Source organism: Vidua chalybeata, chromosome 1, assembly GCF_026979565.1.
Source record: "Vidua chalybeata isolate OUT-0048 chromosome 1, bVidCha1 merged haplotype, whole genome shotgun sequence".
In the NCBI taxonomy this organism is placed as follows: Eukaryota; Metazoa; Chordata; class Aves; order Passeriformes; family Viduidae; genus Vidua; species Vidua chalybeata.
In genome coordinates, this window is record NC_071530.1 from 38369331 (window position 1) to 38598518 (window position 229188).

The 229188-nt window shown below is 40.6% G+C and overlaps 2 protein-coding genes across 8 annotated transcripts; one reads left to right on the plus strand and one right to left on the minus strand.

Annotated features, from left to right (window-relative positions):
- Nucleotides 1–8891: 8891 nt before the first annotated feature.
- On the plus strand, nucleotides 8892–32847 carry NR1D2 (nuclear receptor subfamily 1 group D member 2). 2 transcript variants are annotated; one of them, XM_053941743.1, is made up of 8 exons: nucleotides 8892–9178; nucleotides 12544–12804; nucleotides 14742–14830; nucleotides 15754–15898; nucleotides 17494–18110; nucleotides 21272–21457; nucleotides 25282–25492; nucleotides 29825–32847. In XM_053941743.1, exons 1-8 carry the CDS (start codon nucleotides 9163–9165, stop codon nucleotides 30019–30021), a joined length of 1722 nt encoding a protein of 573 aa, XP_053797718.1. In that variant the 5' UTR covers nucleotides 8892–9162; the 3' UTR covers nucleotides 30022–32847. The 2 variants fall into 2 exon arrangements, with proteins under 2 accessions (XP_053797718.1, XP_053797713.1); XM_053941738.1 differs by lacking the exon at nucleotides 8892–9178 and adding an exon at nucleotides 10271–10371.
- A 33408-nt stretch (nucleotides 32848–66255) lies between these two features.
- On the minus strand, nucleotides 66256–221807 carry THRB (thyroid hormone receptor beta). 6 transcript variants are annotated; one of them, XM_053948770.1, is made up of 10 exons: nucleotides 221728–221807; nucleotides 191723–191752; nucleotides 150422–150492; nucleotides 115611–115675; nucleotides 86020–86120; nucleotides 82047–82194; nucleotides 80454–80659; nucleotides 77499–77645; nucleotides 73143–73401; nucleotides 66256–71694 (listed from the first exon to the last, which is right to left on the minus strand). In XM_053948770.1, exons 4-10 carry the CDS (start codon nucleotides 115615–115617, stop codon nucleotides 71453–71455), a joined length of 1110 nt encoding a protein of 369 aa, XP_053804745.1. In that variant the 5' UTR covers nucleotides 115618–115675; nucleotides 150422–150492; nucleotides 191723–191752; nucleotides 221728–221807; the 3' UTR covers nucleotides 66256–71452. The 6 variants fall into 6 exon arrangements, with proteins under 6 accessions (XP_053804745.1, XP_053804728.1, XP_053804736.1 ...); XM_053948753.1 differs by lacking the exon at nucleotides 150422–150492; XM_053948761.1 differs by lacking the exons at nucleotides 150422–150492; nucleotides 221728–221807 and adding an exon at nucleotides 221495–221567.
- Nucleotides 221808–229188: the final 7381 nt, after the last annotated feature.

A 229188-nucleotide genomic window follows, 5' to 3' on the forward strand; every position in this document is an offset into this window, starting at 1 on the left:
ATTGCCTCAAAGGGAAATAAAACAAGAAAAAAAAGTGAATGGCCATGCAGGGCCAGCCCAGAGGTCCAAGGGGCACAGTGCCTGCTTTTGACAGGGATCAGCGATGGGCATTTGGAAAAAGGCTGGTGAATGTGGAGCAAGTCCAGTCCCACATGTAGCATCTCCAGTTCTCTGAAGAGCAGGGTAAGGATTTCCTCACATTGTGGTTGCCCTCGTGCCAGCAGCCACCCAGGACAGCTGCAAGCTGTGACATCCAGCAATGGCTGGGAACTCCCACAGAGCTTCTGGCTCAGCATGTGCACGGGCTGGATCCGTATGCGGGATGGCATCTGAAGGTAGATAAAGAGAAAATTATTGCCTTGACTCACAAGTGCCTCCTGTAATTTGAAATGGGAAGTGGAAATACAACCTGTTTTGATGGTCTGCTCCTGGAAGCTCACTGAACCAGAGACTTTCCAGATGACTCAGAGCAAGATGGTTGTTTGCTGAGAAACTGCTGTATCAAGGATCTGGCAGGATTATATAACAAGCAGTTGTCCTTCACCCTGATAATGTGTCTTCTCTGTGAGACTGATGCTTACAATTCACCAGTGTTGAAGAACAGCAATAAAACAAAATGGCAAGTGCCTGAAGGCATCTTCAGGATCCAGCTGAGCTCCTGCTTGAAACAGATCTATTATTTGCTTCTAGACATTGTGTTCCAGTTCAGGAAAACATGATAAAATTTCATTGCTAGCCTCATGATGCCACCCATTCCTTTGCAGTGGTCCTGTTTCAGTTGTGTTTGCCATAGTGTACCTCTCTGTATTTAGCAGGAGCACTAAAACTAGTTGTGGAGAATGTACCTCTTTATTTGCTAAGGCTCAGAGAGTGAACTCTTTGGGAACTGGAGCAAGGCGGCTTGTGTGCTTGAATTTTGCTATGTCTCTTTAAGTGCCCATCCTGGAAAAGATTGCACTGGATTGAGCTTTGGTGAAAAATTTCAGTGTTTGTAGATGAAGGTTAAGATGATCCTTTCAAGGATGCATTCTCCCAATTCAGGAGAAAAAAACAACAAACACCCCCACACAAGAATACTCTGTCAAACAAACAAACAAACAAACAAACCAAACAAAAAAATGAAAACCCAGAAGAAACAGGAATGGTCCTTTTTGTCAGTGTCTGATATCAACTTTTTAAGAAGATAATTGATTGTGTCAGGGAATTCCAAGAGTATTTCCAGTCCTTGGAACTGTGTTTGAAACTAATTAACTCTGTTTCAGCCAAAACCAGCACAAGCCCCAAGCTGGGAATGTCGTTTATTTGCTGATGTTCATGTAACAAGAGATGAAGTGACCATGATGATTTTATTAAAACTGCAAGCGCCTCGCCAGGAGGTTTTGTTGGTTTTCCTGTGATCACTAGAAGGAATGAGAGAATTGGCTTCCTTCCCTCTTATTTGTAATGGTTTAGAGCAGAAAGTTCTTACTCTGACTTAATGCAGAGAGCCAGTTTTGCTGCATGTGAAGCTGGTAGCTGAATCTGGCTAAATGCACGTCCGCCTTTATTCACAAGGCTGATAATATCCAGCTCTGTTTCCATCCCATCAAATACGAATGGTCCCTTAGCAGGAACATTGTTGTGTCAGGAGTAATCTGGGCAAGTTGCTGAGGCATAACACAGCCAGACCTAAGATTCAGGACAGACAGAGAGGTCAGCATTTCCACCGCTTGTACAAGTGCCAAAACTGCAAGTGCAGATTAGTTTGGACACACAGCAATATTTCTACCCAGAGATATCCCACCAACATATTTCTAAGGCCCTACAAATATAATTTGCATCTCACGCTGGTGTTTTGGGGTTACACCCTTCTGCTTTCAATAGAGTTATTCCAGATTTTTCTGGAATCTGAGTTAAGAAGTTATTTTATTTATATTTTGTGTACTTGCAGATGCCTCAGATTTGTTTCTAGTAAGCTTTTGCTCTTGCTACCAATGTCTTGCAACGGGTTTTATGAGAGAAACTCCATTTGTCTTAACAGTTAAGTTTTTATAGCTCGAAGCAATTTTCTTTAGTGTAACATTTCAGGAGCCCTTTATGGCTAGCGATATTTCATTGAATGCCTGAAGATTGAGACCTACTGCATGACTTTATCATGTATAAAGCTTATTATCTGACATAATTTGGTGCATAGCAGGCTTATTTATTTAAAAGGTCACACAATCATATTTCACCTCTGGTAATGGCATTTTTATCCATTTAATAGGTTTATCCTAAAGCATATTTATTCCTAATGCATTTTATTCAGAAGCCAGTTAATAACTTTAACTCTTTAGGCTCTTAGCAGAATACAGAAGCCAGCTCTTCAGAACAAGAGTTTGACCAGCTGGGCCTAATCCAGCAGCACACGAGGTCCTATAGAGAGTCCCATGCATCATTTCTTGATTTAACTCAGCACCTTGAAGCTGTAAGTCATCTTTTGGCCTCCGAGTTCGCCAGGGTGAGACAACGATCAGGGGAAAAAACATTGTGCTGTGTAGAGCCTGGAGCTGTCTTGGCCCTTGAGCTGCCAGCTATCTTTTGGGTAGTTACAGGTAATAAGTCTTAGGGCCAAAATAAACCATTTTGGTTTATTTCTTCTATAGTTGCTTTTGTTTTGCCTGGATGTAAAAGGAAGTTCTCACTCTCTGGGCCAATGCACTGTGACCAATGGCACCTGTAATGAAAGCTACTCATTTTCTACAAACTTGTGCTATTTAAGGCCCAGATGCAAGTCGTATTTGCCTCTGTTGGTGACTGGGCTGAGTTTTCGCTGGAATTTTCCTTGTAAAATACACCAGTAATCACAGTAAGTTTGTGCTGCTGCAAAGGAGAGAAGAAAGGCTGATACATAAAACTTTGCAGGAGCTGGGGCTATCATTTCTGTCTGTGTGTCCCCTTCATACAACCTGCAGAATTTCCCCAAAACAGGGAGAAGGCATCATTTGCATCTCTGCTCTGCCCAGGATGAGCTTTATGTTTGTGTTACACTATATCTCTCCAAGAATGAACATAGCTTACAAAGAAAAAAATCAAACTGGGCTTATGTTCTGGTGGCCTGGAGGGTTCAGAAGGGAAATGGTGGAGCTGAGCTACGAGAAGACTTCTGAAGCAATGGTTTTGATCTGGTGACAGCAGTGACACCACACCAGGGATGTCCTAGCCAGCACCATGTCACACAATGCCAACGTAATTGCTGCCAGCCTCCAGCTTAGCTAGCTTCCTAGAGAGCATCGGTGCTTTGAAATAAGGTGCTCTTCAGGACACTGTGATATAAAAAAGTTGGGAAAAGCCAGAGGAAAATACAAAAATCCAGACTCAGAAGTTTATTTAGTACAAAAGACACCAGAGTGGAAAATGCAGTTGCCCCTGGAGAGGTTTGGGTGGTAGGGAGAAGGGACTAGCAGCTGACAGAGCATAAGGCAGCAGTTGTATTCTGACTGTACCTTCAATACAACACTGCTGATGCCTTCTCCAAGACAGCACAATGTGTCAGAAACCACCTGTAGCTAAGTTGTGTGAGTCTTTTTCAGTGAAGGCAAAGGGTAGCTCCTTGTACATCCTTTGCACTATCCATTCTGCTTCTCTCCCAAAAATCACATTTGGCCCAATCAAGCAGTATATATCCTCATCTTTTTCTCATTAGGCAATGATTTGATTTCTGGATAAATAGATGATATACTGACAGATTAAGGAACTTATAGCACAAAAAGAAAAAGGTGGGCAGTGATATTACTCCCATATAAGACAGGCTTAATTAACGTAGAATTAATGCTTTATCCTTCTAGACTAAAAGTCCAAGTCATCACCTTCCATTAAAATCTACAGGCGCAGATGAGGCTAGTGGTAATACATCACTATTGCATGAGGTTATTTCCCATCAATCTGACCAGCCCAGGCAACCAGTTGTACTACCAAAGTCTGTGAAGAAAAAGCACGTTTGCAATAATGCTGGGTAAGAGAAAAAAGTGGCAGGGTTATATGCTTGAGGCTATAAACTAACTGCTGAGGAGCTTAATCAGGAAGAGAGTTACCCTATGGACAAGTCAGTATATGACTGTCTATTATGAGCTTTTATATCTTCCTCTAAGGCTCTGATACCGAGAGACAGGATGTGAGTGCAAGGGGATGGTTTGTGAGCCACATCCTCTGCTTGGTTATACTTAGCTCTGTGACTGCACCACTCCCAGTACCTAAGCTAGCTGCATTTGTGTCATGTAGGCATGCCCTTAATGGGCAGCTTTAAATTATTCTATATTTAGCTTTTGCTTCTTCCTAAAGCATTCTGCAGACATTCAGCCTATGAAGGGATGCGATGACAAGCTAAAGACCTCTGGGACCTCCTTATCAGGATTTCTGTTTGACAGAGAGAAAAAAGTGCACCAACTGAAAGAGTTAGAGATATATATGTTAAATTGGAATGGAGAAAAAGTAGGGCAGAGGGTCAGAAAACACTGTGTAGGGCTTGACCCAAGCTGACTCTAATCGATAGAAAAGTTTCCACTGGCTTCCAGAGGCTAAGATTAGTTAGATGAGTTATGGCTATTTATATAATTTAATGTACGAAAGAAAGTCACAGTTACAGCTATCTTTATAAAGACTCTTAGAGGGCAGTATTTAAGGTATTAGCTGTAGATAGCAAGTGAATCTTTGCTTTAAAGAAACTGGAAATGCAAGCATGGGTTTGGTATCAGTTGCCTCACCTAAGTGTACTTGTATGAACTAGTTCCATCTGCAGTTGTGGAGCACAAATTATTCAGGACAGACATATTACTGAGGGTTTCAGGAGGATCTTATCACACAGACTGACCAGAGTGAAAAAGAATGACAAAAAATTTTATATGGGGGAAAATATCTTTTATTCTATTTAAACCATTGGATGCTGTAAACAACCATGGAAGAGAACTTGGACTTACTGTAGATCTGTGCAAATATCAGCACTGTTCTGAGTGCTCAGTCAAAAAGAAAAATAAGAGGTTAGGAATTTTTCCTGATGTAATAAGGAAAAAAAGAAACCTAAAACTTCAGGAGCTGTTGTGGAATGAAAAAATGCTGCTCCTTGGCACTCTTCAAGTAAACAATTTTTTTATCTTAGCAAAGTTTATGTTTTGGGATCAAAACATAATATTATTGTAAATGTACCAGGTACTGAAGAAAACCAACTCATCCAAAAGTACAAATGCCTGCTGATGGAAACTCATGCGTCCCTGGCTGATGTGTGGATTTTTACTAGGATTAGAAGGGCCTCTCCACGGGGACAGAAAGGTGCAGGCATTCAGTTCCAACCTGAGGAACCACCAGCATTTCAGGCCTGAGGAAAAAGAGTCATTGGCCCCTACATACCTCTGCTGAGGTGGCCAAAGTGCATCCTGTGCCACCGTCCAGCTATCAGCTGCACTTAACATTTAAGTCAGCATTAGTTGGTGCAACAACATTGTGCCATCTCCCATCCAGAGGCAGTACAGATGGGACTCACTCTGCAGCCTCTGGAATTTAAACATGCTGCTTGGGCTGCTCCATGTGTGTGGGCTGGGAGGAAAGAGGGATAAATGTTTGTGTTCCTTCCCAGGGGTGAGAAGGGGTTTGAAGAAGCTTTCTGTCCCACCTTCTGTGCTTTTTCCCTTCTTCTGCCCCTTCATGTTTCAATGCCTCACTTCAGTCTGTTCCCAGAACCACAAGTCTTCTGCAGACAGCAGCAGTAAACAGAGGCTGAAGGATTCTAAGGACTGACCAAACACACAAATTCCCAATCACTCCCCCACTGATCATTCAAGTGCCTGGCCAGCCTTCAGGTCGGAGATGTGCCATGCCACTGCGAATGCCAGCAGTACACTGCCTCTCCACAATGCTAGGATTTGTTTTGCCCTTCATGGAAAGCTGAATCACAGACCCCTGTGGGGACCAGGGAATATCCACTGAGCATCGCATCTTTAAAGGAATGTTATTTGCAGCTCAGCAAGTAACACGAGAGCTTTAGCAGCCAACCTGGAGTCAAAGAGAAGCCCCTCAAGAAGCAGCCCAGGCACCCTGACTTGGCCAGCACCCAGAGCCACAGGTTATTTGCCAGGTGTTTGCTTGTGTGGGTTTGGAAGAGGTAGGCAGAAAGAGGCTCTATGAAAAATTTGACCCTCTTATTTCACTGGCAGAGTGGAGTCTTCTTCCAGGTTAGAGGGCAGAATAAAAATCTTGGTGCTCTCTAAGACAGTTTTCTTCTCCAGACATTGAAGTGCCTCTCATGGTCTGCTGTGGCAGTCCACAGCTTTGTGCTGAACAGCAGAACTGAGCATAGGAGTATATGGGCCATTTTTGAGACCTCCTTTGGAAACTCCAGGACAGAAGTCACACTGTTTGCATCCCGTGGCCACCCACAGCCAGCTCTACCTGCTGGATCTTCTCAGGAAACACACCTTTTGGTGCCCTTGATGTGGACAAGGATCCCGTGTGAGGTTGGGTGATGGGCCCATTATTTGCTTTTTGCCATACTACATCCCTAAGAGAAGTGCTTGGCTCTTGCAAACCATATGTGTGTGTGTAGCCACCTCAGGGAAGGAACCAGAAAGGATGGAGTATGGGAGCATAGAGAGCGCTCCTACGTCTGGATGGGTTGTTCTGAGATAGGAGAAGGGAGCAAAATAAATACATTATTGAAGATAGATGGGGATTGGCTTCAGGACTGCCAAGTGCAGCACCAGAGGCAAGAGCAGGCTGAAACTGCTATAATGATCCCCGAGAGTCTCAAAAGTAGATGGTAAAAGATATTAGAGGCTGGAATCTCTCTGGGAGTGACAAAATCATGTTTTGGCAGTAAATAGGATAGACTGAGATTGGGAGCAATAATGTGATGGCCTCTCCCTATGGCATCCTACGAACCTGCGTGCATTGCCTTTCCCATTTGTCCCGCCAGGCAGGAGCAGCAGCATTTATCCTTGCCCACAAAGGAAGTGAACAAGCAGTCCTTCCCTTTACTGACCACTCTCAGGAATGGAGTCCATGCACCTGAAAAACCTGGAGCCTCCCTTGAGCACCACAAAAGGCCTGCAGGCCAGGTGGACCTTTGGTCTGAATGACAGCGCCTCCATACTCATCTTTGGGTACTTCCACCACCGCCTGCAAATTGAAGCCTTATCCAAAAGCAAGAGTTCTCTAGGGTTTTTTTAGCTGACCTAGTGAATACCTGGGGTTGATGACCCACCAGTTAATAAACATTACTCAAACATCTGTTTTGTTAAAATTCAAATACAGCATTAGAAACCCCAGAGACAGAATGTACAGACAGAGAGGACTTGCTCTACTGTTGTTCCTGATGTCCAAGCTAGTTTTCTAATAGCATTTGGTGTATTCACTACCTTCTCCTTTGAGTCTGTAGGCCAATTTAATCTGTTGAGAGATTTGAGATGCCATGATAGGCTGCTATCAAATACATTTTATTTGTCTGTCCACAAAGACCAGCAGCCAGGCAGGCAGAGGAGCGAGACAGAGCCCTGAGTCCGAGAAGGGAGGGTGGGCCATTGTGCCCTGTACCTGACCGTGCCCAGGGCAGGCAGCACTGCTTGGCTGCCAGTCATGCAGGCAGGGACTAAACAAGAGCCCAGAGGGCAGCATGGCAGGGCTTAGGAAATGTAGTTTAAAATTGGTATGAGGAGGAGAACTGGGAATATGAGGAGCTTTTTCTGTAGGAAATTGGGGCTGGGGGATGAAGGGCCTGGAGATAGCGATGGATATTGAGCGTGGACCGAGAGGAAAGCTGTATGCCTCCCAACTGCTGACCATGCACAGAAAAATGGGAAAACTCACCCTCTGACCTTATTTGAGAAGCGATGAAGCTCACACAAACTGACCTCTTTACCTCATTTGAGAGGAAACTCACCCAAATTAGGAGGCACTAAACTACATTTAGCTGCGTTTAACCACTTGTTAACCTCATTTAACTCCACTGCCTCGTTCTCAGTCTAGAGGTCAATATAGTCCATGAAGCCACGCATCTGCCTCTGAACCCCGGGGTCAGGGTGGGAGAGAGCTTCATTTTGGGCTCTGCATTCGCTTAATGGAGAGTCTCACCCAAGTGTCTCCTCCCTTTTTTGTTGTGGTGCATTTTCTTCGTGGGTTTCCTTCTGGGAGCGGGAGTATGGGGACCCCGGCTGGGACACCCCTGCTTTAGGTCCTCTGGGGGCACATCCCTCCCCCCGTTGCGGGAGGTCAATTCCCAGAGACATCACTGCATGGCATAAGGTATTAGAGGCTGGAATCGCTCTGGGAGTGACAAAATCACGTCCTGGCAGAAAACAGGAGACGGAGATTGGGATCAACTGTGTGATGGCCTCTCCCTATGGCTGCAGAGGGAGAGACTATGGCTGCAACGGTGTGTGTGCGCTGCCGAGAGGGGTCTCTCCCGGATATTCCCTCTTCCCGGCAGTGAGAAAACACGCGGCTAAGAGGGCACGGAGCGCTGACAGTTGGAATTGGGAGCTGTCAGATACTTGTGTCGGGATAGGAGAGAGCTCGTCAGCTGCGGCAGTCACAGCGGTGGCATTTCCTGCCGGTGCTCGGCGCCGGAGCAGCTGACACACACCGCCGCCCCTCACCTTGCCCCGCGGCCGCGGTGGGCGAGCGCCACTCCGGTTGCGGCAGCGGCGGTGACCTCGGCGGGGCTCCCCCGCCGCACCGCCCGGCGAGGGGCGGGGGGACCCCGCTCCGTGCGCTGCCCCCGCCGCCGCCGCAGTGCCCCCGCGCTCCCGCACGCTCCCGCCGCACGTGAGCGGCGCCGCCGGCGCGGAAAGTGTGTCACTGGGTGAGGGGGGCGGCCGGGGGCGGGGCGGGGCGGCCGCCGGGGCGGGGCGGGGTAGGGGCGGGGCGGGCGGCGGTGCCGCACTCGCTCTGCGCGGCTCCCCGAGAGCGCTTTTGTTGTAAAGGGGAGGGCGCCGCGGCGGGGACGCGCACCCGCTGCTCTGACAGAAGACAGCGCGGTCACCTCCCTGCCTGCCTGCCAGCCAGCCTGCCTCCCGCCGGCTGCATGTAGGGCTGCGGCGGGGACACGGAGCTGGGAAGACAACGACCGAGCGGAGCCGCGCCACGCCGACCGGAGCCGAGCCGGGCCCGGCGGAACCCAGCGCGGCGCCGCCCGTGCCCCTGCGGGAGGAGGTCGCCATGGAAGTCAGTGCGGGTAAGCGAGGTCGGCCGCTGCGGGGGGCAGCTGCGCGGAACGGTCCCGCGGGGCCGGGCGGGCGCGGGGGTGCGGGCGGGGGTCGGCCGGGGCGCGGCGGGGCGGGGGGAGCGCGGCGGGCGGCGGCGCTGCCCGGCCCCGGCCCCGCTGGTGGCCGGGACGGCCCCGCGCCGCCTCACATGGACCCGCCGGGCGAGCCATGTGCGCGCTGTGTTTACGTTCCGCGCGGCGCGCCCGCTCATTGGCCGCGCGGGGCGGTGACGCGCGCATTGCATAATAGCGGCGGGGCGGCGGCGCGGGGCGGCGAGCGGCGCGGACACGTGAGGCGCGCGGGCGGCCGCTGTTTTGGTGACCTACATTCGGGGCGGTGGCGGCGGCGGGGGCGCGCCGGGGACACGTGGGGCCGCGCCGCAGCTGCGGCGCCGGGCGGCCCCGCCCCCGCGGCTCCCGCGGCTCCGCCCCCGCCGCGGCGGAGCGCGGGGTGGGGGGCCAGGCGGGCCGCCGGCGGCGCGGCGTGGTGCGGGGGAGTGCGCGGGGTCGCGGGGGGACACGCGGTGCGGCCGTGTGCGGCGGCGGCGGCACGCGGCCCGTCCCGATGCGCGGGGGCGGCGTTGTGTAACGGGGAGGGGGCGGCCCGGGGGCAGCGCAGGGCGGGCCCTGCTCTTCCAGCCCCGGCGCCGCGTGACCGCGGCAGGGAAAAGCCGCAGCCCCGGTGCGGTGGAATGGGGTGAAGCGGGAGGGCGGCTGCGGGCACGGCGACCGCGCTCCCCGCTCCCTTCCCGTTTTGTCAGCCAGGGAGATCGGCGGTGTCGGGGGTGCCGGCCGGGGAGCCCCTGCTGCCGCAGCGTCCCGGGGGCCGGTTGGATCGCCCGGCCAGTTCGCCGCCTGCTTTGTGCCCCTGCGGCGTTATCGCTTCCCAGATCTGTGTTAATGGAATACCAGCACGTTGCGGTGCCCCCCGCCCCATCCCTAAAGTGAATCCCGCCAGGTAAAGCCCAAAGGGTCCTTGTCGCTCAGCCGGCGGTGCCACCGCAGTAGCGCGGCTCTGCGTAGCCCAGAGGACTCATTTCACCACCGTCTGGCAGGTGGGTTCCCTATGAAAATCCCTGGCAGTTCGCAGAACCGGGGCTGCCTCCTCCACCGAGCACCCCGGTACCCCCCTTTCTGCGGAGTGCCAGCACCCGTGTGCACGCGTACGTGCTCCGTGTCTGTGCTCTTTGTTCTGAGATGTCACCCTGTGCTCTGTGTGAGAGTCAAAAGTTGACTGCTGACCAAACAAAAACAGGGTTCACAGGGAAGTGTAATTTCTAAAATAACAAAAAGTACAAGGAATTGCGACTGACGCTGGCAAGACTGCCAAGCTCTCTAGGGTGCCAGAGCAGCCCGGCTATCTGGAGCTCCTCCAGCTCTAAGGAGAAGAAGGGTGAAACTCCCCCACAGGCACACACTTTCTGTGCTCCTCTGTGACATTGGACTTACCCTTGAGGGAAAAGAGCATCTCTTTTACGAGCAGGGTTTAAAGATAATGGGGCGCGGTCGCTGTGTGGAGAAACGTGGAGTTCTCTGCAGGGGCTGTGCTTGCGTGTCCCGATCTGCCCCTTGCCGATAAGGATGGCGCCTGCTGAGAAGCCCGGTGCCTCCCTTGGACCAGGTGAACAGTGAGCTTTGACCTGGCACCTGGCAGAGGCGCGTGCAGCGCTGGGGGATGGCACAGACTTTTGTCAAACAGGTGGTGGCTTAGCCCAGCACGGGTGGCTGATGATGCCTTGTTTCTCATGCCGTGGCTGAACTCATGACCCCCCTTGCCAATCCTCCTTTCTCCGAAAACCTGATCCGGAATGCGTGCTATGCTGTGTGGAGGATTTCTAAAAAAAAAAAAAATCTGTGTGGGACCAACCCCTGTGGCAGGGTGCAGGGACACTGGGAATGTGAGCAGCAGTCTGTGTGTCCTGCACGTGTCACATGGCCCCTTAGTCTGACTTCTGCTCCCAGGCAGCTCTGTCAGGAGCTCCTGGGCTGTGTGCTGTTTAGGGAACCCTCCTGCCAAGGGTTCCCTTGGTAGAAAAAATGACATGTTGAAGAGGAAGTGGGCCAGTTTTGTTACTGCAGAGAAGCTAAGAGGACTGTTACGTCTAATAAAAGTATTGAAAATTTTTAAGTCAGAATTCTTCCCTGCAAGCAGTGGTGTTTCCAGGGTTGTATAATACCACTGCTTTTATCTGCGAGGAGAGTATGGCTGATGTAAGATGCTACAGCTTCTGCCTGCCATGCCAGTTCAGTTGATCAAGGACTCTGTACAGACACCAGTGTCTTTTTCTTCCAGAGGAAGGCAGTTGCATGGCCCTTTTAAAGTTTTGAATTCTTACTGGTGTGTGGAGTTCCTTGCTGCAATGCCCTGAGTCATCAGTGAAGAGAGTCTACTGAGCAATACAGGCATAAAATGTAGAACATACTGAGTGTAATTTATTTAAACAGTTTCACAGCTATGGCTTTTGAAATTCTTGAGTGAAATATCAAATGTTTTTATATTGACTTTTGAAATGCTGAGTCTTGGAGACAAACTCATATGAAGTGCAAACAATTTCTCTTGCTTACGAGCAAGAAGAAGGAGCCTGTGAAAAGCCAAAACTGCTCCCAGGTCTGCCTGAGGACAAAAAGCTGTTTCATATGAGGGATTCTCAAGTGTGTCAGATTGCAAGACGCGGCAGGACAGAGGCTGTTTGCAAATAGCAGACTGGCAGTTGGAGTTTAGCTGCTGCTAGAAAGGCTACAAAGGCTTGCAGTCGGACAAATGGCGTTCAGTAGGCTAACCAGACTGCAGTGCTATTGCCTTCCCTTGCCCCCTTCCCTTCTGCATTGTGAGCACCTCCCAGCCCTTCCTTTCTGTGCCTCTGGCATGTAGCCTGCATGAAGTCTTTCTCTCTGCCCTATTTCTGTCCCTAACCTAGCTTGTTTGCATTCTGGCTCCACAGTGCTGTAAGATCCTGTCTTTGCTCTGACTCCAGATGAGCTCTGCTCAGAGGGTGGCCAGGGAAACCCTCTCTAGGTCATTCCATGCCCTGTCTCTGCTGCCCCATCCTTCTAGAACCGTGGCTTGTTGCTCCGTCTTTTGGTTATGCCATTTCATCTTGGCCTGGACCAGAGGAGTCTGATAAGATGGGAGAAGGGGATGAGGCAGACTGGGAGGTCAGCCGAAAAAAACAAATGGAGACAAACAAGCTTGAGGGAGAGAGGGAGGGAAAGGAGTGCTCCCAGGAGCATGTAATGGCTGATCTGGTGGTGCTGGGTCACGGCGTGGCTCACATGGCAGCGGTGCATGTCTGCTGGTTATGTCACTACATGCTGCCTTTTTTTTCTTGCCTTAGGGGGTGTGATAGCTTACATCAGCTCTTCGAGCTCGGCATCTAGCCCAGCCTCATGTCACAGCGAGAGCTCAGACAGCGGTTTCCAGTCGTCCTCTTCGCCTGTACCATCTCCTCCAAACAGCTCCTCCTCGGAAAGCGGATGCAATGGCCGGAGCAGTGAAAGCTCTGACGGGGCGCCGAAGAGCGATCGGCTGGAGGAGACTATTAAAACAAACCAGTCGAGTGTTGCTGGCTTGACAAAAGGCCATAATGGAGTCACAAGTATGTTTGGTGCCAGTCCCTGACAACACCATTTTCCTCTTATGTATTACAACCTCGTGTCTTACAATTGGGTCTCCCTTTGGGTTGTGGTGTAGGCACATAGCAAAGCCTCCATTTTTATCTTTTGGCATTATGTGTCTGGTAATACATGCAGTATTGCCATGCAAATGCTAATACAATGGGGGTCCCGTTCAAACAGTCCATAAATACAGTCCAGCTTTACTTCAAATTTTCATTAGTGAAAACTGATCTTAGCAAAAGCAAACAGTTGGTTAAAAAGAAGTGATGAAGTAAAGGTGATATAATCAGAAATTGCCTTCAAGAGTATTTATGGAGCTGTCTTGGAAATCTAGTTTCTCTGTTCGCTCATATTCTGTCCCCTGCCCCTTCACCTTCCCTCCCCCCACCAGGTGTGAGGAACAAAATAAATTACCCAAGTGTAATACTTTTACAGCTGTGGGTGGAACAATTATCTTTTTTATTCTAAGTCATGATTCTGTGGATGTGAGAAATAAAGTACTTGTAAACTGGAACTAAAGAATGACCTTTTAAAGTACATATAACAATATATCTCCATGTATTTACTTGACACTTCTTTTGGTAATCAGGAAAGATCAGTGATAGAGAAGTATATTTGAACAGTTTTGGAAGGGCAGGATTCAAAATAAGTACTGGAATGAATGATTCAGCAAACAGCTGAAATTTAGTCTTTTGAAGGCTGAATTCTTTTATTGGTAGAATTGTTTGATCATTTTGGATTGTTCTGAAGCTAGAATAAGTGTCTAATAATTCTACCTCAAATAGGGTTTTTTGTTGGTTTGTTATTTGTTTTTCTTTTTTTTTAATGTTCCTACCTTAAGTTCTTAGTAAGAACCTTTTCTTAAAAATCATTTAGTAAGTAGGTTTTTGGTATCAGGGCAGAGGTTCCTGAAATGAAACCTGTTGTAAATTGTTCAGATAGATAGGTAACTTTTTTAGTTCAGTGCTAACTGTGTTTAAAAAAAAAAGAAAAAGTTGTGGTTTGGTTCTTTTTCTTTTTGAAAACCTTAAAAAATGTTTTAGTTCCTCTTTACAAATGAAACCCAAATGTCAAATAAGTTACTTTTCTGGTAGAATATGTTTCTGTGGGAGAATTTCCAGCTGTCTTGGTTGGATTAAGGTAACTTTGTGGTTACTGAACTCACTGGTAAAATTCCCATTGGTTTCAGTGAAACCAATGTTAGACCAGCACTTAGGGCTTGCAAAAAAAATGTTATTGATAAGCTGAAATAAAATAGGTGGGGCAAAACTCAAAAAACCTAAACCATGAGCATTTTTACGGGATTGAGATGGTATTTTCAAGTTCAAGTGTGCAAGCCATTCTGGATATGCACTCAAATGAGTGGTCTCTACATATGTAGATATGGCTGAGTTACCAGTCCTAAATTGCTATCAGATAGGTACAGTGTCTGGCCAGTGTTGACTATATTATAAAGTGTCCTTTAGTATTTCTGGTTTTTAAGGAAAAGTGTTTATTCTCTGTTGGAGAAACTGTAGCCTTTCATAGGCGGTCTTGTCTTGATGGAAAAAACAGATTGAGCCTAAACTTTGGTGGCCTAGTTAACTGAATGGTCCTTTTAAAAGTGCTTAAATGTAAGCAGACTTTCTTTTTCTGCTGCTGAGTGCAGTGCTACTCTGACAGCCCAGTGAATGTGTGCTTTCTCCCTATTCGTGTGAGTGCTTCGTGTTTGTCCTTTTTTCCCCCCCACCCTTGCACTGGTACCTTCTGAACTGTTCAGGGGGTTTGTACATTCATGTTGTTTGTTTTTCTGCTGTATTTTTTCATGTGTTGAACTGACCTAACATATTTCGATTTAAGTCCAGGTTTTAAAAGCTGTAAACATGTTCTTGCAGTTGTCACTGGTTTCTATATCCTTGACTTTTTTGTTTGATTCTAGAATTTAATGGCATGGTTCTTCTTTGCAAAGTCTGTGGAGATGTCGCTTCAGGATTTCATTACGGTGTTCATGCCTGTGAGGGCTGCAAGGTGAGCTATATTTCTGCTCACCTTTCTGCTGGTGAAATGCTCAAGTTCTCCCCACAGGGGAAAAAGGGGTGATACTGCCAAAACAAATTTTGGTATAGTTCTCTGTTAAATACGAGAAATTTCAGAAGTTGTAGGGAACAGGCAAACCACTTAGGAATACACGGCGTTTTCCAAACTCCGCAGTACTTCCTGTTCCCACCCCTTGTCCAATCCTGCCTGACTTGGAGCGCACCGCAGAGAACAGGAGCTGGAAGCAGAGGTGGTAAGGACCATGTCACGCAAGACATGTGCATTTTAATTGCATTAAGAGATAGTGGGTGTGAGTTGTCACCTGGGCTGGGACACAGAACAAAACAGCTTTGGAAAAGCAATTCTTTATACCACAGGGAAAGCCAGAACTAGATATGTATTTTCTTAATTTGTAACATTGCAAATGTTATGTTCTGTGAAGGAGCTTATTAGCACAAAGGGTTGTTTGAAAAAACTACCTTTGAAGGTCATGTGGTGCAGCAGGATGGTTTCATTGCCAAACTGCAGAGATGGAAGTCAAAATACATTCTATTGACTCCCATCTTTGCAGTTGATGCCATAGATGCTTGAGAGCATGTCTTAGGAACTGTTGGTACAGTGACAGAGGTAATATTGGAGATAGTCAGCACCTAAGAGCAGAGTATGCAGGGAACAACTTAGCATCTTCTGTAATTAGAAATCATAACTAGTTCACATTACATACAGATCACACATAAATGGGAAGTAAGTCATGAGGAGTACCAAATTCTTTAAAATCTCTTGGGGCTGATGGCTCTGAAGCTGCTGATGTGATACAGTGAGGTTTACCGTGCTTGCAGAGAGATGAATCTTGGAGGAAGGATTTGACATGTGCTGTAATGATAGTTGTGGGGTTTTTTTTTGCTTGTTTACAGGGTTTTTTCAGAAGAAGCATTCAGCAAAACATCCAGTATAAGAAATGCTTGAAGAATAACAACTGTTCTATAATGCGAATGAATAGGAACAGATGCCAGCAGTGTCGTTTCAAAAAATGCCTGTCTGTTGGGATGTCAAGAGATGGTACGTTCCTGTACTGAGAAGGGATCCTCTGAGAGGGAATCTGCTGTCCACCTCAAAACCAATTGCTGAGGGTCTTAATGGCAGACAATGCAGCCAAGCCCTATTGTCAAAGAGAGGTTCCCTGTCTGAGAGCATTTAGTTCAGCTTGCCTTCTTGCTCCATGAGTGTCCTGGGCTGGTGAAGTGATACTGCGGGCAGCTGCAGAGCTGTCCTCCTGCCTGTGGAGCTGATACAGTGGGATGTGCTGCAGTGGCCTGCTAGGGGGATGGTTGTAAAAAGTGTCTTGATTTTGGTTTAATGTTAAGACTTACAGTTGTATCCTACCTGAATCTGAACAAGACTCATATTTTTCTTTTTTTTTTTTTTTTTGTCTTTGTTTTTTCTATTTTCTTTTGTTACTATTACTTTTTCAATGAAAGGGAATTCTGCCAAACCTGATAGCTTTAGACTAGTCACCATAGAGCCTAAAGAGTTAGCTTTGGGTGCTTAGGATGAGCATGTATCTGCTCCTTTTTTTTTCTTTCTTTTCTTAGAGGGATATGAAAGGCAAGGAGGAAATGTTGATATTGGTCTGTGTCTCTGACTACCTTGCTTGCTGTCCACTCCTTGAGCCATTTTAATAAATAATGCTGAAAGTGTAGTTCATTTTTCTGCTACAACTTACTGCCACAACCAGAACTCTTCCTTCTGTTTCACTTTTAAATTTTCTCTGGGTGTTTATTTCACAAGAACTAGGAATCTCGGGCTGTTAATAATTTAGTGGGTGGAGTGTTAGAGCTTATTTTAAATAATTGTTCCGAGTTCTTGTCGTGCATAGGAGTTATTTCATCCCCTAGGCGCTTGTTTGCGCACAAGGTTGCACCTGCTTTAATGAAAGAGACTTAGTTACATTAATGATGGACTACTGCATAATTACATCAGTCGAAACTGGTTATAAGCCCTTGTGCGGCTGTGGTTGGACAGGGTGGTAGAGGCAGTTGTAGATTCCCTAGGACAGGGTCAAAAGTGCTGCAGCCACAATGATGCCCATCCCCTTGCCAGCAGAAAATGTCCTTGTCAAGGCAAAGTTACCAAGAAAATTTGCCAAGGTAAGCTTTGTTCAGCATTGATTCTCTTGTTTTGGTAAGTTACGTAATTGGTCCGTGAGGACCTGTCTTGTAGGACCTTTATGCAAAGATAATATGAACTCTGTTTACATTCAGCTAATTGTCAGCTCATGAAGTTGTGCTGATTTAATAGATCCAATCTTAAAGCCTGACAATTCTTCAGTTAACACAGCTGTGTGTATAATGCATAGCCAGGTTTGAGACAAAAGGGGAAAAGGCATTACAGACTGTGTGCCTTAGAGCTGCCTTCTCCCTAAACAATGGCATACGTTTGTATTCATGCCAGTCCTATGCCCCAGAAGCTCTGACTTCACTGGTAATACCCCCGCTGTAGTGCTGGTGAGGGCAGTTAAAATCTTGTCTTAAAAGGCAGGATTTTTTGTTGGGGTGTTTATTTTGTGTGTGCCTGCTAACACTTTCAGGACTAACTTTTTTTTTTTTTTTTTTTTTCCCCTCTTTCCACCACTATCCATTTCTCCACCTTGGTAGCTGTTCGATTTGGCCGTATTCCCAAACGTGAAAAACAGAGGATGTTGATTGAAATGCAGAGTGCCATGAAAACCATGATGAACAGTCAGTTCAGCGGTCACTTGCCCAACGAAGCATTGACAGAACATCAAGACCAAGCACCTCAAGAAGATCTTTCTTCCAAGCCCAAACAAGAGCGAGAAACCATCAAAAGCCCTTCTCCCCCTCCTAGTGCTGACATGGCTAAGGAGGAGGTGATCGGTATGGTCACTAGGGCCCACAAAGACACTTTCATGTACAACCAAGAGCAGTCCCAAAACCCAGCAGAGATGATGCAGCCCCAGAGTGGGGAGAGAGTGTCAAAGAACACTGAGCAGTACATCTTGAGCAGTGAGCACTGTGTTGGTGGCCTTGGTGGCCCTCAGTACCCTGAAAGGGAGCAGCACCTTGGTGGACAGTACAAAGGGAGAGGCACAATGCATTATCCAAGTGGGCACCCTGTGTGCTTCACAAACAGCCACTGCATGAACTTCACCAGTGGTTACACTCAGCGAATGTGTGAGAGGATCCCAGAAGATGGCTTTTCTCCAAACAAGAACACCACTTACTCTTGCAGCACTGGAGGAAGGATGCATCTGGTATATTGATATCAATTGTTTGATTTGACTTAGTTATTGGTCGGTGTGATCCAACTGTGCCTCAGTAGTCAGTGAAGCTGCACACAGTTGGCACAACTGCTGAAACTTTAAAGGGTGACACAAGTTTGATAGTGCAAATTGTGATGAAGAACAAAAGTGGCTCTAGATGTGAAGGATTTGGAATCATACAAGTAATGGGGTTTCTTGGCTTGGTTTTTAGCTAACTGAAAGTAAAATAACATTGAAGAATATTGGCTGAAAAAAAGTCATGGGTTTATGTGACTTGACTTTAAAATCAATATAGGAGTTTATAAATTCCCGTTTTCACTCAGTCCTTTTGCAGACTTTACTTTTAAATAATTTATACAGTCAGATGTACTGTATTTTCTTTAAGGGTTTTAAGAGCAAATTTCTGGGGTCAAACTCCAGGGCTAGGATTTTAAGCCAGTCTACAGGCCTTACTATGGGCTCTAAAATCTCTGTTGCAGGGTAGGCTGCTCTTTTTGTGATGGGGATTTTTAAATTTGTTTTGTTTTAATGTGGCCCACAGACTGCGCATCCTTTTCACCGTAGAACATGTTCAAATCTGAACAGAGGCAGGAGGAAGATGCACAGTTAAACCGTTAGAAAGAAGTTCAAGGTCTTCTCTGTAGTAGTTATGCAAGTGAGGCTCCAGACACACTTCTGGGTACCTTAGATGACTTTGCTAGAGCATTTTCTCACTGAATTCCTAACAAGGATGCTTCCTGTTTTTTTGCATATGGTTGTTGGTTTGGTCTAGTTGGGGGGTTTTTTGCCTTTGCTTAACAGGTCCCTCTCATTTGCCTTGCACCTGCTGTTTCTCTGCCATTCAGTCCTGTAAGCCCCTTAAAATAGATTGTCCTTCTCTTTATCACTGGAGCCTGGGATGAGAGAACATAACATCCTCGTTCTCATCCTGTGCTCCTGGTGTGAAGTGCGAGCCCCTGACCTTTCTGAAGTACTTGAGCTGCTGGTGTTTTTCTGCCTCCTACTTTGTGAAGATCCTTCACATGTTCTTGAAGACCCCCAAAGGTCTCCACATGGGGGCTTTTTTGGTTTTTTTTTGCTTTTTCTTTAAAAAAAAAAATAGTTCTTTTTGTCTACTGCATATATAGACCATGCCATCCCTAGCAGGGTCTGACCTTAATTGCAGACTCCAGGCACTACAACATGGCAAATAATAATTCCTAGCCTTTTCTTCCTTGCAGGGAAAGTATGTGGTGTCACTGCAGCGGCATTCTTGGCACCCCTGAGAAGCAGAGGTTAAAACCTGTCAGTATGGGCAGGCAGGGAGTGGTGCTGCTTTGCAGAGACTCAACCAGTCAGTTTGATCTGTGCATGGCAGCTGCAGGCAGGAGTTAATCAGTGATGAGGAGAAAAAACCAAATCCAGCAGAGCACTGCAGCTCCCCCTCCCCGCCCCACATCCGTGATATGAATGAGGGTTTTGCCCAAGAACTGACAGAGTTCAGAATCTGACCAAAATGAGTCAGCAGCAATAAGGGCAAGTAATTAGGCTTTGAAGTAGAATGGAGGCAGATGTTCAGGGCTTTGGTCATTTTTACTCAATACCCCTGTAACCAGAAAAGCAGAACAGGTCATTCCTGAAGAGGTTCCTCTGAAGAGAACTGGTGACTGTACAAGCTGACAACTGCTTCCATAGGAGGTCTGTCAGAGTTCAGGGAGTGCCTGCATGGCACTCTCAGGCATATGATTTCGTTTTAGGTGGTTCTGCAAGGAAGGAGCACGAAGTTGGATTCAGTCCTTTCGGATCTCTTCTAATTTGGGATACTCTGGTTCTTGGGCAGAGGTCTATCAAGAGACCACAGACACAATGCACTGGGTGTGGAAGTGGTAGTTTCCCCTTGGGACTGAGTGCCTGTGGGTAAGGGTATGCAGTCGTAGAATGAGAAGTTAAGGTGATTTTTGTGTCCATTGCAGAGCAGGGTACTGAACCGGAGATTCCTTATTTTCGGAAAGTGCTGTATTTATAACAATACCTATGTGAGCCATTGCAATATCGCACGCAGAGCAGTGGTTGGCATCTGCTGTCCTTCTGGTTGTGTGCCTAGACCTTTTGCCAAAATATTATAGTCTTGTAGTCTTAGGACCTCCCACACAAAGAATTGCTAGGCAATTACCATATTCAAGATGCTCTGCAAAAACAGCACAGCTCTGAGGAATGGCTAATCTATTTAGCTGTTTCTCTTTGTTTTGCTGACATTATGTAGGATTACATACACCATTTAGTATACGTGTGAGGAATACTTAAAAGGAATCTTTGTCCTTGATGATGACAGGTGAAATTAATATTAAAAGATTTAAGCTTCATTAAAAGATGGAAATTTTAGAAGCTAGAACTGAAAATATGGCAGAGCTTTTGGTTGGCTCTTGCAGAGGGAATTTATTGGCAGTCAGCCCTGACTGATACGTCTGATCTCAGTGTAATGGATTCAGACTTTTCCTACAAAAAAGTGCTGTATGTTTGTATGAAAGAAAGAGCATTTTGTCATCTTGTGACTGAGAAATACTGGAATACCAGTTCCTTGGTGTTCTCCTTCAGTGATACAAGTAAAAGCAGACTTGCGGAAGAGGGTTATCCTTGTAATGAGGGTGTAAACCTGTGACTCAGGAAACCAAGGGTTGCTTTCTTACCTGGTGTTGACATATTTGTCGCCTTGACTGAAGCACTTCAGTTGCCTGCAAAACAAGAAAGATAGGAGAATGAATGTCATAGTGACTGTGAGATTGCAACTGATTGATTGTGAAATTGCAATTTACTGTGAAATTACAGGGATAATACAAGTAAAGACAAATTCAGATGTCAGACCCAGATCAGTTGAGATCAGGGAAGAGTAGCATTACCTTGGTTCTGTCAGGTCTTTTTCACTACACAGTATTATAGGTTCCAAATTTATAAACAGATTGCTAACAATCCCATGGATTTTCTTCTTGTTTGTTTTAAAGCAAGGGGAAGAAATCCAGTTTCTTTGGGAATTGATTGAGGAATACTGGTCTCTTTTTTTTCTCTGTGTCATTATTGCAAAGATTTCTTGAATAATAAACATGTTTCTCTTAGGTATTTGTCAGTATTTTGAAAGATACGTTTAAAAATCGCTTTCTGTGTTTTGCAAACATCAGGTGTGCCCAATGAGTAAGACTCCCCATGTGGACCCCAGCAAGTCTGGCCATGAAATCTGGGAAGAGTTTTCCCTGAGTTTTACTCCTGCAGTGAAGGAAGTGGTGGAGTTTGCCAAGCGCATCCCAGGTTTCCGAGATCTCTCCCAGCATGACCAGGTCAATCTTCTGAAGGCTGGGACCTTTGAGGTGAGACCAGTGTGTGTATATTGCAAACCTGACAAGCTGTGCATCGGTCTGACCCTGTACAAACAGAACCAAATGGAACTGGGGTACATCAGGCAAAACCAGCTTGTTCATGGATGCTCTGAGTGTTCTCTGAGGTGATGGTATCCAAGGGATCTGTTTGGTCAGACCTTGGTGACCTGTCCCTCTTCCAATGAGTTCAAAATTTCTCAGCCCTTCTACCCTTCCCTCTTCCCTGGGCATTAATAAACACATAATTAGGGGTTTCTAGCTACCTTTGCTTACTCTGGGGAACTGTACTGCATCTTGAAGGGTGGATAGGTTAGAAAGCTGTCTACTGACTTACAGGTTTTGTCGAGGAATGTGTTCACTGCTCTGCATGTCCTTCCTTGTGCCACTCTGCTTCCTGCAAAAGCCAGAGTATCCAATCCTGACCAGTCACCACTTAGGTGGCAACTTGGAAGTGTCTGACGCTTTCATGTCCAGTGCAGTAACAATGGTAAATACTTACATTGCTGCAGCTCTGTAGATACTGTGTGCCAGCTGCAGCCTGACTTACTCTAGACTAATCCCACTAGGTCCTCGTGGTTAATTGCATCCACTTGTGGTCATGACGTATATGTGAATTAATGGTATTAATTTGGAAATGATACCACAGAGCTTGGTGCTGTTTTATAATTAGTGACCTTCACTAGATGACCTTTACATCGTGTTTTAGTTGCCCTTCCAGACCCTTGTGTCTCTTGGAGACCGTACACATTTCATAAATATTCAAATGTGAAATTTGAGTAGAGAGGACACATTTCATAAATATTCAAATGTGAAATTTGAATAGAGAGGGTCAGAGGAGCTGAAGTCCCAAGTATTTGATGTTACTATGCTTTTCTGGGGAGTGTAGCATTGGTGATGCCTTTGCTCTTGTTTACATGATTTATTCTTTCAAAGAAAGATGCTGGATTTTATATTTACCTGAAATGAAGACATTTCTTGTGTGGTGTGTTGGGTCTTCTGTCTGCATTTATACAGCCCAACATTCCTATTTATGCTTCTGTCTGCATTTATACAGCCCAATGGATAATTGTTGGGTTGGAAGGTACAACTTATACAGGAAGACTTGTTCCCTGTAGTCTATTAGTTTTCTTGTTTCCTTCATTTTGCTGTCATATATTTTTTTCTGTTATACTTATTCTTGAGCTTTTAATATTCGTCTCCAACTCCTGTAGTAAAAGGGCTGTATTTTTACTTCTTCACTACTTTCACCTTTCACAAAAATGTTGGTTCCTTCCTCTGCAAAGGAGGAGGAGGGTGAAATATGTGGCTTGAACTGTCCCTATAATGTAAAGGTAAACCTTCGTGTTTTGCAAGTAAAACATTTTGTCTTGGCCTTGCTTCACCTGAAGCTTTTCTCAGGCCTCAATCATTTGCTTTTTTGCCGGTTACAAGCACTGCTGATAAGGAGGTTTCTATATCCAGGGGAATTAGTAATAATGTATGGCTGCATGCTTGTCACTATTCACTTATTTATAAGAAACATTAATGATTCCTGTTAGTGAGCTACAACTTGTTGTTAAAGGCCTATGTGGCATCTTAGGAACAAGAAAAAAAAAAAGGTAGGGTTGCAGAACAGTGGAAAAAAATCCACAACAGGATTAATGAAACCATTGTGATAGAGGCAAAAGCATCTTGAAAGCCTGGTGCATCCAAGGTCATTTCTGTCTTCTGGGTAACTGAAGCAAGATATTCCAATGTCTGCATGTTAATAGAAGAACCTGAGTGAAAGTGCTGCCTCCAAGTCTGGTGTGGCTGGCTTGGCACTGTGCTTCTTAGCAATTCATATTTGAGGAGTGCCTGTTCCTGTGAGGGTAAGAGGACACATGGAGACACTGTTGGTGCAGAAGCTGCACAGCTATATATATATTCACACACACGCAAGCTAAAAAGGTCTCTTAGAACTGGGAGTCCTGGGGAGCTCAGTGTATCGTGGTGGCATTTGCATGGCTTCTTATGAGAGCCAGCTCAGAAACAGCAGTGAGCCTAAAATAAGGAACTCGACTGGTTTTGAGTGGGCCCTCCTCCACCTCCCCTCCAAATGTAGTTGATGGCAGAGCTAATAAGGCCCTTGGATCCCTTTGAGTAGTGACTCAATTTGACTACAGCTGGTAGGGACATGATCAAGCAGCCTCCCAGAGTAGAGGTTTTTATGTGCCTGTGTTGCTATGGTCAGGTGATAGGATTGATCAGGTGTGTCCTCAGCATGCGCAAGTATGAGCCTGGTTTGAAGTGAAATGGGATGAATCAATCCTGTGCTATGCCGTAGTCCAAACTGTTCTTCCTTGTTTAGGATGGTGGCATTGAAATAGGTGAGGTCTTTGCCTTAGAATAAGTCAGCATAACTTTTATGGGCTTCAGTTTTGAATACCAGCACTAATCCTGGTTGCTCATTATTTAAAGATGTTTCTAAAGTCCAGTTCTATAGGGAGAATACCGTTTTGAACTGAAAGGTTGCTGGATACCTGGTGGGTCTGTGCTAATGCACAAGTTCAGCTTTGTCTGCCTGCCCTTTGCCTGTTTTTGTTGTATTCTGATGGCTTCTGCATCTGGGTTTCTGCACTCTGTAGTTAATGTCATCAAAGGACAGATAGCTTAGCTGACAAAAGTGAATAGTATATAGTGCTCCTGTGTCCATCAAGGTTGCTGCATGTTGTTTGGCTCGTTAAATTTAGGAGCGGGTCATGTAATGTGCATGAACAATGTTTGAATTCTCAAACATTTTCATTTGTTTTGAACACTCCTTTCTTTAAGCCTGTCAAAGGCACTAGTCTTTGAAAACCTGGTTCTCCTCTTACCTGTAGTAAACATTTGAATTAATGCAGTTAATAGGGTACATGAGAAGAGACAGCTGTCACACCAAGAGATTATAGTGAGTCTGAAGTTTTAACCAATGCCAGTTAGTTTATTTTCTTCAAATAAAAAACCTGTTCTGTGCAACTTAAACCTTGAAAATGTAAATAAGGTTGTTGAACATGAGCAAATGAAACTTTACAAGCCATTCCAGAGGGAAACATTTCACAGTACAACTGAGAAACCACAAGAGAAATTTCAGCCCAAAGGGGTAAGTTTAGCACACCTCAACTGCTCCAGCCCAGGTGCTAGTACCAAAGGGGTATTCCCAGCTGCTGCAGACCAGGTGCCATCTCAAGCTGTGCTTCCCCAGCCTCTTAAAAGCTCTACATGTGGCTCCTTTCTAGCAGAGCTCATTAACATTCCTGTGGGTACAGTGATGTGGCATGGTACTTTTCCAAAGAATGCCTAGGGGGCCCGATCATCAGGTGGTGTAAATCAGCATTGTTTCCATAGAGCTGCTCCACTTTATACCAAATGAGAATCTGGTTCAGTACCTTCATTTTGCTCCTCATGAGTGTGGCCAAGAAAACATTTCTTTTAATGCTTTGTATGCCTTTGGCTGTTGTGTGGCTTAAGCAAGTTGTCCTACTGGCATATTTATGAATGACATGGTCTGTGTGGCTCAGGCTGTCTGAGGCTTAAATTTTAATTTTCCTGCCTTTCATATGCTGTAGCCCCTCCCCCTGCATCCACTCCCTAATTTTGTCACTTGTTTGTTTCTCTCAGATTATGGGGACAGAGCTTGCACTGTGTTTTGCAGCTCAGGAGCATGCTGACAGTTTCTGTATAGAATGCTTCTAGAATTTTTAATGAGACACTTTGAATGATGTTAAAAAGTTTAATTTTTTCTTTGGCTTTTCTAGAAATGCATCTACATTTATCTGGTTTTGTTGTTCTTTTTTTCTCCATTTTCCTTTCTCCAGGTTTTAATGGTACGATTTGCATCTTTGTTTGATGCAAAGGAACGTACTGTCACCTTCCTGAGTGGCAAGAAGTACAGTGTGGATGACTTGCATTCAATGGGAGCTGGTGATCTGCTCAACTCAATGTTTGAATTTAGTGAGAAACTAAATGCCCTGCAACTTAGCGATGAGGAAATGAGTTTGTTTACAGCGGTTGTCCTGGTATCTGCTGGTAAGGAGAGCAAGTTAACTTGCACCTTTGTCAAAAATTGAATGTGACTCTCTATTAAAAGTTCTCTGTGAAATGTATACCCTCTTATTTTATGCCTAAGTGCAGTTGAGTAGGTTTTAAGGTACTAGCAGCCCGTAATGTACTTTTTAACATGCCTAGTCTTTCTAATATTGCCTTTAAAAAAAAAAAAAGGTGACAATGAGCCATAGCTGCTCTATGGCCATTTAGATGCTATTTGTTTGGCTCCTCTAAGTTTCACAGGGCAGCATGACTGAAATTACTCCTGACTTGCACAGCATAAGTCTTTGGATAAGGTGGTATTTTTGCTTCCAAGCATTGTAATTTAAGTCTATTGCGTATTTTACTTAAGTCTAAATCCAACAGTTTGATCTCTACCTATGTCAGCAAGAAAGCCCTATCATCTGCATCGTGACTTCTTACCACTAAAGGCTGCCAATCCACTGGCATCTTCACCAGCCTCCTATCTTGTTTCAGTCCCTGGATAGACAGAACACCCTGGCCCAGATTCAAAGAAGGATTAAGCACCTACTTCTGTAGTATTATCTCAAGCCTCAAATTAGGCACATTAGCTCTGCATATAATGCCTGGAATGCAAGACGCAGAATCCCTGCTTGCTGGGTGAGAAGCTCTCCTAGGGGTAGGTAGCAGGAATGCTTGCAGCACCCACTTAGACAACGAGCCAGCAGCTGGGGAGCACTGAACTCCTTGAATAAGGGCACCCCTTTCACATGAGCAATTTAGACCCATCTGTTATCAAGGAGGGGCATCCAGGCATGGTGCTGTAGGCACGTGAGGCCTCTGTAACAAGGTAGGACAGTTCAGTCTAATAGCTTTGTGCGTGGCTGAACTGAAACGTCACAGCACAGGACAGGGCAGCTGTTGCCTCTTCAGGTTGTAAGCCATGATAATGAGCAGAGGGTGGCACAGAGTTAGCAAGCTTCAAGAACAAGAACAAATGGCAGTGTGAAGGAAGCATGCCGCTATGATCTGAAGGAAGTATGGAATCTGTTAATGAAAATGTTCAGGTAGCAGAGAGAAACCTGAGATCTTAGTTGTCTTTCCAGACTCTGGAAATTCTTGACAAGAACTGCAGGCAGCCTTTAACATAAGGACTGACAGCCAGGTCTCTTTTCTTCTTGTGCACTCTCACTAGGCTTACAGCCATTCCTTTTGCTTGCTCAGCTCCTGGTTCCTAGACTATCTCAATCTCTGTGCCACCTGTTTTTAGTCTTAAGTGGCTGTATCTGTTCTGTTAAATGTGCTTCTAGCACAGTGCCGTCTCCCCAGCCTTTAATGCACTGTGCTGATGGCCAGCTCCCAGCAGGGATTAGCTTAGGGATGGCATGTAACACATACAGCATGTAGTTTCAGCCATGCAGCAGGACAAAAAGAGAAAGTGTTTGGTATTCAGGCTTCTTGCAGTTCCTGAGGATCTTTCAGATCATATTTTGGATATTATTTCTGCCTATCTTAGCTACCTCATGATCTGATCTGCAGTCTGATCACAGCCTTCCTGGACAACTTCACAAAATTGTATAGGGTTTTAAAAAGTACAGCTTTATTAGGCAATGTTGGGGCTGTATTCCAGACACAAGACTAACTCTGATGATCATTGTGAGTTCAGAAATTTTCAGAGCAACTTCACTCTGTTACGTGAGACTGGATTGAAATGCTGCAGTTGTTACTTTGCACAAGTGAGTAAATGAGCAGGCTTCATAAGCTCGGGCAGATACTGAAGAACAGAAGTGGCCTCAGCAGAGTTCCTGGGGAAGATGCTTACCATGAGAGGGGTTGCCAGGAGGAGAAGGTGCCTGTAGAACCAAAGGATTGTGGGCATGTGTTGATTAAACAGATCTTGAAAGACAGATCCCTGCATGCCACTCTTCGAGGAGTAGTGTAATCAAAAAAGTAATTTGCTATTGGGGGGGTGGCATTTCATTAGAGATGAAGGGTTGAAGAACAGGATCAGAGAGAATGACATGGGGATGGAGGCAAAGGAAAAAAATGCCATAAATGTAAGAAGAACTGAAGGTGGAAGGAAAAAGGCCATTATGACTTCTTCATCTCAGACTGAAGGTTATTCAAGAGAAGACTGAAAGGGAGATAGTAGGATTTACATCAGTTCCAATAGCAGAAAGGAGTGTGACTGTTGAATGTTGATTAGATGATCCACAATATAAAGTACCATGCTGCAGTAATTAAAGATCCTTCTAAAGACTCTCAGTTGATTAAAACTAAGGAAAAGACAAAACTCACCAATGGAAAAACAAGTTAGGTCTCTAAATACTGCTAGATGGGAGAACACTGGTCACGAACATCTCCACTTAACACTGGATGAATAATTAGGAGTAGTATTTACAATGTACAGAAGAAGCAGGGGTAATAGCAAGGACTGTGTGTAACTCTGTACATCATCTTCTTCCCATGTCATATGGCAAAGAAAGAAAAAGTGGGATGACACTTGGGGGGTGCTGAGGAATTACCTTGCTACCATTCCAGAATTAGAAGAATGCTTCACCTCTGGCTTCAGTTAGCTGGATGTGTTGAAGATGGAGGAGGGGTAGCAAGGTGGATCATGGCCACTGGAGGAGGAAAAAGCAAGGTGGAAGCAAAGCTGAAAGAATGTGGTTTGTGCAGGTCTAGCGACCAGATAATCCCTTAACTAAGGGTCTTGCTTTGTGGTAGAAGAATATGAAGTACACACCCTCTATTATTCTCCCTTACTGGCTTAATACTAACAAAATCTTTTGCTGGCCACTGGGAGCAACTGGAATAGACTGAGAGGGGGTAGAAAGACTTGGACTAATTAAAGCAAGGAGGATACAGTAACTCACCTAAGGCAGCTGGGAAAGGCTGGACTGCATTCTTCCACCTTCAGAGGCAAGGCAGTACTATTCTCACTGTACAGAGCTCTTGTGAAACTCTGTTGGGCATGCTCTGTGCAAATGTCATTGTACCTGCTCGGAATAAAGCAAAGCTTTTGCAGAGCAGGGGGCAAGCAGGAGAAATCATTTAATAAATAAAGGCAGAGAGATACCTCCTCACTCACGTTCTCTTGGACAGCAGCTGCCAAACCTGTTGGACAGTCTTTACAGAAAAGTGGAATGTATGCTAATAAAAATTGTTTAGTAGTAATCAGAGCTCCTAATTGTAGAAGATTTTGGAACAATCTTCCTAAAGGAACAAAACACATGTAACGGCTTCAAGATGCATCCTTAATTGGATTACATACTAATTTTTCCTATAGCAGTAGGGAACTGCACGGAGTAGTCCAGGAGTACTTCCTAGACTGTTCACCTGAGCAATCTGATGGGAGTGACACTGACAGCATAAGGAAGGGATTCCCACTCTATGATCTGACTCAGTGTTACTCCAGAAAGCTGTTGTCATTCTATGTCCCAGTTCTGCAAAGTGCCTAAGTACATGTACACATCAAAGCACATTTCTGTTTGTGCCAGTCACTCAGCTATATATGTGCCCTGCTGAATTTACATACTGTTTAAGAAAAGAAGCTACAGCTTGGAAAAAACCAGCTACTGTGCATGGTTATGAGGTGAGATGTTTTACTTAAAAATTCATCCTTTCAAGCTGCTTACTTAGGTTCCACCTAATGATACCAGGTGTGCTCAACTTAAATACACCTCTCTTGAAAGCAGTGCTTCAGGTGTGGTGGGAGTGCAGTATGTGAGAACATAATATTTGTCTTGATGTTGACATCTTCTTTTCCTCAGCTGGGAATTTCTGGGTGCATCATGTTTCATTTTTTAAGTGCTTCAGAACACTCTCAGAAATAGTGCCCAGTCATATGAATGGTTGTACTCTCTTTGCCCCTGAGAATCCCATTGTGCAGATAACAACTGTGGGTTGTCCGGAGTGGGATTTCCTCTTCAAACCTTTAGTTGAAGTTTAGGGTTCTATATCTAGCCTTAAGAAATGTTGGAAATTTTTACTTTTATGCTCCTTGTCTTCCTCCTTGGGTTGAGAGTTGTGATTCAGCAACATATTTAAACATTTGCTTCAATCTGTCCTTCTCTGGAAACATGGGTTAGAGATCACAGAAATAGTGATTCAATGCTGCCAGTTTGGCATGAACTTAGTACTTTGAAAAGTTAATGCTAAATAACCTTTGAAAGACTTTTGGTGTGTGATTTAAAACTTCTGGCATAAGTATCTGATTTTTCTTGTGCTTGTTAATTTAGTATGCCTGGTTTTATGTTGCAGGCTACATCTGTTCAGTCAATATTTTTTTTCCCCCCTACCATCCTGTTTTTTAATTTCTCTCTCTCCCTCTCACCCTGCCCTTTTGTTTAGATCGCTCTGGAATAGAAAATGTCAATTCTGTGGAGGCACTTCAGGAAACGCTAATCCGTGCATTAAGGACCTTAATTATGAAAAATCACCCAAACGAAGCCTCTATTTTCACAAAACTTCTTTTGAAATTACCCGACTTGCGTTCCTTAAACAACATGCACTCTGAAGAACTGCTGGCCTTTAAAGTTCACCCATAGGCCTTTAGGTCTCATTTGTACTTGGACTTGCCTCGTGTTAAACTGTTTTGTGCTAAAATATGTATTTATACAGTTGTACCACTTGTTGGAGAGAGTTCACAGACTGTGAACAGTTGATAGTTGTCCCATAACCATGCAATAAAGCTTTGCCAGGTGCTTTCAGCTGACAACGGCGCAGCCTTCGGAATCCTCCACGGCATCCAGGCCCAGCTGTGCCCACTCCTGCAGAAGAGGCTGTGATGAGCCCAAGTAAATATGGACTCTTCTTTCATTTAGGAAAAAGAACCACCACTGCCCTCTCATGTAAACTGAATGCAAAGTAGCTGTGTATGTGCTTATGGAGCATGGAATGGGGTGGGAACAATCCTGTGCTAATAGGAAAATGGAAGAGCTGATTTAATTGGTCTTTCACTTATCTAATAGATGTATGTCTGTGTCTCTTGATAACTCACTCATGGTTTCACTGTTGTTATTCCATTAAACCCAATGGAATGGTTTCAGCCTGCACCAACTCTTCACTGAGCGTGTGTTCATGCCATGTGTATATAATATAAATAGTTACGTAGTGAGTGTTTATGGCTATATAAAGTACAGAGTTGTGTGTATATATGTGTATGTATATAAATAGTTCTATACATAAAGTATACATATAATTTCTTCACAATATTTTAAACTGTGAAGGAATTTAAAATTAAAACAGAAGGTGATCTATGGAAAGAACCAAATAGATGCACTTTGCATATTGCTGAACTAATTATCTGAGCATTTTTTAGAAAACATCAAATTTGCATTAATATGCTGTGTTTGTTAATTTAAAAAAAAAAAACAAAAAACCCAACAACCAAGAGTGGCACTAAAGAGGCAGAGTAAAATTCAACTTCCAAAAGGGTTTTGTAGAGAATCTCAAGCAGAGATGGTTGGTTATGGCACTAATGAGATGGATTGTCCATTGCCACTGAGGTTCTTGTGTTCTGATAAAGGTTAAATAAGCACCAGATGCTCTTCAAAAACTTCAGCACAGCCAGAAAGAAACTGTCAGATTAATAGCAACGTCTGTCAGAAAAAGAATGGGAAAAATGTATCCATGGTTGCATTTGGGTGTATGTGTGTTCTGTGACTGTTTATTTCTTGCAATACATCATTTTGCTGCTTCATTGCTAAATGAGAATTGAAAACAGAAATGTAAGATTCCCCACATCTTTTCTCTATTTGGGCTTTGTGGTTCCCATGCCTGTTCTTCTGGAGCTCTCCATCAATGTGTGTGCATGTGAGTGTGTGTGATGTGCAGAGAAGGTGCATTAGATGGTCTGGATTTTTTTTTTTCTTAAAAAAACACCACAAAAACCAACCAAACAAATGGGACTTTTTTTTGTTGTTTATGCCAGTAGCAAATTACAGAGCAGATCTGCAAGGCGTAAGATTCTGCTGCTTTTCCATCTAGGAAAGCAGCTCTCTGGGGTTTTTTCCATTTGTAGCAGGACCTGGCACCAGAAAAGAGAGATTAAAAGAAGTCAAAGCAGTTGTGTTAATTAGTTACGTTTATGTTTTGCTAATGTGGGAAGAAGATGCTCCATCACCCCTGTTCAGTTAACTTGCCTTACAGGTAACCCTCAGGGTCTCTAGTGTTTGGTGAAGCTACTCTTCCAAGGGAGTCTGCTCCTGGTAGTCAGGGCCAGGACCCAGGAAGCCTCCAGCCTGCAGAGCTCCTGCCCACACCACGGTGGGTTGAGAGGAGCCCTCCTGCCTGTGCCTGCTGCTCAGCATCAGGATCTGGGATGGGAAGAGGGAGGGCTTGCACCCTGCCATGCTCCCCTCGCCTTTGGGCTGGGGATTCCACCTCAGACAGGAGGAAGGGGCTGAGAGCAGGCGGGGCAAGTGCTTGATAAGAGGTGGGGAAAATTCAGCTGTAGCCTTGGCTAAGGAGCAGAAGGGCCCACCCTTTCCCCCGGCAGGGCTGTCCTGCTTCAAGCTGCTTTAACCACTGGGTAATGGCCCTTTCGTACATACAGTTTTGCTACCCAAATGTTCTATCAGGGCATATTGTCCTAATTTCTCTTCAACAGTCTGCATCCTACCAGTATTATTAGTTTGAGAGCTTCACTGAATTATGCATCGAACCATTCAGACTTTAGAAAGGACACAGTCATGCGGTTTTTATTGTTTAGTTGCTGAAATGACTTCTTTGTAGACCCCATTTCAAACATGGAAAGTACAGTTAGCCCTTGGTTGTTTCAGGAGGGAAGAAGGCTTCTTACAGAGATTGCCACCCTACAGCTTTGTTTTGTTGTGTTTTGTTTTATTTTTTTTTTCTTCTTAAAACTGTATTATTAAGCCTTTAGGAATGTATAACCAGGACTGAGTAATTACTGCTTATTAAATTTTTTTAGTTAGATTGACCATGTATGCCTATAGATAGATATTCTAACTTGTGCAATTTCTTTTGAAATAATCTTCCTGTACATAATGGAAAAACTCACATAACAGAAAAAAAAAGCCCCAAACAGATTGACTGAACAAAAAGCTGATTAAAGTGTGGTTCAAAAATGACCCATGTATGACAAACCCTAGCTGGACTCTTAGAAGAAAATCTAAACTCATTGTGTTACCTGTGTATTGTGAGCTCTTCTTTTACTGTGTCACTGGTTATACACTTGTTAAATGCTGAGATAATAGACTTCATGCCAGGCATTTGAGTACTGTAGATTGGGTCATTGCTGAAAGATTAATGTACTGTACGAGTTAAATGAAATTTTTATTCTTGATTTTATTCTTGATTTTGTTCTTGTTTTAAAAGATTAAATATGGGCATTATGTCAGCAAGCTAAACTTGTGTGTCTGTGTTCTTTGTATTTCTCTGTACGAAATCTGGCGGGGAGGACAGCACGCTGGGATGAACAAAGCAGAAGAGATTCTCTTCTGGATGAGAACATCAGCTGCTGTAAGGTCATGGGGCTGTGCTGGGGCACAGCAGCGGGGAGAGCCAGCATCTCCCTCTGTCTGTGCTACTGCTCTGTCTACCCAGGTATCTGGATGGGGTTTTCTGGTGCACTCCATTTGCTAGTTCCGGGGCTTTTTTGGGTGTGTCATTAAAACAGTTATTTTAAACAATGGGTTAATGTGGAGAATATAACTTTGTAACTGAGAAAAGGATAAAACACTAAAGAATAAAGCTGAAAATAAAAATACTGTTCAGTTAAGACAAGTCTTTGGGTTATAAGAAAGGTACAGAAAAAACAGAATAGGAGGGCAAAGATCTGTTATTTTTCCAGCTTCATTCCCCATTTTAGAGTGTGCACTCTTCTAAGAGATAAGAGAAGCTTCTCCAGAAAATGTTGTATCTACTGGTATTTAAAAAAAAAAGGCACACACCAAAAAAAAAGTTGAACAAAATTATTACTGCCAGCATTGGAAAAAATAACAGCACAAAAATGTTTTGTTTTGTTTTGTTTTGTTTTGTGACATGTTTTCTCTGGTGCCATGTTTGTACATGGCTTTTCTTGTTGCCACAAAGTCTGAGTCCCTGTGAATAGTGCAACCAGGCACAGAGGTTCCAGAGCCTGGGAGGTCCTTGGGAAGAGCTCTTCTCAACTCTTGCTACATTGCTCTGAATGGGCCACAAGTAATGCTTCTCTGTTTGGCTGCAAGAGCCTTACCACAGCAAATGGTGGGGGCAGGAAAGACATTTCCCAGCACAAACATGATTCAGTTCCCCTCGCTCTCCCAACCTCCCAGTCTGGCAAGATGCTCTGGGGATGAGAGCAGGAACTATCTGTGCTTGTTCATGGGAAATTTGGTGGGCTCTGAGTCTGCAGTGCTGGCCCGAATGTGAATGTGCCCACAGCAGCAGCCTGGCCTGTCCTCACTCCACCAGGAAATGGTGAATGTCACAAGGAAAACAGAGGTATGAGTGTTCCTGTGTGAAAGTGTAAACTGATGAGGGTGTGGGCAGCCAGCTGCCTCCTGTTCTGGCTCATGACCCAGGGGCTGCGCTGGGCGAGAGGGAATTGGCATTTGCAGCTCAACCGCAGAGCTCTTTGATTACAGAAACAATTCCTACAAGGAAGTAATTGGCACTTCCTCTTCTTTGATGAGTACAGCGAGCAGCTGCAAGAGCCTTCATCAGTGAATGCCGCCTTTTTTTTCCCCTTTTAATTTACAATTTTTTATTTAAAGTTTGGAGTGGGGAGGGAGGAACATCCAGGTATGAGGAGAGCCTGGAGGCAGCTGCCCCCAGCAGCTGACTGAGCTGCAATGGGCAGCTTGTTGAAAGCACTGTAGAGCCTGTGCTGTCTGGGCAGGAAAGTTGGTCAAGGACACAGATGCATCACCAGCAAGAGAGGAGCTGAAGGAGCTGAGCAGGTGTATGTGGAGGCTGACAGGCTGCACACTTTTGGTTATTTGGAAAAAAACTTGCCCATTCACACAAAAAAAAACTTTCCTCTGTGCAGACACTGCTCTGCCACACTAAGTTCCTTCACATGCATTCCTGAATTGTTTGTGAATGCACAGCTTGCACTGATACGGGGCTGAGCCGTTCTGTCTCCTGCCTGGCCTGAATTCCCACAGCAGGGTTTGCTCCCCTGTGTTGCACCCCAGGACTGCCTTTGCCTCTGGCTGGAGAGGGATCCTCAGGGGATTACTTGTAAAATTACATGCTTAAAACTTGATGGGGGAGTTATCTTCTCAAAGGGCCCTTCTATCTGCTTCCCCACCCACTCAGTTTAAGACAACTGTAACTCAAATTATTCCATACAGCAGCATCGAGCGCTACTTGTAAGATGGTACAAGGCAGAGGAAAGCAGCCACGTGTCAAAAGCCCATCTGGCTCAGAAACTGCAGCTCAAAATGAAGCATGGCTAGAGAGGCCTGTTGCTGGATTGTACAACAGCTCTTCTCCATCATGGATGATGCTCCATAGGCCTCATGCAGGCAACCCTGGATTAGCTGCAGTGGTAGTGCTGTATAAAATGAGGCTGCCACTAATGCCCTCTTGTGTGCCACTTTGGCAGGTTCAGTTGCCAGCACACAGCTGAAGATTGTCTCTGACCTAGGCCGGAGACTGACTTGGTTCTTGCATAGTCCCAGAATATGGGAGGATCTCAAGGAGAACCTCAAGTATCCTTTGGTCCCTTTCCGTCTGCTCCTGCAGAAGCCCGAGGAACCAATCCAGACCTGTGCACATCCTGATAGCTGACTACACAACACTTTGGGATAGAGAAAACACATGGGTAAATGGTCAACCTAACATGCACCTAGTTTCCCAGAGGTAGATAGCAAAAATGATTTAACAATTTAACAATGTTGCATTTTCACAGCGTCTAAACTAGCACCCCTCAGGCCGGCTTGTGGTGCAGAGCTCAGCCAATGCTGCATGAAGGATTTTTTCCTTTCACCTTCTTATCCTTGCCCAATAGGAACCTCTCCCGCCTTGTCTCATGCTGCTTAACATGTGTGTGGCTTGGCAGCCCTATTTCCTACTGTGCAGTGTGCCTTTGCCCTCTGTGTGCCCATGCACAGGCTCCCCCTTGTTGGGAGTTTGACACGGGGCCGAACTGACCCCCTGCACACACACCTGCAGGGGAACATCTGTCCTGTTAGTGCCTTTATGAGAGTGTGAGCAAAACTGCCAGGTTAATGCATCACAAAATGAATGCTGGTTCTTACAATTCACAAGGAGAATTCAGTCATGTTTTCCATAATTCGTGGAATTCATGGAAAGCTGCCAGCTGGAAAATGTCTGGTGGGGGGGGTGGGGAGGTGGGGTGGGGGTTGGTTGACAGCTATCTGAACATGAACCAGCAGTGTGCCCAAGTGGCCAAGAAGACCTCTGCAATAGTGTAGCCAGCAGGACCAGGGCAGTGATTGTGCCCCTGTGCTCAGCACTGGTGAGGCAACACCTCAAATCCTGTGTTCAGTTTTGGGCTCCTCACTGCAAGAAAGACATTGAGGGGCTGGAGTGGATCCAGAGAATGGCAATAAAGCTGGTGAAGGGTGTGGAGCACAAATCTGATGAGGAGCAGCTGAGGGAGATGGGTTTGTTCAGCCCAGAGAAAAGGAGGCTCCAAAGAGGGACCTTACTGCTCTCTGCAGATACCTGACAGGAGGGTGTAGCCAGATGGGGGTCAGTCTTTTCTTCCAAGTAACAAACAACAGGACAAGAGGAAATGGCCTCAAGTTGTGCCAGGGCAGGTTTAGATTGGATATTAGGAAAAATGTCTTCACTGAAAGGGTGTTCAGGCTGCTCAGGGAAGTGGTGGAATCACCATTCCTGGAAGTATTCGAAAAACATGTAGATGTGGCACCTGGGGACATGGTTTAGTGGTGGACTTGGCAGTGTTTGACTTGATGATCTTAGAAATCTTTTCCACCACAAATGATTCTTTGATTCCATGATTCTATAATTATTTACAATCATCTGCCATGTGCCTCACGGAAGCTCTGTGCTACAATGCCAACATACCGGGAAGCCCAGTACTATCACTCAATGGCTGCTTGCTTTTAATAAATACATCTGTATGCAGCAAATGCTGTGATAATCATGGATACAAAGGTACCATTTTTCATGCAGGTGCTTCACCAATGGAGACATCTTTCCATTGTTTTCTGGGGTAAAATGGGTATCACTTTTTAACTTCACACATCACTTTTTAGCTTTACCATAAAAAAAGCCTTTCTTGGTATCTAAATTCATGTAAGCTCTGCACAGGGTTGTTCTTGCACAGGATCCTCTCTTGAGCATAGGTGGGCTGAATTAAAGCACTGCTGTGAATAGCTCGGGGGATCTCCTGCCAGCAATACCAGGAATTAACTTACACCTGCAGCCAAAATTCCTTGGCATGAATGAGCAGGCTGTGGGCTCAGCCTTAGCTGCTTTGTAGGTGTCAGCCTCCCCTCGCTGCTCCAGGCTCCACAGCTTCTGATCCATGCTCGGACTGAAAATCTGGCTCTGAAAAACCTCCTAATGCACTGCAGACAAGACAGGAGTGTGTCACGTTTGGGGGGTTGGAGGAGATGAAGAGATGCCAAACATGGGATGGGCCAGGATAATAAGTCTTGGTGACTACATTCACAATTAATAATTATTTTCAAATCATGGAGAAGGTCGCTGTGTTTGCTCCTTCCCACCCACCAGGTGTCTGCAGGTCTGTAACCAGCTCAGGATCTTTAAAAATAGTTCTGGGCCTGAAGGGCGAAGTGATTGCAGGCTCTGATGTTCACACTGTGCTTGTCTGTGGTGAGGATTTCCAGTTGTGGCTTGGCCTTTAAACACACTCAGCACAAACCCTGGATGGCTGCTTTGCCTCTTCACCCATCTTAGCCCCTAAAATGGCCAGAAATAGTTAGGACAGAGCTAAGTTAGCCTTAGTGACACAAGTTTCCTTGTTTAGTCCTACCGTTTCATTAGAACTAAGAGAAATAAAACTGTAAGACCCTCAGAACCAGGACACAGCTTCGTGTGCCTATTCACATATGTCTGCAGACGTGCATGTGTACCCTCGCTGTGGTGTAGTTACTGATCACAGAGTCATAGAATGGTTTGGGTTGGAAGGGACCTTAAAGGTCAGATCAATGCATGGGTAGAGCACTAGAACAGGCTACTCAAAGCCCCATCTGACTTGGCCTTGAGCACTTCTAGAGATGGAGCATTCACCACTTCCAGGGCGGAGCATCCTGTTCCAGTGCCTCACCACCCTCACAGTGAAGAATTTCTTCCTAACATCCAAGCCAAACCAGCCTTCTTTCAGTTCAAGGCCATTAACCCTTGTCCTATCACAACATACCCTTGTAAAAAATCCCTCTCCAGCTCTCTTGTAGGCCCACTTTAGGCAGTGGAAGGCTCCTATAAAGTCTCCCCAGAGTCTTCTCCATCCCCAACCAGCTCAGCCTTCACAGGAGAGGGGCTTCAGCTGTTTTAGCATGTTTGTGGCTCTCCTCTGGACTCATTTCAAGAGGTCCATGTCCTTCTTACGTTGGGGGACCCAGACCTGGATGCAGTACTCCAGATGGGGTCTCATGAGTGCAGAGTAGAGGGAAAGAACCTCCCCCCTTGACCTGTTGGCCACGCTGCTTTTGATGCAGCCCTGATGCAGTGGCTGCCTCTTGGCTTACAAACTGGCACAGTTTAGGCTCAGTAGCTGGTTTAGCCCAGTGACCCAACCACAGTACTTTGCACTGTACAAATCCCCTCATGCCTAGGGGGTTTCCACAGAGGAGAGATCAGCTTCAGCCTCATTCTGCTGGGGTGCAGCTGCATTTCTGTGCTGCTGCTCTCCCAGCACAGCACGTGTGCATTCCTGTGTGCTCAGCTGGGCGCTCCTGAGGCTGGCTCAGGGATGGGAAGGTGCCCTCAGCCAGGAGTGTGCATCCCTCAGGACTGTGCGTCCCCACCTGAGAGAGCAGTGTCAGTGCCTCAGAGCCTGTGGTGCTGCTCTGTCTGGCAAGCCTGGCAGTGGAAGAACCTGAATGAGCGCGACTGCAGGGCAGCGGGTCACATTCCTGGTGCTGCTGCAGCTATGGCTTAGAATGATAAAGTGGTGAAGGCAAGGCCTAGAGAGAAGCAGCTGAGCTTTAGTCCCTGGTCTGTCCTTACTCACCATGTGCCTCTTGGACACGTCGTGTCCCCTCACTCTGCCCGAGCTTCCCTGGCTGCATAGCACAGTGCTTACCATGTGAGAATAGCACGGCCTCCCATTCCATGATGTTAGCTGACTGCTGGGACAGCCCTGACAGGAGCCTGTGTCTTTCCCAAAGTGCTGAGGAGCTGCCATGTATTAGCAAGGGACCTTCCTGCCCTGGAACTTAAACACACAGCTACCAGGGTAGGTTTTGTCTTTGGAGTGTCTTAAAAGATACAAGAAAAAGCAAGACTCCAGTGACTTGTTAATACAAGAGGACTTTATTGAAGTCTAAAAGGAGTGCCTTGAAGCACTTATATTCTTATATTAATAAAGTTTAATAGCAATAAGGAGAGCATTTGAAGAGGATTGCATAATGTCATTACATTTACCTTAAACCTTGTGTTACAGTTTCAAACAAACCATACGTGTTCATACCTCTCTGGAATGAGGTGTGGACACTGTGTTTCCTTCACATTTCCTCTTGATGCAGGTATGACCACAGCCTCCTCTCTGCTGAGAACAGTTTTAATGTGAAGGTCTGTCTCAGTCTCTGTGTTACCGCTTCAAATGGACAAATGTTTTCAACACAAGCACTTCAGAGAGCCCTGTATACACAGAGCTGCTGGGGTGAACTCACAGTCCAAACCACAGTTCAAGGTCTTAGTAATTTTGTTGCTACAGAAAACAAATCATTTGGGAGGACTTTTCTTCAGAGAGTTGTGACAAGGTAAGCACTATTCAGCCCTCAAAAAGGCGGGTTAATAAAGTATCATATTCCTCTGTTCCACTCACCTCTCCACCCAGCAGTATCCACCCCAGCAGTATTCTGTGTCTCCCACAGAAACACTGGGATGCAATGACTAGCTGTGCCACCCCACTCCTGCACAGAGGCCAACAGCTCCCTCAAAACCCATCTTCATCAATCTCTTTAAACTGAGCTGCCAGATTTTGCTCCATGGCAACCAAAGACCAGAGACAAGGCCCTTGAACCCTTCCATTCATGCTACCCTGCTGGTCAAAAAAGTGTAAGAATCACTGAATCATAGAATCATTAAGGTTGGAAACAACTTTTAAAGTTATCAAGTTCAACCATTGACCTAACTCTGCCAGGTCCACCATTAAACCATGTCCCCAAGGGCCATATCTACAGTTTTGTGAACACATCTAGGATGCTGATTCCATCACTTCCCCCGGCTTCCTGATACAATGCCAGATCACACTTTCAGTAAAGGAATTTTTTCTTTATAGCCAATCTAAAGTTTCTCCTCTGGTGAAACTTGAGCTACTCCCTATTGTTCTTGGGAGAAGAGACTAATTTCCACCTGTCTACAACTTCCTTTCAGGTGATAAGTTCCCCCCTGAGCCTCTTTTTCTCCAATGATGTTGCAAGAGGGGCTGTTCCCTCCGTAAGTGACAGGACTGGCCAGCTGAGAGCAGTCTTTAACCACAGAGTGAAATTTGTCAGTGTCTGCCAAAGCCCAAGGCCTTGACCAAACAGAAACTGCCTGCTTGGGCTGGAATCAGCCACTGCAAATGGAAGAAGTGCTGTCCTGCAGGAGGGCCACCTCCTCATGCACAACCTGAGCATGCAGGAGAAGAACTCTGTCCCCAGCCCCATCACCCTTGTAGACCCTTCCTCTCAGCTCTTAGCTGGAAGGATCAAAATGCAGGTTTAAAAGAGACAAAAAGAAGTACCTGAAGGAGAGAGAGGGAAGTGAAAAATCCAGTATAAAGGGCATTCCCTCAATCTAGGAATGTACTCAAAAAAAGCTTCACTTCCTTACACATCATTTGCAGCGTCATCCTTTTAGTTAGTCTCATCGAAGTACCTGGATATTAACCTGTGGCTAGACCCTGAGCTGCAGAGTCCTGCCTGGCTGTGCTTCTTCCCCTAAAGGGAACTGTGTTATTCCTTAGAATTTCTGGAAGGGGGCACTCTGGCTCCAGGATTGCAGCCCAACACGCTGCTCTCTGCTGCTGGTTGCTGCTCAGCCCAAAAGGGAAACTTAGGAAAAAATAAACAGTTCATATCCAGCTTTGAGACAGAGACATTAGAAAGAGAGGGATAAACTGCTGCTCTAGGGACAAAGATAATGTAGAAGTGAATTTATTGAAATGTCAGGGCAAATGGGAATGACATAACCAAATAATCAAAAGGGGGAAAGAAAAGAAAGTATCTGAGATGATAAAAAATTAAAATGGCAAACACAGCACGACAAGGAGCAATTACCCTGGGCTGAAAGCAAAGAAAATGTACAGCACAGAGCTATACAGAGAGTAGTGGTAGAGCACAGCGCAAAATGAAAACAATAAAGCAAAATATAATTAAGAACAATTCAAGCCACCCAGATGCATTTGTAGTTCAGCTAGGATGCCAAATTCAGTTAATAACTGCTTCCAGCTGCTCAGCAATGCAGAGTCATTTCTCACTGCAGCCTCTGCATTGGAGCTGCGCAGATCATCAGCCCCACAAACAGGCACAGGCCCTGGAACACAGCAAGGCAGCAGGAGGGAATTACGGGATGGGAAGAGCCCCAAATCACTGCTGAGCATAATTGGGATGCAATGTGGTCTACTGAGCTCCTCTTGGTAGTGGGCATTTGGTGAGGGGAGGGGGGAGGTGCTGTAGCATTAGAGCTGGAGCATCAAAATGATCTCTCTGTAGGGTCTCTGCCTTTGCCCATGGTTCCTGCCACTCATCTCCCCTCTCAGCTGCTGTTTCTTCTGGTGAAAGAAAGATGAAAGAATGAACCTTAAGATCAAGCAGCCCTTTACAGAATAGGACTTAACACCAGCCTCTGTGATTCCCCTGGGGCCTGGAAATAATAATACCAGATACCTTTAACTTTCCTCCTTTTTAGGTTTTTTGTTTGTTTTGGGGTTTTTGTTTGTTTTTGGTTTTGTTTTGTTTTGAATCTGTACTAGGATTCACCTTTTCCTGATTTTCTTTTTTTTTTTTCTTCCCAAACCCAGGAAGGCTCAGAAGTTAGCTTTCTTCTGTTTAAACACAGAGATTCCACCTGGCCAGCCACTGAGTGCTCGTGCACACACACACACGTGTGTGCACACACACAGAGACACACACACAAATACAAACACTCACATGTGCACATGCACACACAAACACAGTTCCAGCACCTGGGGCTTGATGGGGACCATCAACTGCAGGCATGCAGGCATGGACTTGCAGCATGAGCATCTCCTAAGTTTCTCAGGGGATGATGTTTTATCCTGTAAACAAAACAGTCCTCATATAATCAAATAACCTTTGAATCACTTCTGGGAGGCAGGACATGGAGACTGCCAGCAAAACTGAGAACAAAACAAAGACAGAGAAGAGGCACAAGGGGGAGCTGAGAAACATTTTTTCCCCTCTCCATCCCCTTTTTTAATTACCATCAAGCCTAGTCTGTGATGCTGGAAATGGCCTGTGTTTGTTAATCACAGCTCATTTGGTTGTGTAGGAAGGTATAAATAGAGTTTCATGTGTGACTGATGGGAGCTGTGAGCCAGCCCCCTAGGTTGTTTGCACTGCTCCTATGAATAGCAGCTCTTAATGTGTTTATATGCCAGGCCCTAACTCCAGAGGATTCTGCTGGAGTCTGCTGTGGTTGCACTTCAGTTGAGAGAAAGGAATCCAGCTCTGCTGTGCCTCTTCTCAAGTCCCATCTCCAGCAATACCTCCTGTCCTTGCCAGATGAGGTAACATCAAGGTTTACATCGTGTCTTCTACAGCTGCCTTTGTTCTGGCTCTGCCCACTTGCCGGTCAAAGAGCAGAGACCCCTGCTCTGACTTTCCAGTACCTCCAGCCATACATATCCTCTCCTTTCCTGAGACCCCTTCTCACCTCTGGCAGGTGTGCAGTCAGCTTCAGACTCTCTCCTGCATCCTGCTGTGTCCTGCCTGTCTTTTCTGGCTGTCTTCTTCAGCTCAGGTTGCCTGACCCAGGGCTGTTGGAGCTTCATTGTTCCCACTGACACTTGCCTGCTTGTCGTTGATTCTCTCCCCCTTCCCCTCCCTAATGAAGATGTTCCCTTGCAGCCTCTCCCATCCTACCACATCATGACACCATCAAGAATTGGCTACAAAGACAACTTGATTTTGCCCTGAGAGCCTGATTTGTGCTTGGGAAGCCCAGTGGCAATCAATAGCATTTTATCAAGGACAGAGTGATCAAGGAGAGGAAAAGAATCTAGGGGTGATGTGCCATAAGACCAGAAGAATGGTTACCGAGCACTGAGCAGCATGCAACTGACAGCTCAGTAATGCCATAGACACAGCTGTGTCAGCCACAGCTTTCAAGCTGTTTAAGCTATCAACCATTTGAGGTATTTTGGTTTCTCTGCCTATTGACTCAACACCAGGATACTGTAACAGAGATCTCAAAGATTATCTGTTCAAGTGGGAGGGCAAGAACCCAGTTCTGCTCCATTTAACTTCTGCCAAGACAGCAGCTCTGAATGATGGCAGGCTTTTAGAGAAAGGTTGTAAGTGCACTGTCAGGACCAGTCTTGCATTTAAAATCTTCAGACTACATTGATCTTTAGCTGTGGGGAAACCCAGTTAATTTTCTTCCTTGTTTATATATAACCCTGATTCAGCTTTGAGATGAACAGTAAGTTCATAGGAAAGTCTGTCCTTCAGACACTCTGTGTGTCCCTGCTAAAACACCTGCATCACTTTGCTGCTGGTGATGAGTGGGCCATGGCGATGACATTTTCATTTCTTATCTAAAGATAGGGAAGGAGCTGAATAAACCCTGGTTGTAAATTTCTGTTTCTCGTTCACTGTCATGTCTGAGCCCACAAGAAAAAAGTTTGGCTGCTGTGGGAAAGTTGGGGAGCAACCACTGAACAACGGATAGATTATGAATTTAATGGCACACAAGGCAGCCTTTGCTGAGAACTTTACTAGTTGCACCCTTCCCTTCTGGCACGGGATCTACAGGCTACACAGTCCTTGTGACTGAAGAAGCCTCTGTGGTCTCTTGGAACCTGGCTGCTGCTGTGTGGCCAGGGGGACAGCATCCCCCAGCATGAGCAGTGCGAGCTGTTATCCAAGGTAAAAAAGGGTGTTACTTAAATTCAGCCTCACTGCATGATTGTAGATGAGTACAAGAAAGCCACCAAGGGTTTGGAGCTTATAAGTTCTCAATCTGCACTGTGCTGATTCACAATATCATACCCCAACCCTGTGCCTGACAGAGATTTTACATCAACAGGAAGGATTTTTTCTCCATCATGCCAAAACTATTGTGGGCTACCTCAGACATTTCAACACTCTCAGTGATAAATGTCCAAGTCAAGGAGATGCTCAGCTATTTAGCAATATGTGTATGTGGCAATAAAATTGTACAAGACTAAGAATTCCTGCCATGTGCTTTTCATCAGTGTAATAGAAAGAATTATGTAGTCAATCAAGCCTAATAGTGATTATGCATCTAATTTTTTTTCAGCCAAAACAACATCAAGGACAAGTTTTTCAAGAGCTCTTGACTATGGCAAAGAAGTGCTAGCTCTTCTTATTTTTTTTTTTTTGGCTGCTACTCTCATTAATTAACACAATTTGTGCTTCCATTGTGATGAGAAGCACTTCAGAAAGATGCCAAATATAAATATAAAAATTAACAGCAAAGTGAGATCAAACTAGAAGACACTGGTTGAGGGAGACACAGCTAAGTTTTCCCACACCATCACTTTCTTGTATTTATCTTGTATTCCTTTATTTAGTTGATCCTTCTCTAGGAAATCATAAATCCCTCAGAGAAGAATAAGCCTTACTGCTGAGGCTGCTATTGTGCTATTGTGCATGAAGACTGCTGAATTATCCCTTAGCCTCCTTCCTTATCTGCAGAATATGTAGAACATTTTGAGGGCTGGGGTAAATTATGAAAAAAAGAGAATACACCTGACAGTTTGGTTTTAAGCCTCTTCAAAGGTAATCTGTTTCTCTGAAGTTTCTAAAACAACAGAATTGTGGAGGAATAATACAAAGACATGGTTCAAAAGCATCCAAATCCCTCTTCAGACTCCAAAGACCTCTTTGGACTACCACTTGCATGCCACACATCCCTGAAAACCACTACACAGCTGCACAAGATCACATGCCCATTGGCAAACCCTGCAGCTCATAGTTTGAACTTTTGGAGCTGTAGTTCATCCACAAAATTTTTTCTAAGCCTTCCTGGCAGCCCTTCTGTGTGGCACCCCTGAGTAAAGTAAACAACCCTCATTATCCTTATAAAGAAAGAACAAATATTAAAAAAATGAATATGTGGCCTAAAGTATTAAAATAACTTGTTAATCTCCCTCTCCTATTCTCATTCTCTTCCCCCTCAGAAGCTCATATCTCCATCTTTCCAGTCCAGAAGCCTTAGAATAGCTGTGCACATTTTTTCAGGCCTTATTCATTGCTGCTAAAGAGCAAATTTCATATTTGATAATAAGAATATAACACAGGGTGCAAAAAGCGTTGAGCATGTTGATAATAATTAGCTGTGACTCCATGTAATCTTGAAATGATGCACTTCCACAATGTGGGCCTTCATCCACTTTCTTCCTTTTTTCTCTCCATCCCACATGGAACCCTTTGTGTTGAATACGCACTGAGCTTGTCTTTTGCCATAGTACGAGGAACAGAACCTCTCCTTTAACCTGAGACCTCTTAACCAGCACTCTTGAGATTTTGGTTCCTCTAGAAAACACCAAGAGTACTGATGAGAGGGAAATCAGTGGGAGTATATAAAAACGGAGAGAGAGAGAGAATGAAAGCATAATTACAGGCATCTTAAGAAACTGGCATTTTAAAAAAGAGTTGCTATGCCTTTTCTTGTTCTTCTTCATTTCTTCATGATGCTCTTTCATATATCTAGTGTTTTCAGAGAATTAATTTTGCTGTCCTTTTCTGGACACTAGTAGAAATCAAAGAATGGTTCTGGGCTGACACACACTCAACTCCCATCAACTCTCAACCTGTCATATTTTTGCCTTCCCCCAACTCCATGTGTTATGTCTCACATCAGGCATGAAGATGCCAGTCCCTTAAGGAGGCTAATATTTTCCTGTGGTAAAACCTGTGGCCACAATTTATCCAGGCTCCTGAATGGTTGAATAATAAACTCATTCTTGGACTGAACTGCAGAGTTTATCCAGCCAGCACTCTCAGACATCAATTACAGCAATGAGAAGTACATCCTGAACCTACAACTCATAAGCATTTCTTCCTTGGTGTTAATTCATATCCATTAATGCAACAGCCAAAGAAATCACAGAGAAAATATCAGTGGAATTTATGTTACTTGACCTGTGGAAGAAAACGCCAAGTGTAGCAGAGCAGGAGCAAGATTTCTGTTCCACATGGCTCAATTCCATGTCCTACATGCCAGGAGGATACTGAGAAGGCAGAATTGGGGGGGTTCAAGACACTTCTGTCTGCTGCAGACTTAAAAAAGTGAATGGAGAAGGAGGACCAGACTGTTCTTTGTCTGGAAACCAGCAGGTTTTTTACTCCATTGCTTCTGTTCCTCTGTCAGAACAGCACGCCCACTTGCAAAATACCTGTGCTTGCCAGAAGGAAAGGTCTTGCCCTCCCTGGGATTCTTTTCACTCTCTTCAATTAATTTTATTAACACCCTGTAGACTCAGTCCTCAAGACTTCAGGTGAAAATATTTCATCATTACAAGTGTTTCACAATAAGAGCCACGCAAAACCTACCAATGCTCTGTGTGTGTTACTATTAATTACCCTGTCAGAAAGCCTAGGAAGGCTTCATAAAATAAATTGCATTAAATCCACCATCCAGAGGAATTCATTCAAACAAGCAGAGTTGACTCAGGCAATTGCCAACAGTGTGGCATACAAAGGGTGGCATTCAATGTGACATGTATGGAAGAGATCAGGCTGTCCTACACTGCTCCAAAAGGTGTAAATATGACTCTTATTATTGTGCTATTTCTATATCATCAGTGCTCTAGGAAGGCAGAGTTATGTTACTTCCTTTGTGCAGACAGTTTAGCTTAAGATCCAAGGCTGAGATCACACAGAGGATCCTGGGCTAAGGTGGGAATGTACTTTGGACCTCCTGAGTTTCAGTTCCATTTTCATCAACCCCTTTCTTGTCTCATTATCAATGGTGAACAGGGTCTATACCCAAATGGCAACCACAGAGCACCGCATAACCCAAGCCAGAAGTCAAAACAAGATGAGGGACGAGTGGGTAAGAGGTGACACAGGCTTTAGCCCTGAGTGTGCCTCCAGAACTGCAGGCAGAGAAGCTGGAGCTCTGGGAACAGAATTCACTTGGGCTCTTGAGTCCCAGGAACTGAATGAGAAGCACATGAAGAAACCCCTATTCAAGGAACCTCCTATTGAACTACACTCCTGGATTCCCATTTACAAACCATATATTTGAGACAGAACAAATATCACCACCCTCCCCCTTCAGTGCTTATTTTGTGATGAGCAGGTAAGCAGGGCAATGAGCAAGATCAGTTCTGGAAATGCAGTGCTGTGAGGAGAATACCTGATACAGGATGCAGGAATGAACATGTACTAAGCACACAATGTGTTGTAAGACCCAAGTGCTCAGCTGATGTTCAAAATCTTTGTGGTGTAGGACCCTCCCTGAATTTTCACAACTCTCTACTACTAAAAAGTATTAAAGAGACACAAAAAAATGGCATGGGAAAAAATTTCTCAACTTAATGTAGCAAATCTTGTGAAATCAGAGGAATGAATATGAAGAAATTTGTTCACCATATAGTCTGGCAAGTTCCTTAGCCTGGAATTTGGAGTAATTTAGATAGCCCTGAAGATCCAAAGAAAAAAACATAAAAACTATATGAGCTTCTCAGAGCACTTCTGGAGTCCTCAAAGGGACAACTGCAGGCTTCATCCTACAGCCCCAGCCTGGAGACTGTAATTTTTCTCCCTATTACATCTTGGCTGAGTAACAAGAAATTTTCCAAGATGAGTCAGTAAAATACACACAGCATTTTGAAGCAGGGCAATCAATCTGTTAAGAAGAACGTAAGCAACATTTGTGTCACAAATACTGATGTTAGGCTGACGGGGAGGTGTTGATACCATCAGTCCTGGAACAGATACCAACATGGTGATGATGGGGTGCTCAGTTTGTCCATCCTGGGTGTTCTCTTGCTGGCAACTGAATGCATACTGGGCCTCCTGGCTCTGGGAACAAGTTAGACATGCGTGGTATGACCCCAACAACAAGCTTGGCTAATTGTCCTGCTTCAGGCTGTAGTGATAAAGGGCAGGTACCCACGGACAGCTGTGCTTACGTCATTATCATCTATTAGGCCTTTTCCCATGTTTCAATCCTCCTATCTCCACCCTAGTCTCCTCCCAAATAAATAAGAAAACCCTAATTACGTTTTTCCTTTTCAATCATAATCTGACTGGACTCATATCCAAATTATGTACTTCTGATAATGATACGTTAACCTTGTATGTTTCACCTTGAGTTGTGCGTGCATTTTGGGCACTACAACATAAAAAAGATATTAAGCTATTAGAGAATGTACAAAGTAGGGACACAAAGATGGTGAAGGGCCTGGGGAGGAGGTTTTAGGAATTGCTGAGGCCACTTGGTTTGTTCAGTCTGGGAAAGAGGAGACTGAGGGAAGACCTCATTGTGATTTTCAGCATTGTCAGGAGGGGAAGCGGGGTGGGGAGGTACAGATCTCTTCACTCCCTCGTAGCCTGTCGTGTCTGACCATTGCTCATGACATGCCCTGTGGTTTCTGATGACCTGCTCAGTCACTTCAAAGGCAGGTAAGGCCACAGTCATCTGCCTGCAGATTAAAAAAATACTACATGATTTTCAGGCAGGCCACGATGTCCACACCAGCTGTGTGCTGCAAGAAATATGGACCAGAGTACGAAAAAATCTGGACAGAATTGGACTGATATCACCCTGGACCTACAGAAGTTCTGACAGGAGACCAGATATGTTAGGGCTCATAGCCAGGCTGTATTTCAAAGCAGAGAGACTTTAGATGATAAATGGCCCCCCACATCAAGGTACTGGTATGTCTGTCACAAAAGCTATTGTTTGTGCTGCATAGGTGCACAAAAACACTCACAGAACAAAGAACCAACCATTTAATGGAGAAGAATATTCTGAATAATGGAGGTGCAAACGTTCTGCCCCACAGCTGCCATGGTCTGATCAAGCAACAGCCTTCCAGTCACAAATCACAGCTTTATGTCAAGGGCAAAGTCGGTCTTCCTGAACATCCTCACTTCCACTTCTTTTCCCTTTTTTAAAAAAGCAACAAACTTTACCTGAAAAGGAACACATATTTTTGCAAGTGCAGTACTTTTATAATGAGGATGGATCCATGAAAGACATCAACCTGTTGGAGCAAGTGCAGAAGATGTCCACCAAGATGATTATAGGGGTGGAGTACCTCTACTGTGAGCATCATTGGTCTCTTTTGAAGTTCACAAAAAGAAAAAAAAGAAGTCTTTTTACTTTATCAGTAAAATCAGGGGAATTGCAAAACTAGTCCAGTAATAGCCCTTTAGAAGTGCAGCACCGCAGTTGCTGGCTCATGAAAGCAATTCTGAAACCAGCCTCTACTCCTGGCCTAGACACATATCTTGTCTTGACATTTCCTGTTTAAGATCCTTATTACCGACTTCTTTCCCACAAAAAATGAAAACATGGGGAATATTGTTAGTATGTTCTAAAGCTGAAAACACTGTCATCATGACCAGTTCAAGAACAGGCACACTTATGGGAATAATGGAGTGTAGGTGCATTCCACCTGAAGCCAAGGCTAGAGGCAAATCTGATCAGATCAGCACAGCTAGAAATGTGACAAGCTATCATTAACATTAGGCGATTGCCCAGTTTCACTGCTGATTTCTTTAACAGAACTTGAAATAAAAATGAAATTAAGAAGAATCTCACACCTGACACCCCAAGTAGACTCTGTGTGTCCTTTCTGCCCTGAGTTCAGACCAGCAGCCAAGCCCTGGTGATAGAGCTGGCTCCTGGAGTGCAGCTCCAACAGCTCCAGGCTCACAGGGCTGTGTGCCTGTCAGCTGCTCAAGGCAGGTGGTGATTTCACCATGGATACTGCCAGCCCAGTGTGTTCCCTTGCTTTCAGCTCAGGGCAGCCTGGGACTTGAAGCCATCCTTGGCTCCCAAGATGATCTGCCCCAAAGGACCTTTGATTTAAAGGGAAAGCCTGGGGCATGCTAACTACTGCTGGTGAAACCACCAATGGGTCATTAGCTGACCACTGTGTTCCTCTTCTGTCTACCCTTCAAAATGTCCCAAGGCCCACAACACTTGCTGATGTTCCAGTTTGCCCTCAAGGTCAGCAGAGTTAAGTCTGGGATAGGACTAACTCTGCTGTAAAACCTGATATACATAATCCTAGTGCAGGCTGCAGCTCTTTCCCCACACTGTTACCACCCATTTCAAGTGCCTTTTTGCTGCACAGTGGCCTGGCAGACTTCCTCTGACACATTCTGGAAGCCCCTGCAGACATCTTATGATATTTTTAAAAAAACACAGACATCACTGCTACAAATGAAAGAAGCTGAAAATGTCCCAGCCAGAGCTCTGGCATTTGTGGGAGCAGAACTATTTCTTCACATCGAGTAAACAAGTTTTTACACACCAAACTAATTCCTTGTCCCAGAGCTCCTTGCTCGGAGCAAACCCAGGAGAGGCTTTGGCAAGGCTTCCCCACGCGGCTGCCTGAACTGCAGTGCTTGAAGGGATTCCATTTAAGGCACAGCAGGGATTTCATGCTTTCCCTCTGGCTCCTCACATACAGCTCCTGCCTTTGAAGGCAGCCCCTCTTCCCACAGGCCACGGTGGGAACAAACCCTCGAGCTGCTGCCACGGCACTGCCCAGGGACACTAAGGCAGGTGTCAGGAATGTGCTCCCAGGGGTGCCACACAGAGGGAGCTCAGGGAGCTCAGCATCCCTTGGAAGGCTCCTGGCACCTCCTGTGGATGGGGACCAGGAGCAGGAGCTGGCAGGCAGCCAGTGAATGCCTGTGGAAATCACCGTGAAACAAGAGCCCAAAATAGGTTTGCCGTCTGGGACAGGCCAAGACATTACTCTGGATCCAGGCAATAGGCCTGGCTTTTCTTCCTGATGGGAATGAAAGGACTGGAGAATAATTCAAAATTGCAAAGGAACATGGGAACAGAGATAACATCTGAATGAGGAAACCTTTTCCAATAGGTAGTACACCATGAAACACATTTGGCAGGGCAGGAAGTTTTTTCTACTTGAATTCTTTTGTATTGCCCTTACCCAATCCTTCTATAAAGGTTTTAATTAAGAATATATTTTCCATATATAAATACCTCTTATTCCAAGACTGTATTTAAAGACAGCTTGATGCACTTAATTTTCAGCTTAATTTCACAAAGTATCTTTCTTTCAATACTTGCCTCTGGAGAGATGGCAAGTGCACAATTCACCTGCCTTTTGGAGCTGCTGGGACAATTTCTGGGACAATTATCTGCATTCACCATGCTGTGGTGACGAAGTACTTTTGACAGCACCAGAAAGTGGCTCAGAAGTTTTTCCTATTTAAAACTGTAAGGTATAGATTATTATGCACTTGGGATGATTCAGGCCAACAAGGATCTTAAGAGACTGTGTCTGTGAAGGTGCCAGACAGGAACTCCCAGCTGTATGTCACAGAGGCAACTTTCAATTAAGATTAAATAAACATTTACACTGACACTCTTTAAGTCAATCAATCTGTCCTTCCACTTGCTTCATCCTCGATATATCTTGGGAAAATACTGGAATTATATTTTCTACAGTGCACTCCTCTAGCCTTTCAAGTACAATTGCCCCCCATTTATACAGCTCTCCCGTTGAATCTGCTGGCTCTTAAAGGTCCAAGCCACACACACCAAGTGCATCTTGAGTTCAGTGATCCTTTGAACAGTGATGCCCACTGGACATGATTTTTGGTAACATACTGTAAAATGGCCTCTCTTCACTCAAAAAAAGTATCTCCCACCTCTGACACTATTTTGTCCAGACGAGAACCTGCTGCACACCTTTAAAAATGAAAACAAGTCAGAAAAAAAAAATGGAGTTTTGATCATATTTGGAAGCTGTAAACAACTAGAGTGTTAGAAGCTTTCTAGAAAGACTTGCAAGACCCAGCATATAGTTACCCAATAATCTCTGTTTAAGCCATCCTCCAGAAAGGAACTCATAAATGTACTACTGATTGAGAATTCCTCTAAACTACTGCAGTTTGGGAATTTTAGCTGCAGGCCACATCTGTTTTTCTAAATAGGTTTTCTAAATCTTTTACTTTGTAACAGCTGTTGATTACACAAAGACTAATTGCACCACTGAACAATAGTTGTCTCTATTGAACTGCTCAGTAGATAATGAAAATAGACTGCAGATACAAGAAAGCCCATCTTCAAATTCTTCTGTTCTGCTATGCATCTCCATTCAAAAGGTCTATCATTTACTGACATTAATGTGCCCTTTTTATGATAATAAGTTAAAATTGCTTCATAATTACTTCAAAAGCAGTAATTATGTTGTAGAAACAATGCCTAATTTCTACTTAGATTTGTTTACTTTTGTCTGGAGCCATTTTTGTTATGGAAACAGCATTGTCAGACTGCTGGCAGACCTCTGAAATAAAATGAGAAGGCTCATTACTGTGACTATCAACCTTGGATTTCACATCCAAGTGTTTCACCATCTTCAGCAGCACACTGTAGAAATTCTCCAAGGAAAAAAAGGTAGAATTTAATGAATAGCAACATTTTTAAGGCAGCAAACAAGTTCTATTGTGATCAGAAGGATAGAAGGATAAGCGTATTGTGTAGAATTTTCAAATATAAATACAGGTTAATAAAAGGTACTTACACAGAACGTAGGAACATAGAATCATAGAATGGCTTGGGTTTCAAGGGACCTTTAAAGATCACCTAGTCCCAGTCTCTGCTGTGAGCAGGGACATATTTCAAACAAGAGAAGCCTCTCATGCATTGAGAATGGAAACAGCAGTCATTTATATGTACTCAGTCCTTGGAAGGTTCTGTATTTTTTTTTCCTTCAGCTCAAAATAACTAGCTTTGTCTGCATGGCTTTTACAATGGTGTAAGTTAACTTATTTTTAATTTATTTTAATTTTATTTTAAGTTATTCTTCATTTACATTAAAAAGTTGGAATTCACTTTCTTTCTGTCAAGTAAGTTTCTGTGGGAACACATTTCATTAATCCAGTGTAAAGATCCCCCTTTGAAATACATGATGATACCATAAACAGTGACAGTCTCTTAGTCTTCAGTTTGAAAAATGATGAGCAAATCAGTTAATTAAAGACTCCACTTTAGTTCCTAATGTCACAGAAAGCCAAACCAGCATTTCAATTTCTCTTCTTCTTTCCCCCACTCTCCTTTCTGCCCCGCTGCTCATTCTTCCGAACTCCTCCAAACAGCTACCAGCCTCCTCCTCAACACAAAAAGCCCCACAAACTTGGGGAAAAGGGGGGGTTCCACTGGATGGTATGGAACAAGTGCCCAGCACAGTAATGGTTTTATGATACTGTACAATTACCTTCATCCTAACACCTCCCAAACCCTCCACTGTTTTTTACCCCAAGAGTTGGGCATATCCCCCCAAACAGTCAATACTTCTAGCTCAAGTGACTCTCTAATGCAAGCTGGTGTTTTTTCTCTATGAAGACCATGCTATATTGTATCTGTTAATAATATTAGTTTAATATTGCAGGTAAGCATATTCATATGGCAAAACAGCTGTTACAGGGACTAGAGTCGGTGGAGGATTCAAAGAGAAAACCTCAAGTCAGGTTTGGTCTCACTTTACTAAGTCATGAGGATAGAGTTATATCATATAGTTACATTAAACTAAAGGAATCAGAGCTGTGCTTCTGGCAGCATTCCAGACACTTTTCATCTGAGTTTGGAACTCAAGCTACACGCTGCTGTGCGACACGTGGTGTAGAGGTCAACACAGAGCGCCTCCATGGACTGTATGTAGTGCTTTTAAGTCAGAAAGTTTCTTTTCCCAGCTGAGCAACAAGCTGGATCTGAAATGTCCTGTCCAATATTAATTAGTTGGCTTTGTTGCTCCCATGATCAAATTCTTCAGATTATAAGTAGAATTATAACATTTCTGTTGGGTCTTTGTAACAGAAATTGGTAATACAGTCCTTTGTAGAAAAAGATTTTTACTGCTTTTGGTCATTCACCAGTTCACCAGTGCAAATAGGTAAGTAAAAGATGAATAAACCTTGTAATCTATTTATGGAGGAAATTCAAAATTAGAAATATATGCAAGGGTTATTATATAGATCAGAAACTGTTGTTTCTTCTACTACAGGCAAAATTTATTATTAATACTTTAGCATACACTGGTCTAAGTTCAGAAAAAAGCTAGAATGCCACAGATATATCCTCATCACATGGCACTGTTAATATATATATATATACATTTGTGTGTATATATATATACATTTGTGTGTATATACATATATATATGCACAAACACCAATTAACAACATTGATACTGCTGGTAATAGAGTAGTAACATGTATAATGTTATATATATATGTGTGTGTGTGTGTGTGTGTCTGTGTGTGTGTGTTTGTTTGTGTAGTGAAGAGAGAAACACAGACAACAAAATGTATATTTGCACTTCACTTTTCCTGAACTCCTCCATGGAATGTATATCTTTAAATTATCCATTATGGATGCACACAGAAACCTGGGTGCTGGTGGCAAAGTGCAGTGCGACAAAGCCCAGAAATATCAGTGACCATGCTCTGTGGTTCACATTGGCATGATATGAATTAAAGGAAATCCTACAGTCCAAAACTGCTGGAGTTGAAAGTTCTCCAATGACAATCTGATGCACTGGCTGGTTGTGGGACCTAGTGCCAGATTTGTATTATTTTAGCCGCAGGTACAGACTGGCAATCACAACAATTGTCACTTGGTGAAGCCAGATTTCTCTGCAAATGGAAAACGCCTTATGAGTGGAAAAGCTCTCCAAGCCACAATTTTTAAAGAACAGATTGGAGAAAGAAAGATGGGAATCAGAGGACTTAAATGTTTTGAGAAATCAAAATTTTTACAATTTTGCTCTTAGTTACTCTGTCATAGCCTTGCCAGCGGAGGAAACTGTCACTACCATGCATTGAAATAGTACAGAAATGAAGCTGAGATACATTTGGGAATTTATGTGCAAACATGTAAGATGCAACCAAAAGCTGTCACTTTTTGGTTTTGCACGGTTTAAACAAGATCAGAATGTTGATGCTAAACTGTTGCTAAACTGATGCTAAACTGATGAGATCCTGCTACTGGTGATAGGTTTTTAAAATACATCTGCCATTTTTTCCCATTTCTCTCTTAACTTCTCTTAATGCAAGTAAGAAAGGACAGAAGGCATTTATAGTATAACAGACAGAACACCCCAAGAGGAAAAAATGAGAGGATGCTAAACTATAAACACTTTCTCTACACTGTGCTCACATTAGTATGTCTCTTTTCCTGACTACCTGCATTGGACATTTTAATTAAAGAAATGTGATTAAGGAAAAGCCTATTTGGCTTCTGATTTTGTGTTACATTTATTATAATTTCTGTAACAGCTCAGGGAACTTGCATTACTCTCTGCCATCTTGCTTTTCAATGATCTGAAGTTATTACCAAGATCATAAAATCACCGAATGGCCTGGGTTGAATGGTTGTCAAAGATCTAACCCCCTTGCTGTGGGCAGGAACTTTTTTCACTAGACCAGGTTGCTCAGAGCCCCATCTAACCTGGCCTTGAACACTTCCAAAGGTGGGGCAGCCACAATTTCTCTGGGCAAACTGTTCCAGACTATATGTCCTCTCTAGCATGTTTGTATCTTCTCATTACATAATTTTTCTCTGCACTGAATTGCTCTGAACCAGTGAGATAAGGACAGATGACAGGTCTACTTTTGTGGACTTGTCCTGACTGGCATATAAACAGTCTTACCTGTTTTTCCGTACCTTTTTCAGACCTGTCAAATCCCACACATTGGGAACAGACTATCAATTGGCTCCAGCCTGCCGTTTTTCTTCAGTACATATTGAAAGAATAAGAGAGCTCTTGGTAAGTGACCTTACCTGCCAGAAAAGGCTGACTCAGTCTGCATTCTGTCCGTGGGTGTATCTTACAAGCAGGACAGAGAAGAGAAATGGGAGTCCCTCATCAGAGCACTGGGGACTGTGGTTTGGTGCTGGCTTGGAAGGCCATCTGCTTCCATGACACACTGGAGAAGATGATGGTCATGATTTTCAGATTCTTGAGACATTGGCAAACCTGGCACACGGTCTGGTTGTAACGGGTGGTATTCTATCCTACAAAAAGGTGAGAAAGGACAAGAACTGCTTGTATTACAGATTTTAGAAATAAAGTTCAAGTACACAAGCATACTGGACATTATTAAGTCCTACCTTTGCTTTCCTAGGTAGTTAATTTACTCAATTATTTCTGCATAAGTCCCACTCTTTCAATATAAATGAGTACATGATCATAAAAGGGAATTATATGTGATGAACAATTTAATTTATTACTATGTACAGCAACAGGAATTTTATGAAGAATTACAAATTACTGTGTTATCTTTGTCCAGGAAAGCAAATAGAACAAGTGAAAGTTAAACAACATACCACATTTTATAGAAAAGCAGAATTAAGTTAGAGATGAAAATCAGCAAAGATCAAATAGAAAAAATGGGATTATGTGAAATAAAGGAGTGACTTTTCCATGTACAGAAGGACAGCATTGTCTGGAAGTCAGAGTAGAGGCAAGATGAAAACAGATCATTGGTTCTGCATACCTTGCATAGCTGGAAAGGTGCCCTGTGATGGCACAAGCTAGTTAGGAATTAGAATTTTCAACCAGCAAGTTGATGGTTTTACTTTCCCATCATGTGTGCCTGGAGCTGACAACAGGGTTAGGATCTGTGCCCCAGACAGGAGGAACAGTCCCACAGCTGGCCATGAGGCCAGGGAGGCCCACAGAGCTGCTGCTCAGGCTGGAGAGGTCTCCTGTTTGTGCTAGGCCTGTTTGGACTCCCCACAATTTGGGGAATGGATTTGTATCTTGGTGGCAGTTTCAGAATTAAGCTTGTTGAAGGGGGAATTGAAGAACAATATTCCTGTGTGGTACCATGGAGCAGAACACACCAGGGTCTGGTGCAGGAACTCCCAACTGTCTGCGTCTCTTAGGTGCAGTGGTGAAATGGGGTTGCTGGTGTCATGTCATGCAGCATATTGAGTTCAGGCTTCAGGCGGGCTCGTCTGTTGGGCTTGATGATCTTGGAGGCCTTTTCCAACCTCAGGATTCTGTGATTCTATGTCACTCTCTTCTCCCAGCTAACAAGCAACAAGACAATAGGAGGTGGCTTTGAGTTGCACCAAGGTAGGTTTGGATTGGACATTAGGTACAATTTCTTCACTGAAGGGGTGGTCAGGCATTAGAACAAGCTGCCCAGGAAAGCAGTAGAATCATTATTCGTGTGACCAAAAACCACATAGAAATGGCATTTTGGGATGTGGTTTAATGGTGGTCTTGGCAGTGCAGGGTTAACAGCTGGACTTGATGGTCTCAGAAGTCTTTTGCAACCTTAATAATTCTAAGATCAAAGAGCTGGAGACCTAGAAAGGGTTGTGTGTCCCAGCCTTCAACCTGACTTTGCAATGTTTCTAAAACCCAGGAAACAGTGAAGTGTGGAAGCCACTCCTTTCCTTATGTACTGCTCCTGCTACTCCTGCCCATTTCAGTTGTCTTGACCAAGATGGCCAAGTCCAAATGTTCTTGGCCACAGGAAGGGGACAAAGGTGCTGCTCCTAGTCAGTGCAATGCCAGATCCTTGCCTCCAGGCTGTGCAAGAACTTAGTAGGAGCCTTTCCTCCTGGAAACCAGAACCCACACCAGAGCTGTAGCCAGCCTCCTGCTGAGCAGCCAGCTGTGCACTGTATGGAGCTGGGTGAAGAGCTCAGGGCTGCCCACCACAAACTCCAGCCCTCAGCTTGGCCTGAGGGATGGCCAGGGAGTGGGCGCACCAAAGACCGAGGCTGTGACAGGTACTTGAAGTCTGTTCCCGTGTCTGGAGGGTCTGTTTAATATTCAGAAGAAAGTAAATGGACATTTTCTGGCCTTTTGGGAACTACTTTACCATTCCTTTTCAAGCTTTAGAGGCCATATTAAACTCAGTATTCAGTGGAGTTCCTTAGCTTGTGAAGCCTTAAACACTTCTCCTAGGGTTTTTGCATAGTTTTATATTTTATTTTATATTCCCCTCCCGAAGTGCAAAATAAGATTTTTAGCTGGACTATTTCTCCTCTTTTCTTTTTTTTTTTCTTTCTTTAAATGGATCTCACATCCTCCTTTCTTAACATTCATCATTCTTATTGCCCTCAAGTCAATATTTAGCATTTTCCAATCAGTGAATGCTCTTCAAACTGAACATTCAGGATTCCTGTGGTATAGAAGCTTCCTGTTTTTCACTTTAGGCTCTCCGGTACTTTTTGCTACCGGTTTGGGCAAAGCTCATCTATTTGATCTACAGTCTCGCTAGAAAAAACTTGTGAAATAAATGACTGAGTGGAGGAGGCAGAAGGGTAAATATAAGTCAGTAATTTGTGTAACCTGTCCATCAGTTTGGCAAGCTCATTGACTGGAGGTTTGCTGTAGTTTAGATTAGCTGGATTTTTCTTCTTTCTCTGACTTTTGCAGTTTAGGCAAAGTACTTTGGGAAAGAAAATAATTGAAAGAGAAGCTTTCATTTGCTCTCCTGAACTTAATCAGGGATGGCAGAGAGGCTTTCTAACAGCACATGGTGTAGATTCTATGTGTCCCCATTCTGCTGCAGGGGAGGGGGTCTTCAGAGTTTGGAGCTCATTACACAGTTTCTGGCACTGTGCACAGAGGCCAGGTGATAAGAAATGAGAGAGGCAGCCTGGCTAGGGAGATAAGCTTCAGAAGATCCTATGGTTTTATTTCCAAAGCCAGTTTTACTTTGTTCCAGCTGAAGGTGTTAGTTCCTGGGGTTTCACACCCATGCTGCAGTCCCAGGATAAACTGCAATGCTATATCTGAAAAAGAATACCTGAACTGCAGAATCAAGGAAGTTGGTGGAAAGAAGAAGGCTTTTACTAAACATCTAATTTATTTGGAAAACCAGCTTTCTCTCTAAACCAGTTTGAAATGCAGTCCTCCAAACAGCCCAGTGTGCATTCCCAAGTGATGATCCAAAGGAAACAACTACCTGTGCTTTCAATGCACTTCTCTGCCCAGACTCCTCAAAGGGACAAGCTTAGCCTGTCTTCATGGCCCAGTTACAGAGAGTGTAACTGATGCTTGTGTTGTGAATAGGATATGATTTGCAGGCAGCAGAAATTCCTCCCTCCCTGACACATGTCCTCACCAGCTGTGTGCTGTAAGAACCATGGAGCAGTTCAAACAAGACTGTGCAGAATCAGACCAAAACCACCCTGGTGCTTACAAAGGCTCTGACAGCAATCCTGGTCCCTCCAGACTAACAGCCAGGGGATATTTCTCAGCAGAGACATTTTAGATGATAAACAGCTCCCTGAATCTATTCATCAGTGTGTCTGTCACATAAGCTACCAGTTATTGTCTAGCTGCAAAATCAACATTGACAGCATAATGCACCACCTTTTCCATGTGGGAAGAGTCCTGACATTTTAAACAACAGAGGTGCCAACACTCGGCCCAGCTGCCAGGGTATGACCAGGCACTCAGTGTGCTAGGCTGCTGTCACAAAATCAGGTCTCAGTAAAAACCACTTTATTTTGTAGCTTCATTTGTGTATGTGCATTGAACCTATGGCTGGAACATAGGTGTTTCAAACTGGATTCGCTAGAAAGTTGGCTTTCCAACCAAATGAGATGTTTTGCAAAGCCCAGTTCCTCTGGAGCTTTCCCCCCTTACACAGGCTCTGTGCAGAGTAAAACTGATTAAAAAGACCAAAGTTCTATCACTTTTTGTTAGACAAGTATACGACTTCTCTATGCTGTTATTTCCACTTTAGGAAAAAATAATAGATGTTTTATTCTGAAAGATTCCTACTAAAATATATTTTGGGGATCACTGACTTACAAGCAAGGAAGATTTTTTTTCTATATCCACTTTATTTCTGAACAGCTTTAACAGCTTCTAGGCCTGAACCCAAACACATGACCATCAGTTAGATCAGCTCTTTAAATAAAACAAACCTTAAGCTATCCCTTCTCTCTCTGCTTATTTGTAGTAGGTTATAGTTGTCATCTGTTTGTTACCCCATTTGCACTTAAAAATCATTAAAATACTGATGCTCCAATGCAGAAGCAGTAGGAAACATTTCTGTATTAGATAAGGCATTTTACACAGAGATTTATACAGAGAAGTGAAATGGAGGTTTTTTTTTCAATGTCTGTTTTCAAAAAGTGGAATTTCAAAAGCAGCTTCAAGTCTTGGGACTTATTAATAATCATCAGTTAGTTTGCACTGTGCAGAAATTATTCCATCCAGTAGGCCTGAAATGACACAGTTAAAAAATAAAGGGAAAACTTGGTACAGACTAATCAGCACCCATTTCAAGAGCATGATGGATGCTTAGGGGGAAGTCAACAGATTTCTTAATACAATGATATTATGTCAACTTCTAAAATAAGTGCCAAGTGAATTAAAGCTCAGAATACATTCTTATGGTCAGTGCTAGACTACTCCAAATCTGGTCCAAGAATAATGCAGTCCTGAGCCATTTCACTTTGCAAAAAGAAAGAACAGAAAAGTTTTCATAATTGACCCTTAACTCATGCAATAGGAAAAATCTGCACCCTCTCACAAAGAATACAAGCTTTTGCAGTACTTTTAGAGTAACGGTGTTTCCAGTCCATGGAGAACACTGGCAGCCACCCAGAACAACTCTCCTTCTTACAGGCCCTTGGAACTTGACCTCTGATCCAAGGGCAGCAGCTACTATGGCATGCTGGAAAGGAAAATGCCCAGGAGTCAGCATGTGCATATGGGCGAAATGTAGGAACAAAGGTCAAATGGCCAGAGCAGACACGTATTCCCTCTTCTTGATCAACCTCCCTGCTTAAAATACACTTTGAATAGGAAGAGAACTTCATCTGCAGCAGAGACAAATGTCAACAGCTGAGAGGGGCTCACTTGACTTTGAAGTCAAGCATCTTAGCTCTGAGGAAGGCAAACGAAGTCTCTTCTAAGTCTCTTATGAAGCCCAGAAGATGGGAAAAAAGTGTTACTTCCTTGATGAAAATATGACTGGGGTCAATCTCTTGGAGCTGTGGATGGATAAAAGTGGAGCACCACAGTTTATAAAAATTATTATGAAACCTGGTTTATTAGTCTAGCCTCTTCTCCTGGCCTAGGCACATATCTTGTCTTGACATCTCCTGGTTAAAATCCTTATAAACACCTTATTTTCCACCATAGAAAAGGAATGGATATTGTGAGGTTTATTTGGAAGTTGAAATACTGTCATCATGACCAGTTCAGGAAAAAACATGTGTGGTAATAACGGAGTGTAGGTGCATTCAGCTTTCTGAAGCCAAGGCTAGAGGCAAATCTGATCAGATCAGCACAGCTAGAAATGTGACAAGCTATCATTAACATTAGGCGATTGCCCAGTTTCACTGCTGATTTCTTTAACAGAACTTGAAATAAAAATGAAATTAAGAAGAATCTCACACCTGACACCCCAAGTAGACTCTGTGTGTCCTTTCTGCCCTGAGTTCAGACCAGCAGCCAAGCCCTGGTGATAGAGCTGGCTCCTGGAGTGCAGCTCCAACAGCTCCAGGCTCACAGGGCTGTGTGCCTGTCAGCTGCTCAAGGCAGGTGGTGATTTCACCATGGATACTGCCAGCCCAGTGTGTTCCCTTGCTTTCAGCTCAGGGCAGCCTGGGACTTGAAGCCATCCTTGGCTCCCAAGATGATCTGCCCCAGAGGACCTTTGATTTAAAGGGCAATTAGCACCTCCTTTTCAACACAGGGCTTTAGGGATATACCCTGGAAATGGCTTGGCCGGGTTTGGCTTTTAGCCCTGTGTTGAGTGCAAAGTTGTGCATATGCACAGTCTGCAGGGAACTCCAGCCCCTCTCTTTCTGGATGGAACCGCTTCCTTCCCTCTTAATCTCTCAGTTCTCCCTTGGGCCTTGGCAGCAATACAATCTTACAAACTCCAGTGACAGGACACTTTTGAGGAGAACATACAAGTGAATGTTGGGATTTTAGAACCAAAGATGCCCATTTTATCACTACAGAATTCTGACAAAGAATACTCTGCTCCTGAGCTTTGCAACAGGCTTTGGAGGCCACAAACCTGTCCCTGTTGTCACCACCCATTTCCTCCAGGCAGACCTTTGTGACCATCACTCCACCACTGCCGCCGTGCCTGCCCTGAAGCTCCCTGGCTTCGCCTGCCCGGCCGAGGCACGGCCAGCAGTGGGGACACTCCCCTGTTTCTCAATGAGATTCGGGGAGCAGCTAAGACAGAGCGCTTCGCTGTTTGCCTTGTAAGGAGGAGAGGCGGCGTCCGAGGAGGTAACGAGGGAGTCGACTCAAGGCCGGGGACAAAGTCTTAGGAGCTCCGAATGCCATTGTCCCGACGGCCAAAAGGTGCCCTCGAGCCCTTCGCAATCATCTTAAGTACCGGGGCGGTGACAAGGGGGAAGGGACGCCCACCACTCAGTGGGGGGATTTGGGGGAGTGGAAGGTGGAAGGACAGACAGACACACAAACCAATGGGGGAAGTTCAAGGGAGGGACCCCTGGCCCTCGTCCACTCACTCAATGCCCAAGGTGGAAGATTCTGGGAGAGTGGGATTGGGAGCTGAATGATGGACAGGGTACCAGGGAGGGGACAGGGGAATTACTGAGCATTTTCAGGGAGATTGGCATTGAGGGAAAGGCAGGAAAGCTCAGGGTGGGACCACCGGGAGAAAATGGGGGTGAAGGGGCAAACCATTACAGAACTGTTACATGGGTATAAAAACACAATACAACACATCACTCCATCTCTGTAGCTCCTGACTTGGTGAGAAGTCTGTTCTGGTGCCCTTCATCCCATCTCTGGTGCCAGCAGGACTTCCAGGGGAGGCTCATGCTTCTGGGGTACATTCTTCCTCCACCCATGCTGCTCTGGAATGCTAGATGGATGTCAGGACCTGCCTTCACAGGCCATTAGTGGGAGCTCGGGAAGAGTTCTACTCTGGAAGAGAACAGTGTCTAGGACTGAGGTGACCAACAGATGATAGACAAAGCAGGCACTGACTGAATGGAGAAGTGCCTTGTTCACTGCCAGGCAGTCACAAAGATGGGCTGCACCTCCAAGGGACCCAGCTGAGCCAGCACAGAGCATGCTCAGCTGTTCCATTCCAGGGGGGAGTCTCAGGGCTAAAGCCAGGACTGTGGGCACAGAGCAAGGAGCTCACTTTGGCAAGAGGGAGAGGTCAGCAGCTTTGGTATGTGCTCTGGCATTCAGGAGAAAAACCTACCCTGCTTGCTCCACCATTTTTTGGAAGTCTCTGAAAAATTTCCCACCATGGTCACAGAGCAGCCAGACAAAGTCACCACACTTGTACCCTAGGTGGGGAGGTGGAGCATAGCAGTAGGAGGGCAAGAGGACATCCAGGTTGTCCCACCTGGCCATGGAGGCTTAAAGGCACTGGCAGCTAATGTCTGTCAGATCCCTCTGAGCCTTTGAAGAGCCCTTCTTCTAGATTTCCTGCCCAGAAGAAGTAAAGGACCTACTGGTAACACAATCACATTGAGTTAGAAGTTTCCTACCCTCTCTGACTCAGTAGTCTAGGGTGTTCATGGTTTTGCATCTTGCAGGGTCTCTGCTCCTCACAGTCATGGATTCTCACCCACTTCACCAAGATGTGCTGGTTTTAAAGTGTGGGTTATATTTCTTTGTCTCAGTTGCCAAACACTTTCTTGTGCCTTTTGTGAAAGCAACTGACAATACTTGTGACCTCTCCTATGCTTCATTGGAGCAAAGAACAACTTCACCAAACCACAGCCTGGATCTGCCATTATCTACATCTTTTGTCATTATCTACAGCTCTGACTTCAGGGGGACAGTCCTTCCTTCCTTCCTTCCTTGAGAGAGTAAATCTTTGAGATTTCACTTGGGACATCTTTTCAGCCCTAGCCAACTCCTCCTGCAACTTTATATACACACAAATACATACCTCATCTTTCATTTCCATTTTAAACATTATGTCAGGCAGTGAAGCTTTCTGCCTCTATGGTTATCCCAGAAATGACAACTTCTTATCCTTTTTGTTCCTATCTCTGAGCAAGGAGATACCAAAGACCTTGCAGCCACATATAACTTTTTTTTTTCCTCTTTAAATAGAGCTTTTCTTTGAATTTTGAAAAACTGATTTTATTTCTTGCAACTAGAACATTTCTGGTCAGAGAAACACTGCTTGAAGCTTACCCCCATACCCACTCAGACAGTCTCTTGCAAATTCAGATTCCAATGAAATTCAGAAAATTACTCATTCTGGGTTTTGCTTTTGATTTGCTGATGTCCTTCTCTCCTTTTTTACACTGTGTTTTCCCAATACAGTCCACTAAGGATTGTCTTGTTTTCCCTGTAGGTTCCACCCCAATTCTGCACAGCAGGGTACAGAGCCTGGACCACTTTTCCAAGTTTGTAATTTTTCAAGTCACCACAAGGTCAGGATGACCTAGGAGACATTTTATTTCTCCCTTTGGGGCCTCTGACTTAAAGATCCCACAAACATTTCAACATTCCTTGACCTTAGAAGTCTCAAAGCTCTCCCAAATGATACAAAGGAGATTCCTCAGTTTTTTTTCTAATTTTTCTAATTTTTCATTGTGTGCACAAAGGCAGCTTGTGGCAGTACCTGCAGGGTCAGTGCTTCCACCAGGCACAGGCATGAGAGGAGAGAAAGATGCTCTGTGATTCAGTCTGGAAAGGAGGCTTCCCTTCCTGGTAAACAGTAAGGAGGGTTGCAATATGATAAACAGAACAGAGGGACTTTTGTACTTTACTGATTTCAAAGGTGAAGTGCTTGCAGTCAGTTTTAATATGCAGGTTTTAATTTTGGGACTACTGATGCTATGGGAATACCACACAGCACATGTGACCATGAGTATAACACACGTCTGTTGTTAGATTCCCAAGTTCACTGAGAGATTCCTTCATATGTGGCTCAGTTTTCAAGGACAGAAAACCCTCACCCACCTCACCAAGTGGGCAAACAAATGGCACCTGTGTTCACCAACAGGCTCAAGGTGCAAGAGGCAGCCCGCAGCAGGTCAAGAACATATTCCTGCTTTTAGTGCCAGAGCTCCAGGGGAAGAGCTACCATCACTTATGTCCTTCTCTGTATAGTGATAAATAGACACTGAAGCAAATTCATGTGGCTCTCAGAATCCACAGATATCACACCACTTTTTGAAAAACAGATTTCACCACTACAAATGAAATCATTAAACCCAGAGCACTGGCATCTGTGGAAGCAGAACTATTTCTTTACATTGAGTAAACAAGTTTTTACACACCAAATTAATTCCTCACTCCCGAGTTAGTCCTGGGGGGCCAAAGCAACCCACGTTGTTGCTTGCTCGGTGCAAACCCAGGAGAGGCTTTGGCAAGGCTTCCCCACGCGGCTGCCTGAACTGCAGTGCTTGAAGGGATTCCATTTAAGGCACAGCAGGGATTTCATGCTTTCCCTCTGGCTCCTCACATACAGCTCCTGCCTTTGAAGGCAGCCCCTCTTCCCACAGGCCACGGTGGGAACAAACCCTCGAGCTGCTGCCACGGCACTGCCCAGGGACACTAAGGCAGGTGTCAGGAATGTGCTCCCAGGGGTGCCACACAGAGGGAGCTCAGGGAGCTCAGCATCCCTTGGAAGGCTCCTGGCACCTCCTGTGGATGGGGACCAGGAGCAGGAGCTGGCAGGCAGCCAGTGAATGCCTGTGGAAATCACCGTGAAACAAGAGCCCAAAATAGGTTTGCCATCTGGGACAGGCCAAGACATTACTCTGGATCCAGGCAATAGGCCTGGCTTTTCTTCCTGATGGGAATGAAAGAACTGGAGGAGAAGTAAGAACTGCAAAGGAAAATAAGACTAGAGAAGTATCTGAATGAGAAGATCTTCTCCAATAGGTAGGGGACCAAGGTATGGAAAGTATGAAAAAATGGGAAGCTTATTGCTCCTGTCACACCTTCCCTGTTTAGACTGGGAGTGGAGAAGGAAAGAAGGGGCGTTTCCTTAAAAAATGTAATTGAGTGAGACATAAATCAAGAGTCTGTTCACTGGAGTAAATTAAGCTTGGCTGCTGTGAAGAGTGAGGAAGTGAAAACCTTTGGTTGGCTGCCCAAGGGAAGGGAGGAGAAGAGATAAGATATGAGGTAGGTGATGAAAGGGATGCAGAAGCACAGAAATGTGAACGGGTTAGAGCTAATAAAACATTGTGCTCTAGGTCCTACTTTTCCCATTCCAGTGGCTTGGAAGTGTGAGACAGAGCTGACAAAAGAGCTTGCAACAAAGAGACAGAGACACCAGGACCACTTTTCAGTTATAAGCTTTTTCTTTTTTAGAATTCAAGCTTACACAGTTATCTATGCCCACTATATTCATAATTACATTTTAATATCTGCATACAAAAGCTATGTAAAAATTATTTTCTTCCCCAAATATACAAATTTTCTCTTTAGATAGTTTAAAACATTTGTGATCACAGATTTTTTTTTTTTAATATATTTTAGGCTGAAAAAATATTACCAATCTAGCATAACTCTTAACACTGTTTGCAAAAAAATACATCATCCAAGGTACTTTGTTTCTTTACTGTATCGTGTAATGTTTGCCTTACCCTCAGGGCATGAAACTGATATAAAAAAATAAACCAAATAAGTAAAACCCACAAACCTCGTAGACAAAGTAGTAAGTCCTCCCAACCAACTTCATAAAAACAAATAAACAACCCAAACCACCCTCCTCTTTAAAAAAATTATGAATGACTAATTTGATGTATTTATGAGCAAACTGAAACTGTAGAGTGCTAAGGAAGTAGGAAAAGAGAAAAAGAAATTACAGTATGTCAGCTAGTTCATGCCCTGATACTATCTTTACCAACATTAAATGTGTAATTAAATAAAGTGTCTTTTAATGTTTTACATTGTGCTCAGTAATCTACATAAATTTAATCCACACCTGGGTGCTGATGTAGATTTACAGTTGATTGTCTTGTGCATAAACAAGGTTAGCTTTTAAAGAAGGTAAACTGTGCAATGGACAGTCACAAACAACTTATTACCTGCACAATATTGCTTTTTGAAGGCGACATCAGTCAATGTGGATACACACAAATAATGCATACTCTTTGCATTTGCTAACATCTACACTAAAACTTTGTGATAAGGCCAAACCTTTTTTTTTGTTTTGTTTTTAATTTTAAAGCAAAAATATACCATAGTAAAAAATAAACAAACCAAAAACGTGCTCACACCGTTTTGAGTCTTTAAGTGGAAAATAAATCTCTATCACAACTAGAATAAAATTCTCTCTATAAAATTTAAATACAGATCACTTCATTACTTTATCAAAAGGAAATGTCTGGCAATCATTTCCAGATGATCACAATAACAAGACACATTAAGAGGTTCTGTTGCCTCTTCCTTTGTGAAAAGATAAATGTTGAACACTTTCAATTGCTCTCACAGTGAGAGAAAACGTGCCTTGGTTGTGGATTTTGATTCTGTCAATGAAAAAGGTTTAGCCTTAGGAATGCTGGCTACATCTCAAAACCATAAGACTGATTTTTAAAGTTTATGATTCATGCAGCAAGAAGTCAATATGACACATACAGATTAGAGTTCCATAGCATAAAAATACATCACTAGCAATGACATGCTCTGCTTGTGATTAACAGCCCTCTCTTGGCAGATTTCTGATATAAATGGTCTTTCTGGACAGTTTTTTCCTCTTTCTGATACCTGCCTCTGAAGAAGCAAGCAGTCTGCTCAAAGATGATTTTGTACCTGGGAGGTCTAACACTAAGGTCTACATTTTGGCAGAATGTAAACAAAAATCATTAGCACGCACTATATATGTTATAATAAATATCACAACTTAACTGAGATTACACATGAAATGAATATCTAAATGCACATGTTACTCAGGGCAATTCCATGAATGGTGACAATCAGGTTTGACAGGAAAAACCTTCTGTGTAAGACCCACATGTAGACCACAAAGCAAACATGAGAGCCATGTGGCACCAGCAGAAACAAGACTCTGGACTGCACTGGAAAGCACATGTTTATTATTCCACTCGGAAGGCCAGTTACTACAAAGGGTGCTGACTGTGGCACTGGTGTCTGCCACTGAAGTGGTCAGTCCAGGGGCTCAATCCCACAATGGCTTGAGATCACTGATACTTAGAAGTATGTCTTTGCAGAGCTAATGTCAATTACTTTTGCTGTCACAATCACATAAATCAGCAGTCATACTGAGGAAGTAAAGGAAGTAACACAAAGTAAGACTGGTAGGTGATCAGAGGCCATTAGATGTCAGTTCCTTAAATCTGTCCAACTATGAGCTTGGCCTTAGTTTTCAGTTAGGGAATACTACTAACTCAGTCTGTTAATTAGTGCCAGACTCCAACTTAATCTGAAAAGCTAGAGAAACATGTTGATGTATGTCCTTTCTGTTTAGAGCACTGCCAGACCTGTCTTAAGTCGGTTGCCTGATTTTAGGCACTTCAGTCCATCTGCAATCACCTAAGGAAGGAGGCCTGATTTTCTGAACCCTGACTAAGCACAGCTCCAAACTGCATTGGTATTTTGGAACAAGAAGAGATGTGATGCTTCCTCTCCTGGGTCTCACCTGCAGCACAGTCAGAAGCTTGAATTCCTGCTCAAGCTCACACTAAGCAAACAGGTGAGGTACTTGCACTGGCTCACAATTCCATGCTCAGATAGATCCATGGCAGAACAGGGCTTCAAAAGACACGCACATTTCTCTTTTTGCAAGCCACTGTGGGCATAGGCACTGATGCCTAAGCTTTTCATGTATTTGTCATATATTTGTAACTTTGTAGATTTCTGATACATAGCTGTAGCTCCCAGTACTTTTCCTACCCCTTTTCCCCTACATTTTAGACCAATAAGATAGCCTTCTAAGACATATTATGCTACATTCCTGAAATAATATTTAGTCTTGGTTCTTTAGCCAAGGACGTCTTATTTCCTTTTACCATGCATCCTAGACATAATAAATATGGGGCTAGAAACTCAGGAGGGGCTCGAAATGGGCAGAATCAAAAGGGATTACTTAACTAAATGCTCTTCTAATTGGACACTATTGTTAAATATGCTAATTTATTAAACTTATAAAATTGTAGAAGTCCTGTATCACATGTGCATTTTGCCATATTTGCACCTGGAGGCCTCCAATTCTGCTTTTATATTCCTTGTTATATTAATTTTGTCTTGAAAGTGTGTTGCTTTGTTTCTAGATTGTGAAGGCATCCGCGCAAGTAAGGGATTGGCTGCTTTTCTGAGTTCCCTATTACATGCTGTAAATCCTCGATCAAGTCACCCCAAATCACCTATCCAAAGAGCCAGTTTCTGACTCTGCCCCCAAGACAGTGCTCTACAAGGAATTTGGATAGAGATGTTTTTTAGACACATGCTTCAAGATGGAGCCAACACAGCCAACAAAAGAGTTTCTACACCAAATATTTAAGAATCACTCTCCAATGGTGTATCTTCACTGCTACCTGCAAAAAAACTCCTACACACCCCAATGTGTTTTATGTTCTGACAAAAAAAAAACCATAAGTGATAACATTAGTGCTCACAGCTCATCACAGGTGCATATGGTATCAAACAACAGAGAGAACAAGATTCCATATCCCTAAAAATGTGCCCAATAGCACTCCAAATTCTTTATCAATGATGTAGGGAAAGAAGGGTAGAAAGAGTTTAACTCCTGACACACATATATTGTGTTTCATCTATTAATTTTCCTGAGTATCCTGTTTTTATGAGGGGATAAGCACATAACATATGGATTCAGATATGGGCCATGAGCTTTGAAAGTCAACACATCCACTCTAACAATGCCCGCAACTTACCGGGCAAGTGGGTCAATAAATAGCAGAGAAAGAAACTGGTACAAATCAATGCACAACATGAAAGAATGTAGGGTATGAGGCAGTGCAAAACACATGAACTAAATCTCTGGTTCCAGGAAGAAGAGAAAGATGTTTTAGATGTGTCATACAAATTCAGAGGTTTAATATCAAGTTTATAAAACCCAGGGACAACATTCCTGAATGGAGATAGTGACAGAAAGGAACCTCTACCTACAATGTCCTCATCACTGGCCTCCAAACATTCCAGACCTGTGTATACTGGTTTGCAGACTTTGGCAGCAGGACATTTTGTCATTGCTCAGTTTGGTTCCTGCTAGTACAGTTAGTGGAAATAAATTAAAAGAATCAAGAGAGCATCTAGCCTAATGAAACACATACAGACATACCTGTAGGGAGGGAGAACTCAGCTGATCCACATGCACACACACAGGGCAGAGTCAGAGAAAGAGAGAGAGAAGATAAAAATACGGAAATATGTTTAAGACATCTGCTGAAGATTTGTAATTATATATATAAATATATATATATACATGCATATAAACTTTATATATATATATATGTATATATATATATATATATATATATAAAAGGATTACTGCCGAGCAACACTATTTGTAATCCCAGGATAGAGCTCTACAGTCTTGAGTGTTGTTAATAACACAGTTGGTTTCTGTCCTATCTGAAGGTCACCCTATATGTTACATTCTCCTTGTCATCATTCCGTGAGCCTTCATATCCCTGAATAACTCTGAGCCACTGCCTGCTGTCCTGACAGAGAGCCTTCTCGCTCAGAGTAATGGATTTTCCTCAGAAAAAGCAGACTCTTCCATTATCAGGAGCACCTCAGAGAATCAAATTTCTGTTCTCACTCCAACAAACCTTCCAGTGAAGTTATCTGGAGTCCAAATTTAGTAACTGAGGATCTTAATATCATATACACATGGGAAAAAAATACTCAGTCCCTTCTAACACTCTGCATTATTTTAAGTACTTGATTTATGGGGCACAGTTAAACTGCATCTGCTGGAAAAAAAAACTCACAGAATGATGGGATCATAATGATGATGAAGCTCCTAGATCATAGTGGTAATTGTTACAATAGAAACCATCACAAAGACCAGAAATTTCGTACTATGAATTGGTCAGTTGTACCCTGCAAAAGGAGATAATACAAGACAGAATTGTCAGGGTCAAATTAACAATAGCTGTTTCAACTTGAAGGCAAATTTATTTTTCTGCCTCTTCAGTCTCTCTCCCCTGTCTTCCAGGCAATTATGGGTGTGAGCTGGTGACCACGCAAATGCTGGTGAATGAGATTGGTCTGTTCGTATTTTCACTGTTAAGCTATCAAAGCACTCACATCAAAGGACTGAAGAACAAATTGCAATAGTCACAAGTACCCGCATTAAAGGGATGTTTTCATCCATGTGTATACAACTGCCCCCCAGCAACCCCAAAAGAAAACCCAAACAAAACCCCAGCCCCATCTCAAGAAACAGAAGACCACGAAAGAAGAAGAACAAACAGGTGAGAAGAGCTGGGCAACGGGATGAAATGACAGCCAGTAGTGCGATGGGGGTGTGGAGAACCACTTCAGTCTCTCTAATCCTCAAACACTTCCAGGAACAATGGAGGGAACAGTTCTGTGGGGCACTCCACCTTCATGTGCAGGAAGCGGCTGGCATGGCAGGCTCCAATCATTCGCAGGTCTGTCACTTTCATCAGCAGTTTTGGCCAAAAGTGTGCAACATGGTGTTTTCTGTAATTAATGTAGTGTTCGAATGCCAGGAGGAAACCCTCTTGACACTTTTCTATTCTCTCGACGCAAACAAGGCCTGGGCGATCTGTAAATACAAAGCAGCAGAATTCTTACTTATTTGCTCTAACAAATGCCTGATCGTAAATCAGGAAAAACAGGATGATTCTGATGCTAGGAAAGAAAGAAGAGAGACTGAGGACATTTGTGGCTCAGCCACAAATTTCTTTCACTCCATCCAGCCAACTCACTTGCTAGCACTATGCCTATTAAAAGAAGATAATCCTTCCTTTCTTCATCCGTTGCCTGCTTTGCTCACTTAGAGTGTAGTTGTTTGGGAATTCTTTCCTTACAGTGACTAGAACATTAGATCCCTGATTTCAGCTAAGGCTTCTATCTACATTTTTCTGTAAAAAAACTAATAAAGAAACAAAAAAAATTCCTTGTCAGATACCTAAATTACAGTTCTTTTCTATCTGTTTTTCTACAATCTGACCAATGGTTTGATCATGTTTCCATGATGCTTTGATCCCAGATGAGTTGTTATGAAGCATCAAGGAACAGCAAAGGCTAAAAATCTGACTGTCTCAACTGGCACCCAGACTGGGAAAGCCCCTTTCACATGTCACTTCTCAGAAGACACCTCTGAGAAAGCAGGTAATTTTTTAATTGCCTTCTGAAAGCCCTGCTCCTGTATCAGTGTGTAGGGACCTAAAAAGAAATCAAAATGTTTTGATGGGGAAAATGAAGTGCTGTGTTGTGATTAATGTGGAAACCTTTTTATCTCAGATGCAGTTAATGCTTGTAAATCACTGATTGTGTATTGTTATTCGGTGCCCAATCTTCAAAGCCATCTTAAAATAAAATCTTGCCAAATCTGCCACTGCCCAATAATGGAATTTCCTCTTTGGGCTGGCACAACGACTGGAAGCATATATGAAAACATACTCAAATTGAGAAGGTTAGAAACTCTTTGCAAATCATAGGAAATTGTCTATGCTGCTTTTGTATCATGACCAGTTGCAAATGGTCCCAGCGAAGGGAAACAGCACAGCTCATAAATGCCCATTAGGAAGCAGTGGTGCTGTTAATTAGGAAAACAAGAGGGCACGTCAAACTAAACATATGAGACTGGTGGAAATGTGTATGAATGCCCAATGCATGACATTACTCAGGGGAAGAGAGAACTTATCATAAGGACCAGTGTTGCTAATTTATCCATTTTTCATTTAAGGCAAACTGGCTCAGAATCATCACTGATTTCTTCTTGATGATAATCCCTGGCTCATTCCTAAGTACCAAGCTGAGTAAGGTGCGTTACCAAAACCAGTTTTATGAGTATCTCTCTGAACACCCTGAATTTTTTTCCTAGTGCTCACCAAAACAAGTCACTGGGGTTTTGAGAGAAAATTTCTCTCACATTATTCTAGTCAGCACTACAAGATCTAACCTAACTTACTTCTTTTACAAAGAGGCTTGTGACAAAGACCAAAGAGTTTCAAAATTGTTTGGATCCCAATATATTTCTGTTCTCACCTGATGACATGAGCAGAACAGCCTGAAGAAGGGCAACCTCGGTGTCATCCAGGTTAAATGAAGAAAGAGACATGCCCAGGTCAAAAATGGCATCAGACACTACACCAAGACCCCCATTTTTCAGCTGGCCCCTTGTCACTGCCATCTCCCCATTTAGTGTTAAAGTCTCACTCTCGGGGTCATAGCGAACTGCTGCTCGGAGGGACATGATCTCCATACAGCAGCCTTTCAGAAGGATGATCTGGTCTTCACATGGCAGCTGCAGAAATTATAAACGGCAAAGAAAAATTCATGTTTGTCAAACTGAGTGGCTTTTACAGCTACAATAAATCCACAAGCACGAAGTTGCAGTTCATAGCCCAGGACACTGCCCCGCATAGTGCAGCTCCCCTCCAAACACACTGCTCTGCACAAACCCCCAGGATCTGCTTTCCTGCCTTCAGGAACTGCCTGCAGGTTAACATTCCCTGGTTAGCATCTCCACACGCCCTTAAGAAATCTAGCAATAACACGGCTGTTGGCTCCCTCAGCTTACAACTTATCACAGCAGAATAAAATCTAACTGGGGCTGGTGCAGACCTCAGCCATCCCAGTTAAATTCACTACCAGCCATACTTATTTCTTACCTGACCAGAGGAAAAGAAAGACATTTGTGAGGGTCTGTAAGAGTGGACTGTGTTTTAAATAAAAGAAATTAAATAAATATTTATATCTAGAGGATATACCTCAATCAGTGGAGCAGGAATTCTCACTGCCCATTTTAACAACAGTGAATTTATTAATCTAGACTTAATCTAGTAAAACTGTTCTCCTTGAGCTCCCTACACTATTCCTGGATGGACAGAAAATCTATGGCATAACTACAGCTTTTATGCTGGTGCATAAACTGTGATCTTCAGCACATGTGATATTTCCATGCCATTACCAAAGGCAAGCTGTCCAAAGGTTCTGTATTTACAAAGTATAACCAGGATGCTGACACATGAGCAGAACGTGTTCTATAAAGCATATCTTATATGTTTTCATAGGTTATTCAATGATAACAAAACCCACCAAGTTTTGAGACTGCAAGCGAACAGCAAGGGTCCCACATATGAAAGAGCAACACACTTCTACTTGGCTTGAAAGGAGACAAAAAAACATTTATTTTTGATTTATATAAAATTATTATACTTACCTGTTTTGCAATTCAAAAATGAAACCCCCATGAACTATAGGTTTACATGGCAACGGTGTACTTGCAAAGCAAGTGCACTGATTTGGTGGAAAATGATGCAGAGCTACCTAATGCAAGTGGAAAGCAGTTCCCTGTTAGAGAAGAGTTTTAAGCACAGAGCTATCCATGGTCAGGAAAATGAGTTGAGTCATGCAGCTACTTTTCCAGCAATGCCAGCTTCAGGTATGAAGTGTTTAATACACAAGAAAATTGACTCATCCTGTTCAGAGCAAATCAGTTTCCATACAGATGACCCTCAGCTCAGCAGTGGTGTGGGGAAGACTGCACAGGCACAGCAGCAGTCTTACTACCCAATGACAATTCCACTGTTTGGCAGCAGAGACTGAAGTAGGGGAAGAAATAGAGTTTAAAAAAAAATTAAAACGAGACTAGATATGTGATAGGAACCATGAAGAGATACTGGAATAAGAAATGGAAGTGAAAAAAAGAACATGAAAGAATGGCAGAAAGAAGGGACAAGCAAAGAGAAATGAAAAAAACACTAAGCCTCTAAACAGAAGGAAGAATAGTAGAAAAGAAACAGTAACAGTAGAGAAGATATTTTGTAGTGCTTCAGCTGTTTTATTAGTGAGCCATGAAACTAATGAGGATTTCTCTTTCTACATGATCCTTCTTAAAACTTCTTTATGGTAGTGGTGGTCTGACTATGCCTGTCTTTCACCTGCTTTTCTAATTGTGAAGGATACATGGGACACTAGTTTCACAGATGCCAGGCCTCAGGCCTTATCTGCCAGCAGCATGAGTTAGCAGAGACAGGAGGCTTGAACATCAGTTCTACTCCCAGATGTGCAGATTTTAATGCCACCTATCATCATCACTTGAGTGTTGCTACCAGAGCATCTTCCAGTAGCAGGATCAAAAAATGTGACTGAAACTCTGCCATGTGTTGTCCTTTCCTCTCTCTCTGCAGGGAGAAAAGGCACGAGGCAGGAATCTGAAGTGCTCACCTCTGCAGGACACGTGTAATGCAGCACCATGGAACTGAGCTGAGCTGAGTGACCTCAAAGAGTATTTACACAGCTTCACCCATTGTGGAATAACTGATGCCTTGACATTTAAAACTCACATCAAACTTACTAAATTCTCCTCAATCTTCATCTTCTAAGCAGAAAGAAAAGCAGGAAGGAAACAATAGAGAAACGCTGAGAAGCAAATAAGTTTTTCCTTATACTTTGATTACTCTGGGATTGGATACTTGGTTTGAGGCAGGGGCCAATGAGTGCACACAAACTAAGCTGGGCACTCACAGTGCTTTGTTGGCTTCTACATGTGTCCAAAGATGTGAAAAAGATGAAAAAGTAGCCATGAAAATATAAGTGGCCATGGATGTTCCTTGTCATGATCCTCTTTCATAGAAATTTGTTACATTTTCAGACAGCTTCTGGAATTACAAACTGAGTTAATGTTTAAATGCTCTGCAGGTCCTATGGAAAAAAGAAGTGTTTTTTTCCTGTAAAAAATCTACAGCCCACACAGCATTGCTTCTAAGAAAAAGATATGGTTAAAAATCCATTGTTAATAATGGAAAATCCTTTGTTAATAATGGAAACAAAGTTAACAGGAGGGTGCCCCTTCAAAAAGGAGCAAACATTTGTCATTTTCTTCATGCTACATGAAGTGCTATAAGACAACTTAGAGGATAGCTGTCCTACTCCTTTGTGTTCATGAGGAGTTGGCAAGATCACCTTGTCATCAGATCTTGCTGTATATGGGCAGGTGTCAGGTTTACACAGTGGCTCAGCTGTAAACAAAGCCTGTCCAGCTGAGCCACATGACATACAGAGGTCATGCTCAACAATGCCTTGCCTTCTTCATCCATGCTTCCTGCCTAGCTCTGACACAAGTGGGTCCATGGTAGCCAGGAGGGGTAGGAGATGTCAGATGGGCACTGAAGTCTGTGTGTGACTGGCAGAGCTTTCTAAATTAAAAAGACTACCTTGGTATGTCACTGCAATTTCCCACCAACAAATGCCAGATCAGAGGAGAAAGATTCCCTCAGACACTGTATGTTCATGATTTATGGACATATTCCTCGTATTTTAAAATCTACATGCTTGGCTACTATTTCATGCTTCCTTGACTGATGGTGCCAATGCAGAGGCTGGCCAGGGTGAGATATTTACACTATGACAATTGTTGATATTTGCCTCTTCTTGTTCTGTACTTGCCAGAGGACATATATAGCTCTCCCTGACTGCCTTTAAAAAAAAACTGCCAGCCACAGTAGAGTAAAATTTTATGGCTGCCTTACCCTTCCCTCCTAGTAGGGTGTTGACCTCAAAGTGTGCAATGGAAGATATTCCTGCCGATGGCAGGCGGGTTGGGACCGGATGATCTTTAAGGTCCCTTCCAACCCAAAACTTTCTATGATTCTACAAAAATTATTTAGATTATTAAGACTGAAATATTATTTCAGGCTGCAGTTCTGATACCATTTATTAAATTGAAGAAAAACAAAATATAATCGCCATTGCACCTGCTCCTTCAATAAAAATTATACCTTGGTACAAATGAGATCAGCGTAAGGCCTCTGTACTCCTAATACGCAACCAAGCCTTTGAGTCTATTTACTGTATATTTACATGTGAGTATCTACTTGGAATGACAATCCGTTACTTTCACAGACTCTTTTATGCACAACCTCCCCATTCAGGAAAGCGAAGCCTAGGGAACCCAATGAGGCAATTGCCACTCCTGGACAGGGGTGCTCTCCTGAATTTCAAGAATTTTTTACTGTGTAAACCCAACTCTACAATACTGTAGCTGCCAAGGAACCAGAAGATACACAGGGAATCATGTACTGGAATATTTTATTAAACATATCAGCGATGCTTCTAGACAGTATCTTTTTGTTCATTTACTTTGTTCAAGGCCACCTCTAAAGACACATCTGAGTCCCTGATGAACCACAATGACTTTCAGATTAACAAACTCAGGATTTCAGTAATCACAGGAAAAAGAAAATTCATGAAAATACAGATTATTCTAGTCTCATTGATTTTGAGTGTCTTTAATTTTTTAACTTTAGACACATTTATTTTTTAAGTTCCATGCCAGAGTATTTTGAGTAGTTTTTAACAATAGGCATATAAATGAGGAGTGCAAGAAAGTCTTCTTACCTCACAAAACATAGGCAACTTTTTGGCAAAATCCACCACTCTTGTAATCGCTGGTGTGATAATTTTTGTAAACTGGCTGAAGGCTTCTAAATCCACTTTCCCACCTTCTGGGGCATTAACTATTGGTGCCTGCCCAATATCTTCTGGCTAAGGATATAAACAAAGATATTTAAAGGAGCAGTCTGTCTTAGAGCAACTATTTTATACTCCAAAGTCCTACTTGGTAGGGAAGAGATGCTAAAATAAAAAGCAACACTATTTGCTGTATAAGTCCATTTACGTCACAAAATGTGAATTCATTTCTAAGGCATTTGTGAAAGAGGTGACTACACAGAGAAATGGGTGACTGGTATGCTTCTACCCATTCTTTGTGGACAGCTGGACTGTTGTGCACACAGTTTCTTCCTTGTGTCTGTATCTATGTATTTTACGGGTGCAGCACATGCATCTTTTCCTTAAAAACATAGGCACGTTTTTCCTTACAGGAGCTGAAAACTCTCAAGTTTCTCTAAAAGCAAAGAGAGTTGAGGAGACATGTTACCCCTGAGAAGATGCTGCAAGCTTTGCAGAATCAGGCTCTTTACCCACTCAAAGCTCGGAAAGTCTCCCTAGAAGAGATTGCCAGGTATCGCAGGGCCCCCACAGGCAATTGCCAAGGCCAGTTTCCAAAAGGCTAAATCAACTTATGAGCAAAGCTAAAACAACTTATGAGCAAGAACAGGCTAATCTAAAGGTGCCCTGGATAATGTAAATAGAATTTGAACTCATCTGGGTAAAATTTTAGTTGAAAATTGCCTGTTGCATGACTTCAGCTCAAGGCTTCTCCGAATGAAAAACAAATCATATTCTGAGGATTTCAATAGGGATATACAATGAAATAGTTTTAAGCAGAATCTGTAATGAGTGTTTTTTTATTCCAACTGCACTTGAACTTGTTCACCTGGTTTTTATGCAGCTGGTCAATGTTACTATGTATTTGAAATACAGGCACATCAAAGCTGTTTTGTTTGTTAAGTGTGGCTTTGCAATTACAAAACACCTACCAAACACCATGCAGAGGTTTCTTTCTGTTCACATTAAGGTCAAAAACTAGATAAAATCCAGAGAAGTAGACCTTTAAGACTGATGGGCCCCATGACATTTATATAAGACACTTAAAAGGGGAGGTGCTGGCAGTGCTATCTATAATAAAAACTTGTGTTCAACCACTTTTTTAAAGAAACACATGATAAAAGATCATTCCACAGCTCTGTAACCAATCTGAATCCAAATCTAACATCTTACAAGAAAAAATTCAGAAATGTGTTAATAAAGCAAGCACCAATTGTAAAGGAACAATGAAGAAGACTGGGCTCAATTATCTGATGGTTTCTACTGAGAAACTCAAATAAACTCATTTCTAGTCTCTCTCCCTCCCTGAATCTTGGGTAACTAAACCACATTGTCTGTGTGCTCATGGTAAACAACCTTTATTGCTTCCAAGCAAAAAAGACCAAGTGCCTAAACCCATGCGAACCATTGTGTGGAGAAAAAGAAAGAGTGTGGCATTTTCTTGAGAAAGGCAAAGCAAGTCACAAGAGCCAGCTAAAGCTAACTGGAGGGGAGCCCTTTCCACCTAACTCAACAGGAGAAGAGGTGTGGACTCTAATGAAGTCCCTGTTGTCAAAGAACCAGCCTCAGCCACATAAGGATAGATCCATAGCTCCTGGGGCAGACTGTCAACTTCTCCTGCTCTTCAACAGCTCATGCCCAGCCCCAACCTCCAGTTCCCTAGATTTTATCCCAAACCAGCTGATACCTGAAGAACAGCACTCCTGTCTAAACAACTAAAAGTACTATTGCTGCTGCTTCTTGGTCTGCTCATGCCTTGCTCTGCAACACCCCTGGAAAGTGCTCTCTTGGTTCTTGCCAGTGATGACTGGCTGTGGTTTCCTGACTGTAGAGTACTATGAACACAAGCCAGTCATATAGAAATTTAGATGGTGTCACTGGCATTAAAAAAAACCCCAATATTATAAAAGAGATCAGCTGCTTTGAATACATAATTTATCTTAGCAATTCAACAGTGAGTTGAAATTCCCATAGTGAATTACACAGTAGGAGCCTAGGCTTGCAAAAAGATGAGTGTGCTCTATCTGATTTAGTATATCCTGACTCTTAAATAAGACTCCTATGTATTTCTGAAATGCAGTCTCTAATCCCTCTTTTGTGTTGTACAAGCATTTTGCATTCTGCACTTATTTCCCTTAAAAATCGATTTAGAAAAATCAAATAAATCCTTTTTTAAGGTTGAGCATCACAAATCACCATTTATTTTCTGACCCTTAGTTATATGAAAATCTAAGTTGTTTTGTAGGCTGCAATCCCAATGGTATAGTGTATGTATCATCCTGTTCTCAGTGAAATTAAATTTCCTTGCCTAATTTATTTTCATGAATGTATCTACCATTAACCAAAAGAGACCAAACCCCTGAGTTATTAACCAAAAGTACCAGCTTTCATCTAGAACTTTATATTGTTTTAACATTTTCAAGATGTTTTATGATAGTCCCTAATAAAGACAACTCTCCCTAGATAGAATATATTTTAAAAATACAGCATGCTTTATAGGGGTTCTCAATCAGGAGTGAACAAATCAGGAGTGAACAATCAGGAGTGTTCTCAATCAGGAGTGAACAAATTTTTCTACTTCTTCTTATCATAGCACAATAAAAGTATCCAGCTGAGTAAGCCTTAACATAGCAACACACTGTTTATCTTTTGAAATACATGGTCTGATCAAACACTGAGGTTCAGGCAAAAAAATGAAGTAATAACTATGCAAAATCATCCTTTTTTCACAAACATCAGTACATGGGTAATAAAATCTCTTTGGGGTTGCAATGCTGGGAAGGCACTGCAGAAGAAAGAACAGAACCTGGCTCTAAGAGCAGCATACAAGGCTACAGCCCTTACCAGAAATTTCCTTTTCTGCTTCCAGTGGCTTCCTTGTGCATTGGTAGCCACATGTGCTTCAGTAACAATTCTGATGAGCTCCCATTCCTCATCTGTTGGCTCTGGTTTGTGCCCAATGGTTTTCTGCAGCTCTTCCCGACGTCTCTTCTCTCGATTTTCTTCTATCAGCTTCCTCTTTGCCAACCTCTTGCTGTCATCCAACACCACTAGCAGGGAAAAAAAACATACAAAAATGGCAGGAAGCTCTTAAGACTGTCAGAACTTTGGTCTTTTATGTGCCTGAGGTACCAGTTGCTTACAAATACCTTAACTAATCAGTAAGGAAGTACCTTGGCAAGACCCACAGTTGAGACAGTTCTCTTACTTCTCCCTTCAAACTTCATTTTCTCATAAGCCTGGATAGCAAAGAGTGACTTATCATCCTGGTAATGCTTTGTATACTGCCATTGCCCTCAATGGGTTGTTCCAATAAAACTAATATGCAAAAGCCTTGTGAGGTGTCCAAGTGCTCCTATAATGGACTTGGAGTAATCCATATTGGGAAAGATGCACTTCTGTTTTCTTTGAAGACATATCAGCATGCTCACACTCACTGCTCTGAAGTGCAGAACATGTACTTGGATGCCAGCAGAGGGTAACATGGATCAAAGAAAGTGGGAGCACTTATTCACAGAAGGCTCATCTGCCTGAAGCATGACACAATCGGGTCAACATGCCTTTGGCTCTTTTCCTAATCACAAGTGATGTTCCTGTAGAGCCCCATTACTTCCAGTGACTCCAGATACACAGGTCCCAGGGCTGCTCACCACTCCACTGGTATCCAGCTCCTCTTCTGAAGGTCTACCTGGCCACAATGAAACCGTCTCCTTTATTCTATTTCCCTCTAGACAGAGGGCACTGTTATAAATTACATTAACAATGAAAATACTAAGTTAGACTATTCTTCTGTTGTTTACTGGGCCTGTTTTCCTATCAGTTCTTCTGCAAAGGATTATACTGGCAACAACCATGAAGGAACAAGGGGATTTATATGACTTCTGGGGGCTTTACGTGACTTCCTCCCATTTGTAGTAATTGAAGTTATTGGTGTAAATCCCTGTGCAATAGCAGGAAAAGAAGACCCCTAAGAATTAATCTTACAGCCATATCTTCTAGTTCTTTAGAAGAGGCTCAAAATCTTTGCAGCAGATAACTTCTTCAGGGCTAAAAATAAAACAAACAACTGCAGGATGACTCATACAATGACATTCAATTTCACATCCTCCAGAATTTTCTAAACAAGATGTTTTTATCTCAAGCAAAGTGTCCATCCAGATGCACTTCTCCCTTCTTTCCTCCAAAGAGTGAACATTCCTATTGTTACTCAGCTTGGTAAGGCCAGGAGAAGGTGCAGCCTGATGAAGGATAAACAAAAAATTACAGCCCTGTGAAAGTGGCTTAATGCAACGAGTGTGATTCCCTGGTATTATTAAAACCAAAGAAGGGCTGGCAGTTCTACTTTACTTTAACAAGCTTCATCAATCAACATACTTTAAGCAAACACAGAGACTGAAAAAAAAATAAAATAAAGAAAAGCCAGGAAAATATACTTACAATCTGTTGCCATGCCAACAAAGATACATTTTTTGAAGCGACATTCCTGGCACTGATTTCTTGTTACTTTGTCTATCACACATTTTCCTTCATATTTACAGGAATAGGTTGGATGGAGGTTCTTCTGAATGGTTCTTCTAAAAAAACCCTAGGTGCAAGAAATAAATACATTGGAAAGCATTAGCACTGAGCAATTTTTAAAAATTGGGAGCTGCTTGATTTGTTAGGCATGTACCTAAGTATGCAAGATAACAAACTTCATTCCCAAAAATTCTCAAAGATCTCAAACCAGTTTTATAGTGTATGGCATTTCTCTTGATTTTCCTTAACAATTAAAAACATATAGACATCTTAGATAAGTAAAGGTGCAAGCAGTGCTGTCTTGAGACACAAATACTGTGTACATGTCTTCTTGTAGTCTTATGTTTTACTGTTATTTTTTTTTTTTTTTTTTGTATAAGAAGTATTTTTGGAGCCCCTTTTCAAACTCTGTAATCATTTTGAAGGATATTGAAAGGCATACACATAGTTTTAATTAAAAAGCAGCTTCTGCAAATAGTAAGAATGGTGGTGTGTTTGTGCTATTAAAGGACTGAGGACAAACAGTTCCAGTCCTTTATTTCCATAAAAGCCAAATAACAACCAAATCTGGGCAAGAAAAATTTTTTGCAAATACAGTCTACACAATCTTTGAGTTTGGCTCTAAACTCAAAGGAACCCTAATTTATAAATTATTTGTATTTCTGAGAAGCAGATTTAATTTGTATTTACCACAGAATTTCAAAAGTCCCAAAAGCCTCATCACCACCAAATATTTGTCTGTCTATCTATCTATCTATCTATCTATCTATCTATCTATCTATCTATCCATCATCTATCTATATCTATCTATCATAATAGAGATCTATCTTGCAAATTGAAACAGATCCGAAGACCATATGAACTAATGCAATCCCACTGAATTCACTCATTCAAATGCCCCATAAAACCTCACTGTAGGTAATGAAATCAGATAAAAATTATCTCTGAACATTATGGACAAAATCCTGGTATTAATTCCAACATGACTTTTCTCACTGACTTCTGCAAGGGCTGGATAAACTCCCCAAGACTGCAGGATATGAACAAGATAGGCTGTAAAGCAGAAAATTTAGACTTCACTTTAATTTCAAGTTTCACCATTATTTGAGACTGTCTAGACTCAGCAATGTAGCTCAGGATTACCTTGACACAGAGAACACCCTGACACTCTGGTCCTGTTTGACTGAGGCTGCTCAGAATGGCTTTGGTTTTAGTCAAAACAATGGCAAAATTCAAGTGAGATTTTACCTTATGAATAGTCTCTTCAGCTGGGATTTTGTCTAATGAATAGTCTCTTCACTTCAGTAGGCGAAAGGTCTGTTTTTAAATCATGTTAAATAATACCCAGTAAAATCTTACAGCAGTGCCATTTCTTTTAAAACAAAATGTTGAGTTAACATGTACAGATAAGTCTGTATTACAGCTTGTACTCCTAACTCCTGTGAAAACAATGAAGAGCCTTGTCCTCATTAGAGTTTTATCTTACAAGGTTCAGCTTGAACTAAGAGTACAACTCTTTCTTCCTTAATTATGTTAAGACCTGAAATGTTAATTAAACTGAGTGGCATAAAGCTTGTGTGGGAGCCTTTGCAAGACTGGGACCAGTTGTGTTAAGATAAAATCCAGGAAATCACAGGCAAGATATCCTTATGTGGTGTTTGGAGTAAGTCTCAAACTCTCATCTACTGAACACACAGTTTTGGTTCTGTTCTCAACCCTGTGATGAATTCCTAGAGACAAGATCTACTCCACCCCTTCCTGAAGACCTAGGATGGCCGTGGACAACCAGGGTCACAGGGTTATCAATAGTTATGAAGCAAGAGATGGAAAAACCTCTAATGAATCTCAGTGAGTGAGCTTCTGCTTTCTAAACCTTGCATGGGACTTAATGTAGCTCTAGCTTTATGATGGCAAGGGTCTCCATCACCTCTGCTGGGACAGCTCAGTTCAGATTCTAATTTCTTTTCATTTCTCAGAAAAAATCCTTCTTTGTTCATCTCTAGATACATGTTAAGGAAGCTGCTCTTTATATCTGTCCAAACATTTCACCACAGAAGTGTTATTCTCATCAATAAAAGCAAGCATATTGTATTGTAGGCAGTAACTCTTCCTAAACTCCTTTACTACACACCTATATAGCAGTAGATGCAATGGATAAAGTCAGAAAAAACATTTCAGTGATGTCAGAACTCACTACTCATTTATTTTGCTTAAATTCCTCACAATTTGCTCTTCAGAAATCATGTGTGAGGATGCTTTGTTCATGAAAGCACTTGCCAAAGCAAATCTTTGGTTGTCAGCCTTGATTATGCTTGTTACAAAACTAACATGACTTTGAGAGGAAGCAACTAGTAAACATCAAATTAATTGAAAATTGATTTTATATAATAAAACATATAACTTTGATAAAACATATAACTTTGTTGATATAACATACAGCTTGAAATGTGTATGCAGCTCCTCCAAGAAATTAATTACTTTTTGCAAATTGTTATCTCAGTTCCTTGTGTGCATAAGCATTATTTTAAATTGTACATCAGACAGAAGAACTGTATGTGAAGATAAAAGCAAATTTGTGTGCTATGTCTCTAAAATAGCTGGTAGGCATAAAAAGAGCTACTTGACTTGAAGTAATGAAAACCTTAGCAGGAAAGCTTGCAATAGATACAGTGTTCAGCTGGGAACTAAGTCTATTTCATAATACCCCAGTGCTGTTTACTTCCCATTATATCTGAATTAAGTTGCATCCATACATGTTATGTATTGTTATCATCTGGTATTCAGGATGCAAATGTGTAAGAACCACTTGTGCAGCTCCACAGTTCTTTTTAGAGATATAAGTACTTTTTTATACTTTGTATGTAAGTATATGTATAAAACCATTATGAATATTACCATCAATCTGCTATACAAAGGATATTTAGGTCTCTGTGCATTGCACAGAGGGCAATGATGTACAACCAGAAGAACTACTTCACCACAAGAGTTACTGTGATGAGGAGCTCTAAAGCCAATCAAAACCCAAAATATCAGATCCAAATGTTCCAGACTTTGTGGGTGAACAGAATGAGACTTTCATGGCTTAGTCTTATGACACTAGCCCAAGACATGTGTGGTCCCATTTGTTTAGAAAAACTTTTTTTTTTTTACTTTCTGCAGGAAAGAATAGCTTTGTTATAGAATCTCAAGCTATTCAGGCAATCTCATGGCAGTGAAATCATGTAAGATGTGTCTGATTGTGTTACTCCATTTTTTTGTTTACTTGCCCAAAGCAATCTCTTTTTAAATATAATTTTGCATGTAGTCTTGGACATGCATTTTAGGGCTGAAAGCACATTTCAATACGCTTAAGTTAAGGAAGTCAAAATCTTTTTGAAACTATTTTAACTGGGTGTCAATGCTTCCCAAATTGATGGATGTTACTGTAGGATGAGCACGTGGAAAGGATTTTGATTTTTGGTTCTTCACAGGGATGGTGAGAGGCACTGGAACACTGCTAATCGCTACAGACTCTTCATGGCCATAAGCAGAACCTTAGCTATTGCATAAACAGCTTCGGTAGATTAGCTGGGAACATGCTGATGTACCCTGGCTGAGAACATGGCTAAAGAAACATTAAAAATGGAAATTCAAAAGCTAACTGTTAAACAGCAGCAACAGCTATCTAAATTTCTTGTTTTATTTTCAGAAGCAAACACGGCAAAAACCAACTATATTCCTTATGCATATGAAGAGCAGCAGCATGACCAGATATGGCTTATCATCAGTACTGGATGTTCTTATTAGCTTCTAATCTGTCTTTATTTGATTTGACAGCACAGTTCAGGAAGTCTGTATAATGGAGGTGCTGGAGAGCTATTTCTGATTCCCACTTTCCCACCGTGCCATTTACCTTGCAACCTTCGCAAGTGATGCAGCGATAATGATATCCAGTGGCTTTGTCCCCGCATACTACACATAGCTCATCCTTGTCTAAGTAACTGGGTATGTACCCTGCAAAGGAAAAGAGGATGTGGCATGTAAACTCCATACAAAATTATATTATATATTTGATATAAAAAGATTGTATTAAAATCCACCTTGTACATTCATCTTGTCATAAATGTGCCATATGCATCTTGTCAAACAGCACCATACTTCTGAACTCACTGAATTTCCTGAGTAAGTTTGTACTATGTTACAGACTTAATTAAACACAGTCTATAAGATTTTATATTCTTCAGACTGATTCAGTGTCTACTGCTCAAGAGGAAAAAGTTGGAACATGATTTCTCTCTCCTGAGTGAAATACTACATCAGAAAATATTCATTACTTTCAAAGATTGTATGTGAAATAATAAAATAGTAGTGAAGGCATACAATATGTTTCTGTTCTACATATCAGAAAAAACCTCAATATACTTATACACTGCAGATGAGACCCTAAGTTTCAGTGTGACTGGGGGACTTGGTAGTAAGAAATATTTACTGACAGATGGTTTATTTCAAAGCAGAAAGGTATGAGTAACATATAGCCCAAGTTGTATTGATCCTGCCTGACCTGGATGTGTTCCACAGGAATACTTAATGTAGCCTGAATTTAAAGCAAAATATGCAGACATTCAAATATATGTGTGTGTGTGTGTGTGTGTGTGTGTGTGTACACATGTATGTGTTAGAATGAAATTTTCTCTTCAGAAGTGGTTTACCAGATCCAGCCAGTGCAAATATTCCTGCTGTGAAAAAAATTGGCAATGCTTGGTTCTTTTCCCACAACGACATTTGTTTTGAAAACACAAACATATTTTCAATTTGAGCAAAAAACCAAAACAATATTGATGGCAAGCAAAAAGTAATCATAACCACAGACAACTTTAAAACAGGGTAAAATACAAACCTTTCAAAATCAATGTTTCCATGACTCATAACTAATGGAGTTACAGTTTGTAACTTTACCTTCTGAAAATCTCACTGTGAAGATGTAACATAGAGATCTCAGATTCCCTTTGAGGCGAGAGAGGAAAGTGCACCTATATGTATAACTGCGTAAGATTAGTGGAGTGTAGTAAACATTTCACAGGATCTCACAACGGCTGAGGTTGGAAGTCACTTCTGGAGGTCAACTGCTCCAACACCCCTGCTCAACACAGGGCCACCTAGAGTCAGCTGTCCAGGCCCATGCCCAGACAGCTTTTGAGTATCTCCAGGGACGGAGACTCCACAACCTTTCTGGGCAATCTGTGCAAGTGTTCTGCTCTGTCACCTTCAGAATGAAAATAAAATACTATTTTATTATTCTCAGAAGGATTTCCTGTACTTCTATTTGTGCTCATTGCCTCTTGTTCTGTCACTAGGAACTGAGAGGAATCTGGGCCTGTCTTCTACAGTATGGGGGATTAGTTATTCACATACACTGATATGCCCCCTCAAGCCTTCTCTGCTCCAAGCTGAAGAGTCAGCTTTCTCAGCTACTCTTCACAGAAAAGATGCTCCAGTTCATCATGTCTGTGGCCCTTTCCCAGGCTTCCTCCAGGATGTCTGTGTCTTTCTTCTATTGGGGAGCCCAGAACTGGACCCAACACTGCAGTTGTGTTTCACTAGAGCTGAACAGAAGGGAATGACCACATCCCTCAAGCTGCAGGTGATGATACTGCTACCCTTGTGCAGAATTTGGCCTTTCCCTTTGATGAACTTCAAGAGATTCCTCTCATCCCATTTTTCTAGCCTGCCTAGGTTGCTCTGAATGGGCAGCACACCCATCTGGTGTTCCAGCCGCTCCTCCCAGTTTTGCATCAACTGCCAGCTGCCTGAGTGGAATTTTTGAGTGCAATGAAGAAGAGCCCTTTGGATGCAGCTACCTGTGACACTATCCCTTACCACTGGCTTGCTGAATCCATCTGTGGCACCACACTTAAGGCTAGACATGAAGGCTGATGTCTTTATGCAGCCCTCACAGTCATATGGGTTGGTACAGCTTGGGGACTTGGGACACAGTCACTTGGAGGGGAACTAGCACGACTCAGGGCAGCAGAAGACTCTTGTGGGATGCTGCAAGAGGGGTGGCCATCATCTTCCTGCAACTAACATGCCAGAGGGTCAGCTCAGTAACAATTTAAATTCAAATGCCTTCCTAAGGCTATGCTTCCAGAGGTTCTCCAGAAAGGAAAGTCCAAATTAGACAAAACACTTAAGTGAGCTTAAAATGCTTAAACTTTACAGAGGCTGGTGAGTAAATCAGGAGAAAGTAAAGAAGGCAAAAAGTATTTGTATGGCCTAATTTGAGTATAATTATGAGAACCTCAAATTATAAAGGAACACATATCCCTGTTCTCTAAAACAATGAAGCAGAAGTACATGGAAGCCATTCCTGGATACAGGCATCCTCAGGTTTGTCAATATTCCAAAAGGCAAGTGGGGAAATGAGCTAAGATCTTAATGTTGAATCAAACCAATCTACAAGACAGCGAAAGAGCAGATTTATATTCAGGCTACATTCCTCCATGATGAACAAGTTATGCTTGGATAGACTGGTGGCCATGTGACATTGAGAGATGAGAGACAGCAGGGTTTCAACTCTAATTACATCACTGACTCCTAATAGACACTATGCCAGTGGGGGATTAGCAGAGGCTATTATCTCCGTCCTGCCCCCACTCTGCTCACACCTGCCTCTGCACATGCAACACATACACAACATAGAGTGGGCAGAGTGGGCAGAAGATGCAGCAAAGGGATGCAGAATTTTCCCCTAAATGTATCATAAAGATCAATGGCTTCTTGTTATTGCTGGTTACTGATATTCATGAAATAGAGTCTTTGCACAGCATAAACTACATCCTCAAAAGTTCAGTATCCCTCATTAGCTTCCTCAAGAATTGCTTCTGAATTAAATGCCTTGATATTTCATTAATTATTTAACCTGGTTAGTGCTGCTCATGTAATGGCAACTTGTTCTACTGGAGGAGCAGGAGACCATTTGTCTAAACCACTTCCTTATATATATACAGTAGGTAATGCATGTGACCACTGCTGTCCATCTCCTTCCTGGAGTTTCGTGACTTTATCCAATATAAAAAAAGAGTTTCCAATCTCGCAGAACACACAATCTCCTAGGGGCATTCCTAGTCAGAAATTAAAAATGGCATCCTTACATGCAATCACATTGCCAATTTCTTGCATCAGAAGCATTAAGTGCCACCTACTTAAGCTACCTAAATATTATGTTCAGTACTTCCACAGATTGAGTCCATGTCACAAGGGAAGTATACACCTGGAACTCTTCTAGTGATTGAACAGGAAACATGAATAGAAAAATCTTATTCCAAGAAATCACTGGCAACAGTGCAATACACGTCTTTTTTTTCTAGTACAGTTTTCTATATTTTTAACACTTCTTCCAACAGCTAATGGGGTTACAAACAATTAGACTGAGAAGATTGGACTTTCAGTAGTATTTTTAAAAGATACAATTCAGACAGACATCACTGCAAAAGGAGTAAGTGGATTTACATTCAGTTCTTACAAACACTAATGTCCATTCTAAACAATTTCTAGTAGTGGCAAATATCCTGTATGACCTCTGTAAAAATTCAATATAATTTCATTTGAAAGACGTGCAGATAAACAGACTCAGTACATTTTTTCTGCTTCTCAGAGTTAGAAACAGCATTAGCAGGAAGAAATTCAACACTGTTTTTCTAAACATGGTACCAGCATGGAAGACATGAATAGCGCAGTGGAGATTCTTGGGGAAGCCATGGAGGGCAGCAGAGCTGTCTGTCAGATGTTTTGAGGAAAGAGAAGAGCAACAGACTTGTCTTACTCCTTGCACCACTATTAGTAACTTGTCTCTCATATCAACAAGTACTTGTGTGTATAATAACACTGAAGCAAAGATAAAAATGTCTATGTGGAAAAGCAGATGCTGTCTGGACAGAGTAACTCTGATGCTCTCTTACTAAAGAAGAATGTCTGATAAATCTCATGGAAACATCAGGTGTGTTCCTATTTCAGGTGGTCATAATTTATCTTTTATTTCTTGGTCAAAACCTTTAAAGTAAATAGCTAAGAGGAACTGTTCAAGAGCAACACCAACCTCGCCGAATTGTACAAAAACAACCAATATTGTTCCTTGTTGTTTCAAGTCTCTGTCTGCTCTATTGTCCTCATGGACTGTCATTTGTTGCATCCCGTATGATCCTCCAAGTTAATTATCTGTCAAGTATGACCTGACATTGTTTATCCCAATGCCCACCTTGGATCTTTGTTTTGAGTGGAGAATAATAGTGAATGACCTTGATCTGCCATATCTGGTGTTTCCCCTGTAGCCTAAAGTAACACCTTTGGTCCTCAGACTCCCACCTGCCAGTCTGCCTAATCTTACTGTCTTGGCAAGGCTAAGCACACAGCAGGAACACTTCCCGCTCTAGAAGAATATATCATATAATCCATTATAGCCAATCTTGAGAGCTATCTAAATAACAACTGTAGTTTTGTAAAGGCATGACAGGAAACAATTCCCTTCAACAGAAAAATGCACAATGAGTCTGCCCCAAACAGCCATTAGGACAGAAGGAGATCTGCTAACCTATGCAGTCATCTGAGGTACTCCTCCATTAATACTGTATGCATGCACTCTTGAATTACCATTTGCAGGAATGATGCCTTACAGTGCCATATATGACCTTGCACAGTGTAACGGGCTGGAGAGACACAAGCAAGACACTCAGTGCCTATTCCTCCCTTCAACAAAGCAAAGAAAAACGATTTCAATTATAAAAAACTCTGAAAAATTATAGTGTTTCTTCTTCCTCTGTACCTGGTACACATTAACAACATCAACAACCAAAAGCATCTTTTAAGAAAAGTAAGAACCAATTTCAGTTTTGTTTAAGTATCATTGCATATACTTTATATCTCCAGATCTGTACAGATAATGTGATATTTGCCTAGGGAATTAATCCCCACCTTAAAAACATTGTAGAACCAAATGGTATTTGACTACCAAACAGGGATATGAGTAACACCGATGCAAACAAATTATGCCTGTCTGCCAGATGTTCATTATTAGCTTGTTCCTAATCCACCAAAGATTTATAGCTTGCAGGCAGAAAATGCCATTTTTTGCTATTGCAGAAGGACAGTTACACTTCCAAGACCATTATTCAGTACTTTAATTTTCACTGTACACTAGCAGAGTCATGTATTAAATGTATTCCCTGAAATCTTTCTTTCTCCCATCTGGTATGGTTTGCATGACTAGAGACCACTCACTAAAATGAGGAGTTAGGACTTACCAGTAAGCTGGTATTCACTTACTAGACATTACAGTATAAAAATTAAAAAGATGAAATTAATTACTACCTTGAGAATCCTCAACTGTATTAAAACTGAAATGTAAATTTGTACTGCTGTTCTACTGCTTTCATAGTCACCTTGAACTCTTTACAAATTATAAAAAATTACAAGGACCAGCCATGCATCATCCTGGCCATACCTGTGCAGAAAAAGCTTAAATGGAGTGTTGGTGAAAGCATAAAGCCAACAGAGAAAAAGCATACTCCATTTTTATTTGTACTATTATCAACATTGATCTGAAAGGCTGGGCAGATACACTGATCTTTGTTTCCCATTTTCTTTAAATTACTCCCACTGAGAAAAATGGCTTATTTCTCCTTCAAGCTTGGAAGCACTGAGAATGTTGCTGAGCAGATTCACACTTTTCTTGTTAGCTAACTGGCTTGCATGTCCTCAATTTTGATCTCTGTTGACATTCTTTGATTTATGAAATTACTAAAATTTGGCAAAAGATTTTGCAAAGATTGAATCTGAAACACTTTATAGTCCCTTTTCTCTCCATGACTTTTCAGTGCGTTAGTTCTGCTCCTTAGGCTGAGTCAGAAACCTTATCAACAACAGTGCTTTTCCAGAGAATGTGCTGAGAACATTTTAGCCCAAACTGCGTTGTCACTCAAACTTCTGCAATCAGTACTGTACCTGCAGCCATTACCAACTACAGGTACAAAATACATCACTTTAAGGGTCAGAACATGCAGTTTCCCCACCCCTCAAATTATTTAAATGTTTTTAGAGACAGTATCTTAGTACGGCAAGAAAGTTATTTGTTTAGAAATCTAAGCCTCACTGAACAAGGCAAAGTATAACTTACTTCACTTTTTCATCCTTCATCTGGTTGTGGAAAGGTTACAGTAAAGGAGATGAAAACACATTATTTCCATTGACTTTTGTTACAAAAGAAACATAACTCCAAATGCATAATGGTTTATGCAATGGATTATGCAATTTTTCTTAGTGCTATTTCCTTAGATGGGTGGTCAAGGGCAAAATTAATATTTTTAAGCTTGAATAATCATTAACATAGTGGGAGCTGCTCTGCTGCAAAGGGCGGGATGACAAATTCTCAGTGTTTCTGTAAATTGATTATATCCACACACACTCCCTGCATTGATGAGATGACGTTTTGGCATAAGCTTCATGTTACTGTTTCTTAGCTATTTAGAAAGTACTCTAATGTTCTCACACTGCTGAGAACTCAGTTTGGGCTAATTCAGTTGCATACTCTAGCACTCACACACCATGTATTCTCAGCTGCACATTAATTGTCTGAGAAAAAATAGAGAGAAATAATTATGGCAAATACAATTATAAAAATAAGCAATAGCAACAACTTTCAAAGCCCTGTTCTCCCACCATACCAAGAGCCCTTCCAAACATGGCATTAACCTCACTGGTATCTCACTGGTATCTGGGAAGCAAGGTGAGCTGCAGGGATAAGAAGTCAGCTCTGCTACAGCCTAAACTCAAGAATTTTCCACTGCAAACCCTTGGTTTGGGGGGCAGCCTCTGCTTTCTGCTCTCTGCCCCACTGAATCTGAAGTTAAAGCCTAACCTCACAGACACTTGTGGACATCTTTCATTAACACTGTCTGAGAAATTACCATGCAAAGGAATGTGAAAAGCCAACTCTCATCCCAGTTTTAACTTTGCAGACATTTCTCCCATGTTGTCCAAATGTCCAAAACACTGTGCAGACACCTAGTGTGGGGAGACCGAGGTACATATTTCTTTTGTACCTTCCTAACTGCATTATCTCCTCCCTGTCACTGGGTACTCCTCCTCACAGCATAGGTGGTGTGAGGAGATCCAGGGACATTTTTGTCTGCTCAGCCTCTGCACAGGGGCAGGGGGGGCACAGGCTCCCCCTGAGCATCACCCATCCAGCAGGCAATGCTGCAAGCTCACTATGGCTGGCAGCACTGTGTGAGGAGAAAAACATTCCAGTTTAAGCTCTCTGGGACAAAACTGAGAATAGCACCTCGTTCTCAGGACGATGAGCCCTGTTCTGCTTATCAGATTTCACAGTATTACGCAGAAAAAAAAGTGTATCTGGCTGTCTGTTCTTAGAGCAGGATCAGGTCCAAAAGGGCTTCCTTAATAAAACAGTAAGCTCCTGCACAAACGTTGTGCTGTCACCTTTTAGCAGTGTACACCAGAGCACAAATGGTAATGGAGCAACAAGTAGATGCAAAGCTAAACCCACATCTCCACCTCTTGATTTTCTGGACTACAATTCTTTTCTTTAAAAGTTAATTCTTTCATCAGAATTTCTGACAGATAGTCAGGAAATAATAGTTTTTAATGTACTGTAATAACTGAAGCAGCTTTCTGATATTTAGAATAACTGGCTATGCTTTATAAATGCTTTTTCTTTTTTCCCCTTAGTGACACATTGCTGGGGTCTTTGGTTGTTGTTTTTCAAGTTATTTTCTGAATTCGTTCAAAGTGACATAAAAATAGAGAAGTAATTAAATACCCTTTCACAAATTACAAGCTTTTCAACATATAAAATGTTGATTTTTTTTTTCTTCTCAGAGGGAAAACAAGACTTTAACCATTTAGTAACTAGCAAAAGCTCTGATAGGAAACAAGTAACACGTGCATGTGCTACTGTAAAGTACAATCTGATTTGAACTGCATATTATTGAGATTAGGACAAATTTCAAGGGACTAACAAAAATACCAACTGCAACAATCAAGACTCCTCATGAACACCTGTTTAGGGAATTAATTTTGCTTTAATGGGCTATTACCAAGGCTTCTCTAACAAACTCACTCACTCCCCCAATCAATTCTGGATCAATACAGACACACATGCCCTGTGAAAAGCCTTCTGTTCTTAGGACAGGATTAAAAGATTTGTTAGTTTTACGATAGCTTGCTTAAAAGATGGAAATTAAAAAAAAAAGAAGAAAAGAGAAGATGCACATGTTCCCCACAGTTTAGATCTCTTCTGCTTAAAAAAACTCAACATTTGCAAAGCTTTGACAGAAGGGAGGCCACTTTTTATTGATTATCACAGTAATAAAGCTCTAAAGAATCCCAAAACACATTGCTCAGTCTTTATGAATGATCAATTAAAAGCCTGCTAGAGAGCTGGCTTCCACGGAAATTCACCATCATTTCTTAGTGAAACTGAGGTGGTAGAAAATAAGGGCATACAAGCTGTTTTTAAAAACAACTCTGTATTCTTTCAAACAAACAAGTCCAAAAACTTTACGCAGGGCAGATGTCGGGTGTCTGAGCACTGAAAATAACTTAAAGCTCTGATCTAGGTGTACTAAATATTAATTATAGCCTTTAGCATTACAAAAAATGTATTCCTTCAGTGACTTTGCAACAGCAAGTCTTATTTTTTCTAAGTTAATCCTGAGATAAACTTTTCCCTCAACAAAAAACAAGACATGGGAGAAGTCTACAAAGGCTAGGAATTTATTAATTAAAACCCAACAACAGATAAATAGCATTAAAAAGCATTTAAAATTTTGCACAACACAAAAACATGCACTACCCACAACTATATTTAGCCTACAACTTGATCATGTTGTTACAGCTTCCAAGAAGGATTTAAAAAATCATTTTCTTTATTATGAAATATGATGCTGTTCAATGTATAAAATTAAGACATTTTTCTATCAATCACAGAGATTTATTGCATCAAGAGTTAGTGAGTATTTTCTGCCTCAAGGAAAATATTTCAGTTTTCCATGTAGTTAATAAAAATAAACAGTCTACTTTTTACTACAAAGATACTTCAAAAGTAGTAAATGGTGTTTTCTTTATCTCTTTTGTTACATCAGATTCATCTGGATTTTGGAAAACTGCATACAGAAAATCTGGTCTGATCAGAAAAGGATATTATTTTGGTATATCATACAGGGTTTTTTTCTTCTTTAATAATGTGATTTTAAAGAAACACAGAGAATGTATACTTCGTATGCGTAAGTTGGGTTACCGAGTTTAAAACAAACAGCACTGAAAACATTTCCAAGTGTTTGTTAGTATTTTGGGCTCTTTTAAAATCTCGTTTGCTTGCTTGAAATCAGAAGAATAAATTCTAAAAACTGGCAAAGATGTAACCCCTAGGGAGCAGACATTTCACTTGTCTCACAAATGTATTGATTAGCTCAACCTTTTGGATGCAAAGTCATCTTTCTTGCATAGATATATTCTTGAATTTTCAGTCTTTTTTGCTCTGCATAATCAGAAACTCATAGTTTTCACTTAGAAGACAGTATCTCAAACACATTTTCCCATACATATTTACAGTCCTATTTTCAAAATCTTTTTCCTGAGTTGCTCAGCAAACAGAGTTCACATTTACTGAAAACACGGACTTAGACAGTTTGTATGTAAACAGAAACATAGCTTTAAGAGGCAGAATATATAATGATGACATTTCAGGAGAGAAACTTTCTTATCAAGCTCACTGGTGAATAGCAAAGGAACTTAATAGTCCAGGAAAGCAGAAAAAAAAAGCAATATACTTGAAAATGTCTCTTATATATTAAGAAAAAGTACTTAGAAATCCTCATCGCTCTCCAAAAACCTTACAATCACCTAGCAACCTATGTTACTGCTGCTTTCAATTTTAAACAGGCAGCCTTCACATTCAAAGATGCATCTGAGCCAACTGATGCAACTGTAAGTTTAAAGCAAAACAAAAACAAAAACAGAGAATATTTTTTGCTGTTGTTATTTAAATAAAATGCCCCTACCTTTCTTCTGAGAGTACGATGGCGACTGCACTTGAGAAAAAGTAGGTTTTTCTTCTGTGAAAAATTCAGGTTGGTTGTACTGATTCAGGGCCATGTCCATGTCAGAGTACTCGCTTTTAAACACGTTTCCAGGGTAACTACAGGTATAAGGCTGATTCACCGCCCAGGCCTGTTCCATATATATGTTGTTACTGTGCAGGACCTGAGCATCACAACTGCTGTAACCCTGATTATCTTCGATATATGTGCAATAATCAGTGGACTGCATGTAGCAATTGCTGCCAGCAGCTGGGTGCACTTCATATATTTCTTGCATACAGTAGTTCATTTTGTTAGCCTATCTCAGCTTCTACTTTACGTACACACACACATGCATACACACGCAGGCATGCATACACATGGATCAGGAAAGGAGCAATGAATATACACCAACAAAGTCGACTGCAAAACAGCCCGTTTTACTTCGGAGCAGCACCTGATGTGCTAAAATCCTATTTATATTGGGACGGCTTGTGAACTCCCCTGCCAGTCAAACATATTGGGAAGCAGATTTATGACAGTCAAAGGTCTTAATCTGTGACTGTAAGTTAATTCCAAGGGAAGATGGCAGTCAGGTAGCAATGACCACCAGACAAAGAAGCGACATCCTGACAACCCTCCTGTTCCCCCGTTTGTCTGGAATAATCATTTTATAACCCATTTCCAGCCTTTTCCAATATGATTAGAAAACGATTACTAAGGCAAGGACACAGTTATGTCACTGTAGTTGTCAACTTAAGTGTGAAGAATTATAAAGACTGCTTAAGAACTCCCAGAGGGGATACGCTGAAAATCCTAAAATCAATAATCCTGTTTTTCAGCATTAAACCATAGAAAATCCAATAGTGCTGTGCTGATGACCGAAACAGTAGTCTAGTGTTACAAAATTTAGCAACTTAATCCGTCATCAGCTTTATTGATTTTGTTTTACAGAATTACATGCATGAATCTCCCCAGCCTTCCCCACTGCTAATGAATTTACAGGAAAGCGGCTTTTCTAAACTTCAGTGATTTCAAGAAGTAATTTCTATTGAGTTCAACAGGTGGGAAACTTCAAAATAATATAATCAGCAAAAAGAACACTGCTTAAATATTGTCAATAAGCTAATTGCTGTGCTATTCTGCTTTGTTATCTTTTCTGTTTCAGTAATTAAGTACTTTTAGAAGAGCTTTTCTTCTGATAATAGAGCGAGGAAAGGAAGGAACATTTTTTGCTCATTTTGGCTCACCTATGAACTATGAACATGACAACACCACTGTACAAACAACAAAAACTGTATGATATTTTAATTGCTTAATGCATCCCAAACTTCAGTATGGTTATTACACCTTCTTTAATCAGCCACTCTTTTTCGATCTAAAAAAAAAAATTATTTTTACCTTCTATTAACTGCTAGTTGGTTTTTTTATGAGGAAAAATGTGTTTTTTCTTTACAGAACAGCTAATATACAGTAAAACTTGTGAAGTCGGTAATAAACCGGGCTCCCTTTCTAATACCCATTCTTATGATTAGGAAGGTTAGTTATTACTGATTTGATAATGAGAGCTTTCTTATTTCACTCATTTTAAACTACAGGATTGCCAAAATTACTGTGTAACTTGGCCCTTTTTCTTCTAGGATCTTAAGCATACATCTAACAATCTTGATGAACATACTCTTAAATAGTCTCCAAAAGCTCAGTGCAATAGGTAAGAACTGGGTGTAACATATCCATATTTTTCCCTATCCAATATTGCTAAATATTTCAGACTAATAAAAACAACCAACAGAGAGACATTTTCCCTTCTGACATTTAACTGTAATTAACCTATCTAAATAATCAGCATTTCCAGTTAATGTCTAATTAACTACCAAATCCAGGACAAGTCCTTCCAATGATGAGAGAATTCATACTTGGAGTTTTTCTTCCCTCTCTAACTATAAAAGAAGCATCTTTATCATACATTTCTTACTAACTTGCTCATAAAATAATAATACATTTGGTAAGTCAAACTGAACTCTATTGAGATCAGTGCTACTGAAGTCAATGAAGTTGCCGTCAAAATGAACTTGTTCTCTAATAATTTAAACATTTTATTTCATGAAGACCACAATCAGTTACTGAAATCCAACAAGTAAAACCCTAATGAACCCTCATTCATTTACCATTGTCTAACTCAACAAATACCACTGTAAAATACAGTGTGAAAAAGCACACAATAAAAGTTAATTTTCATTTTAGTTCAGGCCCATCATCTAGATTTTACAAACAGTGAGTTTGTCTGTGATAAAAAGCATCTCTCATGAAAGATCTGATTTTTCAATAATGGAAGTTCAGCACTTTATAAAAATGCCTTTGTTTCATTCAAGAAATTCTGCAATAGTTGTTTATACTGAAACCCCCAAACCATTCCCACTGAGGGGATGGGTTGGTAATGCTGTAGTCTACATAACATATACAGCTTGCTAAGTTTACTTCTCCATGCTCCCAATAAAACATTCCTAAGTACCGTATCTGGGTTGTTCATTTACCATAAAAAGATCCCCTGTACCACCAACAGGAATTTATGTAGAGCTCCCACAGAGGTAAGGCTGTGTTTTACAGGTTAGCAGAGCACAATACCTAGATACATTTACACCACCCAGAAAAGCTTTGAAGAGCTGGGCTTTAAATTCTTAGTGAGGATTTTTCTCATGTGGATTTGCTTTGCCAGCAAAGTCAAAATTCCCACAAATCTTTTCTTTTCTTGTTTTTTCCCCCCTCTGACTGGATTTAGGTTTGTTACTGAAAAACTAAACAGAATTGAAGCCTTGTGTAGACAGAGCTGCTCCAGCCAGGATGGCACCTGAGGAAATGCTATTTCATCATGCCACAGCCTGTGACTTACTTTCTGTTCCAAAATAAATCCCTCAAACATTTCTTATTTTCTATTCCTATATCAATAATGTGTCACATGTACTATTTTTGTCAAGAGTTCCTCTAACACCACAAGGAAATTAAATTACATGAAACTGTGAAGGATGAGGAAAAAATGAAAAATTACTTTTCCAAAAAAAAAAAAAAAAATTATGAACACTGCTAGGGAATGTGGGTTTCTTACCTGTGATATGCTACTATTAAAGAGATTTGTAGCTCTGCAGATTGTTGTTCCCTTGGAAACAAATCAGTTCAATGAACACTGCAAAGATTTTAAAAACTGAAATATTCCTAAAATATTTTCATTTTAATCTTTTAAGGTCCAATTCTGTAGGTTTATTTCATGTACACCTTTGAATTAAATTGTCTGATACAAGACAGACAGTGTCTTTATCAAAAGTCTGAAAGTTGAGTAGAATAATATTAACAATTTTTCTTTGTTTTGTATTCCTATTTGAATATTTGTGTCTTTACATCATGTCATGCTGAGCTTTTGTTGCCTCCAGCAATGTAATATCACACTTGGAATTTTATGAGTTCACATGTGTCTGATTATGTGAATACATGGAAGTTAATCACCATCAGAATAAACTCTTCAATTCAAGCAAACAGGCCAGGAATAAAACATAAATTTTGATACTGTAACGGCAGAGGATCCAAAGCTCAAACCTCTCACAGTCTAAGGTGTTAGTCCATTGTTCTAAAAAAGGCAGGAATTACTTGTTGAACTTGTGTCTGGAATGCCCCAAAGGTTTTTATATACTCACCCTGGTGTAAATCAGAAGTAAGTCTAACTCAGTCAGTGATATTAACTGGACAAGCAGAAATCAGGCTGTGAATGCCTGAAAGGGGGAATCTGCAGAAGAGATCGCCTTACACTACACCATTCAGCTCCTCATTAACTCCTGTTCTACAAATTATGATTAAGATTTTTAATTACAAACAACCAAATACCCCCATTAAGATGCACTTACTTCTCTTGTGACTTGGCTTGGTTACAAAACCCACCAAAATGAACCCACAGAAATGTTAAGAAAAGACAAAAACCCTGTAGCGTCCCTCTGTATGCTACAGCCCAACCAACAGAAGTCCCTGATACAGAAAAAAGAAGTATCATGCAGTGCAATTTAATCTGCTGTGGAATATTACCTGCAAGAGTCCTATTCTCCTGACTGTTTCCAAACTGTGCACCCCTGGTCTAGAGTCCTGGGTATCGCAACGCTGCAGATAGGGCCCCTCCATGCCATTCTAAAAGATTGTGTCAGTATGTGGGAGGTATTGCAGAGCATTCAAATCAGAAATCAGTCAGGGCAGAGTGCCACTTCTGAAGGACCAAATGGAAGGATCTTATATTGGTTGCTGCTCAGACTTCATGAATAAAGATGAATAAAAACCCAGGATTTAGTAAAAAATTTTGCACATTTAAACATGTAGTTGCAAAGATTAAACGTACCATTCTGAACTCTTCACAGTTTTGTATGCCTGTATTATCAGTTTTGTAAAATGAATTTTTACACATTACAAAATAACTTTATATTTCCTATTTATGGATTTTATTGTTGCCTGAATTGTCTCAGCCACCTCTGATGGTTTTGGGGAAAAAAAAAGAAATTAGATCATGGCTTTTCTGAGCAAACAAAAATCAGCACTTTCATAACATGGGCTACATTCCAGACAGATCTCCTCATATCATAAGGAACATATACTGAAAACTGCAACAGCTTTTGAGCAAAACTAATAATGTGGCTTTTGCAACACCCATAAGCTGTCAAATACAACTATCTCAGTGCCAACATAATGACTTACCATCTCTCTTTAATGTATGTATTTGCACCACCTTATTCATTCACTTTATGCACAATGATCGAAGACTCAAAATGATCCCTCAGAAGTATGACTATGCAAACTTAGAGATTCAACTAAGAAAGCCTCAAACATCAGAATCCAAAATAACAACAAGCATTTACAAGAACAGAAAATTAACTCTTCATGGTGTTTATTTTATTTTGAAAACTCTACTTGTCACTAAATCATAAGGTAGGTAGGATTATGGAATTCTAGTGCTGAAAAGTCACAACAGCATTTGACAGTTCCTGGAGTATGTCTCAGTGGAAGATAAGACATGAAAAAAATCATCATTTTGTCTATGATACATTTATAATAGTTGAAGGAAAAAAGCTAAGTTTTTCTGACATAAAATTATTTCCTTCAGTTTGCAACAGATGCAGGAAGATTCAAACTAACTGCCCTGTGGTACAAACTAGATGAAAATCTTACTTAGACAACAGCACACCTCTTTTCTCCACGTGTACCAACTTAGTTATTTCTCTAAAACTGTTCCTCTCACAAAACCCACTGTACCTCAGTTATGACATGACACTAAAATTTATCTGTGACTCATAAAATGCCAGTGTGATGTGCCTTTTATTGAAATACTTCAGACTCATTAGTCTGCTTGAATAACAAAGAATGTCATAGTTTATATTTAAACATTCAGATTCACTACAATTCCAGTTATCCCTCAAAATATTTTCACCTTGAATAAATTTGGTAAAACAAAAACGGAGCTTGCTTTTTTCTGATCAGGACTCCTCCAGGGCTTTTGCTTGCTTTTTCCTGCACTATTCATAACATGGATAGGTAGCACATGGTCTTGTCAGAAAGCGTTTGCTCCTTGAGACGTCAGCCAACAAACAGGCAAACAAAATTCTTGAATAGTTTGGACAACTTTTAAGAGGGACCCTGAACAAATATTACTAAGAGTAATTATAGACCTGTGACCCAGACAATCCAGTTTGTTAAGCCTCCCCATATATCATAATTGGAAGACCCTGTTACCAGACATCAGTTAATTACAGAGCTTATCTCTTGAGAAAGTAATGGCCAATACTTAAAACATGTACCTTTTTTGGGTCATTCCCTGCCTCAACTTCACATGAAAACATCAAGGTAAGAAGTTTCATTTGTTCAAAAATAAAACCAAGCAGAAAACAGGCTAATTTATCTTGACATAACATAATTAACAGGCTCCTGGATGGGACTGTCTGGGTTTGGTAGCCTCCTGACAGCCCTTAGTAAGACGTTAAAGCGATCAACACCTGACATCTGTTAGCAAAGAGGCATTCTGAGGTAAAGCACAACTAAATCTAAAGAAATCAGGTACTTAGACCAGTTTAACTTTTTCATGAGGTGATATCCTGCCTGACACTGTAATCTTTCTTCCTGGAGTGATGCAAGACTTAAGTAAAAGAAAACAACTTGTAATCCTCCCCTCTCAATATACAGTAATTATTTTTTAGGTGAAGAGCAATGAAGAACTATTTATCCAAGTTTAAAGAGGAATAAGAATAACTTAAGCACTACATTTGTGCTAATACCTTAGCAACTGTGATTCTTAAAAGGAATTAATTCCTTCAATGCTGTGCTGATGTGAGCAAAACAACCTACCTCAGAGAAAATGGTTTATTCTCCTGACTAGTGAGGCAGAGAATATTCCTAACAAGAAGTCTCACTTGAGCTCTGTACAAACACTTACTCAGGCATTGGGTATGGTTAATATTAAGAAAGAAGGTGAACAACACAGTCAGAGGCGTAAGCTGAACACCCTGAAAGTAGAAAAGAATGCTTTCTTTTGTCTTTGCATTTTTAATGTATCAAAGATATGCTTTAAAAAAAAGGCCAAGTTCAGAAAATATTTTTGATCAGCTTATAAAGATGATAAAGAGAGAGAGAAATACTTTTTAAAAGCTTTAAAAAAAGAGATATTATTTTGTATTAGGTATCACACAGAAAACCCCTGTAAGTACTCACCACATTGTCATAAGGGCTCTTCACAAAGCTATTAAATTAAATAGAAGAGAAAACTAAAAACCACAATTACCACTGATAGAAAAAAAAATTAAAAAAAAAAAGGTTGGTAGCTAGAAAACATCCCCGCATAATAATGCTTTTACCAATGGACAAACTCCTGACAGTAAACAAAGACATAACCTGGTTTTGCTTTCTGTTTTTCCTAAATACAGCATTTGCTGTGCTCTGCATGATAATGTCAGTTACCTTTACCCTTTTTTTCTTCTTTTTGGTATTCCTGGGCACTTGACATAATTTGAAAGTTTGCTTTTGTATAGCCTGGCTGTAAAATTGTACTAGTCCAAGTTGAAGCATGTCGGCACTGTGAAAGCTGCTGTCCATTCCTCTGGATATCATAATTTTTGAAGTGTCTTTTCCTACAGAAATGATTTTCTGTTATGCCCACAACATTCCATTTCTGATTTCTGTCAGGAAGGTGAATCAGTCTGTCCCACAACAGGAGGCCACGTCCTGGATGTTTGGCAAATACTGCAGGGCTACAAACCGCTGGCTTTGCCAAAATCTTGCTCAGGTGTGGAGTCTTGGAAAGCAAGTGGTTCCCCAGCTCTCCTGATGCTGTGGTATTCCCGTGCATCTCCACTGGACTGCACTGATATGATGCAGAACCCTTCAGCCATGCCCATTCAGCCACCATAGTTCCCCTTCAGTAGAAGTGAATACAAAATTTTCCTGTCTGAGAATCCTAAAAAAGCAGGCAGATCTATGTGAACAGGCTAACACTAGATGCATCTTTCACAACATCACAACTACAACATGGGCCCCAGGGCAAGTTACCACCGATTTATTGCCTTGCTCATATGATCATTTGAGGTCTTGTAGGTCGAGGCTGGTCGTGAACAATTTTCAGATACTTAAAACACAAAACATCAAGGATTCAGCCTTGTTTGACTTTGCTCTTATCGTAGGCTGACCTGAGGGACACTCAGTTACCTAAGTGTGACATTCTTATGTGGGCATGCTTAGCAGTTCCGCTTTTGCTACCTACTGCCTTTCTCCGCCTGTGGTCACAGTGGAGTATCAGAGATGCTAATTTTATCACAGGAGCACGGACACTTGGTTCCAGTGTGGATAATGAAAAATACTAAAGCTGCAGGATTTTATCTAACTGGCCATTGCTTATTCTTTGGTATAGAAGAAACTGAGATACCACTAGCTGACAAATTTGTTAAACTACATATAGCCCAATTTCTATTTCTGGGCAGCAAAACTAAAATCAGTAGAAATGACCCATCAAAGATCATATTTTGCATTTAAGAAATTATTTTATTTTATATTATATGTAACAAAATTCAAATTCAGAATAGCTGTTTAACTTGCATAAAGAAAATAGCAAATTCCAGACATCTGATCACTGATAATCACAGTGGTTTTAATCATAGTAACATTCTGCTGTTCTAATCAGCCTAAGAGTCAATTTAACATACATTTCACTCAGTAAAGTAATATATTAGTAAGGGCATGCCAAGTCATCAATTTCCAGAAAAAAATGATTCAAAGTAAATTGGGATTTCAATTACCAGATCTATTGCTGTTTCTGAATCCTTTGTCTTAGTGGAATATAGTGGAATTTCTTAAGTGGAATATTGTTAGTACAGGACAAATTCAGAAAACTTAATCATGGTTAGTTTTAAATACTGATATCCTATTTTAATTCCTGTATGTGCATACAGCTTTCCTCAGTATGTTATTTAATTTTAGATGTAAACACCTTTTTGCTGCTAGGAATACAAGCTCACCTGACATTTGCAGCTACAAGTCTGTTTCTTCTACTGACTGTATCTCAGCTGGACATCAAAAACAAAATTTGAAAAAGTACCTGGCATCATGGACTTCAATGCAAAAGGCAGGTAAGTTACCTACATAATCTTCCCTTACCTACTTACTTCTAGCTTTACAGATCTGCTCTTAGTTCAGACATCATTTTCTAAGTAAAATTAAAAACTAATTCTAAATGCAGGTAATATGGCAAGAGAATATCACTTGTAGGAGGATAATCAGTTTAAAATAGAACAGTGAAAATAACCCAGAAATACTAGGCAATTTAAAAAATATATAAAAGAACAGAATATAGAACTTTTTTTTCATCATTTTAACACTTTGATATTCTCTTGACTTCATAAATTTAAGCACAGAGGAAGAGATAGGATTTCTCAGATAAGGCCCTCTGGGAACGGAGAACTTGCCTCTAAGATCTGAACTTACACACTTCATTTTCTGTGGCACAAAGAGGAACTGTGCACTACAACCCACCCTTCCTCTAGACTTTGCATAACCTCAAACAGTGTACTTGGTTCAGTGGAAGGCTACTCTCCCTTGAGTTCCTTCACACCCTGACTATCTCCCTGCGTGGATGATACTGCATCTTCACAAAATGCAGGAGTCAGGCATGTGCAATATATATAAAAAATATAGGCATGTCTATATTACACTCATAAATAGATCCATGCTCCTTGAGCAGGCCAGCGATTCAACACAATTCTTGACCTTGTTTAGAAAAGTCAGCTATATCCTCAGTGACTCAGGTCTTGCTGTTAGTCCTCAAGATCAGTGATTCATAAACCAGGCTGTCCAATCTCATTAGGCAAAAAATTCTATATATTTTCCCCAAATTTATCTTTGCTATTAAAGGCCATCTTTGCTGTCATTTAGCCTATGAGGATTTGTGTTACCTTTGATTTTAATCAAAACCCATACATTCATGACTATGAAATTCTGTTCCCCAAGGATTCAGAAAGGGTGTCACACAAGGCTTATAGATTTCTACCTTTAAACTCCAAAACCCTTCATAAACCCTTAAAAAATAAAATCAAAACATATTTTCCAATTTCTTTGTTTGCAAAGCATCTGCAAGGACTTTGAAATATGATCAAAGATACATTTAAACAATGAGGAGAAATTGATTCTATTATAGTTTCCATCATTTGGAATTTACCCAGGCAGAGTTTACCAAAGCTAGCCAAACATCAAGAAGCTATATGCTCTCTTAGTTCCCTCTGAAATTTGTCTCACTATTTTGCCAGCCATGTTAGTTACAGTTCATTTAATTTTATGAGTTTCCACTTAATTTCACAAATTCTCCTCAGTCATCAGGGACATTACACATTCAAGTTTTGCTAGTCAAAGATTAAGTTGCAAGGAACTAGCACACTGAGGGCTTTGATATTTTGTCTTCTATTCTACTACTTCATATACTGAGGTACAGTGGATGTTCATGTCTTAAATTTGTATTCTTCTTATTATAATGTTAAATTATTTTCATGAGAGGACTACATTATTTATTCTACTTCACTGGCTCTAACATATATTGCCTGAATTTCTCAAAGGCATTTTTTTCCTTTTTTTTTTTTTAACAAAAAAACACAGTTGAGCATCTGCTCTTGGTCTTGTCAACCCAAAATCTTTGATAAAGGATGATAATGTAATTTTGTCTCCACTTCTTACCTATAAGAGAAGCATCTCTCTCTCCCTCTAGCTACTGTTAAAATGGGTATAATCAAGGCAGGAAGCAGTACAGCCTCCTGGGATGAACCATGACTAAAACCACAGGCCCTGTTTCAGATTTAAGAGGGACTAACAAGCAGGGCCAGAGCTCTTCTCATCAAGGAATCATCAAGCAATTTCAAAATGCACATTGTAGCAATAACTGGCATCTCAGAAGTCAACAGGTCAAAAGACTTCCTCAAATTCCCATCAGAAGGCTTTTTTAAAGGCAAGTTAGTTTTTACAGAAGGAGAAGTTTTATCAGATGAATTGCCCATTAAGCTTAACTAAAAGGATAGGCAAGTGGGATCCCTCAGAATTCTTTTATTACAGGCCAAAGCAAATACTCCTTAATGGGTAATTGTAAAGGTTGGCCTATTCTCAGACATGCAGTGTTAACTGAATGTCAATATATAAAGGACTACAGAAAAAATATGGAACAATTTATTTGTTTTGATCTCAGTTATGGGGCCTTCTTCCCCAATCTTCTACTAGTATCCGCTAAGAGTGGTCAAAAAAGCAATACACAAAAAGCTCTCCCATTTTTAGTACAACTCAAGTGAAGAGAGGCATTAAGTTGTATCTCCAGAAAGATGGAAGGTGGTAGCCAGCCAGCCAGGAAGACAGTGTTTCCTGCTGGAATGAGCTGTATACCAGCCCTGAACTTTGATCCTGGCAAAAACTCAGAGTGCACAAAATAGGACCAAAAACCACACTGAAAGAGTGCCTGTTCCCCATGCTCACAACAGCCCTAGAGGTACTGCATTAAATTCCCTCTGCTGTGCCCTGAGAGCTACACTAATTTTCCTTGCTTGGGATCTGCCCTGTTGCAATCAAGGCTGGATTTGCATTACCATTATTACTATTATTGCTTTATACCACAGTAGCTCCAGTTAACAGCTAGATCCATTGGTGATGAAAGCTGCTGTGACCACACAGCAATCAGTCCCTGCTCCTAAGAGACTGACTACATTGCTCACACTTTTTAGGGGAGTGCAAACATTTATTTTTCACCCTCAGCAACAGGCTGTCACTTAGACAAAAGGTAAATTAACAGTTCTGGGATGTCAGAGGATTGCTGTTTTCCCAGTTACAGAGACATTTCCTCTAACAACAAAAAAGTTATTTTATATTCCAAAACTGCTCACAGCAGCATTTACACTGAAAATTCTCTCTATACAATATTTCAATTTGCAGCTGACCAAAACAGTGGCAAGTAGGAAAGCAACTCAGAGATCTCTGAATTGTCATTAACTTACTTGATTGCAAAACGTACATAATAAAGTTTTGCCTCTTTGGATATTTGAGGTTTACTGAAAAAAGAGCAGCAAAGACAACAGCACTTCACTGGTTTGGTTTTTTTTGTTTTGCCATTGAAGTATGCAAGCATATAAGGACACTGAAGTGGGTTGGCTTCAGAGAGATCAACTAAGGCAAATGTAATCAGGATTAGGACTGAGGGGTGCACAGTAGGTTGATGAAGCAGTCTAGCTTTGTATGGACCCAGTCCAATAAAACTAGAGGATTTTACTTGATGACTTGAGAGAAAAAAAGAAAAAAGCAAGCAAGCTACTATTAAAGGACATGTCCCTAGTAAAGTTAACACCAGATTCATACTTTGTTCCAGCATTTTAAACCCCACAAAGTAATCATAAATAAAAGCATGTAAAGTTTTCATGTTTGTGTTAGGAAAGACAAAAACATCTGTGCCAGACAAGGCTAAGGTTTCATTTCTTCTCATTAATCTTGCTGTCAGTTCACAGCATTTTATTTACTCTCTTTTATTTTGCTTCTTCTCTCCTCTTCCTCTTTTCTCTCCTATCCTTCCATTTTCTCCTCCCCCAAAAAGCATAGCATTTTCTCCTTATGCTTCCTTAGAAAAGAGGGAAACACTTCAGAACTGAGTTTCACAACTTTTAAACTAGGCTCATATGATCATTGAATAAGCAGAAGGATGGAGCCCAACTCACAAAGACTAGCCAGACTCTTCTTCTTAAATATACAAATTTTACCTCTGTAAATGTGCTAAATAAAACCTTTGAGTACATGTGATTTCTTTTCTGAATTTTTAAAATATAAAAATTACAATGCCTATAAGAAAAAAAATGTAGAGTGAAAGGAACTGTAGCAGGTAGAACGAGCAATGTCTACTGAAACCATTAGGTAGTTTTCAGTATTTCAGAAACATGTAAATATGTGTATGCTTGTAGAAATAAACAGCCAGGGTTATGTAATCCAGGGTTGTTGTTCTGCTACTTGCTTTAGCAGTGGCAATATTATAAAATATTTAAATATTACATTTTAGAATATGGATTTCAAGATTAAATTTCAATATTTCCAGTCTTTTGGACAAGTATTAAATCACCAGTAAAGAAGAGTGCACAGATAATTACAATAACCTTTGTAAACAGTTTCTAATGTGTAAGAAAAGGCAATATTAGGAAACTTGTAATAAAGAATGTAATAGCTTTATCCTCGTTCCTGATATATCTTAATGAGCTCCTCTGTGAATCAGTGCAATCACTTTTTAAAAACATGCTAAATTTCCATTAACTTTTAAAGCAATATTACACATACACTTATCTCATCAAGAGCTGGGGTTGACGTTATGCTTAAATTTCTAAACATGAGAAAATATTAATCAGAGAAAAAGAATACTCAGAACACCGAAGTTCATATGTAAGTTAACCAGAGGCAGGTTCTGAGCACAGAGAAGCAAATGGTTCAGGGTTCAGGATTTTGGTATGTAAAGAGCTCTCTGAAAACCTGTCCTTTGAGAGATGAACAGGAATTGTATAGACCAATACAGAATCTTGTAGCAGCTACAGATAAAACAAACTTACCAAAAGAAATGAATGACCAAAGCTATATGGGGAAAAGCAGTAAAATACCAGGACACACCATGGAACTACAACGGTGGTGGTAACCAGTACAGTCACATAGATGCTAAATGCATTCTTCCCTCTCATAGTACTGCACGACACATGGGAGGGAGTTTCTCTGAGAAGAAGCTACACCTGAACCAGAGGGGTCACCTGACTGCTGTTCTCCAACAGGAGTCATAAGTGGATACCCAGAACAAAGCAAGCACATAGGAAAGCTCCCACCAAGAGTCTCTCAATCCCCAGCTACTCCTCAGCCCAAGGGACTGCCTGAGCCCTTATGGCCTTTCTAAAATGCAGCAATATCCAATGGATCTCTCTTTGAACTAAAGCCCAGTCTACTCTTGTGTACATTTTTTGTATTCACAGCTCCCTCTAGCATGGAATCCCAATGTCTGTCTCTTCATGTGCAGAACCACCTCCCTCTGTTTGTTTTAAAACAACATTGATTTAATTCCCCACAGACAGGAATCCACCTCTCCAAGGCTCATTCCACTCTTTGTGTGAATAAGGGAATGTTAATGGATATTTACTCTCTTCATGTTGTGTAAGATAATTCTTGTAATGCCTGGGAACCTACTAAAATAAAAGTGAGAAGACATAACACCACTTTTAGAATATGGCTCAAAACATGTAAAACACATCTTTAAAAACAATAAGTTACAGTGAAACCACTTAGGAAATCACTCAAATCACTTCTACAAATCAATTTAGATCACTGCCACCTTTTTCTAAAATCCTGATTCTGAATATTACTTTCCTCATGAGCTTTCAAATCAATTCACATGGTCTTTCCAGAATCTCTCATTAGATCTTCCATTTCTTCCCAGTGCGGAATGGACGGTATATTTGGGTGCTGCTTGCTAACAAAATCCTGGGGATACATGCACATAATTAGAGCTTTTTCTTTTTTTCAAGCTGATGAAAGAGATCAAGTATTTTGGTTCTAAAACTGCTTAAACAGATAGCCATTATCTTAAATAACACCTCCCATTGAAGGACTGAGGTTTGAGTAATGGCCAGGTAAAAGAAACAAAGGTACTAAAACTAGCAGTCTTGACAAATATGTAATTTGTTATAGACAAAAAAGGTAAATAAACAAATAAGGTCTGCCCAAACAATGCAATCAAAACTTCTTCAGTAAGAAAGACAAACTTGGATGTGAAGGGAGAATTCTTTTAATTTCAAATAAACTCAAGTTTGGTACAGGTCTAAACCATTTTCAGAAACACAACAAAGCAGTAGTGAAAGGCCTTTGTGTTTGGCCAAATTTACACATTTCCTTAAACATTTGTCTTCTTTTACAATAGCACTGCAGCAAATCTGATGTTTTTAAAGAACATAATGAGAAGTGCATTTAGTGAATGCAAAAGGTATTTTTATACAGAAATAGCTGGGAAATGCCCAATTGGATTGATCCTACAGTTTACCAACAGCTTTACAATTGGCACCAAAAAAATTAAAGTCCTCTCTACATATAGGGATCAATACCAAGGACAAGTGTTTTAAGTTCATTACTCTGACATACAGTTATCAGAAGAACTAAACAGCAGCTGTGGTCAGGCTTTTCAATATCATAAAATGGCAGGCTGCAACTCCTGTGGCAAGCACAGCAAAGTGTTTTATTTTATAGGCTATTGGAGAAAACTTAGAAAAAAACAGAAGGACATTTTACTCCTTTAAAATAACTACTCTAAAAGCTTCTTGCCTGCAAAATGAACAAGTACATTTTATACTGACAACACTCTGCAGTCCTCCTTACATGATGTCATTAGTGAAACACAGCTACACAGTCTAAGAATTACACTCAAAATTTAAAACACAACAGTCTACTCCCACCAGAAATAAATTTCAGAAAAATGAGTTCTCAAAAGAAACAGCTCTGGCTTAAATAAAACTACTATAGAAAGGGACTAAATATACTAATAGATCATTAAAAACAAAACAGAAAAAACATATCAGCATTAACATAATGAAATGTACCTAAAATGTCTGGCAAATGCTACAAAACTAAAAAAAATACTGCTACTACTACAAAAAAAAGTTTGTTCTCTCTGTTCTTTGTGAAAGCTAATCAAATCCCCCTCCCCTCCTTTCTTTTTTTTTTTTTTTTAATATGTGATATTTTGAGGGAAAAAACCAGCAGGTATTCGTAAGTTGGAAAGAAAACACAACATATTAAATAATTGAATAAAATTTGAAACTTTACAAAATGTTTCCCAGACTACTTGGCTTTTGTATTTATATAGCACTTTCACAAAGCACTTTTAAAAATATTAAATTTTGAACCAAAAAAAGGGTAAAATTAACCCAGAGTGTCTGTAACCTAGAACTTAGCAAGTGTGGTATTTTTAACTGCATATTCAGAAATACGCTTCTAAGTAATAAGAGCCATCATGGAGTGATTCATAGCTTCATGCAAAAACATCCCACAATATAAATCTTGTTAACCTTTTGAAAATCCCCAAAAGCTCATTACAAAGCTGCTGAATCCTGCCATAACAAAACCTTATATTAAAGTATTTACTGTCCTCCTAAAAAGTCCATTACTTAAAAGAAATAATACACTTGAGTTAGTTGGATTTTATCATGGTCTGGCAGGCAAAGAAGTGTCAGACAGTGATGCATGTCAAATTAAATTATCCTAGGAAAATCATTATAGAAATTCTGGAGAAGTAATTTCTCAGCTGATGTTAAACAATAAACTGCCTGAATTAATGTCAAGTTTACAGGGTAGTGAGCATTAACAGTGAAAAGACTCATGAAGAAAATGTGGTACCTTTCCTATTCTATTACTTTTCCCAGTTCTTGGAAACTATGTGCAACACCCTTGGAGACACTGGTTTTCAAATGGATTTGTTGCACGAAAGCTGATTAATTTTCTTCTCCAAATGAGGGACCTGTTTCAAGAAACGTTGCATATTAAATTCTACTTAATGAAAATATGCATTTATGACATTTAAATTATATTCTCCAATGTAAGCACTTAATTTTATTATTATTCCTATCTTGATCAAACTTTACAGTCATTACCAAATAGAACAGTGTGGATATTTGAGTAGCAGCACAGTGACTGAGTTGATTTTGAAGCTCCCAAGTAAAAGCAGAGTAAAACCCTGGCTGTACTGAAATCAGTGAAAGAACTGCTGCAGCTTTTACTGGAACCACTATTACGCTCTTTACATTCTCTCTTCATCTGCCATGAAAGTAAAAATTATGAGATTTACTGTATTCTACAAATACTACTTTCTGGGTTTTAGAACACCTTCTTGAATTTCTTCTTCAGTTTTCACTGTAGTAAATAAAGTAAGATGAAAATATGTCTCAAGGTTTGTCCTGCATTTTGGGAGAAAATGTACAGAAGGGAGTGTTCAGTGATAGCTATGGCCAGTGAATAGCAATGCTAAACCAGAAGCTTCATTATGGTGTTAAAACAGAAAGAACTTTAAACATTATTTTACATACTTATTTATTTGAAAATGCTATTTTCTCAATGACAAAATAATACTTTCCAACTTTTTTACTATTCTATTGTGCAAATGTATGCACACGAAAGAACTTGCTCTTATTGCTAAGATAGTACTAATTTTATAATGCTGATAAAGTTTTTTTTCTCAGACATTACTCTGTGGGCAGCAATTGTTGGTGTCAACTGTAAAACTCCTGATGAACACTGTTGTTGCAGCCCAGAAAACTAATCACACCATGGGCTGCATCCAAAGCAAAGTGGCCACCAGAGCAAGGAAGGAGATTCTGCCCCTCTATTCCCCTCTCATGAGACCCCACCTGGAGCCCTGCATCCAGCTCTGGGGTCCTCAGAACAGGAAGGACATAGACCTGTGAGTCCAGAGGAGGGCCACCAAGATGATCACAGGAATCAAAAGCCTCTCCTATAATGAAAGCTTGAAAAAGTTGAAACTGTTCAGCCTTGAAGAGGGAAAGCTCTGGGGAGACTTTACTGTGGCCTTTTAGTACATGAAGGGGGCCTGTAAGAAAGATGGGGACAAATATTTTAGTCTGCAAATGTACTAAAGACTAGTTTTACTGTAAAGATCAAATTCTGCAATCTCCTGTCAGAAAAACTTCTCTAGATTGCACTAGAACCTGAAGGCTTTCAGGCAGTGCCTACAAGTGGAAAACATATACTGCAGTAGAAACATAACATATGGGGAAGAAAAATTATCTATCAAAACCACAGAATAATACAGCCTGTTATTTTAGCCAGCTGGTTTGGTTTCATATTAGATCCTGCTCCCATATTCCAGTGACTCAGAAACAGAATCTAAACTTCCATTATCATTCATTAGAAAAGGACTCCTGTCTGGCTCAGGATCATGGTATTTATGAAGGTTTTATACAGTTTGAAAGACTTCCATTTCATCCATGTTTTTCTTCACATTTGCACTCATGTAGGGAATGTCATTCCTATAATCAGAAACAGAAAATATGAACTATTCATAATGAAAAGTGATGGACATCTACAGCTGTACAAACAGTCATCTCCATCTCAATCTCTTTTTTTCTATTTTTTTTTTTTGACAGTAATGTTCTTTGCACATATTTACTCTGTGACTTCTGTCAAAAGAAATGCAGACAATATAGGTCCTTCCAATTAGGCTTTGTGTTTCTCTGAACTTAGCAGAGCTGCCCTGCCAGGGGCAAGTCCAGGGACACCAGACTGATTAGAGTGCTAGTGGAAAATCTCCACAAACCCACCCTCCACAGGAAGCCACAGACCCAACAGACAAGGTGAGGATAAAGTGGGTACACTGCATTTCCTTCCTCATCTCTTGCCATCACACAGCAGAAACTATTAACTGCTCCCTCCAAAACCACAGCAACATCAAACCCTGCAGTAAAATGCCATAAAACACAGTTTAGCGTGAGACAGGGGAGAGCACAACAGTGAGCTGGAAGAGGCTAAGTTACATGCCAGTGCTTTAAATTCTTTCAAAACAGGTATTTGCCAAATGAAATCACCATGCCCAAAATGACTGCAGGACAATACAAAACCACTCTAGCAGGGCCTGCCGATGCAGCCTAAGGACACTAACTCGTTCTTGATCCTCTTGTGGCAGTGATGCCAAGTCAGAGCCTAACACACCAACCAAGGGTCAGTATTCCACTTCATTCCACAAAATGCCTCAATGCTCTCTGCTTCCTTCTTATATTTGTCTCTGCTTCAATGGGCAGCAAAGTAACCATAAAAAGACACACCTTTTCATACTGTCAAATAATAGGGTTTACTATGAAAGCATGTATTTACATAATACTCTGTTTCTTCCCATGAATTTTACCCTCTACCTCTTATCTAGAAATCTAAATTCAGAAGACCATCTTTGTTGGTGAATGTAGCTGTTACCCCTTGCTGGCCAGTACAAATGGATGGAAGCCTTCTAGGGAAAAGGAAAAAGAAAATTGATCTGCATAGTCAAGCAAAAATAAACTGTTCTTTGGGCGGAACACCAGGATTAAGACTTGTTAGTAATGACTTTTCCTATGCAGCACATGGTGTATTTTGCAGGTTTTTAAAAGGTTCCATTTATGCATTTGGCTCTTGAAATACACATTGACAAACTCTATCAGTAGAACATTTTCTTAGACAAATTGATGAATACTAAAACAAATTCTGGAAGTCTGAAATTCTCTGGTCTTCTATATGATCTCCACATAATAAACAAGTCTTTCTAGACACCCTGTTCTGGGATTAGATACATGGGAGTTCTGACACAGCTAATTTATATGTAACCTTCAAATGCTTCGCAACTGGCTGGGATAAGATGGTTAAGCAGGCTTAAAATGGTTAATGGTCATGTCAACTCTGGATCTTCAGCCCACCTGCAGACCTAGTCAATAATTCTCTGAAGTGTACTTGGCAATCTATGTAAAGTAAGTTTGACTGTCTCACTTTGAAGCTCAGGGGAAATGTCCATGTTACAAAATAACTTGGGCCAGGATACTCAGCAGAAACTGATCCTGTGCTGGCAGCTTCAGCAGGATAGTTGAAGTTGGAATGTGCATTCAGAACAAAACACAACTAGGTTCTGGAAGGCAAACCAAGGGCAATGAAAGTTTCAAAAATGTTGGGAAAGATTGCAATGTGTCCCACATCGCTATGCTCTGGATGGAGGAAAGAGTTCCATTCCCAGCACCAATGAATTCAGAAATTGTTAAAGAAGCATTTCTCAATAAATATTTAACAATAATCACTCCAGAAAGGCTAGAAATATTACACAGATATTCTTATTAAATGTGATTACCTGACATACTGCTGGGACTTATGGATATGTAATCATTCTTGTCCTTCTTCTGTCACCAATGTCACCTGCCAAAAGAAAAGGGAAAAAAACCCATGTAATATGTTCATAAATGCTCATCTGCAGAATACCATTAACATTTAACTAAGATGGAACCTTCTGGATCTCGAATAGCATGGTCAATGTCTGATGGCTGAACACATTAAATTCAAAGCACTTTGCTTAGCTGCATGAGGCAACAAATGTAAATCAGGTCCAAAACGTGATGGACTGGAGGAGCTGTGGTTAACAGGGATTTAGAAGCAATGCCAAAAGCTTATGCCTACTAATGCTAAAAAAAAAAAAAAAAAAAAGCTTTTGTGCACTTCATGGAATACTTTCCGTTATTTTTTTGCAGAAGTCCCTCCAAGTCTCGTATGTGACCTTAGGAGCTAACTGGTTTCCACTTTACCATTTCTAATGATATGCATATACCATTACTCTCAGGTTCAGTAAAAACAGAGGATTCAAAGGAATTAGAAATTCTCTGTCACAGTTACACCGATTCTTACCCAGTCACTCAAAACCCAAAAGTCAACTGACTTTTACAAAGTTCTGAGATGTAAATAATAATTTTACTCATATGGTAGAAAACAAATTTACATGTACTTAACACTTGACTTTTGAACAATGACATCTTTTATTAACAAGACATCTGCATCTGTGAAGAACTGAATCTGGCATTTTAAAGTCTTGTTTTTGATATTTAGATTGTGTTCCCCTTTCATATGTCCATACACACACAGACATACTAACTATACTCTTTTTCTGCTTGGTAGCAAAGATCGAAGCCCTGCAAGCTAATTTAGTGCCAGGAGAGAAAGTCATGGATACCAGTTATGACAACATCCTTTGGCCGTGTTGGTATTTATACCAGCCCTCACGTTTTTTACACAGAGGCTTCAAAGGCAACATGCCCTTGTTCAGCCCTCCCTGCCCAAAACACAGTGCCCAGCTAGATCCCAGCTTGCTCCCTAGTCTAAGCGCCAACAATCCAACCCAAGCAGAGACAATCCTAAAGGCATTACTCCAGAATAGCGACAAGATCTCATTAGAATTTTTAAGTAAGAAATCCTGGGCCTACAAGTGACCCCAATACTGCCTGTGGAAAACTAGCTTGAGAACAGTCATCCTCTCTGGAACATCCCCCTGTACTCAGCACTGGTGAGGCCACACCTCAAAATACTGTGTTCAGTTTTGGGTGAGTTTTACTTCACTTTAAAAAGACCATTGAGGTGCTGCAGCATGTCCAGAGAAGGGCAACAAGGCTTGTGAAGAAAACATGTCCTATGGGGAAGGACTGAGGGAGCTGGGATTGTTTAACCTGGAGGAGGCTCAGGAGGAACCTCATCCCTCTCTATGACTGCCCAAAAGGAGAATGTAGTGAGGTGTGACTGCAATGAGAGGACCAGAGAAAACAGCCTTCAACTGAGACAGGGAGACTCCGATTAGTTATTACATAAAGTTTGTCACTATTAGGGTGGTCAAGCATTGGAATAGGTTGTCTAGAGAGGTTGTGGAGTCACCATCCCCGGAGGGGTTTAAGAGGCATCTGGATCTGGTGCTGGATGATGTGGTTTAGTGGTTTAGTGGTTATGGAAGTAGTTCTGGGTTGATGTTTGGACTGGATGACCTAAAAGGCCTCTTCCAACCTTGCTGATTCTGTCATTCTATGGACAGAAAACACCTCTCTTATAATGTTAGTGTGGAAGTGACATTTTAGAGAGGAAGTAGAACCTCTCTTAAAATGTCCTGATCACCATTTTATGGTAAGAAACGGGTCTTTGTTAACAAACCTGTGGATTTTATTTCTTTCCATCCATTAGGCATGTACCACAGTGCCACAGCACTGTCCCTGTTTCCTTACACAGGGAACATTTCCCTTGAAATAAATATCCTCGCTAGCAGCGGGTTGAACATCGAGCGCATCTGCCGTGTTTAGGCAGCGGTCAGAACGAGCGAGCAGGTGAGCGGCAGGTAATTACCGGGTAATTAATGCACCTGGGACGCGGCCCCGCCGCTTCACCTCAGCCCAGCGGCCTGCGGGGCGCTCCCACACCCGAGGCTCCGCTCAGCTACACGCGGTGTGGGCGGGACGCCCCGAGCGCGGGGCGCCGCTTCCCTCCCCGCTACTCGAGACGGGGTGTGAGGCAGGGCCATGCCCCGCGCCCACCGAGGGCCGGGAGGCACAGGGCAGGCAGCGCGGCAGGGAAGGAGCGCCGGCAAGGCGGCAGGGAAGGGGCTCTGGCAGCAGCCGCGGCCCCCCCGCCCTCCCGCAGGCAGAACCCGCCCGCGGCGCGGCTCGGCAGCGTCCCCTGGCGGCCGCGCGGGAGCGGCCCGCGGCGCAGCCCGGAGCGCCATTCCCGGCCTTTTCCATCTCCCCGCGTCTCCTTGCCTCAACCCGGCGTGTCTGCGGAGAGCTTTCAATTAAATTAATTGCTACGCCAAAGGTTGGAATTGTTCATTATTTTAAAAAACAAAAACAAACAAACAAACAAAGAAAACCCAAAAACATGATTAAGAAAACCCCAAAACAATAAAGAACCAAGAAAAACCCAGCAAACAACTACACACAAAATACCCCCACAAGACACAAACACACATACACCCCCTCTCCCAAATAAAAAAGTAGGAAAAAACCCAAACAAACCCATAATCACAGAGCTGGAAGGGACCCACAAGGATCGTTGAAGTCCAGCTCCTGGGTGTGCACAGGACAACTCCAGGAACGTGATCCTTATGGGTCCCTTCCAACTCAGCAGATTCTGCGATTCTGCGATTCTGCAGAATCTCAGGCACCATGTGGCTGAGAGCATTGCCTTGGGCTCCTGGAGCTCTGACAGGTTTGGGACTGTGACCACTTTCCTGGGGAGACAATTTATTTTGTCTTTTCTAATTCCCTAGTAATCTGAAATAATTTCTCCCTGTAATATATTATATTGAATGGAAATTACTGATTTCAGGATATAATGTTCATTCTATTGCAAAGCAAACACAAAGCAAAACCTACTAAAGTTTTACAGAGAAACTTCTTTACATGAGGGATGCAGAGCACTGGAACATGCTACCCTGGGAAGTCATGGAGTCTCCCTCTCTGGAGACATTTAAAACACATCTGGACATGTTCCTGTGTCACCTGTAACCTGCTCTAGATGACCCTGCCTCGGCAGGGGGTTGGACTGGATGATCTCCAGAAGTCCCTTCCAACCCTAACAAGTCTGTGATCTGGTAAAATATCCTCTAGTATATGTGTGACAATGTGTTTTTACCTCATCTTTTCTCCCAAGCAAGCCACCTGAGACTTCATCTGGGCTCCCAGAAAAAACGGAATCTCTTTAATCTTATAAGGGAAGAGCAAATACCCTGCTTGATATTTGCATGTACAAACCACACAACCAGAGGTCTTTCTTTTTGCTGCTGACATCTTGTGGAACTTCAAAATCCTTCAGTTTGTCAATCCAGATTTGAGAGGATACAAATTTAGATCAGGCCTCCAATTAAAATCAGACTCTGACCCATCCCACCACTTCATGGGACGTCATGAACCTCAACAATAAGCCGTTTCCCAGAATTTAATTGTGGTTTAGTGACTCAGTGACACACAAGCATACTTGAAGCAAACAATTGAGTGTTTTAAACAAAAATTCTGCCCCTCCTGTAAATAATTACTTACTAAACCTAAAATTATTAGTTTTGCACCAATCTATTAAAAAGGATGATACAAAAGGACAAATACAATGTTCTTCAATGAATTCTGTACAAAGAGAAAAATTCTAGTTATCCTGGGAGTTTTGCCATTTTCCCTGATGAGACTAGGACTTGGCATAAAAGCAGCTGTCACTTGTGTAAAAAAACTAATTACTAAATAACTGTAAGAAAAGCTGGCCTTTTGTTTTGAAGCATTACACTAACATATCTGGCTTTGGTAGTCTTTTTGAGTGCCACAGTTTAAAATGGAGAGTGTGCATCCTCTTTTTCTCCTCACACCTGCCTAGAGATAAAGTTTCTTGGAGCAGGTCTTGATGTTGCTGTAAATGTACAGCATCTCACCCATCTGGCACCTCCACTAGGTCAATTTAGCAACCACCAAAAGACACACAGTAACTGAGCCCATTTGTAATACTGAGCCCTGCTTTGTGATGAGGATTTTTTAAACAATTAATTTAAATTATAATAAATATTAATTAAAATCATAGAGATACTTAAAATCTTTTATGATTTTAATAATCTTCCCAAATGTCTTGGGATCCTTTCTGAAGGATGCTTTTATACCGCATTTTATATGCCAGAAGTAATTTCCTATTTTTCTTTCCAAGGAATGAGGCCCATAGATGGAAACATTGTGGAAATACAGAACTATTTATCCATTCCGGCACATACATAGCACAGCCTTCTGAAGGCACAACACAGCTTCTACTTCACATGAGCAAGAATATTAAGTGGTGTCTATATTAATTGTAGCCAGTTCCTCTTGAAGGCATAGTTGTGTAAGATGTTGGAGGAAATCAGGTTCTTTTTAAGAGTCTACAGCTAAAAAGTACATGAGCAGGCACAAATGAGAAGGATGAGGATGAGTCACAGACGAGTCTCCACTACATCAGGCCAGTAATGTCTGGGGGTCTTTACAGACACTGCAGAGTAAGTCTTTTTCTTGCCAGAAGTGACACAATTTTTATGGCTAAGCTTTGCTAACATCACAGGGAGCAGGCTTTGTTAGATTATCTTTTGTGTGTTGATCACTTACTTGCCCACAAAAGAGCTACCCAAGGTCTCATGGCTCTGAGTCACAGTCCCTGAGCGCTGCAGCATCAATTCAGAGGCTGCTATCTCACATCCCGCATGACCTCCCTGCTAGAGAGTTGCAGCAACAGACTGAGCACTGTGCTCCTTCTCCATCACTGGCATTATACCCTACTTTTTCTTCTTTTTTTTTTTTTTTCAAACAAGGTAGTCCTCATGATCACATTGGATACCTCAAATGAAAACAGCAAAATGCATACTGCATCCTGATTTGGAGTATTGTTTCAGATCTACAACCCTGCTCCAGGAAAACAGTATTCTTATAATGGCCTTAAATAAATGATAAAAAAGAGACATCTCTGGAATCTTCAGCTCCTCCGGCCTGAATAGGTGATATTTTGAATTAATTCTCAGGCTCTGGTCTCCAATACAGAAGCACTGTCAGACCATATTGCCAGTTACTGCCCATCCTTACTTTTTCCACAATGAGAGGCAATTAACCAATTAGCATTAATCAGTGTAGTTAGGTGTTTTCCCACTTTCATCAAGTGCCTCCTCCTTCACAGGAATGCACCAGATTAACCAATGACTATCTAACAGGAGTTTGCTGCCCAGGGGGTGAGGGTATTTTTGACCATATTCTGATGCTTCAGCTTTAAATGGTGGCTGCCTCTAGGCCAGGGCCAGGGTAATTTTGTGCTTTGAATCCTGGTTCCTGTACCAGGAATCGCACACTTTCTGGAAGGCCTCAGGCTTCCCTTCCCACTCATCAAGCAGCTGCACAGGGTGGACAAGCACTGCTGCCTCCTGTCTCTTCTCAAGACAGGAACAGGTGGGAAAAGCAATTTTGCACCTTTCAGAAGCACTGACAAGCTACCCAGCTCCTTGCTGGACTGCTCTTTGACATCTCCTTTTAAAAGCCAGAGGAAGGGCCATGAGGCAACCTGGCTCATTTGCACAAGTCCCTCCTGTAACCCCACCTGCAGTTCCCGATGTCTCTGGCTTATTCCTGGCACTCTTACGCCATGCTCTTACACAAAACTCTTGACAGGTGCTGGGCTGCCTCCAGGGAGGCTGAGAAGAGGGGCGGGCTGCTGGCAGACCCAGGGACGTGGGGAAAGCCTACCCAGGTCCTGGGAGCTGATGAGGGCACTGAGCAGGATAGCAGAGCATGTAGGTTTTGGAACCGGGCACAGAAGTAAAGCTCCATCACAGCCAGAGTGAGAGCCACAGGACACCAGCCCCTCTCGCCCTGCCATTCCACAAGTTATAGCACTTCCTTATTTTTTCTTGGGGGCTATATTGGCTTGGGGGTGATGAATTATGGGGTGCATCATCTGAACATTTTGTTCTGTAAACTCCCTCTGTGAAAGTCGCCCTCACTTTTTAGTTAGTCTTTAGTGAAAAATCCAGAGTAGCAACTCCGCATCAGGAAAAATTACAAGGTAGCCCTTGTAATAGGCTGTATTGATGCCTAACTAAATTTTAAAATTTGTTTCAATATTTAATATTGCAATATTTAACAGCAAAGCAAAATTAGTATTTTGGAGCAAGTTATACAGAGGATTTTGCAAGTTATACATATTCAGTATAAAATGTACTAGACCATGGCTTATGGTACATGATACATTTATCGTGTTCAAGCAGTATTTCCTCCCTTGCAAAACACAATGAACAGCTGCACATTGCATGAGAAATAAAAATCTATCTAGTTTCCTAAATGTGTTTAATGGAAAGCACCCATAAGAGCTAGCTTGTAGCCACAAGCTCAGAAATGGGCTTTGACTCATGCTTTTTTATTGCTAGTATAGGTCAGCTCACAAGGACACAAAAACATGCAATAAAGCATAAAATCAAAACCACAGCGCACTATCTGTATAAATGTTTGCAGTCTATTCTGAAACATAAGAACAAAAAAGTAAAGAGCTATTGAGCTTTTTAATAGGAATGTCCAGTAATTCTGTGTAATATACCCTTCACACAGACTCAACTCATGCTCAGCTCTGTGCAGGCATCAGCAGATTTTTTTACAGCACAAAAGCCAGAGAATTATTACATGCAGACAATAAGTCTCATAAAAGATAATGGTAACTTCACTGTCCAACAGTTTTTTGAAAGCTTTTGTGTTTCAATAAGCAGATTTGCAGGATAAACACTACTGAATTAGACAGAAAAAGTAATTCTTCCTATAGTCTCACTGCAGTAAGGCTTTGGATCTGTCATATGGTTTGCAGGACAGCCTGAATGATAAAGCTGTTGATTTGAATATAGCTACCAAAAGAAAAAAAAAAAAAAAAAAAAAAAAAAAAAGAGACCCAGCACCGCAAAATAAAGTAATGCAAGACAGAAGCAAGATAGAAGTTGTTTTTATGATTTCATCAAAACTTAATGGCTTACTGCACTGGGGGAAATAGATCTTTTTGTATGTGGAAAATATAATAATGAGTTACTATGCGTGGAAAATATAATAATGCATTTCTTCACAGGCAAAAAGAAACAGAATTTTAGTGTGTCTGTTGGTCTCCTAGTAGCCTGAACAGATTAGAAAGGCAGTTTCATAAGTATCATTGAAAAAACACAGATGGAGACTGTAACGTTACCTTTAAACAACCTGGGCATCAAGCAGAAAATGGAATATGTAATTCTCCTCTTGCCATGTACTTACAGAAATTAGTAATGTTATCTCATTCCCAGAATATCTCAAATCACTTATTATCACGATCTGGAGCTGCTGACTGCCCCTAAGATGTAAAGGCTCTAAGAAATCTACTTACATTCAGCTTAACACCAGGTCAGCATAATGGGCTGCAGCCTTCTCTTCGCTTTACTTCACCCCCTAGCAGACCTGTCAGCGCACCAGCACTTTGCTTTGACCTACTACATGTGTACACAGGAGGGCATGAGAGGAGCACAGAACTGGAGACAGCCCCGTTTAGCCACTATTCCAGTAACCAGGCTTCTACTGCCCCTGAGTGATTTTCTTAACGTGAAGTGTTACTGTGTGAGCTAGCCAGCTTTGCCAGAGTAGCTGATCTGTAACTGTGAATTAAGTGAGGTTTCTATCATCAAAGATTTAAATGTTAATTCACAAACTTGAATAAATATCCAGTTGAGCAAGGATCCTGGAGGGCCAAGAATGATAGAAAAGCAAAAGGGGGAAGGAATTTATAAAAAAGATCTCCAATTTGAGTGATAATTTTGTGGTTTTTTGAGATCCTTCATGGTTTTTGTGTTCTTTCTTTAGCACACAGGTGTTCCATTCATACAACAGCTTTGACATAAAACTTTCCTTGTTTGTCTGTTTTCTTTTGTCGACTCAGGAAACATTAGCTCTCCCTGAAATTTCATCATGGGACAGTTTATCTTCTATGCTAATTTCTCTTATTACTCACTTAGAAGTGTATATTAGATGAAGGCTGTCTTGAATTACCTACCTACTCTGCAACTGACTGATGTTAGTTAATCCCAAAGATAATAAATTTCAAAGACTTTCCATGAAACTGGTCAATTTCCCCCCTTATGATGCAATAGATAAAGAAAAAGAATATTTTCCAGTTGTCAAGAGGGGAGGTACTTGGGCAAATCTTGTTAACACGAATGCATTTGTCAATTCATTTTATATATGCTGTGCCTAAAAGATCAGTGAAGCAGAAATGAGTATGTTCTAATCTACAATAGGGATATGTTCTAATCTGAATAGGGATAAGTAATACCCTAAAGATTGGTACTTGCATTTGTTTGAGCTATTTTCAGGGATTCAGATATGAACAGCAGAATTAATTCAGCTTTAGGCTTTCTACTTTTCTTAAGCAGAGCTTGAAAAGGTCACTACTTAGTTGAAAAAATAAATTCTAAAATCAAAAGAAAAATCTAAGTGAAAAATTGTTATCTGTACTGCAGACTTTGAATTACAGGGTGCAAATATATAGAACTTTGCAGAAAACCTTAGAAAACAAAACGAGAGATGCTTTTACAGCTATGGATTTAGCCTGATGGATGTTGTCTATTGTGTGACTTGATGAGTTTCCAAATTTGATTCTATTTTTCCTAAAAACTGATTGCTGAATTGCCAAACCACTGAATTCTGAAATGTTTGACACAGTTTCCAGACATGAAATATATGGCTTAAACTCAATTATAATTGGGAAAAAATTTTGAAGGAGTTGATTTTCAACAAAATCAAAGTAACAGACCAGAACAAGAAGTTAGTTGTTTTCTAAAATCTATATCCCTATCCAGCAAGAACTATGGTGGGTGAAAAAGGCTAGCTAGAATCTGTGCAAGATCCTTTCCACAAATCAAACTGGCAAACCTAGAGCCTTTGCCCACCACTCCAGAAGTGGCTCAAGGGAAAAGGGCATCAGGGGGTTGATGACAGTGTGACACACACCAAAAGAGGACAGTACATCTCAGGATGTGTAGGTTCAGGCTTTATATCAAGCAGTAAAGCAGAAAACATCACTGAAGGCACACTGAAAGCACACCAGAGACATAAAGAAGTATGACTAATAGAAAGGGGGGGACAAACATGTAAAGTTAAATGATTATGGGGCTGGACTGACAGATATCTGTTGAGAGTTAACTATGGCTTGGAGAAGTGACGAGGAAGTGAGCACAGGGATAGCCATGCTCAAGAGAGAGCAAGGAATGATGGAAGAATGTGACTGCTATGGGAAATTTGGTCAAATTATGCGAATGGTTACTGGTGGACATGTAATTAGGTTAGCAGGCAGCTATATTTAGAAGGAAAAAATCATACCTGGTTTTAACTGATATTTTGAGATGGAAAACTTCATATTGCTATTTCTGAGGTTCACCCAAAAGCTTATTTTTCAAAAGAAAAAATTCAATGACTTCAGTAAAAATTAGGCTCAGACTGGAGAAGGCTTTCTGCAAACATTCTCTCTGAAATTTCAAAATACAAACCACATGTTTCATAGATACATCAATATATTTATAATTATTATAAATAAATAAAGAGTTTCAAGTTACCTGGCAATAAGCTAGTGGTCATAAAATATGACTGTATTAAAACTATCTAAATGCCCATTTGCTTCTGGTTTTGGGCAGACAAAAGTCATGGAGAGAAGGAATAATACGGTGAAAATGAAGTAGAAGCTCTGATTTCACTTTTTTCTTTAAATAGAAAATTGCTCGTACCCTCTGTAATGGCTTTGTCTGTATAACCAGCACTTCATGTGATTAACTGGATTTCAGCTGAGGATTTTCACAGCTCAGAAGTTACCGTATTCAAAGTCCTATTCCTTTTTAAATTTTTTTTTTTTTTTTGAGAGCAAACACATTACGGCATATTCCCAACTAAGTAATTAGTTTATTTAATCTTTAAGGCAGGCAGAGTTTCCTAAGAGGTGTGTTCTAATCTCTATCATGTCTTATACCCTTTTTCCTGACCTTACTGGGGGCCAAATGCAGAGTGGAGAGGACAACTACTTCTTCTCAGAAGTTGTATATTGTTGTACTGATATAAAGTACAAACATCATATAGATGTGCGCCTACTTTTGTGTGCAAACTGGAAATAAATCACATAGCTTAAGTATTAACAATGGCCTTTCAGTATGTCTGATAAAACAGTGATTTCTTCTTATTTTTTACCCCTCTCTTCTTTTTTGCTGCCTCATTTACAGCTAACAATAATAGAATTAAGCCCAGAAATTAAAAGAAAAAGTTTAATCGCTGATGATTTTGCTATCTCTCCCAAGCAAACAACAAAAGTCCACAACCTTTTAACCTTTTCCATCCTATTTGCTAATTACTTATTTTCTAATTAACCCATTATGCATCTGTCAGTGTGTTTTAAATTAAATCACTTTAATTGCTAGTAAGTAGGGTTTATTTGGTTCCTGGTATGGCTGTACGGGGTCATGAGTAGGGAGCTGTTGAACCACTCTGAGTTACAGGTTGCTCTGCAAAACTGCTGAAGTTGCTGAAGATAAAGAGGAGTTAAGCTGCTTTCCTTAGGTGATTTGATTTTAATGACTAGTGGCATATTTGTAATGAATAAAAGTTTACTGCAAATACAGGAGGGCATTTTTTATTCCTATTATGTAGATCACATCGGGCATTAATTTGTTGCTTGAAATAATTTTAAATAAATGAATAATTATGCTAATAGTTCTAGAAAATGCCAATACCACAAAGCTTGCTTTGCTGTAGAGCATGCTCTTTGAAATGCAACACAACTATATATTAACAGCTGAATTTCAAAATAAAGAGAATAAAGAAGGCCCAACCATGGGACACAGGGAGTTTTAAGTATGAAGCTAACAGTCAACCCATTAAAAATGTTCATGCAAAACACTATAAAAACTGGTGATAGCTTTAAGGATAGGCATAATGTTTAATGAGGACAGACATAAAAGATTTTGTTCTCTGTAGCACAGCCCCCTTCTACCCCTTGCATGACCTGACTCGCTTCACTGACTCTGCAGAAAATACCCACTTTTTGATGGGTTAGTTTTGTGCTGGGTTAGTGAGTTGAATTACCCCTGTGAGGTGGCTGGTGACCACCACAGCTGGCACCAAGTGGCAGAAGACCACAACCGGTTGAAGGCAAGATGAGGTTCACCCTGTCTAATAAAATGGCACACCAGAGGAATGCAGGAGGGGTTGATGTCTTTTGAAATAATTAGGGTATTTATGACTCTGTGCATTGAAATTACTTTTTAATTGCTAATTATTTCTGAAGCTTTCTGAAATACCTTTGAAGATTGTAAGTCTGGCACTGTGAAAAAAAAAAAACTTAAAAGACAATGTCATTCATTATAACTCTTTTTGTGCTTAGATCCTTATACACTGAAGAAAGGCACTAAAAAGTGCTACTTGTATGTTCTAGAGAATGACAGTATGAATTGGTAAAGTCAGTCTTCCCTTTATCACTAAGTGAAGCCATGAATCTAGTACTACTGAGAATACATTTCCAGCAAGAACCCAAGTCCACATCATTGCTAAGTTACCTAAACGTAACAGTGGGTCAAGTAAATAATAAAGACCACACAGAGGAAAGACTTGCCAGACAGAGTTAGCTAGCTGAACTTGCCACACAAACTTTGTTCTGAAAATTTGTTAACAACACTAAAATCCAAGACCAGCCTAGACATTAAATGTTCTTCCCTGTTTCTATCAGGAAAAAGCAAGTGTATGGAATCAGGAGTAAAATTAATAAAAGAACAGAATAAATAAAGTAGCTGATGGAGCACACCTGAATAAGACCTACAGTAACCCATCCAAAAGACAATCTTTCTGAGCAATGAGGAAGCTATAATTGATCTCTTCAGCTTTCTTTGTCATCTATGTATTTTATCTTCAGCTACAGGCTACCAAGACACGGCTAGAAGATTCTAGCAGCATTTCATTGCTGCCAGATTTCTACTACTGCATTCACCCTGATGCCCTCCTTGCTGATCTCAGTAGCTCCACACCTCCACAGGCAGCATGCCTGGGAAGCTCACCTCACCACCCCCCCAGTCTTTGTGCCACTCCTTGGCAGAACACCCTATCCCTGCATTTGCTGTGATGGCACTTCCACTGTGAGACAGCTCACAGGTGCAGAGGAGGAACTTGAGGGGCTGCAGAATGATGTAAATGAGAACAGGACACTTAGTTTTTTAACAAGGAGCTTTTGGATGACCTTCAGGGACAGCAAAACCTGTCAAAGAGAAGCCATGAAAAGCTCCACAAATAGATGTATCTTCTGTATAGAGAGTGAGAATACATTCAGAAAGCTTAAATTTGCTTATAAGAGGTAAAGAATCCAAGATGCAGCAATAGAAGTGCAATAAGACTCAGAAAGATATTTCTAACAGCTGATTCTGAACATGCTTTAACATTATATGACCCATCATAAATAGATCCATATTGACTTCTCCTGAGATGATGAGGCTTTGGGAAGGTGTTCTAGAAGCTTAGAATGATAGAGAAATCCAAACCACTGAAAGAAATGACAGCTTTAAGGGTGGCCTCCTTGGAGGTGCACAGAGGCATAGGTCCAGCTGGAGGCAACACACAAGGAATCCAAGCCACTGGAAGGAAAGCATGGAAAAATCGAGCAGGAGAAATTCAATTGTAAGGCCCTGTTCAGCAGCATCTGCTTCCTCTGAGTTGTGAGTTGCATATCTGAAGTTGTTTTCCTTTCCCCGGTTTGCCAGTAGTTGGCTCAGGTCTTTCCAGTTTCACTATTACCTGCATTCAACCCCTATCACTTTCCCCAGAAAGCACACCAAAAATCACATGCAGAAATCTTATCCACCCATTTTATTAAGTTCATTAAACTCTCATTACTACAGTGTTTCATGATGGCTATGTGACTAAGATAACATCAGGGTATCAATCTGAGTTTCTTTGCTCTTCTGAGTCAGTGGGATGAGCCAGGATTTTCTTTGAATACATAATCTTCTCCTTCCTCCTCTTTTCCAATTAATCTCTCCTTCTGTTCTAATTCCACATCTTGTCTTGCAGCTGGATGTTGCATTTCATTCTTGAGGGGCTCCAGGAAATACCAAATACCAAAGCCAAGGCCCTGACAACTCCATCTCTGTGTGCTGCTCCTGTGCATCTGCTACCTGACAAACAAACAGATCCTTGAAGAACATAGCTGCAAGCAGGGGCAATCACCATTCAAGAAAAACTTTTAAGACACCCAGCAGAGATGACTTCAAAGATTAACAGGAAGATGCTGAATCCCACCTGGTATGGAGCGCCAGGGGCAAGACAGTGATAAAGCAGGGAATGTTCCCAGAGGTGCAGCACACTGAACAGTTCCAAGGAACTGAAAAGTTTCCTGGTTAAAGCTCTACATAAACACACTGCAGTGATAAGGGATGGAAGATACAAATGTGAGGATTACCAAGTCAAGTTACCAGATGAATTTTCACTGCTTATCTCAGGAAAGATTGCCCTGAAAATAAAAACAATAAGGAAGCCAAAGAGAGTTAAGGGAGAAGCCACAAGCAAAATGAGTCCCAAACACAAGACAAGATGGAAATCGCTACTTTTTCAGTAAATTTCAGTCCTCCATTTAGCACCATTTCTATTTAACTAATATGCAGTTTGATTTTAGCCAGACACTCAGAGACAGTTTTTATGCCACTCATATCAATCTGGAGAAGCAGAATGGGAAATCATTCTTGTATTGCTCATACTGAGGCTTCCCATGATTTATCTCAGCAGCATCACATGGATATTAAAAAGGACAGTGGAAATACATGATCTTAGAAGTGATATTCCACATACTTCCCACCAGGCTTATCTGGAAACATGCTAAAATAAGCATCATAGACATTCTTTTCCTGTTGCTTTCCACAGAGTCTCAAGCAGAAAAATATTAAGTGTGAAAAGCAACACACCAGTCTAAATTAAGGATGTGGGCATTTTCCCATCCAGTGATGGGAAGGAGCTAATCTATCACAGCAATTTTAGAATGAATAAGTTTCATAAGTATTAATAGATGGATCTAATCTACATTCAGTGTTATCCAAATTACCTTGTGCTGAAAGAACAAGCTCTGTATAATGAAGAGAAACAAACGAAGCTCACAGAAAAATAATTAAAGTTAGGGAGTTGCAGCGGGAATTGGAATCAGCACTGCCTCATGTTTCTTGTTGAAAATTTATTCTTACGGTTACCCAGATTCCTCATCCATAAGCTGGAGATGATAATACTCACTTCAGTTCCAAGAGTATGCCAGTAAGATCTACAGATAAGCCATCAGAGCTGCTATTATTAATATCATATATGCTTGGCATGCATTTTTTACTTCAAAACAGTTTTAAAGAATCCATTTCTAGTCTATTCACAGTGTTTACTATTTTATACTTCAGGAAAGCTATTCTCAATTTATTAACAATACTTGGGCATATGCCTTTGACTTTAATTCTACTTTACAGCTTATTAGTTTTATGGGATTTTGTTCTCTGTACGATGTGAGAACACAGGAGCAGAATGATTCAACTAACATCAGTTGTACCAACCAGCCAGATTTAACAGGCTATTTCTTGTTGTATCCTATAAACACAGTGAGCAGCCAATCTGATAGTTAATGATGCAAACCAGAAGCAGAGGTAGTGTTTTGTGCCAAGATACAATATGTGGAGATTGCAAAAGCTCATAGTGAAATTTCTGTGGAAAAAAAAAAATACAGCATGGAGGATTCTGTTATTTTATACAATTCAAAACGGAGCATCTTTTCTATGAAAAACAGATAGATTAATTAGAAAAAAACCCAAGATATTGACAGAATGAGAGAACACCTTGTATTGTTTGTGGAAGGTATCTGCAACCAGCTTCAGGAAAACTTTATCAAAACAGGATCCCCAGATTTATTTCAGGATCCCCAGATTTATTTTCATGCTCTGCCATCCACTAAGAGACTTTGGTCTAAATGACAAAGCAGTTTGCTTATATGGGAAGCACAAAATGTACTAGCTTCTAGAGAGGGCTTATTTTTTAGTATCTGTGAAGTTGTTGGAGAATCTTACATAAGAAGTTATTTATAATGACTTAAAAATAGAATTTTCTTTGAGGTATCCTATCCAAACTATAGAAAAAGAAGACTTAAGAAACAGGATGAGATGGTTTTTTAAACCAGGCTTTTTTTTTTTTTTTTTTTAACCATCTTTGTAGGTCTCTCTAAAAGGAGACTGGTATACTATCAGCATTTTCTGAAGTGGCACAGAAGCTACAGGGGACAGTGGACTATAAAATGCTGTCCTTGACTACATACAGACAATAAAATGAAAAAAAAAAAAGTCTTAAAAATTCAGAATGAAATAGCAGAGTTGGCAGTAATGACCTGATTCACAGTTCCCAAGTGCTGGAATTTGACAGTACTGGATCATTAGAAATGCCTTAGTAACACAGACGTCTCTCCTGAACAAACTGGCATGGTTATAATCCATCAATGTGCTGGAATTTCATAACCCCACTAGGCTTTATTTCTCAGGTATTGTGCAGCTATAGCCCAAATATGTGTATCTCTTCCAGTTATCTTTTTTCCAATCATATATCCTTTTGCCACATTTTACAAATATTTCTTAATTTTGATTTTATTAATCCTTACACTTTTTTTGTAGAATAATGGGCTATAATTCATAAAAAATCTGTTCACCTGTAGAAATAAGTATTCTGTTCGATCCTTTATGACAGATTTAAGATGTCATTGTCAGCTTTAGGATATCTGTCTGTATTAGTCATCCTGCCAGCATTAAGATAGTAAGAGAAAATATAAGGGTCTGCTGGAAGGCCTATGAAGCCAAGAGAGTCTTTTTACTGATGCCAGCTATTTTGTACCATGTTCCTCCAGCAAGGGATTAGGACACAAAGAAGAGCTTCTCATGCCCAAATCTGTTCTTCTTCCTTTGCATTCATTTCCATTGAGCAGGCTCAATAAAGTCTACTGGGACTGTCACTCCTGCACCCTTTATTACAGGTTTCAGTGATTTCACTGATGGGAGCTTGGCAAGAGATGGCTGAGTGCCACAGACAAGAAAGGGGAGGGCAGAGGACCTGCTGGGGCGTTCAGCCACACAGGGCCATCAGGACCAATCCTTGTCACCTGAGGCCAGGTTTACAAGGTTGAGATGAATGTGGAAAAAATGGGATCAAGGTGGGAAAAAAGCAATTAAGGGTGGGTTGTTTATTGGGGAGGAGACTGGAGTGGAGAAAAGAGGTACAAGGGCAGCAAAAAGGAGGGTGAAGAATGGCAGAAGTAGTAACAGCAGATGCAGATGACATTAAACAGGGCCATTTGGGGGTAACGACGAGATGGGGGTGCACATCAGTACTGCAGCCTGTTGTCCCAAATGGGAAGAACCAATCAAGCCTGTTGTTCTGAGCAGATCATGTGTGCTGACCTGCTGGTGCACTCGGGAGGACTGAGTGGGATGGGCACAGCAGAACATCCAAGGCAGATGGATCGAGCATTCTGTGTTGTTGTGGTGGTGTATGTACCAAGCCTGACAGCATCAGCCTCTTCCTGACCTTCTCCTCACATGCACACCAGCAGAAGGAAACCCTCTCCCACCAACACTGCGTCATCTCCCCGAAATGGCATCAGCTAAATTGATAAAGGCGGCAACACTTTTCCATTGGCATAGCTTCGTATGTATTAGGGGCTTTGCCAGGATAATTTCACCAGCTAGGAGGGGATGATTATTTTTAGATGTCTCTACACAACATATGCATGCTGGAAAAATCATCTGAAGTCATTTCACTGCTTGCCTAGTCCCAAAGAAGGAGTTAATGTCTTCAAATTCAGTAAGTGGAAGAGCAGGTAATGAAACTGAATTGCCCATTTCTTCAGAAAAATGCTACATGAAATTATTGCGTTCTTACTTTGAAAGTATTATTTTGGGGACTTAGCTAGAAAACTAGGCAGAAGTATCTTCCTTCCAAATTGTTTTTTTCCCTGATGCTTTTCTAAAATAACCCTTAGATCTCTTTTCAGTTTATTCCATACAGACAAAATTTTCCTGTAAGTATTACTGCCTTTAGATACTGCACAAATTATCCTTAAAAGGAGTATATAGTGTATTATCCTCACAAATATCAAATTCAACTACCCCCACTCAGAGTGTAAAGTACTGATGTCAAAATAACTAAAGCTTAGTTTTCCAGCAGACAGATGTTCTGTCTTTGGGTGCTAGCTGTGCTTCTGAAGTTTAGTTTAAATTCTGAAGTGAGATGCCACAGAACAAAAAGAAATCATATATGAGAGTCATTATCCTCAAAAACAAAAGTAAGTTCTGCAACTCTCAAAGAGAGCTAGGCAAAAAGAAGAAAAAGAGGCTTGTTCATTAAGGAGAAGACTTAATAAAATCTAGAGACCAGCCTGCAGAAAGAAATCTGATTGCTTCCACACCAAGACACCTACAGTAGATATAAAGCCAGAAACATCACTAAATATATTAACTCTTACTAATTAGAAGTTTTTTTTAATTAAAATCTGTCCAGTTTTTCAGACACAGTGACTGAATGTCTCTGAATAACCACTGAAAAATGTCCACTTGCATTCACAGCACATTTACCACTGAGCAAAAGCACTATTCAATGCTACAAAATGCAAACAATTGCACAAAGGACAGCATAATACCAGAGAATCCAGGCACTCCTAGGAGGAATCTGAGATTTGGGTTGTTAGTCATTGCCAGCATATTTCTTGCTTGGTTTAGCTACTAGAATATTTAACAGTATGATACATTCTTTATTAATGCTCTCTCAGGAAGACTGGTATTTTATACATAGTGTGTTTGTTAATAGGAAGAAGATTTTAAGCTGCTAAACAAAAAGTTATATTTGTTAGGATTTGTTCAGTACTGAAATAGCCAAGATTTTGGAAGTATATCAACCTACATGCAGTGTCAAAAATCACATTACAAGGTAAGTAACAAAATAACCTGTATGCCTTTTTTGTCGTTACTGCTCAGTGGGGAAAACTTCTGACATGCAAGAAAAATTATTTTTTTCTTAATTACAAGCTATTGAAATTCCCAACAAATTTTAAAATAATTAAATCAGATGGAAAGAACTTGCACTAATTTTATTTTCAAAAAATCATGATTAATATATGGGTGGATAACTTTCCATAATTCTTAGGCAGTGGTAATCACAGTTCTCCTGGTCTTTGATATAGCACTCAGATTTTATTTGAGGCCCACATATAACATTTGGCAGCTGTACATAAGAATGATCTCAAGTGAGACCCTCTTTACAATGATCGTCAGTTCCCTGTTTCAGGTGGTTGAATAAAGACAACATTCACCTGAAATACTTTGACTTTGCAAAACCAAAAAAAAAACCAAAAAAAAACAAGTAGTCTGATCCTGATCCTGTTCCCATTTCACTTGAGAGAATTTTTCTCTACCCACTGCTTATATGCTTTCATGGAAAAGCAGAGATAGCTCAAGGCAGCAGGCAAGGTAGGCAGCAGCCTGGAGCAGAAAGCTGCCTACACCACCCAGGAGGAGAGGAGCACGGTGCTCATTTGCAATTCCAGTCCTCACTGGTGCACTGTCTCACAACTCAGATGCACTGCCTGAGATCAAGGCTTTCAGAAGAAATTTCACCAGTGTATGAGTACCCATTGTTTATAAGTATCAGCTGCTCTGGAGCTGGACAGACGGTTTCTGAAATATTCTTCTGTCTTACAAAATTAGTACTACCATGTAAATCATCGGAAGAAATCTACGTTTTTTTATACTCATCAAATGAACCCTCACTTGATGCTGGGCAATGCTTGCTCCTCTCAGTACTTTTTCATAGTTGGTGGATATTTTGTTTTGTCTTGTTTTGTTTTCTAAATCTATGTAAAACAACTCCAGACTCATTTCAGTTCCATGCCTCACAGACTTCTCCCAGAAAAGACTGATAATTTTCTTTCTGTGCTTTCAGGGAATATTTAAATATTTTATGTAAAAAGAGAAACAGCTTCATCGGGGATGCTGGGAGGCCCACACTGGCTAATTCTACCTGCCTGCCAAGGAAGCTTACAGTCAGAGATCAAATCAGACAAGATGAGAGACAGAAATAGGAAAACCTCAGTGCTGCCAACCTGCTCTGTTGTGTATTGGGCATTTCCTCCTAGTTTCGGGAGACAGGGAGGGATACAATTTGCCTGGCTCCAGAACTGAGCACTGTCAGCCCCAACTCAGCAGCTTAGGGGTAAGACTTTGGTTCCATTCCTCTCCAAGGCATCTCTCATTATGGGCAGCTGGAAGGGGTTCATGTGTAAGTGCAATAGAGAACACCAAGAATTAAGCCTGAAATAACCTTCAGATTGAGAAGTAGGTGTCACAAAGCAAACCCTTCATGTATTAACCTACACAAGAGTCCTGTACTGCACTTAGCTTTTCGATCTCAAATGAGGTCTCTGGTCTCTTCAGTGCGCAAGTGCTGATCTCCTTGAAGGAAGGTCAGTTTGTTGGTCTTCTTTCATCTCACTTCATACAGCCTCCTAACATTTCATCTTTCTGGTCTTCCTTAAGAGTCAGGAAATATAAGAAATCAGAGGGTGTTTTAAGCAGTTTAGATGCCAAATTATGAGTTGAATGGTAATAATATGTGATTCAATTCAAGTGAGTCTCTCTGTGTCCTCACAATCTCAAGATTACCCAGAAGATTTCCTTAGAGCTGTCTGTATCGCAAAATCAGAAACTTCAGATTAAAATCTGCAAAGTCTTAGTCAGAAAGCATTGCAAGTGTCATTAGCTTTCCAAACCAAAGAATTTAAAAAACAATTTCACCAGTACAGAGGAAAACTTAGAAGGAATCTATTGATTATAAAACATCAGAATTAGCAGTATTTAAATCAGGGGGTTTATGTGATAATGTTTTCTTGTTAAAATGAAGCACGTAGTTAAAGATGTCAGAAAATTACTGAAAGGGACTTCGACAAAGAAAAAACCCTTTCATGCTGCCAAGAGAACTGGGAACAGTTTTGGAGGGGAACGTATTCTGATCTGTTTTCCTGTAGGGGAATATTTTCCCAAAACAAGGTCAATGGCAGATTCCCCCTTTAGGGCTTCAGTCTGCTAACAATCATCAGTCCCCAACCATTTGCACGAATCCTGATTTGCAAATAGAAACCTGAAGATTTTTTTTTCACATCTATTCCTGCAGCTGGTTGCAGGGGATTTTCCTATCAGTACAAAGGTGCATTGCAGACTATGTGCTAGTGCTCTCTCACTCCTTCTCTGTGCTGCTATGACAAGGCAGTGTGCTGGTAAGGAAATCTGGGCTCGTTAATCTTGCCAATACTCTGCACCATGTCATGCGCTGCTCATTAGGAGCTACGGGCACCCAGACTGTCTCAGCCCATCAGTTACAGAAGTTACAGGAGCCTCTCCCATCTTGCTGGTAATAAAGGCATGAAGTCTGCCACTATCACAATTGTCTTCAGAAGAAGAAAAGCAGCAAGTGCTAATTAAAGGAGGTGCCACAGTAGGCTGTACATTAAACATCATTCAGAATGAACACTGGAGTGTGAAGAATGGAAAGCCTGCTTCCTTTGTTCAAGACACAGAGATGAAAGTTAAACACCGAATGACCTCTCTGAAACAGTATAATCTGCACCTATTTTCCCAATTTCTGTATAGTAATGAAACATCCTTAAGCCATGCATTAAGAAATTAACTGCAGTGTTCAACAGGCTTTTAGAATTTCAACAAGTTCAAAGTTTGTTCTTTCAATGCAGGATCAGCTCCAGTCCATCACTGTATTTCCTTCTTCTGTCCATACAGACTCGCTGCTGTAATTTGTGAGTTGGATTTGAATAAGTGCAGGGTGAAGTAGTGAAGGACAGCAATGATCAAAAGGAGTTTCATCTTATAGGGGTTTATATAAATTCTGGTATACTAGAGGCTACGTATTAGGACTACTATAGCATGTCTCACCTGAGACAAAGTGAGCACCTCACCTATTGTGACGAAGAGAGATCTGTCATCTGGTGCATCTCTCCTGCATACCCAGTCTCATTTATGCCAGCTTCAAACACCACACCTACTCTAGGCAACCTCTTGTATTGCTCATCTCTTCCTTTCTTTTGAGTGTTTTTCCCAGTACAGGGTTCTCTTACTGTGGACACAACTGTCAAGTGTCATGCTAGATGCACAACCAATGCTGGCTCTTTTTCACAGCTAACTTATATCCATTTCATGAAAACTGTTATCATGGTCTTCCCAATCACCTTTTCACAAAACTAAGCAGCTGTGCTTTGCTAAAACCTTACTTCAAACTCAAGCTTCCCTTGCCTTTGGTGTTTCTTGATATTCCTGTCTAGATTGTCTCCTGTTGTTCACTTTCTCTCCTACAGTACTAAACTGGAGCAGGTGCTGCACCTGGGACCTCAGCAGGTCAAAGTAATTATGCACATATTTTGCAGTCATTACTTAGGACAATTTACACATTAACTACTCCAGATGATTCTCCCTGAAGTAAGTCTGCTTTCAGTTTATATTAAATTATGCAGCGATCACACTGGAAGAGAAATAAAAGCATCCATTTACATAGCTCACCTGGAGTAGCTGCTCTGTCTAAAGTTTTGAGGTGACATTTTTCTGAACTATTATCATCAGCATATGCACACAGGCAAATGTACACATTCCCCCATTTCAGGCCTCGTGTCTACATCCATCCTGCTTAAGATTGTTAAACTTTCAACAGTTCTGCACTTTACTGAGAGCTACCAAAGACAGAAAATGTCAGTGAGCATTTCTGAAAACAAAACACAGCTTTATAAGATCATCTTTTTCAGCTATCTGGGAGCAATCTAGATTTATTTTATTATTGTAATGGACATCTTTATTATTGTAACAGAGTAGATGTCATTATTGTTCAGCAAACAATATATTTAAATGAAATCTTAAATGTTATTTTATGGGACTAATCAACACATCAAAGCATCAATTTTCATTCACAGTGCAGAAAAGGTCAGTATGCAAATTGCAATATGCTAAAAATGGATCTGCTCTGAGTAATGCCCAATCAAGTTAGTGAAACTACATCCTGAAGACAAAGTTCGGCTTTTTGTTTTACCTCTGATATTTTGAATCTGTCCTGCAGACTAATGCGGGATTCAAAATGTCAGGGAGAAAAATGAGAAATTAAGCAATGTAGAAATAACATTTTCTGTCATTATGCAGACTCTATTTATATAGTAGAAATCTTTGCATTACTTTTTCTGTGAAAAAACAGATTTGATTATCCATTGGGTTTTCTGCTTTTAATTTTAATCTTTTCCTATTTTAATTTGTGTTAATTGTAAAATTACTTATTACTTCTATATATAAATTAGATTAAACTTAGAACAACCTTAGCATATTTTGTTGTTGTTGTTGTTGTTGTTTTTTTTAATCTGGGGAGCAATGATAATAATCTTTTAAGTGTTTGAATACACCTATATAATTCTGAAGAGCAGTCTGGTCAGTGTAATCTCAAGGCTTTTATACGTGACAAAGAATTTTGTAAATTTTTTTTTGTCAGAAATTTTGAAACTTTAACATTATATAAAACCATAAGTAAAATGATCCAAAGACCAATGACTTCCATGAATGCATGATTAGAATATTTTTCTTCTCTTTAATATCTGAGATCTTCAGATGGATAGGGAGGGAAAAGTAGAAATCATTACATGCAGTATGCTTACCATACTTCATGAGCAAGTTTGTAACCAAGAGAACAATTGAAATAGATACAAAATATGTAGCAGTTTTTGTACCTGGAAAGTACCTGGCAAAGTGGTTAATTTTGCATATTTATGGCCATGATACTGGTGCTTAGTACCTAAAAGACGTAAGTTTTGCTGGGTAAAATTGCTCTGGAATAAATAAGAGGATTTGCTAGGTACAGCAGTTATATGTACCTACATCTGAATCCACACATTCAAAAAGTCCTTTGAGACTAACCCATTCTGGAATAAAACATTATGGAAGACAGGCTTGTTACAGCAAAGTCCCCAGATGAACTATCTTTATTTATTAAGGATGGCTTCTGTTCAGCATAAAGCTGTTTACGTTCGTAATTTTTCCCAGCTTGAAATTCCATACAGGCTTCACTCCTTTTAATTTTCAGATATGCTCTCGGTGTTTTCCTTTCTTAATTACCAGCAAGAAACTGCTAGATGCTTCTATCAAAGTGTTACAACATTGGTAGGCATTAGTCTATCTGCACTTGTTCTTCATATTATAGGACTTTTAGATCATGCCAGAAAAAGATGCATTGGAGGATGTAAAATACTGTGCTATTTTATACATGTTTTAACACTACAGACATGAAAATCTGACAGGTCAGAACAAAGACCATGTTACTTGGATGCAGTCCTATGTAGTGTGAAACATGGAGAATATGACATTTTTCTCTGTCTCCTTCCTAAAAATTCCCAATGTTTGCTTTTGACATATGATGGACATTCAGCTGTTACCTTTATAAAAAAAGTCTATTAGACACCAGCCCTTTTTTTCCTAAGTGGCCGCAAGTCCACCATGATTGCAATTCTTCTCCTTTTAAAAATATTAACATTTATTGTGACTGAATTCCCTCTGCCATCGTATTGCTCAGTCACACTCAATACTGTCAAATCCTTGTACAATTCTTCCCAGTTGACTAAAACACCACCATCAGGCTTTATTACTTCAGTATTAACCCCTTTTTCCTTCTGTTGGATTGATGCCTTACAGGATTCCCCACTCAATTATTTACTCCCTATTGCTTCCTAACTTTTAACCTGCTATTAATTCACTACAACAGTTTCCCTTTCAGTGCACAGGAGCTTTAATTCTTTATAAGCTTTCAGGAAAGAACCCTATTAATAACTTCTGGAGATTCAAGCAGATTATAACTGGATCGTAATTTTTACACAAATCACTGCCTCCCCTGAAGAATTGGGTAGACCTGTGAATTTTGACCTCTTCCTGTTAAGACAGGTTGTTTAGCCTGCATGATGAACAACACAATCCTAAATTATAATTGACTCCCTGTTCCCATTCATTTCATGCTGAAGCACTAAACTGTAGCTGTGGTTTGAGAGCACTCATCCTGATCAGCTCTCTACATACGTGACAGTCCAGCTGTCAGAAAATGGAAAGTTCTGAATTATGGAAATTGTTTTTACAAGGATGTTATTAACCATATCATTTTTTTTTTTTTTTATTTCTCCAATGCAAGAAAAATGAATGGAGATGTGGGAGAGAGGAGAAAGCTCTTGAAAAGGAGAAGGCAGCTTTCCTAGAGCTCATTGTTAAGGAAAGCAACAAGCCTAATACCAATGGAGTAGCCCAAATTGAGGGCTTCCTAGCTCAGAAGAGACCTTAAAGTTTCAAGGAACAGAGGAGAAAGAAATCTCCAATGGAAGTCCCTAAGGAAACAGGTGATTTCACTTGGTGCTCCAGCATAATAATAAAGCAATATTGTCACAGTGTACCTGACACTGGAGCATTAGGTATGAGCTGATGGTCTAATACTGAGTTTTTACTGCCATGTCTAAAGAATTTTGGCTGTCTGGTAAAGTGGATAGCAGACACAGGCCAAAGTACAGTTATTCACACCCAGTTTTATGGTTTGTTTTTTTCTCATGTTATGACACGAGACACAAAAAACACAGCACAAAGGTTTCTGTCTGCTTGAACTGCCAAATGTAGGATTCCTAACATCGAAGAAAAATCCATGGTGATATTAGCATAAGTATTACAGTGCTTATCTTTTGACATAACTATTCAAATATAGACGCAGGTATATGTACACACAGAAAAAACAGAATAAGCTTATGGTTCACTCTAGATAACAACTACAACAAAGTGGAAATGGCTCACTTGCAACATCCTATATGGAACTATGATATCCTTTTAAGTGATTACTTTGTTACAGATTCATATTCATACAGATAAATTGTAAACAATATGCTAGTGCTGCTAGAAGGGGTGTTCTTTTTCTGGTTTTGTAACAATCATTTTACAATATAATTCTTATAGCTCAGTCTTGGCAAAAAGACTTGAAGGCAGGAATATAAAAGCCACAGCCACCTTTCCTAAAGATGTTTTCCAAGCAAAATCCAAGTTCCTGTTCCCTGGATTCTAATGTTGGCGGGCAGTTACTTTTCCTGTAAGAGACTGAGCAAGATCCCAAATCTGAAAAAATAACAAGCGCTAAGAATATTCAGAACTAGAAATGCATGTTCCATGAGAACTTCAAACTAACCTTCAACTGTATATGCATTTTTAAAGAAAGTAAAAGCAGGGTCTGTGCAAATGAAAGTACAAAATTGGAAGTAGAGGGGGAAGGGAAAAGCTTCCACAAATTAAAAAGTTATGCACTACAGAATTTTGCACAGATGCCACAAATAGGTAGGCTAGAAAACAAAAGAACATGAAAGAGTTGGAAAGTGAAACAATATAAGTTTAAAGAGCCAAGATTAATCATCTCAATTTCCTTTGAAAAAGAGCATTCCAAAAAGGCATCACCAAAATACAAGGAAGATGCCACAATAAAAAGAATTATTACATACCAACAAATACTTAGTGTTTGAAGAGACATCACAAAAACTGCATCACAGCCTTGAAATAGATATTTAACTCCACAGACAATCTGTGTTTAAATGGATACAAAGAAAGGTTTACAAAGATACAAAGAAAAGGTTTAGATGTCATTTTCTCTGTTCAACTCACAAAAATAGGCATTTGCTTTAAATTGCTTTTTCTGTGGTAACAAATCCAGAAGAAATGGGGTTATGCTTTTTTTGTACATCAATGCATACCTTTGTTACATTAACCTGAAAGCAATTTTTATCCTAGATCTTTGAGCTGCATACAAAAATTATCAGAGAGGCAAACAGCATAGATAAAAATGAACCTGGTTTAGAAACAGAATTTCTGCCATGATGTATCACAAGAAGAGTTAACTTTTTACTTTTCAAATTAAAAAAAAAAAATTAAATACTGAAACATTCTTTGAAATGTTAATATTTAATTCTTTAATAGCATCCTCAGAGACTTTCCAACTCTCACCTAATTTGAGGGTAATAGGTTACAGCAATTTTTATTGCTGCACTGGACATAATTCTTTTTTTGTGTGCTTTTATGTTATGCCAAAATTGCCTGAGTGCATATGAGTAAGTTTAGGTAGAGGGAGGGAGTTGGTTTGTTGGTTTGGTTTTTTTTTTTAAGAACGTGTACACATTTGATGGAATGCTTTTGCTTTCTGCTTTGGTTTTTAACAAGCAACATTTCTGACCATGCACCATCTCACTATTGTTTCTCTCTGTACCCGCTGCATCTGCTCTGCACAATTTCCTAATTTTATTTTTTTTCCTGTAAATCACATTGTATTTTGTATGCAAACCTTACACAGAACTAAGAATTTAATGAAATGCCCTCCACAGCCCATCACAGAGCTCAGATCTGCATGTGAGAAGGCAGCAGTGATCTGACCCTGGCCGGGCTCTGCGTTTGCTTCTCCCTGCCCTGTTCTGGCAGAGGAGAGTCCAGCAGAAAACTGCTGGCTTCTTTCAAAAAACTCTCTAAGTGCCACATCTTGAAAAGCATAAAAAGGAAACTTATGCATTTAGAAGCCCATTTACCAGCTGTAGCAGAGCCTGAAAAGCAGCAACAGAGAAAAAGCAAAGAGAGGACTCACCAAGATACATCCTGATGTAGGGGGAAGAGGTTTGGTAGCAACCGTCAATAGTTTCTGCTTCTCTCCTCTTTTCCTTTCTTAGTCCCCCCACTCCTAATTTCCCCATTTAAGGGAGAAAATAACAAGGCAGAAGAAGCCAAGAGACTTTCATGACATAAACAATAAGGCCTTCCTGTGCCAATATTTCCTTTAAAAACACTTGCCAATAAAGCTCCTGGAGGCCAGCAAGAGAAAGAAACGCCGAAACAGCCATGACATGAACTTGGCATATTTTCTGACTCACTCACTTCCCTTGAGACAATTCCTCCAAGAGAATGCTGAAGGATAATGGGAAAAGAAAATTTCTTCCAGCGAAAAGGACTTCAGCTGCCCGTGCATACAAGAAAACTGCCAATTAACTTTATTTCTGTTTACCTACAGCCTTGCTCACACAGCCACCTCCACTGACATGTTTCCTGACTCACACACTCATGTTTGTACATTCATCTTGTAAGCCTGGTGTCTGAGACAGACAATGAGATTAAAAAAAAAAAAACAAAACTGAGAATCCTTGACTCCAAATAATTTCTGAACAGCAGAGAGAATGATCAATAAATGATAAAGGGTAGCCAAATACTTGGATGCTTCACATATTAAATCCATATTTCCCTTTTCTTTATCCCTGCTATTTATATTTCTTTCATAATTTCTCAGACACACTGGTCTGTAAAACATTAAGAATGCTCATATTCCTTCAGATATCTGTAATGAAAGATTGTCAAGATTATTGTGTCTCATCAACCTATCTCATTTTGAGTAATACCTTGTTTTCAAAAATAAATGGCATGTTAAGAACCAGAAGTTAAAATCTCCTTGGAAATCAGCATCTTACAGGCACAAACATGCATTCACTCCCTCACTCACTCATTCCTGGGGTGCAGCTGGCCCCTGCCTGTGTCTCATGGGCAGGCACACAGGGCTTTGGCTGTCTCCTCTCACTCACACCTTCATCTTCACCTCCAGCGCAGGGGACCTTTCCCAGGAGGCTGGAGCTGAGGGGGAGCACAGGCAGGAGACAGAGCAGCACTGTACTGATGGCAGGGGGCAATATGAATTCTCCTCCACTATGGGGTCACAGTGGCTCCCATTCTTCCAAGGGCAGGGGCAGGCTGGCAAAACATGTCTCTGGCCAGGCTCTGCTGCAGGGCTGCCACCCCACTGCACTCCCCTCTAATTCCAGACCGGGCAGAAAACCCCCACATCAAGCCAGACCAAGCAGAAATTGTTGTTGCTTTGAGGGACTGTTTGATTACCAGTCCCAGTATTGAGGTGGGGGGATACCACCTCTTCCTTCCACGGGTACCTGACTGAGGGGACCACGCAGGGACCCACTGTCCACACCTCTCCAGGGACCTTGCACCCTGTCACTGCATGAGCTTATGCTCACTCTCTGTTTCTAGGAAGGCAGAGGGAACTGCCAAGTGCTCCTTGCTTGGCTAAGGGCTCTCATTGTTGCTGGAGTTTCTTTGGTTTCGCATTCAACTCCTGAGATTAGCATCAGGGTATCACATATCAAAATAACCACTAGTGAGGATTTGCTGGCCTGCTCAGAAGAGAGGGCTCACCATACCTGCAGCTGCATAATTTTACTGTAATGTAGTCTGATATCATACACCCCTGGTTTCTACTCTCTAATAACCTGCTTGCTGCTTTAGCACTTGGGCTTATGCCACACTCGCCAAGTCCCCAGACTCTCCTCTAAGAGCCCTCCTTACCCCTGAAGATGCTCAGCAATCACAGCTAAACCAGTGCCAACATAATGGTCATATTTGGGGGTTTTTTTTTCTAATTTTAGTAAATTTTGGGGCATTCCTAGCTAGTATGGCTCTGCCAGTAAAATGTATAAATAGTACAGGATGGTAATGGATACAATCTACATTAGGAGTTATCTACTAGCTCACCTTTACTCCACTATGACTGCTGGGCACCCTGTCAAATCCCACACACACACCCCGTATGATTGTTTTTTCTTAATCAACTTTTTATGCCCCCTTACAAAGCTAACATTGGTTTGTTTTTAGGTTTGTTTTCAGCAAAACCAGAGAATATATGTATTTTTTTGTAACACCACCGGGGCAAGCCATCTGTGTGTGGTTGGCTGGCAAACTCCGAAATTCAGGGCTGGGGCAGAAATATTTAGGAGTCAAAAAAAGCTGACTTGCTCAAGAAATTAAAGCCCTTCTGACAATCTTCCAGAGAGCCCCTGAGGAAAAGGGAGGGAACCAGAGAGAGACTCAAGGAAAATGGATGGGAGCCCAGTGTTGAGATTCACGCCAGAATAGTTCCTGGCCAAGAAGGAAGGTTGGCAAGTAGACAAATACAGGCTTTCATAGGCAGCATTGTAAACAAGACATTAAAAATATTAATCCATTTAGATTTCAAGCACTGAGATGAGATTTACTTAAGAAGCAGAATTATGCTGGTAATGGCTCCTCAAACATTTCAGCTGCATGTCAAAATTTTTGCTCAACTGTATCAAGTGAAAATACAAGGAGCTGTTGACACTACAATATTCAAACATTCAATCATACGGCTGGGCTGGAAAAACACAGAGAAAAGCAAAGGAATGCAGAAACTCAAGCCCTCTCAAGGAAACTGCATTCACAAATTATTTTTACCTTCATTTCTACACCAAAATAATAAATTGAAGGGGTGAAATAATTTTCTAAAACCAAACTTCCTTTCAGATTTTTTTTCAAATCAAACATAAATTTCTTCTACCAAAATACTTTGTTTCCAGGTAGACACAGTCATGTAGAACAGAATGTCTTTCGTGTGAAAGAGAGTTTAAGTAAACTTTGAACACCTAGACTTTAAAAAATTTTCTTCTCTCCTGAAGGAATCAGCATGTCTCCCCTTTCCCCTTTAGAAAACACACACTTACTCTAAATGATTGACTATTTTAATTTTCTTTTTAAATGTACTGGATAAGTCATTTCTCACCAATGCCAACAGGTGCTCATGAAAACTGAAGTACAGAAATGCACGCTTTTTTGGGGCACGTGGAAAGGGTCATGTCACCTTAAGCCTGTCACCGCCAGGAGATTCACAAATCTTCTTCTACAGACTGGTGAGCAGGGCCAAGCATGTCAGGAGAGGCCTACAGAGAAGATCAAGTGCCTTGAACAATGAGAAGAATATAAGCTGCAATTACTATATGGGATTCAGTAACTCAGTCAGGAATCAAAAGATTCCCATACTGGGTTAAAGAAAAGACTAGTATTTGTTGAATGAATGAGGTTGATCCTACACACAAGTCCATGTGTCTGCTCACGAGAGGTCTTTTTCACATTAACTTAGTGAAAAGGATAGGATAGAAAGCATTCTATCTCTTGCAACCGAGGATACCATACATCCCTCAGAATTATATTTCTGATAAGGGTCTTTAAAAAAAGAAAAAAAAAAAAAGGTTAAAAAATAAAAAAACCCAAACTAAACCAAACAAAAAAAACAAACAAAAAACAAAACAAAACAAAAACAAAAAAAGCAAAACAAAACAAAAAAGCAACAACCAAAAAAAAACCTCCACTAAGCTTTTTCTTGCTTATATGCGTAGCCACTCATAAAATTATCTTAAGATCTCCACAGTATCTGAAATATTGTGGAAGATCAGAGCAAAGGAAAACCTCAAAACAGAGTTAAACAAGTAACAACTTCATTCTCCTAAAGAGTGAAAAAAATAGATTAAAATTTAAAGAATCTTCAATTTTATAACAGTTTAAACATTTAAATGCAAATTAAAGTAGCAACATATGAATTATAGAAATTCTGTAGCACTCCTATATTATGAATCATACTATGAAATTTGCTTTCTGCACTCTCAATGGAAACAGAATGAAATACTGGCATCTCAGGGATTTTGAAATGATATACAAGCAGCACATGTAATTGCCTCAATTTTAATAAGACAGCATTCTATCTCAGTTGCATATTCTAAAATGTTCTAGCTGAAGGTATTCTTATGCAAGCTATTTGCCTATTATATACGACAACTGGTGTAACTTCACCGTCCAGGGAGGCATTTCCATCCCATGGCAGGAGAAGTCATTAGGGAAACGCTGCTTGGCAAACAGTAGCTCACACACTGGAGCGGCAACATTATCCCAGCTTTCCTACATATTAGGCATAGGACTGTGTTCAAAGTAAACATGCGGTCATAATTAAATAATAATTATGACTAACATTTGTGTAACACCATTCATCCAAATAGTTCAAAGCATTAGGTAAATCTGTAAACAAAAGGTCTAATCCTGCACCCTTTACTCACATAATGCCGTGCATCAAACGGGCTATGTAGATCTTGTCTATGCACAGACCTAATTGCTCTCAATTAACTCCATGTGTCAACACTTATTCCAGTGCGTCGTGTTCCTGTTTAGCTTAATTCTCCCACTGCTTACTACAGGTGAATGTACTGTTTCTACACTCTCACTGACTTAATATCACTTCTACGGACACTTTCCTACATGGATCCCACAGGGCTTTTAAAATATTAATGCAGCCTCACTTCTCCTACACACTTCTAATAGGACAAATATTCTTTTTATAGATGAAGAAGTTCACTTTTTGTACTATACTTCAGGGACTGACCATCACATCTGACTTGCAACTGTAAACCCAAGACCTACAGTTGCTATTCTCATACCTTAATCACACAAATAGCCTTCTTCATCCATCATGCTCCAGAGTAAAACCACAGGAAATGGTAAGAACAGGGGAAAATTCTGCAGTTTCTAAAAATAAAATATATTCACAAGCAGACATGCTCAAACCACTCATGCATGTGTAGTACAAACGTTGTCTGTCACAGAGAACCAATGTTTCTAACTGCTGAAAAAAATAATCAGGAACAACCTGCTGACAGTTTTGTTTCAGTCTGCCTTGATGGTCAAGCAACTGGAGAACAAGGAGGGAGATCAGGAATACCTGAGTCAGATTTCATTTTGGCTCTGCTATGGACAGTTACTTAAGTTCTTTGCTTCGGCAGCAGTATCTGCAAGTCAAGCCAAATAATCTCTTTCACTTACGGATATTTTTAAATTCATGAAAATCCCTATGGCTCTCTTGAAGACAAATACTATTTACCAGCACCAGCTGTTACTTAGCTTTTACCATTTTTCATCTTTTATCTTAAATTTTACATAGAAGAAAGTCACTGCCATAACCCACTCACACCACAATCTAGTGTATTTTCCTTCTAATTTTAATTCTCCTTTACAAGACATATACTCAGTTTCAGATCTTATATGTATTCCATGTAACTTAAGCATAAAACAGAAAATATTTTTTTAGCACCAAACAAAAGCACTGTAAAACATCATTGACTGCTGAACTGTCAGTAGAGCTAACATGGCAGTAAAATAGGGTGCATTTTTCCTCTTTTAATTTTCAGATGAGTTTAGGCACTTCTCCAATGTGTTCATTCAAAAAAAAAAATCCAACAAAACAATTAATTGTCTCATCTAAGCACAATGCGGTTGAACCTGAAAAGAATCTAGGGTCACAACAGCAATCCCTACTAGAAAAAACAATCCTGAATTGTAGAAGGATTTCTCATTTATTCAGAAAATGCTGCACAGTAGTTAGCTAGTAAAGACACAGTTCTCCTACAGCTATGCACTCTTAATTCCATATACAGATAGTGTTTGTCGACCTCATATGAGTGAAAAGGTGAATATTAATGGTTTAATCAACTATATGTTAACATATAGCTTTGTTTTAATAAGCAGTGAAAAGGACGTGTGTATATTAAACTGCATTGTCTTCATGTGCGAGGCTGGGGATGGAAAGGTTGGCTTTTCCCATCAGTTGTACAAGCAGCATCTGTCAGCAGCACAAATGAGCAGCAGGCAGGTGAGTTCTCTCCACCTGTCCAGCCAAGATAGCAGTATAGGTGCTATGCTGTCTCCTGCCAGGACTCCCAGAGCAGTGCTTCTGCTCAACAGCACTTCCTCATTATTTCTGTAGTGCCTAGGACAGGACTGCAGCAGTGTGAGCCAAGCAGTCTCTCTCCCTTCTCATGGATCTGATCTTGACAGCTGTGCAGAGACTGTGGCTAAACATAGAGCCAAGGCAGAGAAACCAAGAGCAACTCCATTCAAAACTGGGCAGTAGCCTCTTCTATTCCTTATCTGTTGCCCTTCTTCTGGGGTCAAGCCAAAATGAGCCCATAACCCTGCTGGCAAGAGAACCTCTGGCACTGCTCCATGTCTTCACTTCCAACAGGGGCAGACAGGACAGAGCCCAGACAGGAAAAGGATCCTGAGGGAAAATGTGTGCCATGCTGCTGGGCACCACAGAGCTGCCTTTAAATACAGAGACTCCCAACACTACCTCTTAGCAGCTCCTGGAGAATTTGTTCACAGATGAAAATCATACCACCCAGGATAAAATTCACTGATGCACCACTAAGCACAGCACTGGAACAATCTGAGCAAAGCTTTTTGATAGGGGCTTCTTGTGGCACTGAATTTCGGCCAGGAGGTCTAAGAAAATATCTGAAGTGAAAATGAGTAGTACATTAAAGGAAAGCACACAGGACAAACAGGCTTGGTAGTTTGGATTTCCAGAGCTGCTTATGTGTGAAAACCAATTACCCGATTTGACACAATGGCAGGCTAGCCCGTGCTTTCAATTCCCTTGCAGTGGTGACTGCCATTTGCTTGGAAAGCTCTTCTGTTTAATGCTAGAAATGCAAAATCAACTCTGCCTGAGATACAAGGTATGATAGTCAAAATAGACAGAAAAAGTTGTAGTTAACATTATGGTAGGTTATAAACTGCAGTATCTCAGACTCTTCCTGTTAGGAAAAGCAGCAGCTCCAGAGGCTAATAACCATCTCAGGCATCTTAGCTGAATGCCCATGAGTTACTATTGGCTGTAAGTGCATCTAGAGAAGATAAAAAAAGTTCAGGAGCAAAAAGCAAGTCAAAACCTTTTCTGAATCTAATTAGGACAAATGATAGTACAAACTTTTATTTCCCCTTAGTTTTTAAAACAGTCAATTCTTGTTGCTGTAACGGACTCTCAGTATCACTTCCACCATTTATTTATCACCTGACTCACAAACACACACTGGTACTGTCCAGGTTTATCATACCACTGTTCTTAAAATTTCATACACTTCTATTTTAGAGCTCTTGCATCCCAAAAGATGTAATACTCCAAATCTCTGCAACATGAACATCCCCATGGTAGATCTTTCTGAGATGGAAGTAAATACAAAACATAGTAAATATGCAGCTAACACCAAAACAGTTCTTCAGACATGACCAAAGCACTGCTTGCATTTAACACCAAACAGGTAGAAAGCATTCTTTTAAGAGAGATGACATTTCTGAGTGTAAAACACAGAACAGCTACCATGGAGATCCTTTTGTTAGTCTAATTTCACTGGCTCTGATAGATTCTCTCTGAGTTGAATGAAAAATGACTACAGGGATTTCTTCAGGTCTCACATCTGAGCATAGCATGTTCTATACTCTTATCGAAGTAAACTCGGAAGAATTTTATTCTGGGATGCAGCAAGAAATAAAAAAAAAAATCCACCAGCATCCTCAGGAAATTCCTACATCATTAGGGTGCAGCAGAGGCCATTGTCCATAAAGGAGTGGCAAATCTTGGCTATTTGTCTTTGAAATGCTGCATACCATGACACCTCAAACCTTCACACTGAAAACTTTCATGAAGGACAATCTAATCAGCCTTTTTCATTGGATGAGTATACTTCAATTGGAAGCTAATAAAAAGCTTACTTTCCAGCGAGATATCCCTTTCTTTACACAAAAAAGTATGTAATCTAAAAAGGAAGCCTGAAAATTAGCCCAAATTTTAAAATAAAATATAAAATGTGATTTCCTACCTTATACCTTCAACACCTTCTAATAAATGCCATGCAGCTGTGGGAGGGCATTTTCAGAAGGGAGGAAAGTCCTAGGAAACAAAATGCTTTTAGTAGAATTCTGAATGGTTTCATTGAGTATTTTTAGCCTGGCCTCTTCAGAAGCTCTGCAAACATTTGCAAAACTCTAAAACAGAGCCAGGGTTATGTCACTATCTTTGGTACAAATAATTTGTTAGGAACTATTTTGTTCTGGCACAAGGATATATCAAGAGAGTATGCGTGAACTGGCTTGTTTTCTTTTGGATTAATGTTGTTTGTCAACTGAAGGCTGTCTTTATGTGGAAAGAGCAAGGTGCCAAGAAGCACATTTCACCATGCCAAAATTAAAGGGAGGAGCTCAGAAACAGTCTTTTATTACCTAATTAGTTTTATCAAATGACACAGATCAACCAACAGGAGATAACTAATAGGAAAAAGGGGTCTAATGAAAAAGTAAGTTATCAGCTGGATGCTCTCCAGAAAACAATTATCTCCCTAGGTAAACAAGTACTACTGTTGGGAGGTCAGGCACAAAACACAAGGAATGGAGGTCTTCTCAGGATACCAGCCCTTGGTGGAGTTGAAATGGGTAAAAAAAGTAGTAGGATAAACTACACTGAGAAGAAGGGATGACTTGTTATTAAAGAAGCTAGTATCTTCAGATAAAATTATTCCTATCTGGCCTACACATATCCCACCAGTTGTTTTTTTTATGAAACACAAATCAAGTACAGCCTGCTAGATTAATATCCTTATTCAAAATGAAAATTAGGAACACAATAAGAACAGCCATGTTCATCTACTCAAGAATAAATTACCAGAATAAGTTTTTTATAGCTTACAGGGAAAATGGCAGTTCACAGATCTTATTTTATCTTGACTACTCCCTAAGACTAGAAAGGATTATCACAAAAAGAAATACGCAATTTTAGATTATATTCTGCTTTATCCACAGTAACCAAATGTACCGCACATACTTACATTTCCTTTCCTTTATTTTCCCAATTGCATGAACTAAACTAGCCAAACAATTCAAACTCATGTGGCTCCCATTCAGATTACATCAACTCTTAATTCCTAATGTAAACCATACTTTCATGTTTCCCATTATTATTTACTTATCTAGTATATACCTAAAATATGCAAAACTTATCCGATTATTTTAGCTAGAAAAGTAACACCAGGCACACGTGATAGCACAAAGGCATTTAAGAAGCCTTTCTAAAAAATAAAAAAAATCTAAAAATGAGAATTTAATTGATTAAAGGCCTATGCCCCCCAGCAGCTTGAAGAAAAGCAACATTGATTTTTACGAACATTCCTTGAGAATTTTAAGTGACGCAATGGGGGAGTTTTATTATGCTATTCTTTCTCTTCCTCTTCCCCCTCATCCATCACCAGTTAATCTGAAAACAGACAGGGCAAAGAATTTATGGGAAAATGCTCCGTCTTTTGGGATCTGCAGTTCTACCTTTACTGCAGAGCTGTGGGGACCACAGGAGAATTTCGTATCTACTTGTTGTATGCTTTAGCAAGGACTGCTAGATGCAGAACTATGAAAGGAACCTAAAAATCAGTCTCTCTAAATGGAAATACCAACCACTGCCATTCCAGAACTATCCCAGAACACAAGAGTGGGCAAAAGATGTTAATGAGGACTTGGCACATCCTGGACAGAGCTGAGGAGTCCTGTTAGCATGCCTTTCCCTGCCCGGAAACACTGAGTTACAGAATAAGCCCAGCTCATACAGCTTGGTGACCCTGCATGCAACTGAGAGCACTGCAGGGATAGAGGCTTCAGTCTAGACTTGTATCACTGTTCCAGACTGTCATGACCCTTTCCAAGGTCATTCCCATCATTCCTGCACATGGAATTGGTATCACCATTCCTCCGTGTCGCAATGGACTTAGTAGGGTATTGGATTTTGGGGACTCTTCAGTAAGATAGCCCAAAAAAATAAAAGAAAAGAGAAAGAGCACATCACAGGAATGCAAATCAGTGAGCTCATGCAGGTACAAATAGAAAGCAGATTTAGTTGAGGAATAAAATAGTCAGTAAATGAACTTATTTCATCTGCCATCCACCTTTAAAGCCCTGCGAAGAAAAGACTCTAAGATTCATAACCTTCACAAGATTCCAAGTGACTCTGCAAAGAGTGGGGATTCCCTGCCAAAAACAGCCAGTCTTCACTTTCCTCTAGAGTCAGTCCTTGGCTGGCAAACCCTAACCACTGTGATATCCAGACCTGCATATGGATGAGGTCACTGACCATGATCAGCACATGAGCATGTGTGTGGCAAATCTCCATACATATGTGAGCCAGCTTTTCTCCTAACGTGTGATCCTTCATTCCCACAGAAGAGAGCAGTACCACTCTACTCTCTTTTTTCCTCTCCCAGCCCCACTACTGCTGCCTTCTTATTACTTTTTCCATTATTTTCATTTACTCTGGAACTGACTGCAAGGTATGGTGCCATTGTAAAATCCTCCTCAGCTCTGCCCACCTTGAAAAAACTGACAGAGGAGGAAAAACTGGCCAAGTCATGACAGTAAGCATGATGCCTTAGGTTTTAGCTTTTATGTTTTTCAGATTCTGTACTGCTTTAGTATGTAGTTCTGAGCTTCATACTAAGGGATGATAAGTTCTCTTCACAGAGGAGCTAGACAAAACAATTCCTTTTCCAACTTGGGACCAAGGACAATTGATCCAAATTTAAGGTCCAAGAGAATAAACAACATGGATTGAAACGAGAAAATCATGAAGGATGGGACTTCATAACCTAAAGCTATATTGGACAATTAACTCCAATATGCAAATGGACCAGAACCTATAAAAGTGAGAGACCTTGTGACTGGTCATCCATTTTGTGACCATTTGGGTTCATCTTGGGTGTAGCCCTGGCTGAGCTCTTGTACTGCCCAAGGTGTATCCATTGAGGCCTTCTAATAAATATCTACTTTATTCTTTAGCTCTGTCTAGCCTCTGTTCTAGGTCAGCCTTCTCAAGGCATCAGCTCTGGCAGAACCAGAAAAGTAACCACTGTCATTCTCACCATTAGCACCTGGATATTCAGCCAGCCACCTTCTTCCAAAAGAACTTGCCTGAACAACAAATTACTAATTTAACTGCACGTTCTTTCTCTCACAAAAGGTTTCTAGCATATTTTGATCGTATGTCCTGTGCAAAGATACTGGATTTACAAAATCTTTGCTTACTTTTTTTTCTTCTATCTTTTTCCCTCCTGTGTACCTTAAGAAACAAGTATCTATCTACCAGAGAACTAAGCAGCAGAGATTCCTGGACTCAAATTCCTAACTCAAACTTTTTCATGCTGGGCAATGATTTAGTTTAGTTAGGCCACTTAAATTTATACAGTTCTACCTACAATATTGTGAGAAGAGTCCTCCCACAAATGGGTGTATATCCCAGGGTACAGCCAGTGCAACCTCCCAAGATCATCATTCCTCCACGCCTACAGCATTCCTGCAGACAGCTTCTCTGAAAATTATAAGCTTTAAGGCAATGCTCTCTGCACACCACCTTCCTTCTCCACATCTCCCTGGTACGTTTCAGCCTTCCTGCCCCAGCATCCCTTACATCAGACCTGTTCTGGTGGCACAATGTGAACCCATTGAAACAAACAAGCTGAAGGAAAGGTGTTCATGCTTGCTGCTGTTTTTCCATAGCACACTGGGATTTTCCAGCAGGTCCTAGGAGTACGCAGCCTAGAGGCACTACATCACCAGCCTGCAGTCACAGTAAACAGTGACTTCTCCACACCCTCAGAGTTGATTTGGGAAGCATACTTGAATATAGGGAAAAAAAATTATTATGAGGAATGTAGGCAAGACAGGCCATCCAAACAAAAAAGCCTCACTTGACCAGATCACTGACCTTGTCTAAGAATGCAGGTACTGCACACAGGAAAAGAGTTTTCTGTGCTACTCAAGCTGCAGTTAACACCCAAATTTGTAAGCTGTTTTCCGCAAGGAGAAGCTGTGTGTAAGGTCAGAAGGCAATAAATCATGCTGCATTATGGATCAGCTTGTTGTTTAGGACACACACATGCAGAAATATCAAAGGCTTTTTTGAAATTAACAGTGAGTGATTATGAGGCAAATGTAATGAAAACACAACAGAGTCTCTTAGCTAGGGGTAGAGAATATTCAGCCAAAGGCTTCCTCTGACTCCCACTGTGAACAACAGTATGAAATATGTATGGAAATAAACAAAATGATGTATTAGGAGAATGAAGACTCAAGGCTTTGCACTAACTTATTGTTTTCCTGAACCATTAATTGCTAGACAGCTTTCTGTGTCACAATAGCATTTCAATTACTGAGTTTTTATATTATAAATTTACTGTATGTTTTTGAGGATGGACAAAAATTTTATAATTATTAAAACATGTCTAACAAGAACAATTATAAAGGATAACTGAGCATTTGGTCCTCCATTTGCTGTTATAAAATGCAATCTATGCAAACAGATGATAAGCAATTAACAGGTTTAACAACACATGCCATTAGCTGCAGTCATATTTAAAGCGATTCTTATGCATGTTAAGTGGATTATTTATTTAAGTGATATGCATTTCAGCAGAATACACTGGATGAGAGTGTGAGCAAGTTGCAGGCATGTTGACAAGAAAGTGGTCTTGTGAATTCAATACACACAGGTGGGAGCTGTGACACAGACCATTACCAAGGATTATCCAATGCTTCCTATAAATCTGATTTTCACTTGCTTATAATTTTGCCAGACTAATTGTTTGGGCTGAAATTTTCCATGTTGGATGTGTGGTTCAGGCTATTTTTTTCTTACATTAATCAAAGTGGTTCAGTTATTTCCAAGATAGAAGCCGGGGAAAAAAAAAAAAAAGACACTGTTTTGCCAAGAGAAAATATTATCTTCAGGAATTCAAATATCCCTCTTGTTTTAAATAGCAGAGAATACATTTTAGTCAGGGAAGTGGCTCTTGCCAGGCCAGTTAAAATCAGTTCAAATGTGATGACACTCCAAATGTCTGCAAAGTTGTGAGAGGTGCTAGATACAGGGTTTAATGTTGGGTTCCACTGAAAAGCATTATCCTCATGCGAAGAGGAAGCCGAGATGCCTTTGCTGCCATTGCTGCTGCCTGTGCCACAGCCCAGGATAGAGGTCAGGCAGCACAGAGAGTGGGACCAGGCTGACTCACACTCCAGCAGGGAAAACCTGTTAGAAAAAGGAAGAGAAATAAGGTATATCTGGCCCATACAGACCACTTATGCAGAAGAAGAGAGTGGATCCCCTGAAGAAGAGATTAAACAGAAGAGGATTTAGCTGACTGATAATGAGTTTATGATGAAAGGGAACAGACAGGGTCATGGGTGTGGTACAGCACTTTGTAAACTCTGTTTGTTGTGTGTGTGCAGCACTTAAGCAAGAATGAAATGCACTTAAAAGGATATAATAACTTTTTAAGTCAGAAATGTATAACTCAAAGTAATGTTCTCAGATACTGACTAAAACATACTGCTCCAAAATATTTAGGCCACTCCACACAGGTCTCCTGTTACTGAGACTCGAAACATCCTCAAAATTGCAGTCAGAAATAAACCTCTGTTTATTGGGAAAAGATCCCTCTTTTTAACATGTACATAAAAATACATTCCCTGTTTCCATGATTAGAAATTAACATATAAAAAATGAGAAACATGGTCTGAGGCACCTCTTACAGCAATCAGGTAGATAGTTTTACAGAGTTTTTTAAGGAAATATGCCTTTGAAAATCTTCCCTTACAAATCCAGCTATGTACAACTTCATTTTATCAGTCTTGTGGAAAGGACGCAGGAGCTACTCATCACGACAGCGAACAAAACATTAAACAAAAACCCTTCTGAAGGTCAAACTGTGTTTATTTTGTAACTACTGTGTAGTCTTGCACACACCACCTTTTACCTAGCTCTAGTAGTAGCAGACAATCCATGTGGGCAAAAACCCCCTTCGGAGCAGCCACAGCTCGGACCCTGCCATGGTGAGTTTGCTCCACCACAGCTGTGCCATGCCAGCACACCCTGGGTCAGGAGGCAGTGACAAGGACAGGGCAGCTCTGAACTGCTGTCTTCTGTGGGCAGAGAGTGGGATGGTAATCTGCCTCAGCACGGGAGAATTTGTGATGGTTTTCACTGATTTCTGCTGTGATTTTTGATCAGTAGCCAAGTGTTGGTTAATTATTGACCTTTATGGTATGGGTTGCTCAACAGAGAGAGGGCACTGGATGTGCAACTACACCACAGTCCAGAGCTGAAATGGAACAGAGTAAGGCAGAAAACTTCCTGTGACTGAGGGTTCAAGGTTGTGGCCAGTGATTAGTCTTTGAAAGATAGATTTTTTTCTTTCAATTTTCGGATCACCTTCTATCTCATTCACCTGTTGTCCTTTCAACAGTGAACTCCACTTCACACAACTAGTTGGTCATGTAATGAATTAGTCCTAAAGGCAGAAGATGGAGAGGAACGCTGGCTGTGCAGTTGCACCCTGCTGTTCTTCCTACCCCCTACAGTATTATTTATTCCCACAGATAGAAACTTCAACATTCATTTATGACAACACTATTTTCATGGATTACTATATGCTTATCAATGCCAACTTTCCTTCAGCAAAGAAAATCACCTTCTCCCAGGAGAGACTATTTGCAATTTCATACGAAGTGTGGCATCTCTTAAGTAGTTCTAATTTTAACAGGGGAAAGTACATCTTGTTTTACAAGGACAATGGAACCATTACACAGCATACCACTAGAACCATTTCAGAATGCAAGCATTTTCTTAGAAGAAAAACAGATCTCATTCTCTGTGAATTATTTTCTTATTATTTAAGAACTGAGACATTTGAGACTTGGCATACTATGCATTTAAGAAGACAAATTCATAAAAGCAAGAGATTCTGAAAGGTCAGAACCTTGAATTACTTTCTTCCATAATTTTTATATAAACTATTAGATAAACATCTGAAGAATTTTAATGGTAAAAAGGAGCACAACTGAAAATTCACAAGAGAGGTATTTGTCAAAGGCAGATCATCTACTCTCCAGTCCTGGTTGGCTGATGTGGCATACACTCCCAATAACACAGCAGAAAAATGGCCTTGGTGGACACATAGCTTCTCCTCCCATCCAGTTCTGGATGTGTTCAGTCTTAATAGTTGTCTCTGTGATTATTACTTCCCTACAAAATTAACTCTAGACATGGTAGAGGAATTATAAAATATAACTTGTACAGCAACTTATGGATTTATATTTGATCTAATTGCTAAACAGCCTACTAGAGACTTTCTAGATCTGGTCCCAAAATTACCATCAACAAACTATGTCAAAATGTGTGTTGGTGCATACAAAGAGAAAAGAATTGCCTCAGAAAAGCAACACAAAGCACCAAGTGAATTGGAAAGAGTCTGTGAAAGGCAGAGGGCATGCACTGTAGCTCTTTCATGCTCTGGTTGGTTTTTGTGAGCTTGATTTATGTATAATTAACCATTTTTTCCCTGCAAACAATTTCATTTGAAGCTGTGCTATCATTTTTACCCCCCATTCTCCTGCCACAGCCACATAAAACGGTCCAGTTTAACATGATGACAACTGAAACACGCTGCCACAGCAAGAGTCCGAACTTCTATATTTGCATAAAACCCCACTCTTGTCTCCCTCCTGCTCATCCTATCATCACAAGAATGAAAGAAATTCATAAACTGTAACTCTCATCTCTAGTAGAGCCTTGGACAAAATTCAAGCTTGATAATTAATTACATTCTGTCTCTCCAAATTCCCACACTAGGCTGGCTAAGAGAAATAACTCTTCTCTTCCCCGCCTAGACAACAATGTTTTAGATGGCTAAGGGACAAAGCATTTCACCTCTGAGAGAGCTGGGAAGTTAACGAGAAAAACAAGAGATATCCTTATCCAAGTGATATCCTAACACTTGGATAAGGCAACAGCAGTAGATGAAAGAGTACTGTAGTACGTTTTTAGTGTATGTCAAACCAAAAGCTAAATCATTGTTCTCTAATTACACTTTCTGTCAGAGAGTAAAAGCACAGATTATCATACAGGACAGGTAACTGTGAGGAAGATGTCTGAGTGACTACAACACAAGCTGAATGATTTGGGATAGGAGGGTATTTGAGACAATTCAGATATGGTTATGAAAAGCTGATAAATCAGTACGGTAAAATATATTTATGTATAGCACTAGACCTCAATAAAATAGAGAAGGCATCCAAACCATTTCAGTATGTGAGTATGAAGCATTAACACTATACCATGATCTTAGACAGCCATAAAAAAAATCACTACCTCATGCCACTATTCAGTAAATTACCAATATATCAAGATAAGAAAATTATTATGACACCTGTACTACACACGTAACACAAACCACTTATTGTACAGGGATTGCAATAGGACTTTTCTTCTGAGCTTGATATATGAACACTATAACCTTAAGCAGCATTCTTAAAAGATTTTATTTATGGTGTATTTCACATGTATTTGTAAAGGACTTAATTCACTTCTTTCCCTGCAGATTTCTTTCCGTTCTAGTACAAAAGGGTGTGTATCATCACTGAAAAACATCACAAGGCAAGGCTGGCATGAATGGTCTTGCTAGTATTGTATATACTTCACACTGACAAAAAAACAGCGCAGTTCTGGAGGTATCATCAATAAAACCTGTGTTGTCCTTCCTTAGTCTGGTGTGTATCATACTTCCTGTCCATCTCCATCCACTCTTTTAAAGATAATATGCAACTGTGAGGCTGTATCCATGCAAGAATAAGACATTAATACATGGTATAAACTACTTTTGCATTGATCGTAAATCGAGACCCACTTTCTGTTTAGTTAAGGCTTCTAAAAACTTTTCTGGTTCTAAACCAGAAGCAGAGTAATTTCAATCCAGTTACACTTGAAAGCTGGTGTTGGAATCCCATCCAATTCTTCATTCATTCAACTCATATTCAATCTGTAGGGCATAAAGACTCCAATATTCTAACACAGATAAGGTCCAACACTATAAGCATAACAACCATAACATACACTCACATTCTGATGCACCCTGTGCATGCTCTTGAGATGAAGAGGGTCATGAAGGGAAGAGGAGGGGCAGGCACTGATCTCTTCTCTCTGGTGACCAGTGACAGGACCCAAAGGGAAAAGGCTCCTTACCCAGAGGGTGGTTGGGCACTGGAACAGACTCCACAGGGAAGTGGTCACAGCACCAGCCTGACAGAGTTCAGGAAGCATTTGGACAATGCTCTCAGGCACATGAATGACTCTTGGGGATGGTCCTGCACAGGGCCAAGAGCTGGACCTTGTCGATCTCTTCCAACTCAGCATATTCTGTGACTTTGTGAAATTTGCAGTTTGCACTTTTGAAAAGTGCAGTTCAGGCACTAAAGCATTGGAACCCTACTCCCACATCACCACCAATGTACTGGGCAGAGACATAAGAAAACAGCTCAGGTAGAAAATTAGTATCATCAATTTTGCACAACCAATCAATCTTGTTCAGCAGCAGAAATGCTGGGTCATTACATACTGGCTGAGAGAGGCAATAAAAACTCAAATCTTTCTGAGCACAGAAATTGTAAGCAGAATGTTTGTGTGAGTGTTTCATTTATTTTTATGTAAAGAACCCAAACCAAGAACATACACACAAACTTGTACATCACTATTTGATTTAGAATGGATTATCAGACAACACTCTTATAAGCATGGTCATCAATATTATGGTATTCTTGCTCTTTCCATATTACTTTCATCTAGGGAAGATTTGCAGCATACAAGAGCTCCACAACTGCTTTTGTGCCAAAACTAAAGGAAAGCATCACAAGTCTCAACACTGTAAATCACACTTCCTTCCTCCTCTTGGTCACAAAACATAATTACAGCTGAATCTAAGCACAACAGATAAATTGCTCCCACAGTGTTTTGCATGGACATCAAGCCTTTCATCTACAGATTCTAACTCTCCTTAGATATTTGAATTTAGGTCTGAAGACCCCCCCCCCATAATACTCAGCTAGGAGAACTAGATTAACTGACTATCATTGCATCAGGGGACATAAAATAAGTTATTTACTTGAAATTATATTCCCAGTTTGAAGAGGATTTATATACCTGCTTTTCAGACAATGCACTGAACAGCTCCCTCACTCATATCTGGCAGCGCAGAGAGCTACTAAAGGGAATTTGTGCTCCTAAACTCATGATGATGAAAATAGCCTCAAAATAAAGTGCAAAAGCTGTTAATTTGCCAAGCTATCCTGAGCAGGAGGGAGACAACAGGAGCAATATATGCATTTCCCTGAACAAAGGCACTTAGGCTCAATCTCCTCAGGATCAGACCTATTCTCAGAGCCTGTGCAAAGAAAAAACCACGTTAAAGAGGGGAAAAGAGTCTGTTGCAATCCCATTTATCAGCTCTCATCCGGGTGGCCTCATAAGAATACTGGACTTTTACAGAACATTTAAAGGAATGAGGGATTGGACTATCATTTGACAAGTTATGGAGGCCACATCAACTCATACACAGATCCTGAATGTACAGATACAACATAGATATACTTTATGGGTACAGTTACACCACATAGATACTCATCTACTGCTCCTGACTGACTGATCCTCAGCTTCAGCACACACTCCAAATCACTTCAGAATCCAGGACTTTCTTTAGTAGTTCTCCCTGCATCTCTGAAATCTTTGGTCACAGGTCCTAGCTCTTCCTAGGGCTGGAGGCAACCCTTGAAATCTGTAAATCTGTTACACACTTGAGGAACAAAGACCAAACTACAGCACATCCTTTGGGTCTTAGAAGGACTTTTGCTAACCAGTAACTGCAATAGAACTGTCTCCTTGCAATGCTTCGTTTAATTCAGTAGCAATAATCATGGAGGTTATTGCCTTTGAGCTTGACTTTTTTTCAGCTGTTTATGAGCTTTACAAAACATCCTCTACCTTTCTCTGAAGGTCATGGGACTCCACGTGGATATGGTGATAATAAGGTCAAGGCATTAATCTGAAATAAGGACTGAGACTTCAAAACTTTGGAAGGAAATGTATAAAAAGAGCCCAAAACACCACAATGCTAACAATGAAATTAATTACAGTAAAATGGTCAGTCTGCTTTTCTAAGATTTCCAGGCCATCTGAGATATTGCTGAAACGTAGCAACTTAACTAGCAACAGTCTGATGTAAGTGATACGAGCTGGATTAAAAAGCTTTTTTGGTTTCAAAGAATAGACTGGAACATCACCTGGAAAAGTGACTCTTTGGTAATACAAGCCTACTGATGATTTTCATTTACTACTTGTATTTTTAATGTGTATGATTCAGTTCTCCACTTATTAATTTTATGTCCTTTGTAATGGAGTGGCTGGTACCACTGTAAAGCAAGAAGAGAATCAGTTTTGCAGATTTTAACTGAAAGGCAGCTAGTAATAAAATAAAATATATGAACATCTGGATCAAGAACATCTTGAACAGGAATTTTAAAATGGCTCACACAATGGAGTCATTAAATTACAGAATTACTGAACATTACACACATTACAGAAATGTTGCTTATATTTTGCTTTACTGACATGGTAAATTAGCAGCTTTGTTCACTGTAACACACACTTTTCAATTATCTGTTCAGATTTATCAGCATAACTGGATTTATTACACACATGTAGACACCTGTTTTATAAAAGCAACCAACTGTGCCAAAACGACCATGCTGGAATCCTCTGGATCTCATCCAAGAGGAAACACTTTGAAAGCATCGCTGAACTGCCCTAAGAACCCTTCAGTTTTATAATGAGGATATCAGCAGCCAAAGTAGAAAATAATTTATGAATTGCTAATCTCCACAGCAAAAAGACTTGAGAAAAAATGCTATATTTTTATCATTTGGCCATTATTACACATCATGAAGACCAAGACTAGCAATTCTTTCCTTGTGAGAAGTGGCTGGTATCTTTCCTGTCAATCTAGTTCTCTTCTACAGAAGCATTTAAGTTTTACTCATAACAGAGGAAAAAATGAAAGGCAAAAGGATGAAAATGGGAAAAAATCCCAAATTCTCATACAAATTCAAATAACACAAGGCTCTTCTGACAGAAGGGCCTTTTTTTCAACTATTTCCATGTACCACCTCAACATTATGGGGCACCTCCCACAGAGATACCCTTCTTTCTAGGGCCACTGCTGGAGGCCAAGGGGGACACCCTCTGTGACATCTCAAGTATCACTGTGCATCAGCATGTTGGCAGCTGAACCGAGGCATTAATTACATTCCCAAACAAGAGGCTGCAATCAATCAAAGGCACGCTTCATGATTCACATTTGGTGTTGAAAAACCTTCTCTGTCAGGAGTCTCATGGGAGTAGTTCATGACAGTAACCCCTGGGGGATTCCACACATGCCACACCACCAGATTAAAGGATGCTTCCAAAAGGTTTCTCTGTTGTGACTCTGCCTACTAAGACATTTGTCTTGATCATTGCCCACTTTGGTGCTGTTGTAAATGGGCTGGCCAGGATCTTTCCAAGCACAACAGCCCAAGAAAATAAAAGTTCAAAAACTGCATTCAGCTTGCTTTTATTTGTTCTGAAACCCTTCCTACAAGTAAAGTTTTGATCTAGGTCATCTCTGTGGCCTACAGATGACAATCCCCCAGATAAATTTCAGGTCTCCTCCAGCTCTGAAGTTCAGTTACTCCAGCTCTACAGCCAAGCTCTCACACTAACCCAGAAATTCTTTAAGAAGTTTTCAGCAATTAAGAAGGGTGCGTACATGCAGAAGAGTTAATAGTGTTTTCTCCTGGACAAACTAGTTAAAACAGCCCCTCCTCACATTTGTAACTTTAAATATTTCACTCATATGGTACCATCACCTGTTGCAAGTCAGTACTGTTCAGATAGAGGAAAACAGAGAAATACAGCCTTATTGTGGTGTGGTGCATTGGCCTTTACTACATATTCCAAATTCTTCTGGTAAGGTCAAAAAAGGATGCTAAAGCATCCAGAAATTGTGTCAAGAGTGTTGTTACACTGAAGACAGAGCAAATGGATTTCTCTGTAGAAGTTCATGAGCATGGACATACATTTCCATTCCTAATAAATATGAAGATTCTTTGTTTACTTAGTGCTGAGCTGAACAATGGACCAATTCAGTCTCAGGGAGAGACTGATTTCCAGAGGTCTTGAGAAAAAACACTTCAGTGGACAAGTGTTTTGAGGTCTCTGTGTATGGGTGGAATAACCCCAAGCCCAGAAGGAAGTGAAGACACTTCATTTATAGTTATTGCAGCACATGAAAGCATGTGTAAAAAATCTTCTCTAAATAGTCCTAAAATAGGTTTAGTGATAGTGGGGTTTTTTTTAATGCCACCAATTAAGAAAATAAATCTCTCCTCCTACACTTTCCTCAACATTTGTGAAGATCTTAAAGAGCAAAATTTAATACAAATAAACTGACCACTATAAAGAATGATTGTTACATTTTAACCGCTGAATAATCCACAGATAGCAGTGACATGTATCTAATAATGATATGCTTCAACCTTAGGCAAATACATCCAGATTTCCTTTCTTTTTTTTCAGTACTCACAGAGGAAATCATTACTGATCTAGATAAATATTTCAAAGTTCAGCTTAGTTAAGAGCTTTACTTCAATTTTAGACTTTAGACAATTTTGCTTTTAGGCCAATTTATCTTATTTCCCTCCATTCTCTTCCCTAGCAAGGCTATATATTAAAATTTCTTCTTCTTTTTTATACAATAATTGACCTAAAAGATAGAAAAGAAAAAGAAGAAGAGAAAAGGAGAAAAAGAAAAAAAGGAGACCACTATGGTGATAAAGAGAAAATATGAGCAGGCTGCCTTTCACTACAGAGATTGCTTTGGAAAGCTATCGTAAAAGAGTACCATTATTAATAAATTTAGCAATGAATAATCACAGGTCTAAGAATTATCATTATCTGGTTGTGCTTGAGCTAACAAGTAGGAGCACAAAACACTTCATTTTTGAATGGCACTGTCAAACAATTTAAAGAAAATATTTTCACATGACTCTTCCTTTTAAGAGTTTTGAGGAAACTGGAAATGGGAGGATTTTCTTCTCAAGATTTTTCCCCTGTTGTGTACACAAACTAACTACAATTCAGTAGTTCTGCTGAGGAGTTTCAAACCTGGTATTTGCTATAAAACTTCAACTGCAAAAATGTGAACTTTTCAAAACATTAAAAGAAATAAGAAAACTGAAATCAGATACTTAGCAACTCCAAGGAGACCTTTTCCTATCCCAACAACTGCACTTCACATGTCATCATAGTCACAATCTTATTATTATTGCTCATTTTACACTTTTACACATGGGGGACTATGTCAGAAGCCAACATCCCTCACTCCCAACCTGTTTTCTGACATTCACAATCCTTATAACCAATGTAAGATCCTAGGGCTTCCTCAAGCAGAGCATAGCAAAAATTACATTAATACCTATTAAACTAGGTAACTAAGTTCTGGTCACAACAAAAGTTTTATACATTTTCATTGCAATTTATATATTTTCATAGAAAACAGAATTTTTAAATAAAATGGTCAAAAGTTTGCTGACAACAGAATTCTACAGTTTATTTTTTTTTCTTTTCATTAAAAAAATAATCTTTTGCAGTAAATGACAGGATAACAATGTATTAACCTGCATTAGTCACTTAATTTAACTAAGAGCTATTCAGCTATTTGTTGTGAGATCAATCTGCATCTTCATGGCTATCCAAGAGTCATGCACAATCTTGACACCTAGGAATGGGGAATCCACTCTCCAAGAAACTGGAAAAACCAGCAAGATGCGCCACATTTCCAACACCATCAGGCAAAGTTAATGTAATCATAGCAAGGTCAAATACGCTCATGGTTCAAGCCTAAATCAAGCCTGCAATTTAAACAGCCTTGATCTAGATGTGTGGAAAAGGTAATAAGTAAACACTGCTCCCTTTGACTGCTTAGGGCAAAAAGTATTATTGCATTCCCATTTAATCTCATTTGTAAATAAATCAGTCTCAAAACAATTATCTCTGCTTCAGCAAACTCAATTTGATTATCTTTCCAATAATAGTGAAAGCATTTTTGTCAACTGCAACTGAAATGGCTAAAATACAAAAAACTTCAGTAAAAAATTCAGGTTTTATATTCAATTACTCGGCAGGTATCTCAAGAGGAATAGTAGTCTATTTCTTGCTATAGGATGCAGAAAATGTAGATTTATATAACACTATATACATAACATAACAAAATCACGTGTATAATTATTACTATATCCATCACAAAGTGCCTTTCAGATCACTGTAAATTTTTAATGAAGTAATGAAATTGCTTGTAGAAGTACCAACAGATGATATAATGTAACATTACCCTATTCATGTATAATTTGAATGCTGTGCAACCAAAAGAAATCTGTCATAACAACCCCACACAATACAGAATACTCAAATGCTTTATTCTTCCTGTCAAACAATTAATTCTTTTTTTTTAATTCTGAATGTGAGCATATAAATATTACATAAACTTGCAACAAAATGACCTGGAATTCAAATTTATAGTGGAGTTCAAAATTCATAGCTAACATCCATAACAATCCAAACAATCTTCTGCTGTAGAATATAATAATTAATTAGGGGAAAAAATTAAAAATCACATGCCCTAATAGAGGGCAGAGTCTCTGTAATGCTTGCATTGGATTTATTTTAATCTTGTTTGCCTTGCATGAAACAGCACAGTTTCAAAAGAAAACACCAGGAAACCTCTGAGCTTCAAGGACAAAAGCTAGAATCAAAAGTAAAAACAAAAGCAATATTTTAGCTTCAGATGTGCTTTTCAAGAACTGAGTTTGCTCTGTTTTCCTTATTAGCTGCTGACCATGGGAAACACAGTTATATTTTCAACTCTCTACTGCAGCAAACAGCTCTGGTGATTCCCTCTGAGGTGCTGCTGCCGCACTGGGATGGTCTCTCCATTTTCCCAAAAGTTATCCCTGACTCACCATCATCATCTTCCCAGTTGTGGCAGAGATTGCCTCCTCTCAGCGCACCAGAGCTGCCTGTGAGCTTTGTGGGACTCCTCAAGATGGAAGAGCAAGAGGATTCCAGAACCCCGTGCTCCCCAGCCTGCCCCACCAGGGATGAGCTTCCCAGCTGATCTGTGCACAAGTCACAGGAAGGTCACACAAGGGTGCTCCACTTGGGGGAAAGATCTGGAGCACAACATGCCTTGGTTTCAGTCTGACCACCCAGGTGTACAGGAGACAAATCCAAGCCATATTATAGCACCTAAGTTTAAAACACCCTGAGTCATGGTTCCACCACAAAGTGTAATCACCTCTTAACACAAGGACCTTATAGAAGTTATATAATAGAGACAAGAATCATTTCATAAAAAATTAAGAACATGGGCGAGCCAAAAAATAACTTTACTCTGAACACAAAATAAATGCTGTGGTTTTGTTCTTCCTTTCCTTAAACAAAATGGCTGTGTACAGAAAGGACTGTCACTACCAAGACAAAATACCTCATATATGATCACAAGCAACAAAACTCTCTTGGCAGTATATAACCAGTTCTAATCAGAAGGCAGAGTTTAAAAAAACCCACAATACCAAAAGACAACTCACTAAAAATCAAATAAAAACCTACCTCAGGACCAACATGAAGTAGTACCATCCCACTGAAGTTCATGGTTACAGATTTTAACTCAACTATGAACTTTCCCAATTATTTCCAGCACTGAGTAACATCCTGAACTTAGCAACACTGATCTTCACTTCTGTTTCCCTGCTGCAATGCTGTTTTCTAGCAGAGAAGGAATCTTCAAATCGGAAGTATAGCACATACACAATGCAGACTTCAAACAAAGGACCATTGTCACAATGAGGAGCCTGCCATGAATAATCTCGTTATTGCAGTCATGAATGATCTGACTCATGAAGCGTCTGCAGCGATGTTTCAGGCTACAATCACTTGCTTTTACACAAAGCACACCTGGCTATTTCACACTCCTCCAGCAAACAGATGCTTAGCAATGCTATTTGGTTTTATAAAAAGCCTCGAGACAGTACAGGCAGAGTTAAGAGGAAATTAATTCTTCTATCATTATGTGTTTCTCTTCCCCTTCTTTGGGAAAGGGGGAGACATACCTATTCTTCCCTCGCATATTTTGCTTTACACATTAGGATAAAACATTTCAAATACTTCAGGATACAACTAGTGCAACGTCAGGCAGCCCTGAGTACCCGATACTCAACTCGGGTAGGAAGGCACGCTGGGTGGGCAGCACACACAGGTCACCTCCAGCACCCCGGCACATGGGTCCCCAGCAAAGCACCTGCCATCTCCATCCCTGTGACACCACAGGCACTGAAACTCCCACCCGTCCGAGCAAGGCACCGGGACACAGCCACTCACACAGGGAAGGCGGCACCATGCCAAGGGATCTCACAGGCCCTTGGAACAATCCTGCTTAAAATGCTGGTGACGCAGCGCTGCACAGGTACGAAGCTGGATGAACCCTGCTGAGGCAACATCAGTTTTCAGGGTTCTACCAGCTTTAGCAGCAAAGCCATCATTCTCAAGCCACTAAGGATTAATACTAGAAAATAAACATCCAGTTACAGAAATATTCACAGAAGGGGGGTGGGGCGGGAAGGTGCAAGGAAGCCAAGCTACATCCTACATCCTTTATAAACAAGAAATCTACTCAATTTAACTGTAGAATTCAACTTACCAAACCTTGCCAGCCTCAGGCAGCCTGGGCAGGCAGGAGTCCAAAGTGCAATAAAATTATTATTTAAAAACAAAAAAACCATTGAAACTTATAAGAATACGCAAGTGTTTCTTAATAAGGTAAATTAAGTTTCTTTATTAGGATATTCCCAAGCTGAACACACATTTTAACTTGAAATAGAGGGAATGTTTTGTTAAAGTATTATGTAGATGTGAAGCTGCTTTTATGTAACTCAATTTATCAGAGAAACATGTTGTATCATGTTGTTAAAATATTATAGAGATAAAAGGATAATAATTGAAATATTTGCATATGATGTAGTACAAAGAAATAATGCATGTGAACAGACTATTTGTTGTCACATTAGCCTCAAGCAAATAAGGAAATAAGGGTTGATTTATTACTGTGTGTCTGGGGCTGTAGGATGGTAAATTTTTACTGACTGTAGTTTAAATAAAGGTCTAGAAAAGTAATGGAAAAAATCCTATCAATAATTCAGGACAAATTAATGGTACAACATAAGGTCTTTAAGTTTTTTGAAATAATTAATGAATTTACCTTGTTTATTCACAGTACTTAAAGGACTGACTTCTAACTGGAATTTCTTACATCTGCACTTTAAAGAACCGTTGCCATGTTGAGGGCTGCATACCATATACTTCATAAACAACAAACCAATTGGATCTGTTGTTCTGCAAAACTTGGCAGCACCTCTGCCTCAGGAGCCTGGGTGCCCAGCCCAGGGTCTTGCTGCTGCACCCAGCCACATCTCCTGGTGCTTTCCAGCTGGACTTTTGATCCCACTGTTATCACTGCGACCCTTTCCAGAATCTGACAACTCTGGTCGTTACCTCCCAGCCTCTACACTTCAATGAACTGAAGTTGAGTTTGTAGACTCTCCCATTGCAATGCTGGCCTTCGTCAGCTAAAATAATTTTTTTTCCCTGTCTTGTGCCTCTCTGCAGCAGGCAAGGTGAGCAAAGAGGAGAAGAGGAGAAAGGGGAAAATAAACTTCAGCATGCACATACGCACATATGTTTACACACACATGCATACATGGGTATATAAACACATACTTAAGTATATTCAGTATACCTAATATAAGGTTTACAAATATGGGATGCATATGTAACTAGAAAATAAAGGTGGAGCCCTGAATCCAGAGTCTCATCACTGCTTTGGCTAATGACTCCAAGTTTTGCTCCCTTTTTACTGAAGCTCACTGGTAAATCAAATCCAACAGCCATGGTTTGATTCAGGAGGTTGGTTGCACCCAAAAGAAAAGTCTTCTTACAATTCTCTCTGTAACAGATGATGCTCATTAAGGGCAGCAGGAAGGGGTGTGCCCACACCACTGCTGGGGTCAGTGCCAGGCAGCAATTGAAACAATATGGAATAAATCATCATATATCCTTATATGCCTATGCATAGTAGGATCACATTGGAGAGCACTTAAGAGATTTAAGAAATCACTTTTTAAATAGTTTCAGCTTTTTTTTTTTTTTTAGAGATGGCAAATAGATTAAAAGAGTGTTTATTTCAAGTAGTATAGCTAAGGCTCTACAATTCCATGTATAGATATCCCCTAGGGAAAGAATTCCCTTCCGTAGTTGAAACCAATCTACTGTAAACAGATCAGATTAAACCAAAATGACACATTCTCAATGCAGCATTAGACAGTCAGCATATTCCTTCATAATTCCACAGGTATTTTGGAATGGTACAGACCAGCCACAGATAAATAAAAGAAAAAGCAATTCTCAACTATGCATTTGTTAACTATTTTCTTATTCCCTCCCAGTAATACAGTAATCTTCCATAAATGCCATGGAATTACAACATTTTAGACGTCTTTAAAATAACAGGGGTGTTTCTGGGAAATAATAATACTTGTGGAAGTATTAGCAGGCTGTTGTTCCATTCATGTTTAACTTGAAAATGAAAAATTTCAAATTTTAAAACTTGCAAAAGCTTTGGTATAAAGTTCCTTAATGCCATGCTACCAAGAAAAAAAAACTGTATCTCCAAATAAAATTGCTGACATAGTCTTAAATCCCAAAAAGCAGTGAAAAATCCTGAACCTAAATTAAATAATAAACTTTCTAAAAATAAAATTATGACATTTCCTAACCTAAGTTATTATTTGTGCTAAAATTTGCAGAGTATTATGGTTATTAAGCAGAACACAATTTTATTTGAGTATAAAAGTTTGGGACTTTCCTCATATGACCTTCCTGGCATACCGCCAAGCCTCAGCTCTTGATGACATTTAATCTGAACATAATCCCCAAAATCTCTGCGCCATTACTGGGTTGCATGGGAATGATTCCCTGACAACATACACAGAACTGTGCTATAAATTTTATTTTCAGCTCACGGTTGTTCCCTTTCCTTACCAGCTGTTGCAAATTATTTGTTTGAATAAAACTAAATAATCTATACCTTTTATTTGCTCTAGAACCACATCATACCTAAAATAGAAAAGAAGTCCAACACTTCTCGTTTCAGTTGGTTTTCTACTGATGGCTACCATATTTTTAAGGGAGTAAACTCCAGAAAATAAATGAAGCTCAGCAGCTGATGAAAAGCCTGGGTAATGAGCTGCAGTGGTGCAAACAACCCCGTTGACTCTAAACAGGAGCAAGACCACACTGCAGCAGAGGGTTCCAGCTAAGGGTACTCACACTTCACTGAGGGCTGAATGAGCAACTGCCTTTACAAAGGAAGAATAAACTTAAAAGAGTTTTTTTCATATTCAAAGATGCCTCTGATCCCTGAAGCCAACTGGTTTTTTGTCATTAATGCTGTGAAAAATCACAGTGCCCAAGATTTCCACATCTGTGATTTTTGGCACTTGTGCAAGGGTAGGAACTGAATAACTGATGTCTGAACAACACCAACAAAACTGAGGCAACAGAGCAATTTGTCCCACAGAAAAGTGTAGAAAAGCTTCAAAATCACTGCAACAAGGTAAGTGTGGATGTCTCTTTCTTTTCTGTGTGCTGAGGATTTTACAAGTATTTTTCCCCTGCATTCCCTGCAGGAAGGAGCTAGGTAGGCAAAGCAGCACTGACTTTAATCTTACTAATGCAGGTCCTAAAAGCAGTGAATCATACAGCAGTAAGAGCTCCAGTATGGGACGCAGAGACCTACCCATTGACCTGCATACTTAGTTCAGCAACAATCTAATTGTCATTACAGTTCATGGGAGCTAACACCAGCCTGCCTACATTTGCTGTGGTCCAATTGCTGCCTGAAGCAAACATTGGCTCTTATTGAGACTTCTTGTTTACTGAGTGATCTCAACATTCTCCCTTTCTTATGAAAAGTAAGTAAGTAAGGTGAACTAGAAAAATTCATTATTCCCTGCAAAAAAAGAAGTATAAAATTATATCAGATAAAGAGTTTTATGGTTTTATAAACTCTTCATTTTCAGCAGAAAGCTTGCTTTGTTCAGTGGGCTTTTCTCCCTGTACATTAACCCTTTCCCAGAAAGACTTTTCCTACAGAGTTGACCAAATTACCGAGGTCCGTAATTCTGTGGGAAAAGATAAAGTCCTCTAAAGCACGCATAAAGGTTTATTTCAGTACCTCTAAGTTACTTCTAATGCTAATCTCTTTATAGATGTAAACAAGTATCTTATTTCAAAGGTATTCCTTCAGGTTGGGGTGCAGAGGACCTCTGAGTCCTCTTTAAAAAAGCCAAACTCCAACGAAAAATAGGAACTACTCCACCAGTCCTTTGTTTCCTACAACAGAGTAGGCTTGATCCAATCAAGAGCCACTTTAATCAATGGGGAGTTGTTAATGTTTGGTTTAGGCCATGTAAGAGTGAGAAATTGAGAAACATGTTTTCACCTGGCCTTCAGCCAGGCACAATGCCACCACTAATGAATGGCTGCTATAATGAGACCTTTTGAAAGGGTCATATGTGAAATGAATTAATGAACACAATGCAAATCTCACATCCATCTCAAAGAGGGGCAAAAAAATCACTGCAGTTTATCATAAATATGTTTAGATGTTCTGATGCCAGCCTACTGCCAAAGGAATCCACTGACAGGGAAGGGCAAGGTCTGTTTGCAATGCAATCCTCCCCAGGGAGATGCATTTCAGGGCTTCCAGCCAAAGCCTCCAAAACGCCTCCAGGGTAGCGGCTGGGCTGGAGCTGCCCCATCACGCCCTTCCACTGCAGCCCGATTTGCCTATTTTTGCAGCTGGCACCACCAAAGGCTACAGAAACTTGTAGTCAGCACAATCTCTTCCAGACTGACTTTTCAGTCTCTTCAGCTAATGAATATTGAGAGGAGTGTATGGACTGGCAAAACTGTAAACAGAGTTTACACAGGAGACCCTGCACCTCTCACAGCCTTTCTTTTTCCTAACATTTTCTGTGTGATTGTTAGCAGCATGGCTCTCATGACTCTCACTAGCCTCAAACCTGCCCACCACATCAGTTTGTAAAAGCACCATTTCATCTAGCACTAACACAACAAAATCCTTTTTGCTCAAAGTTCCTAATCCCCTTGATAATAGTGCTGTACACAGATTGTCATGATGAAGAAATCTACACTGGTTAGTCCAATGACTCAGCAGTGGTTTCTTCCTTTGCTGCTCCAGTGGCACCAAGAACAGGCTCAAGAGCTTAAATCTTCATGATAAATACAGGCTCACTGTGCAGCTAATCCTGTCATTTTCAAGACAAAAACCCAAGCCTGTGCAGCCTGTAGCTACTATGGATGTACATCCTACAAACATCACACCATGATGACCTAAATGAAAAAATATTTGCAACAGTGAGTGAAGAAGACTATGGTTTTAATAATATTTCCATTCTACACTAAAAACTCAGAAACTAAAAAATGAAGTCAGAAAGAGAGCAATCAAGATTTATAAAGAATACTTCACACAGAGGTGCAACTTATACGAACAAATTTTGGAAAAACACATTCAGCCAAAGCATCAGCAATGCTCTGGAATTCAGTGATCTCTTACACAACAGAGAACTGCAGAAGGCTTCTCAAACTAGAAATCCCAGAGGAAAAAGTAAACATTCCAATTTTCATGTAAAGTGACAAACAAAGCCTGAAGAGTGCTTTGTTACAGGTGTGAAATTTAAAAAAAATCTGTGTGTACAAGCAAATGAACAATCTGTATGTTCAGTCATCGTGACTCTGTGTGATAAGCAAATACATACATACCAGAACAGAAATTATTTATCTAACTTGCTGTTGTGAGACTGTGACAACACTTTGTGAGCTACTGCTGTACCTCTGCGTGCAAATATGCTGCACTATTGGAAGATCACTCTCTGGAAAGCAATCACTCAGGTTCAGAGGGATTGGTTTTGTCGTGAACTAGCTTGACATAAAACTTGAATTGTGCCCCTATCCTGACTCTTACTCAAAGATAACAGGTCTTATCACTATGGAGGTGTTGCTGTAAGCCTAAGCAGATGGCCCACAGGGAGAAGGAGGAGGTGGCTCGATGTTTTTGTGGATATCAGCACCTAGTGATGCAATGAGGAAGCAAAAGTTTGTATTTCAGTATCTTCCACCAATGCTAAGATTGAGAGAGACTGGTCCTAGTGTATAAAATGCATCAGAATCCAGAGGCTTGGGGAGAAAGGCAAAGTCAATTCCAATCCACATCTTGACACCGTTTTCCCCTGCAAAACATGGTTACCTCTTCAATAATGCCTGTTGAGAACAGCCTCTCTCCCACGCCGTCCTGCCACAGCTGTCACCTGGGAGTGTGCTAGTTGGCACAGACCAAAATCATGTCATGGAATGCGCTAGAATTAAACAATGTGGACAATCATAAAATACAAGTCCTGGCCCTGATTAATTTACCCATACAGACAAAACAGTGGTGAAGCAAAGTGGAAGTGGAATCTTTTAAGCCCATTAGCCATCACTGCAGTTAAAATACCAACATCAGAAAGAGGGTGGTACAGCAGGACCAAAGATTAAGACTCCAAAGTTTAGCCCCGCAGCCACAACATGATCGTGTTAATGCCATAAGAAAGCAGGAAGCACAAATAATTTCTAAAAACAAAGTCAAAATTTTCTCTGAAAATAAAGAGGCCAGAAGATGAGTGCCACAATAGATATCAGGGTGCTGGCAAAGGCAAAGTGAAATGGATCCTTTCCAGTATTCAGTTTAGGAAGACAAACATTGTTTCACAAATTCACTGTAGCCCTGCTTATTTTGCAAGCTCCTTAACTCTTGCCAAAGGGCCTGGACTTTCTGAACATCCTGTTCTGTTTCCTCCACTTCTAGTCTTAGTCCTCAATAATAAATGTCTTTATTTCAGAGCCCCCTTTTATATAATTTTATTCCAAACTCCTCCCTCTGTAGCTTTTGTATTTTACCTCTGGGTAAGAGTAAAGACAAGGAGATTAATGAGAAGTCTGAACAGCACATTAAGTTACACCTATTTTAAGAGCCCTTCTCAGTAGGAATCCCAAAGTGCTGCATAAAAATAAAACTACATCAATCACATTTAAAACTAAGAAGTTTGCAGATGCTGGCATGCCTCAAAGCAGGAAGATTGATGGTTAAATGAGTCCATGATTCCTCAGAGTCTCAGAGCCCCATGAACATAGACTATTTTATCTGTCATTGGCTGGATGCAACATCAATCTGCTTGGATGTAAAGTTAAGGAATGTTCATGATGGCCTACCAGCAGGAAAAATATTCCTGCCTGATAAGGACAGGAGAACAGTTTTAGTCCATGAGTAATAGCTGGCCATTTTGGGAATTTCCTATTTGACAAGCAGCAATGCCTCCTCCACCTCTCAAAGATGACAGAACACATTTCTGCTCCTGGCTCTGCTCCTCCAGATATGCAAGAAGTCCAAGGTACAAGTAGTCTCATGGCAATAACTACAGTAGCACGGGCTTGGGCAGAGACAGGAGCATCACCTCTCACTCCATCTCATCACATCAGCTCCTAGATCTGCAGCTCTTGGGACCCCACTAACACCACAAGAAATGGTACCAAACACCTTGACATGTCTGAGGTACACCCTGGGTCCAGCTCATCTGCCCGTACAGACACAGCTCCTGGCTGCTGGCTAGTGACACAGGAGAAGGCATTTCTCTTGGTACAAAAGGGAACCACTGCTGCCTCAGAAGTGCCAGGAAGTCTTTTGCTGCTTGTGATGTGGGCACAAAACTTGTCCACTTGTCCTACTTGTTTCCTACTTCTTTGCCATAAGAACTCCTATCTTGCTTCCTTCCTCTTCTTTGCCACAGCAGTGTTCCAGGCTGAGACCAAAGCACACACTCAGAGTTACAAGGAACCAACCGTGATCTTATTTGCCTTAAGTAACTGCATTTCTACACTTTGTCTGCCATTTTGAGCAGTGTACAGATAATCAGCTGGTCCTTACAGACACTTACTTCCCTTTCTTGAGACAGTTCAGGAGAAAAGAACCATGCGATGCCCTTGCAGCCTCTTCAAATACATAGTGCTGGAAGACAACTGTGGCCTGAAAACTCCAACAAACAGTAATGTGGCTTACACTAGATTCAACCCTATTATAAATTATGTATCGATGAACACACAAACAAAAAGGGAAAAGGATGTAATAGCACAAATTAAAAGTGCACAGGAAGCTACAGTTTCAACAGTGAAGTCAAAACCAAGGCCTGAATGCCATCAAAACTTAAAGCTATTCCTATTACTTTGTGCGCAACTGAGGTGATCACCAACACATCAATATTGTAAAACTAATTAAATTCGAATACAAAAAATTGTTATGGCTGCCAACACAGTGACTTTTGTGAAGAGTATGGACTTCAGTAAGTTAGCAAAACCAGAGCTATCATCTTATGAGGGGGACATAGAATAACATCAATGTAAGAAGAACAGGAGGTCCTGAACAATGCTGGAATCACATTTTGAAACCAGCTAAGGAATATGTACGTGAAACCAACCAACCAGACAAAGCTGATGCCATCAGTGAAGAAGCTCTGAACAGACAAGACTTCAGGCTCACACTGCTCAAGTAAGGAACACTTTCCTTACCATCTGGCTTAGAAATCACTTGGATTCCACAGTGGCCATATAATGGCCAATAGGGAAGCAGGGAAACTATTTTAAGTAAGCATCACTAAAAATAAAATGTGTGATGCAATGAAAGGGGGGGAAAAAGTGGTTAGTGATAAATATAGTACAAATATTTTTCTATTTATAGTTTTAAAGCTATTTATATTTGAAAGTTTTCATTTAGAGACACAGAGGGCTTCCACAGCCACCAGTCTGGTATTAATTAAACTTCACGGTATTTATAGAAATACGTAAATGTCAACAAAAATAATAAGAAAGACATTAAAATTATCTTTTCTCACAATTTGAGGTTATCAATTAACATTCACATTCAGTCACACACAAACAAAATATTTCCCAGTATTACACTGACATGCATTTGGAATGCTCTCCATGAAATCCTGCTCCAGCAGTAGGGCAAACCGAGAAAAAAATAGTGCAACAGTTTGACACAGTCTGACACAACACTCCCTGGAGACAAGCTCCTTCAGGTGAACTTGTTGTGTGGGCTTGATTTTCCCATACAGCTGAACCAGGAAAGCAGCACAGCACCTGTGATAGCAGCACCATGGAGAACATAAAACATCAACCCTCAACAGAGAAAATCTAAAGGGCAGAACAAGAGAAGGCTCTGGGAACACCTTAGAGCACCTTCCAGCACTTAAGGGGGCCTACAAGAGATGTGGAGAGGGACTTTTTACAAGAACATGCAGTGTAAGGACAAGTGATGGCTTTAAACTGAAAGATAGGCTTAGATTAGGAAGAAATGCTTTACTGTGAGGGTGCTGAGATACTGGAACAGGTTGCCCAGGGAAGTTATGGATGCTCCATCCCTTGAACTGTTCAAGGACAGGTTGGATGAGGTTTTGAGCAACCCGGTCTAGTGAAAGACCCAACCCAAACCATTCTATGATTCTATAATTCTGTAACTGAAAAGGAAAGGATCCATGAGTGTAGGATGACTGCTGAAAGACAGATGATATGCTGGAGGAGAACTGCCAAATACCCTGCACAGTCCTTTTCAAAAATGTTGCACTTGGCTCTTCAGAAGCAAAGGCATTCGAAAGGAAAGTGCAAATCCTCCTGCTCATCTCTGAAGCTCCTCACAAAACCGACATTGTGCCTGGTTAAGAACAGGTCACACTCACAAACCCATTTAGAAAATGCAAGCTGAGGTGCATGCTGCTTCTAGTAACATGGATGATCTAACTTCAGTTTCAGAGTCAACTGACTGCTTTTTGCATCTGCTACTAACAAAATTGACATCTGCTACTAACTTTGTTCACCTGTCAACACTGTTTAGCTTAATTAACCAGCTTTCCTCTGTACCAGCCACTTCCTTTTTGTATTTGTGAAGGAACTATCTTGTCATGCTCTGGGTTTCACTTTGCTAGCCTGTTCGACTAAGATAAAGGCTCTCAGTGACACTTTTCTTGCTGTTCTGTTTTAGTTTGAATAATTCCTGAATTCAGAATCCAGAACAACACATGAAATTTCATTTTACACATTTTTCTACACTGACTGCAAAGTTTCCATGCCTCCATCACCTTCACATTACACCTATTCCATTCTAGATCCATATTTATCTTATCTGTTTATGTCTGGATATTTGCCTTGTTTTTACACAAGTTTCAAGAACTTTTAAAACTGTTTTCTCTACTTTTAAATGTTTGGGCTTTTTAGTCCAGCCAACTGAATTACCTACCAACCTCATGACCTTGTTTTCTTAATTTCACAGCCTGTCCCTCTGTGAGATGGAGTGTTACTTATGACCTATGTTTGCTTATGCTTGTATAACATTTAAATGGAAATAAGTTTAATGCATGCTTCATACAAACTTACTTTGTATAACCAACTCTTCTACAATGTCACAGTGTTCCATGAAAACAAAATCTGAAAGCACATCAACATCTCAGTTCAGCAATAATTTAAAGAAGAAATCATATTCGCTGCCTGTCACAGCTTGCATTAAAGACTGTTGATGTCCTAAGTTTCTAAAGGATTGCATCTACTGAGCCATTTGCAGCTCTATTTCTACACGCAAAATAAACATATCCAAGAATGTTGAGGCCAACTGGCACAGAAAGGTGCCATGCTAATAAAGTCTGTCACCCTCCAAGACAGGGTGGTTGCTTTCAAACTGCCTACCGGGAAGAATCCCAAGATAACTTTCAAACCTTACCTGGGAACAGTTCAGGTGAGTTCCCGTAAGTGTACACCAAAACTAGGCCAGGGACAGTCAACAGTAGATACATTTAATTTCCAGGGCCAGAGACTGCTTCTAGACTCCATTTAATTTACTAGTACAGAAATGCCCATTGCATGAAGACCTCTTCATGCCTGCATGACCCTGAGTTCTTCATGTCTCTTGGTACATCTTCATTAGCTTGTCATTCACCCACCTTCCTTCTCAGAGACCAAGGTAATTCTACTAAAACCACACCAACCACAGACTTTAGGAGAGTTTTCTCTGGCTGGATATATTAATCTTTGTTTTGTTCCAAAAGGGATTCTGAGATCTTTGTCTCAAGTTTCTTCTCCAGGACTGTTTTTAGTTTTATCTTTCCACAGTGTTTCTTTGGTCTTGGAAAACAAAACACTGCTCTTTCCTCAGATAAACTCTGCTGACAGATGTGCCTTTCCACCTAAAGAAAATGAGTCTTCAGAATCACAAACTTGTCTCTTTCTCATGCCACAAGGAAACCCAGATTTTCATGGGGTTTGGGGTTTTTTTCCTTTTTTTTGCCTGCTGCTGCCCAACCACCTCATATTTGTTCTCAGTTCTTTAATCACATCCTTCTTCCTTCTCAGCCTCAAATCTCTACTTATCTCCATCTTATTCTCCTTTTTTTCTGGCGCCACTCTTCTTTCAGTCATTTGTTTCTCACTTTTTTCCTCCTGAGTTCTCCATCATAACACATCAGTCTTTCACTTGATTTCTCCACTACCAATTAGTGCCAGCTTCTATGCTATGATTACAGCCACATGCAGTACGTGGTCAGCTTCCTCAAAGACCTCTTCCTTCCAACTACTATTTTTATGTAGAGCTCTGCATTCAGATCACCTCAACTGCGTCTTCTATTCCCTCGTGGCTTTAGCTCCTGCCTCTAGCTGCATCTAAACTACTTGGATATTCTCTCTCCTGACTTCTGTCAGGTGACATTTCTATATAAAAATAGATCCTGTCAGGTAACACTGAAGAAAGTAAATCTCCTTCTGCTCCTGCATCAAGTCTTGGTGTCTCCTCTGCTATCCTTCATTCAGTGCTGCATCATTGCACATCCTTCCTCATCTCTGCCTTCAAGGAAAAACAAATAGTCCAGACAAAACGCGTCCAGACTCTAAATTTTCATTAAATGCTGGCTTCCTCTGGCCACTGACTGAAAGACAGTTATCTGCCTGAATTAAGCCCTCTTAGGTGGAAAGTTCTAGTTGTGATCAAAGGCAGAAAAACTCCCCCATCTTCTTCAGCTACAAGTTTAATCCACTGAAAACTACAAAATGGTCTTGCAAACCCCAGGAAAAAAAAAAAAAAAAAAGAAAGAAAAAAAGAGAAACAGAAATTACAATGTAGGGCAGGGATTCTTGTACATACACGATGCTTTACTAGAACTTGAAGGAAAATGGATGCCTACCTAAGTGGAAGAAAATGAAAGAAGTAGTGGGAAGAATTTCATGTTAGAGAGCAAAAATCCAGATTAAGTAATCTTAATTTTCTGAGACAAGGCTAGGTACTAACAAATGATTCCTCATACTTGTGAAATAGGAAAAATAAGTTTACATGAACCTCATACAGAACATAGTATTTTGAGCATAATATTCTGCAAAACTGGAAATTATTGCAGAAACATGTGGCTAAAAAGAAAATACATTTCAAGGATTTAACAAGGATATCTTTCTGCTAATCAAAGTACAGACTCCAACCCTTGATTATTCCCATCACAGTATGAAATAACATTAAGGGATCACACATTCTAAAATGCATTTTATTGTTTTTTCCCCTTTAAACAACACAGATTTTATAGGAAAAATATTAAGGACAGAGTTCAAAGAACATGTGGATGTGTAGGAACAAAGTACCAAGCAAAATGTCATCTCAAGTCTTTTACTATATAACTTTGTTTTGAGAATTGGAAGCTTATCAGTCTCACTTTCAGTGCAAGTCTTTCCTGCATATCCAGGCATGCAAGAAAGGACAAGCAATGAACAGCAGGTAAGCCTTGTGCCCTCAATGCTTTGGTTTATCTCCAGAACTTAAAATCCAGCAATGCTACTAAATAAATAAGGCACACTGAGACACAAACAGAAAGAGTATGCCAATTGCTTTCATGTACACAAGGCATCAAATTTAACTGCCAATAAGTGGGAGGATTTTCAAAGATGCAAATGTAAATGCAGAGTTCAAAAGGTATTCAGGGTTGGCCTAAATGATCTAGTTGCTACTGTAAATCTACAGTTCCTGGAAACGATGAAGTCTCCTGCACTGTTGTCAAAGATTTTGGAACCTATATCCACTATAAACACTATACTAATTACAATTAATTACGTTAATTTTCACCTATAATTTACACAAGGATTCTCCTAAAATGAAGCAGGCCAAGAACACATCCAAAGAGGTATTTCCTCTGCTAGGGCACAAAAGCATGCTGTGGTACCTGGCCTCCTGATCCTGGATCTTGCATAAAACCTATTAAAACCTTTCTGGCAGATCAGAGTTATCTGTGGCCTCTGTTACAAAGTACAATGCAGAGTCTGATCCATAGACTCTGGGAAAATAAAAAACAAACAAACAAAAAACCACCTCAAACCAAATAAACAAACAAACAAACCACCACCCCTGAAATATTTTAGCTGGCTTTAAATTAGGGTAATTTTTACATTAATGATGGAGGCAAAGGTGCAGTCTCTGACCACTGCTGCCATAAATATTTTTCAGAAATATATATTAGAGTAAAACAAACAAGATGTATCAGAGTAAGTGTCTACAACATAAATTCCATACTTGGCATAAAATGTATGGAGCTAAAACAAAGAATAAGCCTTTCACAGTTCCTTCTAAAACTTTAGAAATCTTCCTCCAAATTCCTAGTGTTACTTTGACTTGCTTTGAAGACTAATTCTCTGCCAGAGGTGCTGTATAATTGTTTATGTGTCATCTAACCTGAAGTGGAAGCTGAAATTCAACAAATAAATATGCAAATATCTCCTAGTGATTTGTACTTGCTAAATATAATCCAAGTGTTTATTGAGATCCTATTTAACAATTTCCCAATGGATGTATTTCTTGCAACAGATTAAATGACAATAGGATCAGAAAGCCAACCGTACAGAGCTAGGAAACAAAGATAAGTAATTCTGTTATGAAAAATATTGGAAATAGTATGCTTAGCAGGGAAATGTGACTGACTGGCTCAGTATTCAACTACTTGCCACACATTTACATCATGGAAAAGCATTTTTCCCACCAGTGGAAGAATTTAATTACATGGAGTACAGGGAAAAGAAAAGAAAATCCATTGTGAAAATCCTCTTTCACTGCTTTAGTCTAAGTAGTTATCTTAGAATATGTCAGCTGGACAAACAAAAAATACAAAAATAAGATTAAAGATAGTGTATCTTCACCTAGCAATCAGTAACTATGTGTTCCAGCCAGAGAAAACACTGGGAAAGCTACTGGAGGAGTTTTCCTTTGGCTCAGGGAACAGATGAGCAAGAGTTCTCCTAAGGCATTACTTACAAAGCCAAAAGCTGTTAAATTCAGCGGCGGCTAAAGCAAGTTACAACACAGTCTGCTCCAGACTGTGTGGACAGAGCCAAGCTGCAGTATAATAACATTTAGGGGAAAAAGGGAGCAAGCAGAGAAAACATACCTTATGGTTTTATCCCAAGCCTGAATCAGATTCATGGAGCTTTCTCAAGCAAGTCAGAATATGGATGTAGAAAAGGTTTTCTGCTTCCAGAGTGCTCACCTACTGAAGCACAGGTTCTACACTGGTATTTTCTAGTCTTTATTCAACCAATTTTTCAATTGCCAAATAAGACAGACACTTTCTTTGGAAAACTATGCCACTTGCTGTTGTCGAGGAAGACTTTTTCAGTCCAATAAATCACATCTTTCCTGTCATGCATTCTTTCTCAATTAATCAATTTTTTCTCTATGACACTTTAACATCCCAAACATTTTGATCAAACCATTCCTACAGAACTGCTTTCTCTATGTCCCATTCCGATGTGAAATCTCTCACTTCATCTGTCCTTCCACATTTCTCCATGTCCATGGTTAATTTTCCTTTATTTTCTCAAAATTTCAGTTAAACCACATAAAATGGTGCATAAAGACTAGAGGGAACTTTACAAAGCCACTGAAGTGAAAAACAGGCTGGAGTTCTGAATTAAGGACTGTTTTTGGTCAGCTGTGCAATTCTAGCTCATTACATAAGAGTGAGTGTAAAATCATTCTGCAGCTCAAAATAACTCCTATTTGTGTAATTTCCACTCCATTTAAGAAGTTGGAACAACTGTACCAGCAATTTAAGGAAGGCAGAAGAAGTTAAGAGGATCTAAAAGGTTTTGATACAACGACTGCAATATTATCAGAAGCAGGATTGAGGAACCTGGTTAGGATTCTTTTCTGTGAGGGTTGTGGCGCACTGGAACAGGTTGCCCAGAGAAGCTGTGGGTGTCCAAACCCTGGAAGTGTTCAAGGTCAGGCTGGATGGGGCCTTGAGCCACCCGGTCAAGTGGAAGGTGTCCATATCTTAAGCAGGGGGGTTGGAACTAGATAAACTCTAAGGTCCCTTCCAACCCAAGACATTCTAGAATTTTGTGATCCTATAAGAACAAGAAATTACCTTTTTCTCTTCTATTATTATTTTATGTTCCTTTAATTATTTTACTTAATGGAAGCAAGGAATAATAAAATTTAAACATAATTATGAATGCTAGTACATTTTTACAGCAGTCTTGTGTTTAACCTCTGTCTCTTTCCATACATGACAACTGCAACTACATCCAAGTTTTGGAAACAAAGTACATCAAGTCCTCCTATGCAGAGCTGGAACACACCAGGGTCAGCCTGCCATTTTCCTACTGAAGACAGAACTTGCAGAAAAAAGTGAACATTACCTGTCATTTTCACTTAGCTTTTGCTGCCAGCAAAGGAGGAGCTCCACCTATATATCTAAGTATTTTCCAACCAATTTGTTTTCAGAAATGGAATTCCAGGCCAGAAAAAGCACAACATCATGTGCTTCAAGAAAATCAGAGCTGGTGAACACCTGCACTATGGCTACTTACTTGGAAATCTGGATGGGTTAGTACTGTCACTGTATTTTCAAGCAGCTCTACATTGAAAATTTTACTATCCTGTATGTCTTATCATTTTACGAACCCACTCTGTGTCTGAAAACTTAAGGCTCTCTGAATCAGCCCCAATCAGGGGGTGAGACTAATAGTGTCTATGGTTAGCATCTTAATATAAAGGAAATCAGAAATGTCAAAACTTGTCATAACTGCTCAACAGTATTCTCTCTCTGTATTATGTATCTACTACAACTAAAGGACTGTGACAAATTTTAACCTGACATCCTCACGGTCAGCAAAAAATCAGTACTACTTTTCCTTGGTGACAGTCAGACATGGCAGGGAATACTTTCCCTAATTTCTGGGTGAACACTAGAGAAACCTGCTACCTTTCTGTGAGGTGCACACGCATTCAAGTTTCAGTCCAGAACACACAATTTCCCTCCTGAAATTGTATTATTTTACCTTTACCTCTGTTTGTTCTTTTTTGTGATTACTAAATCAAACAAGGGATGATTGGTTTTTAAATTAATTTGTGAAAGGACAATGAAAGATGCTGATGGCTAGAAGGATGGGAATGAGTTTCTAACAGATCAAAAGAGAGAGAGCACTAATGAGCAGATGTGTCCTGAAAGATTTTCTTAAATGCAAGCATGATGACTATCTCAAGACTGATCCATTACAAATAGAGGTACCAGGGAAGAGCCCTTACTGACTCTTGAGCAGAAAGGGAAAACAGCAGAAGGAGCCCCACTCAGTGGTTCACATTTGAAGAAATAATAAAGTGGGCTCCATTTAGTCCTTGCCCCCTCTGCAGAGCCCTCTGTGCTCCCACATGAGGAGCACAAAATTCAAGTGCTTGTCTCCCGTCCTCCTGTCTGATGAGGCTCATGGGAGCTGGAGCTTTCTCAGGAAGCTCACAGAGAGCTCATATGCTCCAAGGGCCAAACTTTGCTACTGCACTTGACAGAGCAGCTGTCAAGGTAAGAAATATTCACTGCACACATATTCTACAAATATTCTTTTGTACTACAAAGTGAAGCCCCTGAATAAAGAGCCCAGTAGATGACATAAGATCAAGGAATTAGAAACTAACCAGCAACTGCAACTCTGTGGAGTCACTAGACTGTTCCCTTCAGTCATTGAGTTGGACTGGCATGGTTGAGGCAGCTTTGTGACTGTAAGCAAAGCATTCCAGGTTGCCTTTCTTTTTTTTTTTTTCTTTTTTTATTTTTTCATTTTTCAATGTAATTTTAACTGATCTAGTTCACCATACAACTCAAACCAATCAAACACAGATTCTTCTTGGGTTCTATTCCATTTTTGGGAATAGGGGCTTTTCAACTTTGAGATAAAATGTTCTCTGTCAGGAACAAAATCAGCCATCAATCCTGGCAGGCTGGACATAAAATCCATTTTAAAAAATCTCCAGGATATACATGCATTTTACCTTGAACTTCCTGCTAGATTCCATTTGGACTTACTTGAGTAAAAAGCTAGAACTTCTCTGCCTGCCTGAGGGAACCAAAAATATTAGTGCTGATTAAATATTTATTTTGTAGCAACATGAAATCTATCATGCTATAAAAAATTGTTTTGAATGATACCTCTTGAGCAAGACTGCGACTTAAGCTTTTCTTGTTACTAAGCTAAACATTCAAAAAAAAAAAATACAGCTGGTCCAAGAAAACTCTGTTTTGCTTTGGCAAAGCATCAGACAGCACCTTCTGGTTTGCCAACACAGGCAGAATCTTATCTAACTGTGGGATGTGCTTGGATTTACTACCTATTAGCAAAACTCTTAAGAAGCAGTGAAAGGTTCCAGCCCCTTTTACGTATTTTCAGTCAAATCTCATTAACTTCATGCTCTCAGTTTGCACACAACATTATGGCAGTCTTTTCCCACCTCTTAGGGAAAAATTAATAGGAGAGTGTTAAATCTCGTATTACCAGGACTTCATTGCTTTTACAAGCTATGCTAAATAATTAAATGTGCTTGTCAAATAACTGATTAGAGAAGATTTTGTGCTTTGGTATATGTTTTTACTGTCTGTTTACCTCAGTTGACAAAATAAAATCATTCAGAGGGTCTCCTGCACAGCAACTGAAACCTTAAACTTGGAGAGGAGAAGAGCTGTGGGACAATTCTACATAGGATGCAATTAAAGAAAGAGAACTGGATTAAAGCCACAGATGGGGAAACTGAAACAATAGAACCAAAGCTTGCTCTGAGGGTGGTGCTGAATGAGAATGTCCTAGAAGCAAATCTAGCTAGCACCATCTAGCTCTCTAGCAGCTTCTAGACAGGCTTTTGACCCTTAAAGTGAGCAAAAAGGCAGAGAATACATATTGCTTAGAGAGATTAGGACTAATATTATTCAGCCAAGACTGACTTTTCCAACCTTTTTTTTTCTTATCCACATTTTCACAGTAATATATTGGGGGGGTGGGGTGGCTTTGGCTACTGTTATCAGCAGGGTGCAACCATCTGAAATATTCTGTAGTTAACCCATCTGTTCTGTAGATGTAGGATCCTTCAGGTCTGAAATAGAGGGGACAAGGGGTTATGTGCAAAAGGGCAAAGGTCAGACAATTAGACAAGCAACACACCCCTCCACCACATCCATAAGGCAAGGCCATTTCTGTAATATCAAAGACAAAGATAATTTCTGACACAGTGCACGTTGTCCTACCTGCCTCTCTTCTCCACAGGCAGGTCTCTGGAGCCCATTCTATCCAGTAAGACGATCCACACAGTCAACTGAAGCAGATGTAGTCAAATGAACAGCTGTCTCTCCTGCTGATGGGAATTAATTTGTTTGGCCACCCTGGCAATTTTTCAGATGCACTCTTCTAAAGGTTACTCAAAACCAAAAATTGTACAGCTGCAAATCCCTTCTGGTAGCAGCCAGACATATGCTGTACCAGCCTGCTGCTACCAGAGCCTCATCCAGTGTCCCAGGGCTGCAGCACACAGCAGGATCTGCTGTCCTGAACATCACTGTGATGTTCAAGTTGGACTCTGTCAATGAGCACATACACGCAATCTGCTATTTTTTTAATGTACTGGTCACCAAAAGCCACATTTCCATTAAGCAGGAGAGAACATTCCTGATGCTCCTGTTCTCTCACGGCAGCAGAATTCCCTGAATCGACACTTTTGGAGAGTTCTGTAACAGTGAGCACAGCATGCTTGACTCTCATCTGAGCAGACATTGCGAGCAGAGGGTTAAGCACCAGGTACTTCTTTACACTGACTTGTGCTCCAACCTAGCATGTGGATTTAAAAAATTTAAAAACCAATATATTTCTCTCTTGGAAGAGAGCAGCAGGTTACCCAGACAAAATCATGGATTCTTGTATAAGGGTTATTAAGTAAACAAAGTGCTGGAAACAAGACTGAATAGCTTTCAATTGCAGTAAAACTGAGCTTTTTAAAGCTTTTAAAACTTTTGGAGTTCTTAGATACAAACAATTAATTTGGGACTAGCAGTGCACTGGAGATATGCCAAAGGAACTCCCCAGACCTCAACACAACTGCTCTCTTCTGTTATCTGGAATGCTTTTACAGCATTAACTGCCTGAAGAGAAAGAAATGCCAAGGAAACCCTCAGTGATAACCAAAGTCAATTTTGCAAGCTTGCGTGCCACTGTCCAGTAGAGGCACTTTTTCTGTGGTAGAAAAGACTGTTTTCCTTTACATTAAATAACTTAGCCATGAGCTTTCACATGGAAGGAAATAGCAGCAATATGATGTCTCAAATACCTTACTAATGGAGAGGGCAATTTTCTTCTATGGCACTGCCTTCTCCATTCCTTTTCAGAACTCAAGTATCCATTAAGAGTGACTCACTGGTTGAAAAAACATGTGAAAAAGAGACATCCTGAAGTTTGTTTTTAAATGCTCTCCACGGTCAATATTATGGCTATCAGGAATTTGTGAAAACCATAGGTATGTAATATATTTTCAAGAGATGTGGTGCAGAAGAAACCTCATGCTAAAAAATCACAACTATTATTGCATGGCAACCAAGCAAACATGTTTGATTCCTGACTAACCAAAGTCTTTTCTCCTTTCACCACAGCCATGAATCCCTAACCTACTAGCAAGAGTAATGAACCTTTTTTTATCTTTTTCCAGCATCTTGTCCTCTTTCCTGGATGTCTGTGAAAGCAGGTGGAGCCTCCACATGGAGGGACACAAACTTATTTACCTCAACCACCTTACATTGGCTTATCAAATGCAATGGTATATCTCTTCTCTGCTTTAGTTCTACTATTGTTTTAGTCCAGTATTTTTTCCAATTCAGGTCTAGGCTGCCATGTGTAAACCATAAGTACATGGTCCAGGGAGGGAGAGCAGTAGGGATGGTCAGGTACCAAGTGCAAACTACCTGCTGTCAGGCTAGGTATCAGGTATTCTGGAAAAAAAAAATCTTCTAATATTCCTGGGCTCACGCTTGAATTTACCCTGGATAATTTTACAGAAAAGCTTTTTCACAGATCTTTCTACAGAGCCAGAATTACATGAAAACTTTCCTGAGTAAGTTTTTATCCCCACATACAGCCAGGACAACCCTTAGCTGTTCTTCCCCTCATGCTGCTGTGGAATTACACTAAACATTCCTGTAACAAAAGCTATGCAACCTAAGTACAGTAGGGTGACATAATTTTGAGCTCAAGTTGATGGATTTTTCTATTTGCAAGATTTTGCACAGTAATTCCTGATTAATTCTGAATGTTGAAATTAATGAGATTATCAAAGTAACAAGGAGCTAGGGCTGTTCTTGTTCACCACAGTGTTTTGTATTTCTTCTAGTATAAAATTACTTTTTGATATATTTTAGTCTCTTTTCTATTAAAAAGATCTGCTGCCTCTTACCCAGTAAGACAAGAATACACTTCCCTGTAGCTGCAGAGAACTAAAAGACAAGTGTCCTCCACTCCCACTATTCCATGCACGTCCCAGAGCAAGCATACAAGTTACTGCTTTTTCAGTTTTGGGGAAAGCCGATTATTTTATCCTAGGAATTCTACATAATTTGCTAAAATTGTCCCCTGCCCTTTCTACTCTTAGGGATATTAAGAGTGGCTATAGAAGATCCTCTGTTAAAGACAATGGAATTATGCCCACTGAGTAACTGAAGAAAATTCTGAACTCTTTCAGGACTTTACTTGTATCACAGAAGGGATTCAATGAGCTTTATAGAATAATTATTATTTTTCACTGAACTCAATAAAAAATGCAAACCATATAAAACCATATAAATAAATCAGGTAAAATATCAGAAAAATATGCAGAAGGATGCGTTTATGGCTGATCAAACAGGAGCAGGAACTGGCTTAGTATTGGCCCATAGGACTGAAGCACCCAAAATGTACAAGCTCAGCAGCACTGAGCACCCACCGCAGCATCTCTGTAAGGATCTGCTCAAAGACTTTTCAACCTTTCACCACTGAAACAAGAGTCACCTGCTCCACCTCAGATTTTGGAAATTCTGTGGCAGCATGTACCACATAAGAGCCTTTGTTGGTGGAGATGTGGATTTAAAAGGCCTGAAGGAACTCTTATGGTAATCTGGTCTGACTTCCTGCCTGGCACAGCCTGTAATACTTCATGCAGCAATTTCTTTACAAAGCACAAGAACTTGTAACTCTACTAGAAGATATTTCAGAAGCAGATCTAATCTTGATTTAATTACTCCAAGTGATCTACCACATTCCTTTCTAAGCATTTCCAGTGGTTAATTACACCCACGGTATCGTAATTCCAATGTGAACTCCTCTTCCTTATCTTGCCATGTTTTTTGTCTGTTGGAGCCCTATCCCATCTCCCTATACTGATATTTTTAGATCCTAACCACATCACACCTCAAAATTCTCTTACCTGAGATAAATAGTTTGCCTGCTTGGCAAACCAAAACAGGAATTCCTGAGTCAACTGTGCAGCATCTGCGGTGGTGTATTTAGCTTTTGACTAAAGAGACTAAAAGAGAAAAGTCAATTCAAATGTATGGGGAAGGCACCAAACATCTTTAACAAGCTTTTCCAGCTTCTGCAGCACTCATTTGTATGACTTGGAAATTTGGGATGAACAGCACTGCGACCTTCATAGCTTCATTTTCAAACTAACTGATAAATTGTAGCTCAAACTGGATCAGTAGTTACTAAACACTACAGTTAACTTAGAAAGAAAACGATGTTTGATGGCAGGTGGTTTTCTACTGCCCATATGTCAAATCACATTAAAATGACCTGGTACTTCTGCAGGCACTGCCAAGGCAGAAATCCAGGAGTGAGCAATGTATACCTTAAAATACTTCCAGCTGTGACTCTGGTAAACAAAATAAGTAAATTTCCACTACTGCTGTCATTCTATATTACTCAGGCATATTACTTAGGGATTTGTATTACTGTAGCATTCAGAGGCTCCACATAAGGCTCCCTTGTGTTAGGTGATCAGCTACAGACATGGCAAGTTTAATTCGTTTCTGCAACGTTTGCCCAGTGCTTGTATGGCTGAATCCTAGTAAAGAGACAGAAGGAGGACTTGTCTTCTTTCTGGATCACGGATGCTGATGAGATCAGTGTACAAAGACTGCTCAGAACTAGAATTTCTTCTGGCATTTACTAAATCCCTGCACTACCCATGTGGTTCTCAACACATTATAAAGTTCCTTAGCTTCATTAACCATGTTCCAGAAGGGTTTTCAGTCCTTCTCACTGGTTGGGTGAAAAACAGCAGCATCTTGCTGTCTCAGAGGTGTACTACATAAGCACACACCTTTGTAGCTGCAAATAGATGCACATGTACCAATACAAAATAAGAATTACAAAGATAGTCTGCTATTAACACCACCGTTTGTTATGACACCTCATTACTTTTTCACGACACTACTGTTTTTTCCATTAATACTTCACATTTCTACTCACTTGTGGTTTCTAGCAGTTTATATTTTGCATAGCTTAAATGCCTTGTTTTTTTTAAGCCTCCCTCTTCCCTATTCCAAGAATGCCCCTCTGCAAACCAGGAACATGGTTTATGCAGACATATCAACTTTTACTGATGCTAACAGCTTTTAAAAAATTTCTTATGAACACTCTTCATTTGGAAGTCATTTGACTTGAAATAGGTGTACGAAATCCAGCTAACAACTCTGAAAAATTTTACTTTAACCACTGATGCAAAAAACAAAACCAGGCAAATATGGGAGGAAAAGAAAACAATAACCAATAACACTTCCCTTCCTTGGAATCCTGAAAATGACTATTATAATTGAAATATTAATTGTGACAGAAAAGTAATCATATATTTTTTGTAATGCTCTGAACTGGTTCATACTTCAGCTGCCTGTCAGGACAACTTGCTATTGTACACCTGGCTTTGTTATTCGACATAGATGCTTCATTTTCTAGGTGACACACCACATGAATGTCAGCATCCTCACTAGCAATGGAAGAAATGGAAAGATAAAACCACTTCTTTAACATCCATTGCAGTTGGTACTGTATTGAAAGACCTTCTTCTGCTTTTTGCCCATCTAGCAGATGACACAGAGTCCATTTTCAGAATGCAGCTGAACTATGTTATATAAGGGGAAATAGTGACTCCTAGAAGAGTTCACCTCTCCTTTATTTATTTAACTATGTAACTCATAAACTCCCACTACCACATCTCAAAAACCAAAAATCTGTGACCAAGCTACTTATTTTATCAGCATATCTTCTAATGTTTCATTTTCAAACTGGAAGAAAACAAAGATTTTCATTGACTGAGTAGTGAAAACTATAGCATCTGCCAAAAAATAATTACCTGTAAATTCCTTACAAGCAAAAAGAAGTTTCCAAATCTATGAAGGCATCTTTTTTTGATTAAGGACCAAATAGTGCTTCAGTAACAACAACAACAAAAAAGTTAAATGTTGTTAGATTCCTTCTGCAATACTGTACTCTTTCTTTTTTGTGCTTTGACATACTGACCCAAACTGGGATCTACTAGTGAAATGCTGAAATCTACTGGTCCAGGAGCTAGCCTAAATGCTGAATATATTTGTTAAAATTATCTCAAATTAACTTGAATATCTTACTAAAGTGGAATTAAAAAAAAAAAACTTACCTTATTAGAGCTTCATTTTCTGTTCTTTCACTGAAAAGAGTAAAGAAATCTGTATTAAAGATCCATTTGGGAAAAAGAACGGTCTGAAGTAACTATTTTAGTTTCACTTCAATTAACACCAAAATCAAAAGGTTTTTTTTACATAACTGTAGTAAGTCTGTTATTTTGCAGGGTTAATAATTTTCAACACTCTGGAGTGGAGGCCTTTATTTGTCATCTTAATTAGCTTTTCTGAACAAACATTTCAAATGGTTTGGAAATATTAATACAAACAACTGATCTCATCAATTCACCACCTAAATCACAAGCTGATTAGATACATTCAGTAGGTTTATTTTCACTTCAAGCTGTATCTCACGAGCAGTATTTTTGTTTGTGTTGCCATTACCTTTATTGGACATTTGGTATTTTCTATTATAGGATGGATTTTCATTGCGATATGCCCATTTAAAGAGTTTCTCAGCCTGGAAGGGTTTTTAAAAGTAGCTATTTTCTGCTTAAACCCCAAACAGGTAGGGTCAGTGGCAGTTTAGAAGAATGAAAGCAGTAAGCCATTTCAAAAAACACCTACTTCAACTCAGCTGCTCTGTATAACACATTTGTCAACAATTTACCAACACACATCACAAAATCAAAAGACAATAAAGCTTTAAGAGTATTCTTGGAAAGTTCAGGCATAACTCACAACAATCAATGAATGGTGAGGCATGCAAAAATATTAATTAACCTTTTATTTCTTTGTGAGTTTTTTCAGTCTTTTACAACCAGGGAGAACTGTCTGCAAGCACCAGCATTATAATTGGGAATTGGATTCTGGTAACTCTGAAGTAAATGGGTATTTTTTGGTCAACAATGCATGCAAGAAGAAAATCACACTTTTTCTTATTTCATTTTCTAAATTAGCATAACATGAAATAGAAACAGCATGAAATAGAAAACAAAAAGCCAATCTAATAAACTCTGACAATTATTAGCAGTATTTGTCGAAAAGCAGAGAGAATCATGCTGAGTCACAGGCAAAGCATCTCAACCTCTAGCGCTTTCTGTACACTTCATTAGCCATCAGTCAGTATGGTTAGAGATTTACAGATGAAGAGAAAACAAGGAGAGACCTTGTTCATCTTTGCCAAGGACAAATTCGAAGCTTGGCCTCAAAGCATGCAATCAATGCAATGGTTGAAGAGATGAATTCTCTTTACTGCTCTACAGAGAAAATACTATGACTTGGGGAACAGCAGGGTTAAAACAGAGTCTTCTATGAATGAATCTGTCAATCTGAGGGAAACAAAGCTTAAGAGAATAGTAGAAGTGCCTCTTCCCTTCATTTAGGGTATGGTCACCTGATATTTTTGAGAGACCTATAAAATGAGAATATTTCACACATGGAACAGATAAATTTAAAGAGAGACATTCCTGGAGTGCAGTAAATCATGGGATTAACCACTCATTTTGAGAAAAGCCATGAGATCCCATTTTTATGAGTCAGCTTATGAGAGCGGACATTTACAAAGTCCAATTTCCCACAAGAGAGTACCTGCACATGCTTACCTTTAAAGGAAGAATAACTATAAGGTCACTTAATTACTTAGTCAAACATAAAATCCTCATAGGTTTAATTTTCCTATGGCTCCCCCTGATAAGCAGCTATTAAAAACATCCAACAGTACCAGATTAGTTCACATTTACCTGTCTGGCTTCAAGTGTGGGTCACCCACAAAAAATAATTTAAGAAAGATTTTGCATGCAGAAATCAAGAGACAGAACCAGTAAGTATTTTATCACTGGATGCTATGCAGGGTTTCAATAGGATTGAGTGGGATTTATTACAGCACGAGCCAAATCCTTCTTACTTTTCTCATGCAAAACACCCATTGAAGCTAGCCAGAGTGCAACTGAGGACATATTGCATCCCTGATTCTCTATTACTCACCTGTCACAATACTACTGTGCACTGCAGCGCAAAGTTTCTGGGAACAGAATGCTTCTTTCTGGGAAGGGACAGGAGTACCTTACAGGCTAGCCTGTTTTAAATATAAAGCAGGTACAGAAGCAAGTCTGAAGAAGACTAAAGCCATCTTGGACTTGTGACAAGATCCACAGTTTTAAAGAAAAGTATTTCTATGCTAGAAACACTCACAGTGCAAGCTGCTTTGAAGCATATTTAACTCATCCTACATACTTTTAAAAGAAGAATGAAAGCTTTCTTTGGCAGGGTTTATGACTCCCAGAAAAAAAAAAACAACAAAAAAGCAACCTAGCATGCTTAAAAAAACAATTTGCATAAGTTTTCCTTATCTGATCTAGCTATTGATAACAGGACAAGCTATAATGAGGGCCATGAGCACCTCTTACCACAGGTTCTCACGGGCCCTGCTGCCTGTCTAGCCCAATGGTCTCCGAAGACATTTTTTCAAGAGGACCAATTACTATCTCCATCAGGTAGCAGGAAGCTTCTAACTTCAGATCTGGCTTTTACCCAAGTGGAGATAACCTCCACTCCAGTGTGCCCAAAACAACACTGGATAAGTGAGGTTCAAGCATTCAGTGGTCCCTGCAGAAGACTTACTGGATTTCCTTATCTGCCTCAGACACCTTGGCAAAGAATTTAAAATTAAAATATATCTCCTGTTAACTGCTTGCACTGCCTTCATGCTTAATGCCTACTGCTTAGATGGAGGGGGAGAGCGCTACAGGAAAAAAAAAAACAGTAAAAAAGTGAGGACATTTACATTGCAATATTCAGATGTGTCATCTTGCTAAGCATATGCCTCTTTACAGTAAAAACTATACTTGTTGCCAATCACCAAATGTGTTAAATTTGGACAGACTCTAGGAGGATTCTACCAGACTGCCTCAAAGGCACATCAGTACCATTAAGTTAAACTAAGTAGACAACTGTCCACACTCCACACTCTGTGACAAGAGGTTTTGTAAATACATCAGGGTATTTACAATTAGCCTTTCAATCCTGGTACAAAAAAAAAAAAAAAAAAAAAAAAAAGAGAGAGAGAAAATACTGTAAACTTTTTTTCAAGTTCCATCTTTTTCAGAACAACTTATGAACTTTCTCAGTTTTATAAATACTACAATTAACACTAAAAAGACCTACTGATAGAGATTGTTAAAACAATGTAATTTGCTACTGAAGCTGTTCATAATTTTTCTTAAGGAAGACTCACCACTGACTTGTTGAACCACAAGAAGCAAACACTTCTAAAATGATCAGACAGCAACATAGATGTAGATGAAAATTTCCTACTTCAACACACAGAAAATTCCTGACTGCATGGAGTTATACAAGTAAAAATGTTCCTTTTTGTTTCAGTCATTGTTATGTCACCTTTTTTGTTGTATGCTGTTTAGCAGAAACTGATAAATCTGAAGATAACTTGTCGTTAACTAAAATGTGGGTTTGATCCCAAAAGGGAACACACCCAATTAGCCTAAACAACATATTCCCATACGATCCAGTACACAGTAGGAGAAAAGACACCCAGGTGCTGTTCAGAAATTTTAGATATAAAGTACATATTCCGCCTAAGTCTTTGAACAGATATCAGATTAGGGATGAGAGCAGTACTTTTCTTATTATGCTTTTCTTCTTATCCATCAAATCCTATTCATCCTATTAAAACTTACTTTCAAGCTCCTCACACCCATCACAGACATCTTCATTTGGAAAAAAAAAAAAAAACCACAAAAACAAAAAAACAAGTTACCAAAAGATGGACAGATTGACATCAATTCAGTCCTCCAGACAGATTCACCCCAGAATTTATTTCAGTTTACTTTTTTAGTCCCTGCAGGATGCTCTGGTGTGCAGAGGTCCACAAAGAGACTGACTGAACAAACTAACTACAATTTCCTTTTTCACAAAAGATCCCAGAAAGCCACCCAGGCCTGGAAAAGCCAGACAGCTCCTGTTCCATCAAAGCCAAAGAAGGAAAAAGAAAGGAGTAGGGGATGAGCAAGCCTGACCAGGATAAATTTGTTCTTAAAGCTGCTCCAGTAAGTTTGGCTTTCAGTTCTTCTGTTTAGCAGCTCCCAGTCAGAATTAAAAGCATGTCAGTGGAGGTGGAGTAAAAAAGAACAAAAAATGTAGGGGAAAAAAAAAGACAGCAGGGAAAAATCTCACTGACCTCCCTCAGGAAAGTTCTTCCTCAAGACACAAGGAACTCTGCTGGCACAGAAAGTTAATTTAATTCTTCCTGCCCCACCAGCCTTGACTCAAGGCCATTTGATTTCACAGTTTCAGTATCTGCAGTAGTTAACAAGTCGTGCCATGCACTCTGCAGAGTGAAAAGCCATGACTGCAGCATGCCAAAGTCTAATCTGTGACAGGCATTCCCAGTTCTGGAACTCCACACAGCGCGCCTTGGATTGCTTGGCGCTGCAAGGCACCAAGTGTGCACAGTCTGAACTCTGGGACCTAGGGATGCATCCTGAGAATATTTACCACCGGTGCAATGCTAATCATAATCAGCATGCAGGTATAGGCTCTCTGCAGGATAAAAGGGCAGAAGAAAGCCTGTGTTTAGATTGGACAGCAAGAACAAGATCATAGCTGGGAGGCAGAAAACTCATAAAATAGCTCCACTTAAAGCATACATACAGATTAAAAATTAGCCACTGCTGCCAAAAAACTGCATGTAACCCCACCCACAGCTATACCTGCCTGTGTAGAGACTGCCAAATGCAATGTGTTCTGCTGCCTCACCAGCATGACCAGCTAAGAGCCACCATCTTACATCTGTCCTGCTCCCCAAAAAAGTGCCCAAGAAAGAGTCACTATTTATTAGTGCTCTTGATGACTGGCTGTCATAGAAATCAAGGACTTCAATGATTTTTTTGAAAGCTAGTCGTCCTCCTGGGTATAAGAAGTCTTAAAAATCAGCCAGGTAGCTTGACCCAACTGTTTAGAGATAGAATAGTGTGGAAACAAAAATAACCATTGCTACTGCTGTATTGTTTGTTCAGACCGTACTAAAGAGCTCAAAGCCGCTTGACAGAAAATGCTACAAAAATGCTGTCCAGAAGCTATTATCCTCTCCAGCAAATGACGAGTCCACAGACAGTAATGTCTGCAGTCTGCCAACATTTCCATTACAATTCTCTGCTTTAATGAAGAATTAACAAGATTAAATACACTTTGGCTAGTAGACCTTCAAGTTCTATTACAGTACATTGTATTTATATTAGAAATGTTAATGTCGCAATTCTTGACTTTGAAAAGTACAATGATAAATTAATTTACCTTTAAAATAAAAACTGTACCAAAAATAATTGTTTAAGATCTTCAAATTTATTCTACTAATCTTTATAGAAGAAGTACATTGCTTATGCCATTAAAAAGAAAAGCTAATGTATTTTTGTAAGGTAAGAATTAATTGAATTCAAGAAAACTAAGCAGATCCTAGAAAAGGGCAGCTATTTTCTCTGTACATAACATAATCATATGTCCTAAATCCAGTTATTTTCTTCCTCTGAAAGGTATTTAAAGATGTCATCTCCATAAAGCCTGGCCCAGTGCCACAGAAAGCACAATGACATCACTGTCGCTGATGTGAAACCCTGCATTCCACTTAGGCCTGGAAACCTTGTGTAGGACCAAAGACTCAAGCATGAAAAGATTCAGGATGTTGAAAACAAGCATTCACACATATTTTTAAAATATTAAATTTAAAAATTTTAAAAAAACAACCAGCTAATAGTTAAATCTAAGGGGAACCTTCAAGCTTTATATGCAATGTATGACAATGGTGATATGGGACGTTTTGGGAACTTGGGGGTATTCTGGGAAGTTTTGGGAACTCAGGGGTATTCATCCCATGTGTGTTTAACCATATACTGCAACCATTGGTGGAGGTCACCACTTCTGAGACTGATGGCACAAACAGCACCCTGGAATCTTCTCCTCTCCTCTGCCAACTTACTGAAGAGGAACCCAGGGAGCAGATAAGCTGAGACAGCCAAAACAAGGTTTCTTCAGCTCTTCAATCATCCTTAGACTCAGACTGTTTTACACTAGATGCCTGATTTTAATCATTGTCCATATGTGTGAGTAAGCATAAAGAATGCACTGCAGAGACAAGACTTGGACCTTTATGATTTTCTCAGAAAGCATATACTTTTCTGCTTGTAATCACCCCACTGACAAGTGAATCATTATGATTTTCTTAATTGTCCCAGGTTTATCTTCTGTGAGATGGCCAAATTAAATACGCTAGTATATTGAAGGACAAATGTACAGTAAGTATTGCTGCATAATATCCCCAGCCAGTAAAGTTCATTATTGAGTCCTAGAATAAAACATGACAGACTTTGTTATGTTATCTTTTCCAAGGTGTCACTACCAACCCAACACATCCTAGAACTTAATAAAGCCTGGCAGCCTCCAACTCATGATACATCCAGAACATGTAATTTTTTTGCCTGCATTGCTTTTTTCAATAACTGGTGCTGTTCTGCTCTTCTTGGGATGGTGGATGACAACCATCACACCTGCACACCGGAATGCAGCTGTCAGGGTAATTCCATCCAAAATTAAGGCAAGTTTCATGAAAGCAAATGTTTAATACACACATTTAATGGCAGAAAAATATGGTGAACTGGTCTGTAGCACACTAACTGCTTTGAGTTTAGGATCTTTTTTTTTGATACATTTCATTCTTCTACTTTTTTCTACCTGTAAGGCATGTGCCCTCCCTTAACTCCTATGTATAGCATGTGTCCCAGTAAATTGTCCCAATGCAGTTCAAAACTGTGGCACAGACTGCATGATTTGAGCAAGAAATGGCCTTCAGCTCTGCATACTGCATATTGCAAGCTATGAAAAGTACCTGAAGAATAAATAGAATGGAAATCTGACATTTGAAAGTCAGTGAAAGCAAGCTTAAAGAAAAGAGTTATTTCTTCTTATTTATGGGACTCTATAAGGATTTTAAGGTGCACTGTACAACAACGCCGTATAATGATCAGGCCCTCAATTCTGCTGGGAAGTGTTTTTCGAATGGCAGTTTTGGTTGCCAATATAAGAAATATGCAATGAAACAGGTATTTCTAAAAAATGGCTTTGGGAAATGTCTCCCTGTGCCCACCATTTAGAGCAAATATAAATCTTCACTTAAACTGAGTTATATTTCATTATTGTCTGCAGCTGCCTAACTTCTCTTCATCTTTTGTGGAGAGGTGGTGGAAAACATTGTTAGTGACAATGACATCATTTGCCAGTGATAACCAACTATGAATAAATTCAAAATCTTGTTGAATCAAGGTTTTCTGCCTAAGCTAACAGGATAAAAGCCTTAAGAAACTATATTTGCTTTATTTTCTGGAGCTAAGGTCAAGTATGCTGAAGACTCAAGGGGTTTTTTGAAAGGTGGAATAGGGCTAAGCTCCAATTAAGAGACAAACTGAGTAAGATATTTGTTTAGGAGCTATGTAGTAATGTACCAAACCCAATCCATTGGAACTGCCCTTTGTGTTTATTTCTACCGAAGAAAAACAGAACAAAAAGAAATCTACCCAGATATTCATATTCAAAACTGGATTCATGCACACTTAAAACTTTTGAATGCACAACTAGCAGACAAGGGGAAAGTGGTATTTCCCTCACTTTGGATGCTCCATAGAAAAGGCTTAATTTACACTTTTGTATTTTTAGAAAGATGGTATTTGCTTGTTTCTTCCAGTATATCACAGATAATACTCAGCTGCTAGGTTTATGAGGTATTTGCAATTGTAACTCAACGGACAAATCCTTTGTCATAAAGAGAGAACAAATAATGGGGATTTACAAAGCTGTAATTATACTGAGAGGGTTTATGCGTAAGGATGTATTAAAGAAATACTATACACAAAATAACTTTTTTTAAAAGAAATCCTCTAAGCATGATCACTGCTTATAATAAGGGCTCTTTTACCATAAAAGGGATTTTAAATGCATGTCATGCTAAAGGATGCCTGCAGACTCTGCCAAGCTCCCCTACATAGGCTGAAGTTGGTAGCGTATACCTGTTTTACGGTTAGCAAATGATGATGAACAAGCAGAGCCCGAAACAAACCACACTAAAGGCAGATGATGCACTCTGGCAAGCAGCCAAAGCACGTCAGCTGCTGCAAGCCTTGGCAGCGAGTGGGGAGCCGAGCCCAGAGGTGGAGCGTGCCATGCCCAGCAGCCGCACTGGGGGGTGCAGGGCAGGCATGAGCAGGACTGTGGATCGGGGAGCCCACCCCACCTATAGATCAGGCTCCTGCAAGGACACAAGCACGAGTGACAACACACCCATTAAGCAACACACCACCAAGGACAAAAACCATATTCTTGCCTTTGCCCTGGTCCATCTGGTCATGAAAGGCACTTGGACACACAGGAGCAGGATGCTCTAAACCATGGGGGATGCAGCCAGTATTTTGGATCTCCTGCTTCACCAGCAGCTTCCCAAGGACTGGTGTTCCCAGGCACCAGAGACCTGTGGCTGGTTGCACAGCATCCTCCAGGGGACCCGCTCCAGCTATAGCTGTGCCCTGAGGATGTTTTGAAGCTGGCTGCCAGCCAGCTTGTCCCAACAGTAAGAAAACACAAAAGCAAAGATAACTTCAAGCATCCCACTGCCTGAATTAAAGATGATGTTAGGTTTCACTTCAATATATTTCATGAGCAGAATGTAGTTGAGAAGTTATTTTGCTATATGATGCACATTTTTTATTTAGTAATGGTCACCACAGTTCCTACTCTTGTTAAGTCACAATGATTTCTACATCTCCTCACATGGAGCTGGGAATCACAAAGTCAAAACATTTTGTAAAAATTTATTCTGAGATGGTTTTGACCTTACTAGCTTATTGGTAAACTAAAATGGGAGAATCTGATAATTATTCAAGAAAATACAGTAAATAAAATTGTAATTACTTTCCCAAACCTCTTCCATAAGATCAGTGATTCATTTTCCTAGTTTAGATTTTTTTAAATAACTGATTATTGGTATCAGTAACATGCAATTCTGTATTGGTTTTTTAAGGTTATACCTGAACATATTGGAACAGTTGCCAGTGCAATGTATGACCAAAAAAATCCACTGCTTGATTATTAATTGCTTTTCTGGAGACAGACATTAATTAGATGGTCAGGGGAATTCCAGATCCATGCAAAAGATACCAGTTGCACTAGCAATATGTTTCCCAGTTATAACCTTTTTTTCTTAATATACTAATTGCAATGTTTTGGCTTCTGGCATGGGTCCCTGAACCAGTCAGGGCTGCAGGAAGGCAGTGGGACAGGAATGCACAGGGAGGAATGAAGTGTTAGGAGGCACTTGGAGCAAACCCAAGGCACAAGGGGGTTGAGTGGTCCCAATTTGACTGGAGGGAGGAACGGGCAGCATCACCTCTACTATCTTTCCACAGCAGCATAGAGCTAGTTGTGATAGGAGATGCCCAAAGCCTGCTGCAGAGGAGGGGAACAGGAAAATGGGGGACAGAGGCAGAGGTTCATAGTCTTCCAGCCTGATCCCCCTGATGCAAGATTCCAGATCCACAGGCAATATTAAGACACTAAAAATTCTACTTTCTCTCTTTTCCATTTCATTCAGAAAATGTTTTCATAATTGTTTACTTTCCTATTTAAAAGGAAGGAATTCAAGTAGTGTTTGAGCAATGCTTTCAGGCACATGGTGTGATTCTTGGGGCTGTCCTGTACAGGGCAAGGAGCTGGACTCCATGATCCTTGTTGGTCCCTTCCAGCTCAGGATGTTCTGTGAGTCTGTGGCAAAGCAAGTGAATTTAACACCTAAGCTACAATGGATTAGAAAGCCACATTTTCAATTTTACAAACCAGAAGAGCTTTTGCTACATATAATATTTCAACTTTGGTGTTTGACCCTGAAATTAAAACAAAAACAATCTGCGATTTTTGTATTTGGGATCAGTCATATGGACTACATAATGGAAAAGCTCTATAATTTATCTGAATCATTATTTTATTTTGTTCTCTCATGGCTGCAATTGTTCATTGTTAATTAGATGCAGCCACAACAACTCATTGTGCAAAAGGCATACTCTGTTTTAATCAAAATCTTGGATGGCATTTTGGATGGCATCTTTAAAAAGATGGACAGAACACTTTCTGGTTTCCTCGTCGATAAAGAATCAAAATTATTAACTATGAATACATCTTCCCCTGGATGTTGGCACTTACTATCAAGATTAATTGATGAGCAGCTCCTTGTTTCATGGAACTATTCTAGATTTCCTTCTGTTTTGTACCTCCTTTCTTCATTCAGAACAGCAATGAACTGAAAACCCATAGGACACAGCCATGGTGAACTCTTAAATAATTTTTTAATTTCCATTTTATGCTATGATGAAAATAATGCTGTAAACACAAAATATGACTGTGACAGTCTCATCTATCTGAAATCAGATCTTTTTATCTATAATGTTCAAATTATTTTTGCTTATTTTTGATGAAATTCCTGATTGTTTTAGCACTTAAGAGAATTGGCCAGTGTTTGGGAATGAAACACACCAACAAGCGCATGCTTATGGACTGCCTTCATAGATGTATTTTGGAGACAATGTACTGGTTCAGATGATCCTCACTGGTAGTTACTGGTGACAAAAATCTGAACAATGTTTCCTTGGCAGAAATAAGCACAGCACACCACTTTTATCTATCAATATATAAATTGTCATTCGATGAAACTTTTGATTTTGATGCTGCTGCTTTAAGAACTATTGCTAGGTCTTACATTTTGCTTCGTAAGATTTAGTTTTTTCTTTTATGCTAGACTGCTTAGGAACTTCCTGTTAGAGTGAGTCCAGAGGAGGCCATGAAGACGATAAGAGGGCTGGAAAACCTCTCTGATGAAGACAGGCTGAGAGAGTTGAGGCTGTTCAGGCTGAAGAAGAAAAGACTCTGGGGTGACCTTGGAGCACCTTCCAACACCTAAAGGGAGCCTACAAGAGAGCTGGAGAGGGACTTTTTACAAGGACATGTAGAAACAGGATAAGGCAGAATGACTTTAAACTGAAATAGAGTAGGCTAAGATAAGATATTAGAAGGAAATTCTTTACTATGAAGATGGAGAGGCACTGGAACAGGTTTCCCAGAGAAGTTCTGGATGCCCTAACCCTGGACATATTAAACGCAAGGCTGGATAAGGCTTTGAGCAACCTGATCACGTGGAAGGCATCTCTGACCATGGCAGGCCCCTTCCAACCCAAACCATTCTATGATTCTGTAATTCCATGAAATAGCCACAAAATCAGTGTTGTAAGTGCTGTATTCAGAAAATTACAGGGGATTCTATGCTGCAGTATACAAAACAGTGGAACCTAACATGCTGTCTAGCCATCAGTTATGCCTGCTTTCCTTCCCTTTGCATTAATACAGGCAATAATAGCACAATTGTTTTATAATAAATGACATTATATCATAAATTACACTATCATCACATTGTATTATGTAATTATAGATAGACGTAAAAATCTGATTTATTTTAATCTTTTAACTTTTACAAACTATTTAAAGCTTTCAAATCTAATTTCTTATTAAATCTAATAAGCTCAGTTTGCACATACGAGTCGTGATTTTGGATGCCTGGGCACTTCTCTGACCAACTGAAATGTCTTTAATGGAATCTTGTTTCCAGTAAGAACTGAATACAATCTTTCAGATGTTTTAGGTTACGCACTCTAAAATGGCCTTACGCCAAATCATGAGTCACTTCTGAAAATTTAAGATCCTGTATCTAGTATCAAAACCCAGCAAAAAATAAATTCTTTAACTATTATCAGAGTAGAACCATAATCTGGAGAAAATGAAAGACCACTCTGGCTAGTTTCTTTCCTACAGCGAAACAAAACGCAACAGTCAAGGTTTTCAACTGGCCAGTTAAAAACAAATAAACACAAAAATAACCCTCTATCTTAAATGGAGGAAAAAATATTGTAGATTGCTCACAAATTAAACAATTTCTGCCTGTGTTTCAGAAGAAGAATCATAATAGCAATAACAAAAGTTTGTCTCATTTTTTGATATGGTACATAATGCTACATCAGCCCATTTCAAGTACTGTGCCTCTAAAAATTTAAACTAAACATATCATATTTTTACCAATGCATATAAATGGTAAGGATCAAAATCCCCAAAATTTACCTAGTAAAATTAGCATAAGTAGCAGTTTGCCTGCACAACACTTTAAGAATTGACATTCCAAAACTCTTAAAATTATGCTTTGCCCTAAGAAAATACACTGAAAAGCAGAGACTGATGAAACAGCAGCCTGCTTCTTTGTCACACAACTCTTATATCCATAATTCCAAGTAAGTTCTGCGAAGTGACTGACAGACCTAGAGTTTCAGGGGGGAAAAAATCAACATAGCTGAAATTGTGTTGGTTGAATGCTACAGCACAACAGACAGCAGCTCTATATGCCAGCACAGCAGGAAAAAAAATCTCAATTGCTTTTAATAGACAGGCATTTAGTGCAACTAATATAATCTGGAGTGACATTTTTTCCCCTGTCTATTATGTAAGCTGAAAGCTAAACTTCTCCTTTTATACAGTATATTGCCTATCTTCAACACACTGCCTTATCAGCTTTCTCTCAATTTTTAAGGTATTTTAGTAGCAAAGAAGGGGGACTTATCACATCTTTGAGATTCCTTCTTAATACCCTATTTTCTTCCATTCTGTGTTCATATTGCCACACATACAGGCTTCAATAGGAACTGTTCTTTGTTCAGTTAGTACAGTTCATACCCTATGTCTAAAAACCTGATAATTTTAACTCTCCACAGAAAATAATTTTAAAAGGTAAAGAAAAATCCAGGACATTCAAAGTAAAGAAGAAATCAAAAGATGAAACAAAGAAAAGATGGAATTTAAAAACTCAAGCGCCGTCAATCCATTTTACCAGCATCATTCCATAATACCTCTTTTTCAAAATTTCAGGAAAATAGGAGAAAAAGCAAGGAAATGGGTAGTTAGAGACATCACCATTTTTATATCCCAGGCATCTTCTAGAATGTGTGAACATCTACCTTCGCAACAGCAATTATCCCTGAGAAGATTTTCAAAATGGCACTCAGCAGCAGCCTTCGAGAGATCAGAACTTCCCGCAGAAAGAGCAAGACAGATAATGATAGACTTGCTCTACTAAAACAGGAGTTTATGACTCCAAGATACTTAATAATTCTTTTCCAATCTTTCTGTCCATCTATCTGCTGTTACTCATCTCTGTGCTGCCCCTGGAAAAAGCTGATAACTTAACCAGTAACCCTTTCAAGATAACCAGCTCCGATAAACTGACTTGTCTTTAATGTATTTTGATAGACAAATAAAGCTGTCTAAGTGCCAAGGAGTCTGCATATTTAAGATTCAGTTCTTAAAGAAGCAAGTGATTAAAATCTAGTGATTTTGCAAGACAAGTTCATAAGGGCTATAAATACAACACATAGCATCAAAAGGCCTCACCAGCCAGACATCTGAATACCAGAAGGAGACACAAGGCATAAAAGAAATCAAACCTTCAAAAACAGCATACCAAATTGATTAGGCAACACTGGAAGAAAGAGTCTTACAAGAGACACTTTATTGTGTATATGTGCCAAACATGTTTATGATTTCCCTTAAAAGACCTATCTTGCATTATCCTGGTAGTACTTCAGGAGTTCATGTCCCACCTGCCTTCCCTGTGTATCCCACAATAAACAACAGTGCCTCCATTAGAAGAATGTCCCTTCCAGGTACACATCACCTCCCGAAAAGGTACTAAAATCATCCTACCCCAATGCTTTCAGAGCTGCATCATGAGCAGGAATCTCTGACTTTCGCAGCCTGAAGCAGGAACATTCAGCCTATATGCACAGACAACACTGCAGAGCTTGTTGGACTACCTATGGGTGCAAGAGAGCTCTGACCACTCACCCAGCTCTACAGACCATGATGCACTCTGGAAATCTCCCCCTCTCACTCAGAACTGCAGGTCTGCTGAACCATGCCACTGATGCTACCCCATGCATCTGACAGAAAGCCTCCTCCATGTGAAGCCTTCTGCCGGGAGCGCAGAGGGGGATGTAAGGCAGCGGCAGGCACAGCGCTAGCTCATGGAGCACCCATGGTGCCATGCCCAGGAGGTACCAATACCCAGCCCCGCCCTGACACAAAACCCTCCCATAGACAGAGCAGAGCCCACGAGCGCCCCTGCGAGCCATCCTGACACAGGATCAAAAAAAGTTTGAAAAAACCTTACAAGAGGACAGAAATTTATGAAATTGCTAACAGATTCACTCAGAAACCGCAAGATGCCCATGCAGGAAGTAGACTGGAATTTCAAATATTAAATATACCATCTACCCTATACCAGACAATGCTCTTCATTTTCTATTGAAATTTAGTACAGGGGCTGAGACTTCCTATGCCCTCTAGCTGGAGAGGGCCGTGAAACCAGCAATGGCCCATGCTCTGCCCTTTTTCAGAAAATAGATGCTGAATGAGAAAATCAATGGGAAAAAAACAACCTTAAGCTCAGCACAAAGGGATTTTTTTTTTATTACAGCACAAAAACCACATGGCAGGGGCATATTTCCATTTAGCTTTCTTTCTGTTGGTTCTTTTTATATCAGATGTTGTGTTGGTTCTTCTTTTATATCAGATGCTGAGCTGGTGAGGCTGACAGTCATCTTCATTTACCTGGCAGACCCCAGCTGCAGGTAAGGTCTTTACATCACAACAATGCTGCTAACATATTCCCTCTAATTATTTTTGCCCAGTATTCTATTCTCCAGGTCCAAAAGGAAGGAAGAGCTTCAAACACCTGGAAGAGGTGCCTCTTCCTAAAGAGAATAATCCAGCAAAACTGCAATTCAGAATTAATAAAGCCTCACATCTTTTCTGCAGAGGCTTTTTAAGTCCTATATGCAAAGGAGAGTTTTTAATTTATCAGGCAACAGAAAGGGAAGGGCTTTCTACCGGGTGATTTTGAAATTCTTGGTCAAAGGTTAACTTCATTTTTAACTTCAAAGTACAGAAAAACAGGGAGGTTGAAAGAATACAGTAAAACTTCAGAGGGATATTTTCAACCTGAAACCAGGCTATGACAGCAAGTAAAGCTGCCTTCTGCGCTACACCTTTCCTTGCTCTTGGTTTCATAGGCAGTTCCTAAGAAGGGAAAAGGCAAAGTCCATTTGGGAAAGTTTAAAATATAATCAGATTTTTCTGGCTGGGAGCACCAAAGGTGGAAAGGCAGTTTCACTAATTAAGATCTGAACTTCTGCTTCGACTTCAGTTTTTCATAATGTTACTGGATATTTTAAAATATGGTACTCATTCATTGCAGGGTGCAGCACCCGCAGGGCAGTGAGTAATGGTTTTACTCTCGCTTCAGTACTGGCAGCAGCATGTTGGACTGGAAAATGAACCTTTACTTCCTATCTATTTTTATAATCTAGTTATCTACCATCTCCTAAATTCTTACCCCCATATGCACACTAGAAACAAAACATCTAAATCTCAGTACTATGCTGAAATACGTTCACAGCACTGCCATTGACAGCTCACCGGCGACTCTGACTTGTAACTGAGGACAGCATTTGGCCCCAGCCAGTACATCTGTAGTCTGTATGAAAAATTCATGAGCTAAATCTTTTCACTTCTTTTATAAACAGGAGACAAAACGAGCGAGTCATCACTTAGTCAGCCAGGGAATGATTCAAAATCTAAACCTAGGATAGTATGTTAAGGAAAGGAACTGGTAATAGATACAAAGTATATTTTCTTCCCACAGTAGGAAAAAAGGCAAGATTAAGTTATTCTATTTTATGCCAATTTTTTGTTGCATCCATTAATTGAAATGTATACAATAGTAACTAAACATAGCAGTAAGATACCAGAAAAAATAGAAATCTGGAGTATTATATGCCCTGATATATTTTGCTGCAGCCCTGGAGTTGTACATGTTACTGAGCCCTGGTTTATTTGCAAGCTTTCCTGTTTCTCGAAACACAAACACTACTTCTGTATTTGTGACTAGCTCTATATTACGAGGTGATATTAGCTGAGGAGGTGACAGCTGGCAGGAACTTTTGATTTGAAGGGTCTCTTTCTAACTGATACACACAGAGCTCTGTATTAGCTCTCACAAGATGCACTGTTTACTAAAGATGATTACCCATGAGTAAATAATGAGTCATGATATCCTCAAAAAAGCAAACATACAGAGTTAAAGAATAATTTCTAACAAGGGTAACCAGACAGCACTGAAAATTGAATCACTTAGGTGCATTTCTCCTAATTAAGTGTTAAAAACCAGAAAAGCTATAGAAAATAGACATAATTATATAAAAATATGTTGGAACATCTTGAAAAGACCGTATCTCTTTTCATATGACTGTAAAGCACCATTTACAAATGGGTAACATACAAATAGGTAAATTCGGTCTTAAATATATGCAGGTACAAACAGAAAAGCGATTTTTATTTGGACAACACAACACAAACAAACCACGGTAATTTTGTCATTCTTGATGGATTACTACTCTATCCTTACAAACAATTCAGACCAAACATATTGGAATTCAGGCAAGAAAGCAGCACAAATTTAACACCATAATTATAATAGGGATGCAAACTGCTCATTTTTATTTTATGTTATCAGATAACTTCCTAGCACTTTGGGAATTTAAAGTCAGGAAATTCATCTCCAGACGATCACCGACAGTGGTGAAATAGTCTCTCCTTCATTATTGCTACTTCCATTTGCATCTTATTTCTAATGCTACCTTATACATTTCTAAAACCATCACTAGGATCCAAAAGTTCCTCAGGGGAGTATGATGACAGAATGAGAATTATGAAAAATAAGCTTACATCCACCTTTAAGGATCTTGCTTGAAACAGTTTGCTTCCAGCCATTCTGCAGAGCCACCCAGACACCTGTGAAGCTCATCAGCAGTTTTAGAAGACAAATTAAATTGAATCTAGTGATCCTTATGACTTTGCAGCAGCTGAGAGTGGTGGGTCTGGAGTAACAACAGGACTTAAAGACATACTCATAAACATACTCTAAGACATACTCGTAAACATACTCCACTGGAACTGTGACTTTTCATTTAATCTTCTGAAATGTTTCCTTGTAAGGACTATACTAGAACAAGCTGGATTCTTAAAAAAAATTAAAATTAAAAACAATAAGGAATTATGTGAATCTAGGAAACCAAGCACCTAACTTGCTTTCTTTGTGCACACTGCAGTATTAGAAAAAGTTCGAGTTGAAATGGGCGTTGTCCAAATGTTAGGACTAATGCTCTTTATTTGACGTGCTACAGTCTGAAATTAAGGATATCAGGATGTATTTGAAAATTTCATGAGAATGAAAGAGTCCCATTAGATTTCTTTGCACTGAAAAGCACTGAAGTTCTACCATGACACCTCTGCTCAAACCCAGGTATGACCACCCCATTTTGGGGAGTGCTGCCCAGCTGGGGTACCAAGCAACTAGAGGGAAAAAAGCTGGTAATTCTGACATGGAGACAGGGCTGCTTTTCCCCCCTTTCTTCCCTGTCTACTTCTCCTAGCATTGGTCTTTGAAATGCAATCTCTTGTGCTGTGACCAACCTACAATCTTCATATACTTAGTCACAGTTCGGATTTTTTTATTTAAATTAAATTTAACTTGTGATTTTAAATCACAAGTTTCACAAAAGCTGTTGTAACATTTTAAACAGTGTTTCTTTTGAGAAGAACCAAACAGCCAGTGAGATGGCAAACCACAGCATGGATCCCACAACCTAGCCTGCAAGTTTTCTAAATTACAGACACACTTCTGAATTAGGATCGCATATAACCTGCAATTCTGCAAGGTCCTCCTCCTTTTCTGGCTGAGTGGTGACTGTTAACATCACTGAAAAGGCACCGAGTAGCTTTAGCTGCCAATGCTCTTAATAAGAGAGATGGCACTTCTTCCCTGACAATCCACAAACCTTAAAATACTACCAAAAAGAAAAGGAAAAAGAAGAAAAGATCAGTGCAATCAGAGCACTTCAACTAGAATAAAGACTCTTTTAGGGCACTTTAACTTCCAGTCTGAAGCTTAAAGGGAAAATTAAATAAAATCTAAAATGTCACACAGCGCTTATAAGATTGCATATGCTTACTTTAGGCAAATACCACTGAACCCTATTTTTGCTGTATCTTGCTTTATATTATTGCATATGTTTAACTAAGGAAAAATATTACACTTAAATAAGGAAATACTTCAATGTATTTTCCTTCCTCCTTTCCATGATGGAAATGCCCCATATTCTCAATGTTGTTACACTAGAGTTAAATTAGGTCAAAGGCATTTAGTGTTCAAAACTAGAACATATCACTAATACCAAAAATTATCATGGAAGAGGGGGCTTCAGTAGTGTTCTAGGACTGGGCTTGTATGAGCTACAGGAAAATGGTACAAAACTGAGAAGAGCTGGGATAGCTGCAGCATGACACCATGACCTCTGTTTACAGCCACAAATTACATCAGCAAAGTGACAGTGTTCTGAGTGACCCTGCATTGCTTAATTTTCTCTCTCTCTTTTATCATTACTGTGCCTGTCTTCACTTTACCAATTCTAGTAATTTCCTCCAATTTGATAACAGTCTAACCAAACACATACTTCTACACGTCCAAGCAGAAGACACAATTTTACTGTCAACACAGCCAGATCAAAGCAGCTAACCTGTTGTGGAAACAGTAAGGCCAACACCCTAATAATGCCCCAATTTCTTCTGTTAAGCAAAGAGATAAAATTATTCTTAATTAACAATGTGTAATTCAGCAGAAACATAACTTGAACATAAGTGCTGAAAGAAAGTGAAATTCATTAACTAAAAAATACAATGCATTTACTCCCAGAAATTCAGCTATGGATCTACAAAATGTTCAGAAGATATAAAAATACGTGCTATGCTGCACAACCAGAGATAATAGGACAATACAGTATCTTAATTCAGTAGGTTTTGCTCTATTTGTTGAATTACATAATGTTGATTAGAGGACATTAGCTTGGATTACAAAGAGAAGAGCATTAATTGCATCCACTGACATATAGGAGTATAAGGAGCCTTGAGTTTTCACAAACTTTCACCAAGTTTTTCATAAAGATATCAGTAAACATGAAATGCAACAATATTCAACAATGAGATTCCACATTATAATGGAAAAAGAAAAAATAAACCAAAACCTAAGGTAAAGGTCTGAAGAAAAACACATAAGAACATGGTATAAATTTAATCCCCAAATCAAGGTATTAGACTTGCCATATACACAGATGCAGATGGCTGGGTATACTGATTCCAAATTTAGCACTGTAGATAAAATTATTTCCATCTTAAAAACACCCTGTAAGCAGATAATTTTGCTCACAAAACTGTTGAGCTTTGGAAAACAGCAAGCTTGTATCACCTACCTTTATTTTTGCCTTTCTCCATGCTCCAACCGTAATAGCCACTGAAGACAATCTCATTAAGTTTCATATTGGAGTCCTGACACCGGTTTCAAACATTGCAGGAAGACATGCATTTATTTAACATATGTAATGCTGACCCAATTTTTTAAATTATTGTTGGGATCATTGCTTTTTCTTTCTGATCTTTCCCTTCTGGGCACTACTTAAGGTCATAATCTGCTTGTAATACTGACTGAGACTTTTTCACACGGAAATGAGGCAGTAATTCCACTCCTTTGATATTATTAAAAAGGTAGCTTGTTCACCACTGGGAACATCATTGCAGAAAACACATCCAAGTAAACTAACAGTATAGTACCAAAAAGACTGCTGGCATCTGCTGGCTATAACTTAGTAGCTCAGATTTGCTATGCTGAGACAGAATATAAAAGGTGTGACACCAGATATCATTTTTTCTGACTCAAAATGCATCCTCCAAAAAAATGGAAAAAGCATGCAACAAACATGAATCCCGAAGATTATCCTCAAAACAGATAAGCTCAGCAAAAGTTAAGCAATTAAACTCTGACTTCTGTCAGATCTGTCCATCTGCTTTCCCCACTTTGTCCTGCTCTCCATATGGGAAAACAGGTGAGGTCTTGAATTACTCATATGTAGCTCTCTGTAGTTTTGCCCACACCCTTCTTCCTGTTACACCATCACCCAAGTGTTGTGAAATCTGGAGCTCCTAACAGAGATTGCCGATCTTAACTTCACACAGCAATAAGTAAAGCTCAGTCCTATTCTATCACATGCCTTGCAACATCTGCCAGGTTGAATCTCTCAAATTCTCCTTGCCTAATGCTCTTTCTGGGTTTAAATATTTCTCCTCTTAAAGAAGAGAAAAACCCGACATTGAGGTTTCCACAATCCTAATTTGCAAATTGTTTCAAACTCTTTTAGATTAGATTACCTTCCAAAGCAAACAAAGTAATGCCATACTACTCTCATGTTCCAAACACAGACCATCTTAAGACTGTGCAGGGCTCACAATGCCTTTGCCTCTTTCAGCTGCCCATGTTCACACAAATAGATTTCACAGACTCCATGAGATCTTTGAAAAAGTATGGGATGTTCTACCCATCCAGAGCTATTAAAAGGAGCAAGACCTAAAGAAATATTGACAAGATTAGGCATGATGTATAAGCAAACACTTAGCAAGAAAACATTAGAAAAGAAAATCAGTCTGTAGATTTGATCTTGTAGATCTGAGCTTCAGTAGTAAAGGTCTCCCTTTACATATCTTTCTTGCACCATCAAATAATTAATTCAGCTGCAGACTAGTGATCATCAAAATGGACTACAGCTAGATTTATACAGTCACGTTTTAAAGAGGCTGAGGTCAAGCTAACTTGGCTTGGAGTTGAACTCCACAAAGAGGAGTCCAAGCTTTTTGTCTTACTGCACACTATGTTTGCACAGCCAGCAAGCAATACCCTGTCAGCAATCCAATTCCCCTTTTCCTTCTCTCTCCACCATAAATTGCTGATTTATGGAAAAAAAGCTGAGGAAATAAACTATGTTAAAAATATTGAGAAAATATTTTTTTTCAGGAAAAATGCAGCCTACACTGTTATTGTAAAACACAGGTCAAACTAATGTGAACTTATATTATTGGCATGAATTTCTAGCTGCCATTTGTGGATGAGCTCTATCTATGAGCAAAGGTAAAGAGATGTCTGGTACACACCTGGCTGCCAGCCAGTGTCCACACTGGTCCCCACAGGGCTGCCTCATGAGCAGGTGTAGCAGTAATGGGAGAGCGAAGACTGCTTGAGTTCAGGTTTTGTGGCTGCAATTCCACCACTTTCTTGCTTTCAGAACTTGGGCTTCTTTCTAGAGAGACAAGTAACCCTAGAAAGAGACTTCTGAAAATGCACTGGGAGCCAAACTGGACAGCAAAGTTTGAGGGAGAGGGGAGGGCAAAGGTTCACAGAGTAGTCTGCTTACGTAAATTTGGCTCTTTACATTTACATTTGTATGAGCAAAGTATAATCAGAAAATTACTACTAAACAGCAGGCAAGTCCTGGCTCCTTTCTAATCCTATGATTCTTTCTATGGGATCAAAGGCAATGATCCTGAGAATTGGCCTCTTATGTGCAAAGGTGAGAGCATGAATTCTCTTTCTAAGTTTTAAGTAAGCTCATAACTCTAATCTGTGCATGGAAAATGCATTTATAGCACCTTTTAAAGTTACAGAGGCACTTCAGTTGTTTGTGTAGACAGAAGCAATATGATTTGCTCTGTTAATTTGGTATAAATTTATAATTTTTTTTTTACTCTCCTGAATTTATTATGGGCAAGCCTGGCAGACCAGCTTAATTTGAAAGTGTGCTCTACACTTTCCATTGAATGAATCTACCTTAAATTATTTTGTATTTCACTCAGCTCTATCAAAGTGATCTGCAATTCTCTTTCAAAGCCTTTTCAGAAAGTTTCAGTCAAAGAATGCCTGAGGCTGGAGAGGACCTCTGCAGACTGTCCATTCTACCTCCCTGCTCAAGCAGGGTCACCTGCAGCAGGTTGCCCTGGACCATGTCTACCTGTTTTTTAAGTATCCCCAAGGATGGAGATGTCACAATGCCTCCGGGGAACCCGTACAAAGAGTCATGCTATTTCTGCAGAAGTAGCAAAGGAAATATTTGGGGTTGGGCTTTTTTCTATATGCAAAAATTTAAATTATTTTTCTTTCAACTACTTGAATTCTATTCCTTGGAAGAGAACCTGTAACTTGGCAAGAAAGGACCTTATGACAAGGATGAATCCTGCTGTCTCAGTGAAAATAAAGGTCTAGTCAAAAAGGGAAATTGGGGTAGAGGGGCTTGTCTAAGTTTATTTAACTTCACAAACCATTTCTCGTAGTATTTGGAAAAAAAAAAGTTTCATCCAGATTCTGGAATTTACAAGCTATCAGGTATTTCAGATGTTAAACCATCTGAAAACAGAAGGGAACATATTCTATATGTGTGGTTTTCCATGTACATGGTTCCATGCAGGGAAAGTGGCACTGAAGAGAAGCCACTGCAGAGCCAAAGCAAGGAGACTTACCCATGTCACTGCAAGCAGGATGGAGAGATGAGGATAGTTAGCTCAGGGAACTGCTCTATAGAGACAGCATGACCAGAGCCCTTCCTCCCTTGGGAATTATAGAATCCAGCACTTTCTTTTCCCCAGGTCATGCTATTCCCGTTCGTGCCTAACCTCCAAGCACAGAAAGCACTTCCCAAAACTAAGAGAGTGCTTTGATATGAGGTCTGTTGAAGAGATAACAGTAGAAGATCCTTCTGCCTTGCAAAACACACTCCCACCATCCACCCACTGGAAAGTCATGGCCAGAATGGCTGCAAGCGCATTCCCCGCATCCTACCGTGAGAGTGGCAGCAGGTAAGATTCATCTTCTCTGGGCAGAGGATGAAAGCACACAGGCTTCCTAGGAGGCTTGACTATCAGAGCAGTCCCTGGGTTCTCCCAGAGTTCAATGCAAATGAAGACAGCTGCCATCAAGATGGTATCTTGTGCAACAGCTTACTCGGGCAAGAAAGAAGGCTTCGCGCATTTTGGAGGCTACAGAGGCTATCACCATTTTTGTCCAAGTCTCACAGAACGGATCAGTGCTTCCATACACAGCCAGCAGAACTGCCAGGTAGGGGTGCCAAGGAGGGAGATGACAAATGGCAGTGGGACCGAGGACAAAAAAAAACCCCAAAGAACTCAATACTCAGTAATGCAAAAAGTTAAGAAGCATAGGTTCTGGCCAACACAACGGCAAGTGGGACTCCTGTCATTGGCTTATCCTGTCTGGTGGCAAGAAGACCCTGTAAGAATCAGGTGCATGGCAGCTGCCCTCAACATTGGCTAGATTCAGAACTGGAGCAACTGACAGGATGTTCTGAGGGGAAAGAAGGTCAAGGATGCTATCTCCATGCATAAGACTCTTCAAAAAAATGAAATGTCTCTAGCATCCCTCTGCCATTTCTGGCAAAGGAGAAAAGTGCGAGGTGTCTGAGGCATGGGACTAGGGACAAGCAAGAGAAATAAAGAGAGCTAAACAGTTTGCAACAATTAAATACAAAGTTGGGAAATCAGGTTAGATACCTTCATGGTGTAGAGGTGATTTTCAACTAAAATTCACAACCAGTGAAAAATTACTGTTGCACATGTGTAACACACAGGCAAGGACCACATGCTCACACTATTCTACATAACCAGTTGTATTCCCTGTGATCTGATCTCAAGTTTCTTGGTTTCAAATAAAGTTGAGAGGAGGTGTAGTTTTCAAGGATGACAATTATTACATAGGGCTAAACACCCTGAAAAGCGAAGCAATACCATCTAAAGCTTAGTTTACCTGCATATATTCAAAGATGCCTGAATTAAAGCTGCATATCAAACTCTAATTCTGGTATTTCTTCTCCTTTCTTTAACCTTAATAATCAGCAATTATCGCAGTTAAATAGTTGATCCAAGTCCTCGGATCCAAACTGTTCTATTCTGGTCACATAGAGAATTTCAATTAACTAAATCACTTCAGTAAGTCACACTAGTGAATCCAACACAACACAAAATACACGCAGTTCAGCACTACATAGGAAGTACTCTGTGTTCCAGACACAATTTTCTCTATATTTTTAGACATAAAATTATACTTTAATATTCAATTGAAGTAATTATTTTGCTTTAAAAATTAAATTTGCCACAAATACTCTGGAGGGGAATATTCTTTTAGTGCCTATGTGTGTGGTCATGTATATTCTGGAATTACATGGACACAACCCTGAACAAACCCTTTCCCTGTTTATCTAACTGGATAATGCATTTCACCTTATCTTCTTTTAATGAGAAAAAAATGCAGTATGGAAACTAAGACACCTAATTTATAAAAGAAGGCTCAAGATAAACCTCTTCAATTTCCTGAAGGGAGAAACACAGTTATTTTAAGCCTTACACATAAATGCTACAGCTCATAATTATACTTTGAAGCACCTTGTACACAAACATGCCGTATCTTTTTTAAAGATGTATGAAATATTAAAAATAAAACAGAGCCAGGGACAAGTTAGTAAATCATGGGAATAAAACTGTTTTAATGTAAAGCTAGAAAACAGAATAAAATCACATGAAGGCAATCCTACCTGTCAAAAGTTGCAAGAAGGTAGGCAAATGAACCAGGAAAGTTTTTGTGCTAAAGGTCAGAGGAAAAAAACAACGCTAAAGTTGAAATAGCTTCAATTTATTAGTGGTCACTCTTTCCACTGGTAGGGAACCAAGCAGCAGCACTTCACACCCACCAAAGTACAGCTGGGCTGGAGCACGTGGCAAAGAGCTGGTATAGCAGAATCAAGAGGAAAAAATGCAAAGTAATGAGTGGGAGCTGTGGAGATAACAGGATACTAAAGGGGACCAAGGTGCAAGACCAAGTCAGGGGAAGAAAGATGTGAAGGTCTACAAATGAAACTGTAAGAAAGGAAAAGGCCCACAGTTCAAGAACCTTGTGGTAGATGACAGCAAACATGACACACAACTCAAGGAAGCCAACTTGCAATGGTGATGAAAACAGCTCTTCTTACCCACAGAAGAATATTTTTCTTGTAAATGTTTTGAAAATGGTTCATCCATATGCATGTCACTCAGATATCAGTTAGTGAGTAATTGTTCAAGGATCCAACTACTTACATAGTTGACAGATACTTCTAATTTTCTTCAAAGAGCTCCTTTATTTTCCTACACTACAGCTGTTGCAAAGCACATCTTACTGTCAAACAACATTGGTGCTGTACCTGTGGCATGCAGTTCATGCCAAACAATTCCCATTAAGTATCCAAGAAGACACTCAAACATCAAAAAAAAAAAAAAAAAAAAGCAGGTGAGCAGAATGAACTTCTGCCTGAGATAAAACATTGTGTATACGAACACACAAGTGATTTGGTTCTACATGTACCAACTTCACCCAGAAGAAGAAAGACTTACACTTGCTTTGACTCTAAATACACTTGATGAGACATTGATCTTCTTGCTCTGTTTTATACCTTACTGTTAGGCAGCTTGACAACCAGTCCTTTTATTTCTTCCAATGGAAAACCAGAACCCTAATTTATTGAGTTGGGCTCACCAGAGGGCACAGAACAGTTCTGCAGTCTAGAATCATCACACCACTTTCATGCATATAATCTAATAATAACATAAGAGTATTTTAGTTCATCAGTAAAAATTATTACAGCTTCTCTATATTTAAGACACTTGAGTATATAAACTGTTTTTAAAACTGTGGTTTAATCCTCTATTCTTTCATTAGTTCACTAGTTTCACAGGATATTTAATTTCTAATAAGCTAAAATGGGTTAGAGTAAAATGAGAATTTTTATGACCAAAGGCATTCAAAATGGAAGACTCAGGTTAACTTTTGTATGTCAAATAAACCATTTTATTTGCTTTCAATTCACTCCTCTCTAGTTTCAGGCTTACATGCACTTTGGCAGTGTGACAATACACTGAAAAAGTTAACAACAGTAACAACTTTTCCAACCAGTCTTTTTACTGGCGTTGTCCCCCTACCATGACCATATTTAAATTAAGTATTTGTGATGAATAGTGGAAACAATCTCATTCACATGTTGTGAATTAAATGAGAGAAACAACTTATGCAAGACTCAATTACTTTATTCAGAATGTCCTCTTGGACTACATACAACTGATGGAATAACACAGAATTAAAGGAATACAATTGTTTAACCTTTACACAGAAATTTATAGTCTGCCCTTGATTTTAATGACAAAGGCTCTCATAACACATGCATTGTTTGTTTAGTTATCCCTGTACAATACATAAAATCCTAGCTCATCCCTAAGAAGGGAGATTATTTCTCCACTGCACCATTAACGAAAAGTTTAAAAAATTACAGCAGCAGTACTGCCACACTAGTGGCCATGTGAATCATTCTGTTAGCTTTTTTGATGGGATAAATTAAGCCAAGGAGTTCCTTGGACTAAGACTTCCTCACCCACCCAGAGGCATTCTTTCAGTTAAGCAGATAGAAGGAAAGCACCTTGGTGATTTGGCAGAATTCTGTCATATACCTGAAGAGTTGCCAAACAGCTTTTATTTATTTACTTAAATGAGGCCATGCAGGAGAGAATCTAGGACCACATGCATAGCCATTTCTGATATCTGGAACGAAGGGAACAAAGATGACCTGTAGAACTATCAGGAAAATCCTTCCTGACTGATCCTCTGACCCTTTCTGACAGAGAATTCACACATTTAGATCCTGGCCATAATCTCTGCAAACCCATGGCATGGATATGCTGCCTCAGTCCCTGGAGGTAGGTGGAGAGTGCCCCAGCACTATCTCCACCTTTCCTCCAGAGGCCAGATTCTCATGTGTTTTGGAAATCCCACAGGAAAAAGGACAAGATGGAGAAAAGATGCAGCTCTGCACTGCTACCCTGCAACTTGCAGTACAGCTCTGCTTTCTGCCATGACAGCCATCTCTCATTTAAGAGCAAATTAGTTTGGCTGGGAAAATTAGCACTTTCCAAGTCCTAGAAGAAAATCCAAGGCATGAGGACTCACCAGTAATTGTGCTTCTCCTGCCTTCCCTCATCTCAGGCTATTTACCTGAGCTTCTTTCACATGCATGTCTCTTTTGGCTTCTTCAACTTTTAGTAACAAGCAAACCCCAAATCAGTAAACCAGAATATGATGGTGGAGAGATAATGAGCTCCAGAATTTCCTTTTCCAAGAAGCCAAAATTCCTGGTCTCACCCTTCCGGTGGCAAATGAGATTCTTGCTGGAGGACGTCCTGCCTCAAATCAGGTGAGGTTTTTTTGAGGTTTCATCCCTTGACTCTCTTCCAAATGGAATCAAATTTCAAGACAGGCTACACTAGACAAACTCTGACAAACTTCCATGATTTAAGTTTAGCAGTCCTTCTCCTCCCTGCTTTCTCTTGGCTGGGTTTTTACATATAGCCAACGGGAAAAAACCTGCTCATCATCAACAACAGGGAAGCCAAGAGAGGATATATGCCAACCACAGGTATGTGTTATTCTGCAAGCTTCTTCACAGAACACCAGTATCTGTTATCACTAACAACTTTCTTCCCCTCACATTTGTAAGAAAAAAAAAAAAAGGCAGCAAACAACCATATACTGGACTAGGGAAGTACAACATGGTCATCAAGAGAAAGCATGTCTTATGACTTCAGATGTCCAACTACTGCAAGGTCTTTGAAAAATACCTGAAGAAATCTGTCTTCAGTGAAAGGAGCCTTCAACAAAAGCACTTTCAATTTTTCCAAAATCACCCATGTCATCCTCACAGAATAGGAAATTATCATATAATAAAATTAATGCTGTAGTATGTAAGACAGCAAATAAAAACACCACCACTTTCTACTAAGCAAAAGAACATTCTCACAAAGAGACAGCACACAAAAAAATTGACATAGTGACTTGGATATGCAAAGAATTTCAAAAGGACTGAACAATTTGGAGTAGCCATGATGTGCTCAACACCAGCTCATACAAGACTTTATCCAAAACCAGTAAAAATCAATCGCAGATTTTCCATCAACTCTAAAAGACTTTGGTTTGAGCCCTTTCAGTTCTGGAAATCAGAGTCCACAGAGTTAAAAGCAAATGAAAACCACAGCTAAATCCTGTGTTTCCACCATGGAGCCATAAGACATTTGAATTCCCATCCAGCAGCAGCACCCTTGGTTTCACAACTGGTACGTCAGGACTAGATTATTCCATCATTAGCAAGTAACAATGGAACACACCAGCTCATCCAAAGGTCACCAATTCAAATAAACTGGAAGAAGGCTGAGACTAATTTAAGGGTCCTGGGATTAATATGAAGGGTGATTTCATGCCAGTTGGCAGAAAAGAAAAAAAGCCTTGTCAGGAAGGAAGTAGATATACACAACTTTTGTTGTTACTGCACCTTGAACAGCTGTCCTATGAGAAAGCGAAGAGCTATACTTTCCAGTGATTTCCTCCAGCTTCTTCATTTTAAAAATGGCTATGCATTCAGATAGCTGTGATATTTAGAGTTCAAAGTAAGGGACAGAACTCAAGCCTCTCTGTGAGGCAATGCAACTAACGAATGCAACTGCATTGATTATGGTAAAATCTCCTGAAAATTACCTTGTTATTACAGAAATTTCTTGTAAAAGAGCAAACTCTTTGCTCTGTTGTTTTGGTTTTTCTTCTCAAATGTTTATTCAGAAGGGAAAACAGGAACCAAAAAATCTAGAAAATTGTTTCAACACACAAGTAGTACTGAACTGTAAAAGGAAAACAAACTATTTTTTACAAAAATATCCAGTCTATCAATTATGCAAGCATATATTTACGACAGACTAAGTTCTGTAAATAAACGTTAAATATGTTACTGTAACTAGCAGATGGCTCAATTCGAATGCGCGAATTTTGTGTTAAAATACTAAAGGGAACACGGCTTATACTGTAGAAAAAAATGTCCCGTTTGCCTTCCTGGTCAGACCTGGTATTTATTACAGCATTTTTAACCTGTGTTTTGCCTTCCTCCATCCGGATCACAGGAGGGTAAACAAGGTTTCAGGGGACCACAGGGCTATGGAGCTCCTACCACTCACCAGAACAGGTGCGATCCTTCCTTCCTACCGGCACCTGGCCGACAATTTTGCCTTTTCCCTTTTACTAGAACGCTGCCTGATCAATCCACCCACTACAAGCCTTCCTCGTCTATATTCAGTTAACAATTAACACATTTGGCTCTTTAACTTCGCGGATTTCTGTCGTTCTTGTCGCCGCCGCTTTAGAAAGTCAAATAGAAAACTTCAATGGATAAACTCTTAACGGGGAAATACCACCTATGCTGCAAACATAAATAAATCAGGAAGCGCCGGCAGCCGCCGCTCCCCCCGCCCGGTCCCACCGCCCCCCGCGGTGATGAATACCGGCGGTGCCGCGGCTCCCTCCCTGCCCTCCCCGCCGGGCCGTGCCGCCGCTCGCCCCCTGCCACCCCCGGATGCTGCTCCGGGCGGGCGGCGCGCCGACGGGCCGGCGGAGCTCTGTCCCCGGCAGCGTCTGCGCGCCGCTGCCGCCGCTCTCCCCACGGGTGACGGCTAAATATAGTGAGCGTCCGGGGTGCGCGGCTCGGCTCCCCCGCGCTCGCCCCGCGGTTCCCCGGGGGCGCTCCGGGACGCCAACCTGCGGGGCCGGCACCCCCTACTCGCCCACGCCCGCGGTCGGGCGCGCTGCCCGCCGAGCGGCAGCCCGGGTGACTCGCGGGACTTACCGGCGGAGCGCAGCGGAGCGCCTGCCCCGCGCCGCTCGCCGCCCGCCCGGGCGCGGTGCGGTGCGGTGCGCTGCCTCTCGCCGCGTCCCTCCCGCCAGCCGCCGTCTGGCTGCGGACGTGACCTGGATTCCCCCCGCCTGCGCCGCCGCCTCCCGCGGGGCCGCGCACACGCCGCGCCGCGCTGCGCCCCTCCGGCCCAGCCCGGCCCCGCCCGCCCCGCCGCCACCGCTCACCTCCGGCCGCGGCGACCCGACCCGCCTCGCCGCGCCTCCCCGCCGCCCCGAGCGACGCGCGGCGGAGCGGAGCCCAGCGCCGCGTTACGCAACGCGCCCCGCGGCCCCTCCGCACCGCGGAGAGGGTCGCCGGTAGGCGGGCGCGGGGCGGAGGGAAACCGCGGCGGAGCCGGAGCCGAAACCGCCCCCGGCGGCCACTTGTAGCGCCGCTGGAGCCGGGATCCCCGCAGCTGCGCCGCGGCCCCGCGGGCGGTGCCCGGCAGGGCGGGCCCCGGGGCGCCGCCAGTGACCGCTTCGCCCCGGGGGCTCGGGAGGAGAGGTGCGGGCGCGGCGAGCGGCTGCGGGCGGCCGGGGAGCCGCTGCGCGGGGACCGCGGCGCTTTTCTGCTTCGAGTATTAAAATCCCGTGGCCGCGGTCGTCCTGTCAGAGGGACACGGGCACGGGAGAGGAGGAGGATTCCCCGTGGTCGGAGGCCGAAGGCAGCGGTCCCCGCTAACAACTGTGCCGCGCCTCAGCCTCTGGAGTGGGCAGCCAGGGCAGCCACGGCACTGCGCAAACACGAAGTTAAAGGTCTTGTTGATGGCACGTCGCGCACCCGGCTGGATTGTCCCGCTGTTGACTCGCCTGCATTTCCCATGGGCTTTGACAGGCACACCCTGCTGCGAGGCCACTATCCCAAGGGTGCGGGCAGCCTCGGTGGCTGCCGGCGGCTGGCAGTCCCCTCTCTGCAGGGATGCCCGGTGAGGGCTCTTCCCTTGCCCACACATCTCTGAGCTTGGGGAACGAAGGGGTCAGGGTGTGAGACAGCTGCTGACAACTGATCCATGCAAGAGTCAGGAATGAGGTGGCTGTAACCAGCACACTGGCTCTGACAGGAAAATTAAGACTGATGGGCCTCTGGGCTACAAAACCGGGGTAAATTGGGTCTCAGAAACATGATCACCCCACCTCAGGCCAGCACAAATGCTGCTCCTTGCTCTTAGCAAGGCAAGCAGGTCTGGGAGGCTGTAGGTTTCCTGGCCTTCAGTCACGCTCAGAAGCATGTTCTCAGAAAAAGATGACAGTACATCCCCACCATCCATCTCTAATTCATGAGGCAGGGAAAGCAAGGAAGAAGTACCCAGAGTCTCATTAGCAGATATCAGCTTGAGCGAGTAAGATGGCGTCTGAAGTAACAGGCGTGAAAGCAATAGCTACTTGAAAGAATAAGATCAGTTTGTTTTTCCTTAAGGAATTACAGGAATATTAAAGCCTCCTTGCAGTTATAAATCATTTAATGCAAATCATTTAATCCAAACAGAATTTTTACAGGCTCATGAAGCTCAGTCATTTTGCCAAGAGTGAGTCATGTACAAATAAAATGAAACCAACAAAGAAAAGAGCTCTCATACCATGTGTATGTGGGTGATCCTTTGAAAAACTTGTAATTATTTTTTTAACTCTACCACAGCCAGGAAGACAGGTTTGTAAAGCAAGAGCAAACCTTGATAGCTGTAGCCCATCCACATGTACTTCTTTCTTCACCCAGAAAGTAACACAACAGGTCCCTTGTCAGGTTAACAACAGCAGTGTATCAGGAAGTCCCTCAAAAGCTGTGATTTCAAACCCAGTTGTGTGCTGACATACGAAGGCAACAAAAGATTTTTGAAAAAATGAAAATAATGTTAAGTGATTAATACTTAGAAAAAGATTGCAGTAGGCAGTTAATCCATCACTTACGGGTTAGTTAAGGACTTGAGTTAGACTTCATTCTTCACTCCCCATGTCATAAATATGTGCTGCTAAACACAGAGCACAGCATGAGCCACTGGGGTGGTGATGCACTACTCTGAAATGACTAAAATGCAGGGGCACAAAGCCATGTGACAGTGAGAATGGGAGCTTTAAAATGTGTAATCATCCCCATCAAATGCAATGACACAGAACACCATTCACTGATGGCAAGAGCATATATTTGTGGATGCTGGAGAGGTACGGCTTCCTCCTATATTCTGATGCCAATTCTCTGCATCTTTTGGAATAGATACGTAAAAGTATTTCAAAGTGTTCCTCTAGGCACCTACTTTGTATGAGGACAGATGCCCCTGGGTCCTCACATGACCACAGTTTCCCTTCTATCTGCTTAGGCAGAAGATGATACTTGCACATGAACTGTAAGTCCCCAGATTTGGGAAATCCAGGACCCTAAGCTCTCTGTGACTTTCTCTATCAATGGCCCCCTCCAGTACCTGAAACACCACTTCTGTATGGCAAAAGGAAAGGTCCTGTTGTTCTCTTTGAGTTTCAGGGATGTGCTGTGACTACCATGTGTTCACATAAATGCTTTTCTTATGCATGGAATAAGGGCTCAGTCCAACTGCAGGACATGTCAAAGACCCTCTGAAACCCTGCAATATCTGTGCTGCCTGACCTGGAGTGGGCACTAAAGAGGGAGGGAGGAGCAGAGAGAGGCAGCACATAGTTTGTACCAGGACAGTAATGACAGCATTTTCCTCCTCTCTGAGAAGCAAAGTTCAGGTCATGTACAGGCACAATTTCCCACTGCATCAGTTAGGCACAGCCTGTGACTTTGTTCACAAATGCAGGAGCCAGAAACTTTCCTTCAATCAAAAAGCAACCTAACACTGACCTCATCAAATGCCTGATAGCTGGTCCAGGAGTGCCTAGGATGTAGTCCAGCTCTGAAACAAGCTGGAAGAGAACCTGTACACCTTTCAGGGCATAAGGCTTTTGTCAATAAAACCATATTCTTTGTTTTGCATTTTAACACAACAACTTAACTTGGTACCTTGGTGGATTTCAGCTTTTTATCCTTTATTGCTCTCAATTTACTTTTCCTCCTAAGTAATTTTTGTCTGGCTTTCACACCTTAGGGCTGGGCAGGCAGGGGAGAGCTTTAGTTGCTTTGGGCTCTCTAATGGTAATGGACATTGTGCATCTGACATGAGCTACCAGATTTCCTTGTTACTGGTTTGCTTGTTTTGCTCTACAGATCTTTGATTTTAGAGTGCTTTTTTGGCACATCAGTTCTGATACAAATGACTTTGTATTTTTCTCAGAAGTACTACAAACATCACCTGTTCCATTTTTAATTTGTTTGTACACAAGCAGGCAGAGAGCATAGGCAATGAAACATGAGCTAAGCTGAATCAGTTGACCATCTAGCACACATTATCTGGTGGACAGGGGACCCTCTAATCACTTTCTGAAGGAAGCAAGACATACGGGTTTTATTTGCAGTTTCCCAGGCCTCTTACTTCCTGAGTACTGCAGTGCATGAGGACACGGTGATTAAAGATGAAAACAATCACGGTAAAGCAGTTTAAAAATTACTCCAGTCTACTGATTAAATGAAAACTTCACCTTTTGGCAGACAAAGAGAATCCAAAACATTTTGTTTTAAAAGTGTTGAAAGGAATGTGAAAATCAGGAAGCATACATGCCCCTTTTCATTTTTAGACTACCAGGAGTGAGTCAGCACAGTAGGAAAGGATCCTGTGTGAGTCCCTCTTTAAATGATGGATAAGCAGTGCTTAAACACACAACAAAACTGATGGACAGTACGTGACTACAATGACTTTAGATTAATTTCCATTTATTATTAATGCTAACTGAAGCCAATCTTCTCTAAATGCCGTGAAACACTTCAAAACACTTTGGTGTTAACTGAAGGTATTTGGCCAACATCCTCTAGTCTTTGTCTGGGGCAAATATCCATTTCCTGAAAAAGAAAATGGAAAATAAACCGGTAGTACTATATACTCTTTCTTTTCCTCTTCATTTTGCATTTTCCAATACAGTGTAACATATGTCTGTTTCAAGATTTCTGGGGAATATAAAAATAACCTAATGTAATAATACTTTGCTTTTATATATAGATCCAATTCCATCCTACCACCAGAATTCAAGGGGAACCAGAGCGGATGTGTGAGAACAGAAGAGAAATTATTGAAAATTGAGACAAATAGGAAAGAAAAATAAATAACAAGAAGGAAAGCAAAAGAAAGAGAAACAAATCTGGAGGCACACTCTAACCTCCAATACACAGCTCATATCCATTTTCGATCTGTCATGAAAAAACACAGCAGGGAATTTTTTCAAGTTATGCAGGGTTGCACATGACACAGGAAATTAGTGCTCAGTCCACAAAACCAAATGAACACAGGCAAAAAAATCTGAAATGAAAGAAAACAGTAAGATTAAATTATCAAAAAATTATTTTTAAGATCTGTGCTTCTAAATTGCAGCAAGAAAATATTGGGAAAAATAGGTCTCAGCTCTCCTAGACAGAAGGCAGCTTCCAGACTAAACAGGAATTTTTGTATGTTCTCCTTTTTATTGCAAAAGCTATTTTACTAAAAAAGGCTATTTGGACTGTTATCAAAGGATGATGTGGAGGTTCAAGAAAGTCCAAAACAGATCAGACAATTTATGGTCAACAAGTCCATCAATGGCCAATAAACATGATGATGCAATCCAGTGAAATTTCTGGTTTAGAAAATTCCCATATCCTCTGACTGCCAGAAGTCAGGAAATCCTACACTTTTTCTGTTTCTTCCAGTCTTTTTGCAAGCATCCTCTGCTCATCAGCCAAGGGCAACTGGGCTAGATGGGTACTGGAGTAAACAAAACCAGTAGTTCATTCTTCTTATTCTCTAAACAGATCATCAAGACCATTCTTGTCCTAGTGCCATCTGTGATGATTTTTTTAATGAGTCATGGCTCCAAATTTCCTGATAGTGGACCTAGTTTGGATTTTCCAAAAATATGTATCAGAAGGAACTTCACATTAACAAATTAATATTAATGCAAGAAGTAGATGACAAATGACAGGTTTCAGTAGCTCAGGTCTGTAGTCTTTCTATCATACCAAATGGGATGGTCAAGGAGCACAGTAGTAAGGGCAGCCCATCAGGCAAGAAGAAATAGCGTTTAACTGGCCTGCAGAAGAGCCTCTAGTTTGAAGTGGTTGTGGCAGCACCAAAGGCTTGCCACACAGCTCCCTTTCAGCAGCGGACTACGGACATCAAGAATCAAATGAAGAGTGAATACAACTGGGAGAGAAGGTGGAGTGGGAATATGTGTAGAGGCCCTATTGAAACCAGATCCCTTGTCACAAACCTCAGTGGTTTCAGTTAAAAGATTAGGCCTTGGAAAGGCTCCTTCAGTTGGAATAATTATAACTGGGTTACTCTGAGGCAAAGCTAAAACACACTGGGAAGAGTCTTGATTTTGGAGGCCTGACAGAAGCAAGAGCTTTGCAAGTTCTCTCATTCCTAATCCAAGACCATATGGAGCTCAACTACCAGGTGGGTGGGTGTATTAATTGAGGGATCGTGCAGCCTGTCCTATTAAACCAACTTGTTCTTCGTAAGCAATCATTACTATGGAAAAGAGAGCAAGAAACATAGACATGCTGGGAAACAACCTCCACCTTACAGTAAAAATAACAAAATCTAGGAATTGAGATTCTACCTTTTTACTAAGTTCAGAACAGAAGGTAGAAGCCTGCTATCTCTACTCTGGAGAAGATGAGGTCATCTACTCATTTCAGTAAGTAAAAACGTGTAAAATAATGCTCTATAATCTTCCCATTCATCCTCCACTCTTGCTTTAGCAGTATTTTGCAAAGCTTTATTTTAGCAGGCCCAATACATGCAGCAAATGAGATCACTTTACCATCTTCATCCTGAATCCATTCATAGCTGAATTTCTGGAAGATTTTGGAGATATGCACACAGTTTTCATGGACGTATTTTGGTTCCTAAATTCTCTTGAAAGAACTGGAACAGAAATATTACTCTGGTGCTAGCAGAAATGCTATAATGGATAGTGCTATAATTCTATTAGTTTAGAATGGGTTGCCATTTTTTGCCCCAAGTGTAGCACATAGTGGAGTATATATACCTGCTCAGTGTAATATGCAGTGCTGGTAGATTTTCAACAGTCATATTTCAGTAAATGCCAAATTAAACTCAATTTGCCTGACATACAAGAGGAAAGCATCCTCTGAGTGTGATTATGGGCTTCATGTTGTGATATTTATGCTAATATTGCCTGCAAAAGAAGCAGTTCCTTCCCCTAGAAAACCTGATCTGTCAGGAATCCCAGAAGGTACTTTGGAGTCCAGCTTGAAAAATCTCTCTGTAGGAAGGAAGAAGAAGGAAGGAAGAGTCCCACTTTAGTCAAAACTCTGGCTTTTCAAGTGACCTTCAAGCACTGCAGCAGAGTGGCAGTGTTACCTGGCGTGCATAAAGCTTTGCAGAGGGAAATGCCTCAGTAAAAGCTCTTGCTTGCATTCTAAAGAGTAAATATAGCAACTCATGGCATAGCTATGCATAGCATAGCATAGCAGTGCTACACTTTTTTTTAGATACCCGGTCAGCTGAAACCCAATACCATGAAGATTAAAAACTTACTTATGACCCAAATACAATAAGAAGTAGTATGGAAACACCTACAGGTCCTTCCTGATGCACTCAGACCCACGGCTATGGGCTCCTGGAACAAATTAGAAACTGGCACTACCATAATAGCTGGGTATCTCATTTCTTTGGGATACATCTGAATGAGCAAAAACATGAACAAACAAGCAATGGATGAGACAGATAAGTTTCTAATTCCACCATGCAGGAACCTCCTGCTTGTTAACTTATCCACCCTAGTCAGTCCTCTGACTGTAGAAAAAACAATCCACCAAATCTATACTTGTGTACCAGGCAAACAAACAAATTATAAATGCACAGAGACAGGCTGAACCACTTGCATGTTACTTTTAAATTATCTTTATGAAAATGAGTACTTAGGGAGGAGCTGGGATTATTAGAAACTGATGATGGCATACACTACCAGCTTTTCCTTCCTCCAAACATATCACTTCATGTCTTTAAATTCACTAGGTCTTCAGACACACCAAGAGCAGTTACTTATTCTTTCTAAAGACTTTCAGAAAGCTGCTACTTGAACTTCAAGCACTATCAAAAGTAAATAAACATTTCAGGAAATCTTACCTGTTTAAACCACTTTTTAATAGTCTAATGATTTTTTAAAAGCAACAATTTGAATTTTGCCAAAAGTATCACTACAAATCAGAATTAAAGTGCTTCCCCACCCTGATTACAGAATTACTGAAATAACATAATAATAACCTGAAGGGAGGAAATTATCTCAAAAACCCCGTGCCTTAACTGTTCACTATAGGGCAATTTTTCATCACTCAGTATTGAAAATGTCCATTAATAAAATAGAATTCATTGGTTTTATAACAATTCTGGTGCAAAATCTTCTTTTTGAACCTCTAATTGATCCTCCAAACGAGATTTATTAGTCATTGATGGAAAACTGGCAAAATCCTACCCTGTACTTTGGCAACCTTTCCAAATGTCCAATTAGGTCAAATCAAGAAAGTCCCAGAAACCAATTACAGCAGCACTTCTAAGCCAAAAAATCTCATTGTACTCT

What these genes read in the sequence shown, in the direction of transcription:
- NR1D2 (XM_053941738.1), top strand. Translation starts at nt 10,275, where the DNA reads ATGAAAATCCCTGGCAGTTCGCAGAACCGGGGCTGCCTCCTCCACCGA. An exon ending in CTGGAGGAAGGATGCATCTG is followed by an intron (nt 18,111 to 21,271) that starts GTATATTGATAT and finishes TGCAAACATCAG; the next exon opens with GTGTGCCCAATGAGTAAGAC. An exon ending in GGTTGTCCTGGTATCTGCTG is followed by an intron (nt 25,493 to 29,824) that starts GTAAGGAGAGCA and finishes CCTTTTGTTTAG; the next exon opens with ATCGCTCTGGAATAGAAAAT.
- THRB (XM_053948743.1), bottom strand. Translation starts at nt 103,622, where the DNA reads ATGGTGGCTGAATGGGCATGGCTGAAGGGTTCTGCATCATATCAGTGC. An exon ending in AGCAGAAAAGGAAATTTCTG is followed by an intron (nt 77,646 to 80,453) that starts GTAAGGGCTGTA and finishes TTATATCCTTAG; the next exon opens with CCAGAAGATATTGGGCAGGC. An exon ending in TGTTCTGCTCATGTCATCAG is followed by an intron (nt 71,695 to 73,142) that starts GTGAGAACAGAA and finishes TTGTATTTACAG; the next exon opens with ATCGCCCAGGCCTTGTTTGC.